Source organism: Anopheles ziemanni, chromosome 3 (genome assembly GCF_943734765.1).
Source record: "Anopheles ziemanni chromosome 3, idAnoZiCoDA_A2_x.2, whole genome shotgun sequence".
NCBI classification, from domain to species: Eukaryota; Metazoa; Arthropoda; class Insecta; order Diptera; family Culicidae; genus Anopheles; species Anopheles ziemanni.
In genome coordinates this window covers 54,578,949-54,851,597 of record NC_080706.1, presented here as the reverse complement: position 1 = coordinate 54,851,597, position 272,649 = coordinate 54,578,949, and the positions used below count along the sequence as shown (strand labels likewise).

General features: G+C 44.9%; 22 protein-coding genes across 23 annotated transcripts; 12 read left to right on the top strand and 10 right to left on the bottom strand.

The window, feature by feature from the left end:
• The first annotated feature begins 8,326 nt into the window (after positions 1-8,326).
• LOC131285977 (PDZ domain-containing protein 8) lies at positions 8,327-25,259 on the top strand. Its single transcript, XM_058314830.1, has 7 exons — positions 8,327-8,500; positions 19,958-20,155; positions 20,265-20,668; positions 20,736-21,782; positions 22,518-23,628; positions 23,705-23,819; positions 24,854-25,259. Exons 1-7 carry the CDS (start codon positions 8,327-8,329, stop codon positions 25,018-25,020), a joined length of 3,216 nt encoding a protein of 1,071 aa, XP_058170813.1. The 3' UTR covers positions 25,021-25,259.
• Positions 25,260-28,606: 3,347 nt separating this feature from the next.
• On the top strand, positions 28,607-31,424 carry LOC131286093 (serine/threonine-protein kinase stk11). 2 transcript variants are annotated; one of them, XM_058314959.1, is made up of 6 exons: positions 28,607-29,211; positions 29,275-29,637; positions 29,717-29,853; positions 29,931-30,116; positions 30,205-30,368; positions 30,454-31,424. In XM_058314959.1, the coding sequence occupies exons 1-6, from the start codon at positions 28,693-28,695 to the stop codon at positions 30,792-30,794; spliced, it is 1,710 nt and encodes a 569-aa protein (XP_058170942.1). In that variant the 5' UTR covers positions 28,607-28,692; the 3' UTR covers positions 30,795-31,424. The 2 variants fall into 2 exon arrangements, with proteins under 2 accessions (XP_058170942.1, XP_058170941.1); XM_058314958.1 differs by having other exon boundaries at positions 30,451-31,424.
• Positions 31,425-33,350: 1,926 nt separating this feature from the next.
• On the bottom strand, positions 33,351-36,609 carry LOC131285028 (integrator complex subunit 5). Its single transcript, XM_058313889.1, has 4 exons — positions 36,359-36,609; positions 35,679-36,282; positions 33,804-35,605; positions 33,351-33,740 (listed from the first exon to the last, which is right to left on the bottom strand). Exons 1-4 carry the CDS (start codon positions 36,566-36,568, stop codon positions 33,351-33,353), a joined length of 3,006 nt encoding a protein of 1,001 aa, XP_058169872.1. The 5' UTR covers positions 36,569-36,609.
• A 22,365-nt stretch (positions 36,610-58,974) lies between these two features.
• Positions 58,975-63,826, top strand: LOC131288607 (elongation of very long chain fatty acids protein 7). The gene is made up of 7 exons (XM_058317754.1): positions 58,975-59,115; positions 61,326-61,433; positions 61,524-61,604; positions 61,694-61,856; positions 63,203-63,339; positions 63,403-63,561; positions 63,629-63,826. The coding sequence occupies exons 1-7, from the start codon at positions 58,975-58,977 to the stop codon at positions 63,824-63,826; spliced, it is 987 nt and encodes a 328-aa protein (XP_058173737.1).
• Positions 63,827-66,323: 2,497 nt separating this feature from the next.
• Positions 66,324-67,891, top strand: LOC131287450 (carbohydrate sulfotransferase 11). Its single transcript, XM_058316498.1, has 3 exons — positions 66,324-66,859; positions 66,920-67,177; positions 67,246-67,891. Exons 1-3 carry the CDS (start codon positions 66,533-66,535, stop codon positions 67,681-67,683), a joined length of 1,023 nt encoding a protein of 340 aa, XP_058172481.1. The 5' UTR covers positions 66,324-66,532; the 3' UTR covers positions 67,684-67,891.
• A 753-nt stretch (positions 67,892-68,644) lies between these two features.
• Positions 68,645-92,293, top strand: LOC131287390 (elongation of very long chain fatty acids protein 7). Its single transcript, XM_058316435.1, has 8 exons — positions 68,645-68,888; positions 83,096-83,167; positions 84,290-84,480; positions 84,833-84,913; positions 85,006-85,168; positions 88,339-88,475; positions 88,876-89,130; positions 91,308-92,293. Exons 2-8 carry the CDS (start codon positions 83,107-83,109, stop codon positions 91,494-91,496), a joined length of 1,077 nt encoding a protein of 358 aa, XP_058172418.1. The 5' UTR covers positions 68,645-68,888; positions 83,096-83,106; the 3' UTR covers positions 91,497-92,293.
• Positions 92,294-118,042: 25,749 nt separating this feature from the next.
• LOC131287392 (elongation of very long chain fatty acids protein AAEL008004) lies at positions 118,043-154,367 on the top strand. The gene is made up of 10 exons (XM_058316436.1): positions 118,043-118,122; positions 139,667-139,794; positions 143,531-143,613; positions 146,236-146,343; positions 149,253-149,336; positions 150,384-150,440; positions 152,834-152,939; positions 153,067-153,203; positions 153,304-153,456; positions 154,031-154,367. The coding sequence occupies exons 2-10, from the start codon at positions 139,737-139,739 to the stop codon at positions 154,292-154,294; spliced, it is 1,050 nt and encodes a 349-aa protein (XP_058172419.1). The 5' UTR covers positions 118,043-118,122; positions 139,667-139,736; the 3' UTR covers positions 154,295-154,367.
• A 5,949-nt stretch (positions 154,368-160,316) lies between these two features.
• On the top strand, positions 160,317-163,231 carry LOC131287080 (WD repeat-containing protein 37). Its single transcript, XM_058316097.1, has 3 exons — positions 160,317-160,895; positions 160,971-161,832; positions 162,775-163,231. The coding sequence occupies exons 1-3, from the start codon at positions 160,490-160,492 to the stop codon at positions 163,148-163,150; spliced, it is 1,644 nt and encodes a 547-aa protein (XP_058172080.1). The 5' UTR covers positions 160,317-160,489; the 3' UTR covers positions 163,151-163,231.
• A 1,544-nt stretch (positions 163,232-164,775) lies between these two features.
• On the bottom strand, positions 164,776-171,199 carry LOC131285027 (polypeptide N-acetylgalactosaminyltransferase 16-like). Its single transcript, XM_058313888.1, has 4 exons — positions 170,883-171,199; positions 166,961-167,253; positions 165,565-166,096; positions 164,776-165,445 (listed from the first exon to the last, which is right to left on the bottom strand). The coding sequence occupies exons 1-4, from the start codon at positions 171,197-171,199 to the stop codon at positions 164,776-164,778; spliced, it is 1,812 nt and encodes a 603-aa protein (XP_058169871.1).
• A 5,116-nt stretch (positions 171,200-176,315) lies between these two features.
• Positions 176,316-178,094, top strand: LOC131289391 (galactose mutarotase-like). Its single transcript, XM_058318628.1, has 3 exons — positions 176,316-177,213; positions 177,385-177,720; positions 177,874-178,094. Exons 1-3 carry the CDS (start codon positions 176,497-176,499, stop codon positions 178,057-178,059), a joined length of 1,239 nt encoding a protein of 412 aa, XP_058174611.1. The 5' UTR covers positions 176,316-176,496; the 3' UTR covers positions 178,060-178,094.
• Positions 178,095-179,600: 1,506 nt separating this feature from the next.
• LOC131287465 (uncharacterized) lies at positions 179,601-180,974 on the bottom strand. Its single transcript, XM_058316515.1, has 2 exons — positions 180,524-180,974; positions 179,601-180,462 (listed from the first exon to the last, which is right to left on the bottom strand). Exons 1-2 carry the CDS (start codon positions 180,914-180,916, stop codon positions 179,635-179,637), a joined length of 1,221 nt encoding a protein of 406 aa, XP_058172498.1. The 5' UTR covers positions 180,917-180,974; the 3' UTR covers positions 179,601-179,634.
• A 727-nt stretch (positions 180,975-181,701) lies between these two features.
• LOC131285026 (glutathione S-transferase 1-like) lies at positions 181,702-182,422 on the top strand. The gene is made up of 2 exons (XM_058313887.1): positions 181,702-181,836; positions 181,913-182,422. Exons 1-2 carry the CDS (start codon positions 181,702-181,704, stop codon positions 182,420-182,422), a joined length of 645 nt encoding a protein of 214 aa, XP_058169870.1.
• Positions 182,423-182,856: 434 nt separating this feature from the next.
• Positions 182,857-183,760, top strand: LOC131285025 (glutathione S-transferase 1-like). The gene is made up of 2 exons (XM_058313886.1): positions 182,857-182,997; positions 183,065-183,760. The coding sequence occupies exons 1-2, from the start codon at positions 182,857-182,859 to the stop codon at positions 183,758-183,760; spliced, it is 837 nt and encodes a 278-aa protein (XP_058169869.1).
• A 264-nt stretch (positions 183,761-184,024) lies between these two features.
• Positions 184,025-184,945, bottom strand: LOC131289240 (glutathione S-transferase 1-like). The gene is made up of 2 exons (XM_058318453.1): positions 184,814-184,945; positions 184,025-184,740 (listed from the first exon to the last, which is right to left on the bottom strand). Exons 1-2 carry the CDS (start codon positions 184,943-184,945, stop codon positions 184,240-184,242), a joined length of 633 nt encoding a protein of 210 aa, XP_058174436.1. The 3' UTR covers positions 184,025-184,239.
• A 1,161-nt stretch (positions 184,946-186,106) lies between these two features.
• Positions 186,107-186,820, bottom strand: LOC131285024 (glutathione S-transferase D5-like). Its single transcript, XM_058313885.1, has 2 exons — positions 186,689-186,820; positions 186,107-186,607 (listed from the first exon to the last, which is right to left on the bottom strand). Exons 1-2 carry the CDS (start codon positions 186,818-186,820, stop codon positions 186,107-186,109), a joined length of 633 nt encoding a protein of 210 aa, XP_058169868.1.
• Positions 186,821-190,909: 4,089 nt separating this feature from the next.
• On the bottom strand, positions 190,910-191,622 carry LOC131286164 (glutathione S-transferase D5-like). The gene is made up of 2 exons (XM_058315058.1): positions 191,491-191,622; positions 190,910-191,410 (listed from the first exon to the last, which is right to left on the bottom strand). Exons 1-2 carry the CDS (start codon positions 191,620-191,622, stop codon positions 190,910-190,912), a joined length of 633 nt encoding a protein of 210 aa, XP_058171041.1.
• Positions 191,623-192,971: 1,349 nt separating this feature from the next.
• LOC131289231 (glutathione S-transferase D5-like) lies at positions 192,972-193,756 on the bottom strand. The gene is made up of 2 exons (XM_058318443.1): positions 193,625-193,756; positions 192,972-193,557 (listed from the first exon to the last, which is right to left on the bottom strand). Exons 1-2 carry the CDS (start codon positions 193,754-193,756, stop codon positions 193,057-193,059), a joined length of 633 nt encoding a protein of 210 aa, XP_058174426.1. The 3' UTR covers positions 192,972-193,056.
• A 1,558-nt stretch (positions 193,757-195,314) lies between these two features.
• On the bottom strand, positions 195,315-196,026 carry LOC131286500 (glutathione S-transferase D6-like). Its single transcript, XM_058315459.1, has 2 exons — positions 195,895-196,026; positions 195,315-195,818 (listed from the first exon to the last, which is right to left on the bottom strand). Exons 1-2 carry the CDS (start codon positions 196,024-196,026, stop codon positions 195,315-195,317), a joined length of 636 nt encoding a protein of 211 aa, XP_058171442.1.
• Positions 196,027-197,896: 1,870 nt separating this feature from the next.
• Positions 197,897-198,622, bottom strand: LOC131285023 (glutathione S-transferase D5-like). The gene is made up of 2 exons (XM_058313884.1): positions 198,491-198,622; positions 197,897-198,409 (listed from the first exon to the last, which is right to left on the bottom strand). Exons 1-2 carry the CDS (start codon positions 198,620-198,622, stop codon positions 197,897-197,899), a joined length of 645 nt encoding a protein of 214 aa, XP_058169867.1.
• Positions 198,623-199,993: 1,371 nt separating this feature from the next.
• Positions 199,994-200,838, top strand: LOC131285022 (glutathione S-transferase 1-1-like). Its single transcript, XM_058313882.1, has 2 exons — positions 199,994-200,005; positions 200,185-200,838. The coding sequence occupies exons 1-2, from the start codon at positions 199,994-199,996 to the stop codon at positions 200,836-200,838; spliced, it is 666 nt and encodes a 221-aa protein (XP_058169865.1).
• Positions 200,839-201,130: 292 nt separating this feature from the next.
• Positions 201,131-201,860, top strand: LOC131285021 (glutathione S-transferase 1-like). Its single transcript, XM_058313881.1, has 2 exons — positions 201,131-201,265; positions 201,348-201,860. The coding sequence occupies exons 1-2, from the start codon at positions 201,131-201,133 to the stop codon at positions 201,858-201,860; spliced, it is 648 nt and encodes a 215-aa protein (XP_058169864.1).
• Positions 201,861-201,985: 125 nt separating this feature from the next.
• Positions 201,986-240,249, bottom strand: LOC131285020 (uncharacterized). Its single transcript, XM_058313880.1, has 6 exons — positions 240,162-240,249; positions 204,400-204,759; positions 203,811-204,324; positions 203,574-203,735; positions 202,745-203,061; positions 201,986-202,671 (listed from the first exon to the last, which is right to left on the bottom strand). The coding sequence occupies exons 1-6, from the start codon at positions 240,247-240,249 to the stop codon at positions 201,986-201,988; spliced, it is 2,127 nt and encodes a 708-aa protein (XP_058169863.1).
• Between the last annotated feature and the right edge of the window lie 32,400 nt (positions 240,250-272,649).

Below are 272,649 nucleotides of genomic sequence, written 5' to 3'. Positions count from 1 at the left end.
AGGGGTGCGCGGAAGCAATGTGTTTTCCAACCATTCACACATTCACTTTCCGAGCTCTTGCAGCAGGGTCTCAAAATGGTGGCCAAAGGGAAATCCAATGTGATCAGATATTCTGCTCTTTTATTTTTAGCAGGTTGCGCTAAACAATTCCACACATTAAAATACAAACTAATGCCACTAACGGTAATTGGAATGTAGCTCCCCCAAGTCAGAGCAAAACCGAAAGAATAGTAACGAAAACATAAGCATCTGTTCCATCCAGTAAATAATTGTGAGACGAGATTTAATAGAAGCAGTAGCTAAAGCCATTCAAAGCGGGCACACCAGATTAATGCTACACGCATAATTGGATAGCATATTTCCGAGGAGTGAGAATTGATGATAGGGGAGTTAGTAATTTGCTTGAAAATATTCAGAAAATAAACTCCGCAATTACGAGAAGAAACTGCTTAAAGAAATGGAAACTGTACCATAGCAAACAGTGACGCGAATTGTTTTCATGTTTCTTCGAACTATTCAATACATTATTAAGACTAAGGTGGTAAAGCACAGGTAAAGCAATAGGCAAGCGTCCAGGCAAGTTGATAGAGGATGTGTTAAAAGCTATAAATGAACTATTTCAACATACTTTCCGTTAATTCACAGAAATAAACTGAAACTTCACACTAAAATAAATATTTAATCACATTTTTCGTTAATTTTGCAAGAAAACTATTGTAAAATGAATTAATGATTAGTTTTTAGTTTAAATAAAACAATATTTTTCATTTACTATTTCTCCTTTTTTTATAGTATATGACCTAACATTTTGTAATGAGGCACATTAAATTATTTGACCAAATTTTGTATCTTATTCAAAATCGGATAACCTTTCCAATAAATTTGCCATTTTCAATCAATCCACACTGTTAAAAAGAAGATTTTTTCATGAAGTTTAAAATAATTAAAACTGATATACCACGTTATTTCCAATAAGTACTTTTGATGAACGCGAAAGAAAAAATTAACAACGTTAGACTTTTAAAGCTACTTTACTCAGACTGATCTCTTTCTATTTTTGGGTTATTTACCAAAATTATCATTATTAAAAATCATATATAGTACATATATTGCTAGGAATTGACTTGGTATGAAGCAGGGGGAGTATGAGAAAGTAATAAAAACTATTGTTGAAACATATTTGCTAACTACAGTTGATTTTCTGGCAAAAACAATCATATCAATCAATGAATTAAATAAAAAAACTCAATGCAAATGCAACTTCATCTGTTGCCACAAAATCAGAGACTAGAAAGCGATTTCTTTAGTTTATCTTTATCGTGAGGCATTTAATAAGCTGATGATGAGCATTTTTGTATCAACTGTCCAACCGAAATGTTTTAGTTTTCATTATGATTTATTTTCTCTGTTGTTTATGGCTTGTCTTTACACGAATACAAACAAGTTGGAATGCAAAGTAGAGTTCAGCATCGATTCAGCACTTAAAGAGTATTACGAGCAACGCAAAAAATATGTCATCTTATTTGTGTAGCTAGCCCATAGAGATTGTTGCAAGACAGAGTTTACATAGAAAGCTTTAAAAACTGTTAATGTAAAATAAGTCGCAAGTTTAGAGAATTGAATAAGTAGTAAAAAGAAATTATATAGATACAAAGTTAAAACTTTCACAAAAACAATCAAAGCCGATTAGTTGAACAAAATAGAGTGAAAGTGAAGTAAATACAACTTCTTTGTAGCATAAACAAGTATCGATACGATGAGGTTTTGCGCTGGTCTCAAATAACAGAGAAGTTTGTTCTTTTGTTCTACAATAATTTACATAAATGCCCCTCGAAGCGGCAATACAATCCCAGTTTTGATGTTTGCTGAGTTATAATATTACAATGCATGTGCGCTTTGAGGACTATAAGGATTCCCCTGGGTCAAACGAGTGCATGCGGGGAGTTACGGAAAAGGAAAAGTTAGATCTACTTTTAATATTTGCAAAATAGTATTTCATACTAGACAAGGAAAATAAGCAATTAGAGAGAAGTTTCACAGTTAAAACTCTACATCAACAGCAAATTAGCAACCAAAAACAACAAATACAAAACAACAACTGGAAAGTGATAAGATAACATTTAGATATTAGCTAACTCAACCAATTTAGAACTAGTCAAACTAAGCTAATTCAAATCGACCTCCAACTTGCCGCGGTTTAGATAAAAAGAAAACCATGATGCGACGTTGATACAAACCTCCCAAGTATGGCAACAAATAAAAAACCCAAACGAATATTTCAAACATTATAACAATTATGCAAACCTGAACCCATGACAGCATTTAAACATGTCGCAACGTAACGGTTAATAAACATAGACAACAATTGAATTTTCATTAGATAAATACAATTTCAATTTCCATATATAAGACATTGACAGCAAACAAAATGTACATATAGGCTATGGTTCTTAAAAGAGATAATTGCAGTTTGTGGCAGAGTTTAGAGAAGCTTCGCTGATAGAGAGATATATTGAAAAACCAAAATTTTGAAAAGTTGTGCAAACATTTTGGAAGAGCAGTCCATAGGCTATTGGGCGGCATCTTCAGGCCTCCCACTCTCGTTGGTCAGTTGCTAGAATGTTGGGTACAAACAGTCAAATGCTTCGCTTCTTTGAAATTCTTAATTTACATTTAACTGTAGACATACCGATTTGCTCAGATTATGTTTTAAGGTGAACTGTTCAATGTTACGAATGCTCTTACTAAGAAGTTTTGTTCGAAAACACAATTTACGTAATATTACTGTTATAATCGATCATCCCGACGGGTAAAAGTACTTTAAGGAAGCATAAATCTTATCTTAATGAAAGCATTTGTTTGCGTATTATATAACTGCTTTTATTTGTTTTGTTTACATGGTTTTAGTTTACAAAAAGCGAAGACAAAATATTAAATCTTACTGCCACTTGCCGATAGTGCAAAGCTCTTCGCTTCCATTTCATATCATTTCGCTATGTATGGCTTAACATACAGAACGAAACTTCTAGCTTTTTCAATTCAATGCAGAATATGAAACGTAGTCGTATCAAACAATTCCAGTAGTTTACTTACTTTAAAATTTCAGCATTTTGTTGCGAGAAAACTATGGAATTACCATGCACTGGAATCCAACTATGGAATCCAATAAGCAGTGAAAGAATCACGCATCATACAATTAAAATAGCTTCTCAAGTTCATCAAGCATAGCGTAGAAAATGCGAAACCGAATCGAACCCCATAAATTGCGAATTTCAAAGTGAAAGTTAAAAGTATAGGAAGTTTAAAAACAAACTTTACGCAACACCCGCCATGTTTATACATAAACAAGCATGCGCTATCATATACAAACGGATAACACATCAATACGGTGCACGAAGCAGCAAACAAATCGTACTTGAGGCTGATGGAACTGCAATATGTATCGTATGCGAGACTCGGGCGCATTCACAGCATTTGTACATTTTTTCACTATTTTATATTTAGCATATTTCTGAAAAAATAACAATGGGAAAAATGAAAGAAAGCGAAATAATAAATATAAATAAAAACTGAATGAGTTTTGTCCTTTTCTCGAGATGTTAATTGAGAAAATTTTGACATTCAGTGAACCGATTTCTTCTTCTGAAAGAGAATCCGAAAAAAAGCTACTAAAAAAACTAGAAAAAATTGTTAAAATATACTAACATACTCACGACAAAGTTGCGTGTCTTGAAAAGACCGTTCATTTGAGGGGCCATTTGTATTAACCCTCAGATCTCCAACCGCCTACCGGGATAAGGAAAGACGACCTATAAATATGCAAATCATGCGACATTTTGGACCACACAGCGGCATCGAAAGCATACTAGGTGAACTTTCATCATTTGCTACACAAAATGATAACTTATCAATTGCAAGAAAATCATGATTCAACAGGTTAGGTTATGTTATTGTTATTGCTAATAAATGCTTCCCAGTTGGAAGCCAAGATTAAAGTAGTAGTAGTATATATATTTTATAGAGGCTTTGAGCCGGGTGGCTTCTTTCACCTCTGCAAGCCAAGATTAAACTTGCTTGCAAGCTGGCGGTTTGCTCTTTATATACTGTTGCATAGCTTGCTTGACTTATAATGTTTTACTTAGCCTACTTATTTCGATATTGCTATGTTCGCTACATAAGCTTTAAAATGCTAAGGCTTAAATATAAAATGTAACAATGCATGATGAAGGATTTACTCCACTTACGCCACTGAATTTAGTGAGGAACATCCCTAGTGGCAAAATCAGCATGCTTTCTCCCCACTAGGCAAAAACTTGCATGCAAACTCCTAATTTGGTGTCACCTCGATTTCGGCCATACAAAATTTAGGAGAAGTTAGGAAAAGTCAGGAGTTTGAGCCACGGGCTTATGAGCGTGTGTAAGTGAGAACGTACAGCCCAGATCTATGCATGTGTTGGTGCGAACCATGGAATTTATGTATGTAGTAGTGATAAATGATTTCTTTCGGTTGAAGCCGCAAAAAAAAAATGTCAGACACAAATAGCTAAAATTATGAAACATTTATTTAACACTCAAAACATATTGGAACACTTTTACACTTTTTTTCACAAATACTCACGTATAATACTCTTTTATAAGGATTCTTCTAGGATTGGCGACACCGATTGCGTCGGAACTTCCGACTCCGACTTTGCCACCTCGGATGTAGTTTCCCCGGTCGCTTTGTCGGCTTCCTGAGATGCTGCTTTCCTTACTTTTTACAGTTGAGTGTCTCCATCGAACTGAAGATGTTCTGGAATCACTAAAAGAAATTAAAGACCAGGAGAAACTAAAACAATTACCACGATTAGATTTGCGTTCGCGTGTGTTCAACTCACTTCTTGTTGTGATACTGATCCGGCTTCTCGAACTTGTCATTTGCTCACTGACTTTCTTTCCACGCACGGTTCCACTAACACAGACAATTTTTGAATCGCTGTGTCCAAACACGGGAAGTTACGTGTATACCACCAGGGTTGGATCCAATAGAACGTTGATTTATACAGATGAGCGGGACAGACGATGACAAGCTACACACTAAAAAGAGATGGCATACTCGACATCTTGTGTGCAAGCCCGAAATATGGGCCAAGAGGGATCGGGGGTGGGAAAACTTGTATGGTAACGGCTAAATTGACTAGTGGGTCGTTCTGTCCAATTGACAATTGATACCGCCAGAATGAGAAAGCATGCTGATTTTGTCACCGGGGATGAACATTTCCAAAACGTAAAATTTAATAGAAAAATATTTTTAAACCTTTAAAATTTCAATTTATAAGCAAAAATGTTGGAAGGCCCCAAGAAGTTACTTCACCAGAAACTTAAGAAGTATAAACATACACAATTACTTATTGAAAATGTATGGCTTACAGAGTTGTCGATTGTAGATCTAAGAGATAAAATATATTAGAATGAAAAAAATACTTACTTATCAAATTTTTAATATTATTATTTTAATGGGATGTGTTAGAAAACATTCTTAAGTATCACCACTGAAAATTTCAACTCACAACGGCATCTAGAACAAAAGATATAAGCTTTGCAGCACTACAAAATGCAAACTCCCATACAAAACGTAGGTATTTTTGGTCGTAGACCTGAAGGTTGAAATAGGTTGAGTAACTAAAAGCTATGAAATAACTAGCTATTTCAGGTACCACTTGTCACTGGTGGATACTTTGTTGCAAGAACCTTGGCCAATGTTTACTTTAAGCTGTCAAACATTCACAACACACCATCAAGTTTAGTGATGGGGAAACTGAATTACAGGGATTCGAATCATTCGATTCTAATCCATTCTGAGATCCGGATCTACAAATCCGAATCTCAATCCGTCATATCATGCGTGCTTACTAAACTTGCAGATTTTTCATATCATTTGTCACTTTTACAATTAGACAATCAACGGTTGAATTGTTCCAAAGGCTAAATCGATTCTGTGAATGGTCCCCAGGACCATCAGGATCGTTATCGCTATCCGCTTCCAGGGGGAACTGCTTCATTTCGGTTCCGATGGAACTACTCACCACTATGCGCCAATTTGAGAAATTCTTCTCTGAAGAGAAAAGAGAATTGAGAATTCTCTCGCAAAATCACAAAATCTCTCTTTCGAAGAGAGAATTCGCGAATCGGGAACTTTCGAACATGCTTTTGCTGAAAAATGACATTTGGATGTTTTTTCAACTCTACTGTCAGTGATAGTCAACCGGGCCATTGTCGAAATTGTCAATGCAGTATTAATTTCTCCAAAACTGGAAACGATGGATAAGTCTTTACTTCCACAAAGTTGTTGGTCTGCAAAAGACCGTTCGTTTGAGGGTTCTGTCGTAAAAATCGGTCCAAAGAATCAAACATTATTGGAAAATTGGCTGTTTCGGCCATTTTCCCATACAATATTATTCGTAAAGACTAAGTAGCCAAGAAAATCTCACTTTCGTTAAATTTGAGTGTGTTTTGAGCAGACCTTTCGGTTGAGGGGCCATCGTGAAAATCGGTTCAAACTCGGGGTCCACACTGCATTTGAAAATCACTGAGAAAACAAACCTAAACAAACAACGACGATATTTTGGCCCGCCGTAGGAAGTATATATTTCCACATCATCTCCTACTTGTTGAAGAGCAGTTAGTTTACGTTTCAGCACCCGTAAAAACTTTGGTAAAAATATCAATTAAAACGGAGTTTGATAACTGAATTACATTTGTCAAGCCTCAAAATAAGTAGTACAACGAAAAATCCGATGTTTCGTGAAGAATATTGCTCGTTTTGTTCGCGTTTGTGATTCGGTTTGTTTACGTTTTGTCCAGCTGTCGGTTTGTTTACGTTTCGAATTGACATTTGACAAGAGCTAGCGCGACGTCGCGTTTTTCGCTCTTTCTACACTAGCGCGGTTTGTGTGACATTTTTTTTGTATGGAGTTCGGCCGCCTGTCAGGCGACGTCGCGATTCATGACGGGACGTGGCGCTGCAGTGTGGACCCCGAGAAAGAATCAAAAGGCAAATTTTTGCCTAAATAGATTACCTTGAGTATTGAGTATTGAGTACCTTGTTCCGGTGGAACCGGTAGATTTCCGAAGCTTTTCGAAAAATAAACTTTCTCACTAACTAGAAAATATGGAAAGATCTATTGGCACACAAAGTTGTGTGTCTTGAGCAGACCTTTCATTTAAAGGGTCACATGTTCAAATCGGTTCAGCAATTTTAAAGTTATTAACACATTTGTTATTTTAGCAGAAAATACCAACCAAGGTTTCTGCACCTACGCCCCAGAGTTTCATAAACTAAGAATTACGGAAGAGTCTTTGTTGCACAGAGTTGTGTGTCTTCAAAAGACCTTTCATTTGAGGGGTCTGGCTCTAAAATTGGCCGAGCCACTAAAAAGTTATTGACAAATTAGTTACTTTAGCCATTATTTCCAGTTGTGACCAAGGTTTTTGAAGCTTGTTGATGTTGGCGTGCAGCTTCGTTCTAGTGGTGTTGTACATGTTGTGTCAACATTCAGTTCTTCTTCGCGAGGCGAAACAAGCAGACTTGTTTTGCCAGCGCTGAAAAATACTTTCGCAAGGATTACTTTTACACTTAAATTAAGGTGGGCTTTACTTGTAGCTCGGCACTAAAAAGTACACTAGTTTGATTGCGTGAGTGAAAAACCAACACCTTTCGATTCCGAAAGTGTGTTTACGGCAAGTTCATTAGTTTTCTGAGCGTATATGATACGGTTAAATATATCGAAAAGTATTATCCTTCGGTTGTGCAAGAAAGTGGTAGCTCCGTAAAGTGTTTTACGAGGATGCATTTACCTTACATTGCAGCAGGCAAATTCCAATAGTTTGCTGACGGAAGCCAATGCGGTGGCGGAAAAGTGGTCAGTAAATAATGTCCCCACCCTGGCCATTGCTCATAATTACATCCAAAAACGTATGAAATCCTGGGGCTATGTAACTACTACTAAAAATTGCTTTGGGTGCTATGCTTGATCGGTACAAGTGGGCTCGTGGATGCACAAGCTTCCACTTGACATCTGTAGAAACGTTCGACGATTGACGAGGTGAAGATTGGGTGGCGGAACGGAAACGATTAAAAAGTGGTGTTTTACTGGATTACGGCTGGCGGCTCTATGCTTTACACGGTCGTGCCTGCGACGGCTGGAACGAATATTTCGCTCAACAAATTGCGGTGTCTCCCCAGTGCTGTAGAGTAACGGGATCAGGACACAACGGATCCATACATCCGTTTCCTCGCGGACGACAACGACGAAAACGACGACTGAAAGCTCACCTAAAAGACAGCATGGATTTCGTCAGTCTGCTGCTTTTCTGTCTGATGTCGTGCGTAATTGGAGCTGTGCTGATGCTGTTGATTCAGTACTACGCGTTCGTACGATACTTCCGGCTGCCGGAGCTGGACCAGGAGCAGGAGGACCAACGGAAATCTGCATTTAGCGAACGCTACGTCCTGCCCGATGTAAGTTTAATCCGATTTTTCTTTGTTCCGTATCCGGTGGTATTCTCTACCTTTCCATTTCCCGTCTAATAAAGTATTCTATCCGTCGATCTAAAGAATCCTGAGCCTTACCGATTGATCCAAGCAACCGTTTCCTTCCGGAAAAAGACTTGGCTCCTGGTTGCTAGATCGGTGAACACAAACAAATGTACCTGTGAGAAGGAAAAGTTCGTATCTCCGGGATTCAAGCACACATGAAAACTGGTGACCTACTTTCACGGCCACCCCAAAAAATCAGTCCTCACTCTGGATGGTTTGGCGCGGGAGTAGCATTGCATTGGTTGTGTTTTAACAACTGTGCCGTGCTATTACGGTTTTGCTATCATTCCCCCGACCAGCCCGACTAACCCTGACTGTGTTTTCGTTATAAAAACAATACAAAATCCCCCAACTCGTTCTCATTACGGAACCAGCCTCGAGCGCGTTCCGCTCAAATGACAACACCGTAAATCGCTCCAACGACGAATCTCTGATTATGCCGGGGTCGTCGTACGTAAGCCAATAGATAGGGAGGGACCTTCTTGGCACCAGGTTTTGCCATATTTTGGCGGCTCCTTTTTTTTCCTTCCCGTCTGCAAGCTTGCTTAGTTTTCTTTGCAGTAACGAGTTGTATGGCGTACTGGTTGTACAGCTGATAGTTGGTTTCACCACTTTACGACATTTGATGGCTTAATGTTGAGCCATCAATGGTTACACCACGTTTTTTTGTTTTGTTTTAGGCTTGAAGCATTGCGGATAGTGCCATGAAATTAAGTTCTACGAAACACTAAAACGAAGGTTCTGGTTTACCCGCGTCACCGTCCGTTTTCAGTGATAAGAAAATACCGTGCTGTGAAACATAGGGTTAGAAGAACTTGAATTGTTTCATTTACGTCAATTTACATTGCTTCATTTAAATGGATAAACATAACGATACATGGGGGAATGGCTTTTCCTCATAATTTTCTATCGGAATGATTTCAGTGAAATTAATTCATCATATCTGCATGGTAGATTATGAATTATACAGCCGGCGATTGATAAATCATTCAAAACGGATAAACGTGGAGTGAGGACGGGAACAAACTCGTTGCGATTTAATGAACCATCGGATCCAATCCCCGCCGTACCACGCACGGTGTTGCTCGGTGTGGCCTCACTACACCATGGGACGTTGTTTGGTTTGGCTTTGTTGAAGGTGGCAGATATTTCAGGTACCGGTGACCAGTGTTGTAAACTGTCGACACTTTTTTTGACATTCGCTTTAGCCTACTTGTCGATATCATTGTTTATTAACGACACTGAATTCGATCATGAAACGAATTTTTGGTTTGTAACGTGAATCGTCTAAGACTATCACCGTAGTAGCATATGAATGTCAACGACATTCAATGAAACGACATTCATTTGCTGTAGTTACCGTCGTCGAATCCTCGTTCAAATGAATGTCTTTTGAATGTCATTTGAACTTTTCATACGCAATGAAAATCTTTTTTTTTATAATTAAATTGAATTTCGTAACGGCAAACAAACGAAACACATCAAAATAAGTTCCAAACACAAACCGGTTCGTTACAAAAAATATTTATTTATAGTTTAATTCAATTAAATTATTTTTTATTGAGCCGAATAAACAATTTATAAAATGTTGAGGAATCCAGTCAAATAACACTACTGGAAATTTTATATTTATGAACATTCTTATAGCTAAATCACATATTATCCTAGTGCAAACACAAATCAAATATCTTCTTCATTCCATTTGTAAAGGTTTGGAAGAATCTTTTCAAACAAACTTTTGTTGAGTTTAATCAACAAAATATTCTCTAGCGTATCATCGTGCATCTTAGTCCGTTTATCGGATAAAACCAACCCAAGTGCACTAAAAGCGCGCTCCACAGAAACTTGGTTCGATGGAACTGCAAGAAGTATTGTCGCAACTTCATATAATTCAGGGTGCGTGGATTTTCGCGACAACCAATATTGCCAAAGATCAAATGTGGAATTTTGATGGGCCTCCAAGTCCAATGCGTTCAGCTGTCGAACGAATCTGGTTGGGGATGTGTTTGCTGTTTCTACATCGGATTCCGGCAATAAACCTCCATACATTTCGGTCAAAAATATATCAAAATCAGTTGACCTATTGTTTGATGTATTAGAGTCAGCTGAAGAAGAAGGTGATGGTGAAGGAGATGGCTGGACCTTATTTTTGATTTGCTGCATACGTTGTGATGTAGCGATGATGAAGCTCTAGAAATAAACAAAATAAGAATTTTTATAATTATAACTCAACAAGTAGTGTCGATATGGGATATGCATAAACCCAAAAAGGTGGAAACTTTAAATGTAATACTCACGCGTATTTCATCCTTTTCATCCAGGCTGAAAAATCTAGAATTTAGGTAATTGAACCTCGGGTCAATTAGAAGTGCAGCCTTAAATACGATATTTTCCTTCAGAACTATTAGCCTTTGTTTAAGAGCCTGTGTAAGCGGTTCAACAAATCGATTTCCTTGAATTAGCCTAACTTGCATAATCACCTTCATCCAGTTCAAATAAAAATCGTTGAGCGAGGTATGTTTAGCCTGCATACACTTCGTGGCTATGTAGACAGGTTCAAATGCTGCAACATATTCTTTTATAAACTCCCATAGATCCGTCAAGTCTAAAAATGAAATTTAATCTTTTAAATGCATCATCATCAAGCAAAAATTCTGTTTGGTTTAATTTATCTTACCTAATTCCGAATGGTGTTGACTCAGCTCGATGAAAAGATCCTCATGGTTATTGAAATGGTTGAGCATTGCATAGATGCCTCCCCACCTCGTTTTTGAGTACAGCCGTGGAAGAGACTCGTCATTAAACACATTTTTGAATTTAATTTTCCTGCAGTTATTCGATACCGAGGTACATTTACGAATCTCGGCATCGAATGCCTTGATGACATCGGTAACCGAAAGTTGCATGGTATGAACGGCACATCTCACTAGCGTTATAGTGTTTGAAAACTCCTTTTCAATAGTTTCCGTGCAATCTAAATTTTCGTCGGAAACCGCGTTGCTGTCGTCTGCATCGAGCGGGTTAATTGATAGTTCAGACTGCAACTGTTTCACTGTGGCGATCATGTTCGCCCCATTATCACACGTCACCGTAAAAATCTGTTCCAATGTTATTTCATACAAGTTGAGGATTTCCATAATTTTCGCTTTGAGAAATTTTCCTGTGTGCCTTTCATTGAGCTCAACCATCCCTATCAAATAATAAATGCCAATAGGAACTCTAAGAACAGATTCCATAAAAATAGAAACAGAATTAAAATATTAGTGGAAGATTTATATTACCGATCGTGTAAATGACGATATCCTTTTGCTCCGGATCAAAAAATTGCACATTGATTCCAAGGATGTGCCGTCCAAGTCGAGTTGCACTGTCAATTTTCAAGCAAATAAGCTTTTCTTTCACGAGATCGGTAATTTCGACACGAAGTTTTTCTGCGGCAGCTCGCAGATGACAGACAAGGTTTGGGTGATTTAGCTGCATCTTTAATGCATCGCAAATTGGTTGTAATATCAACCCCAAACCTTCCCATTCGATAGAAAGTATCGGCAAGTTATGGGTACAGACCAGCTTCACCATACCTTCTAGTAGCGTTTGTCGGTCAATGGCTACAGGGACCTTGGCAATTTTTCTACGCTTGGCCGGTACTTCATTCTCTTCTTGCATGAGTCCATGGGTTTTTGCCAACGCTGGGTGTTCCGATCGCATGTGGCGTATAAAGTTCCCCGGATCATATTTTTCGCTCTTTTGCCGGTATTTACATCCATTGACTGGGTCAATGAACAAAAAAATACTCCATTCTCCAACGTCACGCAATCTTCTACCAAGATTTCGCGGAAGCTGCGCTTTCCTCTCGACGTAGACATTTTGATTATTTTCTATTTTTATGTTTTATGTGGCTATCCTGCGTGTTTTTGAATTTTAATATGATATTCAACTTATTTTCACTTAACTGTACTCACCTTACTTAATATTTTCTTTTCCCGTTATTTTTTTATTCGAACTACAACCTTTAGCACTAGCTTTGCGAACACACAAATAGCAGACAAGACCAGTACAATCGTATGACAGGTTTTTGTGCAGTTTAATATTCGAATGCTAACTAGATCATTTGACACCCGGAAAAATTAGCGTCATATGATTTCACCAAGAAAATGTCGTCGTATCAAATGACATTTTTTGACGTGACGGTCAAGTGAATGAACGAAATTTGAATGTAGAGCTTCAAACAGAATGAATGTCAGCAATTGAATGTCAATGAACGTCACCGTTCGCAACACTGCCGGTGACATAGCTTACACTAGTCCTTCCGGCCCAAAGTGGATGGAGTTAGATAAGGACCAGAGACGGTCCAACGAGCTGCTTTTTAGTCGGTGGAATAATCGATAGCGGCATAGCAGCGTACAATAATAGTGGTATTTGGTGTTTTTTCCCCCCCTTTTACCACATATTGTCCCAGGTGGAGAGTAAGGGAGACAGGAAGATGAAAACAAAATCTTTCCGGCGCTTTAAATAGATGTCGGGCGAGTATGTCATATTTTTAGTCACCAAGTTTGGAGCCGAGTGTATGCTTTTCCTCTTCTCACCTTAGCTCATCCACTTAAACTCCCATCAGTGGGTCAACATTTTGTTGGAATATACTCCACGTTGTCCCGTTTCGAATGGGAAATCGCCTTAACATGTACGGAATGAAAAATGTATTATTCAAAGCACGGTATGACGTGCTTAAGGATCTGCACAGCGTGGAACTAGGGTTTTTGTATCCTTTCCAACTTAAGATTCGTTCTAGTTTAGCAGTCTGGTTTATAAACCCTTCTCCAGCAGCGTCGAGGTAGCGGGACCAGTTCCACTAAATTCCCTGGTGGCCCCACAAAAGGTTCCATCATATGGACCTTCTTATTTGATTTAGCTTTTTGCTCGTGGTGTTTCAATTTGCACGGAGGTTTCTTTTGAAGACACGACTCTGCTCGAAGCGCTGTGGATGGGGGAAAAGTTGGAGGGAAGAATTTTTCATCAGGTCCGCGCCCTCGCTCACACCCTGGCACCAAATGACCAACCTTCCACGAAATTATCTTAAGAAGTTGGAAACCCCGCAACGCTTCCTACGCTTACTTCTCCCAGGTGTCCCAGTATCCTGTTGCTGGTTTCCGGTTTTGGTCCAATTTCGCTGCGGGTTTGGTTTGCCAAAGATAAGGCTACCCGTTGTTTCTCGTTGTAATACTCCTCCGCGTTTGGTTAATGCGTTTTTAGTAGCACAGCACATGATTGGGTACTGCTGCCGGGTGATGGATGGAAAGGGGGTGGCCCCGCCTGCCTATACTTCATTTTCTATCTGCCACACTTCATCACGAGATCCTTGCGCCTGAAGATGGTCGTTCACGACGGCCCCTTTGGGTGATATCCACCAACGCTTGTGGCTCGGGAGAAAGAACGGCTTTCAAGGGACGTGTTGTGCCGAGCTGGCAGCCTCCTTTTCCCGCAGCGTCACGCCCGCTCGTGGAATCGGCTTACGAAGAGTTATGCAAAGGAATGAATGAGCACTCACAGTCTGTGCACCCGTGGAGTGTGCCGCTGCCTGCGAGACGGCTCTCCAGACACTCGACCGCGTTCGCTAGTATGTTTGTCGTGCCAAGACTGGAGAAGTGCACCGTAGAAAGAACCTTTCGCCCAGGGATTTTGACGAGGATGCCAGGGTATACTGTACCGTTCTACGACGCAACTGATTCCAGTGCCACTATCCTGGGCCGCTTCGACTGCTCAGTTGCGGGGGTTGGATTTGTAAAATTTAGCTCAATGATCCCAAACCGAAGACTTTCAATTTGAAATTCAATGGAATGTAGCCTCGAGACCTTGCACCCAAAATAAACACCACAATATATTGCTAGTGCACTGTGCCGCTCGTATTCCCTGTGGGTGTATTGTCCCCGGTTGAAGTTGTTGAATGTTTCACCGCACGGTGGTGTGTTTTCGCGCAAACTTTATTGCCCTAAGCGTGCTCTCTGGTGAGTTGCAGTTGCTTATTTTGTGCTTCAAAAATATCCAAATATTCCGCCGTACAAACTTTACTCGAATGAAAAGTTTTTCTTTCCCAGTTACATTTCGCGCAAATGGCATTGCTTTTGCTTGTCAAAAGATTTATAATAACAAAATTGTTTTATGAACTCAGGCAGAGAGGCTGGTTGCAGCATTACTTTATCCAATTTTTCAGCAATTAATTTATAGTGACTCGACTTTCCTTGCATAGTTCGTCATAATAACAGATTTTTACCAAATATTTATCGATCAACTAGTAATGATTCAGCTCAATCTTAGTTGATCAGTAATTGAAAACTAAACATTTTAAATTTTCTCATAAAAGAGTTTTTTTTTATTTATACACCACAACAGCTGTAATTCCAAATGTTAGTTGTTGGGTGTAGTTGTTATTTCTCATTTTGGTAAATTTGAACAAAATAATTTAATTTAATTTAGCGAAAAGGTGGACATTGAAAAGTCGTATAAAATGTCACTTTCGATGGCAAAAATGTGAAAATATAGCTCTCGTTTAAAACCATTAAAACTACACGACTTTTAATATTAAAACATTTTTATATTTGTTTGAATTTAGCCTCGAAAAATTCTAACAAATTCCCATGAAGAATCACAAAATATACATTCGAAGATTAAATTGTATATTTCTTTGTTTATTTGAACTTTTTGCTTAGGATCCAGCTAAAATTTTCCTACGAGTCGTACATAACAGAATTTTGTTAACAACGTATCGAAGTGATCTAATCATCACTTTTTGCACATTTTGGAACCGTGCTTTGTGACAACTTTAATCTTCGTGGTGTTAGTATTTTTAATTTATTACAACTGCCAACATATACGGTGTACGCAAACGTTTGGTGCGGTCCTATGACGTCATAGCAAGGGTTGCTATCTTACATAACACGATTTTATTGATTGCAGCTAAATCAGCCGGTGTTTTTTTTTCTTTTTCGTTTTTACATTTGGTTTCATAAAACTTCAACGAATCCTTTTGTGATCCTTCAAGGGGAAAATTTGGAAAGCGAAAAACAGAAAAAAAATCCCTTTTCACCGAGCGGACCGCAACATCGGAATGAAAGAGGGGTAACACGTGGCAATGGCACGCGGTAGTTTGACAAACATCGTTAAAACTCCTCTTTCGGTACACTTTGAGGCACGAATCTCGCTCGCCAGGAAGAACGATGCGCGCTCCGGTCCTGCGCTCATTATACGGTTCATAATTTTGATTTCTTACTCTTGCCACGCTGGCTGGCTGGCATCCGAATCGCTCGGCACTACGGCAGTAGTTTTGCTGATGTGAACCCATTGCAATGGGATGGAAAGACGTTTTAATATTACTGCTGTTTTATATGGGGCAGCTCCTCCGGTGTTTCGGTGTCCGTCATCCTTTTGCCCATGTTTGCCCCATTTTCTCTCCATTTCGGGTGCGCAAAAGGTGTTCGTTTTGTTTTCCGCTTGTCGTGGCGGGCATCGCCGCCGGAAATTCCTGCCCGCTCGTTATCACCTCCGATTTATTGCAATGGCCTGGAATGTTTTGTCGTCTGGTGTGTTGATCAAATCTGGTAAGCTGGGTGGGTGGTTCAAATTATAAATATTCGGTTTTGTTTCGGAATATCAAAGGGGGGAGGAGGAAGAAAAGGGGAAGAGAATGTGAAATATATGAAATAGATATTTAGATTTTTAGTCAACAGTATTTATAAGACAAAAAGGAATAAAGGGACAGATAACATTGTGTGTACACTGGTCACTTTCCTGTTTTTTCAGTCTTCTTTTGAGGCCGAGAAGCATGCAAAATTTCGTTTTCGGAAAATTTTGTCGAAGACCCAATTCAATGACAAGCTGGCTAGAATTGATTTTTATTGAAAACAGAAAAAAAATAATCAAGGATAGTATCGCCAAGAATGATCTCTACATTAATTTCCTTATATTTTGAGGCAAGGTAAAACTATAGAAAAAGTTAACTTTGAAGATATTTACGTCAAAGTCTCTGGAATGACATCTTGCACAATGATATCGCTACAATTGAAGGCGCATTGCCAATGTTTGTCATCAATTATTTTTCAATCAATGATCATTTGCTACGATTGGAAAACATAGGACTAGGGAGCTGTTGCTAGAAATCGTTTAATTCACGATGGCGTCTCCACGTAGACAGTTTGGTCTGTGCGTCGGGTCATTCCTAGCATTAGTCCTAACAGGTGTACCTCCGCAAAGCTTCGGCCAGTTTATGGACGAACCAGTCGAATTTCTTGGAGCGATCGGTCCGCAAATAGTAACGCACCAGCCACTGCCGACCCCGATGACATTCCCGACGACATCCCCGACGATGTCTCCGACGATCTCGTGCCCGGCTAAAACGGTGATCAAGCCGGACTCGAATGGAACCTACATCATTCAGGATCGGATCTACGACATGACCCAACTGAACACTGTGTCGAACATAGAGCTGATAAAGATGTTCGAAAACGTGAACCCCCGGTGTATTTCGATCCGAGTGCAGACCCAGACGCAGGACAATACGACGGTCATCGAGGGCGAGGCGCAGATCTACTGCGGCCTGCGATTAATCGGGCGAGTCACACTCTGGATTAGCGCGAACGAATGCACCGACTTCTTTCTCGAGAACGTGCGCATGGACCTGGAGCGGTGCGGTACGGTGAATCGCTCCCTGAGCGAGTCGATGTACACTTTCGCGATTCTGTCCGACACCGAGTGGGAGCTGAATGTGGGAACGCAACAATTTCCGAAATTTGTTGATTCGACGCCGCGACCAAATATCTCATTGGCCACCGAAAACGACAAAGGTCCGGCTGCAATTGAGGATATGCTGAAGTGCGATTGCAACGCGGTGAAAGAAACATTCAAAAATATGCGCAACTGTGTCGTTCTTAATGTGACCAACGCGTCCAAGCTTGTCTTGCATATCGCGCTGATAGTAACGATCTCGATTGGCACGACGTTGTTTTTGTTGTTCTTTTTGAAGTTTTGTAGAAAACTTATCATGTGAAGATCATGATCTGGGTACCAATCGTTGACCGCAACCTAAGAATGTGTGATCAGTAACTCAAGAACCAATGTAAAGTAGCCAAGGTCAATCGAAATTATTGTGCAACATTTCCTGTAAAACCATCATTCATATTTATATGAAACTTGAAAAAGTGTGGAAAAATAATTTAAAATGTAAATGTAGCCAATTTTTTCAGCAATATCTTACTCTAAAAATTGTTCTTTAATCTTTTGAAATTTGTGGTGTGTGTGTGACCAACTCATAATTTTCTGAAAGCTTGTCAAAAATTTTGTTCAAAACAAATTAAACATGCTGCAGTCATGTTTTTATCTTATTTATGATGTTCTATTTCTGTATTAAAATAAGTCACATAAAACACAATAAAAATGTTTCCACTTCAAAGTGAACTTCCAATTACTTCTGAAATCACTTCTAACTCCATTTTACAAAAGCAGAACTCTCGTTAACGTGTATAAATGACATAACGAACGACTTGCTTGCTTCAAAATTTGATAAAATATTAAATCGTATTTCATATCAAATAATGAAGAAATATCATGTTTCACGAACTTGTCCAATCTTGTCGAAAACAAAACGGGTTTTAGAGGTTCTTATTTTTGTCACAAAGTTTTTCTAGTACAAATTTATTATTTTGCTATTATCCTAGAAGTTTTTATAATTGTATTTGATGTGTGATAACCATTCAGGCGTAATTGTTAAGATATCTATTTCCACAGTTAACAATTAAGCTTCAAACCTCGCTTGCGTTAGAATTCCTCACTCTTTGGTCGTTCTGTTAAAGTATTTGGTTTTTTACGCCCAATATTTGTCAGAAAACAAAAACTTGTGATCAATGTAAAAGGTAGAACACCACTTTCATCAAGGTTTTCTCGACTGGTCTAAAACATTTAAAACAATCTTAACCCTGCGCTCATCAAGACTCGAAAGTCTCCAGATTCCGCTCCACGTTTTACGACCAAACTTTGGCTGGCAACTGTTGAATAAATGATGAGCAATCGTCAAATACAACCGAAAAAGACGGCACCGCTTGTCACGCCGCTTGTGACAAATAGAATTGCGCTGAAAAGCTGACCGAGGATTCGACTTCCAAAAGCAAATTGTGCGAGTGCGGCTCTTGTCTTGGTTTGCAGTCCTACCGAAAACACCTACCGTCAGGATGAGCAGCAAAGACAAATTTCACATTTGAAGATAATTCACTGAATCATCTTAATTAATTACCGGCGTCACCCTTGACGACACCGACACTCTCGAACCATCGTAATCTCATGACTATTGACATTAACTGCTAGAACAACGCCGAGGGCATGTCCACGGTCAACGCGTCGGCGAAAACTGGGCTGCCATTTCGTGGAAAGTCTTTCGATTGAGTTTTCCATCAGCGGGGCCTCTTAATGGATGTTGGCCTACGCTTGACGAATGTTCGGGCAGGTATAAGCGAAGCGGTATTATTCGAAATTGGGTACCATAAACATGCCTTTTTGCTCATTCGGGACCGATGGAATCCTTATCGCTTTAGTCTCGACCACTCAGTTCCTGTTTCACTAATAAGTTCGCTAGAATGTAGGCTTCATTAAGAGATAATTGCGTAGATGGGATGTATTGTACTTTGGCAAGGATCGTCAATGTATCATAATTAGAGGCGTAACGCGCCATCGACGCTATAAACATTGATGATGTATCGATACATTGAGTTGTTTCGTTGAATCAACCAACGGAAAAAAGGAGATTTAAAATAAAGTGCATTGAAATTCACTCCAAACATGGTGCACTAAAAGGGAAACGGATAGCGAAAATAAAAAGTGTACCTACATCTTTTTAAAATTCGCATAATAAATTTAAAGAATGGCAATATTTCAGTGGGTTGTAATTTTTTTTTTACACTCCACGAGCATGTCATTTTGCCCACATTTTCTTCCATTCAATGGTAATCGCACATAATAATAACGATAATAATTGAGTGGTATGTAAAGATAAAAATGTGTTCCACGAATCGCGTCCGTCTTGCGAAAATGTTCGCCTACGGCCATTATATTCCTCCTGTGCACAAACAAACTTATTAGCGCCACGTGGGTGGTTAGGTAGATGTATCCTGCTGCTGCCACGTTCCGGGATTTTGTTTTGCTCCAGCCTCAATCATCTGCTAGCCCTTGCTGTATTTTTCCTCGCTTTTGTGGTATCTTTTCTAATTGTAATTGCCAACACGCTGTTCGGAAGTGAACGTGTCTATCTTGTTTGTTCTATTTTCTGCGAACCGCCATCATCATACTTTTCTTTGCAACATGGTGCACATGTTTTCTAATGCGAATTTGTTCTCTCGGTTACAGACGCTGTTGGAAAACATAAAGGCACCGGACCAGGAGAGCAAATCCACCATCATGGCCATTAACCTAATACTGCAGTTTCTGTACTTCGAGCTGCGGCAGTCGAACCGCGTGCGCAAGTGGTTCCACCGGAAGCTGTCGCTGGAGCTGGACGAGCTTATCAGCAAAACAACGACCGGAAAGCTTTTCGATAAACTTACGGTGAGATAATCCTTATGCGGGGAACAATCCGGCGAATGTTTCGCAGTGGGATAACGGTTTTGTTTTTCGTTCAATTTGTTTTGTTGTATTTTCCCTGCCTTGTTGGTAGATCCGCGATCTCGATCTGGGCAGTCAATTCCCGGAGATAAAAAACTTCCGCCTGCACGCCGTCGACCTGCATCCGGACGAAGGGTACATCGAGAGTTTGGACGTGCTGCTCGATCTGCACTACGAGGGTAACTTTCGGTTGACGATCGACGCCGACATGGTGCTAGGCAAGAAGGGGTCGCTGGCATTGCGCGTGAAGCAAGTGTCCGGCCTGGCGCGGTTACAGTTCACCCGCAAACCGTACACGCACTGGTCGTTGAGCTTCATCAGCGATCCGAAGGTGGAGCTGGACGTGCAGTCGCACTTCCAGGGCCGACAGATGCAGTCCAACATTACCAGTCTCATTTCGAACCAGATACGCAAAGCTATCCGCCGGAAGCACACCCTTCCGAACTATAAGTTAAGGTACGTGGACGATCACTATCCGATCACCGTTTGTTGTCGTTTTCATTCATCACCCTTCCCTTCCCAGGTATAAACCGTTCTTCCACCGTGTGGAAGAAGACTACGAACTGAACGAAATCGTACCGAACGGTACACTGGAGGTTACGGTGGCTGAGATAACGCGATTGAACGCACCGATCCGTACCCTGACGCACGTTTACTGCACGCTCACCTTGGCGCACATGCCGTGGGTCGTTGCACGGCAGCAGGACGACCAGTGCGTGATGGTCGTGTCGCTCGACATCGAAATACATAAAGCCAAAAACCAGCAAATCGGTATCGTTTTCAAGCAGTCCGACCAGACGGTGCTAATCGACGCGGTCATACCGAACACACCGGCCTCGAAGGCGGAACTGCGCCGCGGTGACATACTGCTCTCGATACAGGGCAAACGGGTGACCAACATCAGCCAAGTGCCAAAGGTGATAAAGGCGCTTAATCGGCCAATGTTTGTGCTACGGATCGAACGGCTTGTACCGGGCCAGATCAAGAATGACGCGATGTTCGATGACACCGACGGTGACTTTGAGGAGATTGATCCGAACCTCAACATCACCTTTATAAAGAACGTAGATACAGTACAAATCGGAACCGGTGCTGGCGGTAGCACGCTGCGCGAACGAAGGCTGACGCGACGCAACTCTAAGGACAACAGTGGTGGAGAATCGAGCCACTCGAACACGCCGGGCACAACACCAGTGAAGAAACCAACGCTCGTTGGGCGTGATGCTACCAGTTTTCTGGAGCAACCGGCTAGGGGTAGTTTCTCCGATCCGCTGGCCACACCAACTACAACTACGACAGGCAGGAAAGTCAATGTCGATTGCTTCCCGCAGCACTCCTCAATCGATGCGGAGTTTAATTCGTTCATTCGATTGGACGATCCGTGCATGTTTCAGCTGATGGAAAAGTATTCCTACCTAAACCTTAGTGTTTTTGGTAAAAACAGTGAAGAAAACCGGCTGCTAGGATACCTTAGCATCCCGATCAACAGTATTCTCCTGGAGTGTAATGAATCTCATCTCGGGCATCATCTGAAGAAATATCCTTTGCTTCCACCGGAAGCTATCGATGTGTAAGTTGGATCATATTTTATATTCATCTATTAAATGCCCGTTAGGCTATTACACTCCGCCTAGTTACCCTGAGTCACACTTGGAACACTGTGTTCCAGAGTCTCCGGCGCCCTGTTTCGTTTAATAATTTTTTTATCGAGATCTGTCACAACTAAGCTTGCTAACTATTTTTGTCCTAACTGTTAACACCCTCTTTTCACCGACTTTAATTGAAAAATACCACTACTGAGCCTTTATATTATTTATAAAGCATGTTGCCAAATCAGCGAATGGTCTAATTAAATCTAATACAATAAGACCAAACGAGCCGTAGCTAGTGGGCAAGAGCGGGTGAGACAGACGATCCTGCCACGACGTTAAATAGTGAGGAGAGTAAGAGGGGATCGGTCGGGTCAGCGTGCCAACTTATACTAGGAGAGTGATAGGGAATCGGGAGCATTGATCAGCTGATCGATGCGAGGCAGATTTCGGTCGGCGCACGTTGACCCGATTGACCTAAGCTAGTAAAAGTCCTTCAAGGATTAAGTCCTGAATAAATAGTTAAAAGTTACTAAGCGTATCAGTAAGACTTAGTTTTTTAACAAAGCATATTCAAGTGCTTCGAAAGCCGTTCGGAATAATATTGGACAATGGAATGATGAATGATAATTCATCTATGATTCTGCGATATTCAATGCCAATGCTCTATAACAATCTTTCTTTAACCTTCGTACATTTGTCATATACACTTCCAGTTCAAACCATCCTCTTTCGATGCAGTCTGGGTTTGATCAAAATTACTGCTACGGCGACGTGTTGCTCTCATTCGTCTGGACCGGATCTGCGATCAATACGGTATCGTCCCTACCGGTCAAAGGGCTCGGAGGGGAAAGCAAAAAACAACGGCTCATCACCATCAGTCGAGGGTCGGCAGACAAACTGGACGACGATAGACCGGACGGTTTACTGGATGCGAAATTACCAACCGTTTCCTACCCCCCGTCGCCCCTACCGACCCAAACGGCTGCTAGTGGCCTGCACCAGCAGCACGATTTCATCCGGACACACTTCCACCGGACAACCCAGTGCGATTACTGTGGAAAGAAAATTTGGCTAAAGGATGCCGTGCAGTGTCGGGACTGCGCAATGTGCTGCCACAAAAAGTGCATCAATAAGTGTCAAAGTTCGACCGTCTGCAGCGCCAACGAAGGAGCAGCTAGTGAACGGGCATCCTTTTCAACGACAACGACGACGACAACGGGTGGTGGGTCGATGGGAAGTGTGGCGGCAGCGGCCGCAGCAACATCCACGGCGTCCTCGCTGCAACCCGAATTCAAACTAACCGAACCCGAATCACCGACGATCGAGGTAGAAGATTTTGTCGACATAGCCGAGGAGCACCAACAGCATCAACAGCAGCAGCAGCAACAGCAACAGCAGCAGCAGCAGCAGCAGCAGCAGCAACAACAAACTATATCGAAATCGAAGCTGGAAGCACATCGCCAAAGCTTCAGCGATCTGCTCGTGCAAGGGTTGAAGCGTGTCAATTCAGCGAACAACCTTGCGATCCCGACGATTTCCGGACTGAACCCGGGTAGCAAAAGCCTACCACCGACGCCTCAGCACACGCCCCGCAAGCAATCGCTGGCCAACGTGAACACAAACCCGTTCGTGGTGGTCACCCAACGGCTCGAAAGCCTCCCGGAGGACGTGAACGAGCTGAGCATGGAGCAAATTGTCGACCTGACGGCCCCACTGATCGAGTACGGCCCATCCGACACACTGATGGCGCTGGCGAAGAGCAGCAGCAAAACGATGTACTCCGACTGCGAGCCGGACGTGCGGACAGAGAAAATTAACAAACTGGTGAGCGCCAGCAGTGGTACGCCCAGTTCGGCCCTAGTGCGCCGTACTCAACCGTTTCCCTGCACTCTCTTTGCAGCTTTCCAAACTGCACATAGCACTGGACTACGAAACCATCAACCAGTCTTCCCTGAGTGTGACCAAGGACGGCGGTAGTAGTAGTAGTGGTGGTGGTGCTAGTGCAAATGGTAAAGGTAGGTCGACCAAAAACGATAGTTTTACCTCTTGACCCGGCGATTCGTTTTAGTCGTTAAGGCATGTTACATGCAAAACGGACAGAGCCAAGATACTATATCATACATCAACAATACTTATCCTTGATATCAGATTTGATGAACTAAGAGGGAGAGTAGCGATAATAGACTTTGAGCGCAGGTGTTGAGCCCCATTTACACATAGCAAACACTGACAGATCAAAACTACTGGCTTCATTTGTGATAAATCTACACTCGCAATAGATGTTGTAAGGCAATAAATACACCGACTTTTTAGTTTACTTTACGAATTATTTTTGACTTCATTTTAATCACATTCTATCGTTTCGGCAAGGACAAGGCAAGAATTTTATCTGTTGTTTCACAAGATGATTTTTGTTGTCGATTGCGTGGGGTTACGCTTTGCATGTATGTTTGTACATCCATATTACAAAAATATTTAGATACCATTTCAGTCTTTTACTCACCAACCGGCAAATCCAGCAGTGTTCTTAGATCGTCAAACGATGCAAACATGCCGTAACGCACTTCATGTTGAACCGCCAATCTTACAGCTTGGTAGGCTATGATCGCTTTTTTCGCATCGGAAGGCAACGGTCGCGTATCACAGTAAACCTCGCAGCAGTATGTTTTCCGACCGAAAAAGCGAGTTCCCCTTCTATTGAATACACCCTTCGATTGGGCGTATCTACAACAATCATCCGTGGGATAACTATTATTGCAGTAGATCCTAGAAATTGTCTTTGAATTGTCTACCTAACCCGTCCAAGTTATAAGTTTGAAGTTCTTTACAGTAGGTTTGCAACGTTTGGCGATCCAAGAACTCTGCTGAATCTGCCGATTGGTGAGTAAATGGCTATAAAGCATCAAGAACATCCATATCATATCATCATGTAATTGGTTCCAGTGTGCGTGACCATTGGCATAAAATGTCTAATGTAAAATTATTCGTTTTTTTCTACTTTTCCCCCCATGTTTCAATGCTTGCTGCTCGCGCGCATGTTACTCGTTAGAACTCGCTGATGGCAAAGGGAAATCGTCAGCGCAGCAGCAGCAGCACGATAGCACACGAACCGCCTTCCTGGCGGGCCAGTCCGAGGAGCGCGTCCAGGCGCTCAGCATCCTTATGTTGCACCTGTGCTCGGGCCTCCAGTACGTCCAGGGTAATCTTGGTCAATGAGAATAGCATTTGCTTCGGCAGTACTCGCTGGGCTCGCTGATGCTAGAACCCGTTGCCGCCGGTACTGTCCGCAAGCACCACTCGGCCATGCGCCGTCAGCGCTCCCACTTCGAACCCATGATAGATCGTACGGATGTGGACATCGCCCTGGTGGGAGGCAGCGACGGCGATGGCATGATGCCGCCGTTGGACGGTGGTGCTGTTGCAGGCAGTGCCAGTGGCAGGAAGAGCCCTTTCCGTTCGCGCCGCCTTTCCGTCTGTCGCAAACGGGCGCTAGGTATTTTCCAGCGTTCCGCTAGTGTTAATGTTGGTCCCAGCAATGGCGGCGGTAGTAGCAACTGCGCCAAATCCGAAAGCTCCAATTAAACCATTCCCTTACCAGCCGAGTGTATCATCGTCTTACGTTTGCACACTGCTGCTGCTAAAACCTAAACTTATTTTATACGAACGAAATGCCCTTTTGGATACGAAACTTTTCCGACTTAAAGCTACGACATTCATAAATTAAACTTTTCCTGTGTCACAGTCAGTTGTCCATCTAGCTGGATGGAATAGCTAGATTAGAACGTACAATTACCTTTGCCAAAATTCAAAGACAAACGTTTCAGACTGGATTTGCTAAATTAGCTAAATGTTAGAAGAGAGACTTTTATCGTATCAAGGACTTACATCTATTTCTATGACTAAAGGAAAAAAAACAAATGGCTAGCTTTTGTTACGTGTATTGCTAATCTTTGTGCCTGCTAACGTGGGGTAACTGATGTTAACTATCGCTTTTAGATGCTCAAATTCGGAAGGGAACCCTTACAGATCCCGAAAGCGTATGGTTCATTCCAATGTGCTACATCCTTCCCTCTTCGTATGCTACATCCTCGCGTAGGAATAATTACTTTTCAAATTGCAAACAATTGGGACTCCGTAGTCCTTGGAATATTGTATCAACACAAATTTAACAATTACCCTCCGTACTAAACTGCAACAAACACAGTCCACCTCCAACTCACAACTCAGAAACAGGGTATACCCAAAAAACTACAAAACCGACGATAAATATGTCTTCTTTTTATGCCCTTTCTGTCCACCAAATGTGTGTGAATTCAACCCATACCTACTTAGGAAACCTACTAACCATGGCGGCGTGGGAAGCTGAGTTGCTGCAGAAGCTCACGGTGGCCGGGCGACCGGCCACCCGACATCCGTTTTGGAAGCGAAAGTTTAAATTCAAATGAGGCTGTTTGTAAGATGCAGTTTTTAGGTTAGGTGGGAATACGAAAATACTTTCATGTATCGGTGTGTAGTGTGGTCCATAGAGGTTAGTTTTCGATTCAACAGGCAATAGATGTACCGTAAATTCCCACACATAGTGCAGACACTACGGTCAATTTTTTAATATAATTTATTTTGTACTATGGACTCCGTTATGGAAAGTATAGTTGATTGTGTATAATTTAAAAATGAGAAAAACACATTGTATTTAATACAATACATAACAAGGCATTTGTCCATTGGAGCTTCTTGCTACTTATAATATTTATGTTCACATTAGCCCCTTGCTTGGACGTTAGATTAGTATCAACTCAAAGAGTGATTTATGTCGAGCGACATAACGTTCTTATTTATCTTTGATACATCATACACTGGCTAATAGCCAACATTGAAGTGCACCCATTTGAACGTAATTGTCTAGGGTAAAAAAGTTACTGGATCTCTTCGATAGCGATTGGAATTCAAAGCATAGGCTTTGGCAACACGAATCAAACTAAAATCAGCAAGACTTATGTAGAACGAATGAACACTACGAGGCAGCTGGAAATGCACAGAACAATACATCACAAATCAGCTACTACTTATACTTACCAAAAAGTTCGTCCAAAACGAACGATTGATTGCGCACCGTTGAAATTGAATCTCCCATTGTGCATAGCATCGCTTTCGTTCGTTAGTCGTTTGGGTCGTTTTAGCAAGCAAATTGATTGTAACGGTGTTATTAGTGATAAAGTATGAACCAACATAAGTAACGGTCTACCAGTGCGGGCGTGTTTTGCCCGCGCCGGAGATTTCTCACCATTTTTTAACCACATTTAGCCAATTGTAGGGAAATATCATCCTTTTAAAACTCATAACACACCGGCCAAGGCAAGTGAGGCTCCTCATTGATATACACACCCTGTCGTCACATACATTTAAAGATCGAGATCTGTGGGAAATAAGCAGCGGCGAAAGAAAGTGGTTCCAATTCCGTGGGGTGACTGTGGAAATTGGCAAGAGTACACTTTTGAGCACCTTAGTAATATCGAGACAGCTTACGAAGAACATTATTTTCCAACTCAACCGTCAATCTCAAAGCAAACACAAGAATCTGATAGCAAAATGCATCGACAGTGTTGTTTTTTATTAACTTTGGAAAATTTCTTTGTTATTAAAAGCACAGATTTTATGTCGTTTAGATGGATAACAATGGTTACAAATTACATCACTTATCGTACTAGGAGTGGAATGACGAGGATCGCTGCACGGTGATTTGAGGGATTTAACAATAAAATAGACCTTATACAATGAATAATTTGTTTGTTTGTACATAAACTATCGAAAGAAACCGTATAAACGTTGGCATGATAGTTTTTTACTTAATTTACTGCGTTTAAGAATAACTATAATCCAAAAACAACATGAACATTTATCGCAGCTAACTTTAATTTGCCTTATTCATTGAAGCTAACTGACGGTTTGAATAGAGTCACATGTAGTCAAATAAATTGTGTCCGTTCCTGCAGGGGTCATCATTTTATTTCAGTGTGGTCTAGTGGTTGGAATGGATCGGAGTTAACCCGATGGACCAAATCCATTGATAAGCTCCATGCTGCGTGTGGCAAGTATTACAAACTCTTTATCCACTCATGGCTTCTTCAAAAACCATTCATTTTGAGGAATGTCATATTTTTCTTGCATGATGAACCCTTCTGAAGCATGAGGAGCTAATCATACTTAAATTGAAATCGGATTGAAGACCTTCCTGTCGAGATCGGCTTCAACCATTCGCTCCAGCTTCGGCATCCCACCTCTAGTACAAAGTAAAGAACAACAAAAAAAGAAAATGTCAATTAGTTTGTGATTTTTTGGAAACAAAATAAGGAAAAGTGATAATATTCTGGTGTTTTAGGGCAGCCTATCGGTAAGATCCACCTACAGCCTAACGCCGTCTCATCTCTAACCCGTCCTGCTATCAAGACGGTCCTCTGTCGCGCGCACGGAGCAAACATGAGTGTTTAGAGGAGCTGTGTGACCCACCAGCGCAAGCAAGGACATTGCCTTTCGCAGTGGTTACACCACTCGGCAGGGCGTGAATTCTGAACCTTATTTACCGAGACTGTTGCATCTGCTTCTGCTGTCCAGCTGCTGTTCGTTCTACATGACCAGCCCTGAGGTGCATCGGGGCCTTTCGTTACGTCGCAGCACGGCCGAACCGTTTTCGGTTGTCCCTGGTTGGTTTCGATGTGATTGTTTGCAACACCGTTTCTAACGTCCTCCACAACCCATTGTCCTCAGCAGTGTGTCACATTTCACGCTCGGTTGAAAAGATCCCGCTTCAGTCATCTGGTGCCCTCGGGTTCACAAGGCACGACCGACCTGTGAACCACCTTACCTGCAGCTGGCCTGCACACGGTGAAAGCAATGAGCACCAGCTTTGCTCCGGAAATACCGTACTCGAACGATGGAGCCAACAACCACGCAAAGTCGACGAACGCAACTAACAACAATAACAATGGATCGTGCGTCAGCGCCATCGACGACGAGGATGGTCAGGGTCGGGCGGAGCAGGGCGAGGACCGGTACGCATTCGCCTGCGACGATCCGCCGTCGGACACAGTAACGAAGGCGGCGATGAACGGGGCCACCTCGGACAGCCTGGAAGACCTGGAGGACGTTTACAAAACGTGCAACAGCCAGTCGGTGGTCGAGTGGATCAACGATGACGACGAGTTGGAGCGTTTGGACCTACCGACGATGCCGCTCGACCCAACCAATACCGTGTTCAATCGGGTGGACAGCTCGGACATTATCTACCAGGAGAAGAAGAAAAAGTGCAAGCTTGTCGGCAAGTACGTCATGGGGGATGTGCTCGGTGAGGGAAGCTACGGCAAGGTAAAAGAGGTGCTCGATTCCGAAACGCTTAGTCGACTGGCAGTGAAGGTAGGGGACGCATCATAAACAGGAAAACCCTTTCTACAAACCACTCGTTCCGTCTCCTCGCAGATACTAACCAAAAGGAAACTACGACGCATTCCAAACGGTGAGCAAAATGTTCGGCGGGAAATCAAACTGCTCCGCACGCTCCAGCACCGGAACGTGATCGAGCTGCTGGACGTGCTGTACAACGAGCAGAAGCAGAAGATGTATCTCATCATGGAGTACTGTGTCGGTGGGCTGCAGGAGATGCTCGATTCGGTTCCGCAGAAACGGCTGCCGATACACCAGGCGCACGGCTACTTCGTGCAGCTGCTGGACGGGCTGGAGTATCTGCACGGCCGGGGGATCATCCACAAGGACATCAAGCCGGGCAATTTGTTGCTGACACTCGATCATACGCTTAAAATATCGGACTTTGGTGTAGCCGAAGTAAGCCGTAGTTCCTTTGTCCTTCGGTGTGGGAGGAAAGGTTCCCGCGTTTGATATTCTAATTCGCTTATCCCCACAGGCGCTGGATACATTTGCACCGACGGACGAATGCACGACCGGCCAAGGATCACCTGCCTTCCAGCCGCCGGAGATTGCGAACGGACATGAGGTATTCTCAGGATTTAAAGTCGATATCTGGAGCACGGGCGTAACACTGTAAGTGGTAGGCCTTTGAAGCACCTCGTCTGTCTTGTTACAAATCTCCCTTTGCTTGCGTTTCATATCACCAACAGATACAATATAACAACCGGACTGTATCCTTTCGAAGGTGATAATATTTATAAACTATTAGAAAACATAGGTAAATGTGAGTGGACGCCGCCCGACTGGCTGGAACCACGGTTGGCCGATTTGCTGGTGAACATTCTTCGGGCGGATCCGTCGCAACGTTTCACGTTACAGCAGATCCGGGCTCATGAGTATGTTTTCTGTATCAGAATTTTTTTGATAAATTACCCCTTTGTGGTAAGAACAAAATAATGTTCTAATCTCGTGTTTATGTTGTAGATGGTTCCAGTTCGCACCGGATGCCACCAGTCCACTCGTCCCGATACCACCGTTAAAAGGCGATTGGCAGAGATGTTCCACAGTGTTGCCTTACTTGATCGCGCATCACTACGAGAGTGATCGTGACATGCCGCCAGTGTACTACACGGAACACGATATTAATGGTAACGAATGAACGCTGGTGCAGGTTTACATCATACGATTCCGGTTGGCTAATATTATTGGTATTCTTCCTTCCCTTCATAGAAGAGATGGCCCGACAACGGTACGACCCACAGGAAGGCCTTTACGATCGCCACTACCTTGCCCCGACGCTGGATTCGCTCTCGTTTCACTCGGAAGACGATCAATCGAGGTATGGTGGTGGTGGTGGTGCCAGCGGCTACCCACCGCACACCAGCAGCACCAGTGGCCGTACGGTGACCGAAAAGCGCCCCTCGAGAAGCTTTTCCCTTTCGCCGAAGGCAAGCCTGAAGCACGCGGTCGGCAGTTGCCCTGCCAGCACCGGAAATAGCGGCACCAAGCGGCGATCGCGCAAGACCGTCTCGTGCATATCGTGGCGAAAATGGCCTCATTGCCGTCAGTCGTGAATTGTCGTTGTGTACAGCAGTAGGAACAGGAACTGGCAAACAGAAAAAGAAAAAAGAAACGAGCTAATCAAGTTGCGCGTGGAATTCATTACTCAGGTTTCCGTAAGCACTCGCTGCCGACGAGCTGCCAAGCAAGCACATTCATTAGGAAGTAACCCCTTGTACAGAGACGTGGGCTCACTTTGAAGTCGAAACGGTCGATTTTGTTTTCTTTCGGTTTTAATTGTTTCGTTCTGTTTTAAAATTTGCGAGACGCGTTGACGAACACTGAACGTAAACGAACCGCTGTGTTCCGATTTGGCTTGTGTCCTTGGATAGTAGATAATTAGGGAAATATTATTTTATTCACTCACCCTCTATTTTGATGCATTATAACCATTTTGTTTTTGTTTTGTTTGTTTGTTGCCCTCACAAGCCACTTGATCAGTTGGTTCACGACCGGTCTTTTCGGTTTCGTAACATGCCAAGTTGATAATAAATACCTATACCCTTCGACTCCACTAGAAACAAGCCTATGCGTGCAAAACAAACCACCTATCTACATTAGTCAGACACACCAAAATTACATTTACATTCAGTTAGTGAAATGAGGGAAAAGCACTCGCTACGCTAAGGACGAGCCACTAGTGCAGCCACTGAAGCAAACACCCGGATCGATCCGGCCTTAGACAATTTCCATTCGGTAAGCTGAACCGCGCTAGATTGGAGAACGAATATTCCATACGCTTTTTTTGCAACTGCTGACCACGCTTGTTCGCTAGATTAACTAGAATAGCTTCACTATCCGCGCCTGGTCGTTTGTCCTCGCAGACAATGCCAATGTTAGCGGTGTCCCAGGCAATGCTTGTCGATGTCGAAAGGAGAGAAACAGGAAACACAATGGCGCATACTCATATAGTTGTCCTAGTCACGTTGCTAGGGCGGGGAGAGCAACTCGATCGTCGATCGGATGCAATATCCGGCAGTGTGTTTTCTTATGCGCTTGGAGTTCGAACACCATTACACCACGATTTGAACGGATGCGATCCCGCCCAGGAAATGGTCTTCTAGGCATTTTACCAGAAACAAAAAATCAAAAAGGAATAACGTTCATCCACACCTGGTGGGGTTGTTGGTCAAAACCGCACGACACGCCGTTCGCTCGGTCGGCGTTGTTGTTGCCGTTGTGAGAATCTGCACGGTCACACGGCATCAATCAGTCTTCCTCTTGCCATAACACGGTAGTCATGCGACGGCTAGTAATCATGATCATAGGACTACGTACACACCTGAGCAAATGTATAAAGGTGGATGGCTTTAACGAATCAAATCAAGTACCCACAACCCGCTAGGCCCGATAGGCACGTGTTAGATTCGCGCGGCGGTACACATTATTGAAGACATGCAGTGTTTATCGTATACATATATATACTACAGATTGTATAGGCAAGCAAAACATGGGCAGATTGTGAGTTTTAGTAATTTAGAAGAGAAAACATTAAACGGGGTGGTGTAACATTAACACAATTGAAAGAAGCGGGACGTAGTAGTAAAACGCTAAAGGGGTATAAAATGCAACCGTTGTTAGCGCTAAGCATGGTTAAGTGAGTGGAGAAAAAGAGATAGAAATACATAATTTTGTAATTTATGGAACCAGAAAACAAGTCACGCTAAAATAAAATCAATTGTTCGTGTATAAAAAAAGGCAGAGGCCTTATTTGCTCTTTTACCTTTGTTTAAATTTAATCGAGTACAGGGAAGGTTGCCGACCCCTGTGCTAGATGAGAAATCGCTTCAAGCACCCTTTTTGTTTTTTCTTCATCAAAGAACTCTACGAAAATCTCGCTTGATCCATTTCAATTGTACAGTCTTTGAAACAAAGTCTTCCAATGGATGTGCCAAATAAGGTACTGAAAATAAATTAATTTTTTTGTTAATAAAATTTGCAAGCAAAATATAATTGTCCATCTCTTTACCCAAGGAACATTTGACGGTTCAACGAGGTGAAACAAGAATACCCCGTCCGAGGCGTCCTTTCACATTGGCTAGAGCTGCAGCTCCGGAAAAAGCGCCACAACGTAAAATGCCGCAGGCTCCCGAAACCATTCCAGGCAAGGTGCATGCCTCAGGAAACATACAAACTTATTTAAAAAGAAAAGCGTTGATGTCTCAGGATTCAGCCAGTACCGTTACCACTATCAGAGATGAACCCAATCAACCCCTGCAAACGGAACCAATGGACCCGAGCAACATAGAAATAGAACTGGCGTATTATAAGCATGAGGCCATCAACCTACAGCGCACCGTAGATGAATTGTTGAACGAGCTGGGTGAGCGCGAGAGAAAGGTGCAAGAACTTACCAAAAAGCTGGGCGCAATAAAATATCTAACGCGTGGCCATTTGCAACCCAGTGGAACGTAGGACGTAGGAAGAAGTCGGAAAATGGATTCAACCGTTTGCGTTTGACAACAATAATGCCAATTAGTTTGTAATATATAAAGGATCAAACATTATTTTTTTGCATTTTAATTGTACTGTTTTCAGAAAGTATTTCACATCTACAGTGTCGCCACGTTCTAGTCAATTAAAAGCACCGGTCCGGGATGGGGTGTTGTATTTGGACCCAGCACCAACGGTCCAAGGGGCGCCCCCTTGTGTCCTTGGTCTCCGTTAGAAGGGCCTGGTGGGCATCCTCCAACACCACCACCACCGTTAAAACCTTGTGGTTGGTTGATGGCTTGTGGATTTCGCAACTCCGGGCCGACAAACATTTGATAATACAGGTGGCCAACTTTGGTCAGCTTCTTTTGCATCGTGTTCCGAAGGGCGTTCGTGTACTGTACCGGTGGGCGGGAGGTGAGCGGATCGCGCCAATGGAACCCGGTTGGGTCACAGACAAACAGCACCGGCGATGGGACATGATCTTTCATGTAGTTCCAAACACACTCCTTGAGCACGTAAGCGATCTACAATGGGGTGAGAAAAAAAGCTATATATTTTCGGAAGGATTGGGTTTGGCTTACACTTACCTCCGGGCCATCCAGATATTCCAGTACGATGTGCAGGTAGCTAAGGGGCGGTGGAAGCAGCTGCGCCAGTGCCATCAGTTCCAGCAGCTTAGTCGTCACGTACATTAGATCCGCCTTTTGACCTTCCTTTGTTTCGGCCGTTTTCGAACGCCACTGGTGCAGGGCCGACGCACAAAGCGCCCTCAGCAATACCGAGCAATAGCAGAGCGATGGGCGGTAGCAAGCGACGAGCCCCAGTATGGACCAGAGTATAGGTGCGTGCCGGAATGTTCGTCGAATCTGAAGATCCCGTTCCATCGTCACCTTAGTGAACTCCTCCTCTGGCCACGGTAACCCATTGTACATCACATCGGGCGAAACGAGCTCCACCAGAAGCAAGGAAACGTAGCTGAACCCATCGATCGTCGCCTGATGATCGTTAACGTCTTGGCAGCACGCTACGATCGCGTTCAGCAACTGGTTCTGCATCGCCGAGCCGGGCCCGGCGGCTCTTTTAATCGGTACTTTCGGTCCCTGGCCAATAACGCCCGCGTGCAGCACGGTCGCTCTCGACGCGTTCAGTGCGATGCCTTGCTTTTGGTTCAGTTTTATCAACAAGTCGTCCAGTTTGTCGAAACAGTACGCGTCCGTTTCCGACTGCGAGCCAAACAAGGCGCCATGCATGAACAGAGCACCTTCGAGCAGTTCACGTAAGGCCGCCGTTCGGGCGGCCTTCCGGTGGCCACAGTGTTTCGATAGGAGCAAGTAAACACGATCGAGCGATTCGTCGAGCGCTTCTGATTCGCTAAAGGTACCGTTTAGTCCACCAGGGGGACCACTCGAAAGCTGTAGACAGTAGAAAAAGTACTTCACCAGCAGTTGAGATAGTTTGAGCGTTTCGGCCGTACCGATGGATGCCGTCCTGCCAATGTCCAGACACTCGATCAGACGAACGGTTTCATGTATAAGGTCATGAATCGTTTTTTCCCCGGTTGTATCACCGTTATCGCTTCCAATGGAGCAGGTAGGTACATTACGAGCCCTCTTTGCCGATTGTGTTCCCTCCAGGGATTGCTCTATTCCGTTGGTCGATCCCACCGTCGACGGTTCGTCGTGCGCCCGTTCCTGGCCCATAAATGTCTCCCAAATCTTCAGCAACCGATCGAGCAGTTCCTGCACAGTACCGATACAGTTTACCTTCCGCAGCGGACTTGCGGCCGCACGTTCCTGCCTCAACAATGTCACCATGTTGTGGATGATGTTCCAGTTTTCAACCCTTTTACCGGGTGCCAGCAGTATTTTCTCGAAGGCCGTCTCGAAAGCTGGCTTTGCCCGGGGCACTTCCGCCGTACCGACCGGGCCACCCAGCAGACGGACGAGTGCGTTTAGTTGAGGTTTGGTCCCGCTAGCGTCACCCGCCGCCGACGCGGACAGTAGGTACACGATTGATTGGTGGAACACAGAGTTTGATTTGAAGCTAGCTAGTAAAATTAACCGTACCGCCACTTGCTGCTGGTACGGCGAGTCGGAGATGCACGCTTGCCACAGCGCATCACGCGAACCATCACGGATAATGTCCTCCAGCATTGGGGAGGTATGCTTTTCGAGCACGACCATTTCCAACTCCACAAACATCATTTCCAGCAGCTCCTGGCACCAGCCGTATTTGGTGGAAAGTTTTGCGACGATCAGCGTGACTTCGATGGCGTTTTTCTTCAATTTTAGAAGCTGACCAGCTGCCAGATGGAGCGCGAACGTAAGGCTAAAATTTCCGGGCCACTTTTCCGGCGTAACCTTCATTGATGATAGCCGATTTTCGGCATCTGTGGAAGGATGAAAGAATTTTGATTTAATTGCTCACACGTTTTCTGATGCCTTCAATTGGCAGGTACTCACGGAGTTCCAAAAATACCGCCACCAAGGCCTGCGATATCGTTTCAGAGGATTTCGCCAACAGCAACAGGTAGGGAACAACACGTTCTCCCATACTATCCAGTTCCAGTATCGATTTGATCGCGAACTGCAGATCGTTTTCGTGGGCCATCCCAAGATAGCTCAGTATCTCTACCTCAGACTCGGACGCCTGAACTCCTGAGAACCGCGTCAAGCCCACGCTCAGCATACTGGAGATTGCCTTCAGCGGGAAGCATCCACCAAGCCGTGCAACAACCCAGTCGAAGTGGGGCGAGTGCGTTCCGTAGATAGTCAGCAGCTCTCCGATGCAGCCGTCCACTTCAGCTTCGTTCAGTTTCTCCAGGCAGAGGGCACTGAGGCTCACAAGGTAACGGACGGTGGTGCAACCGAGCCACAAATTGCACGCACCGCGAATGTCTGGCGGCCGGCGTCGGCCGTGCTTTTTGCAGATATCTCCCAGCAATTGCATACACCAAGATGAGATTAGCGGACACCAGGCAGACGGACCTTCGGTGACCAACAGTTCCAGTGCTTCGTGTATTTCGTGCACCGCGTCATCATCCGCCGACGGATCGGACACATTTTTCTACCGGCAAACAAACAAACGGTATCGTTTAATACATTTTCGCATTGAGATTCCCCTACCCTTCACTAGTTCTTACCTCCGCAACCAGCATGTACCCCTTGACAGCATTATTAAAAACGAGCGTAAAATACTCGAACACCGCATCCCGGGTTGACGGAAGATCCTCCAGCAGGTGTAAGGCGCTCTTCACCAACGCACCCGTGTCCTTCGGGGGAATGCCTTTGTACAGCAGGGACACGCTGTTTACGAAGAATTGCAGCTCCGCTAGAACAGGTTGTTTAATCATGGCTTCTAGCTACGAAATAAATCACAATCAGGAAGCATTAAACCAAGAAATCCCCCGGATCGGCAAACCGTGTTTTGTGTTGTTGTGTTTACGAGGCAAATTCAGAATTGATGTCAAAGCTGTCATAACATTTTCATGATAAACAAGGTTACTTGAACAAAGCTTCATAGACCTTAGTTATGATTTGAAATAATAGTTGCAATAGCAAATTCACCGTAATAAATTAATAGTTTGTCAACCGATTTTTTCAATTGATCCAAGCTGATAAATAATTTTTTGAACAAGTTTTTATTCTTTCAGGTATTGGAAAAAATCTTCTGCCTGTGTGATAGAGATAAACGAAACTTTACAGGTGAATCCTCTGAACTAAGTTTCACAGTTATGTTTTGTGCATGTAACATTTATCAATCGTTCCTAGTTCAAGAAATTTTCGAGTTATCTGGGATTTATAACAAAAATCTCAACGTATACGATCGAATACGCTTTATTCGAAAAGAAAACAAAAAATAATTCACAAAACAGTGTTGATAGAGTGACTGTACAGCTGTACTAGTTAAACTAGTTTAAAAAAAGGCAAGAATTTTGCTAGCAGTTCGAAATGCAGTTTTAAAAAATAATTTGCATCCCTTCTAATTCACAAGTTCACAAGTTAAATCGTCTAATTTACAAGTTAAATACAATTAATTTGATTTAATATTCTCTCAAATCTGTATTTAACGACACGCAAAAATGGTGCTTGACAAGTTTTCATGGTGGTTCCTTGCCAGTAATAGAATATGAGAGACTTTCAATACTGCTGACCTTGCTTCAAACTGAATCAGCTGGGGAACTGAAATACTTATCGATGCTTACACACACACAATTTGGATATCACACGAAGGACCGGTTCAGCTTTAGTTTCATCGTAACGCAGCGTTCGAGCTCTCGGTAAATTTGTTCAAATATTGATCGTTATTATCAAGAATGTCCATCGATAGAACCGGCATGCGGCTGCCCTCCGTTGCATAATGGTGGGCGAAGCTGTTTGCACACTATCGTACGATCGGAACGCCCTCGGCGCACGGTGACCGCCAAGTGCGACCATACCGAACACATCCGGAACAGAGACATCCCAGTTTCTTCGTGACGCCGATTGGACTCTCCAGATCAATCCGAACGGGCAAACAAACGATAGTGTCTCTGGGATGTCCAACTGGTTGTCTGCCCCAAAGTCTGCAAGGGAACGCGCCGTTACAAAGTTCAACCAGCGCGCGCATCTCTGTTGAACCATGGAGCGTTTGGAGAGACGTTTGTCTCGGTTTGCCGACTGGCTCGCAGTTTTGGCTGAAGTGTCCTCGGTTTGACGAGCTGTCGCCGTGTAATGTGACGTTCGAAAAACGGATGACGCGCAGAATATGGTGATGAGGCAGATCTTTCGTCTGCGGTGAAAAGCTTCCGTCGCTTGCAAAGTCCACAAGGTGGTGTATAAAAATGGAACCTCATCGGCAAATAATTAGGGACAAGGCATAGTGCCGAAACGTCCAACGGCATTTCGCATCTCTTCAAACACACTGGGATGACCTGATCTTAACCCAAAAGGATACTTTATTTTAGGAGTGGACAGGGATAAAAAGGTTATCGAAATGACACAGTCCATGACAAGACGTTACCTTTTCAAGAAAAATTACCACCTTCAGGTCGCAAGACATGCTTCTAACATTTTATTAGATTCGTCTTGACTAGCGTGTTATAAATGAGTAGATCGTGTGCACAAGGAATTACCTAGGACGGACTCTTGTGCCGTAAGCTGTGGATTCAGCCACGAACAGTCGTTCTGTGAGGCGTACATTATAATTTTGTCGAATCAAGGCTTCTTCATCGGTATGTCGCAAAATCAAATTCCATGGATCATATTTGTAGGCTCAGCTGCTAACCGAGTCTTTGAATAGTTTAAGATCTTCAGGTTCTTCAACCAGCACCCGCGTACTTCAGCGTACATAATAAAGCCTCGAAGGCCTGCTCGATTGGTACATCGTGCGGGACCCGGTCTTATCTTGAACAATAGGCACACACCGTATTGCCCGCAGGGTCTTGCTGTGTATTGTTGATCTTTAATATGCCACGGCAAGCCGCTATAAGGTCAACCAATGAACTGGGAAGTTTTCTTCGTTCATCCCATCGCTACGGACTACTTAAGTTCAGTCAAGTTATTACGCGTGAGGGCTGCTTCCACTTAGGGCTTCGTCGCTATCATTTACGGCTTGCCCGATGTAGGACGCGCTGGAACCGAGAAGATGATAAAAACAGGATCAACAGTCCTGTGACGCTGCTTCCCAAAAATGGAAGAACAAAAAAACCAGACACAAACATCAATCCATTTATTCGGCGCCCAGGAAAAACGGGCCCCTCTTCGCTTAGTTAGCAGCCGGTTGAAAGCCGCAGGTCGTGGTTCCGTATTGTGGTTTCGTCAGAAGAAAGAATAATAAATAATGTCGAATTGATTGATGGGGCTTCGTTTAACATATTTTGTATACTCACCGGAGGTAATGAGATCAAGACAGGTTACGGTGACGTAGAGCCGTTTAAATGGCACACAGTTTGAATGAGCGGGTGGTAAGCGTGCAGGGCCCAATGAAGATTAAACAAACATGAAGATGTCTTTTTGATTATCCTTCGTTACCGTTGAAAAAAATATCAAATACCGTAAAACATAATTACGCATAAATTATTGCTGGTCCTACAAGAATGCTCAGTTTAATAAAACTATCTTTTTTGCATCATGTCATAAATGCGGCGATATGAAAAACCACCACTGCTGGTTATAAAATCAAATGATATGCAATAAGAAACTGTATAAAGCTCAATCGCTGCTGAGATTGAAAACCGGCAACCTATCGACCAATGTTCTCCAACCCAAACTCTCGCTTTTTAGATCCATATTTGATAGCGAGATTGAAATGTCTATTTGCCCCGCAATGTGGGAGAAGGATTGCGTAAAACCACAATGGAACTGCGAGATAAACGCGTACAGAAACATTTTCAAGGCCTTAAGTCAAGGCGAACGCTTCCATTAAGCCGGACACCCACTTTTGGGTTAATGAATTGTAGCGAATGTGAGAAAAAAATTTGCCTCCCCAAAGCAAATGCCAAGTAAAAGAGCAACTGAGACACTTGATCAAATTTATATGTTTCATAATTTCAACATTAAATTGGTGAACAAGAAAATCTTGGTTATTTTATCGGTTACCTTAAAAAAAAATAATAAAGAAGATTAACACCAAAGCAAGACATGAAGCTCTAAGTTAATATTTTCGATCATGCCAACCTTTCTACAGGGTCATACCACGGCCCCTCCTTACCACCCTGAAGGTCGAATGGTAATCTGGTTGTGGACAAAACCAACCAACACAAAACCGCCCCGACCGATCGATCGCTTCCCCGGTTGGCGCTAATGAAGAGCTGCGTCTGATGCCTAAGCTAAACAGATCCACAGTTCAATTAGCTGCTCGACGTGAAAGGTGAAAAACGGAAAAACCACCTGCCCCAGCCGTTCCTCACCAGCATCCGCGCAAGATAGTCGCGGGCTTCATTCGCGTTCCCGGGCAACCGTGACGAGCCCACGGTCAAGGCCGCGTCCTCGCTGTTCGTTGCACCAAAGGTGGGAAATGGTGGGCACCGGATGGGAGATCGCAGTTGAGGGAATAGTTTTTCCCAACACGCTTCGGGTGCGTTTGCTGTGTAACATTCCTCAATGACTGGACGCTCTGGGATCGATGACGCTAGCTCAACTGTGGAAAGTCACGAAAATTGGATAAGATTGCATGTCAACCACTCCATTTTGGATATGTTTACGTAATCAATTGAATTCAAAAGGAAATGGATGACGATTGGCTCGGCTCTTTGGATGGTGGGGGAGGGGGGGGGGGGGGGAGGGGGATTGGGATAAATAAAGGATCTTGTTATTTGCCCCGTATTTTAGCGCATTTCGGGGGGAGCATCCGGGTTCGGTGCGCTGGTCATATTTCGCAAATTGGATACATACAAAATACCTGTTGACATACAAAAAGGTACGGTGGCACAGCACAGCCAAGATGGATCTTAAGAGAATGCAATTATTCAATTGTTTATTTGTTTAAGACACTGGAGCTATTTGTCAATTGGAGCTATTTGTTGTGATTTGAACATGCATTATAGATCTACCTGGTCATCTTATCCCACTTGTCCCTTCGTCATGATTGATCATGACCACATCGTTCCCTGTCAATCCATATTTAGTGTTAGTACAGCATATCTAAAGCATGAAAGTTCAATCTTCATGAGCTAATGATTTAAAAAGATGCATAGATGTTAAACTAAGGATCAATTGAATATACCATAAAGAGAATCACAAATAACGAGGAGGTATTTCTTAACTTATTCAATCAAGACATCAAGAATTTTACATTTACAATTTAAAATTTAATTTATGTAATTACAAGTGTTTACCGTATCATTAATGAGCATCGGTTAGATAGAAACAGTTCTACGAAATAGGAATAACTTGCTTTGTCGAAATAGGAAGCGTGAGCTGTCGTGCGCCTTAAAATGAAGCTTATAGGGCTGTATCTATAATTAACAAATACAATCAACAGGGATAGAAACTTAACAAAAATTCCCTCATTAACGGGATTCCATGGCGCACCTGTTCGTGATGCAGTAAATTAACCCCGATCGAACGTACCTAAATCACAAATCAAAGCGCCAATCTGCTTGTGATTCACCTCATCCGGGAAAGTCACAGTACCGCACACGGGGAGGGTGTGGGCAAAACGGTACAATAGCGAGGCCTCGTGACCGGTGGCGCGGTTTTCCAAAGTTCTCCACGGTGCCAATGGAAAAAACGTTATAAACCGAGCCGTACAAACGGAAGACGATGCAATATCTGTTTACAGCCGCAGGAAGGGAATCTCACGGTGCATAAAGGCAATCTGTCCTAACCGGTAATCAACCTAACCTTGCCACAGCGAACAACTTCCCATCGGTTCCAGCGAATGAGTTTGCCACGGAATGGAACTTGTCCTCGACGACCCCCCAAAGAATGGAAGAAACAAGCCAGCGAACTTGGTGCGTCACGATGAGTCTGCTGTTTGTGTTGCTATCCTGAAAATTTCCTCTCCCCGGCTGGCACGATGGAGTGGGGAGGGCTAAGATTAAGCAAACGTCAAAAGATACACCCTCCCGGTTCCCGTTAGCGATCGGAAGAATGTGTTGTCGGAGTAGTATCGCGATTTTCCCCTCAATTTGCATAGAGCTGCTAACAGGATCTCATAGGCAGCTCGCAGAGACATTAAAAAAAAGGAAACCGGTCCATCCCGTAGTCTTATCCAGACAACACCTCCAGATGTACCCCCGCGGCAATGCGCCCTGGTAGCTCGACATTGTAGATTATTGGGACTTTCTTCTTTCTTGCCCGCCGGCCTATACCGTGGCCAACCCAGATATTCTCCTACCGGATGCTAGTAGGAAGATGCGCACTCAGACGTAAAGTTTGCCGCCGGGAGGCATTTTGAAACGGTGGGAGCGTCTTGCGCAAAATTTCCGCAATGTTTGCTCATCGTTTTTTCCGCATAAAATTTCTCTCGGTTTGTTTACGCGGTTGCATACTTCAAAGGGGTGCGAAGTTTTAAACCAATCGCCTTTGTTGGAGCAAACATAGCAGGAATCACTTACACACTCCTACCATATTTGCTAATTCTAGAATGATCCATCGCTATGACTGATTCTCCCTCTGTTCTCTGAGATTTCATTGATCATTCGAACACACTACGTTCGGCGTCACGCAGCGTCCTCGAACGCTTCTTGAACAACGGATAAAAGTCTTCACGCTACCTTCAAAATGATCCACCAGAAGTGGATTTTACCGAAAAATAAAAATAAAATGTAAGTTGAATAACGTAGCTAGCAAACTGAACCAACTTTCGCTTCGCACGTGGTCGACTATGCCTAATGGCTTCTGACGCTCGCAGCGGAGGTCTAATTCAGCGTCGAGTGGATCCACATTTTCTTCATGTTTCTTTTATTTCTAAAATTCTCCAGTCAAGCATTAAAGGTCCAATGACACCTGCAGCGTACCGGATCCGTGGGGTTTAGTCGAAAAGGCTCACTTTGGCTAGTATTTTCTCCTAGTCCGACTGCTTATCGTTAGGGAATTATGCGAGCGTAGGAATGGATTTAATCAGCTGAGTTGTATTAATTTATCCCTAAACCGGTCTGGGCCGAGGAAGGGTCTGATCTTGTTTGTTTTCTTTGCTTTTTATTCTTTATTTAACTCGTAAAACCCGTGGCTGTTGGTTTAAACCAGCATCGTGATTAACAGAAGAAATGTGGCTTTTCGTCTCGAAGAATTTCCTCACGAATCGCAACGATTCATTGATTTGGTTGTAATAACGTTCCTGGACGCAACCTTAGCGTTTGACGGAAATTATTAAAAATTAAATGTCTTATAAATGAAAAGTACGAGAATTGTGGAATTCTTTTTTAACGTGCATCCAACAATTGGTGTAGTGTATTGTTTTGTTGAAAGGAGAATTCCTTTTTTTCTTTGCACTGATGAACAAAGCCTCTTCTCCGAAATAATATTTGATTTTTTTTGCCAGTGTTTTGTTTAAGAACATTTTTACGTACGTTTTTTTTCTTTTAAATTTAATGTAAACTTTTACGTAATTAACATTAAATATACAAGATAAAAAATAAATTCTACTGGTTTCGATACAAAAAAAAGGATAATTACTATCCATAATTACCCCAAATAAAAGTAGAATGTTGCTTGATAAGTCGCTCTAATGTCATTAAAATCCCGTATTTCGTATGGTCCATTAAGTACAGCAGGTACCTTGATTTGTAAAACATATTTAATATCTTAACAAACTGAACGAAAATCAAATTATTTAAACGTCACTTTACTTGATCTCTTGTCCGCAGACCATTATTTAGTTTTTTGGGTTTTCTTACCAAAATATAAAGATCCTGAAAATTCACTTTTGTCTGAAATCTACTTAAAAATAATGTGTTACCGTGAGATCAGTCCTATATCGGGTGCGTAACTTAGAATGCTTTCGGTTTGTCTCACACTCCATCAATTTTCCGGTTTGATCAACTTTACGAAACGGAAAAGGTTCGATAAGGTACCTTGAAGAGATGCAAAAGTTATACACATGGTGCGTACGCCCGGCACAGAATTTAAGCAATGGATAGCAACAATCCTGTTTCGAAATAGGCCAAGTTTAACCAGCTTAAAACCAGCCCGTACTCTTACACAGTTTCTGCTTGCGAGATTTTTTGCTTCTTCTTTGCCATTTTCTGACCTTTGTAGGATCGCTTTGTGCCGATATTTGTGGTGGTGGTGGGGGTGGTTAACCACCCAACGTAGCGATAAAAATAACGAGCGAAGCAACTCGAGATTGTGGTCCTGCCACAGAAACTGCAGATGCACTTCCAACGTCGCCCGATGGAACTGGTTGGGCAAGTATGCACTTGACCACCGTATCTGGGAATCCTTCGAACGGGACCATTAACGGGTAGCGCTAGCCTCCGGGTCCACCCGTCAAAAGTGACATTGCAACAGCAGGCAGTAACTTAGTGTTATGCCGATAATCACTGTCACGATCATGAACGCGATCCGGCTGTACCGTGAACCACCTAGGCCAACCGAAGAGATTGCTCATCTTCTGGCATGTACCCTTTTCAATCTACGACATACTCGATCGAGGCACTGGCGATGCCACTCTTGCACTTTGCACTCTTTGGGAGGGGGTAGCCCTGGGTGCTAAGGGGAGTGTTCTTGCAAGTCCGCCGTCGACGAGTTCCTCCGAACGGTAGGATGCGTTGAATTGCATCAACTTTGCGATTTCCTGCGAGGCTGAAGTGCACAGGGAGCGGTGCGCAAACCTGACGATCCCGGAGTGGGGATGTTCGTTCCTTGAAGCGCTCCAACTGGATTGGCTAGTATCCTATCGGTCTGGTAGTTGTAATAACCGCACCTCGCGGTGGGGTTCCTTTAGTCTTGGGAACAAGTATTAGTAATACTTATAGTACGGCTGCACTACACCGGTAGCTTTCCACCTGGCGCAGCAGCTCCATGTTGCCTCCGCCCGTCCATAACCGCTACGATCAAGTGGTGTCCGCCAAATGATCACGCCGCTTGCGTCCGCAAATCCGATCCGTCGCCGTTCGCGGACCGTAGGCTGCCTGCGTAGTGGTTTGGGGACGCCGCTAGTGTGCGCGCGCGGGACAGCGAGAGCAACGATCAAGCAGAGCAAAGCAAAAAAAAAAAACACTCACAACCTACGAGCAGGAAGCGGTGGGGGACTTCGATATATAAAACTACGATGTCGCGATCGCCCAAAACTCATTTCGCTCGTCGCGTTCGCTTGCTCCACGACGCTTCCCGGCGCGAAGCAAAAGGTGCTGATCGCATCACATTACTGCCAGCCTGGACACCAGCACCAACCACACCTGGAACGATAAGCCAAGTGTTGAGTGCTGTTAGATGGTCATTTTAAAAAAAAATATTTTTGTGTTTGTGTGTATTTCATTTCGTCTTCCTTGGAACGAGGTGTTGGCGGTGTGACGTATTGTTATAAGACGCCAGGCGTGATCTAACAGCCAACAGTTAAGTTGTGGATCACCCGCGCTAGACAGTTGAGTGGACTGTGGTGTGTGCATAGCCGGTAGAAGTGTCTGTTCATTTGTGTATGTGTGCTCATGTTTGTGGTGGCCGAAAACGGCGGGGACATTGTGTTGTTCTTTGTGACACTATCGTAACGCCCAATATTGCAACTGAACGACCCAATAGCTAAGGACTCGCGCGTGCACGCGCCAGGATTACACGAACCTGCGCCATCTCTGAACATTAGCTAACCGCCCACTTCCGACGGGGGGAAAAGTGCAAAGCTTACGCGGATTCCCGGTTTGTTTGTACCGGTCGGACGTGGTCCAACGGTGGAACCGTACCGATCCTTATCCGAGGTAGCGTACGTGCGGCACCCTCCAAACGTTCAACCTGGGCAGCTCTGATAGCTGAAGGTGTTGACCGGCAACGCCTCCCAAGCGGTGTCTACAGCGTGCAGTATCGTGGGGTCAACTCGAGCCAGCGGAGCCAAAAAGTGCCGAAAACGTGTGCCCAGCACCATTACGGTACCCAGTCTCTTTCAGGGCGCGTGTGATTTTTGGGCAAAGAGACAAGACGCCCGAGACCATTAGCGCCATACGTTATTAGAAAGGGTAAGTCCTACTTTTCTGCTACAATTGTACGTGCGTTTTCCCCCACCCGGGTGTAATGTTTTTAATGGCTTCGGGCGTGCATGGCATTATTTTTTGTTTTCCACCATCAAGCTGTGGACCTTTGCTCCGATACTCCCAAATGTTTCTCCCGAAAGGAAAGTGCGTCGATGTGAACAAATGTTAGTTGTTTGTTTAGTGTTACTCCGTGGCTCCATTCGAACCTGTAGTGCTTTCGAAATCAGATGGAAAAAGGGTGTACACATGCTTTTTGCTCCTATCTAACAACTCCAAACGATCCACGCAGATCGTTTGGACCATATTGCCCGATCGAGGTACGGTCAGCCGATCGGTGATTGATTTGAATGGTGTAGCGATGACGCGACCGATGGTGCTGTGAACCGGTTTTCCCTTTTTTCCGCACCGAAATCGAAAATTTCGACGAGAAAGATGAGCCCCGGCCAGCGGTCTGTAGGGGCCGGGTATTGGAGCTTTTGGTGTGCCATATAAATTCCCGCAAGGAAGGGTAAACTCGGCGAGCCTGTGGAAAGCAGTAAGAAACCCTCCGGAGCTGGCGTTACGACAATCTGCTCACGTTCGAAACGTCGGTTTCATTCATTCGCATTATGGACTCGCTTGTGCGAGGCGCTTACGCAATGGCTCTCGGTTGGGTCGATGCTTTTTTGGGCGCTGGATGCTGGGACTTGGCGGTAACCGTACGCCGCTGCCGAGGTGCGCCAGCTCCTCACACGCCGACGATGCTAATGATGTCGATGTGGTATGCAAAAGCAGCCTCGCCGGCATCCCGCTATTATCGCTACCGATCGCGATGTTGGCACGTTTTGGGCGTGCGTGGCATTGTTGCGCTTAGGACTGGCCTGAGGGTGTAGCCCTCCGACGGGTCAATTTTCTCCTCCCGAACGGAAGGTCGCTGAAATCACCCAACTTCGTTCGACGGGCGCTATCTTATCTCGGTGTAATTTATTCTACTTCTTCGGAGCAGCAAACAACGCCGTGTCACCGTTTTTGTCGATCTTGACCATTTGTGACTCACTATCAACACGACACATCACTTGTTCAAGGGAAAGATGAAGGTGACAAAGTGACCAACAGCGCACTGTTTGGCGGCTGGCCATGAAATCCGCTCGGTGCGAAAGTGAAAACAAGTGCAGTACGGTGCCCCCGGCAACCCCGAGCACTGCCGGGACGTACTGCACCGGAGGGGCCAGTTGTAAATGTCTCGTCCAAGGTCCGGGATGTGCGAAAAACCGCTCAAATTGGATCGGCCTACAGTCCGACCGTGCCTTTCACCATCGTGTGAAGGTGACAAAGGGTTTCAGAATCGAACGGCGCAAAAGTTCCATACCTGACATAGTAGCTGACGCCGAAATGCCGAAATGGCCGGTGACGTTTGCTTCGTCCATGCAATCGGGGTTTGATTTATTTTATTCATTTGCTTTTGCTGCACTGTTCCTTAAGAGTGGCCGCGAATAAATCCGAACCAGCCGTGCCGACCGGTGACAGTTTTTCGCGTGAGTTTGCAACTTTGGGGGCGCTCCTTCAATCAAAGCGATGTGTTTTTCTGACCGGTCAAGCTGCCAGAATAATGGCGGGATGGAGCGTGGTATACGATTGTGCAAGCTCAGTCAAACCCCGAGGGAATCAATTGAAGACAAATTAATACTGGCGGGAAACGTGTTAATTAGTGTTGGTGACAATTGGCTGAAGAAGCCATGAGTAAGCTTTCAGTAGTAGAAAGCTTTGATACCAAAACACTTACTGTATTTTGAGAATTTTCATGTTGGATTTAAAAAATCACTCGAACATGAATTAAAAGGTTTATTTTGCATAGCAGTACCAGTTGAAAACCTAAACTTTAAAATAATATCAATTTATTTCCAATCAGATACTCCCCACTAGAGTGTTTTGAAAATACATTGTATTTGATTACAACAAATTTTTGATATCAACAAATTATCCTTATATACATTTTATGCAAAGTTGTTCATTCAACGTACGTTTCTAAACAACTTTCATACAACTCCTAAAAGCTTAAGACTTGTTTCCAAATACTATAGAGAAAAATCTGCAAACATGCTGTATGAAAATAAAGCAAATATCAACTGTTTTTATGCTTTTTTAAATCTTGAGACTCGAAAATTGTTTTTTCTCTCGGACCTGGGGTCACAACATTATTCGACATGCTGGTCCTTTCTACAAAATATGCCAATTGGTGACTACCGAGATACTAGTTCGTCGATGATAAACGTGGAAGTGAGTCAAATTGCTCTCACTCACGCGCGGGAATCCCTGAAAAAATGGGCCACTTGTTTGTGGGCCCGACGCTAACAGTAACGGCAAACAATCCGACCCGACACCTGTAATGCAGCAGTACGGAAAGGAAGTGCCAACAGCCTAACGGAAGGCCTCGGGGACGACCTTCGATGTAGTTGCCGGCTGCGCTGTTTGATTGACCAATTCCGAGATCAGTTCGTCCATCGGTGAACAATAAACCGAACATATGTGAAGCGAAATCTGCTCATCTCAGGTCAACGAACCAACCACATAGATCACCCTTTGCTTTTGAGATGAAATTAAAACTCGGTTAAAAAAATGTTTGTCACGCTAATGGAAAAGCCAGCGTGGTAGATAAGTTCGATACGATGTGGCGTCCTTCGCATGATCATGAAAATGCGCACCTTCAAGGTCGTCCTAATCGTCGCCCAAACTCACCCCTGTGTGAGGTCTTCCTCGTTTGAACGAATTTCGACAGTCCACCCAGCGGTACCCCACGCGCTGGTTGGCCAAAAGAAGCGGGCAACACGACAGTGACTTGCAGCGGCGAAGGAAAAGCGTAAGCAGAGCTGTTTGGGGCGCACGGAGTAAACAACTCCAATCCGATAAATCCCCGAAGGCAACGCTGAAGCACGGTCGAAAGATTCGTAAATCTTACCGTCGCTTCGCTTCGCTTGATGGATGCTAATTGGGTGACCGCGTAGGGATATTAGCTGAAGCCCACAAGCTGTAACCATGAAAGGTTGGCCAGAGTGGCCGAGAAGAATAGCTTAGACATATAGCTCTCACCTAACACCTGACGATCGTTAGTTTTTGTGACTGTGAGTTGTGTCTTTATCGACATTAGCACAAGCGGCCCGAAGGTCACATTGTACTAAACCTAGTTTCCGCAAAAAAGCTTCCAAGTAGTACATTACCCGGAATACTTTTATTATTATGACAAATGTTCTGAGTGCACGAATACAATAAACATTTAAAGCTTGGTAAAACCGCAACCTGTTTGACGTCCGTATGTTAAATTCAGGTTTGAGATGTTAATGATTCTTATGCCATGTAAGGTTGTCAGCAATTATCCTTATGACAGGGTAGAAAACTGTAAGATAATAAAGCTTCAGGTAGAACGATTTAAAATTAGCGAATGTCTCGTCCCAACAGGAGAACCCCCGACAGGAAATCCCGATTGTGCCACTTAGAATGAATGCCTAAAAACGGTACAACACTTGTCTGATGTAATGGATGTGATGAACCGTTGCCCACACTTGACGCTTGTCTTGGCCAGCTCTTGAACACCAGCCGGCAAACCAACACCGCACGAGACTCAAAGCACACAATAAACCGAAATGTTCACCATCTTCCTCAGCGGGCTACTCTGCCTGTAGCGCCACAATTGGCCGGGAGACCCTGTTTCGGGGTGAAGCTCGTCTGAAAATCGTCGTGTTGCATCACCTGGCTGAGTACCGTCGTAGGAATGCCACCGAGAGGTCGTCCAAATGAGGCCGCGAACAGTTTGGCAAGGGGTTTGGTGTGGTTAAGCCGGTCGGACGATACGACCAAAGAGCAGACTCAAAATGGATCAAATGAAGCGCCCTTCTGCGGGTGAGAAGTGATGTGGACCTACGAGATTCAGGATGCCGTTGGCATTGTTGGTTCATTTCAATGTCTCGTATCACTCGCTATAACTGCCAGATGAGTCTACGAATGCAGCTAAGATAATTTTCAACTTTATTGACGAAGATCAAATCCTATCAATCGTTAAAAGTTGTTGATATCCACGCCACTTCAGTAGTTTGTGGTTATCGTAACATCATGTTGCTACGGATTTGCTTTTCTCAATACTCATCTCATGGCTCTCGTCACTTTCTCGCGAGTTCGCCCTTGTGCAGAAAGATGCGAGACGATCGGTTTAATGAATTATGCATTTTCTCTGCTCCACGTGCTATACTGTTGTGCCGCTTTAGCATACCTCGCGTATTCGATCGCACCCTCCCTCCGGGGGCCCCACCACCCATTCGGTGTCGGATGCTGCAATCTTCTTTGGCCTCCTTTTGCGACTTTGCGCGCCGATTGCAAACGCCATCACCATCCGTTCCACGTTGGATGTTGTCCATTTTCGTACCGGGCCGTATGCAGATGGGCTGCCGTTGCTCGCGCTTCTGCTCTCTTGCTTCGCGGTGTGATATAATCGTCCAAGCTCGGACCGAACCCCGAGAAACGGTGCCGACACTTGCGCTAGGTCAGCTCAGGTCCCAGGCATCGAACATCAGTGCTCCCCGGGGATTCGGGTTTTGTGAGCTTCGTCTCAGGGCCGCCTGCGTCTGATATAAGGCCAACAAGTGGAGCACCACGTCGCGAAGCCTAGTACCCAACATAAATGGATCGTTCCCGCTCCCGAGTGCAACATTGCATCGATCCGAAGGTCGTCCGCATCGATACGAACTTGTTCATCCACTGCGATTGCGAATCAGGTTGCCCAAGATAGTAGCTATAAGTACCGCTACGCGCAATTCGCACGCTCGGCGCAGCATAATCGATGTCCGTCCGCACGGCGCATTCCCACACACGTTGGTCATGAAGGAACCGATGGGCGGCAAAGCATTATCGAACCGGTCGGGTTTTTGGAAGGCTGTCGCGATACGCAACGGGCCGCGCACTTCAGTCCTTTGTCGTTTCAGGCGTGCCAGCATTCAAACGGTCCCATTAGCCTTGAGGGTGGCGTTGAGCGTTCGTGCGGGTGTCTCCTCGATCGCCGGCCGGTCTGCGTCATGTCCGCGTACCACCCAACGTGCGCTCGTGAAGGAATTTACCAAATCTTTAAAACGCTACTGTTTTTCGGAGTTACGTTTGCTATGGTAATAGAATATCCTTTGTTTATTACCATCGATCTGTGAAGTTCTTGAGTTCTTTGGTTTTTTTTTCTCCCCTTTTGAAGCAACACAAACCGTTTTTGTTTCCTTTTTAACACCATTGTGCATTTGATGAAATTTGGTAACATATATTTTAAACAACTTTTAGTACATTAATTTTTGTATCCCTGGTTTGTGGAATATAACATTGCACTGACATTGAACCTAAACAGCAACTGCTGAAAAGTATGTAAGCCATAAATAAGCAATATTTTTATTGATAAAACCGATGTTACATCGTGTATTTCAACATTTGATTCATAGTTGAGGCATTTCAACTGAAGTTTGTGTATCATAATGTTTTGAAATTTCGGAGATCGACAACAAAAGCAATTTCAATTCTACCAATCGAAACATCTTCACATTTTTAAAATATGGGAATTAAATTAAAAAGAAACTACTATAAATTGTAATAAAAAATTGCACAGACTGTAAGCACAAAAGAACTTATTGATTCAAACCATGGTAAAACAAATGTGGAATAACAAAATTATAAAATTTAAGTGAGGTACTGTGCAATAGAAATATTTATAAAATAAATTTGAACTAATATGAAATACTCACAAAAATTTGATCATCGAAATTCATCTAACGTGTTCATCTACTGATGATACAATTCATCAAAACTAAATGTCAACAAATGCATGTTATGATGCATGGAAGTGCCTTCAAGCCTTTTAGAAAGAAGATAGATGATGACAATCAACTGATGAGCAAACTACGCAACATTTGCCGATCCCCCTACAGCATACAAAGTGCCCCCATTAGAGATCGGGTCCGCAAGCAAAGCCGCGCCCTGGCAAAGGCATATCGATCCATAAACGACTAGCTGGAAGTTGTTGTCTAGCCTCAGGCTATGTGTCCGTGAGCGTAAAGTGCCTTTCGGTGTACAACGGGGGATGTTCGGACTGGAGATCCCAGGCTAAACCTGCCGACACTTCAAGTTTTCTCTTCTTCTTGGCCCGAAGAAGACACTGTTTTAACGGTCCTTGAATCTTCGAGGAAATGTTTGCCGGGCCACTCGAATTGGGGCGTGCTGTAGAATCGAGCTAGGGTCAAATGCTGGTAGACTGGATCTACACAGGATGCAAACATTTCAATTTTGATTCCTTAAGTGTTCAGCAAATATTGCTCTTTTCGGAATCTAGTGTTGGATGGTATAGTTTAATATCAATACATTCATATTTGACGTTTACGTAACACTTTCGCTACTGTTTATTCACCCACTACAGATTTTCAATGCATTTCGCTATGCAAAATGTATGGAAAGAACCGCAAAAGTAAAAAAGGTTACATTGAATAGGCTCACTAGAACGTTCGAGATGGAGATGGAAACTGCCCTGAGGACGATGTTATTTCTAGAATAACAAAACCGCTATTCCATACGGAATGTGTTAGGAACAAAATGAATGGGGACGAAAGGTATAGCATTAATCACAATCTGTGTTAATGTGACACTACCACACACTTGATGCCACAAGCTTTACGTAAGGAATTTTCCACCGCACCTGTAGGAAACCATACATTTAACCGTGAAAGGCCAATGGACGATGATGACTGCTTCTCTAATTGCTCCCTTGCCCAATAACGTATCCAAACATCCGGAACGGTAGCAAGATCAAGTTGAAGATCAAGTCCACCGTCGGGACAACGCGTGGATTTCCAAAGTGTGTGGTGAAAAAAATAGCATTTGCAAAAAACGTCATTCAGCATCCAAACACGGGGGTACGAGTCTACGCCAGAACTCCGGTTGACAGACGGAGCTTGTTTACTAACGGTTAATTGAATGGGCAGCCCACCAGTCCCACCTCCTGTATCTCATCAATCGTTCTAGCTTTGCCGCCAGACCGGTTACGCCAGACGTAATCGAGTACCGGTGGAAATGGAGTCTTCTAGAAAGCCATCCGCAAGCTTTCAATCGTCGGGTGTGTACATATACCTATGTATACATACATGTAGTTAGCCACCGCGACGTCCGTCAATTGTTAATTCCACAAGTTATGGAGAGTTTTCACCATCGCCCTTAAGGTGTTGGCGCAACTGGTGCCACGGTACGGTGGCTGGGTGGCAAGGCGCGTTCACCACTTGTTTTGATTTTCATTTCAAGGTCGATGGCAACTTCTATCAGCTGGTTGAGGCTCATTCCTCATTCGATCGCGCAACATTCCGCAGCTTCGCGGATGCTTTCCGGTAGGCTATGTGGAAATCCAACCAACCAAGTGCAAGCCTAGGCAAATGCAGTTTCAATGTTAGTTTGCGTCAGTGGCGGATGGAAAAAAAATATCTGAAGCTCATACTGTCACCTTTTGCTCGCTATTCCATATTCATGGGAACTTTGTATGAGATTTAAAATTAATTAATGAGTATAATTCAACCATTCCTAGTCGTCTTCCATTTCAGAGTAAAACTATGTCAATGCAGCTGCTAGGTGGGGAAACCATAGCTTTAAAAACATTTCTTAAATTTTATTCTCAGAGATAATCACATTTCGAAAATTATGCACATGTTAAGCTAGAGCATATTTTATGTCAATTGAATCGGAACTTAGAAAATGGTTGGTTTGAACATCTCTATCGTGAATAATTATCTTTTGTTGCCTTACAATCTGTCGAGAATAAACATAAAAATCCAAAATAGTAATACATAAATGTGACTCTGGCCTATAACATGAACGGGTTTCAAACTAATGTCGTATGTCTTATCTCCTGCCGTAGCCTAAGTAAACGGGTAGTTGTTACATGTGCTCTATCCTGTTTGCAAATTGCATGCAACGTCTTGATTAAGCAGTCTTTCTTAATAATCTAGAAGAGGCAACGTTTGCCGGAAAACTATAAAAAAAATTAAATTAAACCACGCCATCGATTCCATGAGGTGGAGACGTTGGCATTATGTGCTACCAGATGAAATGGTCCTAGCACCGGTCCTAAAAATGATGTTCCTTCGAGGCTTGAATATCAATCTAAACCATAAATACTTAACCAACTCCAGGCGCGGTATTGATGGCCACCGCAGAACTATATTATATGACTAGGAAGGGCTTGTTGGTCTTTGCATTGATTCACCGATGTGGTGGATTTTAGACCTTCGTAATTGGAAACTCGACCCTATGCTAGCTGTAGCGTGATTGTACCGAAACCGGGTTGTGGTGTCTTCAACATAAATATTGTACGACGTGAATAGAGTGATGAGAATAATGATTCAGTAATGTAAATTAATTCTAACTGAGCGACCCGGAATGTAGAGTGAATTATTTAACTCACACAAAACGTTTTAGATTACTCAGAATGATTTGGTTCTGTAAAAATGAGTTGATTCTGGATCAAACCCAAAGATTCTGGTAGAATGAGAATAGAAAGCTCTCGTTGTTGGTCGCTAAAGAAAGAAATCATAATAAATCATCTTGTTGAGTTGAATCAATCTACTCATTGCGAAGATGTAACTTACTCTAACTCAGTTCGTACGTAGTCATGGTCATTAAGCAATCGTGGTGCGATGCATTAGATTGTTTAAACGCAGGGCAAACATAGCATTTTTGATCATTGAAAAGAATATTTATTTATCTTCCTCTACAACATCCATCCCTTACATCTGACGGTGTTTTTCCAAGAGTCAATCTATAAGATCAACATCTCATGGATGAAAGTACTGATGAGCAAAACAGCAGCGAGTGAATAGATTGTACTAGTGATAAAGATAAATTTAATCATGTTTTTTTAAACGTATTGAATTTCGATATAAACTCAAAACGAAACAGTCTTATTACATAGGAAAAATTCTCAAAATCCACTTCTAAAAAGATATTCTTCAAAATGAGTACTGCAAGTACCCAAGTACGTAAAGGTAAATGTCTAGTAAGTCCTTAACGGATAGGCATAACCGAAGGCGGTCGTTACCTCTAGAAGAAGAAGTGAATTTAAAAAAAAAAAACATGGTCCACAGATGTCAAACTACAGATTTGAAAAACAATTGTTTTATTTTCACATGTGTTTATTATTTGAAATTGCAGTATTTGTCATGTATTTTTAGAACAAATTAGACGGCTAATTTATCAACTAATCTCGGTTACGGAAACATTCATACCTTGAGAAGTTTTCATCCCAGATATGGCGAATATGAATCGCAACCACTGCGTAGATAATTGTTTTACGAGGTGACATATACCCAATCAACACTTTCCTACGAGCTGCTGGGGGAAACTCGTCACTAACCGGGAGCTTAGTTACATTTTTAATTGGTTATTTATTTGCAAACAGGTTGAGCACCACCAACGTGGGCTCACCCTGGAAGTAGATACAGCCAACATCGGCATCGAATGGAAATTGAGCCACTGGATAGTTGTCACACTTCTCCCAGGCTCCGTAACTACCGGGTTAACATTCCATCGAGAAGCTGAACCGTTCCTACTCGTAGGCAGCCGTAGCACTGCAATGATGGTCATCCCGCATTCACGATACGGCGCGCACAGTTGCATCCACTGGCGGGATCTCGCGGGAATCTCGCAATGACGCTTTCGTGAGTCGCACTTGTTTGCTGCCATTGACCTTATTTAGTCGTGAGAAAAAGACAGCGCTCACTGCCCCATTTGCCAGAGTGTGCGAGTACGCGGATTTAAGTGCGGATGAACTGTCGCAACGCCGACACGACGCCATCACGGTTGTTTGTGTCGACGTCATCGAGAAGGTGCGAGTATACATTTCATCCTCCAGTGGATGCCGGCGGATGGATTCGACGTCTGAAAACATTACCCAATTAAATCCCCGCAGCCGGTTGCGTTTCGGACAGGAGGGAAGGGGAGCGTGAGTCGTTTCGTTTGAGGCTTATGTCAGTATGTTTTGATTCGTCAAAGCAAGCCTTAAAATAGAAAATGAAACTCCACCACCAATTTACACCGGCTGGCCATTTAATAGCTTCTCGCACGGGTTTTTGGTGCCAACGCGCTGGTTTTACGGTAAACGGGCGATTCACCAATCGGTTAATTCGACCCTGTTGTTGAAAATCAGAAGAACTAAAACCAGTAAACTAACCGCCGAAGCGGAGGGTCGTCTTTAATGAATTGAATCGAACGCGAACCAACCGATCGTTTTCCTACCCAATTCTTTGTATGGGTTGTTCTTTCGCGTGACCTAGTCGGCCAGAAAGGAACTTATTTTATTGCCAGGCCTCGGCTAAGGCCTGAAACTAATCATCATCCGGCTCGGTAAGAGGAAACGGAGCTTTGTGTGATGCAATCGATTTTTCCTCACCGCTATTCACTGCAAACGGCCGACGGTATCTGTTCCGTATCTTTTGCGATCTGTTCCGTTCTTGATGGAGCACGCCGATCCCTTGCCGAAGGCCGGAACGAATTGGCAACCCTTGGCCGCGTTGTGCCGAAGCGCGTCACGGAAAATGCTAGCTTTTTAGAATGTTGTGCAAATCGATTGCGCTTTGGCGTGTCGCTTTGATTGCCGTTCTTAGTGGATTTTCCCTCCGATGGCCACCTATCGGCAAAGGGTGGGTCTATTTCGTCCATACACCCAAGGTAACGGCAAACCCGACGATGATGACGACGAGGAGCACGATGGCGACCTTACCACTTCCCAGATCGCTGGAGTGAATATAAATTGCAACATTTTCTTGGACCCACCGACGGTTCCGTGGCACGGGGGATTAGAAATAGTGTTAAGTGGCGCTCCAACCACCCCATGGACCATCATCGGACCATTCAATCGCAACGTAACGCTTCGTTTCCATCCCTTGTACCGATCGAGCGCCAGCTTTGCATGCTTTTTACCTCCACCCACCTCAAACGTTCTCGGCCACCGACTTTCAACGGCCATTTATCTTAGCAAGTGGCTGTTTTGTCTCCCGGGGTTGGGTCTTCTAGGGGGAGTTGGAAGGATTTGTTTATTTTTCAACAACACAACGCCGTGTCTGACAACCGACTGGTATTGATGTCTAACGGAAAATTAATCACACTGCCTGCCGTGTCGTAAGAGAGCATCCTTCGCACTGCGTGATCGGCATCCGATGGCTCGACGGCGTCGCTAAACCACTGATGCCACCGGGTCGCGCGCCCGTTGACAATTACGAAAGATTCTAACAAAAACCTGACAAGCGACGAACCCCACAAAACCGCCCCGCCGGCGACGTGCATCTTTGACCTTCTTTTGCATTATGCGAAATCAACATTGATCTCGGCTGCGGCGGGTGGGGAGATATTACAAACGATTCATCTAACCTCTTTACCGCTGGTATGTCCTCTAACCTCTCTCCCTCTCTCTCATCAAACATTTCCTCCAAACACACGCACACCAAAGTGCATCAGCGTTTGATCGACGCCCTCTTTCGGGCGCCCGTGTGTCGACGGGGTCAGTGCGATTAGAAGCGAATAAAGCAAAACGGTCAGCCATCGTTGGACGCTCTTGCCAATATATGACACCATTACCCCATCTCATTAGCGCCCAGAAGGCAAAGCGCGCGTAAAATTGTAAAAAGAAGTTCACCAACCCCTCGTTTTCCGTGGGGAGGTACCACCAATGCTGGTGAAGCTGGTGGGATTACACAGGTAAAAACACAACGGCACACTCATTTTTTTCGACATTTTATGTCTTGACGACCTTTGCGCCCCCATAGCCAACAGGTACTGGCTAGGGGTAGGTTAAAGCTCCGGCACACGCCTTCACGAGAGGAGCACTTGCAGACGATTCAGATCGTACGGGGAGATCACTTTCGTCGTCTCATGCTGTTTACTTTGTTTGTTTTACATCCCTGGCACCGTTAGCGTGGTAATGGTGCATGGCGTAGGCAATGGTTTAACTGTTGAACGACACTTATTATAACCTATTCGGGAAGGGAGACGAAACTGCTACTTTTTCCGATAGGCAAACAACTTACTTAGCATACTTCAACGATTGACATACATTTCTTCCTGAAATTTCGCTTTCTTTTATACACAAAAACAGACATGTCTGAACGTTTATACATATTATACACTTTTAACATTCAACTTTAGTTGTCTGAAAGAATAATACGCTTTACTGTTACGCGCAGAATCAAACCTGCCAAGGTCACCAAGCTACAGATCTAAAAAAATCTACACTTTGACGCTTATGCCAAAACAGGTCGGTGCATAAAATAGTAGTCATTGATTGTTGCATGTTTTTTTAATCCAATTGTGCACTCAAAGAAAACCAGTTTGTGCCAAATCCAGTTTGACCCATGACGTCATAACGGTTCGTATGTCTTCATGTTTTCTTGGACCAAAAATCTTTTTTTACAAAACCACGCCTTGGGCAATATTCTTAAGACTCCGGCGCGAGCATAAGGAAATCGTTTTAATTTTACAGGTTTTTGTAATTTTGCTTTTACGAACATTTCTTACTGTCTTGGCATTTGATTCCACCAAATTTCATACTCCGATGTGAATTGCTTTACTGTTTATCTACGCCTTTTATAACAGAAAGTTCCCGAAACCAGCTGTTCCGGGTTTGAATATTTTTGTTTAAGATTTCCCCAGTACTTCCCCAAGTTTGACTATTTTCTCTCCACTTGAGACCTAAACGCACTGGACCTCACGAGCTTCCTACAAACTTTCGCATCTTTTAGCACTCATCTTTCTGGAATAAATTCAGGTGTATGTAATCAGCTGCCGGCGTTATTTGAAAATGTTTGTTTGCATTTCAATCAACATTTAGTTTTTTTTTGCATTTTCTACCTAACATCCACAAGTGCCTGTGTCAACTAAAATTCGCATATGGAAGTTGGACGTCATCCTGCCGACAAATAGTTTGACAAAGCTAGTGATAATTTTTACGGATCGGTGCGCGATCAAAAAGCTGTCGAAAATAAACATAAATACACTCCGTTCTCGTGGATTTTGCTAGATCTTGCCTTTCACTGTAGCGCCAACCTTGTTTATTTTTCGCCTTTCTCACCACCCCCATCGTCTCTTTCTACTTCTCCTTTCTAGCACACCTTCCAATTGCCAAAATGGAGCTTATCACAAACGTACACCAAGGCTGGCGGTACCTGATGGACGAGCTGTCGGATCCTCGGACGCGCGACTGGCCACTGATGAGCTCTCCCTTTCCCACCATCGGCATCAGCCTCTGTTATGCCTACGGCGTTAAGGTAAGTAACCGATCGGTCGAACAGTGTTGGATAGTCCGGGCGGACGCTCCCTATGGTTACACGGTTTCTGCAGGTCATTGGGTGAATGTCAAGTTTGATTTACATGTGATATTTTGCTCACTTTTGATCCATCCATCAAATGCCGTTTCAAAGATGTGAGCAGAACAAACCATTTTAATCGTTTTTAATAGAAAAGAATCGTTTTACTCCGCTTGTGTGTTTCTTTAAGGATTGATGATGGATAAAATTAAATCGAAAACGCCAATTTAGTTAAAATTGCCAAACAAAACTTGGCACTCATCCAGTTCATTATCAGAAAACAAAGAAAAGGTGATCTGTATTTTACTTAATAATAAATACGAACGGATAATATTAATATTTCTCAGATTCCCAGGTCATCCACGTTCGGTTTTCCCAGCATCTTCACTTTGTGAAATGCTTTGTCTAGAAGAACGGGCACTGTCAAGTAGCCAGAATCGCTGCTCGATGGTAGGAAAGTGCAACGGCATCGTATAACGTAACCTTGCATCTTGCAAAAGGCAAGTGAACGTACCAATCTCTGGCACGAGTCTGCAATTGGCTCTTAGCTGTTGGTTGGCATTGGTTTGAGATTGGACCCTGTACGAAATGTAATAACTAGGAGCCGGGGAACGCGTTTGACCATGAGCCCGTGGGGATTAAACTCGGAAAGCCGTTTTGAAACTGGACTTAAAGATTATCACCTCGCATGACCGACTGGCTTTCCCTTCGCATGCATCTGAATGCATCAAGTTCATTGTCATTGCGCCAAGTGGTGTTCGTTAGCAACTTATAACCGAGGAAATCCATAGCACCAACCGATCCTGTCCTGTCTTTGTGACACACTATTTGACTAAAGAGACCTTGCCCCTTGGGGTGTATCGGGTAGGTTTGGACTCCAGACCCACCGCTAGACCCGGTTTCTCAAAGACATACGCATGGATGGTAATATTTATGCAACATTGGTAGCTTTTTGACATTTTTTTTTCTGTCGCACGACCACATACAATCTCCCAAGTAACAGCTCACTCGATTTTAGTAAATATTTGCATTTACCAGCATTGTTTCTTAATGAGTGCGATATTGTTTAACAAACCGGTCAAAACGTGATGATGTTTTCACACGAGTCGTTTCACCAATCTTGTTTGTTGTTGCCAGCAAAGAATCAATATTGTCTAAATGTTGTGCCGTGTTGGAGTTGAGTCGAAGCGTTAACGGAGCATTTTGAAGTTTTACTTTAATTTGTCACTGTTAGCACATTAAAGTTATTAGTATTATTATAATTGATTAACGTATTCCTGTACATTTTTCAAGAAAAAATTAACAACAAATATATTTGACTTTCTGTACAATTTTTAAGCTGTTCTATGTATACATCTATGTAAATTTAGAAAATGAAAAAGTTTCAAAGCATAGTATTAGTTTCTGTTCAATATTTGATGTTTATGATAATTGAAATTATTATAACAATTTATTACACGCATACGAGCTCCCAAAATTATTACCACATGTAAACTGCATTTATTTAATGATTAAAGATAAGAAGATAAACACCAACATTTTGCATACTTTATGTTTTATCAGACTCGTTAAAACTGGCAAGAAACACCTTACTACCATACCTCAGGAATATGAAATATTTCGTCTGCTTGTCTTTGGAAATTTCTCGCAAGAACGTTTTCGTTTTTTTATTGCATCATGTGAAAAACTGGTTTTTATTCTCAAAAACTCTTGCCAGGCGATTTTTAAAATGCGTCGCGTATTCTTCCAACACGTCACAAGGCCAGCTTGGACGTATTTTTTACTTTTTAACAAAATTTAATCCTTGTCACCTCCCCTCTCGTTTTCTAATGCAAAGCATGCAGTTGGTTCAAAACAATGGCTGTTTCGTTTGAAAACCTCCCAAAGAACAAAGAGAACTTCAATGAAACAGAGTAGTTTCCATCTTAAAGTAAGCAAATCGATCATCATCACCGTTTTAGTCTTTTATTTGTCGGGGTTGTGTCGTGCAAAAGCGCATGTTTATAGCCTAGCCGTATCTTAAGACCCTGCAGCACCCCGATGAATAACGCAGTTTATTTCCTGCAAGGCGCCTCACCTCAGCTATCAACCCATGTCGTTGTTCGATATCCTCCCAGGAATTACCCATTACTAACATTCGTGTCGTTTGTTCTTTTGTTATCCACCCCAAGGTCCTTGGTCCCCGATTGATGGAAAACAGGAAACCGTTCGAGCTGCGGAAGGTGCTGATCGTGTACAACTTCTTGCAGGTGCTCTTCAGCACATGGTTGTTCTACGAGGTAGGTCACATAAGGTCATCCGGTTCGTTCACTTCGACCCGTCGACACTTTCACTAATAAACCCTCTCGATTCTTCCCCACTTCCCGTAGGCTTGCATTTCCGGGTGGCTTGCGGGATACAGCCTGCGCTGCCAGCCGGTCGACTACTCCCGCTCACCGATGGCCATGAGGGTGAGTGCACTGGGCCGGTAACATAAAACAGCACCAACGATTAACCGTATTTCTTTCTTTGGCACGCCTACTCTGTATGGCGATCGCAGATGGCTTCCGGATGCTGGTGGTACTACTTCTCGAAGTTTACTGAGTTCTTCGACACCATCTTCTTCGTGATGCGCAAGCGCTATGACCAGGTGTCGACCCTGCACGTCATCCACCATGGTATAATGCCGGCATCGGTCTGGTGGGGAGTCAAATTCACGCCAGGTTAGTAATCAACATCAACCGAGCCATAGTTAACATGGTCAACAAATTTGGGAGCCGATTGGATCCTATACAAAAATTTTCGACGAAATCAGCATCCCGGTCGCAGTTTGGCTTACTTTGGCAACATCAGACGGCCATTTCTATGACGTATTGATTACCATGCCAAGCTAGATCGCTCCCCTTCCCCCCCTCCGCTCCACCCTCGAGCGAGACATTACACAATCGCGATCGGTATATTTTTGCTCAGTGGAAGAGTCGGTTAGCGAATAGGGCAAAATAGTAAAATAATCATAATTTCAGCGATCGAGTCATAAACAAACTGCAGACCAGGAGTGTATCGTTTGTCGACTGCCAACACCACACTCCGCGCCCAGCAATGGAATGTTCAGAGACATACTATTTCGTACGAGCTGCCGTATTTGTTGGTGCTGTGACAAATTTTCCCTCGACGCACTTCCACCAACACCACCCCGGTGGTGCGAGATGGAGCAAGCGATGAAAATCAACAAAACGAGGGCTTGTTTAACGATGGAAACCGAGAGATGGCAATGATGCAAAGAAATGGGAGGGCCAGTGTTGAGCAATTAAATTACCATTCCATGCTGGCTGGGGAGTCCAGAGCCTCAGAGCTGGCCACAAAGGGTATGAGACCTGCACAACCGCACGCCTCAAACGACCGTCAATTGGTTGTCACAAGGTTGTTGCTGTGGTTGCGAATTTGCATCTGATTGCCAAACGAGAGTAAATGTAAAATCAAATTCGATGTTTTAACCAAGGCAATCCATGGACGTAAATGTATTCAATCTGAATAATGTTAAGATATTCGATGAATATTCGCGGTGACCTATTTTAGAACCAATAAGTTCCCCAACACGTTTATGGTCTATCTATAGCTGTTAACAAAGTTGGGAAGATAGACATTCTTAATGATAGTCAAACAAGATCATTGTTTGGATTATTTTTTGTAACATTTTGAATGTGGTATACGTAGACAACAAACTGAAGAAGGACAACCTACCTAAACACTCAATTTAATTTGACCCAGAAAAGAATATTATTCTATATACCTATCTACTAAGATCTTTTAGGGAAAGCTGTAGCAAAATATATTCAATTTCATTTTTGTTTTCTGTTAATATTTGAATTGTTTTTTAGTGAACATTCTTTTTATTTCACTAGTATAGTTAGTAGTTTTAAAACATATACTATTTCGGAAACATTTTCGTAAAACAGATTCTTAATGACATTATTGAAACTTTAAATTGGGTGAAGATCATAACAAATGCTGAGGAAGGATGAAGAAAAATAATGTTGATTTTAATTGATTTTTAATATTTTTTCCACAGGTGGACACAGCTCATTCTTCGGACTGTTGAATACCTTCGTACACATTTTCATGTACACCTACTACATGCTCGCCGCAATGGGACCGAAGGTGCAGAAGTACCTTTGGTGGAAAAAGTACCTGACCGTGCTGCAGATGGTAAGGACTATTCAAGCGATTACAGTCAACTGAATACCTTAACAACGATGTGTCTTCTTGCAGATCCAGTTCATTTTCGTGATGGGTCATGCCTTCCAGCTGCTGATCTGGAACGAATGCAACTACCCGATCGCGTTCGCCTACTTCATCGGCGCCCACGCCGTCATGTTCTACTTCCTGTTCTCGAACTTCTACAAACAGGCGTACACCGTTCGAAAACAGGTAAGTCAAACGGCGGAAGGCGGATGCCGGATAATTATTCATTGTATTTTTATCTTCCATTTTACAGGCCAAAAAAGCGAAGGCTGAACAGATGGCCCTTGCCAACGGCAATCTGGAGTCCGTTCCGAACAAGAACTTCACCAACGGGCATGCGGAAACGGTCGAAAACGGAAAGCCAGACTTTTACCAGACGATCGACAAAACGGTCGGTGACAGCTACTCTACGACGCGGCATCGTGCGTATGTCGGATTCGGTAGTAACTAAGGCACAAGGTGAAAAAGTGCTTCATAGGGAGAGGACTGGCATGGTCTTTCTAAGCAGAAGATTAGTATTTGCACTTACGATCACGATCATGTCCAGACTATCATTACAGCCAGAGACTATCATCGCTATCGTTCTGCTAATACTGATGGAAAATGCAGTGAGTCGGATGTGCTCGTCTAGGAATAAGAGAATGGCCAAATATGGACTTTCAGAGGAGATATGCTCAACCGATAGAAAAGAGAGACATTTCATTTGCTCAAAATTTCTCTCATTGCTGTGGGGATTTTTAGTTTTCTATGTTTATGCGACGATTTCTTTTCCTTCCTCTAGAAGGTTTAATCTTGAGCTGTAAGGAAATTAAAGAATGAGCAATTGGAACGGAAGCACTTAAATGTAAACTAAACATATATTTTAACTCGATAGATTAAGGTTAGGCTCAAGTGCTAGTGCTTAATAATTACAGTAAGTCCAGTTAGACGATATTGACCACACGTAGGAGGGCGTGTTTGACTGCGAGCCGATGGCATTGCCGGGATTGTCTCATAACGTTACGGTGGATGTTCAAAGATTTCTTATACGGTAATATAAGGGCACATCTATTGAAAACCCATTCAATCATGTAACTTCAATGCGCATGCAAATATTAACCACATATCACGGACAAGACTGTGAAGCAGGCAATCCAACCGTTTTCAAGGCTGTACTATACCACTGAAGTCGCTCCTCGGATTGTGTTGGTAGACGTTTTAGTCAGAGCAAATGTAAATTAGTAGAAGCTACCCAAAAATACCCTCAAATTGAAATTCGTTCATGGTAATGCACGTACCATTCCGTGAAATCGACTCGTACACAAACTAGAGGATGCAGTGGATCATCTAGTACTAGCCTGTATGAAATACATGTAGCATTCCTTTTTACGCAACAGACGTTCGAGCAATACACAATAATTATAGAGTAAGAACATTAGCATTGCTCCTACAAGACAGGGATTGGTGAAACATAAAAAGAGGTAATGAAAATAAAACCATCTTACAATAATTACAGTCGTTTTTTTTTTAATTTATTTTATAAGATTGGCCGATCCGCATCAAATTAACGTATTTTTTATACTCATTAGTTATTTTACAGATAATTTCTAATGGCTTCCGTATCAACAGTTCATTATCACACCTATATATTTTTTATTTGGAACAATCAATATGTTTGAAGGACCAATTCACTTGATAGTATTTCGTTTTGGTATTTTTCAACTCTCTTAGAAGAAGTTTTGATAATATTATAGTACCCGAGGAGGCATTGTTATAATTGCATTGAATAAAACTTACTGTGTTTTACCACTAATTTAAACTGTACCCGTTCAAGCTGTTATATAAAACATAAATAAATTTATAAAAATACAAAAACATTCCGTTCTAGGTTTTGTAATTGAAACGTGTTGTTAAAATGTTATGATTTTAAATACTGTTCGAAGTGTGGTTCATATGTAATACAAGTTATTTTCGTCAACCTTAAAGTTTTGGGAACGATGGATAAAGTTAAGCAAATTTTGAACGTGTTATCTTCAGCATGTAATAATCAAACAAACAATCAATTCGTAGTTTTTGGATATACAACGATTTGTTAAAAGTCTGTGGGCTTTGATGCTTCGTTATCTTAAGTTGCTTTCAACTTCTGCTAGGCATCACTACCGTCTTCGCTTATAATGCCGTCGAAAATACCCATAATGAGATTACTAGACTTATTCCATTTGTGTAAGTGGATTAGTCAGTCCTCTCGTACAGGGGAAGGTCCGCGGTCTCAGTTGGGATTCGAACCCACGCCGTTGAGCCGTGGTCCGATTTTCCAAACTGGCGCTATCGTTCGGCTGCCGCCGGATATGATTTTCTTTCCTAACCCAGTGCAAAATCATCATGCTTTCTCGTTCTGTCTAACAAACAATTGTAAACAACAAAACGAGATAGCACGACAATTGTTCACGCTGGGAATTTCTCCTCCCACCTGAGGTTTGTATCATGTTCTTACAAGAAAATCGTTAAACACGTATTGCAAAAAAATCCAAATTCAATTGTCAGGAATTTGAAATTTATTAGCCTTTCTAAAGAACTTTTGCCAATCGTATTTATAGTAATCTAACCGAGTGAAATGCAATGAAAGGGATAACATTTGATAATTATTATACATTTTTAGTTAAATTCAAACTTCATTGTTTTGGTTACAATTGCGATGGTGAGAAAAATTGTCCACTTCTCACTTTGTCCGTAATTTGACATCTCACAGTAACTGTCAAATTGCTTGACACGATCCAACCTGCAAAACTCGCACAGTCAACCTTATTCAGATGTAAACAGAGACGACGAATCAAATTTCAGGTGGATTTTGCAGAGCCTTTCTTCTTTTAGGAAGTTTGATTCAGGTGTGTAAAGGTGCGAAGATTAATTAATTATGCATTAAAAGCAACGATCAGTGACCAAGTGTAACTATTGATTCAAGTGTTTTCTTTCAAGGCTCTCTAGTTGGAAAACAGCGGGAACATGACATACTGTTTATAATCAAAATATAAACAATACCATATCATCGAACATGTGCAACCCGTCCCACCGCGAAGAAACGAAGTGATTATTTTATTGTTTAATATGAGTTAAACCTATCCCAAATAAACACAGGGGCTTCCAAGAAGTTATTGAATGGTTACTCCTGTTTAGACGAATGCGAACATTGATATTCTCGAAAGTGCAATCCATAATGCGTGTCACGTGGAAAGTGTTGGTTTTCCTGTTCCATCTATCATTCCTGGAATCAGCCGACTGGTTTCCTGACGATACCAAAAGTTCAATTTTAACATCCCATTATAGGGAATACGAGTACGAGTTGACACAGTCGCACAATCTATTCCGCCAAGATGTACTTCAGAAATCATGCCAATACAATCTCAAAGACGACGTACTGGAGCGGGTGGAGCAACTGAATCAGATTCCCACCGATCATCTGTTGATCGATCGCGAACATAAGTTTCTCTATTGCTACGTTCCAAAAGTGAGTGAACTTCGAGGTCCATCACCATTCAGCGAATACATTTGGTCATTGGTCTTCCAGGTTGCGTGCACCAACTGGAAACGCGTTTTGATGATCATGATAAACAAGTGGAACGGGACGGATCCACTACAAATTCCTGCTGACCTTGCGCATTCGTCCGGAATGTTTGAAACGTTCCAGTCGCTAACTGATGAGGAAAAAGTTGCTGTGCTGTCAGATTACAATCGATTCATTCTGGTTCGTCACCCTTTCGAGAGGCTTTTGTCAGCTTTTCGGAATAAGCTGGAAGGCAACTCAAAAAGTGCCAAATACTTTCAGGTAGCCATTTGTTCGAACATAGAAAACGAATCTTCAGCTATTCACCATCCATTTGTATCTTCTTTCAGACTCGGATAGGAAGATTGATCATCAAGTCATTTCGCCTGCATGCTACCAACGAGTCGCTCGTCAATGCAGATGACGTTAATTTTTATGAATTTGTCCAATATCTACTAACGCCCGAACTGAGCAAAAGCGGAAACATGTCCTTCAACGAACACTGGGAACCGATCACGAATCTATGCCATCCGTGTTTGGTTCACTACAATATAATAGGGAAATATGAGACGCTGGCGGATGATTCGTCCCTGGCATTGCATTTGGCGGGAGTGCATACGCTTAACTTTCCAATGGTGTACAAATCGTCCAGTACGCGGGAGCGTTTGAAACATTACTTTAACGACATTCCTTCAGAAACGTTGAAACGTTTGTATTTGCTGTACGAAAGTGATTTTAAAAATTTCGACTACAGCCTAGAGGAAGTATTCGGTTTTGAACTCGTATAACGATGAGTCGTAGGCTTACTCTTATTTCTTTGCTTTTTATTGATGTTTACTGACAAACTGTATACTTAACAATGGTGATACAGGGAACTCGTGGAGGTTAGGTTTTTAAAAAGGTTGTTGGAAATTACATGTGATATTAACATTAAACGTAGGATCATGGTGAAGATACGTAATAACGAAACAGAAACATGTACTTATAAATACTCTCTACAAAGTGTCGTTCTTCTTCATTTGTCTCGTTACTCAAGCTGAGTTAAAAAATGCATATCGTAAACTGTTACTGCGTTATCACACTGTATACCAATGCGGACATGGCGAAGACACAGGTCTAGTCAAATTTGGCTTTGGCATCCAGTTTGACATAACAGTGCCTCTTGGCGTATTCGTTCCAAAATACCAAATCAAGGTTTCTCTACCTTTATACCGCTAAGTACTATCTCTTTCTCGCACAGGTTGTTTTTTCTTAACAGTAAGGAAAGTTGGTCAAATTTAATAGTCTTGTAAAGAATAATCATTCGATGTTCTATGTAAAATCGGTTGTGGAACAAAAAATTCATGAAAGAACTGGCGAGTTTAGCAAATGTCCGCTGTCCCATTTGTCATAAGTGGTCTGCTGCAAGGACCTTATTTGTTGCAAAAATCATGGCCAATCCAGTCCTTCAATGTGAAATGTTTGGGACTAATTCGACTCAAATCATTGTGAGTCGATTCAAACAGTTGAAGATCCAGTCAAAATCGAATCAAATCGAGTCCCAAACCAATCAAATCTGATTCGAATCCTAATCGAATCAAATCTTTAGAATCTGTCAGATGGGATTCGAATCTTTAGAATCCGTCAAATGGGGTTCGAATCTTTGGAATCTGTCTAGGGATCGAATCTTCGAATCTTCCGAATCCCGATTCTGCCAACACTATTCTGAAATGTTTCGGCGCGCGATTCGGTTCGATCAGTATCGTTTTGCAGTTGGTTTGTGACGGTCGTGCGCTTAAAGCAAGCTCATTCTTCCTCCGGCTACAACGACAACGAGCGACGGATTTTACACAGCTAAAAGGGTGTTTGCCAACAATCCGTCTGAACCACCCGGAAAGCGCAGTTCTCCCGCACCTCTAGTGCCTTTCGGCGTTTCGAAGCGCTCTTACAGTTCGCTACAGTCCACCGAAGAAGGAAGGTTGCGTTCAGCGATATCCAGCATCAGCGTACAATAGTGAGTTTGAGATGATGGTTTACCGCATTTGCGCTCGACGCCGCCACTTTTCGTAGTCCCCGTCGTTTCAGTCCGTTTCATTCACCGTTTTGGTCAAGTCAACATCATTCATTACTTCGCTGTGTGTTTCTGTGTGTGTTTGTGCGTTTGTTGTGTGCCGTGCGTGTCCCGTTGTTCATCTTTTCCTCGCTGCTGCTGGAGTGTTTCGCTGCAAAAGGTGTGCCGAAAGCTGATGGTTATTTGCGGATTTAGCGAACCCAACAGCAATCGTACCAGTTGTTGCTTCTGGCCATCGTGACATACGCCTTTTCTCTACAATCTCCTCACTCAGTAGAATTAAGTCCATTTAAATGAAGGCGCAGGTTCACTTTTGGGTAACATGCAATACCATACTGCTCGTTTCTTCGTATGATTTTCATCCATCTTTCTTCCGCGATATGCTTCGTCGTTGCCGAAAAAAAACCCCAACCAACTGACAGCGAACTCCTCGTGCCCATGTGGCGGCAATGTTCTACTCTACTCGAGTGCAGTAAAGAAAGTAGCAAGGCACGGTATATTGGACAAACTGGGCTTATGCTAGGAGTTGCAAGCGTTCTCTAGGGGCGCTGAGCCAGGGGCACTGCCGTCGTTCCGCCGCACGGGAAGCTAATTTTAGCAAGTTTTAAGTTTCCAAACCAAGGAAAACAGTTTGCGTATCGTTGTCGTCATATGTATCGCTTTCTCGCACATCGGATTTGTAGTCGGACCACACGAAGACGCCCGTTTACGCGGCGGCTAAAGTGAGATAGCGCGAACGCACTTTCGACGTTTATCTTTTCGCTGCGAAAGGGTGTGTATGGTCCGCCAGTTTACAGGTGCGGGTTCGACGATTGATCGTCTCGTCCGGTAGTGTGTCCACTGGTAATTCCGTGCAAAATGCTTCAAATCGCACTTTGGTGGCCGTGCATTGTGGTCGGAACGATGTTGGCCGGCATTTTGAGTAGTAATGAATGGGATAAACACCCCGAAATGGTAGGACGAATCGTAAATCGTTGACTGTAAACTACCGGCTGTGCCGGCTGTTAGCGCTGGCTTCTTCTAACCCACAGGCATTTCGCAGCGAAAATGACGGTAGCAGTAGTTAGCTAACGTGCCGACGACCGACCTACCACACAAAGTAAGCATCCCCGGTCCTAGCAAGGCAGTTGTCTTTAGTTTCAGTGTTTAGGACCAAATTACAACAACCAAGTGAAAACGAAGCTGTTCGCATTAGTTTCCAACGCCTCCTCTGCTCCGGCCAAAGCAAGCTTCGGCACCGCTTTGGATGTCACACGATGTAGCTGACAGACCGGAATCCGATCGAACAAACAGTTGTTTCCCCGTTTCGTTGGACCACCGTAAAAAGACGACGGAAAGTTGTGCTGGAGGAATCCGTGACGCGACTATCGACTTCCAGAGTGGTGCCATAATAGCAGTGTGTCCAAGTTCGAAAGTGGGAGAAAAGGAAAAACACAGCGCCCAGTTTCAGCTGATGAACCTTTTTAGGTGAAATATTTTGATCCACGATAAGAGTTGATATCACCGTTTTATATTGCTACCAATTGATTGCAGATAGTGCCGTGAGTATAACCGAGCGATGATGGATAATTTATAGTCATGCTGATAATAAGCTCCGAGAGAGGTGTGTGAGCAAGTGAATTGCATATTTTGTCCAATCGAATTGCATCGATTTTAAACCATCGAAAATACTCCAAGAATTTGACAGCGTCATGTAATTGGCAATCCGCTTCTGCTGCCGTTAAATCCGCGAACAGGAAGTCTGTGTACGACAGGAAATTCGAGGGGCGGTTTGCAATGTTTTTTTTGGATTAGTTGGTGAAAAAGTGAGTAATCGAATTACGAACATACCCACTCGAGAGCTGGCTGTTATCAGTTACGCGCGCTCGTCGAGAGACCAGATTACTCACCAATCGGGAATGGGGGTCACTCGGTACCCTTCCCCGGATGGTGCCAAACACTGCTACCACGGAACCAGCGATATCTCTGTACAGCCCACTGTAGATAATTCAACACAAATGGGCGAATCGAGTGCTCGGTGGAGAAACTTGTTGCACCAACCCGTGGTGTTTATGGTTAGGTTTCAACGAAGCACCCGCCTATCTGGACGCTCTTTCGGGTGTGCAGGTTAATTTGCCAAGGCCGCGCATGCCCTCCCGGCGGTCGTCATCGTCGTCGGCCAAGCGGGGCGAGAGATGCAGTGGCCGAGATAAGATGGCAAAAAAAGTCTCAAAATATGCTGGAAAGCACAGAATACGATTAGAGTTGCCTCGTGTGTGTTTATTTTTTTCCTTTTCAAAAATGGTTCCTACGATGAATCAACGTGTATTTCTATTTTCGCATTGGAAACGACACTAGCTAACGGATTCACAGAACATACGATTACTGTAGCTATAGTGGACTTTGACACCGTCGGCTGGGATACATAAAAAAAATCATTAAAAACCAGCTGATTCTGACACATCAGCTGTATTCCGCGGTTGATGAAAAGTGATGTCTAATCGGTCACATATTTATTTTATCGGTTAAAACGTTTGCTGCCCGGTGACGGCAGGTGATAAAATTCCGGAAATCGAAGCTGGTCGACGGACAAGGGCTTGTCCGGCCTGAGCCGAGGAGCGTTGTCAGTAGCAAGTGTTACAAATCTCATAAGGGATTATGAAGCTCAGCGATTGTAGCATCACCTAAGTATGAGATTGACCATTATCGCCTTCACCCCATATCAATCCCGATAAAGTCGATGTGATGTTGGCCACCGTCAGCTCCTACAAGCGTAATGAATAAGAATCAACGATAAAGGGGAATGTGTAAGCCACAGCATGGTTTGACACATCTTTAAGTTGTCGTGGTCAGGTATGTTTTTTGTTACGAACATTCCTTGCATTAATTCGATCACTAACAACCCAACCGACCTTCGCGCCCTCGAAGGGCTACGATTCATTGTTGTACCTTTGCGGAACAACCTTGCTCTTAGTTTTGACGATCGTTATAAAAATGATCCCTTGTCATAATTTCAAATTAGTATAAGATCGTTTGCAATCTTGATTGGTAAATATCAGAAAAGCAATTTTTGGGCATTTTAATTTCTGCTAAATTCCACAGAAAAATAGCGAAAAGCTACAAAATTTCAATTTGGTCTTACAATTGAACATTCATGAAAAACACTGCATAATGATTAAAACTTTTAAAACAAACCGATTTGTTACATCACTGGATAAGGTCGCCGATGGAGCTGTTGCTATAGACGCGATCATTGGGATGCTGCTGCAAAGGTCAGTCCTCATCGCGAGCAGCTTTTCTGGTCACGATGAGAGGTTTAATCGGTTAGCCAACTCCTCGTCGCTACTTCCCATCACGGTCAGCAGCGGATCGATACGGATGTATTGTTGTTGACCCCGATAATTCGGTCCGTTGGCTTTTGGGTGGATGGATCATATACACTTCTGCGGGCGGTTTTTAGCTTCGTTGGCAGTGTTTACGATATGGCGGAAAGAGGAAGGCTTCTTCATCCGAGGTGGGCTTTATTGGACTGGCATGTGACCTTCGCAAGGCGCACATAGAAACGCTTGCACACGCACACCCTGTGTCACGCTCTTCCTATCGCGTATCTCACTCGATTTTCGATCGACGCGATTCACCTGATCGCGGGCCGTGTAAGATCAGGTAAAGGTGAGTCTCGACTTGGTTTCATGGCGCGTAATGGTGGTGGAGATGCCCGATGTGATGTGCCTTTTGCTTTGCCACTGCCTCCTGTCGGACAGGTGCCCTCGCTCACGGTTGAGCGGTACACGAACGTTCGAGAAAAGTTTTCTCAATGGGCAATCCATATCAACACCGTCATCCGTCCGAGACGTCGTCTTCCGGTGCCTCCACAGCCAAGAGCCACTTGCCTACGTCGAGAAGGTGGACGAAGAGGTGGTCACTTTGCTGACGTCATGTGACACATTTTGGAAGGGATTGTACTATGTGAAACGGCCGACCATTTGTCTAGCTGATGGGAGGGAATGGAATTTAATATTTGGTGGAGCGTGTTTCGTGCGTGCCGCTTGCCACGGCAACAACAATTGCACCACTTGCACCGACTCGCTCGCGGTGGAAAATTTCAGCCAGAAGAAAGGGCATTTTCCCCATCGAAACCGGAAGCAACAATATCGTACGGGTTCTTTCGTGGTACGCGGCCACACACGCAAATGCGCACCCTGCGGTTTAAACTCGTTCAGCCCCTCGGGCGCCAAAGGCCCCGCTCGTTTTCCTTCCCCATTTCCTTTCTCTGCCATATCTTCTCGACCATTGCATGACGAGAAACGACTTGTTGAAAAGGTGTGTCCGCGTGCCGGTTTACTATTTTGCCCAAAAAGAGACACACCAGCCGAGAATGGTTTGACTGAAAAAAAGGATATACACACAGAAACCGCACGACACTCGCGCAAAACAAGGAAGTGAGCACTTGTAGCCTCCACTAAGGTTTTCGTGCCAAGCTAGCTAGAAAATCTCTGGTCAAACTTTACCGTAGCCAAGGGTGTGCATATGTGTGTGGAAAACGGGAATGGAAACCCGCACGGGGTGTCCGACCGGAGTCACGGCGAACGCATTACACTCACGACGCCAGTGGCCAGGTGTGTGTGTATACCCCACAAAAAAGGTGCAAACCGAAGCAAAATGGGAAAACTGGTTAACCCTTCGGGGTGCAAATGTTGTTTTCTAAGGGGGTTTTCTGTTGCGGTTTCAAAATAAATATACATGATCGCACAACGTTAAATCCTTCACCCGCGCGCGCTTGTGCTCGTAAAACGGTGCTTCCGGGTGAATTGTCTTCCGTCTGCAAATCGTGCACTGGTGATCGATTGCCCTTGAAAAGATCATATTTGTTTGACGCCTCAAAAACAACTTTTAATGCAGTCTTTCAATGAACATCAAGGTTAGCGATAGAGATCTAAAGTGTTGAAGTAAGGCTTACAAAAAAAAAATCGGCGTCTCAACATTTTTCAGCTTCATATATGAGGCAGTGAAGTGAGAAGTATTCCACTTTCTATGTCATCCGGTCATTAATAGAATGTCTGTAATAGAATGATTTCCGGTATTCGTTTCAATTTATGAATATGCGATGTGTTGCTGTCGTTTGAAATGAACAAGAGGCTTGGAGCGTTGCAAGAAAGTTTACTGGCATGTGTATTTATTTCAAATTGATTGAATCACGCTGAAAATTAATTTATTTTTATCGTTCTGTACGGTATGATCACAAACATTCCCTAAAATAGTCTATTGTTTGTATTTGCTTGCTTTAACTTTGATGTACGGCATGATGTAGTGTAGGTTTTTTTTTAAACTTCACACGAGGGTTTCATCGTCACACAAGGGGGCCTGTACGACGAGTGGATCGGCGGCCTCATTTTGAAATTGTTGTTTTTTTTTCTATGGGAAAATCGAAACCTACAAAACGTCTAATTAACGCCGGTTTAATATCAGTGCAAAGCAATCAAATCGCCCAAACTTTGTTCGCTTTTCCTTCAACAACACACAATCGACACATCCGATGGACTGTGGTTGCTTTTTATTTTTCGTTTCCCTCTCAACGCGATCGTTCGAGCGCAAACCTCCTGGCTGACCGCAACATACACAGACACACACACACACACACGCACAATCATCGTCTGGCCGGCCTTCTCGATGTACAGGGTGGTGGCCCTGCGCCAACCCGGCGTACGCGCGCCATCTGGGGCGGTCGATTTGATGCAATTAAAAATTCATTCAAAAACACCAACCACGATCTACTGACTTGGCTGGCTCATACCCGGCTGCAGCTACCCCCTTCCTTTCGCTTCCCTTGGCCTTCGCTCGGGCCCGGAGCCATCAATGTGCACACATAATCGAATCTCGAACATTATCTTACATCATGCTCTCAGTACTGCCCGACGCCACCATTCCATTTCCCGTACGCCACGAAGTAATGCTTCATCGGGGGTTACCTTCTACCTCGGTTGCTCGGGTCAGTTCACCTCCGTCTCGCCAGAAACGCGCCCGGTCTGTTCCCTTTAATTTTCTTATGGTCAGCACAGCTAGCTCGACGTCTAAGCGTATTAACCCAAACGGTACACTAACCGGGGTGTGTCGTCGGGATTTTGTGGCCACCTCGTTTCGCTCCCCGTGAGTTGCGTAGCTTCCCGAGATGACCGGTGGCTACTTGCAGATGAATAATTCATTTGATGAATCCCCTTCCCATTCCGCTTTAAAATTCCCGTTTTTGGGTTTCTTGTGCAAGACACAGAAGTCGTAAAAGATGAGAGAGTGCTTACCTCCGCCAAGCACGTCACTTGAACCATCATTAGTCACACATCGTGGATGCGTTTGGTCGGAATTGGATCGATGGTTTATATCGAAGTTGACATCACTACCCTTGTTTTTCTCGTCATTTCGACACTGGGGATGGATTAATATATTTTTCTGGCCACTTTTAAAAAGAAATCATTTTGATACCGACACATGATAGTGGTGGAACAAACCCAAAAACTGCTTCCCGTGGCATGCATAGGAAAATGGGTTATGAAATTCCTTGTCTCACGAGAACCACGCAAGCAGGGTAAACAGGACCTTTTTCCTTTTTCCAATCAGCATTATTCCATATTTTGTCAAATCAATTTGTTTGTGTTCTATTTAATACGTCGTATGCCGCATGTTATGTTACCTTACTACACACTTTTAAAACTCTGCATCACCATTTTCGCCATCTTTACTATCCGCTGTTACGTTCTGTAACAGCCGAATAGCGATAAACTGTGTAAATATATTTGCCGCTCGTCGATTTTAGTGTCCAAAATGAGTAGCCTCATAGAGAAGGCGGCAAAAGGTAGTCAAACATCTGCTCGCACCATCCGGTTGTGTGGACTCTTTGAAGTAGGGAGCAGTCCGTCTGAGAGCCGGGCCGGCTGAAGGAAGGAGGAGAAGGGTATTAACCGAAGATGATTCCGCGCACTCTTGTACAGTTTGCATATTGATGAGAGTCCGAACACGGCGACCAACAAGTTCAAAGACGTCGGACTATAACACTCCGTAAGCTTGGTGTTCTTCATTCAAGTATAGACCTCACGAGGGAGAATCCGGTACGGGGCGCGATCATCACGCCGAATTGGACATTTGCATCCCGAACGGGTCGCGCGTCGAACTGTCTCATCGAATTCGTTGTTTTCACTCAAAAGATTTTTTATTAACCACCGAAACGTGATTTTGGCCAGTGGTAACTGCGACATGTGGAACGGGTGGATACGGGGCGAACAGAAACGGATAACATTTTGGTCGAGAAGTAGAAAAAAGGCTTCCACTGGAACTCGTTTCTTTCTAAGGACGACTAATTCCTCGTTCCCAGAACCGTCCCTGGAGGGACAATCGAGTTTAAGGGCACTGCCACCTTCCCGGATCGCGCAGGGCAATTAAACGAATCAGGTTTTGCCATTCAAACGCTTGTAAATCAGAGAAGACACGAAAAAGCAGCTCGAAGCCTGCCTACAATTTTAGGGCTTTTTGAAGCGATTCGACTGCCGATAAAGGCCTGGTGAAGAATTTGCTTCGAACGCTTGCTTGTGTGGTCGGAACCGAGACATCATCCGGGCACGAACGGCACCGAGACAATTGACACTCTACCACGTGCCGGCGACGCAAATCGCACCAGAATGTCACTTGTTTGCTGCGCGCAGATTTATTGCTCGCCAGCGTTAATCAAACATGCTGTAAAACAAATCCAACCCATCCCGTAGAACAACCATCAAGCCCTTCCAAAATAAATCCGCGTATGGTGGGATTCATTACTGTTTTTTTTTCTCTGTTTTGTTCATCACCAAGGTGAACGCAGTATCATTTTTCTTGGTTTCGTACCGTGACAGCCACTCCCTATTCGTTTCGCGAGGCCGCACGCAAGTGGCGAAGCTGTTCAAATACTTTCCAGCGTCCGGTAGGTGTTCCGGGTTTGCGTACGTGTGGGAAACAAGAATAAGACACGATTCGTGAACTAACCAAGATCACACTTCACCAGCTGGCTGGTGACATAAGTAATTGATGTAGCGCTAAATAAGAAACAATTGTCATGCATCTTGCTACCGTGTGGTCCGTCATCAAAGTTAGAATCTCTTCACTAAAATAAATCTCTGCGTTTATGAGCTGCCCCTATTAGAGGTTCCGGTGAGCAATTATGACACCGTGCAGATTATCGCAGTTAACCCTAGCGTCGAAGACCAAAAGTACGAGTTGTAGTACGTGTATGTCATTATTCTATTTATTTAAAAACACTCGTGTCAGCCACCGTGGGCTCACAAAAGTGGTAGTAATAAAGGACGATTTGCGAAATTACGGGATATGAATTGGCATGAATTCAACTACACTCATACATTGTAGCAGCAGTGCTAGTCAAGCAGAACCTAGTATTTTTGACACTTCGCTTCTATACCCATGAAGCTGAAATAAAAAAAATCCAAATCAAACAAACAAAAACATAAACATAGTATTTCAATGTTTTTATTTGCCGACGATCATAATTCCCGGATATTTCATACGGTGTGTATGGGAATCGGTTGATCTTCTTATGTTTTGTTTTATCAATCATAGATCTTTGGAAACTGAATACGACATCAACAAATATTCTTAAACATGTCAACAATTCAAAATTTCTTTAAATACCTGTTTTAACCTTTGCATCATCGACTAACATACCCTGGTATGCTATTTTGTATGGAGATCAATGAATATTTGTATTAAAAGCTCTATATCATTGGTCCTATTGGCAATAGAACTTTGAAAACGGTTTCCTAGTACAAGTTTTGTACATTAAAAATAGTTTAGGAGTTTGGGAGCAAGCTGGTAAGCTTCATTTCAAAAGTACCCAAACATACACGTGGTTTCGGTAGTAGACATTAGGGTTAATCTACTGCGCTAATTGAAACGGGTCGTTTGTTCAAATAAAACGGCGGGAGAAAAAAAAACTTCAGTTACATATCAACCATCACTCACTACATCCCATTACTGTGTGTAATAAAAGCAAGGTTCCCGCGTGCCACCGGCAGATAGTGTACTTTTTAATTAGCGTGCTAAATGGCGTACTTCAACAGTTTAGCGGTCACGATAATATACCTATCATGTCGGTCGTTTGGTCCGTTTTTTGCGCTTTTGAATTCTGAAGAACATTTTCTAACCGCTTTACGCAGCATTCTATGCCTTTTAAAAAATCCTATTAATCATTATTAATGTTATTGTTCCCATGTTTCTCGGAAAAACAGAAGCCAAAGAGCCCTTGGTAAAAAAGGGCTTATAATCGTGTTGAAATGAAAGTAGGAGGTGCCCTATCAACACCAATTTTATATTAAAGAGTATCCCAACGGTGTGTGGGTTTTTTTAAGTGAGTTTAAAAATGAAAATGAAATAAAGGGGCGATCGTTGCTTTAGCGTGGGACATCCTGCAGCCGCAACTGCAACAAGTTGCTTCAGGGTACCATTTTCGTTTTCTCGACATGCACTGGCTCGCTCTAAACAGGATAAGAGCGGGGACCCGTAGTGTAATACTCTGCGTTTTTTTAAAGTACATCTTCCGCATAATTGGAAACAATGATGTTGTGATTGACGTACATGTCCTCTCATGTTCCTTGTAAATCTATCTGTCTATATGTAAAGTAATGACTCTGTTACCTGTCCAACATGTAATATTATTAAATAGTATATAAGAAAAGTTTTTGTACACTCTTAAAGAATTTTTTTTTATAAAAAAAACCTTTATGTCCAACCGATGCGGAAGCTAACGAATAAGATCACTGCAAGTTAAGAGTCAGATTAATATGAAAATATATGTTTTACTCTCTTCCTAGTTCCTTCACATTAAAGTGCAAGCACTAACATTAGCAAAAAATGATAATAATCGAAAATTTCATGCATTGCATTACTGCATGAATTAGAGGTAAAAATACGGCGGAATAGAGCAATAAAGTCGAAAACACTATTTTGGCGGTCAACTGACGTGATGGCCGGGTAGTTAGACTTGCGGACCCAAAGTGTTGGCTATTAATGGCGCCATTAGGGGAAATGTAGCAAAATGTTTCTGCTGACCTCCCGACCAGCCGTGCTAATTTTTTCCGCCCATATCACGCGCGATAAGTGGGCAAGAATTTTAACCAATGCGCAAACAGATGGATGCAACGAAATGGAGTTCCCTTACGGATGGGTCCCCGCTCCGTCCCCGCGTTGAGCAATCGGTTCGGTGAGTGATGGCGTGCGAAGCTTTCAGCCCGAAAGCGTACATTCAAGATCGGAGATCATTTTCGCCGAGGTAAATTAAAAGTATGTCATGCAAGAGGGGGGAAAGAAAAGGCGAAAAAAAAAATCCGCGCGCTTGTGCGTTTAAGTTCGAGACGATTCGAACGAGTGACGAAACGAGCCAAACGAAAGACTTCAATGCCCGAGCAAACTAGACGCACGCCAACAGCGCCAAGCGCATACGCAGCGTTGCGTGTTGGCTGAAGTGATAAGGTTAAGTGAGGACTTTTGCGCGGGGCACCACGTGTACTTGTGTTTTGTTTTTCAAATCTCTTTTTCCGCATAATCGCTGCATCTGCACTTGCGCCACCTTCCTGCCTGTTTGCTGGGCGGAGAGAGGAGAAGGGGGACCATTTTGCAACTGCAACTGCACATGCACATATGCACCCGTCTTTCCCGGCCATTGGATGGGAAACCTTCACTAACCTTCAAACGGATTGCGGTCGATGGCCGTCATCTCGGTGTACTTGCTGACAAAAAAAGCCCCGCGGCGTGGTTGTATGCATTTATCCTTGAAACAATTGCGATCTCACGGTGGTGGAGGGGTTTTTTTTCTCTTTACTTTGCCGGCCAGGTGAAAGTGAAAGAACCCATCATCTGCCCCGGACCGAAGGGTCGACGTCTGAATGCTATTCCCCCTGACCCCCGACTTTTACCGATGCGAAAGCGTTTGGGGATATTAGCTGTTCGCCCAAAATTATTCCTATCTAGTGAAGCATCGGGGTCGTCGGGTTTTGCAAATTGCTCTCGTCTTCGGTTGTTAGTTGCAAACCCTCGTTGCGGCACAATGAGAGAGAAACGCACACGTGCTTGCCAGCAGGTTCCGTTTTTCTCCATTGGGTTTCCCACCGTTCCCAACGTAGTACGTATGCCATTTTTGCCTGGCCCGCAAACCCATACCACCCCGTGTGAACGCCACACCGATCGACGTTGGTTGGTTCGGTTCGAACTCCGTCGGTCGGAACATAACAGCACGGTGACATAACACATTGGCCCGACTATGCCTGCCTCTGCTGTGCCCCGAAGCTGATCCGGACCATCGCACGACGGAGAGGCAAGGGAAGGAGGGCCGAAGCACAACAGCCAGTAACACACTTTCTCGCCGTATCGACACACTCTCGACCGCGTCCTGGTGTGCGTTGGTAGTCAAAACCTGGTCAAGCAAAAAATCCCTGACTGCCGCAGCCTCCGCGCTGGTTTCGCTGCTGAAAGAAAGTGAAAGAACCGCAAACCACTTTGGCCACAGGATCACAGCACGGCGCACAAGTACAACAAGTCAACCACCGGCACATTGGCGTGGTCTTTCGTCGATGTATTGATGTTTTCCGTGTGCACGGCTGCAGCGTTTGCTGCAAGTCATCGTCTCGGAGAAGGGAGTCACACTGACACGACTGGGTCGGTCGTGTGTGCAACTTTGCCCCATCTCTCTCCTCCCGTGGTTGATGGTGCCAATTTCCGTCTTTCACGTGGTCGTCGCCAACCTTCGAGGGACTGGACAAGAATCACCGCGTGAACTGCACCGTGGTTGCACCGCCGCCGTCGAAGCATCTCGAAGCGAATGTGCAACCGCAACCGACGACGACGACGCTGAAATAAAGGAACTGCCGACGCTCGCCAACCCGGGTTTCGCCACTCGCGCTTTGAAAGGGCTGCGCTTCGGAATCACTGGTGATCAGGGCCGGCAGGGGCACGATAATCAGCCAAATGGCAAAGCCCGTCAAAGAGGGAGCAATTATTGCGTTTGGATGAAGAGCAACGGACCAGCGCGAACCAAAGAAACCAAATCTACGTTTGCCTGCCTCTCTAGGATGTTGTGTGTGCGTGTGTTGTCAAGGTTAGGTTCGATTCCGTGAGACGAAAGCACACTCATTTCTTTCTACCTTCCTCGAGGCGGCGGCTTGGCTTGGCAAATGTCTGATGATCGTGCCTTGAAGAAAGGGGAATTAGCAGGGAGCGAGGGAGAGAGAAAGCAGGGGAGAGATGTGGCGTTTATCTCGGGGAATTTATAGGACGCAAAAACCATGCGTCGAAGGGAAACCTATGTAGAGGTGCGTAGAAAGTAAATACCCCCGTATCGATGCCGGGCGCGCGCGCGCGCACTCTCCGGCACTGCCTTTTTTAAACAGCCACTTATCGCACATGCAGGCGGCCACTACACTCCGCCTCGTTGGCGGTAGGCAAGGGGTGTGTAACGGTGTTTTTACTATCGTTTGCGTTACATAATTGCGACAGGTTGTTGCGCTGTCGCGCCTAGACTGCCACCGTCCGGTGGAACGCGCCGCCACTCCGCTTCGCTCCCGGTGCTTCCCGGTTGGGATGTGACCAACGGTGGTGATGGTGGTCGGCCACCACTACTACTAGCAACCCACCGTTGCTTCCCGCCGCACCATCTCGAGCGATCGACTCGGGCTCTTGAGTCAGTTCCATATGGGATGGATTGGATTTTATTTTATGGCACCCGATCGGATTTCTCCCCCCCAACGGGAAGGAGTGTAAGAGAATCGTGGGTCACTGATCGCGTCACGTAGCGATTTTTTCCTCCCGAGTGTTCGCAAGTGAACGGCAAGTGAAATAAGCGCTGGAATATGAGCTAAGCTGTTACCCCTTGAGGGGACACATTGTTGCTTTAACAAAGCATATCCCTCTATCGGCTTGCGGGTAACAGAATTTTATTTATGAGAAATATTAATATTCCACAAGCAGTTATTATTTTATTGTCCTACAATAGACTATAATCTACTACTTCAAAATGTTTCTCTGATGAAGCGCCTACAAAATGTTTCTCTGGAGAATTTTGAAGGTCACAATCAAATTTTCTTTCTTGCGACCGATTTCGCTACATGCTTCCGTGGTTCCGGGACATTTTCCCTGCGTATCAAAAAATAGGGGGGCATGTTGTTTTCAGATCAATCGTTTGCCTATTTAAAGAAAAACTGAAAATTGTTTTATATAGCTAATCACGCTAGCTTATCTGATGCGTTTGAAGTAGTAACAACTGTGGTAGAGTTTTTACAAAATAGTTGGGAACATATTTTTGAGCAACTTTAACTTCTTTGGACCGGACTGCAAATTGAGGCAAGATAAAATAATGAGTATCTTTACATGACAAAGGGAACAATTTTGTTTTATCATAGCTTAGGCAGTATTTTTTTATTTTTTTTTTGGTGCATATCGCGTGCCTTTAAAGGGTTCAAAGTGTCCGAAGACGCCTTCCGTCGCTTGAGCAAATCGTTGAAATTTCCGTAATACAACCGCATGCGCTCGAAGAGTGTTTCCTCCCGTGGTCCTGCGTCATCCACGCACCATCAACACGTGACCCACAAAATCGAACCATCCACGCAACTCCTCCGTCCCGCGCCGGGGGAAAATGTGATGAAAAGTGATGTAAAGCAGCTTCGCCCTCCCCGGAGGAGGAGCAGAAGAGCCTGTGTTGTTAGTTCGTTCGCTTCTGCCTGCTGGCCGGTGCGCGCTTTCCCACCGTTTCGCCGGACGCAGCGTGATGCGCTTGTGTATGTGCATTCCTCCAATGTTGGCGTCGTCGTCTTCGTCGGGGACCGACGACGACGGCATGCAGCCGTGTGTGCCAGTGCGATCCCGCGATCTTGGCCTAATTTTCGCTTTCATTTCGGGCTCGCATCATCATCATTATCGTCATCAACATAGTTTTCATTCTCTGCCTCCATTCGCATCATCGGCCGTGCGCTGCCTCATCTGACTTGCCAAAGTTTCGTCGGTCCCTTGGATACTGATCCATTTTCTTCTTCCCCTTTACGTGGCTTTGGTGTAGAGTGCTTGTTTGTTGCTGCAAGCTGATAACAAAATTTACCATATACGCAAATTTTAATCCGCTTCTCTTTATTTTCTTTCTTCTTCTTTGTTTTTAGATTCGCTCAAAATGGCACAGATTTTAACAAACATATACGACTGGTACAGAGACCTCATGGACAATCAGAGCGGTAAGTTTCGTCGGTGGTATCGGGACGGAATATAGAAACGAACCCCCTGGCGGCGTTTTAACCTCACCGGGACCAGGTTAAACATGCTCCATAGACTTACGATCGTTGCGCGATCGATCGATCCAGAGTGTCAGAGGTTAGGCGAGCTAATTAGTGATACTAATTATTTCCCCGCGAACCTACTGCTGGTGACCGTCTGCAGGTGACCGTCTGCAGGTTTAATGCTCGCGTCGTTTAACCTCCATGTACAATAGAAAAAAAATATCCGTCCGCTACTGAACCTTTAAGCTCATTTCCATTTATTACGAGCGGCGCGATGATCGACCAAAAAGTAGAAGAAAAACAAACTCCAACAACAACGAACACACGACAGTGGTTCGGTCACCACCCTCCCTCATTGCGGTTCCACCTAGCGTGACCTGTCAGCTGGCGCGCGGCGTGTCAATTGGCTGGCTCATCGAATCAATTACCAACGCCACATTCCAAGCGTACGGCGGTCACGCTGCATTCAGATACCCGGGTGACATTTCGCCACAAACGCCAACGTGTTGCGGTGATGATGGGCCGGTTTTAGGGTAGCGGTGACCGCGTTACCGATTCCGGCACACTGGTTGGCCTAACTGGCCGGCGGCCGCCGCCCGATGATTATGCATTCCGTTCGGCGATCGGGCACGAATGCAGTGTATGCACCTTCTGCGTAACTGTCGTCGCGGTCCTAACGTCGCGGCGCGGGACCTCAAGAAGAAGGGATCGTGACGTGGAACCATCGGCGTTGGGAGTTTTAGGGTGCGCGTCGGGTGACGGCGGCAAATATGGCAGTGAAAATCGATCAAAATTGGTGCCAACCAGGGGGGTTGGTGGATCGGCGCAGGAAGTACAAAAAGGAACCCAAAATGTGTCGCCGTCGTTACCGACCGTAATGAGGTCGTGATTTATGAGGCCACAATTACACGGCGGAGCCGCTTGGGTCTCTCGCATGCCAGCGAACTAAGTAACGAAAAAGTAACTAGAAATTGTACGCGCGCCGCCCCGGGGTAGACGATGATGTGTTATGTGTGCCCAGGCTTTGTTCGACGAGTTTTTCTCACATGTGTGTGCTGTTGTGTTTATTTCTCCCCACAGATCCCCGCGTCGCTGATTGGCCGATGATGTCTTCACCTTTACCCACTCTAGGCCTTTGCATATTTTATGCCTACTTTAGCAAATCGCTAGCACCAAAGCTGATGGAGAAGCGAAAACCAATGGACCTTAGGAATACTCTAGTAATTTATAATCTCTTCCAAACCATCTTCAGCACGTGGATATTCTACGAGGTAAGCAAAACAAAGAAGCAAAAAGTTGCATTCCCCCTCGCAGCACGCAACCTTAATGGACAAACAGATTATTCCGCAGCCAGACATGTCTATTAACAATCCAATTCGCTTCGCATTAGCGTGCCGCTAGATCGGTGATCGTGTGAAATTGTATTTTTCAACCATATCCGATCGATCTCAAACTCAATTGAAACACAAGTTCAAATATATATAGCATGCCTTATCACTGCCGGAATCACTGCATTGTTTGCGGCCAATCAACCGCTTCAGATTCGATTTGCATAAAACAACTTTCAATATTTGTGTCTGTTTTATTTTTTCTTCTCCCAAACCCGCCTATCTCCTCGCGCAGTATCTACAGAGTGGATGGGGAGGACGATACAGCTTTAGATGTCAACCCGTCGACTACTCGGACAATCCACTCGCTCTAAGGGTGAGCAGAAATAAGCCTTTCTTTTTCGAATGAAACCAAACGATACTTACTCTGTGCTATCCTTTATTACCATTCCCTCGCTCCCTCCCTAGATGGCCCGGACGTGCTGGTGGTACTACATCTCGAAATTCACCGAGTTCTTCGACACGCTGTTCTTCATCCTCCGGAAGAAGACTCAGCACGTCTCGACGTTGCACGTGATCCATCATGGCTGCATGCCGTTCTCGGTGTGGATGGGAATGAAGTTCGCGCCAGGTAAGGATACGGCGATCTGCTCTGCTATAATTTTCGTAGATCCTTTTTTTCCTGCTCAAAACCAAAACCCACCGCCGGCAACCTTCATTTATATAGGTCACCGATGGAAGCGATTGCGTAACGTCTGTAAAAATCCAGTTTCCTTTCCCTCAACACACGAATGAAGATTTGTCACGACGAGGGCAGGAAATGCGGGGGCACCAGCCGTGCAATCACTCTCACCACCGCCATTCCACCCTCCTCTCATTTCGATGCAATGATCGAAAGGTCTCCAGAAATCGAAGAGAAGAAAGAGGGAAAAAACAGGCGACGAAGAAAACGTCACCAGTAAACAAAAGCGAACGTCGGCTCGTCCTGCCGTTTCATTGCTTATTATTGTTATTATTTACACTCTCATTACGTATTACCATGTCTGGAGCGTCTTTTTTGCCCCTCGGTCCGCCGAAATCTCCGCTACTCCTAGGAAGGCGTGTGACGAAGCGGGTCGTCCGTACAGCTGTGTCGCTATTTTTACGGCGAGTGCGGCCACCATTTCACATTCCTTTAGTGGCGCGCTCGCGCCCGGTAATGCCCGTTGCGACACCGGTTTTTCGCCGGTGCCGTAAAACAACAAACCGGTTGCTTGCAAACAGATCACCTGAACGATCGAGATTCCGGAATACCCGCGGAATGATTTTCACTATAACAACTGTAGCAATATTTTTTCTTGTTTCCTATATTTGCGCTTCTCGGCGTCAGTCAATGGGCGACGACAATGAGAGAAAGTGTTTGGGTAGACAAATTGACACCCTGTTGTTGTCCCGTTGGTGGGGGTTGACCAATTTGTTACATTGGCGAGGAAGGAATTTGAGCTTTCTGCTTTCGAACGTCCCTATTCCGTTGTCCTAATCGATTGAAGGTTAGCGGATGAAAGTGGCGGCCAAACGAGTTCACAAGTCATAAGAGTCATAAGCGCATGACAACATTTGTGGTCGGCCTCCGATTCTTCTCGAACATAGTTTGACTGTACGTCCGGTTCTATGCGAAGGAACAGGTTGTGCCACTTTCGGAATGGCTTGGAAAATGGTAACGCAAGCGTATGTGGGATCTAGAAAGATCGAAAGCTCTTGCCTGGGGTAGCCTCTCATCGGGCGATCTGACCTGCGCGTAATGCGTCTACCGGCGTCATCACCACAGCCGTCGTCCTACCGATAATGAACGATGTTGTAACGGACATCAATACCGACGTATGCCCTCCATCTATCTTGTCTCCGCCCCACAACTCGTCGAACCTAGAGGACGACGCACATTCGCTTCAATCGCGCACATTGTGGAAAATTGTGCGCACAATTGTGGCGCGACCCTGTTTAGTATGCTTTAAAAGACTTGTGCGGAGGTTGGGCGTCGAGCGTCGAATCGAGGCAAACTCAACGATCGACGATCACGATCGTATCGTGTGTGTGCCGATGGAAAGGAAAATGAAGAAATTGCCCCATTGCTGGTGCTGCTGCGGGCCGTGAAGCGGCGCACACAGTACGCGTACGGCCATTACCGATCGCTGATAATGGCGAACCGGTTGGTGAGGGGGACCGTGATCGCCGGGGCGTGTAATGTCTTCGTTAGTACGTTTATTCAATGTTAAACGGTTTCGGATTTTGACGTATCATTCACTGGCAGCTACTTTCCGCAGCGGAAGAAAGGGGCACAACGATGTGGTTATTATTTCACCTTGAATCAAAGCCGGTTGGACTCAATTCGAACACATTGTACACAAGTGTCGCATCGCACCGGCAAATGAAACAAAAATTGAATTAATTTTCGGCTTATGCATTGACACATTGCAATTAGTTTAGTTCGCCGTTCGGTATAAGGGATACATGAAATTCACCCGACATTGATCTGATAATTTTCATAATAAGTTTTTACTTATTTTACAACCGTAATCACCGGAAGATTTCGGTTACTTTTGGTTTTTCTGTTAAATTAGAAGTAGCAGACGATTATAATTTTAATTAGGCTAGAGATACGATTATACTTAGATTAGATAACGTGGAGTAAATTTACATGCTTTGCCACACTTAGCATCAGATCCATTTACACAATTTCTATTGTTCCTTTCAAGCATTGGCAACGTCAAGAAGCATCAGACAGTGATATTTCTCTGCCGCAAGCTCCACTGTTGGCAATTATTAAAAATGCCTCACACGTGTACTAAACGTACTGACACCATTCGGTGGTGGTATATCAATCGTCCGTTCGTATGTCTGTGAACCAATTTCGTTTTTTTTTTATTTTGTTAACAATTATTGTTAGATGGTACCCCCCGCCTTCCGTGCTGTGCAATATCGTCGCGGAGGCAAGGTGGTATTACATCATGGAAAACAATGCAGGCTCTCAATGTTAGATGCACATCACACACAACACATTTTCACTCTTACCCCATGTGCAATGTGATCGGTTTATTTTTTTTCCACCACCCGTTCCACTTTGCTGGTGCATTGTACTTACAGAAAGATGAAAGTCAAAACATAAAGAAATTCGTTCAAGGTTGGTTTTGTACAACTGTAAGTTTACGTATGAATCGTAAGAGACTAATATTGATTGATCGATTGTTTCTAACAGTGCATTTTCCAGTGAATGAAAATGATAAAAAAATGTTCGCTGAAACCAACTGATCTTGACCATGCCTGATAGTTGTCGGTTTGTTGAATGCGACCGAAACCGTGGTTTCTGACAATATAAACGAGAAAATTATTAATTTAAGTAAAACATGCTTGGCGATCAATGCACGCTATCGTGTTGGTTTACCCTTAACCCACATTAAATGATAGCAGTTTACATTCAATTTATTGATATTGATTTGCTGTTATTTTTTGCCGTTTTTAGAAGAGATGTCATACGTCTTCTCTTCTAACGTCATACGTCTCGTCGTTCTAACATAATTTTGTATCGCTGCGGAACAAAATAATTCTTTTAAAACGTTCCAGAAGCTAGTTTACGTTTATGATGGTATTGATATAACCATTTTTTAAAACGATCCTTGAACTACTAGGTTTATTTTCATTGCAATTAAATAATTACCTTTAAGATTCTTGCTAATGAGTTTCTCTTTGTTATTAATTGCTAGAGTAGCCCTTTTTCCTCCAACATTGAAGAAGCTACTGACAAGATTGTTTTCATCCAATTCGCAGGTGGCCATAGTACGTTCTTCGCGATGCTGAACTCGTTTGTACATATTGTAATGTACTTCTACTACATGGTCGCAGCCCTGGGCCCGAAGTACCAGAAGTACATCTGGTGGAAGAAGTATTTGACTGCATTCCAGATGGTAAGTTCGACGCCGTTGAGGATTTGTTCATCTTTTTTTTTTTTTACAAAAACCGTGTGATGGATCCCTGCCTTGTGTTTAAGTGCTTTGCGTGCACTGCACGCAGTGATGATGATACGCCCTTGCCGAAGGGCACCGTGAAGGAGCTGACCGTTGCGTATGCTGCATCTGCCAGCGTGAAGCAGTTTACTTCCTCCATTCACTTTTGGCACTGTTGACCACCTCTAACGAACCGCACCGGGCCACAACGGAAGGCCGTCGGTTTGGTGGTCAGTTTTTAGATTTGCTTCGATTGTCCAAATGCAAACCTGCTTCATCGATTCATAGCCGATCGCTTTCGATTGTTCAATGTGTTTGATTTTTGTTTTTTTTTTTCGTTTGTCTTTCTCTCCATACATAGGCCCAGTTTGTTGCCATCTTTACGCACCAGTTCCAGCTGCTGTTCACCGACTGCGACTACCCGAAAGGTTTCATGGTGTGGATCGGTCTGCACGGTGTCATGTTCCTGTTCCTGTTCTCCGATTTCTACAAGCAGGCGTACAACAAGCGGATCGGCCGGGCCAAGCGGGAAGCGGAAGCGCTGAACGCAAAGGCGCACGCCAACGGCAAGCTGCACAATGGCGATGTGGTCAACAACAATCAGGGTGCCTGCATGGTAGGTACCACCAGTGCCACGATCACCGAAAGTTTAGCTTTAGTTTTGACGCCATGGTGGGGCCATTTTATTTTTGATTTGTAACGAGCGTGTCCCTGTCGCATCTTGCTGGGATGGCACTTTGGACCGTTTTCCTGTTAATGTCCCCTAATTTTCACCTTCTCACGAGAACACTTCATATTTCGTTGCCGTCAATGGCGCAGCGAATGTACGGAGATGTGCAAGATTTGTTAATACGCGTGTCCCATTGCGCCACAATCTCCAGATCCCCTTCTAAATGGCATGGCGGCGGCTGATCGCGGTCCATCGACAGTTTATCGCAAATTGACGTCAAAATGGTGCTCAATTGTCGACAATGACTGGTCATTATTTGCGATGTGCGCTTATTTGTACTGAACCGTGTAGTTGGCATTCAATCAGTTTGAATATTTTTTTTGGCTCCTTCCCTCCAACTCCTCAACTATTCTTGAGATGTTCCACCGGCAGAGAGTGGTCCTGGCTGGCAAGTTTCGCAAAAAAAAATGAGACGTTTGAATTTTTTATTCTATTTTCCACGAAGGTCAAATGAAGATGAAATGGTTCTGAAGTAGAAAAAAGTGGCAATATTTGTTATTGTTATGCTTGCCGTTTCCGAGGGATCTAATGAAGCAAAAGCACTAGCAAACCACTTGTTGGCACAGGTGGTTGCGCCGTGCTGTCCACCGAAAATACACACATCTAAAGGCTACCCGAGTGTACGTACTTGATCAAGGATATGACCGATCAACCAATCGACGAAATGCCGTAGGGGAAAAAAATCACAACCAACAATACCCTTCAATTGAAGCTAAAAAAGTAAAACAAACCACCTTGTGGCAAACAAGAATATTGTTTGATTATTTATTTTTCCAGCAACAATATTCCTTGTTGGGTTTCAATATTTTTTGCCATTTCTACTTCCGCAAACCGACCGCGCAGCGATCGTTGGCGAGCGATCTTTGGACCGGGTAATTTGTTGTTTGACGTATCAAAACAAGCACCCCACTGGTATCTTGCCCTCCGGTGATGGCCATTTTTCCCCTTGACCTCCGCGCACACACGCTTTTTCCTGTGTATCCGGTGAAGTCGACGAGTCGTCACGGTGCTATTTTTTCCCCCCTAGCTTAGTGCTTACCAGACACTTGTCGACATTGCCGGCCGGCGAGTGGTGGCGATTGTGCCTTCGATGGTCGACGAGAAAGCGGATGGTTGGAAAAAGTGCAAAATTTCGCACCTCACGTTGCGGGCCTGAGAGTGGCGTTATTTTATTCCCTCTATCCCGTGGAGTTTTCGTTTTCTTTTCGCGTGCAAACTATACGATCAGTATCTTTCAATGGGGCTGACGGTTTTGGGTGATAGTTTTTGAAATGGGTAACTTGAGTTACGCAACCGACATCCGTTCTCGTGACGCAATTTTACGGGAGAAAACGTCAATCCACAATAGATGACGATGGTGAGAAAGATCAATAGTTCGCAGGAATTAATTTGTAAAACCCATCGACGTCATAAATTGTCGTTGGGACTGACATTGTACCATTTTGCTGATTTCAAGTGTGATTTATATCATTTCTACAATCCTTATATTGCATTGCGTCCTTTGTTTGGTTAATCGAGTTGTGTCCTTTTGTTTGTAAAATAACACGTCAAACCATATGTTTTACAAAGCATCTTTGAAAATACAACTCAAAACAAAAAGGTCAATCGACCGATTAACCTCATTCTCGCAAAGATACTGGTTTTGTTTTGTCAAGGATACAAATAAATATTAACCGTGTGGCGTAAGCGTTCCCGAAGCGGTGGAAACCTGCATTAAATGATAGGGCACAACTTTGCCGACAATTAAGTTACCTTTAGGGGCCAGTAAGCAAACGCACGGATTTTGTTTTTGCAATTACCTACCAACACACCCAGTATTTGTCGTTCCATTAGACTCGTGCAACAACGGGGTCATAAGTGGGTGTACTGACCGCGAGATGGCGAGAACGTAAACACCGTATTCCGCCGTGTGGTTCAATATTGTTCTTTCTCGTACTTTTTTGAACTTTAATGGTGCTTCATGGCGTCTCCAACTTTGTCGATTGTGAGCCTTCGTGTGGTGTTTTACATCATGTCTCGACATAAAATAATAAAGTTCTCTTTATTTTTACCCTCTTCAAAAGCCCGTTCTAAACGATGACGACGATCTACACCAGCGGAAGGTGACCGCGAACGGAATCTACCTGAACGGTGGTGCCAAAACGGCGAATTCCTACAGCAATGGCAATTCGAACGGTTTTGTCGAATCGATCCAACAGTCAAACGGTAGCATCGGAGACACCGGTGTAGCACGGGTCCGGAAAATACAATAACGCTAGCAACAACCAGCAGCATCGGCAGCCATCGGTGGTTAGCATCATCATCAGTATCATCATCATCATCGTCATCGTCATCGGTAGAGCGGCAATCTCACTATGGGCCGTGATCCCGCATCCTTCATCGTTATATCATCCCCTATCATCGTCCCCCACGATCCCCAATCGGTTGGTGAACCTCAACGGTTCTCCATCCACCGGATTGCACACCGCGACTCGACGGGAGTCTACTTATTGGACAGCAAGGAACAGTGTGCTCATAAACGCTCGGGAATGCTATACAGTAGCAGCTTTCTCTCATTAGACGGGCTCTCGATTATCATCGCGACCGTCACCGCCATCCGGTGATGGCGATGGGCGTAAGATTGTTCACAGCAAGGACTGCACAAGGGATCGAAAGAAAAACAAAAGCAAAATTCTTTAATACCATGCATCACCTTGAAGACCAGACTGACAACGATCCATCGCGGGGTTCGCTAACTGAGAACGCCAGCGATCAGCGATCAGCATTCGCGGAAATCATTCTGATGGCGCGCTCAATTGCGACGATGGCGATACCGAAGCGATCAGCCAAAGTGCTTGATGGAAGTGCGGTAGCGGTGATGCCTCATGTGATTGCAAACAAAACAAAACATAAACAAAGAAGAAAATGCAAACAATCGGGCTTCTGTCGTATTATTAGAAAGGTTCGATTCCATAGATCAACTACGAAACAAGATAAAATCCTTAGGTAAAATGTATTTTTTGGAGTATTTTACATGGTCATGAAGTGTGCAAGGTTAGAGAACTAGAGAGGAGAGTAGGAGAAAGAAATTGAATGGCTTCACGTCGAAAGGAGATTTTGTGCATACGAAACCGTAGGGATATGGTATAGTCAGTCAGTGGTGGGGATTTGTTTTCTTTTGCCTTTTGTTTCGTTCGTTTATTTGTTTGTTGTTTATGAGACAAAATGTGTACAGCGTACAGCGGTATCCGTGTCTAGGCATCATTTGCTGTCGGAACTTGAGGTTGGCTTCATTAGACACACAAAAAAGAGCGATGCGTAATATAAAACAAAGAGATAATAGGAATGAAACTGAATGGTTGAACAAAACAACCCCAATAGGAGAGCCGGTTAGAAAAAATTATTCATTCTATATGCGTTTGGAAAACATTAGACGAGCAAACATGAAAAATTTAATTCTCGAAACAAGCAAAACAAATAACGAACAAATCAAAAAACCCCTATCGATGTATGTGATTGTACGTGGTTTCTTTCCACGATGCGATTAGTTTGTACAGCGGCATAATAGCGATAGAATAGGTAGGAAAGTGCTGGTTTTTTCGGTGGTGGTGGTGATTACAGTGTTAGTTGACAGACAGAGAAAGTCAAACCCATCAGAACAATTGTACCGATGCCCGGGGTTCGATCGGGGAATCGGAGCAGCAAAAGCATTTGAGCATAGGATCTGTTTGTAGAGAGTATGTATGTAAAACGAGCAACAATGAGACAACGTGAAACGTTTGTCGCTACTCAGGCTCGCCGCTACGCGTTGCCTTCTCGCCTCCAATTATGAGTTTGTTCTTACTCGCCAGCAACAAATAGATGGTTTGGTTAACTTTTAACGGAACGTGCATTTCATTTTTCCTTTCCCTTAACACACCGCCAATCTGGTTTTGGTTTCTCGTTCGGTAATGCCATGGGCAAGTGACGAATGTACAAACTGCCGAAAATAGTTAAAACAAACCCCTGGTGTGTACTCCTGTGAAATGCCGAAAAGTAAGGGGAGATGGACTTAAAGGGTTGAGGATTTCTTCAAGGGCCACTTAAACGATCATCTCATTTAGATGTTGCCCGTAACATTCTCGCGCAACTCATCATTCACTGGTGTGAGCCATTCAGTTTATAAATCTTCGGTTTTTACTTTAAGTAACGGTCCGGCGGTGTGCTTCGTCCCCGATCAGGTGGACGGACGCATTGCTAGTAGGGTTAAGAGGGTTCTGGATAAGATTTCTGTTTCGATACTGTGTACTATACGATAAGATTGAGAACCAAGAATGTGGGAAATAAGCGTTCCGTAAAAATGTGCGGCGATCTGTTTCGCTTCTAAGTCTTTTTTGGTTTGTTTCTTGTTGAGATTTCTTTCCTTTTTTTCTTCTGTTAGAAGTCATTCGTTTAGTGTCTTTTTACTTCTTGCGACTTCTATTTTTCTACCTTCAACTACTCTGATAACATCTATTTTTATTCAGTGTTTCAGAGAAGGTTGAGTGATCGCCAGCATGGTTTGTTTGTGCAATCGTTAAAAATGTCTATTTTCGTGGTGCAATAGTCAAATAGACCGCGAGGCGGGCAAAATTTGTATAGGAAGAAAGGAAAAACGTAAGGAGCTAGGGACGGATCGTCCATGTTGATTGCGCCCGCGAGTCACAAACTGTAAACGGGGAACGAAAGGTTCACCATTTTTACCGCGGCGAAAGAAACACTAGGATTGATAGTTCTTTTTTATGTACTTTTAGACTTCATCTTTGTCCATCGTCCATTGATAGCGCGTAAGAAATTAGAATACTGTGAATGTTGTTCGCTCCTTCATTTAGCCGTTTTCATGTTTGTTGTTCTATTCTGTTCTTATATTGTTTTGTTTTTAGTGTTTTATCGTCAACTGTGACACGATACATTGTGGCTACGTTGCGATGCATCTACCGGTCACGAATCACAATGTGACAACATTACCTTAATCAAGTCACTGTTTAGATATTCCCCTTTTTTTTTTTGTTACAAACCATCCATGTTTATATTACAAAAGCATGTAACCATAGCACAAGGTATGACAATCTCCGCTTCGTTGCTTGCATTGGAATAAAAAAAAACAGTCGAATGTTCAAACTTTGGATGTAGGAAAAACCAAACGGGGCTGGAAAGATACCAAACTCACCTAGATCGATCGCAAGCACTTTTGTAAATCGTAAACGGCGTCGAACCTGATAATGGACAGGGAACAGAAAGACATATTTAACAGAAAGAGCAAAAATAAATGCAAAAGAAGTAAAATAAAAACAGTGGTAGAACAAAACTAAAACTACGAAAAATGTATAAGAGTAAGATGTGACGAAAGCTAAGGGACGAAAAAGAGCAAAAAGGAACAAACATCGGCATGGATTCGAAAATAAAGAAAAAGCGTAATTTAATAAAAACATTGAGTATTTCTTGTGTCTGCATGTATTTGGTGTACCTAATGGATTTATATTCATTACTTACATAATAATTAATATAAAAACAGTCTAGCAGGGAAAAGCTCTATAGAGGATGTTTTAAATATTTAAAAAATATTAAAAATAATAACAAACCCACATAACTATTAATACACATTGGATCTTTATTTTTATCACCCAGTGGTACTTTACTTTATCAGGTAAGCGGTTGAAGTGCACTGGCATTAAGTTATAGCTAGTAATATAGAATTTTGAAGCACCGACCATACAAGTACTTTAAAAAAAAGTAAAAATCCCATTTCACATCTGTCTTCTTTTCTCTGTTTTCTTTGTTGAAGACTGCTATCGTTTGTTTAATGACGTGAGGACAAATATGTTTTTCGTCGTCTCTTTAAAGGTTGTTTTCTTTAAAGATTGTCTCTTTAAAGATTGACAATTGTTTCCTCCCCATCAAAGCCTGATTCGTCTTCCCAGATTGAGTTTCAATTAGATTATGGTCATAATGGAATTGATCAATGATCGGTACTTTACAGTATCGAACCATCAAATCAAATGTTGTTGATTTATTTTTCACTCATTATGTGCAAACACAGGCGAGATGTCATCGAAAAAGAATACAATAAGTCGCTTGTTACCGCGGACAACACAAACACGGAAACAACAATTAAATGTCGTTCTAACCGCTAGACTGAAGTGAATCAGACAACCCCGATCGCTTGCGGTTCCATCGGCGTACCGCAAATTGAGAAGGGTTGATAAATCTTCCCAGAACTAAATCTTCCCCTCCCCTTCCTCTGAGAAACGGTAAAACTTTTCCTCAACCCATCACCGAACGTTGCTCACGTCCGGAATGGAACGCCCCATGCATAAATGCTAAACTCACTGGAATATACCACAAGTTTGTAGGTATTTTGTTTTACTTGCTTCCAACAACAAACACATCATCCTCTGTCCTTCCAAGGTGTTCCGGCTGGGTTCATTAGAATGTTTCTCGCGCACCGAGACCCGAGTGATGTGTCAGCGTGCGGCGTATGGATCCCATCGAAATGGGGCAGCCCGTCAAAGGATGGGTAACTTAAATCATGCTGCCCGACAGCAAGCGACGAACCCGGCGGCCAAACTAACTAGCGTCGGAAGATGCTCTGAGCCGGGATTTACCCCCGGGTACTTTCCGGGTTCGGGACCACGCAATTCGCATTGAATTACTTTCTCGTGATGTTGGATCATGACTGGCATGGAACGGAAAGTTCTTTCCCCGCTGTTTCCTGGCTCTCCCGGTCGTCCCGAGGTATCATCAACCCGATACGTTTGGCCGACATCATGCGGTTAGATTTTTTCATTCTTTAAATATATTATTTGCAGCACCTCAGTGTGAATAGGTTGGCAAAACATTTGAAGAGATGGTTGGGTTTTTATTTTTGTTGTTACCTACCTTGTTGTTGAAGGTGCAAGTAGTAGAAAGGCAGGAGAGGAAAACATCTATCGGCTAAAACTCTCAATGAGGGACGACCTTGAACTTCACGCCAGTCGTTGGCTTATCTGGTGCTAAACCATTCATCGAAGCGTGCCCCAAATGGGTGGAGACGACAAACGTTGGTATCGGGATGATTAACACAATTCATGGGTGTTGACGACCATGAACGAAGGATAGTTTCCCGCAGGTGCAGTGCCAAAGTTCTAAGCAAACATGGCCGCGGTCTGCCAATTGGCCAGTAAACCGACCAGCACTATCGCTGCACGTGCAAGCCCCCTTGTTGGGGGGGGGGGAGCGCAGTTTCTATGTCCAACTCGAGTTTACCCAGATGCGCTCTGTAAACAGAGAGTTCGCGGTTTGTCCCGCCAATCACGAGCCTATGCTGACTAAATAAAGAGTCGCCGAAAATGTATTTCGAACATTCTTGCCGAATGCTTAGCACATCATTGCGAGGCTTGGCAGAGAGAAAAACATTCCGCAGTTCAAACATTTAAAATGTACATACACCGATCGAAAATTCTGGTACATCAAATTGCTAGGGCACAAAGAGCAAAGCAGGTTACGTTTTCATGTTACATCACAAACACCCGGGAAATATAATAAAAAGTTTGACCTTCAAGCATCTCTTCTTCGTCGGCGATTTTATTTACTACACAAAAATTGCCAATATAAACTCCAACGGATATTAATTGGATATGTGCTTCGTTCGCTCCCAAAAAAGCACTGCTGAGGACGTTTTTACCGCACCGAAGCCATCCCGAAGGGCTACCTTTTTTACAACACAATCGTTTGCAAAATCCACTAAAAACGATCGATCGAACAAACTTATCGCTAGTTAACGACGTCCATCGGTCAGTAAATTTTCGCCACTTTTTACCGCCGCCTTTTTTTGTAAGACTTGTACTACGGCGCACTGTTGGGAAGGCGCAAGTTCCCATTTTTATCAAATCCATTGCGTCGTGCAAAAGAAACGGCAACCGTTTTTACAGCCCCACTTCACGTGGTGCGCCAGCTAATATTAGCTTTCCACTTGCCGCGTGTTTCGAGCGCAAAGTGACCACAAAATAATTACAAAAAAAGAAACAAGCCATTTCTGCTCAGACGATCATCCAGTCCTTCAAGGTGAAGGATATTTAGAGGGCGTGCGATCTTGTAAAAACGACCGGTGAAGCCTTTTTCTTCATCCAACAAAAATGACCCACTGAGCATGAACAAATGCAGTTCCTGGAGGGAGGTCAGATAAACAGATGATTTTTTTAGTTTAACGCCAAAAAAAACTGTCTGGCGATCGAAGCGTAACGAACCAAGTGTGGCCGTGTAGTGACGTACTTAAAACATTAAAATAACTTTTGTCTCGGATTATCGGCAGTAACTTTAGCCTAGGTACTCTTACAGTTTCTATCTGTGGTGTCTCATTTGTGGAAAACTATTGAGAGCGAATATTTTTAATTGAATAAATACATCGAACGGTCATGCTGAAATGTAAGTCAAATACTTAAGGTTGAAATACATCCATACAACTAAACAACCATGCAACAAATTTGCGAAAAGCTAGGTAAGCCCATAGGTAATTAAGAAAATTTAAAAAAAAACTTAAAAGCTTATTGTTGTAAAACCTTAAAAAAATATTCAAGATTTTATTTTAGGATAGTGAATCAAAAATTGCTTCTTCGTTAAGTTATTCTAAAACTTTAAGAAGTATGTCGATGATAAATATAAAGAACGAATTATATTGTTGGGTTAACTGTTTTTCGCATTTCAGTCATTCTGTAACAGATATCCAAAAGTATTTACCAAATTTGAATACACCAAATGGATTGCATACACCATTGTAAAAAACCTTCGATCTTCATATCTGTGCCACATCCGAAGGATATTTCAGAAATTAATTATAATATGTCAAATGTATCACACTAAAAAATTGATTTGTGCTATAAGAGGTTAACATTGTAGATAAAATAGATATAATTTCGTATGAGTTATTGTAATAAATATTAAGTTGGAAACAAGCCAAAATAATAAAAGGAAAAGTATTTTAACATTTGTACTTGTCAAATAAAAGAGACCCAATTTATGAAATCCGCACGAATCATAGATGATAGCTTATTTCAGTAATCGTGCATTCTTAGTTGCACATCATGAGCGCCTATTTAAGTTCAACAGAGAAGAAATTGGAACATACAGTAAGCATTCATAGTCGAACGCTTTTAAAATCATAAAACTTTTTCGTCAAAAGTCCTCGGAGAAGTGTTAAAGTTTTAGAAACTTCAACAAAAAAAAAAAAAAAGAAAGACTCGCCTTAATGTTAAACGATTGTTTCATAGGTATATGTACATGTTTAATTGTTTGATATTTTAGGAAAAATGGTTTTGATTGATTATGATTATTGCTGCACAGACCTCCAAATTAAACATCGGAACGATGTCAGCAACTCATCAACAAAATTTCGATAGATTTCTTGCTTGTTCTGTGTTTGTTAATGAATGTTTCGTACGATCGAAGATAGAAAACCCAATTTTCAAAAGAGTAGAACTCGTTAGCATTAATTAACATATCCTGATCGATCGATCAGCTCGCCGAGCTCGGCGTTCCGTCGCCGGTGACGTAACAGACGTTTACTTATCACTCAAAAACTAATTTTCAGCCAACCCGAAAGCCGTCTTGAGCCGATTGGCCGGCGATCCAACATTCAGTCTCTCGACTGCGAGTCAACCCTGCGTCCGTTCGAACAGAACATTACCGTCCGTCACGGCTCGACGCATCTCTGGGTAGGGAAAGCCCGTTCGTTCCGATTCGTCATCTCGTCAAGGACACACGGGGTGATTTTTCCCGACGATGGTGCCAGAGGCCGGGTGAAAATCGGCCTGGTTAGCCAATCGATGCGCGGCGAAGTTGTACACGCCGAATTGCCGCTATCGTAAAGTTTCCGCCCCAGTTCTGTCGCGGCGGTGACGCAACCGTCGAAGATACGGCTCCGATATGGTCCGTGAGGTCATCGTGGACCGTCCACGTGTCGGCTGGCGAGGATTCGGGGTTAGATGAAGCAGGGACACGCGTAAGTTGTGACATTCCGTGCGCCCTCTTCGCTTCGCTTCGCACGTCCCTTTCCCAGCCAGGGGCGTCGATTTTTTTAAGGTTAAGTTCAGTCTCGGAGGGCGTGCTTCCGGCACTGCGTACGAAGCGAAAGGTCCTGGCCAGCCTTGAGCCAATGTCGCACCTACAGAGCGTACTGCTGCCTTGCGAGTCGCAATGGCAAAGGGGTCATAAAACGGATTCCATCACTTTATTTGCGCGAAAAACGTTGGACCATATTTTATGGAATTAAAAACTAAAATCACCAAAAACACTCGGTTCACCAGCAAAGTGTGGGTCAATTCAGTACGATTGGTCCAACGTTTGGTTGCATTTCCTTCGGCAAGCTCGCGGTTTTGACGTCTTGACCCAAAACATTCGGTCACTCACATACACACAAACACACACACAGAACGATGATTGGCACCGCACGTTCACGGTTCGCCGTTCACGTCGTCCCCACTGTGGCCATTAAATCATAATGCTTTTTTTTCGGTGGCACACGCGGTGACTAAGTCCGTGCGTGCGCGCGTGCGTGATTTTCACGTGGATGAGGTCCGCCGGCGCTCCGATCATTTGTACGGAGGTGATTATGTAAATGGTCCACGTTCGGACAATTTCTATGTGCCGCTCGTGTGCCGTGTGTGTGTCTTTGTGAAGTGTTTGATGTGGTTTTCCTATCTTTAACTTATTTTTTATTTCACGTATTTCACCGTACCTTTGTACCATTTCGATCGGTTTGCGAAGGTGGTTTGACGCTGGACGGCGATTTCGATGTGCGATCATCACCCTTGATCCACTTTTCGGCGATCTCGAATCAAACCAACCCGACCACCCCTCACCCGCCGCATCAGGGGTGGATTGTTTTTTTTTTTGTGGTGCATTTTATTGTTGTGTTTTCGACGATTGCAGTTTTCACGCGGCCACTACTAAACAAAGGCTACTTCTGCTCTAGCGTCTTCGCCGGCGGTTGATGATGGATCGGGCATTAGAGAACGTTCATTAGTATCGTCTTGTTTCGTGGTAATTTATTGATTTTCAGCGAGGAATCGTTCAGCTTATTTTATGAACGGATGTATCTATCAGATGAGCCGGTGGCGTAAGTTTAGAGTCAATTGTTTGACATCGTAAACAAAAAAAAACAGTTAAATAATCACGTTGTTTCCACACATTGGATGCCTAATGAGTAAAGGTTACAAACATGTATAACATTCATGTCCTCTTAACACGTTGACTGCCATGGCTATCATTTTTGATAGCCAGCTGTCATTAGTTCTAAAAAGTTTTTGGCCCATAAATAATTGAAAATGCAACATAAAAATTATAGTAATATTTAATATCAATTCTTTGGGAAGCTTAGTCTTTGTTTAGCCTTCAAAAACCGTTGGTTTAATAAATGTTATAAACAAATTTTATTAAAAAAGATAGTTCTAAAGAAGTGTGCTAAAAACGCTTGGCAGTCAACGTGTTAAAGAGCTTCTAAATAATTGAGTTTAGTTTCTTTAGGTAAAACTATTATATGGAATACTCATTAACATTATTTTAACTACGGATCACTGTTCCGTTTCGTTAATTCTTTTTAATTTTTCAGATTGAATTGAAGTCATAGAATTGATGGCTTTAACAATATAGAGACGAGGCTTTCATTTGTCTTCGGATTTCAACGTCGATAAAAATTACGTCAACAAAAACACAAAATGTTGCTACTATAGCCATTTAAGTGGACCTCTTATGAATCCGTCCTCGCTAAAATGGCAACGATATTTGCCGAACAATCTTTAGTTTAATTATCGATGTTTTTTCGTGGTGAAAAAATAACTTAGTGAAATAAACAGATCACTCACATGTATCATTTGAGTTTGTGAATGTAATTTCCCATTTTGTAAAGGGAAATATTACATTAACATTTAATTTTTAAGGTATTTTCTGTTTTTTTCTCCTATAGTATCTTTACGGGAATATCGGCAATATCTTTACGATCATCCCGTATCTTTACGGCAATAACACATTCAAGTGTTAGACTACATTTATCGCAACTAATAGCATCCTGTGGCGGCACGTAGACCTGCTCGAACCCGTCCAACCACCTGCCATCAATCTTCGTTACGCAGCGCCCATTAAACAGAACGAAATGGCGATCTCGAAAACCCGCGGGCGGAAAAGCCGGAAGTGCCAAGTAGCACAAGCCACTTAGTAGAGGAGTGTTATAACGCACTTGTCCACTCTTAACCGGGCACATTAATTCGGCTGAAAGGTCACGCTACGCCTAATTGTTTACGGTGCGATCTCTCACGCGCTCTTGTACCGCCGAACGCTACAAGATCTCCATTCGTCACTTCCGTTCAACCGATGGCTTGTCGAAGTGGCGCGCCGCCTTGCCCTTGCGCAAACGTGGCACTGAACCGGTTAAATTTGAAGGTGTCCTTGATTACCGCACTTTGCCGTAACTGAATGTTAGCTCTTAAGCGATCCTTGCGATGGTTTTATTTTTTTTACTAGTTTTTGAAGACGATGTTGACATTAACCCCGACAAACACTAACCCGGGGGGTCGATGGCCGAAAACGGTTGGCCACCAAACTGTACCGCAATCAATCGATCAATCGGGGTCCTGTGACATGAGTAGGGTGAGAGTGTTAACTGGCACACCTTCGATCGAGTAGTTTTGGTTGGTCAAGTAGACCACCTGCTTGGTCGATGGATGGGTCTAACGAGTGCTAGGCGACGCCGTGCCATCATATCCGGTCTGCACAACAACCTTCACCTAACACGGTTTACTGCACCATGGACTTCGGTGCAAAGTTCGATCGAGTTCGCAATGGAGTGCCTATACATAAACCTCATGAAAAAAATGTCGTTTCTGCAATCACATTTTCTTTTAGCCATAATTCCTTATAATCGTGATCGCTGAGGCCATTAGAATATTTATACATGTCAACAAGACTTCAAATGTTTAGAGAGTTTTTGTGCAGTCATGATATAGTTAGTTTTTTGTTAGTTTTTATCCAAAACGTCTTTTAGCCGTGTTTAGTCGCCTTGTCTTACATCAGTGAAGTCAAACTCGATTGTCCTCGCAAGGTTTCGAACTTTCCATGTATTATTTCAAAGGGGTCATGGGCCGCATCCAACGTTCTTGCGGGCCGGATGTTTGACATCTCTGTCATAGATACTTGAGACATTTTGAGTAATGCCTTGATGTGTCAGGTTTTTTTGCTTGAGTAGTTGATAACGAGGGTTTATTTCAAAATAACCCATAAACGCCTTGAAATGGGTTATGGCTCATATCACTTTGTTTGTTCCATGTTTAACACTAATTATACCTACAAAAGTGGATAGCTAATTAAACCGTAAGTTCGTTATAAAAAAGCTTTTCATTTTGGTACATCAACTTGATGAGGAGATACTACGTATAAAGGTCGATAATTCGTCAAATTGGCTGAAGTCTTTCAATGGTTTGTTATGAGATTTGAACTTTTAGTGAATACCGTATTTTATCGAGTATAGTGCGCATACGAGTATAGTGAGCACCTAAACCAAAACAAAAGTATTGGGGAGTTCATCTTGGTTACTTGCTGCTTGGGTAACTTCCGAATATAGTGCGCAGATAGTATTTCATCAATCTTTTATTTGAAGAAAAGTGCGCACTATACTCGATAAAATACGTACTTTCACTTTTATTTTTATCTACAAAAGAAAACTGGGGCTGTAGTGCATTTGACGCAATTCGATTACAGGCGATAAGATTACTTTCGGCAACCCATCAACAACGTTGAATGTGCAACGAGCACTTCCGGGCTCACTTCGATGAACTAGTTTAGTTTTAGAAGATAGTCTAAAATATGGGACAAGCACATTTACGCGAAAAAGTTGTTTGCACTATGTTAACGATTCTGGTGAAGATAGCGCCCTATTTTCCTCGGTCTGGCTGGAAAAACCCCATCTAGTGTCGCCCGTGCCAGCCGGAAATCACGCGGAACGCATGGTGACGCAAACCACCACGCGCAAACGGAGCACTTACCGTGTCAAACAATTCGATACAACGCTCGAGGTATTAAGTTTGATGCCATGATGTTTTTTCCTGATGAGTCGTAGATCATCATCACCGCAAGCTAGCCAAATTCTACCATTGTCAGAACGATCAGGGCGTAACAGCGAAAAAAAAGCTGCTACATTTATGGTCGTTCGTGCTTGCGATTCGTTCCTCGTGGACTTCGAGCACACGAGTTTGACGTCACAGGCGAAACCTTCTTACCCCGTCCACAAGGAAGAGGCCATTTTGTTTGGCTGGACTTTGGTTCCGTCGAAGCGATGGCAGTAGTCGGCGTTTATAGGCTTCTCCGTGCAATTACCGTGCAATTGTTCAAGTGTACAAATACAATTTTTTGTTCCATTTTGTCGAAAACCTGTTTCTTGAAAACGTGTTTTTGAAGAATGAAGAGTTAAGAATTCTCCATTGTCTAAGATTGACTGCCCGTTGGTTCTAGCTCAATGGTTATTATAGCCTCTTTTTACTACTACGATTCCTAATGCTCTCTTCCCCCGTTCGAGTGCCATTGGACGAGCGGCACGGCAACACTTCGCGTCAATCGTCAGACGAACGGCAGATCGAGGTTCTACAAATCGTTGGAATCGCATTTGCAACGGCTTTTTTCGCCACGGGGTTGTCTTTAGGTGTTGTCTTCAAGGATGGCTCCGATAATTCGCAAACCGCGAACTCATTATTCATTGGTTTACGTATTTTCAGCGATCGTTTCCGGCTCATCTTTCAAACTGCTTATTTGCCGGTTCTATTTGAATCCCCGTCCCCTCGATGTTTGGGGAACTGATGGCTTATACTATCCGCAACATTTTATTCGTAACGTCCTTTTTTTCGAAGTATTGTAAGATTTACCTCTATGACTTTCTACAGCGTGTGGTTCATTTAAACACCGGAACGGTTGAAGTCCCGAGGACTTCTGATACTTACGCATGCCTTCCACCGAACAAGCAGTCAAGTGGTTGAAAAGCCAGCTTCAAGAGGAAAGTCTACGATCGCTACCAACCGCGGTGGGTTTGAGTGGAACTTTGTGCGCAAATTGATATCTGTGTTTGTGTTCCGGTCAGCCGAAACCGTTTTTTGCCGCATCGTCCAATATTTTAAACTGCTGAACTCGCGAAGTGTCGAGAGGAAACCACAAAAAATGTAGTTTTGTGCAAAAACTCTTCAGCAAGGATAAGCTGCGCACCAGCGCTCTATGCATCTCATTCCCCAATCTCCACACATCGGTTCAACGTTCTTCAACTTATCATGCGAGAGTAATGTGTCTAACCCCCTCTGTTTTTTTTTCTTTTTGATGGCGAAGGAGTGGGAAGTTTTTCTGGAGATCGCATCCAGAACCTTCGGAGCACATGACGGATGGCGTGAATCTGCGCCGCCGAGATAGCTCGATCTTGTTGGTGGTGATCACGATGGTGACGACGATCATGTACCAACAATGTAGTATTTGTTTGAACAAATCCGTACGACGATGATTGTGGTGATATTGACACCGGCACAGATGTGGGCACTTGACGTCAGGTACTAGAGAGGACGGACACCGGCGTGCCAATTACATCGTGCGGCTAATCGATCGTCGGAGCTTCCACCGTCGTGACTACGACATTCGGCAAACCGGTGCGTAACAGCAGTCAATTTAACATCAGACTACGTCACACGAAAAGCCCAAATCATGCTCCTTACGCAAGTGCATGAGATGACACCGGAATTTCCTTATAAAAGCGTTCTCATGTTATTTAAATATTTTATCTTCACTTTGGTAGTTTTGGTAGCTTCGAAAATACATACTTTGGATAGTGTTTTGTTGAATGTTATTAATTTGTTCTGATTTGCCAAAATTTACGAAAATTTAAAAAAAAAATCCCACATCTCACCCCAACATAGGTTTGAGAATGGCGGAGTTATTTTTTATATATTTGTTACACATTTCTAAGCAAATCACGATCACAAAGGAGCTATCTGAATTGTTGGATTATCTTAAAATATTCATCAATTCATTAAAAAAGCGTAATGATACTGTCACCTGTGCAATAAAAAATCATGTTGAAGTGAAAATCTTGAACGTTTATTTGTTTGATTTGTTTGAATTGGATAAAACATTTGTTTTTCAACTAAAAATCATTAAAGCCACAAACAACTAAATGAGAGGCACTCTGCTGACATAACGCAAAGCAAAGATCGACGATATGGCCATAAGAAAATCAATTTAACCTTAGCTCTATAATTGTGGTGTAAATATTTCTATTTAATTTTCCATATTTTTTAAGTTGACCATAAAAGAGGCACATTTATTTAAGTTTAAAAAATAAGTCGAACAATACAATAAAAGTTTTAGAGCTTTAAACGTACAAACCATTTTGGAATGAACAAATTTTGGAAAATTATGTTTTGCCTTGGTTACAATTCCATTTTCAGAGATTAAGCAATATTCAACCCAAAATTACAAAAATTTTAATATAAAAATTCATCGATTTCATGCAAAAAAGAACTTGTATAAATAATAGTTACTGATGATTTACCTAGAAGATTTTTGTAAATTATGGTTCTTTCGTTTTACTTTCTGAGAGAAGCAAACAAATTTTGACAAAGGTTGATGCTGAGTCCTTCCTTTTACCGCAACATAGGCTTGATGGCAGAGTAATATTTGTAATTAATTTCTTAAGTGTGCTCAATGCTAACATTAAATAACGATTTATACGTTTCCCATAAAATATCTTATACTTTATTTCCATCCAGTATATAATTAAATCTGTTTACACTTCATTAAAATACTAATCCCTCCATATATCGCACACCAAAGGCTGATAAATAGTTTTTTTATGCAACAACAGTCGAAAATTTGCCATATTATAGTTGACTGTATCTTGCCTACATTCAAAACGCCGATGTCGTATATTCATGGGGTACACACATTAATTAGACGAACAATATTGAAGGAGTATAAAATGGGAAAATTTACGCTACCGTGTACAGGTGCGACAGGTTTCAGTGTCAGAGTGGTCAGTACCCGCAGGGTTGTTGCCCAACGATAAAAGGTCTAATTGAGCGTCGCGTAAGAGTTCATAAAACTTGATGCTCCCGCTAAGCTGCCGGTGATGCTTTTATGAGCTGTTGGCGGTGAGGTGTAGGATTTCTATTTTTTTACAAACAGTAATTTCACAAGTAAAGGGTTAGAATGGTAATCCCTTTGCTTTCGCTATTTTTATCCGTGTTTTTGTTGATTGGCACATTTTTTGTTAGCTTTGTTTTGATGATGTATCGTGCTAGTAAACCAGCTATCCGTTGTTCCGGTGCGTGAAGGTTAGTCGACTTCGGCTCTTCAGTTTGGGAGCTGTAAAGTGGTTTATTACTATTTCGAGGTAAATATTTGGAGAATTTGACCAAATCATACGCAGTACGGAAAAACATCGTGATTCATTCGCCTGCTGCTTGTAGCTCTATGCGTTATTTAATAATTTATCAATCAAATGAAAAAGGTGAAAGGTTATTGATTGTTGCGAAAACGGAAAATTGTAATTAAAAACAACGGCGATTGATTGACTAGATATTGTTAATCCTATACATTTTTTTGCATGTTTAAATAGACTAATGATCCACACATTATATTTATTAACGATGAAACGGTTTAAAAAAAATATTAGCAAGAAATATTTTGTGTACAGGAAAAATAAATTTAAAAGTTTAGTAAGAACCAAAACTGTAATTTCAAATCACAAATTCAATTCTAACTTACAAATCCTATCATGCTAGTGACCATAAACCAATCCAACATAAAAACAAATTTCCCCGCACTTGCTGCCCACGGAAAATTGTAACATTAAATATTCTCAAAATAATGAATTATTTTCGCAATACAATCGTAAAGCCTCTGAGTTTATATCATCAGTAACAGCTGTTACTGCATACCATTTTCTAGGAACAGGACAGTTGTCAGAATGAAGCAAGCTGCTACAGAATGTTACCGCTGAAGCCATCAATTTAAATCTTGGAACGATTGTGCTTCAACATACCAATCATGCGTACAGTAGCTGTAGCTGTACATTTGTCCTTCAACGAACGACCAGATTGAACGCTGCCGATCGCGATACTTCCTGTAATTATCCTAATGAATTGACCTTCCAAGGTACGGAGGACCCGCAAGGTCAGTCGATTGAGGTTGAAAAAAGCGAACGCTCGAACGAATGGTGATTTTTATCTGTTCAAAATTTGAAGCTTGAACATTTCGTTCCGTTTGTAGCTCAAACGAAAAAAAACCGGTGCACAAGACTTTTGAATGTTAATTAGTATGCAGTAATATGAACATAATATCATACGATGGTAGCACACATTTGCATTTCAAAGGATAAATCATCTGTTTACCGATGTCTTATTAAGGATCAATAGCCAATGCTCAAAAGGATTCGATGCTGGAATTTCTTCGTTCTTTTAGTTTACTCGATTGAATTGTGGAATAACAGATACTCAGAACGCAACTGTTCAACGTAGTTCGCAACGTGTGTTACTGCTTATAGCTTACATTTGTTCACATAGAATAGAGTTCTTCAAAAACAAATATTGGGTGAAAGGTAATTTTTATTTGTGAAGAACTTGAAAAACTGTGCAGAACTGGTGAACTGCGTAGCTTTCACAATTACATTTAATTTTTTAAATCTCTGATATTTTTAAGATGAACAATGACGTCGTAAGAAGACCTTAAAATCAACACTAGAACTGAAAAAATATTCAAATTGTGTTTTAAAATCCCAACCCACCGTTGATAACAAACGTGAAGGTCTAACCTTAACTAAATGTATACATCTTGGGAAATTTGGGAGAATTAAAACTTCAAAACTTGAGATAAAACAACTTTTCTCTTCTCTTGCTGTTTTTTCTCTCTTGAATTTCAAAAATCTCTCTTTGAGAAAAAACTGTGCATTAGTGTTGGTGACTAACACATAGCAATGGAAACCAAGTTTGGTAAGCGAACCGGTAGCTACCGATCCGCGAACCGGTAACTTTGACCCTCAAACGTGGTCTTTTGTGAGAGGAAGGTTTAAGAATCGGTAATCACCGGTTCGCGAGGTATCTGGATAGGCACTTGCATCTGTGTGAGCAAATATGGAAGTGTTAGTTAGAGAAAAAGATTTCTCAAAAACTGAAGAAGCTGGAAAAACATTTCAATCGGCAAAGTTGTTCTTCTTGTAAAGACTTTTCATTTGAGGGGTCAACCATAAAAATCGGTCCAAGCACTAGAAAGTTACAACCAATTCGGTTATTTTCGCTATTAATTTATCGGGGAGCGAACAAGGTGCTTAAGGCTACGTTAGAGGAACCTTGTGTTGGATCCCCTTCCCTTCCAGGTGGTTTCCGTATTTGAACAGGTATCGCGCTCGATTCTGGTTCAGTGATGCATCTGCCGTCGTCGTGTGAGCCACGCTAGTTCACATTAGGTGCCGTGCGAATTTGAAAATCAGTGCGTACGAGCGAAGACTTCAAACCTCGCGAAGGCGCGTCGCGTTCCAGGTTTTTCGGGAAGACGGTTCTAACAAAGACAATTTCTTTATTAACGAGTGCGCGCGCGCCCCCGCCTCACCCCCAGCAGCAGTGCGTGCCCGTTGCGTGTGTTGCGTGTGCGAAAGATCCTGCTTTCCCGGAACCCCCGGAAGCCCCAGTGACGGACTGAGAAAGAAGAAAAACCGGGCACGGAAAAGCATTGCAGCGCCGAACCAGCCTAATAGAAATCCAATCATATCACCGGTTCCGAGAGGGAAGCAGCAACAGCAGCTAATTCTGCAACAAGTAAGCAGCATTCAAGTGAGTGTGAAAGATTCGCGCGTTGCTCCCCAAAAAGGGCGCGGAAGCAGTGGCGGCTGGTGGGGCATGAGAATTCTTGCCGCTTCTGTGCGCTTCAAACGGCGTTGGGGCGTGCTAGTGAACTTGCGAAAACATAGCAGAAACCTTGGGTAGCATGGAAAGCATCTTATCAAGCGCGGCGTGACACAGTTACACATGGTTTTCTGCGGCATATGACGGCGTGAAGATATGTCCCTTTGAACCAAGGAGATTATGGGCCGTGGGGGATCGATGCGGAGAATCATTCTGAACCGCCGAATCGAGTCGAATGCTTGTGTGTTGGTGTGATAGCAGAACTTTATTATTTTTTATCAGTCTTTCCTATCGCACACTCACCTGGTACTTCACGAGATGTGTCGCGTGATGACATTAGATGAGATGATGGTCGGCGGACTGTGAGATGAACGAATTCTTCTGTTCTCATCAATGCAACGGGATTCGCAGGTTTTTAAAGAGCATGTGAATGTCAAGGACCTGGTGGAATCACAGCTAGCTCTGATCAACTGCTGGCTGCTGATGCGGACGTCAACAAACCTTAGCTAGAACATTTCCCTTGCGGCCCACAGGCCAAGTGGAGGTTACGTAATACGAAACAAGATTCTTTTCTACAATCCCCAAGCCAGCCGAAGCTATTCAGCTGGTATCGGGCGAACGTTTCGAGTGTCCTTATCGACAAACAAGGAAAAAAAATCGTTTTGGCGTGCGTTTCTGCCATGAAGCCAAGCAGGGATAATGCGTACAGTTTAGCAACCTAATCTCAACGTCGATTTATTTTTATTCCTACTTCTCACGAACTTTCTTCTTGCGAACCCGTGACATTCACAGCAAAACACGCAGACATTTAATTATTTTCGTCCCGCTTCTCTGATGGTTGATGGCCACTCTTGCTCTTGCGTTCCCAATTCTAATTGAATGTTACACTCTTTGGTGTGTATAAAGCGGCAAGAAATGACTTGATTCGTCCACCTAACTGGTTCCTGGGGAACCCGGGTTCGTTACCGCCACGAGGTTGTTTGGTGGTAAACTGCATTCTGCATTGCCGCTGCAATTACACCCTATTTTCTCCTGGTCTGCTAGAAGATGGCGTGTCTCGTTTGGGGACCATGTTCGTGTACCGGTTTTCCGTCTCCCATGCACTCCACATGCATGCACATGTTGCATATGAAGACTCCGCTAATGGTCACACTTGTCGTGATACACTTTTCTTCAATCTGGTTCCCTTGCAGTGAGGCAACACGTTTGATCTCGAAAGTTCCAAGTTCATGTAAGCCTGGCACGGCAGGGTTTCCAGTTCTTTCCACTTGGCGGAAATGGTTGCTTGGCGACAGATACAACGCACCTTCAAGACGCGGATAAATCTGCGCCGGGCGTAGCGATAAAGCCCTGCACTACGTTCGACCAAAACGCGTCAATGATTAATGGCTGCCATCAGAAGGGAACGGATACAGTGATTTCCGTTATCTTGCCGAATTTCCAAATGTGAAACATTGCCCGTGGGAATGGTTAGTCATAGGCTTTTGGGTACAAACTTAAATTCGGCGGGGTACCCTAATCGGGCCCACTGATCTGGCGTTGTTTCCCTTCCCGGTTTTCGTTTGCACTTACCGACCGTTTCCCTTTCAACGGACGGCGATAAAATGGGGATGTTTTAATGTGGTTAGCGTTTCTTCGCTCTCCATTACTTAATCTGCACGAGTCGATGAAACTCACAAATAGCGTTGGCCAACTCACATGCACCCCTTGTGGCAGTGCCGAACCCCGAAAATCCCCTTTTTTCAGCGACATATCAAACCACCGCAGACGTCACTCAGAAGGGCGGGAAGAGAACCATTAAGCGACGTAATCTAAGTAACCCTTAAAACACCGTCACGTAAAGGAAGCATTCAGAAATACAACTTCCGACGCCGGTTATGGAAACGAATGGAAAAAGCCGATAGTGTTCCGATCCCGTGTGCGAAGACACCGTCCGAATGGTGAATAGAGTGTGAATTTCTTAATTTGTTGACATTTAATTCTTTTTTTAGTTTTTGTGCAACAAAATGACACAAAATCAACGAAAAATAACGGGATGCTTCTTTAATCGCTGTGAATCGCAACAAGCAACGTTCTGTTGGTCGACCTCTACTGTCCTGCCAACTCGCACTTACCACCCGGTAACCCCAGCCTACTTACCTGTAGCCCCACACATACACAAATATTGTATCAAACACAAATATTGCCCACTAATACGAGGGCCAACCTGCTCGGCTTGACGGTGCTATAACATAAATCTTAGGAAAAGAAAAAGAAACCCAGCTTCTCCAACACAAACATCGTTAGGCCATGTGCATGATTTGCCCGGTCCCTTTGCTCGTCCCCCTCCAACCACCCGGGAGGGTAGGCTTGCTCCCGTTGGCAATAATACGAATCACAACAGGTGGGAAGGCGATGGAAGAGCCGAACCCGGGGGCGCATGGAAAAACCTGAGCCGCATGCCGAAACCGCGAACTTCGCCATTCGAAGTCACCGGCCAATTGGCCACGTTTGTCATCACGCGGCCTTTCCGTTCCACTGCCCCCCCCCCCCCCCCTCCCCCCCCGTTTGGTCGAGGTTTTTCTTCGGACGCTCGCCACACGGCCACAGCTGGCGTCGCACGCCGGTCCGAATGCCGTCTGCGACCTTGTAATTATGCAATTGTTTGAGTTACAGTTACACGGTGCGGCTTATGATGTGCCTATTTCTTTTCCCTTTTCGTTTCCAAACACACATACACACACAATCTCTCTATCTCTCACACTCTCACTCTGCCTTCGTCCACGGGGTTTCGACTGCTCTCCTTCTCCCACTGACCGCCGTTGTTTTGGCGTCTTTCCACATCTGCGATCGCGAGACGGTAATCGCGTCCTATGCATCTGAGCTATCATCGTGCATCTCCCCGCAGTTCGGCGGAATGGAAGAGACACAAACCTGGCCACCCCTTACGCACTAGGATTTTGACGATCGGGTTTGGTTGTTGTGTTGGGCATGGCGTTGCCGGATGAAGCAATGGAGTCGTCCGGTGGTTGTGGTTGCTTCACAGCCGTGTGTGGAGCTGCAAGCGAAAGCCGCACGCTTCTCAGATCTCGATGGGAGATGATCGATATGTGGCGATGCCAGTTACGCGACCGTCCCGTTATCTGGTGTCCTGGTGGGGCCTCCACAAAGTCACGATCGTTAACGCTCAGTTTATGTATTACGGAAAAACATGTTTGAAGGCATTTGTTTTCTCTTAGTTTTTTCGGATTTGGAGAAATTTGTGGTTCGTTTGTTCAAACATTCACAACGATTTAAAAAAAAGCATCCAACACTCGTTTGAATTCGGCTGTCTTACAGCTTGCGGAGAAAGCAATCCAAAAGGTGAAATGTAAATTTTTGGCAAGAAAATTTAAATCGCCTCTTGAGTACGCTTCTGCCGAAACGGTCATATTTCTCCCGCTGAAACGTGCCTGGTAGACGTTTGTGTCCCTCCCTTGGATCCATTCACAAGACCCGGCGAGAGAGAAATCTGCTAATTTTCGCACAAACCCGCCCTGGTTCCCTGCCGGGTAGATCCTGCCGGCATCTCAAATTTTTCCAGTTTGACCAGTTAGTCAAATTTCACCGCACCACACTCTTGGGGTCCGCTGGTCGTATAAAGTGAAACGAGTTTGGTCGTGTGGCGGAAAGAAATTAGCATCTAGAATAAATTACTTGGAGGAGAGTTATGCGGCCAGCTAGCCATCGGGGGGCGGGGGAGCGGGAAGGGTGGGTGTGCCCTTCGTTTCTTTTCCAGATTTGCCATTGAAATGTTGGGTGGGCCCGTATCAGTTCGGCGGCACATGTGTGTGTGTGGTGGATTTTACTGGCGAACAGGATCGAAACTGCATGCGGTTAATGTGATGATCACGGATACGCTTTAGTGGGGAAAAACTGGAAAAGAAATCCAACGCGGTGGCAGTCGATCTTTGGGTCATAGTCGGATGAATACTGTTTGTACAAATTCTTATAACTCTGTGGCCATTTTAACTATGCTGACAAAGCAGGAAGAATTGGGTAGAGCAGTTCCGAATGGGATATGAACACTGGCAAAAATCGTGAACGTAACAAACTCTATCGGTTTTAATAGTTTATTTACTCTGGACCTTGCGCAGCGTAGGCTCTGGATGTTTGAAAATCGTTAGTAAACAAAAATTGTAAATGTCAGCTATCAAACTCCCAACATGCGAAAGGCTGAGAAACCGCACAACAATCGCAATTGACATCCAGCTAGTGAGCGATCCATCTGGTGAAGTTGGAAACGGCTGGCTGCAATGATTCGGTTGTTAAATGTCCAATTATGCCACCGCTAATTGCCGGGGCCCGTTCACATGAGCTTTTAACATAATGAGCGCCCACATCAGTGCCCCCCTTAGAGCGGGGGTCGTTTGTATCACCCCCACCCCCCCAACCTGGTGTGGTGGATGTAGCTTCCAGAGAGCAATCCGCGTTTGGGCTTGGGGAGTTTGTCAGGGTTTTGTTTTTGATTTTAGATTTCCTTGGTCGGTCGGTCTGTGTGTGTCTTGATTTTATTTCTTTCCCTCTAATGGCATCGGTCGGACGATAATGAGATCCGTACGGCCCATTACCAATGCAAACACACATTAACAACGCGTCGTAATGATCGCTCCAGCGACAGACACACATACGGGTTGCGGGTGGAAACAGTAGCAGATGCATTCTAATTGCAATCACTGCAGCAGCTTGCGTTTGCGGGAACGGTGCGTTTCGCACTGGCCGGTAGGGCTGGTTTCGGCTCGGCCCAGAGTTTTCTCTACCTCCGGAAACAGTCAAACAGTCATAAATTCTACCACCGGCGCACAAGAGCGGTACCTCGTCGACAACAATTACATTCTTTTGCAGTTGGACGCAAATGGCTTCATTTGTACGAAAGAAGGCTACCAAGTGGTCGCGCTCAAGAGCGATCTTGTGAGGGGATATTTGTTGGAATGAGTAACCCCACATAGCTTTGAAGAGACACGGCAATGTAGTAAGACACACACACACGCAGTGGAGATTACTGGCGGAAATTCCACGAACCGCTGGATCTTGGTGATCGCGCGCACAAGAAAGAAGAAACCGGATATTCTGACAAACCCTTTGAGTTTGCTCGTTCTGACGCTATAGTGATTGATATTCATGTAGTGTGGCTAGTCTTGCGGGAAGTGGATGTGGCCATCGTGGGATAGTTGGGGGGCTGGAGAAGGGGTTGCGCGTGATACGCGTGGTCATAATACGGAAGGCGGCTTGTAATGGCTGTGGAAGGCCAGGCCAGCAGCCTCGATGACTCCGAGACGCATGTCGTACCGGGGAGGAAATTTTTCTGTTATTTCGATGATAACATTTGCATAATGTATTTCCTTAAACTTTTGTCAGCACAAAATTCCCGCAATTCCCGCAATTCGGACTAAGCTATGTTTAATTTTATTTCAGTGGTTTCGATTCCTAGCTCTATATGCCCAACTCATTTACTTAAGCAGCAACATGAGTTTTTTCATAGAACTGGTTATTTACCATCTGCAAACCTTTCGTTTGCGAACCGATAGGTTTGGCATTGGTTTATACCCAGTTATCGCGGGTACGCTATTCGATTTGTCCAGCTGCCAGTGATCCTCACCGCGTGCAGATGGCTTATCCCACTGTCCCAACTCCCCAAGGCTTAACACAGTTGTTTGCCCCCGTCCGCCGGAAAAACAAACTGAAGAAGGCTCGCCCCGCTGCAGCACGATGGAGAGTGTTCGGTGGTCAGCGGAACTACGCTGGAGTGCCGGGGCCCTGACGCTTTAACTTGGCGACAGACTTATTGAGCTCGGTGACTGTCGAAGGGTGAAGGGGAGGTAGGCTTAGGTAGCCGCCGTTTTCTATGATATTAGCTTTGCCACTTTCCATTCATTCATAACCGCGTCTAGGGACAAGGGTTTCTGAGGCGCTATACCTGAAGGGAGTTTGGAATCGTATACAATGGTAACTGAGTAGTGATAATTTTATGTCGACCTTCATTTTTTTTTTTTTTTGATGTTAGAAGCGAATATAAATCTTCCACCTCCATTAGTATAAGCGAAAAGTTTTCAAAAATCTCCAACCATGCCCCATGTCATAATGGTCTCAGTGACGGAGAGCGTAACGTTTCGAATCTCGAAACCGACGAATCACGAATCGGAGCAAAACCGAAATCATACGTGTGTGACATAAAGCCGCACAATTTTGCCAATGCCAGCGCGGGTGGCGCACTGCGTCCAGGGTCGAGCGAATCACTTATGCGTGCCTGTGTCCATGTTTAGTGCGTCCAAAAGTAGACTCAATTAGGAAGGCGATAAAGTGCTTACCAAGCCAATGTAGGTTGATCGATTACGCCTGCTCAAATTAGTTCATTGTCACGCTAACGATTTTTTCAGCGCTGTTCCCATGCGTTTCTATACCAATTCTGGAGTTTAAATACCAATGCGTGAGAATTATTTACGATGCACTTTTTTATGTCTTTCATGTCTAACCTAGATGTTTCATTTGTATTTGCATTATTTGTTTTATTGTAGAAAGGTACTTTGTTTTTCTTCGACAAAATCCATCGTACAACGAAACACATTACATCGCTAGGGATTAGAATCGAAACATTAATGAATCTTCATGAATCTGTCATATATCTTTGACGAATCTCCATGACTCTGTCATTGGCGTGGACCATGCGACCAAAAAACAAAAAACCAAGGGGTTCCTCTCGTCGAAGTTTTGCTCATAACTTTTCATCAGTTGATGTATCGTTGGGATTCATGAATCTCTAAAACGTAAAGAATCATTCAAATTCATGAATCTGAATCGGAATTACACAACTCTAATTTCAATGTATTTTTTAAAAATAATTTATGTTTATTTTATATATTAATCTTATGTACAGGTTAGAGCAGGGAAACTTGAAGATTTCAAGAGCCATTTTGAGAAAATGTTCAAACATACAACATATAACAAACCTGTTTATTCGATAGTTAGAAAGCTCAATGCCAGAGAAGTATATGCCAGAAGTTAGGCAAGATTTGTTGGGCTTAGAAACACGATATTCTAATTAAGAATAAGTCCCTCTGGGGTTTGTTACCACATGTAACACCCTCGATAACTGCCAGACACACACATGAAGATACCCTGCTTGACTAGTTTGTTATATCTACCGCTTCTGTTGCGGAAGGTATGCGGTGAAACATATCCCAAATAGTGGACATAAGAAAAAAAGCCCTCTCCCAACGTGAAACCAGACCCGGTTGACGCTTCTTCAACGCACCAACTTCCAAAACAATTCCCTCAACCGCCGCCCAGTTTGCCAACCGGCCGCCAACCGGGTTATGGCAAGAGAAACGGACGCGCCGACCCGGGGGAGGGATTTCACTTTCGATTGAGGTGAAGGTTAGTGGTGGCATTGGCGTGCTGAGATGGTCCACCTCCACCGGAGCGTCTCGAAGACACCCTTTGCACAATCGGCGAACGGTGTTAGGTTGGAGGCAGCGCAGTGTGGCGTCCGGTCAGCTTCAACCTAGACTAGCGAAGCCTAGACCCCGACAAGAGAAGCCGCTAAGCGGGGCTGCGTTTTATGTATGTTATCATCCTCGGAGTTGCATCGTTTGCCTGGGAAGGGCACTCTCCGTTACAGCGTCATCGGGTGTTGGGGTGTTGTTTTTGGGGCCATTCGCCTCACTTGATCTTCCGGTAGCGATTGTGCATCTTTCCGAGTACCTTCCTCCCACCCTGATAGTCCCAAATTCCGTCAGGAACGAAGAACTGCAGTGTCGCAGTGCTGCAGCAAATGTCACGGCAGTTCGGTGATCGAGGAACACGACGCGACCGCAGGTGGACTATGGACTCCGGTAACAAACCGGACTAAGGGCCCTCAGGGGGGATGGGGCATGACGAGGGCAGGGAACTCCTTTTTCCATTGCATCACCTAATATAACACAACTCGGGGGTGCTGACACGGGGGCAACACCCGTGCCTGGTGGAAATGGCTGTGGATACGGGCTCAGGGTCACACTCCTTGGCCGCGGCCGAGAGGGAGGAGGAACAGAGTCGACACCTGGCACCTCTGGTACCTGCGCTGGTGTGTGTATTTCTTCCGTGGAATGCAGGCCAAGCATGGAACACATTCGAAAAATGCGTACAACGCGGCTTCACAGCAGAGTGTCAGCTGATACGCTGAGATTTTGACCAACATCGCGTGCAAGCCGATTGCTGGCAGCGGGGGGAGTGGGGGCAAATGTGCGACTGTGCGTGCTTACTGTTTGTCTACGATTTTGTGTTTTAGCTTCAACGCCCCAAACGGGAGAATCATACTTGACCCGGTCCGGGGATGTTAGTTTTAACACGTTTTGGCGCAAGGCGATAACAACGAACAACCTTCCGGCTACCGCTGGCCAATTAATGATGTGTGTGTGTGTATGTGTGTGTGTGTGTGCACACCCCCTTAAGCACTAGCCCGTTTCCTTGCCGTACACAAAATTGTGTCAAAATGGTATCGAAGACAAGGTCTAAGGTCGCGCCAGATTTCTCTCCGTGACACATGAACAAACGTCGAATCCGGCGTCGGTGGTTGGAAGGAAAAGCGCCTGGTTTGGTTTTGAAACTGGTTCGAAGGTTCGATGAAAACATGATGTCGGTTTGTGCTCGAGGCTACCGCATGCATGCCCGATGGGAAAGGACAACCAAACACACACACACGCACTCGTATCATAACATTTCCTTTGCGCCTGAAATGATATTAACCTTCTACCGTTGATAAACCCTCCGAAGCGAGACAGGCTTCGGCGCGAGGCTTTCACAAAAATATCGAAAAATTTCGAAGGCTGTATCCCTGAAGATGCTCAATGTCGAGCCAGTTTTTCAACCGGTTTATTTTATGTGCGTTTTTTCCCTCCCCTTTTTCCTCTTCACAGACACCCACCTGCGCCCGCCAAGGAACGGAAACAAACATCGGAATCGGATCTACGCCGGTTGAGCAGCGGCATTAAAGGTAAGCTTTGGCGTAATTGATCCCTACGCTTCTGGTCCCCGTACGCACGTGAAGAAGGGACCTCTGATGGTTGTGTGGATGGATGTCCAACGCGAAACGTTGTTAAAAATAGTACCATGTTCGGGAGAGCGTATGACCAGCGCGGTCTGTTCCGGTGTGCACACAAGGTCCTATATATATACCTTGCCGACCAGTGAACTATAGCCTAAACGATGGGCTAACGCCGAGTACGGAGCTGGAAGAAAAGTCAGCAGAAAGTTCGAGTCGGATGCGCGAGTTTAAAAATAGTTCTACCACTTTGCGGGCGGGTTCCAAAATGGACGAATGGACAGAATGAGTGTTAAAAAAAAATAGAATAAGGCCAAGGTTGGCAAGGTAATACTTGCCTCTCCGAATATCTATCGTACAAAGATTTCCAACATGCAAAAAAAAAACTTGTACTGGTTTACCTGATTCCATGAAGAGTTTTTGCCAAATCGGTACTGGTTTTTTGATCCTCTACTGGTTCTCCTAACGTGAACAAGGCTAGGTTCATAATAAAGTGGCTGCAGATTCGTTTCCCAATCAACCGCTATAGATCATTCTGTTGATCAGCGACATATGATGGTGACATATACACACGCACACACAAAAAAAGATATTAAGGACATTCTAGTGCTCAGCTGTCGTCCAATTTAAATAATTTGAAAAAAGTAACACACCAATAGGACTGTTGCAGCAATGTCCCAATGTGGTGGCGATCTGCAACTTGCCAAACCACTTCGTCATGGAAACGTCCGTGCAGTCCACCGCGCAAGAGTTTACTCGCCTCGGCGTTCTAGTGCTTTCCAAAAAACCTCATTCGTGGTTGGCAAAGGATTATTCTACGCCTGCCTGCGCCTCCAACACCGCGTACCCGCACCCGATCGGTTCGGGAAAGCCGAAGCCAACGGTGATTGGCCCGTAATTACCGTTCACCCAGCTGATGGCGTTGGTAGCACCAGCCTCCGAGAGGCGCTTAGAGAGCGGTTGGTAGAGCCAGCGGTACTCCAACCACTCCGTCTAATACCATTCCGGGCAGAATGTCCTACTACCGGCTGCTCCGGCCAATGATCTGGGCGTCGGGAGGTTGGGGGTAAGGGGTAGTGAGAACTCTGCTTGGCGCGGCTCCGGGGAACGATTATGAAAGAACCTGTTATTTATTGCAATTTTATGCCGGATGACGTACTGGAGAACATTCTCGTTCCAAATTGCCCGCCGATCGTCACGTTCAGCAGCAAGGCGCTGCTCCTCTTGGTGTCACCCTAATGTCGACGTGTGTTTGTATGCGTTTATCTGGGGGCCCAGCCGCTTGGAGCTGTGGCATTTTTCAATTTGGCACCTCGCTCTCGCCGTTGGCGGCAGGTTGTCATTATCGAAGCCGTGCTACGACTGCTACCCCCAAAGGTGAACGTGTTCTGGTTTGTTTCTGTTGTTGGCGTTGTAAAGTTTTTCGTCGTTGGCCAAAGTATCACCACGTTCCGGTGCAAGTACGAGCACAATAGCTAGAATCATTGTATTATGTCTTAATGTCAATTGTTTATAATTCTTTCAATCGTCATTTGACATTTGATCAACAAACTTCTGGCCTTGCTAGCAATTTCAGCTGTATAAAAAACGCGTCCAAAAATTTCCGGGACAAAATCCACACAAAAATCTCAACAGGCTGCTCAACCGACCTAATCCATCTCGCGTTGTTTGTTTTTGATTTTGATGCCAACAGGAAGGAAAGAATCAGATGGCGACAAACACAGCTAAGATGGCGGTGTGAAAAGTCATTAGCACCATTCGGCCACACCACCATCCGGAGGCCGGAGTGGACGCTCTTAATGCCCATTGACATCATCTTGTCACCGACCGAGAAGACAGAGGGCATGCAGTCTTCCATGGTTTTATTTTTTTCTTGCTCCAAGAACCAAGCGGGGGCTCCAATGTCGCCTGAGACTGCCTGTCGTCAGTTCCGGTTGTGTGCGTTGCCGTTTCCTGTCGCCCTATTGCGATGAGACTCCGATGACGATGAGAAAGATGGCGACGAAACGATGTACGGCTTCAGGCGCGAAGCGGGGGAGCGCATTTTATTTTGCATTTAAACATCGCTAATCAACGGCGATGGGATTTATGATGTCATTGGCTAAAGCTCTAATCGCATTGTTAAATAGGGTGATGATGGGTGTTTTTTTAAGCATCGAAGCTCCGAGACTCTACTGACGGAGGTTTCCGTTTCCCAGGGAAACGATTCGATTGATCGCTGGCAGCTGCAATGAATTAGAATATATCAACGCCAGAGTTACGAGCGTTGTTATTGTTTGTGATATAATATCGAGAAGTTGCCGTAGCGTGGATAATTCTCTCCATTTTTTCACGCTACGTAGTTCAAAGATAACTTCACCGTTATTAGCATCTTGACCTTCATGACCTAAAGAAAACCAAAACAAAACAATTGCTATACCGTTTGAGAAGAGAACAAGCGAAAATATATATCCCCTGTTCCGTGATCTCGGTTGCGTGTCGCAATCGATTACAGCATCCTTTCTCGTATCGGTGCCAGGAGAATTCTGAGTAAGGGTTTGTGTTCTCACTGCCGGAAGACGAGCGGAAAAGTTTGATTTGAAACATCCTATTGTGAGAGATTTCATCATCCGGTGAGATTTTTTCATCGAGGTGCCTACAATTATCGTTTGAATTTGTTGGCAGACGTTGGATGAATGTGGCTAGGATTTAAATGTGCCTACAATTCAATCGAACACTGTTGTTAATGCTCAGAAACGATTGTAAGAATACGATTTGTTTCAAATTTATCTGTCTTTAAACGTCCTAGACAAGATATTCCCTTCCCCGATGAATTGTATGAAGGTGAACTGAATGATAAATTAAGACTAGACGAAAAGGGCTCATCCATCACCATGTTGTCGCATCGAATACCGAATCAGATAAAGTACGCTAGAGACGCTGTTTTCTGCTTTCAAGTTCAACGTCGATCGCATGCTAAAAAGAACGCGACGGAAGGGAACACTCCTTGCGGACATGGCCTCAGAGCCGTCCCGCTAGGATAGGCGTTGGCGGTGCGTTTATTGTGCATGGCACACGAAAGACACGCAAAAAATCAAACGCTCTGGCACCGCAAATCCTCCTCCCTCGGATTTTCCGACAGCGGGAACGCGTGTTGCGTGCATCACTTGAACAGGAATGTTTCGGTCCGATTCCGAGTGAATTGTTTACCCTCCCGGCAGACGGATTGACACTTGCGGTCAAGTGCGAACAACGAAACAGAAAAAATAAATAAAAAGGTGGAATGGAGATGGACTGACGGAAATTGCGGGTACGTTTGCATACCGCTCGCCTCGTGAACGGTGTAATTTATTGACGCGAGGCGCCGATGGAGGCGCACGATAAATAAACAATACTGTGCTAGAACAACCCCTCGGGGGGAGTATTAAAGAGTTCCTGGCGAGAGAGTCAGCGAGACGTTAGAATGATGAAAAGGTAATTCAACAACCGTACGGAAAGCCCTGGGCGGTCACGAGCGCTACGAGGGGGAGATTGCATTTTCCTAATGCAGCCCTCGCATGCATGCCGACGATTGAAATCTTTTTCGTGAATGCGACGAACATGCATTACATGCCGTGTGTCCACCGGTATGTCATCATGGTAGGGCCCTACCGAAAATGACTCGACAAGGGTGCATGTAAACATTAATGGCATAGGTCAGGGGTGGGCAACCTCGGGGTTAGACTGAACTTGCATCTCAAGCACGCAGGGACCTACCCCAATATTGATCCAAATGCCAGATTGTACAACAATACTGTGGCCACGCACCAGAATGAGTATGTCATTTTGCGGATCAATTTAAATGTGTACTGTGTCTAACAATTTAGGACATTACAAAGACGAACAACCAAGAAGGTCCAAGTCTCTACACTGCGTCCCAAAATGATAGCCTCACCCAGTTTTTTCACTCATATGCTATTTTAAATGATCGCAAGGTAAAATAAACGACCGAAACATATTTCCTGATCTAAAATAAATTTGTTTCACTTCTAATTTATCAGAAAAAAAATTAATTATTACATTTTGATCAAAAATTTAAAAAATGGAGTGTCCCATAAAGATAGCCTCACTTAAAAAATCATTCAAATTAACAAAGCAACCCAGTTCCTAGCCACGTCATCAGTTGCCAAAAGTAATTTTTAAGTTCTCTCTCTTTAATTTGTAATTTATTTTGAACATTGGAAGCGGAAAACAACTCTAGGAACGAGAAAAAAGTCAAATTGATGCTTATCGCTTTAAGGGCAGGTCAAATCATGGGATTGGTGTGCTAATAAATAGATCCACAAACCTCATTAACGATTATGTAAAAGATTACAGTTAATATGGGCTTCAGAAGTCTCCTGGTCGTCTTCAAAATCTTTCCTCGTGTGATAATCGGAGGATTTTTTAAGTTGCTTTCAATTCAACCAAAGGTTGCCGTAGGACAAAAAACGATTTCTGGTTGAATGTGCATAAAAATGCTGTGTTGCGAGCTTTGAATTCATGTTCTGATATTGTAAGAGAGTCCATGAAGAAAGTTTCTGCCCTCAAACTTCACCAAAAAGTCGCTAGATTGGAGTTTGCTACAGAACATATGATAGGAAGAATGAGTGGAGAAACGTAAGTTGTCACTTTGTAGTCTTGTTCAAATTTTAAATTAATAATTCATGTTAGGTGGATTATAATGATGAAATACTGTTCAATCTTGATGGACCAGATGGAAACATCCATTACCGGAGAGATTTAAGACGTTACCCACGTTTTTTTTCTCTAGTCGCAAATTTTGAAGGTGAATCGGTCATGATTTGGGCTGTGTTCAGTGATCTTAGTAGAAGTGAATTGGCCATTATACCAACACATGTGAACAGCGATATGTTTATCGACATCCTGGACAATCATTTAAAGCCTTATCTGGAAAATCACAACACTCAACAGCTCATTTTCAAGCAAGAAAATGCTGCCGTGCACGCAAGTAAGACGACAAGAACTCACTATGCACGATCGAGTATCGAAACAATGTCTTAGCCAGCCGTTTCCAAAGATCTTAATCCAATAGAAAATGTTTGTGGAAGGCTAGTTCAAGAGATTTATGAAGATGGGAGACATTACGAGACCATATTAGAGCTGAAACTTGCTTTTAGAAATGCTTGGCGTTCCTTGTCAGTAAATTCGTTAGAAAAATTGTCGGAGAGCATGACATCAAGATTTTTCCAAGCAATAAATCGTAATGGAGGCCCCACTGATTAGTAAATCATGACTTTTTAATAAGTTTATGCTATTTTTGTTGATAATTTAATAAAAATCCTAAGTGAGGCTATCATTTTGGGACACCACTGATTTTAGTTTCTTGGTAGTAAAGGGATTGTTCTCTCGTTTTCTTCAACAATATTTATGCAAAGTAGTCGTTTTATACTTACAAATATTTGTGAATTTTTTGGAAAAATTTATATGCTCGGTATTCACCCTGCATAGAAAAAACTAGGTGAGGCTATCATTTTGGGACGCAGTGTATAATTAAACAAAAACAAAACCAATGAAATAAATTAAGGACATAGCAAAATAATCACGGCTTTAGCGACACGTACTGTAAAAATCTCATACGAAAAAAAAACAAAACTTTGAAAATGCGAGAAACGATGTTGACATGGCGAGCTCTTGTTTTAGTTTTTGTATAAGTATTTTGACACTAGCTGTCGAGAAAGCCATTGATATCGTTACCATTTCACAAATTGTATTTCTATAAATTTTATATTTTTACCATAAGAAAGGTATTTCTCTAGAGCTCTTTTATACCTCTTACTCTACTCTTAGTGCTAACAAATTGACCGCCTGGCTGATCTTTGCCCAACCCTGGTGTAGGTCCATTTTTCCAAGGGTGAGCAGGGAAAAATCCATTTACTAAAAAGCATCGAAATCAACCGAAGGAAAAGTGCTTTTCGAGCGAGCTTTCAACCGCCTGTTTGCGGCCAAACTTCTCGCGGCCCAGATCGTTTGAAGCGGACGCCATGTGATCGTGTAGGCGAGATCGATTGCCCTCCAGCGACGTGCACTGGCTTTTGTAAGCTGCTGCTTGAGCAATCGATGATGGTTGTTTCACGCGGATTGTGTAAGGTACGCGACGCGCTGGAGACCTACCGAGATTGGGTTTTAATTATTTATTTTTAAACCATCCGGATGATGACGGTGGTTAGACTTCCGCAGCAGGCAGGTTCGTGTCGGGATTCCGCACGGGTCAAAAACGAAACGGTTTATAACCTTTTTGACCGCACGCTCCTCAAGAGGAAGCTGATGGGCCGATCGTAAATGGTTGCACAGAAACAGAAACACTTCGTCACAATTGTCACCGCGGTGTCGTGGGAAAACTCGCTTGTCAACGGTTCAACGTTTCGGAGGGCGCACTCGGCGGGTATTGGGGAAGCCAGCTTCTTGCTGGATGTGGCAATAGTCAAAAGCGACCCAAAGCGGCCAGCGAGTGGTCGTTCGCCCGTTCGGTTGGTCGCTTTTTCGGTGTGAGTGATTGCGTCGGTTAGGTCTGGTTCATTTGCTGTTGGTGAAAATGCTGCGCCGTCAAAAACAAGCACCCCGTCAAGGCCATCGAACGAAATTGGGAAAAGAAGCGACGACCTCTAGGAGGAGAGGGAGTTTCGTGCACTCCACTGGAAGCTGTGTGTCGAGGAGGAGTGACTAGCGACTTGTCTTGGTCGATTGTAAAAGAGACTGTGCAGAAAATGTCCACGGCCAACGCAGGGAACGAAGTGATAGCAACACCGACTACTTCAAGGTGATTCCAGATCTCGTAGTGGTATGTGTGCTTGGAACGGACCTACTGGCTAGTATGATCGAGTCATCAGCCCGTTGGACAAGAAGTGAAAGTTGACCGGGTAGTAGATCCTCAGGATACGCAGCACTTGAACCGAGACGCCGAAAATAGACTGCAGAATCGTTGGTCTTAGTTTGGTGGATGTAAGATCCTCGCAGAGAACCGACTAAAGAGATCTAGAGAATCTAACCCAGAATAGAACTTTTTGAACTCACGAAATTCTTGGAACTACTTTATTCCGCGTTCAAGTGAGTTACAGGGAACTGGGCAGTCGTCACGAACTATTTCCTCCCGGTAATGGATCACAAGGCGAGAGTTTAAGTATCGAAGGGGCGAAGCACTATAATTGACCGTGTCGTTTACCCGCTCCACCGTACGGTTTCGTTTACAACAACCGGGTGGCCTTTCCAACTGAACTGTGAGATCCGTTCCAAGGCCTGCCCTTACGCTGGGCCCCCGGTGCTTTTCTTACTGACCCTTACCCACGGTCATACGATAGAAGGAAATCCTTTCTCGCCCTGCAACTAACGGCCCGGACACCGTTATCCTTGTCGTTGGTCGCAAAGTTTCCAACGGTTTCTCGCGTGCATCCGTTGGCGTCGTTGAACCAGGAGTTGGTTGGTTGGTCGCTACGTTTTTTGCCGGGAGGAAGTGCTTGTTGATCAGATCGGAACGAAACGATCGAGAGATCCATTTGGATTCCGTCGGCTCCAAAGGTCAGCCGATCATTAGCGCGATGGCGGTGTGTGATGGGCCGCATTGGCGGGCGCTAAAGTGTTTAATAATTCATTGACATTAATTTTTGGAAAGCTGGTTTTTTTTCGCTTTGCTTCGTTGCTGACTCGTCTTCGGGTTTCATTCTTTACCGGCTTTTAACGTCGCCATCATCATCTTCATCGCCATCCGTGGAGGCGAGTTTTTGCAACTTCCGCGCGGCCTTCAAACGGTACGGCGCTTTGGTAGAACGTTGGTTCGTTGGCGTCGTGTGCATCGCGTGCCGGTGGTAAATTTTGGACGCACCGTAGTCTCTCGACCGTGGCCAAGAACTGCCGCCATGGGGATTAGTGTACAGCCTTGATGGGATTGTTAGCGGAGAGTCCATCGAACGTCAGCAAGTGGCTATAGAAGGAAAGAAGCTGAAAGCTAAGCGAAGAAGCAAATGAAACTGTTTGAGTGGAAAGCAGTCAATAAAAGTTCTAAGAAGTGAAAGCAGATTTTTATGATACTTCCAATCTAAATACGAGTTCATGCTGCCTCAATTGTAAGTCTCGAAATTATTTTTCTTTGTTTTAACGTTTCATAAACCAATGTATGGACAAAGAATAACAGAAGTCTACTAGACAAGAGACCTTAAAATTAAACCAGCAACGATTTCTGAGGTCCATATGACCCCGAGTGGCCCTTAAGGGAGCAGCACCGTTGAATCCGATCTGTTGACGGCGTTGACCGATAGGAAAATATTTATCGATCGTTCTCGATCGTCTCGGGTGGCATTCCAAAGCGCCAGGTGAAGGAGATCATAGCCTCGCGTCGGAATCAAGACGGAGAACTTGGTGGTAACGAACCGACCGGTCCTATCGCTGTTCGGTAGTAGTCGTCTTCGTCGTTCGAGGTCGATTCGAGCGCGTAGCGAGTAGCACTTCGAGTCAGCGACACAAACGAGTTTTTCCATTTACGCCCAAATCCAGCCTTCCCACCCTCCGTCACCCCCTCAACCTCGGGGAGCCGTTCTAGTAGATACGCGTTCTTGCTAGGCGGAGTAGGACGGACTCGGAAAGAACGCGGGAAGATCGACGGTGTCGACATCGATGTTCCAAAGTCCAAAGGATAGGGGGTTTACCGGCCGACCCGGGGGTGTCGTCCGTGATAAAACTGGGCTGCCTTCGCGTTTGGCCGCCGGGGCGGTGGATCGATCGGGCAAGTTTGTTGTTGTTTGTCGCCGCAAGGTTTTTGTAGAACATTCCAGCGGCTTGTTTGGAAGCTTTGAGATGCCGGATGTTGAAGCCGAACACGCAGGTGTTGTGCGATCCGAACGGTAAGATAGGAGCTAGAAAAGCTTTTATTTTGTAATATTTCTATGACGAATCACTCGAGAACAGTGGATTGCATTGTTATTATTGAAATAAAGCTAATCCTCACAGTTTTTTTTAAATTTTGGACTGCATTTTCCGATCATTTGTGCTTAAAAACTTTTAATTGCTGCATCTAACATATCGCCAATTCGTTTTTTTCAACTACAACTGAACAAACGGCGGAAGCGACGACCGTGTATGTCAGGATCGACATAGGTTCAGCATCGATCCGGGGTTCGATCGATTCGGCCGCGGCTCGGGCCCGGGCTGTGGATGTAGGTTAGGCAAGTGGAGCAGTTCGAAAAAGGAATGCTGGTCGGAACGCGACGACGGCACCCGTGTGTTGCTGATGACTTGGAATGCGCGGTCGGAGGGTGCATACCAATTGCGTGTGGGGTTTTGCACGATGACGATCGAGAGAAGCGAGGCGAACGGCGGGTTGACATGCAGGTGACCCCACCTGTACGCCCAATGCCGCCTTCGCTGTGGTCTTTACCCAACTTTTTTGCGTCGTTTTTTTTGCTGGACTACGTTAAGGCAAAGACGACGACCCGAGGAAACCCGTAGCGCATATCAAGCAGTCGGCCACGACGGTACACGTCCAGTCGAGTATGGTACGGCCCTGGTTGAAGCTGGCAGACGCTAGGATGGACGGTATTCCATTTTTCCACCGCCTCCGCCCGTGCGAGCCCATGAGACATAACTCCCGCCTTTCTCCGTTGCGAGTGCGTAAAGTTGTATGATGGGGAACACAAAACGAACATCCCCAAAAAAGGGCGAATGCGACGGCGAAGAAGGCACGCGACTCCTGACGTCGTCTTGTCTTGGGGCACGTGTGTGCCGTGATGGGTCCAACCAAAATGGAGGCGTGCCATCGAGGGGTTCCACACCCTTCTGAGGCTGAGGGTCGTCGTACATTGACAGATTCTTCTGTGAGAAATATTGCTGCCTGCATATCAAATTGCCAGTCGTCGTATCGATCCATTATAGTTCGGTGATAACGAATTGTTTTTGAAAATTTATAAAATAAGTTGACAAATCGTTGTTATTTTATTTTTCATTTTTACTTTCCATTTTCCCCTTTCTGACTCTCTGGCTTTTTGTTTTGCTCTGATTTTTGTTTGTTTATCAACGTGGTAGTTTTCAGAAATTGTTAGGAATGATAATCCTATTATTTTTGGTTTGCTAAGCTATTTGGAAGTATTATGTCTTCAGTTTTTAAAGAAAATAATGTACATATTAATATTTCACATCTCTCCAATCAAACTAAAAACTGTTGGGAAAACGTGTTTATAAGTCTGGCACACAAAATTGTTCCATATTTTTGTCTTGCTCTCCTTTCGTATCTGCCAGAAAAATACTGAACAACCCAAATGTCGTTGTTAAAGTCCTCGTCGGACATCATCCCACCCTCTGGTGGTACCGGTGGCCCTCCGTCCCTCTTTTCCCCTGCCTTTTTTGATTCGCTGTGAGCGAATTATGATGTGTGTTTTCACGCGGACAACAACGAAAGGAAAGGAAGAGCGCGAGCAAGTGCCGTTGCTGTTTAGGTGAAAGAAAAAGGAAACCGAATAATATTGGGCGGCTTTTTTCCTCCCTCTCTCTCTCTCGAGGAGCCGGCATGCTGTGTTGGCCCAAAGTCCGCGAGACCTACTAACCGCGTTAATGAAAGTAAAAGTAAAATCCGTGCCTGTTCCGCGCGCCATGCATGCCACCACCTCTATGGGGCGCACTCTCGGGGGATGAAGTGAGCACTAATGTGTGCGTGTGTGTTTATTTTTGAGGGTTTTTTTTTTCAAAACGCTGCCTTTCGGTTGCTTTCCATTTTTCCCACCCGAAGCTCATCGAGTGGACTTCACCGAGACGAATTGGTATTTCTGTTCCATTCTGATGCTATTTGTCTTCTCACTGAGCGCTGGTGTTTTTCTAGGGCAGCATGCAGTTCGATCTTCGATCCAGAAGGTGGCATTTCTTGGTTCCTTCTCCTTTTGCTCAATCCTTCCAGTGGCACAGCCGGTAGAAACACTACATACCGAATTGTTTTTGAATCGTATTTTTTTAGTAAACCTGGCGAAGGGCAGGAAAGAGACTTCAACGAACGACTCAGACAGAAAGGATCCTAGAAAAGGAGAGGGATGGGGATGAACGATTGGCCCCCAAAAATGACACACAAACACGTGCACACAGCCATCCATACAACGAGCTCTGTTACACACGCCACGGTCCAGTTGTACGAAGAGCCTGAGATGTCTGGACTATTACGAGATCGGGCGATGCCTCCGGTTTTGTGAAGTGAAGTGGAGTTTTTCGGACCTGAACCGGACCGGTGTTGCAAGCGACTGAAGCCTTTTCCCTTTTTCTCAGTGTTGTGAGGGGCTTGTTTTGCTTGTCGTAACTATTTCTGGCGCGCAGGAATGTCATGTGGCAAATATATTTCGTCGCCTGATGGTCGTTTCAACAGCTGATTGCTTCCCTTTCGGTTCTGATGGGCCACGACACGCAAAGAGGAAGTAGTGAGCACCACAACCCGCTTCTTCGACCCGAGGTTTCCTCTTTCCCTCCAAGGAAGACAAGTGCGACAAAGTTTGCAAATGCCCTCCTTGAGTTCGTGGCTCGCTAGTGTGCAGGTTGGCAGGTTTCTTATTCTTTGCTTTTGCGGGAGTAAATATATTTTCACTTTCGGTTGCGCTCTTCTGCCAACCACTCCTCGCAGGGCGGAGGAGAGACTGGTTTTGGGGGGGAAGGGGGCTGAGAATAAGTGCAGCTGATGAAGGGCAGCTTGGGTTCGATATTATGCACCTGTGCACCAGACTGCGCGCGTGTGTGTGTGTGCATGATTTAATTGAAGAAACAAAGGAAAGCCAGCAGCAGCAGAGGCGGCCAAGGTGTCCACCATGGGCCCGTCCCCCTCCCCGCCCCTTGGCGGAGGGGCGGAAACGGCCACCCATCCACAGCCCGTCCGGTATTAATCACCGACAATCAAAGCGACGACGATTGCACAGGAGCATAGTTTTGCCTTTGCCACACCACAGCACACACCGGGACTGACCTTGCCAAGCCTTGGGTGCGCATATGTTGCTGTGTGTCTGTGTTTGTATGTGGGGTAGGTTGGGCAGGGGGTGGAAGCAGGCGCCCCCGCTGGCTGCGCTTTCGGACGTTTTGTATTATGCAATGTCATTTATTTTATTATTCAAGTTAAGTTTTAGCGCAGTTTCGTGGCAGTAGTAGCAGCAGCAGCGGGCTCTCTATGGCTGGCTGACTGGCTTTCTTACTTCATGCTTTTCTTCGCATGTGTGCATGAGTTTCTTTTTCTTTTCGTCCGTCGAATGGGGGTTGGATTTCCAACCTCTTTATTTGATCGGTTCGATCTTCTCTGTTAAGGCGCATGGCGTAGAGGGAGGCGATGCGTGAGGTAACGCTAAACCAATATAATCGATGTGTGCCATTGGTTACATTGTATGTGTGAATGTATGTGTTTGTGTGTGTGTGTGTGTGCGCGTGTGTTTTTTTTACTATTTTCGGCTTGTATGTTTATGAGGACCGACCCACACGTTATGATGGGATTTTGGGGGGCTGGCTGGGGGACGACTTTCGTTCGGCAAGAAGACTCCTTGCCCAATCACCGAAAATAAACCAAAATGGACGAAGGAAGAAAAACCTTCCCAGCCCCCGTGTAACCGCTCGGAGGGGCGGTGCTGCACCATGTCACACTAAATCCATGTAGTGGCGTGGAATGTGTGGTCGAATTGCCACATGTTTTTTTTCTCTTCTTTACTTCAACTTACAACAAATCGGATCGTTTGGTGCCAAGGTTGCTGGGAAATTATTGGTAGCTACTAGGGGCCGGAGGACGAAGGGGTGCTGAAGCCCCACCGTAAAAGGGTGAAATGTTGCATCCAGCATGAGGGCATTTAAAGCTCCCACCCTTCCCCACCACTGAAAATGGTTCAGTGTACACTGATCGCCATTCTGGATCATGTACCTTTGTTTTTATCGTATTCTTTTCGTTATTTTGGAAAATTGAAACAATTATATACGTACGGTATTCTACATAACGCGATAAATTCTGAAGTATTTATAAATAAATGTAGCAATAATGTTTCCATCTTTGTTGCCCCTAGCTGAAAATTAATTAATTGAAACAAATCTACTAATTGAGTGTACTATTAGAAAAGCTAGTTGTTTTCGTAGAGGTTTAAAAGAAATTTTCTTTTAAACGTTCAACGGAGACGTTGAAAAATTATTTATTGACAGCTAATCATACCATGTTAGAGTGATGACAGCTCTATGCAAACAAACACGGATTGTTTTGGATTCCACGCGTATTTATTGCAAAGTTGAAATTATTATAATTTCTTGCGTTTAATTAGTCACGTTACAATCAATTACATTACAAATAATTGCGTAAGCTCGACAATTCACATAAAAACAAGAAAACATCGGCGGTCTAAGTCAACAAAAATTCACAATTTTAAATGAAGAATTGCTTTAACAGAAAGTGAAGGAAATAAGGTCGTTCACGTTCGTTCAGTTCTCTCTCTCAATTGAATTCCTCTGTGCTAGTCCCTTTGGCACGAATTGGCGCTTCTTATTGCAGCAACAAGGTTTGCCTTTAATTTAAATAATCCGCCATTTTACATAACATTTGTTGTAAATTTAAAGGGCCGGTTTGCAACACATTGTTGCAACAATGTGTAACACGGTGAACTTATCAAATCAATATTGCCAACGGAAGGTTGGCAGCAACAGATTTTCGCTGTTCGACCCCTGATGATGTAACTGGCCTGGAAAATGATAGTTTCACTTTTGAACTGCAAAAGTGCAGCCACAAACTGGGCCAAACGGCATAAAGGAAAACTCTCTTCCGAAACGAAACGGTTCCGAGGTCGGTCGGTCGGGGGGAGGGGCACGGGGGAAAGGATCTGGCCTATGCTTTTCCTTTGTTATCGCACTATTTCGTTTTTGGTGTGCGACGCACCTGCGAAGCCGACAAGATCGGGGTGGGTTGGCTGGTGAGCTGGAGATGGCGCGCGCTGCCTGCTTGTCACGGCGTTTATCGGTCAGGTCGTCGGATTCCTACACACCGAAAACACACACCCACACACAATTGCGGAGGGTGCGTACGCGGTTAATGTCGCGATCGTCACCCGCGCGATCGTTGGTCGCAACGCTTGCGGTGGTGTTGGTCGACGGCGTGTAGCGCATATCGCATCGGCATTATATCTTAGTATGTCGATGGCTAGCCAACCGGATCCTCTAATCATCCCCGTTTGTGTGGTGCTGCAGGGGGAGGGGTTGGCGATCGGGCGTCGTCTCACCTTTCGGCCCGAAAAACGAAAAAGGCCTCTGGACTGTGTGTTTGCACACCACCAGCAGCACCATGGTCTAGATGCTGGTTTTGCCACAAACACCTCGCCACAAACTCTCAATCTCGCTGATGGCGGTAGCTTGAGGTGGGGGAGGGAGGTGTGGTTTGGGCTGGTGGTGGGGCGGTTGTAGATATGGACTCAGGGGTGCTGCTGCTGGTGGTAGTGGTGGTGGTGGTGGTGGTGAGGGTCGCCGACATCCCCTTCCTCTTTCGGACGCGAGTTGCGTGTGCGCGGCGGACTCGCGGGGCGACGACGCTGGGCTGGTTCGTCCCATTCGGCTGAAAATAACGTTTAGTAAACGGCTGATTGTCATCGAGCGCGGTTCTCCTCGCAGTTAAGCCGGGTTTTCGCGATCACCATCAGGCATTCTTCGGCTCGTGTTCTCGCGGTAGCCAACAGCAGCAGCTGAAGAAGAAGTTGAAGTTACGGTGGAAAACAAAAAGAACAACAGTTCAAAGTAACAGAAGACAGAACCACCCTCGCCCGAGCGCGGGGTGATAATCTGCCTAAAGTGTGTGTGTGTGTGTGTGTGCACTAGCTGTTCCAAGCGCTCCTTACTCCTCGCCCCCCGGTGTTCCGTAAAGCGTTCCGCGTGGTCTGTGGTGCTTGTGGTGAGTCGCTGTCTTCTTCCCTGTTCGCCCGCGTGGAGTTTCCTTCGATTCCCGCGTGGTTCTTCGATAAATCGCGATCGGAGCTGCAAATGCATTCGGCGGTGGACGCATAGTTCTCCCCTCGGGGGTGTCGGTGTCATTTGGGCTATGGCTTTCGGCAACGTTGGTTTAGTTGCCCCGTCTTTCCCAGGCTGCGAATGGTTGTTTTTATCGTGAAGCGTCAGCGAATTGTGTCTCGGTGGTATATGGTGCATTGGTGACGGTTGTTTCGATGTCGTTCTATGTTTTTTTCAAACCCCTACCGTTTTAAAGTCCATCCCAAAAATTTCGTGTTTCCACGTTTCTTCTGCACAGAAGTATAGTCCCAAATAGTAGAATTTAAACACCCGTGAGGATCTGGCGTAGTACAAGCGGTAGGAGGGAATACTTCTTTAAATGGTGTGGCTGTGAACATTCGCAGGCAGTCTATTGTTGTTTGCAGACGTGAACCGTACCTCCTGAGTAGCTCCTGAGGCCACGCAGCGAATGCAGCAGTGAGTGGGTTTTAACGGAGATCGATGGACTCCTTAGCCGGACACATATCGTAACCGAGAGACACCTAGAAACGAGTTTTTTTTTGTTCGGTTATTGCTTCTATTTGTTATTTCGAGTGTTATCCGTCCGGTACCTGATCTCCTCCGGCCGCCGTTCGTGCGTGCGTCCGCGGGGGACTCGCTACTGGTGAAGTTTAGTGGCGGTGACAAAACCAAATCCGTCGGACGATTATGCAACACACCCCGAATCTCTGTGGAAGCCCGAGGAACTGGGAAACGAAGGGGGAGGGGATCCGGGGTGGATATATCGCACCCAAGTGAGAAAAGGCACGGAAAGTAGATGAGGTAGCCGATAGGGGGTTTGGAGGAATGTCGGTGTCACTTTCGGGTGTTTGGGATTTGGGGTGATTTGGGAGCAGGATTATCCCGGGAGCACCTGGTGTGCTATTGTGTATGTGTATAAGTGTGTGAACTGGAAACAAATACTGACTACTGAATAGTTGATATATCTGCACGATCAAATCTGTCACATTCGGCGTCCGAGATATATTAGGAGATGAATATTAGAAAATTCTGGCGAAGTCGATCTTCTTATATCCAATGCGGCAAAGTTTGGTCTTCTGCGAGGTTGAAGAATACTTTTATTGTAATTCCCCGCCCAGCGCGGTTGACCAGCAAGAAAATTCTCTTATCGTGTCGGAAGACACCGACAGTCGGCTCACGACGCAATGGGGCGATAATTAGCAGAGCACTGCCCCTTTGCTAGGCGAACTTTTGGAAGGGTTAAGGCGGGGTACTTTCGTCAGGCGTCAGGTGAGATACCGAAGTGGGAGCAGCAGCCATGCCGGGGCCCCGGTCCAGACGAACAGCAACCAAAATCGTTATCACACCGGTCGGTGCTCTTCGATCCCCCCATCCCCTCGGGCCCATCGCTGACACATCGCGTCCCTATCAGTGAGGCGATCGTGAATGTAGGCCATTCCCGGATTTTCCGAGCACCGGCCGAACTCCCATCGGTGAGATGGGCTTGCGAGAGCGAGGCTTAGATATCGATAAGCGAAAACGCCGACACCGTAATGGGCACGCGGTACGGCCCCAAGGCGTGACTCACTCCAATGGCTTGGCAGGCGATTACCGCTTTTATCTCGTTACGTCAACCGCTCGGGCTTTGTAATATCCACCGAAAATCACGGGACTTTTTTGTATTTCCAAACGCGCGTTATTCGCCTTTAGTCGTTTGCCGGGTTAGTGATATGCTTTCGGGGAGTAGTGCATTTATCCCTTGGTTCGTTTTTCCTGATGATAACGGTTATCTTCCAGGGAGGATCTTGATATATCCAGTACCCTGTAACCTTGGTCGGTTTCACGCTTTTATCCACAGCGAACGACACCAGCTACCCAGGAGTACAAGCCCAGGTGCAAGCGATTTTGCAACACCTACCCAAGACCAGCCCAGTTTTTGATTTATATCTGAGACTAAATCTGTTGTGCCCGCACTTCACAGCTCCCCGGAGAGTGACGTTTGTCGACAGGCAGGCACGCAAGCGGATTTTTCCTTCCCCTGATAAACCGTTTTACAATGTTTGCACGAAGCCTTTGGCCGTGCGCTCCTATTCCGAGGTGATTTTTTTGTTTCACCCCCTTGGATTCGCCGTCCACAAAGGGGTGGTCCGATCGATCCATCGTGGAGTCAGCTGTCGCTTGCCACATAATAAATCGTTCGGGAAAATGGTCTACAGTCTGGGGGCAGAAATTATTGGAGTTTTTTTTTGTGTGCTCACTCCGTTTTTCACTCCGAACGAGAGATTTCGGAACGAAGGGAGCCCAAATGGATGCGTGATGTGGTCGATCCATCTCATGTCCTCCGAACGCAACTCCGAATTGACGCTTTCGAAAGCCCAATCTTGGCCGAGGCTGTGTGCAATGCAGAGCACACAGGGGTATAGGAATGGGTCGGTTTTCAATTCGGAGAATGGATGGACGTGGTACGAAACCGTACATTACACGAGTTTCGGTTGCAACGAACAACGGCTAAGGTTATTCAGGTAGTGAATGGGCGAGAGCTCGCTCCCTTTGACCGTACAGGCGCATAGTTCCAACCGGCGCGTTACATAAGTGCCAGTAAAGCAAGCGGCCGGGATCAGCTTGTGGCGAGCTAGAACCGGACCAGAACTGGAGTCGCGGACCCGAGAACAGGTTGCCGGTGCCGGTCGGAATTTTCAACTCCTCGCTAACGCTCATCACAATCAACACGCTTATGTAACAAACTAATCAGGCGTAAAGTGAGGCCACTCACCGGCCGAAGCGGACGTCATCTCCATCTGCACGCGCGCGCGATCGTGCCATTTTCGTCGCCCGGCGTTGGCCCAACGCCACATGCATGGCATTCGTAGTTCGCCGCCGGATGCCCTTGCTCCGTTTCCGCCGGGACGTCCCAAGACGCCGCGGGGAGTGGAGAGTGGGACCAGGCACGTGCAAAGACCGCACCAAACAAGCGTACAGACACACGGCGTGGGACGGTAATGTTCGGCAGAGCTCGACGCGGGAGAGCGGTTTTCTCAAAAAGAGGTTGTCTTAGAAACGAATATTCTTTGGGCAGAGAGAAAGAGAGAGTGTTTGCGCGAAAAAAAGTCGTTGTCGTTGGGCCTCATCAACAGTCATCAGCGTCATCTGATCCAATCTGCCCGCGTCCGGAACGCAGCGAAACGCGGGCTTGCGCACACCACACCCCGTTTTGTGTGTTGCTCCCCATCCTCCCTCTCCATAAAAAATGGAAGAAAACTAAAAACTTAAATAAAACACACATCCCCCGTGGAGTGGATTGAGCAGACACGACCAAACGTGAGCTGGTTTCAAATCCATTCCGTCATCAGTGGTATTTCGCGGAGCGTCTTCTGTTCTGTGATGTTCTCAGCATCATGCTCCTGGTTACCGTTCGGTGCTGATTCCGTGTGGTAGTGTCACAAACCACGTAATGACGCACGCACGCACTCACGCTGTTGTTGCCTTCGGCTGGGGGATGAAACAAAACTATAAATAAAATGCTTCGGCCGATCCTCGATGTCGATGTTGCAAAATGATTCGCTACTTTTGTGTGAGGTATCTTCTTCCTACGTCCGTCGACATAAATAGCATAACCTACAAAATGCCGAGAAAAACCCCTTCTGCATGCTGCAATGTGGTGGATTGTTTGTGATTGTCGAAAAAAAGAAGCGAAAAAATCGCAACGGTCGACGATCGTTGAACTTTGACCAGCCAAGGTCTCGTGATCGTGTTCACCCGACCCGGATCGATGTTGTTTTTTACCTTTTGTCGACGGGGGGGGGTGAGGTTTATTGCGGGAGGGAAGCCAATTGCCAGTTTGCAACAGATGCCATCTCTCGGATGGATGTTTCGTCCGAACTGACACTTGCTCCTCCGCTTGGCACACCCTTCTTCTCCTCCTCCTCCGACCATCGGTCATTGGCATTTGGAAGAAGATGGAAGTCGATTGCGGTACATGATGAGACTCCCTCCCAGAGAGAAAGAGAGAGAGGGAGGGCAGCGTGCGTGGTGTGGCCTGAAAGTGTGCCGCTTCTGTGTGACGGTGTGTGCCGCACAGCGTTCTTGAAACCCGGCGCCGACCGCACATACACAACCGCCCGGGCGCATAACACACCGCAAGTGGGTGGTGGCACAACACGTGCTCGTCGGCACCCGATCCTTCAAACCGACGGGGGTGGATAAGTCTCTTTTGTCGCTTTGTGTGGGTCTGCTGTGCACTTTTGTGATGTCATAGTCACCCTCGGGCAGATGCACTCAGCTGATTCACAGCGTGTAGGAATTATGCTTTCTGTATTTTTGTATCGATTACTGAGCTGTTCTTAATTTGTAATTTTTTTTTACAGTTAACTAAAGTGAATTACTTCAGTTTTTTTTTTAATTTATCAATACACAACCTTTGTTTCGTAAGCTTGAGGTTTTGGAGAAACTGGAAGTTTGAACAATGATTCACACATTTATGTGAAATATGCATGTTCCCTGTTTTGAAACGTAAACGTTTTTCGTTCAAAAGTTAATTGAAAAATAAAATATTAAAAGTAAATAGCATAAAAATAATTGAATCATATATCTTGAATTTAAATTTACTAATTCTTGCAAACGATATAAAATACCTACTTAACACGTTGACTGCCAAGCGTTTTTAGAACATTTCTTTAGTACAATATTTTTTAATAAAATTTATTTATAACATTTATTAAACCGACAGGTTTTGAAGGCTAAACAAAGACTTAGCTTTTCAACGAATTAATATTAAATATTAATATAATGTTTATGTTGCATTTTCATTGACCTTTTTGAACTAATGGTAGTCATCGTGTTAAAGATTTCTATTTCGGTTCAAATAGTTCGGGCAGGAAAATAGTTGGGTAATCTTATTTCAGGTTTTCTATGCGCATTTCTTAGGCGTTTCTATGATCGAAACATTGTTTTAGTTGGTCAATTCCCTGCACAACAACCTTGTGAATCAATGTTGCCCATTAGGAACCTTCTTCACTACGCCCTGATCGATGCCGTCGGGGGTAATGGATTGTTTTCGTAGCACTCAGCGTGCAGATCATGCTCACCCATCTGACCGTGTGTCATTCCGGCTGTCGCAAGCCGCATTGGCCAACCAGTTACCAATGCTCGAACCTCTTGGCTCGCTTATTATGCTGTCAAAAATAAAGGGAACAACGAGGCAAGCTACTTTCCGCTAGCCAAGCCACACTATACCGGATTTTTTCCACCCTCGCATTATGCGCTTCGTGCCTCCGTTGTTGTTGCTGGGGTCGGGTGGTGTGGGTCGATTATGTTGCCACGCGATGGCCGCAGTAGCCGCTTGTTGCCGGTTGACCGCGGGTCGGCCTGAAACGCGATACGACGAAGGACACCAGACCGACCTGCTCGCTGCAACGCGCTCACTGGCGACAGTTCCGAGCGACCGACCAACTTTGGCCCAGTTCTCGGATCCACCGAGCGCCTTCTCCGCGTCCTTCCGATTCTGGACACGATGGCGCCTCGTTACAATTTACTGCCAAATACGTTCTACTCATGCAATGGCGTTTTTTTACCGTTCTAGTTTTTTTTTCCACCCGCGTGTGGGGTGTTTTTGTTTTGATCTAACTGACAAACGGGGCCCGGAAGGGAATGGAAAAGGAAATGACAGCCGATATCGGACACGAATCGGTGGTCGCTTTTCGCGGGCGGCCGATGGTTAACGTTACGGACGACGTAAACCTCCATTCGGTTGATTGTTTCCTTTTGGGGTTTCTTTTTCCTACTAACGATGGGAAATGCATGGCGAAGAAATCAATATGGTACGAAAGTCATCGAGTTTTCTTTTTCTCCGCGGTACTCTTTTATCCTCCCTCTGCGCCATACTGCATTATATCGCACATACTAGCGCCTCTCGGCGAAGACTTTTTAATCAATGAACATGTTTGCCCATTTGCCTATTGACATTTTACACTTCCTTCGTCCATTTTCCCTCCCCTCTCGGGAAGTGCGAACGCAGTAACAACAACCCAATGTTCTCGGGGAAACCCCGTGGACGATACTATCGACCCCTCGTTTTCCGTGGCATTTTCAGTCGCGTCGCCACCCGGTGTAACGCGTCGTATGTAGGTCACGCGATAGAAAGGGTGGGTCATTTCCCGGGTACTGCAACTAAACCAAGTAAACCTTCCGCCTCGGAAGGAGGACGTCACGACTCGCGCGGACTCGCGGAGCAAAAAACAATGACCGTCGATTAATAATCGATGGATGGTTTCGGGTGATCGGGTCGGCCTGTCCTTCCCATAGTCTGCAGGACGAAATGCAGTTGCTGGGACCGTTCCAATAATGGCATTACATCAGAGCATAAAATATACAGCCCGCCGGGAGACTTTTGATATTAAATTCTGTTCATTGATTACTTGGTGGTTGGTACCAACAGCTGTCCGGGGCTTGGTAGAATCTAATGCAGCTCCACATATCGTCAACATAAGCGTGCAATGGATCATCATCAAACAGCTACAGGTTTAATGAAGCATTTTTTTAACCATCCTTTTTGTCTCTCTTTTCCCCATTCTAGCATCCAGCCAAAATCCAGCATATCTCCTGCCGTTTGCGTAGTTTGACGTCCAACACATATACTCACAAAAATGGCCTTAATTATGAAATATATTGACAGTATGCACCACTACATGGACAAATATGGAGGTAAGTAGCAGAGGGGAGAAGGAAAAGATTTAGTTTTAATTTTTCCCTGGTTGTAAATATTATTTTTATTCTTTTAATGTTCCATGGATTATTTTGTATTTTTGATCAGACACAAGTCTATTCATTCATATGAATTATTCAGATTGATCCAAGAACCTTTTCGGTTTGAATTTTAAAACTTTGATGATTCTTTCGAATCCTTAATGTATCTTCATTAATTTTTCATGAATTTTTCATTGGCGCATCAAGTGACCAAAAACAAAGCGGGCCCCTTTTCCCGTTTTTTTATATTTTTCGGGCTCAACTTTTCTGTTCTTTTAACTTTAATGAATCTTTGGGATTCTTGCATCCTTCATTAATTCCATTCATTCCACAGATTAATGAATCTAAAAAACGAAGCAAAGAGTCATCCAGATTCATGAATTCACTACACAGGACATATTTTTAATCTCCTTTTAAAAGAGTCGTTAAATTAAAGATCAATTTTAACATCTATTCTTACTTTTGAAACATTAGTCATTTTGAGTGTTCACATTTTATTGCGGAGAAAACACTTTTAAACGATTAAAGTTGTTCCTAAAGGAGACAATTCATGTCGCGATTTTAATTTCACACAAATGGCACGCACGGAGGGCATCGAAACACTTTCTCGGCGTTTTATGTCCCCAGGCTATCATTACAATTTCATTCGGTGTGCTCATTTAATGGGGCTACAAGAAAGACTTTTGCTTCGAAGACGTACCGTTCTTCGTGCCGTCCGCCCGAGACCGGCGGTTGGCCACATCCGGGCCATTGCACTTTCGCGACTCGTCGGCGGCAATTGCAATCATCGGCATTAGAATAATCAAAAGTGTTTCTCGTCGCTATCGAGAACCGAGCGTGAACTTTCGTCCCGTTTTCGTGCGTCGCTGCAAATGAATATGCAATCGAGCCCGGGGTGCGCTTTTCTGCATGATGCATTTTAATTGCTTTCGCTCGTCGAGTCAACGCACGCACACTCGGTGGGAGGGTGACAATTGTGTGAGATTGTGTGTATTTATTTTTCGTTTAATGGGTATTGCTTGTTGCTGAGGGGCTTCCGGTTTGGACACCTTCTTTGTGTGGGACACTTGACCCCTCGGGATTGCACCCCGATTAACCGCGCGCAGACCTACTGCCATTTGGCAGGGCGTGCAATAAACATGCATATTCAAAGAAAAAGGAAAAAGCACCGTTGTTTTAGGTTGCATTATGACGTGCAAGCAGGTGCGTTAACCTTATCGCCCACCGGTAGACAGTGCCAACGCCTCGTTAGCTCCAACGGTGAACCAAACAAACTAAACTGACGCAGGTGCGTGTGCCACAGTTTTTGGTCTCCACGAGGTCGCGTTCACCTAGGAGTAGACTCCGGCTCCGGCTCACCGATGCAGACAGTTAGGAAGGACATCGACAGTTCAGGCCGGTCTCATTAACCGGGGGGTCGTTGTTTGGAACGGAAAATTACGGAAACGAGCGCACAGCCGATCGGGGTCGTGGAAACTTCCCTGCGCGCAAGTGACGCAATGGAGGCGCCTGGTGGTGGATTCCCACAAGGGGCTGCGTAGTTGTTCGGATGTTAATCATCCCGCTCACTTGGCATGAGCCGTTCGGTACCGTGAATCAGCTACATTCAACAGGCTCCGATCGTCTCACGATAGGGGGCTCATTTAAAATTCTTGTCTCGCCAATTTTTCCCCTCCCACCACCCACCCCCCGCCACGAATGCCAGCTCCAATTGCGCGCAAAGTTGTGTCGGTTGGAGCTTGTTTTTTTATTTCTACCTTTCGACTAACGATCGTGGAAAAGTACTCGATGTCGTTGCGTACTGGTTTTTTAATTCAATTTTACACTTGTTTGTAGAACGACCCCGTTCGGATGGTATGGACTACATTTCTATTCTACAATCTCTCCGTTCCTCTCGTGTGGCCATCATGTAACATTCTAGTCAAGCCATAGATACATATTCCTCCATGTGCATTGAGCGAGAGTTAACGCAGTGACGCACGATTGGTGTTAGAATATATTAGCAAAATTAAAAAGCTGTCTTGATCTTGGGTCGGCTTCGATGGGGTGGAGAAAGATGGTACAGGTAGGAGAAGAGCGACTGTATGAGATAGTGGAGGGACAGTGTTTTACAGCTATGGGGAAAAAAATGATACAGGTACTCGAGCGAAGCGGTCCGGCGTGGTGTGCTAATTGAAACATTAAACGATTTTAATGTGCACGGCATAGATACCGATCGCGGATTCGCGGGGGGAGGGCAGGCACTCGTGCGATGACAACACATCTCGTACAACCCATCTCGAACAGCGTGTCGGAACAGCGTGCTGCTACCGTGGGCGTGAGTGCGCTCTCGACTGATACGCGTGGAGCAGCCCATCCACTAGCCAGAGACGATAACGTTCGTTTTGTGGAAGGTTTCTCGCGCGTGTCACACTCGATGTTGGATAACGACGGCCAGTAGAGGCCCCAGCTGGCTAGCGAAGGCAAATGGTCGATGATGTCGACGGTGATACATCGGTCCATAATCGATGTTTGCGCTGCCGTTTAGCACCTAATTTTCTCTTTTTCCCGGTCCCGGAGTCCGGCAAGTATCGTTCCGTCCTGCCCTGACACCCAGTGGCGACGATACTGTGGCGGTCCCATTGAGCAGCAACATATATCGATATGTTGATAAGTGTGCGGGCCTCCTTCAACCCTAACGATCAAATAACGGCCCCGTCAGAACCGTCGGCCAGGGAGAGCAGGGCTTCCACGCACATCGTTATTATCGTCATCAAACCAACCTGCATAAAGGGACTCGTTCGGACGTCTGCAGGACACTGCTTCTCGTGAAGCCGCGTCCTCTCCCATGTTCGCATTATTCGGTCACACTTGTTTGATGTTCGTACGCTTTCGTCGTCACGGAATAATTTACCATCTCGACCGTTGTATCAATCGACGGCGGCATAAGCCGTGGCAGTGGTGGCAAACCCGGCTAGGAAAGGTAGTAAATCGAAAAGATATGATTCAAAATTATTTACTATTGTCATTTTTTTTTGCATTTTTTCAACAAACGGAAAACTTTTCAAAATGATCCAAATTCAGTAAAAATTATAGCAAACTTTTTTAAATTTGGTACTAAGGGGGAAAAAAGTAGAAACGAAAGCCAGCGATTCATCAACGGTTTTAACACGTTGACTGCCAACCGTTTTTAGCAAAATCTCTTTTGATAAAGTTTGCATGTAACATTCATCAAACCGACGGTTTTCGAATGCCAAGCAAAGACTTAGCTTCTGTAAGAATGAGTTTTTAATATTTCTTCTGTCTTCATGTTGGGTTTTCATTTATTTATGGAACAAAAACTAACGACACCTAGCTATCAAACATGATAGCCATGGCCGACCAACACGTTGACCGTTAAACGGTTTTATGTGACTCCTCTAAACAAAAATGAATACGTCTCTGTTTCAATCGGATCGTATTTTAAAATGACTAGACAAAAATAATGAAGTTATGAATCATTTTATTTATTATTATAGTTGTTATTAACAAAACAAATTGAAATTATGAATCATGATTGATAAAAATTATCAAATGAGAACACTACAGTTCGCCACCACTGCGCCCTCTTTCTTCTGCTCAGTAGAACGAAAGTGAATAAATGTTGTGTGGTCTGAAGTATGCGTAATGTGACTATTATTTACCGCTCCTCTCTCTGTTTGTCTCCCTCTTTCAGATCCCCGGACAAAAGATTGGCCCCTGATGTCGTCACCGCTCCCAACCCTAGCGCTATGTTTAGGATATGTGTACTTAGTCAAAGTGAGTATTAAATACCCGGCATCATCGTTATGTGCGCTTCCCGGAGCGTCGAGGCAGGAGGAAAATATACGATGGTGCACTTATCGACCCATCACTATCCTGTTTCCGGCTGTGATAATGTGTATCGGAATAATGTTTAGATTAGGTGATAAAATATGATGGATACGAAAACGATGCCCAATGGTTGTCAAATGTCGGAGCCGAGTCGCGTTGCTGCAATTCATACCGAAACATACGTAAACTCATAAATATAGCCAGGTTTTTTCTTTCTTGATGAATTCAGCATACTTTTCGATCGTGCGGTCGATAGCCGCTCGGTGACATTAATTAACGATGCACGTCTCGGGACGATGTGTGGAGCCTGAAACTATTTCATCTTTTTTCGGTCAAGCGGAATACATGCAACTATCCGATCGCCCAAATACACAGACACACACACACACCCGCCTAACTTACGCACATTAGCTATCGCTTGTTAATGTGCTAGGATTTCTACATCCGATATTCAAATTTCGCTCCATATTGATGGGGTGATTGCCATGTTTCTTTTTTTAAACCTGCCTATGCTGATTTGTTTCCTTAATATTCATCGTAAAATATAAGAAATTATGATACGACGGCATGTTCATGTTTTTCGTGGCCGGTTTAAGGTTCCAAGGAGAAACGCCGAACCTACATGATGGACCACGAGGCATCCATTTTTTGTTTATTGAATTCCTGTTTTCCTTATCGAAAATTTTCAAGGTAAACCAACCTTCGGCTTGAAAAAAGGGGGGTTTGGAGCACGGTGCGTGGATTAGAAAAAAAAAATGTCTAAATGTGTATATTTGTGCGTCGTTTCGGTTGGTAGTACAAACTGGTTTGTATGGTATCGACTCTGGAGTTTTCGATTTCTAAACCACTGCTGTAGTGGGTAGGACTTTTTTTTGGGTTTTAATGAAGCGAGGGTCTCAGAAGCGATTTTCATCATTTCGATGCTTACTACCCAACAACTTGTCGGTTTTAGGGTTCGTTGTCGTTGACAGAACGATCAGCCAAAATGATAACTTATTCAGTAAAAATCTGATCGTCACATTGTTGTGCCACTGCAGCTCCTCAGATTGGCTCCAGCGAGATGCTGCCGGTGCAGGTGTCGTAAGTTGAGTTCGTCGCTCGGGTCACAACGACCCGGGCTCCATCGGAACGCATCGCTTAGCCAAGAGTGTTAATCTATTAGAGGGCGAGCTGGTGACCATCGATGAGGCAATGAGCAAACATTCCGACCAAACACGAACCGCCATCCGAAACACCCTCTCGACCTCGGCCGCTCCGTGCAGATCGATTTTTGGTTGATGATCGCGCAACACAGCCACAACCGTCGGGCCTTCTCCTCCTCTTACTCCTATCGGTCACACGGGGGACGTGCGCGGCCATCATCGGCCAGCGACATTGGCCACCCTCACTTTCCCTCGGCGAACATGACCAAGAAAAGTGCGTGAGTCCGTGAAAACTGTGCCCCCCTGTGGCTTTGCTATTGCCCCTCTTGCTGTTTGTCTCTCTTGATTCACGTTGCATAACGCGCGGGCCAATAATCATCACCTCCACTGCCAGAGTGTAGGTTGCAATTTTCGGAATTTCACCAGCGTTTGTCGCAACCATCGGTGACCGAAAACTGAAACCACACCGAAGTGGGGTAGAAGCGGGTATTGAAAACCTACAATATCGGTTTCGCACTCCACATTAAAATATAAAAGGCATTTAAGTATAGTTTAAACCCACTTGCACTTGCAAACCGGTGGAACCGCGGCAAATGGAGAGACGGAGGGTGGAGGAAGCAGTGAGCCAGTTTGGTGGGTCGTTATTGACCAGCTTCAGAAAACGCTGTTGAGGCGTTGTTATGAATTTGAAAGTGAAACGGCTCCGCAAAGCGAACCGGTGCCACAGTTGTTGCCGGTGGCACTCGAGCACCTGAAGGTAGGGCGAGCGGGCGGGTGGTTGGGGTGCGCGGTGCGTGAAAGCATACGTGAAACAAAAAATCGGTTAAGGTTAGGTTATCTAACAAACCTGACCTTAACCGGACCAGGCTAGGCTGTCCGTTGCACCTTCGCGCTGCTAATACCACTTCGACGGTGTTCGCAACCGATGGCGCCGTCCGAAGTGCAGGGATGTGTGAGTGTGTGAGTTGGTTGGGTTCGGAAATAATATCGGGAATGTTGGCCCCGCCCGGCCTTGCCTCGTTGGCCTCCGACGACGAACTTCAAACTAAGACGACCTGCTTTGCACCTGAGCGCCCTCACGTTATTACAACTTTTAACGGTAGAAACTCTAATTACATTTTAATTGCGAACGAATTGGGTCGATCTTGAGCCCACGGTGCAATATGTTACAATCGCGCTTCCGATCGTGCACTTCGTGGGGCTCATTTAGTTAATGTTATCTTGTTCGACTGTCTGCCTAGAAAATGAGTCGCCTAGATGTATGCAATCACAGAACCACTATAGCTAAATAGTAGCAAACACTAACCGTTCAGCTTCGTTGGTAATTTAGGTAATGTTGGCGGAAGAGTTGAAGCGCAACCTCATGGTTCTCGTTTGTTTTAATTATTTTCCTTTCCTTCCTTCTTTCTTCCCGCGTCTCTTGCAGGTCCTGGGCCCAAGGCTGATGGAAAACCGCAAACCCTTCCAGCTCAAAAACACCCTCATAGTGTACAACTTCGTTCAAGTCGTGTTCAGTGCCTGGCTATTCTATGAGGTACATGCATCCGCGCGGCCCTTGGCCTTCGTCTGATGGCCGGACCGGGTACCCACCTGTAGTAGTTACCGTATTAGGACTCGGCACCACTGTGCCTTGAAGCATTCACCAAACCCGACGACGCAAACCCTCCGCTCCGAAGATGAGCATCTTCAATGGGGGTGGGAACACACAAAACCTCACGACAACACGACACGTACTTTTTAACGACCACTTTTTACTTTACTTCGACGTACCTTTACCACTGACCGATAACAGAAGAGTTGAAAAACATATTCACAGCTGACGTGTAAATTGTTGTGTAGATGCTTGAATGTTGTATCTCTTTTCTCACGACTTTGTGCATTAGCTTCTAGTTGTTTAGCAAAGCAATCTAATACGTAACGAAAATCAGCGTTTGTGCCTGCATGCCCTCGTCAACGACGGGGTATTTAGCGCTTAACAGCAATGTTTAGTGTCAATTTTAAAGGCTGTCTATTATGTATGTCCCCGGCATCGCTAATGGTCAGCTGTTGTGACCAGAAGAGGAAACACACGTTGCACTAGTAGGCAAACGTTTCCAATGAACTTGCTTTGTTTGTTACCTGATGTACCCGGGTGACCCCCAATATGACACTTAAGATCAGGTAATTTTTTCTGATCATCGGGGATTCCTCGGGCGGAAATGTCTGGTGAACCCGGTGGAGAGTAAAATGGGACCGTAAGACCTTCGAAGGCCGATCGGTCGGTCGGTCGGTGATTTCCGCGGTCAAGATAGCCTGCCGATGAACGGTGGAGTACCTTTCACTTTTGCCTGCTAGCGCTTCCCATGGGGCACCTCCCATTCGGCCTTCGTAGACCATCTGCGAATCAGGATGCGAACCAAAAACACTGGCAACGAACTGTATGCCTCACTGTGTGTCCTCGGGAAGTGAAAGGAACTGCATAGGATACCATTCGGATCGCTTCCGTGGCGGAAATCTGTCCGTCCATGCTCCCGTCCTTTCCATCCTGCCAGTGCATCAACCTTTATCGTTTAAGCATTTTAGTTATCTTCTTGCGTTGCGTTCTGTTCGTGTGTTTCATGTTTACCATTTTTTTTTCTCCAATCCTACTATGCTTTCCAACCATTTCCCTTTGTGGCCCAATGTGCGCTTGCCAACACCGGGATCATGCGAATATGATTTCCCACCGTTACAGTGTTTAATGGGCGGCTGGTGGGGCGAGTACAGCTTCCGCTGCCAGCCCGTGGATCACGGTACTACCGGACGCGCGATGAGAGTAAGTGTTGCTTTTGTGTTGTTCCTTTTCCAGCCCGCCCCGCCCCTACACCGTCCGCCCCAAGAACCAACGTCTTTGTCGGAGTGCTTAGGAGAATCCATTTCGAAAGATTATTTTTGCTATCCGAGGAATATCACCTCGGCTTGTCCTCGTCTTGCAAATGCCATCGGCAGTTCCTGGTCTGTTTTTGTTCTACAATTCAAGATCATTTCCTCGGTTCGTCGTAATTATAACAATTGTAATGAGTTTTTTAACTTAACATTTCTTTTGCTTTTTTTATGAGAGAGAGATACTTCTTCTAGAGTCTTTAACTTTCTTCTAAAGTCTTCTTTACCATTTCTTGCAAATAGCAACTGTACATTCTTTCGCCATCGACATTGTTAATAGATCCTTGCGTCACCCTTTCTCTCTCTCTCTCTCTCTCTCTCTCTCTCCCTCTCTGCCTTTGTCTGTCTGTCCTTCCCCCCATCGTTTCCATTGTGATATACCCAATTCAACGATATGATAGAAAATCTCATCGGTTTTCGTTTCGGGTGGATGGGTCGCAGAGAAGAAAAGCAGAAGTTACATGTAAAGTAATGTCACAGCAAGCAAAATCGAATATCTTTGGTAGCACATACCTGCCCGAAAACTGCCCGTTTCTTCTAAGGCAGCATCCACTCAACACTATGACTCGAGTGGACATCCCCTCCGTGTTTACAACAGCACAAAGCTCAGCTCCGTCATCGTACACGCCACTTAACCCCAATCCCGGCATAGGTTGCCATTAGAGAGAAAAAACAGAACACATACTTACCGGAAGTAGCAAACGATTCTGCTCGACATTACCCATAAAATGGACAGTATGGTGTATTGTACGAGTAGTGAACCGATTCCCACTGCACTGCGGGATCGTCGACGGAAACGAAACTGCACCGGGCGAATGCTAGCAAAAACCTAGACCATTCGCGCCCAAGTTTTGATTTACAAATATAGTATCTTAAGAACAAATCTGGCCGTTCGAAAGCTGCTCAGAACCAGCGAGCGATTGTATACGATCAAACTGAACGGTTTGTATAACGAGGTTTGTATTTGGGTGAAGAATATCAAGAACAACACAAATAGTGCACGATCTGTTATTTCGTTTGGATTTTAAATTATGTATTTACTATATACACATGGAACATTTGAAGTGGTTTAAAGGATAAACACAACGTCGTTATGTTTGCCGAGTTTTGAACGGTGGTGCATTTAAAAAAATGTCTACAGTTGGCGGCAAGACAAAGCAAAACACAATTATGTTTGCAAGCCTACTGACGGACGGAAATGCACTCAAAAAAAAACCCCTCATAAAAGAGGCAACGACGGACACACATTATTTTTTTTAACTTATCCCAACCAACATGGACACGAAAGACAAATGCTTACAAGACTGATTGATCGGAGACGTTGACTATGCTTCAGACAAAATCGAAGATAAACCAAGCAACAAACAGAGAAAAAAAACACGTGCCCCGTGTAAGCCACGCTCGTTGGTGGTGGCCGTTGCGGAAGCTTCGGCAACCTGGCGGTGGTGGTTTGCCCGGGCGCGTAGAACGTGTGGACAGCTACAATTGCTGCGGATCCGGAACCCATTCACTAACCGTTGGACCCTCTCTACAATTTTACAGATCGGTGTATCGGGTTGGCTAACGGGACATTATAACTTCCGATGTCAGCCAGTCGACTATAGTAACCACCCCAAAACGCTGAGGGTAGGTTTGATGCTCAGAAAGCTTTAGAAGAAACACACAAGCATAAAAGCAAGGCTTGGCTGATGCCACCGTACTGATCGTGCTTCAGTTTCTCCATCCCTTTGTCAAACCGCTAACATAAGCTCCTATTTATGCTAAGATAATCATACTCCATTTAATCGCTATTTGATGTGTGTTGACTAACAGCATGTAGTACCCTTTCATAAACAGTCACCTCTAATATTTTGGGTTTTTGTCTAAATAGTCGTATTTTAGTAGTTTTGTTTATTCTAACCAATGTTTTCCTACCTACCTAAGAAAAGCTTGTCTTTTGTTTTGATCTACTTAACCTAAAATTAGTTAATCACTTTAATTTAATGCTATCTGTATACTAACCCAAACGCTATCGAGATTCAAAGAAAGAAAAGCAAAACCGAGAGAATGCTCTTCGTGTATGCCTCTTTGAGAATCAACGTGCTGTTTTGTGTCTACCAAAATTCGTCCCATCCCAGTTCTCTGTTCGTAATCTTGTTTTTTTTTTCATAAGTTACAATTCATCAAATGCATGCGCTCACTTCCGCGGTACACTCTTAATCGTTGGTCGACATGTCCAACCCAGCCTTTCGGAAACCATTTGCTCGTCCATTATTCCATCCCACCCCCGTATGTTGTTGTTTAGCGATTTCAACCCTTACCATCCACACTCTGTGTGCGTTTCGTCCTTCATCATCATCATGATCGTTTCTAGTGCATGGAATGCCGCTCTACTACCTCTCTGTGTTTTTTATATGTGTGCCTTGGTCCAGTGTCCAAAGATCTCTTATTCTCTAAAAATTAAAAAATTAAAACTTCACCATCTTTTCCTCCCTTAAAATTGTTTTGAAACCACCTCGTTTCCCCGTTTCTTACTAAAGCATCACTCTACGGCTTGCCTGGCCCTGTTTCCCCTTCAACCCCCTCAACGCCAGCAGCTTCCACTGGTGTAAATTGTGATCATTTTCTAATCATGTTATCTCTTCCCCTTTTCTGGTTGATCGCTTCAATTTTATCCCGATCCGGACTCGATAGATGGTGCACGCCTGCTGGTGGTATTACTTCTCTAAGTTCACCGAGTTCTTTGACACGGTAAGTAGGTAAAAGATAGCCAGCGTGTAAGATACTCCCGGCTCGATCATCCTCATTCAAGTGCCCTCGGACCGTTGCGTCAATTCGAAGCTTCCAGAGCGAATACCATTTAACGCTGAAGATAATATAATGTTGTAGTTCACTGGCGTGCAATTTCATGGCCATCCCATCACACCGGAATCGCTGAGTGCCCTTGAGGACACCCGTTCACTCAAGCCTGAAGAGGGGGGGAAAAATAGCGAACAAATTGCTTTCATTTCCTCCTCATCTCACCGGGTAAAAACTCGGCGAAGGAAATAAGATTGAAAAAACAACCCCAAAGAGCACCTGTACTCAAATATTTACGTCAATCGATGACCGAACGGCTTCCTGCCACTCTTGGAAGCCACCCTTCCGGCCCCCGAACGCAAACACGCTGCGTAATTCTTCCAACATCCGCGAGGCTGCTATTTGCGCAAGTTTGCCTCCGGTCACACGTTTCGCAAACACGATCACAAATGGTCGATCGAGTAGTATGCCACCTAGAGATGTGCAGTTCCAGGTGAAACATTGTTGGACGCGATCGTTTGATTGCGCGGTGGTTCGATCACACAAAAACAAGAGGCTAAAAGGAAAACCCTCAATTTGTCAAAACCCTGATGGGGTTTCGGGTGCTAATCTGGTGTGCGTTCTTTCTCGTGAGCCCGAGTGATCGAGAACTTAGGGAACAACAAAACCGGTAAAAAATCGGTACTGAAATCCTCATTAAAACTCGCAAATACTTCAAATCTTGAACGATCACCGTGAGCTGGTAGGAATCGGCGATCGCTAATGAGAAAAGAAAACACAGTCTATTAGGAAGATGACGAAGTCGGACATGGATGAGTGTGTACCTCTACTTGGAGCTTCTGAAAGCGTCATGCAAAAGTTGGGTTGCTTTTTGTTGTGGCATGACTTTGTTTGGGCTCTATTTGCTGTGGCGGAAGTGATGGAGAGTGTTTGTTTGACTTTCAAATAAACTTGTGCGATTTTTTATCTTTCTTCTTTTCAATTTCCATGACGCGACTAGAAGACGTTTTTTCGAAGGCGGTCAAAGTCAAGGAAGGGGTGTACCGATCGTGGTGTAGGTCCAAAGTCTGACCAGATAGCACTGCCATTGTGGGATCAATGAACCTCTCCATCCAGAGATGTTTCGAGAAAAAGAAACCCCATCGAAAATCTGTCACGTTGGGAGTGTTTGGCTTTTCTTTTTTTAATTGCAAAAGCTATGCTATGCGAACTCCAACTCGCTTGTGAAAATTTTGCGTACATCTCATGTTTCCGCAAAGCTGCTGGCTCGCGGCAAACGTCTACCTTCTCGGCCACAAACGAGTGTCTCCCAGATGTTTCTTTTCTTTTTCCCCGCGCCACCGTACAACCTGTTAGGCTCTGATAATTTCTGGAACGTTCCTTCGCCCGGAAGAAGAAGGTACGCCGGCTCATCGCCAGAGTTAATCCGGCGCGTCTTGGGGTAGAAGAACGGGACCCATATGTTCGCAAAATGGAGGCCTTACTGTGTCTCTGTGCGTGTGCGTGTATGTGTGCATGCGCGCATTTGTGATAAAGATAAACCAGTTTGGTAAAAAACAGAAAACCGGAATGTTAACGGAGTTGACGCACACCACGCGGGTGAAGATGGTCCGTTGCACTTGGGGGGGGGGCATCAAATCCAGCCCAGCGCTAGTCCAGACCCAGTCCTTCTCAGCCTCGTCAGGACTCCTCAGTTCATTGGCATTGGCCTATACATCCTACCGGTTTAGAGCGGGATCCATCGGGTTCGTCCAGGTTCTTAAAGAACTAGCCGAGTACCAACTTGGGGAATTCCAGATAAGGCCACTATATCGTGTTTACTGCCACAGTTGCAGAGTCGAATTGGATACAAGTTTCACCATATACAGCATGATCAGCATACATTCTGCAACGGTAATATGTATATATCCACGCGAGACACGTGACGATCAACGGGAACTTGTGAACTGGTTTGAACCACATGGCTTGTTCTAGTTTGACCAGAATCGAAATCCGCAAGCTATGAAGAGTAAGAGGGCTTACAGCTACCGTACATATATGCACATGGAGCCGGGTGGAAAAATATGTTTCGCCCATCAGACTTAAACATGACCACCTTGGAATGTCGCTCACAGCGACTACTGTCGATGGGACCAGTGCGTTCTAAAGCCAAACACCCCCGGAGAGTAGACACCAACTAGCAGAACGAGAATGAGAATGATCGAGCCGTGGCTTAAGGATCGAACAGCCATTGCACCTGAAGTGTCGATCACCCTTGTGTCCAAAGACGCACGCAACCCGACACTCCTAATGGTTTACTGAATTAACTAATCGTTTCCATTTTCCCAACGCATGTCCACCGGCAGTTCTTCTTTGTGATGCGCAAAAAGAGTAGTCAAGTGTCGACACTGCACGTCATTCACCACGGATGTATGCCAATGTCGGTGTGGTTCGGCGTTAAGTTCACTCCAGGTAGGTTCTCCACGGCGCCACCGCCACGGGCCGCCACCGTTTCAATAACCTTTTGACCCTTGCTGCTTATGATAATGGTTTTAAAATCTAACCCCCGTTTTTCTTCTCTCCTCGCGATGGCAAACAGGTGGTCACAGCACATTCTTCGGCCTTTTGAACACGTTCGTACACATAGTTATGTATACTTACTACTTGTTTACTGCCCTCGGACCACAATTCCAGAAGTACCTGTGGTGGAAGAAGTACCTTACCGCCCTTCAGATGGTACGTTGTTGTTACTGTTCAGCCTGTTGTGGGAGCTCCATATCCATGACTCTCGCTTTGGCGTTGCGAATTCTGACGTAAAACCTGTTGTATATTGTAGGTTCAGTTCGTTCTGATCATGGTACACGCTTTCCAACTGTTGTTCATCGACTGCAACTACCCGAAAGCCTTCGTCTGGTGGATCGGTATGCACGCTGTGATGTTCTTCTTCCTGTTCAACGAATTCTACCAGTCCACGTACAAAGCTAACAAGGTGAGTGTTAAAATATTGGGGTCGAAGGTTGGAAAAGCTTTCGCACATTTCTATGACCTTTCCTTAACCATTTGCAATGCAATCAACCGATTGAACGGTGGGTCAAACCTGTCCATCATAGCTACCAATCCAACATGTATCGACCCCTCTGAAATTAGAATGATAGTGTAAAGAATTTTGTAATGCTTAGACATTGGCTCATTGTTGGAATAGATTCTTTTCCTGGAATAGCCACATGGTTACATCATTCTAAACTGGTTCTAGCATTTGAAATTTAAAACTTTTTTAGTGTTTTAATACCTTGGAAATACAAATTAAAAATTGACATAATGTCAAAGTGTGTTAATGTTTAAAAGTTACCATTAAAATGTAGCGTAGTTTATTTAAGTAAGCAAAGATTTTTAGTTAAAGACTCAAGTTTCTCAATTAACATAGATGGGAATTTTTGTTCCTATAAAATGAAATTTAAATAATATCGATATATTTATTCTAGGAATAAATTGTTTTTAACTAAATATGTTTGTCCGACATCTAGCTCTTATTGGATCGTTTTTTTTCCTTTCCTTTATCGCAGCTGCGAAGAGAAGCGGCTGCCGCGAAGCGAGCGGCTGATCTTCTCCTGCTCCAGCAGCAACAAAACGGCCACACGGCCAACGGCACGGCCCCCACCGTCAACGGCAGCGCCAACGGGACCCTCAGCAATGGTTCGCTCGTTGGCAACGGCACCGGCAACAAGGCGGCCGATTACTACGTCCGCGGCGACCTGCCGGCCGAGATGGAGCTGACGCAACGATCAACAGCTCAGGCAAGCAGCGGCACGCACGCATCGGCTCAATAATGGCGGATCACGGGCGGATTCTGTTGTTATAAATGATTATTAATTTATTGTAAAACTCCCGGATGCCGGCTCGAAGCGCGCTGGCCGAAGCCGCCGAAACGCATCCGCATCCCATTCCTTTGTGCCCAAGTCTACAGGCGTGCCGGCGTGCACGCTACTACTGACGCTTACCGCGCACTTTTGTCCTCGCGCCCGGCCAAGGCGCCAGGTTTTTTGGTGGCGCACACCAAAAGGGTGCGCGCGTCGGTGTATGTTTCCGGTGTTTTTGCCTATTTTTCTTCGTATTTTTGTTCGTTTTACTCTACCAACCTTCACACGTCTCCTCCCGGAAAGCGGGATACCACTCTTGTGCACGGTAAACTCTAGTAGCTAGTTATAGAAACCCGCTGTTCTGCGCCGGCCGGTCTTTTGATTTCGTGTATCGCTTTCGATCGTTATGCCTTCGGGCATAGGAGATTGAAACAGTCGCCGTAATTTCTATGACTTCTTGTCATCTTTTTTTTAACATGTAAAAAAGGAGCTAAATCGGTGTTTATATAGTGATGATATTTTGATATAAAAACAAACAAACAAAAAAATAAGACGCAAAATGAACAATGCAAAGATGGGTGTGTACAGTGTGCCGGAATGTAGCTGTTAGAGAAACGAGAGCGTGCAAGTGTCAGCTAGTAACTGAGAGAACTGTAAAACGCAAGCCAGGATACGAAACAAAAATAAAAGAGTTGTGTAAGGAGTGCAGGATTATGTGAGTGGAGGAGTCGAAATTAAAAAATACAAAATCACTAAAAGGGAAATAGTTGCCAGGGTCAGATTATCATAAACGAACAAAACCTAGCCGTGTTTGAGTGTCTACGTGTAGCAGCGACTGTACAAATCAACGCAAAATCAATTTGAACCATTATGGAAATAACCGACCCCTGCCAGCATCTATCACCAAGTCGATAGACGGTCGATGGCCGGAATTACCTCTTAGCGCTCTTGGTGCTGGTATTTTTCTGCAAACAAAAAAATAAAATAAAATAAAACTGGGTAGCTTCTAGAGGTAGCCGCCGGAAAGCCAAGTAGCACAAAGGGAATTACAAAAACAGAAAGCAAAATCAAACTAGAAACGGCCAATCAGCTAATATGGTAATACAGTAAAGAACGGTAGAGGCACCATCCAAGGCTTTAGACACAATTTTCCCGTGTGCAAGTCTACCGGTTCTTTTCGAAAAACACTGATCAAACGCCCCCTGAACCTTGACGGGAGCCCCACCCAAGAATCCACGTTTCCCTGATCCCCCGCTCTTATCCCAGCATCCCATTGGTGACGATGGGGTGTGCACCTCGAAGGCAGCGGTACTCCCGTCGATGCGTGTGTGTGTGTGCGGTGTCCTATATTTACATTTTAAGTGAAATACCAATCTATTTTTTCACTCTAAGTCTAAGGAAATATTTTTTTTTTGAAGGAGACTTTCGGCAATAAAATGAAGATAAAAATAATACCAACATAGGTTATGATTTCCAGCCCCAGCGCAATTCCGCGGCCGGCGAAGGATGTTGAAGAAAGAAACGTAGCGACGTGGTGTCCTGGTAGTGGCCGAAAACGAAGAAAGAAAGAAAGAAAGAAAGAAAGGAGAATATTATACCACAGTTATTTATACGCTTGGTCTTTGGAAGAAAGTATAGTATAGAAAGGGATGGTGCTGGAAGTAGATGAAAACCACAGCGATGTTCTCAAACCGTTTCATTTGTGTATGAAAAGAGATTAAAATGACTTATATCTTTTTACCCCTATACGAGGAAAACATAAAGTCCACCGATTTGCTCTAACATTTTATCGTAAAATAAAATAAAGAAAAAACCAACCCACAGATTCTAGGGGGATGAACTAAAGATGCGAAGGGAAGCTGATAAAGAAACGTTTTAGTAAAGACATCTGCATAGAAAACAAACGAGAAATCCGAATGCTTACGATTGGTGTCTATTTGTTAGTGGTGTATAATGAACAATAGAAAAATAGATAATATAATCAAAAACGAAGGGATTGTGGTGATAGTAACATTTAAAATAAAACCACACATAAGATGTTCCATAGAATTGTTGCTTTTCTGCGCAAACTTCGTGAGATATTGCAATCTGCATCGGTTGTGGCATGTGTTTTCTCTACGCTTCAAATAATGCGGTTCCCATTTTCGGTAGCTCTTTTCTTTGCAGTACATTTGCATGACAAGAAGTGAAAAATGAAGAATGTTCTATGCAATATTTTTTAATCTGTTTCATGGAATGATATGCTATATAATTTCAAACATTTCATCTATTCAACTCGAAATGATTATGTGTTTTTTTAAAGAATAAGCATTTTACTGCCGTTAGCCACAAACATAGTCAATCACGCATTGGGTGCCGAGAAGTTGAATGAAGTATTTCTGCTGGCAGAAGGAGAAAAGAAAGTTACTACTGAAAAATCTGAACTAAACAAACAACAAACTCTTTATGTACATAGCTTCATTGGCGCTTCATAATTGCTGGAACTAACAGAAAATCGGGTAACAATGAATGATGAAACGCAGTCATTGTAATTAGTTTTAAGAACTGTACAGCCAAACACTACTATGTTTCATAGTTGACGATCACCTTTCTTTTTCTGTCGATATTGCTCGAAGGAAAATATTAACTGAATCAAAGATAACAAATGTTACATTTCTCCGTTTGCGTTTATCTATGTTGATGCAGCCAAACGTTAGGAAACAATCGTTATGACCTGTAGAAGCATGTTATAAACCAAATATATTACTAGGGGAAACAAATGTCTCAAAAAGGTGTTTTTTAATACTCTGTCTTCGGTAGAACCACGGTTTCATTTGCATAGCCATTAAGGTAAGTCTTGAGAAGCATGTGATTAGTTGCATTATTCTTGAGAACTTTAATCTAATTATCATTTGTTTCAAGATTAAAAATCTGCTTTGAACCAGTTCATAGACGAACATTATTAGGTTGTGTTGTGGCTATTAACACAGTCATTATCAAATTGTGCTGTTTATTTAAACACAGCCTCGTGTACCATGTGCGCGAGAGGCATCATTTCTCGCTTGCTGCCGTTTATCTAACCGAATCGACACCCTTTGCCCATTGTGGCACATTAATCATTTCAGCTGATAACCTCGTGGATGGCAACGGTGGTGTTGTCTGTTGATTTGGCAGAATGTTTCGCGAAGATTAGCTCATTCGTGTTGTGCCATTTGGCAAGACAAGGCCACAGTCAACAGTAACCAAACAAGAACGGTACAAGGATGAGCGTTGCCGCGATGGGTACTTTCCAGCCGGAACAGGTGTCCGTTCAAACGGTATCCGCCGTCGAAGATGACCAGGTTGCGTATGTGGCCCGTGAACAGTACGACCAACTGTTGAAGGATTACAATAAGCTGAAGGAAAAGTATGAATCCAGTGGAGAAACCACTCCGAAAGACAGCGGTCAGCCATCCCTGGAGGCGTGTATGGGTCGTTTGGAGCGTTTCGAATATCTGATGAAGGAACTACAGGAAGACTTCCGTGACATTAAGGCAACCATTCGTGCACGACCAACTACCAACAGACCGGAAATCCGTGAAACTGCGACCCGGCGAGTGCCGCGCGATGATGACCCAATCAATTTCATTATGACCATAGTGCACCCGAAACGGCAAGTAGAGTAATGTATCTGAAAGTGTTCGGAAATGGTTTGGTGTTTAACTTCCGGTACTTTCCGGATTTTTAACTTGGTTGTGCAAAACATGTGATCAAAAAAAGTAATGAAGAAAAAAATAAATAAAAACACATAAAAGAAACGTTTATCCTCTGATAATGATGTTTTGTTGTAGTTGTTTTTACCTACGAATTATCGAATGGTCACATGTTGCATTCTGTCGATGGATACATTTAACATGCCCACCGTTTTTCAGTTTTTTGCCCTCAAAAAGGATGCATGTTAGTTAAAATAATATTTTTCCAGTTTTGCGTATACAAAAAGGAACAATAAAAATAATTACAATTATCAGCTGTTCCAGGGTGCAAAACGGGGACATATGGCCTCAGTTGCCGGTCCTTAACCCTTAGAGGTCTACATCACCAGGTTAGCTGGCGAAGGCCCAGGAAGCTAGATTCAACAGCCGTAAGGATTTACACCAGATCCTTGCAAACTAAGAAGAAGAAGAAGAAGAAAAAGAAGGGTGCAAAACGTTTAATTTAAAAAAAACACTCAATCGGCAAGGTTCCTAGAAATGATCTAATGGATGTGTCATAGCTTTGCTTCCACTAACCTTGGTAGCTGTCAAAAAACAAAGAAAAAATGTAGTGGTGGGAAAATGCAACCTCTGCAGGGATTTGAATCTTTCGATTGATTGATGATGAGATTGATTCATTTAGAAATTAACGAAATAGTTAAGAATCAATCTTAATTTTGGTTCAGGTTTATGTATGCCGGTTGTTGTTGTTGTTTTTTTTTTTTTTATATTGAGCTGATCGTTAGTCGGTAGTGCCAACGTGAAATGTTCTTGGGGTAACCGTTCCAAAATAGCAGTCGTAACATGATAATTTCATTAATGTAAAAATTCAGATCGATTGTCAAAGTTCATTTAAATATGGATGCCAAAGAACCTTCCCTACGAGTAAAGGGAACGGAAAGCAAAGCACCCGATAAATGAATGGCTGCAGCTACCAATTGAAAGAGCTATTCTTCCATGTTGTCTAAATTTGCTGAAGGCTTTATATGCCTTGGAGAGGCCAGCATTGAGTTTGACGATTGACTCGGGATGCATTACTTCGAACGGTAAAAGAGTAAATGAGCCCCCGGGCTAGATTCTCCTCTTCCTACTGGTTCACATGAAGCGCCTGAAGCTATGCAAAGCGCGACACATGCATTCGTTTCGAATTTTTGAACGCTAACGGTTCGCTTAAAAGACCATAGCGGTAATCACGCAGTGGGGGTTGAATGCGGGTTAATATACTTTTACATGTTAAGTTACTAGTAAGTAAACTATACCACACATGATGGACAGCATGAAACAATGAGTTTAGCCGAAGAAATGCTTTGGAAACGGCGGCGCGCCCGCAGCGAGCGAAGCGAGCGGACTGCGCTATGTCTACCGAAAAAGAGAGTTTGTTATAGTTTTGAGAAATAAGGGGGTCCCGTGGGCTCCCTTCATACCGCATCCCTAGGTACACACTACGGTTCAAATACTCGTAGGTTGAATTTAACGAATTAATGTATCACCAATTGCATACATTCAGTTTAAACGTCCACAAGAGGTGTAGCCACGATCGAAAACATGGCGGCCATTTACTCTTTTAACCTTCGAACATCTAGAATTCTGGCAGTGCTTCACGAAAATGACCGAGAAATTATACAGATTTGAATTTCGAAACTTATTTAAAACAGTAAAACTTATGAACAACGGACACAATAAAACACGGACGGCCAGCAATCCGTAAACACAAAGCCGATCTTAGGTGAATAAGCTGTCAAAGGCTCGTGGGATACAAAACAAATCAATTTCGATCCGAACTTGTCAAATGAGATCCATTCCTGCAAAATCCGTCATCCGGGATCAAGTCTTTGGATCATCCGAATTCCGATTCTGCCAACACTAGAAAAATGAAAAACCGAGCATTCGTTGTTTTGCTCCGAAACATCGCAGCACTGCATCGACAGTTATGGTGAAAACAGATTCAACAAATAGTTAAGCAGATTCATTCGGAAGGAAAATTGATAGTTATGTTTGTTTTGTGCGTAGAATTTGCTGTCGCACAAGTTCAAAGTGAATAAGCAAGAAAGAACGTTTTGCACGGGGTGCCTTTTGTCACCTAGAACATAAATGTTTACCTAGAGAAGACGAGCGAACTTCGTTACTGGATTGGAATTGATTAGGAATCAATTGACCTTCTGCGTGTGGCCTAAAGCTAAGTGGCACGTCGGGTGGTCGCGTTGGCGTGAAGTAGGTGGATTTTCCTCCATCCGTTTACCTCGGAAAGTGACACACGGGGGGTTGTGTGCTCGCAGCATCGATAATCCACGCAAACTTCGGCTACGGAAGCAGTGGCAGCAGCGGGGAGGTGGTACTTGCATAACCTACGACGACGACGACCAGTACGGCGCTCTCGGAGCGCAACGGTGGCAGTGGTGGTGGCGCACGAGACCGGATTAAGGCAGCAGCTTACGGACGGGAATCGATCAAATCGATGGCGCTAGATCTGCTCGGCCGCAAAATGCCCCTGGATGCGTCGTCGTCTTCGAAGCAGCCCTCGGTAACGCCTTCGTCGGTGAGCAGCGGCTCGGTCATCGGTGGCGTTGGTGGTGGGAGTGCTGGGGTTGGCGGTGGTGGTGGAGGTGCCGTTGGCGGTGGAGGTAGCGCATCCGGATCGGGGGTGGCCGGTGTCGGATCGTCCGGCGGTAGCGTCGTCGGTGGTTCATCTGCCATCGGCAAACAGCTGACGGCCAAACGGTCCTTGAAGCTGGGCAGTTTGGCGGAGGACATAATGCCCACGGCGATGGGTGGTAGCGAGGAACCGTTTCGTGCTCGGCTGCACCATTTATTCTCACAGATTGAGAAAGAGTTTGAATTGCTGCACGCTGAAAACATGAACCGTAAGTTGACGGCGAAGGCCATTCTACGCTCCGCCATCCGTTGGTTTTCACCATTCATCATTTCTCATTTTGCAGTGCGTGAAAAGCTGGAAGCCGTCGCTGGTACGCCGCGTGATTCGACCATCGGCGAGAGGCTGCCACTGCAGGATGCGTTCGAGGTGGATGGGTCGGTCAATAAAAGCTTCAAATCGAAGCTTGGCAGTGCGGGCAGCAAGGTCAAGGCCGGCCACAAGCTACGTGCACAGACGAGTCGAATTGTGTCGAGCTTCAAGGCGCAGTCCGTTGTCAGCTCGCTGGTGCGGGAGTTTTGCGGCCATAAGGATGGCGTGTGGCAGGTCAGCACGAAGGCCGGCCAGCCCATCATCGGTACGGCGTCGGCAGATCACAGTGCGTGCATTTGGAGCATCGACACCGGGCGTTGCCTGCTGCAGTACCAAGGCCACAGTGGTTCGGTGAACTCGATCAAGTTTCATCCGACGCGCGATATCGTGCTGACGGGCAGCGGCGATGCAACGGCACAAATTTGGCAGGCGGCCGTCAACTGGGAGGTCCCGGCCCGGAAGGGCCACTCGTCGGAGGAGGAGCTGGACGAGGAGGAGGAAGGACCGTACGAGGAGAAAGAACGCACCGACGTTCTGCGGACGCCACTCTGTGAGTTCTCTGGCCCAGGCGGACACACATCGGTGGTGGTAGCTGCCGACTGGCTGCCGGGTGGCGATCAAGTCATAACGGCTAGCTGGGACCGGTCGGCCATTTTGTGGGATGTAGAGACGCGTGAACCACTGCATCCGTTGTGTGGGCATGATCATGAGCTAACGCACGCCTCGGCACATCCGAGCCAACGGCTGGTGGTCACGGCGTCGCGAGATTCGACCTTCCGGCTGTGGGATTTCCGTGATCCAATCCCAGCAGTTTCGGTGTTCCAAGGACACACCGAGTAAGTATATACAAGTGACCTAGTTTCCGACTGTATAGATATCGAATCGTTGATTCTATAGATTGAAATATTTGGTTGTATTTGGATAATTGAAGACTAATTATGCAACATAATTATTTCAGTTATAAAAAATCAGAACGATTTTAAAGAACTAAATATTCTCAATATTAATTTTTTTTCAAAGCCAATAGCTAATACCATAAGATTATTTTTACCTCATTTATCTTTATATTCAAATTTGTATTTCTCCCTATTTGAGTTTTGATTTTTTCTTAATCAATTTTACATTTGTGATTGTCTCTTTTGTCATGAAAATTCTCATTCATCTTCTGGATAGCCTCATCTTCTGGATAGATAGAAACATGTTTTCTTGTAAAATAGTTATTGTTCTCAGATAAGCATCTTCAATTTAACTTGTTTAGTCTTTACTTAGAAAATCGGCCCATGAGCGCCGGGGCTCACCACCTCGACGGCGTGGGTTCGAATCCCAACAGAGACCGAACCCTCCCCTGTACGAGAGGAGTGACTATCCACGTACAACAGGGAAACAAGTCTCGTAAGCCCTTAACGAGTAGGCATGACCAAGAGGTCGTTACGCCAAGAAGAAGAAGAAGAAGTCTTTACTTAACGTTCACATATATTGCATTCCAATTGCAACTAAATGTGCATATAAAACTCCCAAGTGCTGGAATGCTAGGTCGTTTTATACATCGTAAAAATTTTAGGTGGCTTTAGTCAATTGATTTATGTTATTATTAATAGTTTATTACTTATATTTTTTGTTTCGATGCATTTGACATGTTTGATGTATATACGTTTGTTAAAATAATCGCATCGGAAGTGGAATTTTCCTTCCACCGCCAACTATTTAATATCTGCTCTCTTCAATTATCTGTCTGTTGTAAATTTTAACACCTGCCCCATCCTCGCTTCTCTCCTCAGAAATGTCACCTCGACAGTATTCACGCGCGACGACAAGGTCGTGTCCGGATCGGACGATCGCTCTGTGAAGGTATGGGAGCTGCGGAACATGCGCTCCGCCCTGACCACCATCCGCACCGATTCGGCAGTAAACCGGCTGGCGGTGTCGGCCAGCGGGGTGATCTCGATCCCGCATGACAATCGCCACATCCGACTGTTCGATCTGAACGGGCAGCGGATCGCTCGGCTGCCCCGTACGAGCCGCCAGGGACACCGTCGCATGGTGTCATCCGTCGCCTGGACCGAAGATATCAGCTCGCACTGTAACCTCTTCTCCTGCGGTTTCGATCGACGAGTGCTCGGTTGGGGCGTCTGTTTACCACCGAAGGACAACTAAAATGGTTTGCTTAGGTTTCTGCGTGCCCGCGCGCACGCGTTTGTGTGTGTGTTCTTCTTCATCGGATGGCCAATTGATCGATCGGGGAAGGACGATAATCGGTTAGTTTTATTATTATTTCGTTGTTGATCTGTTTAATTGTGCAAGGTTGTTTCTGTTTTGTCGTTGACAAACATTGCCACATACTTAGTCATTAGAATACAGTTGCACTACGGGATGAACATGGGCGAGGTAGCGAACAACAAAGGAATTGAAGGATGGCTCAAAGGCAGCCTCATCCATCTGGGTGTTGTGGGTTTTCTTTTTTTTTTTTTTTTGGGCAATCCTTTTTACTGTAAGTCATACAACACGAATCTCAATTGCACTTCGATGGTTTATGTGGGTTTTAAATAATAATATTTTGATTGTCTTTAGGGAATGAGAAAAACTACGCCAGCTATTGTTTATCAGTCACTGGAATTTGGTCATCAACACGAATACAGATAAAATAATTCTTGCGTAAAACTCGGGTTCTTCCGAACGTAAAAGGGCCTTCACTTTGCATAACCAAACCTCTCCTTCTTCCACCCAAAACGGCGCCGGAAGATGGTGATGGAAACATAGACGATAAACAGGTAACAATACAAAATAATACACACCGGAAGTTATCACTGGCAAACTTCTTGTTAGCAAACACTTAGAGACAACATAATAGAGCGAGTTCGTGTAATGATATTTAAACCGGAGGCAGGTTGAATATTTATGATTAGTCTATAACAAACAAAAAAACTATAACTAGGGCTCGGGTACGGGTACGTCGCTGTCAACGTCGTCGTCGGACATTTAGGTTGAGAGGCTTTGATTCTGTGTAGGAATGAACGCTGAAACTTAAGGCAGTGTACGTTGGAAACTTAGATAGCCACACCGGCACCACGGAAGGCGGACAATTTGTGATGAAATGCATGATCCAGAAAGATAGATTAGTCTAGCGGGGTAGCGTGTGCCATCAAGGCGCGTAAGGACGCAGCCGCCACCGGCAGCGCAGTGCAGTAGCTCCAGGTGTCATTCTTCTCTCGGGATTGGCTATTTGTAAGACGTTATTGGCCCTCCATAATATATCACTCTCTTTTGCGTTGTGCGTTCTGCGGGTTTCAATGGTTAACCGAACAAAAATAAAACACACACACACACCTGTAGGGACACACGGTTGATGACGTAGATGACTGATGTGTAAAAATCGGTATTAATAATTGGGTACAATTCCTAATCGTGCGTTTAATGTGAGAAAATTAAACCAACACACAGACGGCAAAACTAGACTAGACACAAACGTCGTGTCCCGCAACCGATAGGAGCGAACCGATAGGCGAATGATGCATTCGCGTGTATCAGTGACCGGAAGAGGGCCCCATTCTATACCAAATGTATTTAAGGGAGAAAGTACTCAATTCAATTGTAATCTTGTGATTGTAAAGTGGATATAAACGCGAGGAAAATGGATACACTATCAACTAACTAAAGGGGCTGTGTTGTGCGCGGGATGTAAATATGAGAAATCTTGAATAACGAGGTGAGGAAGTCGAACGATGTCTTTATGATTGAAGTATCCGCATTTTATTTGGCATCTCTCAACAACTATCGCTCGCTTATCGCGCCAACTGCTGCAACTCGACGGAAAAACTCCACAACTGCGATGGAGCACCGCGCCGACACTCGGACGCACCGACGTCCGTCTTCACCAGGTTCTCCAAGCACATGCCGGACACGGTGTGAACCAGCGTTCCGCCGTGCCGGTGCCATTCCTGCACGTCATCCTCGTCATGGGATCGGTGTTTCGCACTAGAACTGCCATTCCGTTTGTGGCACCGTTCTGCGTGAACAAATCCGGCCCGCACCGTTAAACAAACGTTGCCACGGTCCGTGGTTAGCTGGCCGGTGGATTTGTGTAGCGCCCAGTTCATCGCTCCATCAGGTCCACTGGCGGCTTCGGAGGATGGGCACTCCATCAGCGTGACGTCGTTCTCTGTGGCACGCTTGCGCGAGCGTGCTGCGTTCGCTTTGCCAGCGTTTGGTTTGACCGCGAGACACCGGTCACCGTGTCGCAGCTGGCCGAATGCGACGTTATTCTCGTTCGGTAGCTTCAGATCTAGGAAGACGTTCTGCAGATACCAGCTGAACTTGCGACAGTTTAGCCGACGGCGCAGGTCCTGCTGCTCCCGTACCGAACCGGCGTCGATGGGAATCGCTTGTGGGCGTGCATCGTAGAAGAAATTTTTGAACTCGTCCATCCACACCAAAGCCACGCGCTTGGTGTTGCTGAAAAGAAGAGCAATTCCACTTTAGCAGGTACGCACTAATATAGTTCAACCACAGTTCATCATAAAATTATCGCCTAAAATCTAATTGTGTGAAGAACCGACAATCTCCCATCTTACCGTAGATAAGTTAAATGACTTCCATCGGGAGGAAACGTGAACGGATGCTTTCGCCGGAAGACGTGCCCCACCCGGGAACAGGGCACCACCTCGACGTGCGCCCCACACATCCACGCCTTCAGTGACATCTCGAGCGACTCGCCACCCCAAATGTCCATACCCGCGTCGAATCCGCCCAGCTGCTCGAAAAGGCTCTTCGCCACAATAAAGATGCCGCCCGAGATGGCTGGACTGTAGAACGGAAGCGACTCGTCGTGGCCCCGATGCTCGAGCTCCTCCTCGGCGACGGGCAACCAGCGGAAGTGTAGGCTCCAGTCGAAGCCGCCCCGCAGCCTCGCACTGTTCGCCCGGTACTCGAACGATTCCGCATCGATAATGTCGATCACCGGACTGACGAGGGCCGTCGGATCGATCGAGAGCCGGTCGAGCAGCGGCTCTAGCCAGCCCCGGTTCACCTCGCAGTGGCTGTCCAGAAAGAAGAGATAGCTGCCACTAGCGTACGTGGCGCCTATGTTTCTGGAACGTATTAAACCTGGTGTGCCGAGAGATTGTAGCGAAAGATAGAAAGGTATGTTGAAATTTTATTTCCCATTTTTATTTACTTACTATGAAGAAAAGGATGATTTAGCTAACCTCTAACAATTTTCCGGAAAGTCTTAAAAATACCATATTTTTGTGCTTTTTTTTTAACATCAGATAGTATTGTATACACATTTTTCTTGAAATAACTTTTATTGAAGAATCCTTTTTTTGAATAAAAAATGTTTATATCGCTTACCAGCATTTTTCATTGAAAAAATAATGTTTATAGATAATTGTTATAGTCCTTTTCAGTTCTATATCTAGAATTTACAACTAAAGAAGTTCCTTAATTAAAGAAGAAGAATTTACAATTAAAGAAGAAGCCTTTAAATTTGTCTGTTTCCTAAAACTTGTTTTTCATCGTATATTAAATTTTTAGCAACCCTTTCGTGTTCCGTTAGTGATTAGAAAAAGTTAGATTGATTATATTTTTTGCATTTCGTCAAATGATGTGCTTTTAAAAATAAAATGAATGAAAAGACATGTCTCAACTGACGGGAATACAAAACTTGATAAATATAGGTAAAAACTACACATCCCGAACTTTTCAACGCAGTTATCGTTAATGAAAAAAGTAGTAAAAATACACACGAGATTACGGGAGTTTAAATTATTTAAATAACGTGCTATAAGTTATTAGTTTATTAGGTTTATAATAAGTTCTTAGTTATTTACTAGGACGATACATTAATATTACCTACAACTGGTGGTTAAAAGTGATAAGGTAGATACTTTAAAATTGGCTATGAATGGGGGTTAAAAAGCCTAAACATATTTGGTTTATCAAATGTGATAGAGATTTCGTTCGCTTTACCTTGGCGCACCGAATTCCTATAATACCGCACTAGCGGAATTTGGGTGAGCAGCTCGTAACTGTTGCCCGCATTACTTTGGGAGCCGTCGTGGTCCGCACTCGTCCGCCGGCCCGGCCTGTGCAGGTCGACGCTGCAGTCGTCGACTAGGATGATTTCGCGCAACAGATCGTGCGGCGTGCGCTGGAAGATGCTGGCGATCGTGCGCAGAAGTGCCGAGGTGGCTTCGTTGTGGAACGTAATTATCACAGATGTGGTACCGCCAGGGGTCGTGAGGTAGGTTCGCGCCAGGCAGCTGTAGGAGAGATAAGGGTAGAATTTTTGTAAAATTATTTTTGACATGTTTCAAGGTTAGACAGGTTCAAGCAAACACAAAGCAGGAGACAGATAATAAGCGAATACACTGGACGCTTCAAATCAAGATTGTATCAACATGAAGCACTGTGATGTGTGAACATTCTTGCGCTTGATTAACTTTTCACTCCATCTTTACCAAATTGGGAATGTTAAAAGTAGCGCACCCATTTCGCTGGAGATAAAACCAAATTAAATCATGCGTACAAATTCATGGTTGATTTCGATATAGGATGAGAGAGATTTTTAATTCACAAGTGAATTTTATAGTTTTTCCTTCCCAAACAATCTTAGTTCAAAACACAACAGGAACAATTCCACCTAATTTGCGTTTTATGCAAACCATAAAACGCGCATAAAAGGAATCCTTACATGTATGGATCTAAAATACCTTAGCTGCAAACAACAAACAAAATAAGCAATAAGGCAACATTCATCGACAGCAAAGCACCAAATAGAATGAATTTACGATAGACGACTGCCGATATCGCATTAAAATGAACCATTAGTATTCACGAAATTAGAAGCAAATTCATGCGTTGATTTTGAATTATAATTAGCCTGTGGCCTCGTCGTCCGCGTTGGTCATTGCTATAGGCGAGGCATACTGATAAACCTGTTTAACTAACTATTTTTTGGCATTTCTCTTGACGGCGAAAATTGTAAAACGATAAATTTCAAAGATAAGAAATAGGCTAGGTTGCTACATTTCCAGAACGTAACTCACCAGGAACACTTTACAATCATTCCTTGACCCATTTCCCCCATCTAAAAGTTGGTTGGTTTGGTTATGTGGCGCCACAACCGCTGAGTGGTCTCGGCCTGACGAAAATCCAAAAGTTCACTAGAATATAAATCATGCTTTGCCAAAATAAACACAACGCCACGCCACAGTTTTTTTTGTTGCACAAATGATCGCGCTAGGTAATTTTTTCATTGCAAGATTGGTGAAGTGTTTGCTTTATTTAACAGCTATATTTTTCTTCCCGCTCGTCTTTCGATAACTACGCGATCGGAAATGGTCGCGCAAGAATCCGACACGGTAAGGTTTCTCGATCGTCAATCAATTACGATGAGTTGCCAAACACTTGAAAATTCGTGCTGCGAAAATACGGCATGCACTCTGTGGGGTCTGGGGTGTGTGTTGTATGTTGTATGTTTCATTGATTTTGTTTTTCTAGTCGGGTCAATAACTCCGGAGGAAATTGCCAACAACACTACTATTACCGACCGGGGGTAAACCCCGACTCTTTCCTGCTGATTAGCGGAATGTTTCTCTGGTCTCCGTGTCCAACGAAAGGGGAGAGGGAGGCACGAGGTGCCTACCGTGGCGGATACTGGGCCAAAATGGTAAGCTGGACAGGCCGAGAAGCCCTGCCTGATTGTTTACAAATGCGCTCAAGTCGTGGCCACGGCGGTCGTTCTTTATCAGTGGCTGTAAAACTCTTGGGTGGGACATTATTTTATATTCGACATTCTACCGCGACTGGGAATGTTATGCCAATTTATTCCGAGAGTTACGCAAATCTCAACAGTGATTATCAGATTATGGCCGGCTTACGACCGGAATCGCTAAAATAAACGATCGTTAAATGGTAATTTTCTCAGGAATTCGTGAACGGTTTATGAATGAAACGAACCGTTTTAACGATCACTGATGGTCGTTCATCAACGGCTTGACTCGCGAATCCAACTGATATTAAAATATTTTTAAAGAACCATTTTTTATGTCAGAAAATATGGAGACTATCATTTCCCAAAGAATTTAGACTAAAACGTCATTCTTCCTCATTGTGTCTTTGTAACATTTGCCAAATGAAGGTGTAATATTTGGCGCGTCTAGTTTCTATAGTCGCAAACAAAGTGTTTGCATTGGTTGGTTTAATTTGATAAATTGCTTTAAAATGCTTTTAAATGCTTAAAATGAGTCTAGTGATTGGTAAGTGATAAGAGTGGCAGATAAGTGAGAAAGAGAAAGGATTGAAACTTATTAGCAGGAAGGAGTTTCAATTTGAGAAATTGGGCGTAGACTCAGTCGATCGGATAAAATCGTACGAAATTAGTTTAAAATAATGCGAAATATTGTGATAATGGCTTCAAGTAATACCATATCGCTTTCTAAATCAAATCTACTCTTGGTGTGCCAAACTGTAACGAAACAGTTCGGAAAATTTTACAGACCAATCTCAACATTATTCGGGCAAAAATGAACAAGGCACCATATCTGACCCCTGTGCATAATCAAAAACTAATAAAATTCGCCAGACTCAACATGGCTCGCCGGTGGAACGCGGTAAAATATTTGTGAAATTGAAGTTTTTTAAACCAATGAACTCAACTATATTTTGTTGAATTGTTAATTGTTTTAATGTTTGTTTATCAAATCTAGATGATCTTTTGCGAGTTTAAATTAGAAGGTCCCGACGATTTTACCGTCTATTCGCGAAATCCACGGAAGGGACCTGAGTACTTCTCCATATCTAATTTTATAGGAGGATATCTAATGGATTTTTTACTACAGGAAAGCTTAATGTGGCATTCATATCTTGTAAATGTGATATTGATGTTCTTAACAGCTATTTAATTCCGTTTTAACCTAGGAACCGTCGCGTTTGTTTCAACAAAAATAATGCGAGCAATCTAAAGCAAAATTTTAGCCCCTGTGGTGGCAAGCCCGCAGTCTGAATCTAAATCCTGTGGAAAACATCTGGAAAATCATTGTTTGACGGATCTACGCCAACAAAAAGTAATACAATTGTACTACTGATCATGGGAGGATATTCGGAATCATGGGAGGATATTGACAAAAGATATTTTAAAGAACTTGGTTGAATGTATGCCTAAAAAGATTTTCAAGGTTATCGAACGTGCTGGAGGACCTGATTATTTAAATTCAGAAAGTCTTCAAAAACATGAATATTTTGACACGTATCCAATAAAAATCATAATTGCGGCTATAGAAAATAGCCACTTAATTTCATGAATTTTAATTTATAATGGACTATTTTAAACGGTTTACCAAGAGAAATGTAGTTTTATCCCCCAGTTTACAAGTTACTTTCTACTTTTACAAGTAGAAACTGGTCTCAGTGTATTTCTACTATATCGAGCCTTGTCTCCGTTTTACGATATTTTTATGCACTGATATTTAAATTTTCCATGAAGAGAACTCTATAGTTTGACTGTCAGAATGTTATACAATTTTAAAAATGTATAGAATCTTGATCTTTTTCAATTTATATGTATATAATTTCTAATGTGATTGTAAATCGAACATTGGGAATTTTAAATCACTTTTCCACTCCTCATCCTTAGCCATCAATTTTAAAGCCATTCGATTTTTCCCAACTAAAACTAGCACCATGCCAAAGCCAGCATTCACTGCAATGGTCGTGTCACGACGAGAGTGCGAATCAGAACTGAAGCTGCTCCACATCGCGAATCTCCTTTCTGGTGGCAACTGGTGCGTAACGCTCCTTCGCAACACCCACGGGAATGCCGGTGGATCGAGCCAGAGCAGGTAAACCAGTAATAACAACCCCGCAGCCATTCCCCAAACTCGCTACTCACTTCGGATGGCGCGTGTCTGGAACGGAGCGATCGATACGCAACCGATCGCTGGCCGTCCGGTTGAAGTGGTGCAGCTCGAACGGGACCTCCGGCTCCGGCACGCCCCCGGACTGGACCGTGTCGGCGTGGGCTCCACCACCCCACAGCGCGTACACCACCGCGAGGCTAACGGTGAGATTCGTCTCGGCAGGATCCTGGTCCACCTTGCGGCGCACCTTCGGCATATGGTAGAGATACACGTTGTTCCAGTAGAAGAACAGGACACCCGACGCGACGATGAGTAGAAACCCGAGCGGTTTTCTGCGGAGCACCTTCATCGTACGGCCCGTTTACACATCGCGTTCGTTGTGGAAAATTAGCACCCGTGTACCATTTCGTGACCCGTCGGGCCCGTCGACACGAAATATGCGCAACGGCGCTGGGGCTTCCAACGGGACAAAGTGGCTCTTTGACCCAACGTTCGTTGGTGGCCACACAGCGTACCGCGCACTGCTGTAAGCCGTTTGCTGCAGGCACATCAATTGAGACTAATTTGCACTACTTTTTTCCCCTCTCGGGTTTGCGGTCCATTTAGAAGTGGCTCCCCCGGCTTCGCAAAAATGGTCACTGACGGAGGACTGTTCCTAGAGGCTTCTCGTGTTTGTTCTAACATGCAATCGCGATCGCTTCAATTTAAGCGCAAACACGCAAACACAACACGATACACGCACTTTGCGGAGTAAACATGACGAATGATCGGCCCCACGGATCGGGCTGCATCTTATGATTTACGAGGTTGCCAACAGCGGGTTGGCAGCGGCAAGCGATGATCATCCGACGCCACAAGCAGCGAGAGGCTGTTGACTTGCACCTAGAATCGTTCGAAAGGAGGCGTGCACTAATGGTACCGGATTGGAACGTTTTATCAGATTGGCAGCAAATTGAAGGGTAACTGATAAGATTCCGCGAAGTGGCCGCCTCGAAACCTAGACGACGACAAGCTGCACGATGTGAGCAATAAATTCACCCGCGTCGTCACTCTGTTTACATATATCGACTGCGTAATCGAAGGTCTTTCGTCCACCAGGAAAGGGTAGGTTTTTTGGTACTGGCCGATGCACGCACGCACGCGCGCCGATACTCACTCGCGGGTTCTTTGGACGAACTTTGGTGGGCGAAAAAAAACACACAATCGAACATTACCCGGGAGGCAGATTATAATTTTTTCTTTACACCACACACACAAGCAGTTCGAGCTGACACATTTCCGGGCACGGACTTTTACGGACACTTTTTTGTGGCCTCGTCTGGCTTGTTCGCCGCCCGTTTCCTGCGGGTATTTCCTTTATCGATTTCGGAAGCAGCAAAAAAAAAATCGACGGCAGTCTAATCACGTAACACGCGGTAATCCGGCGCTTCGCTCCGACGGGAAGCCTCCACCACGGTCGATGTCACCGTGATTCGCGAGGAGCCAACAGCAACAGCCAATGGTTCCCCTATCGGGACCGACTCGGGTGACGCGTGCAGGCCGGCGTCGCTGGCGCCAGAACCGATTGTCGTCGTCGATGTGAAGTGAGGGTTTTTTTTCGGGACGGATGGATGGTCCGTTTGGTGGACCGATAGTGTATGGCCGTTGGTAGGTCCAGCCCGGTTGCCGGCTCGATCGTAACTGTTTTTGTTCTCCCCCTCCGGTTGGCGGCTTAGGCTCCGCTGCGAGCTTCCACGAAAATCTAGCGTCGCGCGCGCGAGGTCTCGGCGGCCTTCGCGCTCATATTCTCTCCGTCGTCCCTGTTTCGCTCGCTCGGGTCGAGGGAGATCCTGGTGGGGTGGAGGGGATGGAGCGTTGAAGAAATGCGCGGCTTCGATCGATAGCGCGAAAGCGATCGATTTGTTTGCATACATATGCTTTCGCTTATTGCTCACCAGGGCTAAAAGGGTCGTGCGCGTACTCATCCCGGTGCTCTAGTAACGTCACTACAAAAATGTGCTCTCATTACTTGCCGGCAAACGTACGCCACTGAACTGCCCCCCCACCTCGGATCTCGGTGTGGGCAAGTGCCATTAGCGAAAGGGGAGCGATCACCATAGGGTTTTCCGGCGTTGATCGACACCCGGAGCGGTCGGGTTAGTTCAATCACGCTGCGCTGGAGCGGTGTCTCCCCGCCTGCAACCGTCATTTGACACCGATGCAGGAGGGTTGAAGGGATCCCGCGGTGAAAGGTGGCGGTGAGCGGTCTTCGCATCTGCCAGTGCAATTTTTAAACAGTGAGAATTGCTCGCAGATGCATCGAGCAAGGCTAACATAGCGTCGTTTACGATGCGATTTTCGATGGCCACGTTTCATCTGCTGGGTGTTTGTGCGCGATAAGCTGTAGCATCTCCACTAATGATGAAGATGCTGCTCACGTAACTGGTGCACCAGCCGTTGCATGGGGGAAGGGAAGGTGGAAAATTGCTCGGAAATTGGCGAGATCTGTTAAATTGATCTTACTTAATGAGTGATCGATTACAGTGAAAATGCAGTGCTAATTTGTGTTGATCGACACATGATCTCAGTTCAGCAGAAATCAAATGATAATCAACTGATTTGCCGTTGTGAACATTGAAAAAAATTACTTAAAAATATTAAATCATGCTCAAAGGATGATCCTATAGTTGGATACAGGTTTTATTTGGATTTTCTAAATACTTGCTGGAACACTGCTAAAAAAAGATTATACAATCTCATAGCATGAGTGTGTAAAAGAACATGAAATAAAAGATCAATTTAGTCAATTTTTAAGGATTGAAAAAAGTACATTTTTTTAAATTGTTTACGAAACATGTAGCAAATAAGCATTGTTTTTACGCTTAAACTTATCAATTGGAATGACAACTTCCAGTGAGTGCTGATTAGAAATTTGGAATATTTATGTTTTTCAACCGAAAATTGAAGTTTTCATTGAATCACATTGATAGAGTATATCACAAATATGTTTAAACTAATGGAACAAAAGGCCGTGTACATTTTTTCTGCCGAAGGCAAAGACGCTCAGGTTTATCATCGCAGTCTAATGTTGCTCAAGCTCAGTCCTTGCAAGTGAGAGTAAAAGTGTGGGGACTCGATCGCATCCCGCAGCATCGACCTGATAGCGTGTTGTTGTCAGTTGTAAATTGGTTGCCCTATCGACCGTTTGGTTTCACGTGTGGAGGGTTTTTTTCCAATTTGAGATGATGTTTTTAACTCTTCAACGATGCCGCTTATCTGTTAGCGTTGCCATACTTTCGGAACGAACGGTTGCTTACCGAGCACCTGCCAGCCGGCGACCCGCGATCGTCTTCGTTAATCGGTAGCCAGTTATAAGGCCAACATGTGAGGCTGGGTGAACGGCGGCCGGTGCTGCGGGATTTGTTTATAGATTTGAGCATATTTTTATTTGACTACACAACAGTCGACCAATGGATTGGAAAGTGACACCATAGCATCGGAGGATCAGCTCCGATCCGATGGTCAACAAATGAGTTTCCTATCGTCGCCATTCACGAGGAAGATCACTGGCTTGCCTGGCGTGGCCGTGGGTCTGCGGGTCAGGTGTAAAGCAAATTTGCATAGTTAGCTTCTCCGGGCTGAGCCATTTGCCTTCATCAGTCACATAAATGTGCTTATTTGACGTTTATCTGCACTTTTCGGCTTCGTCGACCACGCATTGCTGTGCGATGTTTTTGCCTTTCCGCTTTTGCCCCCGGTTGGACCTTCGTTTTTGTTGCCGTGTTTCTTGTCTGCCGCCTCATTGACGACGGCAAAACCTTCGCCAATATGTATTTTGGCTGGAGAAATAGTTTTTTGGTTTTAACATTTTGCGATGTAATTGACCATTGATTGCTTCCGGGTGCAGGTTTCAAAGTGTAGAGGAAATTAACGAAGGGGGAAAAGGTTAGACAATCCGACATGCAAGTAGTAGTAGTACTCCCGGAGTATTAATTTTCAAATATGCTAGTCTCACTCCATAGATCTATATAAAGTGGTTTAAATAGTTTAGCAGCATCGATTGCTCCCCATAAATTTCCTCACCACTTGCGAGCTTGTGATCCGATGCGAGGCAATTCGGCTTGGTACGCTTGAAAGCCACATGTGTTTTTCTAACCGCTCAGGTCTCTCGTCTACACTCCACAAATAACGCATTGCATTCTGCAGTGACTCGGCGGCAATTTGTTTAGGCAGAGATCACGTGACGGAACGTCCACGGAGTGTTTACTCGCGATATCCCACTGTTTGTTTCCGTTTTAGCGTCGGTGCACGGCGCGAGTGTTGATGATGGCTGATCCGGGATGATCAACGGATCGTCGCCAAAGGACGACGGGGTGTCTACGGAAGTGTAAATCTCGCACTACTCTTCTGGCGTTTACTTACGGTTGCGTATGATTTGAAGATTTCACTCAAGGCAAGCAAAAGGAAAACATAGAAAAAACACTTTTGCTTCCAAAAATAATGAAATCATGGTACCAAATGCAAATTTAATCCATGATGTAATGGGTGTATGACACGTTTTTGAAAAAATCGCTGAAACAGACCTACATAAATTCCAATTCATCCCTAATAAACGGATTGATCGAATTTTACTTTTATTCGTTTATCTTTATTGTCTGAAAGAGTGATTTTTGTTTGGTTCTTTTTTTATTATACGTTTAATGATTTAAGTTTAAGTTTAAAAGTTCCTAATTATCATGGCTTTACTGATTTGAATAATGTTAAATTTAATTTTATATTGAAAATGAATTTTCTAGTGATATCAGAGATTCCTCGTTAGGAATTTTATTGCTCAGCGGATTATCCTTTGCAATAAAACAGTTGTAAATAACAACTTAATAAACTAAAATCAATGTAAATTTTTGCAACTGTTTTATAGATGAAACGATGAAAATGCTGAGTCATTTTTAAATATTTTAACATTTATCTTTGATATATCATAAAATATACATATTTGTGTTATCTCAAAAAATGTTTACCAAATTGTTTTATGGTAGTATTATACTGTTTGCATTGCATGCAATCTATTTATTTATCGACAAATTAGAAATTATAATATTTACGGTTAGTTTATTTTTGCTTTCTCTTAGTTTACAGAACATTCGTTAAAGGTCAACCAACTTTATGCGCTGTTAAAAAGTCAGTATCTTTTGGTCACCGCATTGCAAACAACCGATCGTTGTTCCCGGTCTGTGCGGTTTGAAGATGTTCGCAATACACCCAGCATAATCTCGAGTGGTTGCTCTTTCTGTGTGTGGGGCAGACAAACAGTATACACTTTACTGATAAGAGTCCATTTAACGAGATGCTCGATCGTAACCAATATCCGTTTGTGTGCGTGCCTTGCCCCCAAAACGTGGTGCACTTGGATCCTCGTCTCGCGTTGCCCTGCGGTTGTGGAAACAAAACAAAACATAATAAAAACAGTCCTCAGCAGGCGCTGGATTGTCAATCGTTAGCGAACGAGCGGTTTGTTTGCTAGTTCCAGTTTCGAGGCGTTCTATCGGTTGTGTTGTACGCGTTCAAATTACTGGTAGATAATACTTACTTTGAAGTGCATTAGGTAAAGTGTGAAAATAAATTCTTCGTGGGCTGCAATCAATACAGCCATATAGTAGACAAATAACGATGAGTTCCGGAGTGGAACAACGACAAGGAGACAGCAAAACATCCAGCGTTTCAGTGACGATCAAGCCGATAGACAGTTTGGAATCCCGCGGATCACAGGTCGAAAGCTACGAAATGGCAAACGAAAATGCACCCGTGCCGCCGGTGACGCTGACGGTGGATGGCTTCGGTACAGTGAAGCATCCGAAGAGCGGTGCGGAAGAAACCGTGAAACGATTCACCTGGCAGAACCGCCATGGAATGTCGGTGCAGGTGATAACGTACGGTGCCATCATCACGTCGGTGAAGGTGCCGGATCGGGCCGGACGGGTGGATGATGTGGTGCTCGGATTCGATGACATTCCCGGCTACCAAACGAAAAATAATCCGTACTTTGGAGCGACCATCGGACGAATTGCGAACCGCGTCGGTGGTGGCCGCTTCATGCTGAATGGCACCGAGTACCAGGTGACGCGCAACTTTAACAATCGCCACCAGCTGCATGGAGGTGCAGTAGGGTTCGATAAGTACAACTGGGAGGCGCACGTAGACGGGACGATTGTGACCCTGTCGCACTTGTCGCCTGATGGAGACGAAGGATACCCTGGCGCAGTGATGGTCAGTGTGCGCTACCAGCTCACGGAGGACAATCGGCTTGAGGCTCTGTTCAAGGCCGTATCCACCCAACCAACGCCTATTAATCTGACTAACCATTCATACTTTAATCTCGCTGGCCATGTAAGTGATTTTTATAAAGTTTAAATCGTCTATTGATTTGGATGTTGAAACAAATGCATATTATAAAATTTACCATTACGATTGGTAAGGCTTTCGTAAAACATTCAAATGTAAAAAGTAAGGCACAAAGTACCCTTAATGCTAATAAAATCATCCTACGATTCATTTCAGGCAACCGGCCACGAGGAAATTTACCGCCATGTCGTCAGCATAAACGCCGATAAGATTACCGACACCGACAGCGATTCAATTCCGAGCGGCAAGTTTATCTGCGTCGGAGGAACACCGTTCGATTTGCGTATCCCGCGCGAACTCGGCCCGGCCATGTCAAAAACGGTGGCCGAGGGTTTCGACGATAATTTCTGCATCACCAAAGGCACCGAGCAGGGACGCACGTTTACGGCGCGCGTCGTCCACCCGCACAGTGGCCGTGTGTTGGAGGTCTACACCGACCAACCGGGTGTCCAGTTTTACACGAGCAACTTTATGCCGGATCCGAACAAGAATGTATGTTTCAGGCGGTTAATAGAAACGCTGGAAGGTCACAGAAAGGAATACTGACTAACGATTTACCATTCACGGTCTTTGTAGATTCGCCCTAAAGCAGTTAATGCGGCGGAGTATTACGATGTGACCCGGCTGGAGCCGGTCGTAGCGGAGGGTGCTAACGATCCCCCGATACGTGGTAAGGCAGGAGCAAAATACTTCAAACACGGTGCCTTTTGCCTGGAAACGCAAAATTTCCCTGATGCCATCAACCACGACAATTTCCCATCGTCCGTGCTGAATCCGGGCTCAGAATACGTCCATGAGGTAGTGTACAAGTTTGACGTTCTTCGTGACTAACTTTTCTCTGATAGGGTGAAGGTAAACCAACTAATAAAAAAAGATAATGTTTTGAACTTAAAAATCCTGAAATTACTATTCATTGATACTGCCGGACGGGTCTAATCGTGGAGGAATCCAGCTTTCAGCGGTTTTTAGCTGGAAGGAGAATGATACAACTCGCAATGAAAGAAGATACTGTTCATTCGACATTTATTATCTGTACTACCTCGGTTATGGCATGTCTTAACAATTAAATTAATATCTATTTCATATTCTATTTGTTTATAAACTCTGTACAATTCCTGTCGTTATTGTTATGAATGAGATGAAATCAAATTAAGAACAGATATTCATATTTTTTATACTATTGTATTGAAGAAGACACAAGTAGGACATCACACAAGTAGGATGCCGGTGGAAGTTAGGTGTAGCTCCGGTGACAAACGTAGCAAAATTGGCAAACTTAATTGATTTCAACTCTTTTTTGTGAATCAAAATAATGTGTAATTTGAAAACCAACACCTTTTTTTATGATGATAAGTACCACCACTTACCCCTGCATAGGTTTGAGAAGGACGAATGTATCTTAAGATAATAAATATATCATCTAACGAGAGGATGCATTGGAGGACTACTCTCCAGAACGTTCGCTTCCAAATCTGGATCCAACGGTCGCCATCAATTTCACAAAGAGGTACATCTTAGATTTCCCAACTAGCACTGTGTTGGTTTACAGCGCCAGCTATTAATCTTCTTCTTCTTAGTCTACGAGGATTTACACCAGTACGGCTGTTGAATCCAGCTTCCTGGGCCTTCGTAGGCTAACCTGTTGATGTAGACCACTATGGGTTAAGGTCCGGCAACTAAGGTCATACGCCCGCCAGTTATTAATGGTTGATAATGTGGTGAAACCAGCCAGTGCTACTTAACGGGCCTGATATTGTTCCTTACATACAACGGTCCCGAGAAATCACCTTAACGAAAGGTAATCGATACGCTTTGGAGATCTGTTTAATGTTTTTACTAGTGTTTTGAAATTCTTTCGAAACGCAGAATCATTCCGGCGTGGAACAACGTGTTGTAACACTTTAGAAACGTTCGTTCGTTTGTGTTTCGTTTTCACCTTACTTCTAATAATGATAAACATAAAAATTGATGGAAAAGATGCGATGTAAAATTTTTAAAATGTCATGATCTTTATGTTATTAGTTGGTAATCTTACCAACTTGGGTATCAAGAGACGAACGCATAAGTTTCGTATTAGAAGCGATAATGAAACTAAAAATAAACTAAAAAACCATCAACACTAGTGTTGTGGATTATGAATAATTTTTTAAGATTCATTGAATCTTTTGGAATTCGAACCGTTTATTTCGAACGTTTATGAATCTTTCATGGACCATTCACGAATCTCCATGATTCGTTGGCGTGGATCATGCGATAAAAAAAATAAAAAGGGGGTGCTTCTATCCACCTTTTTTTGCATCACTTTTCATCGGTTGATTAATCTCTCATTAAAAGATTAATCAATATCTCTGCAACGCAAAAAAACATTCAGATTCATGAATCTGAATATGAATTACACGACTCTAATCAACAAGCATCATCCGCGTCGAGTTCTCCCGTAGCTTTCCACTCTTGGGCGTTTGCTTTCGGCGGTAAACGGAACCGGAACTCCTCGGTAAAGTGATCGTACACGTTCTCGCCAATGTTCAGCAGGTCCACTGCGAGATTCTTTTCGTCCGGTTTCCACTCGCGCTCCGAGGGACCGGAAAAAAGTTCCATCCGAAGCAGCGTGACCATGGTCGGATTTAGATATCGCTTGATGCTGCTGAACAGTTGTGCTTTGGTGAGCTGAGGCCCCTTGGCCATTACCACTTTCTGGGGCGCAGCGGGCGGTGCGACCATGGTTATAGGTTGAGGCTTGGGCGGGGGCCGATCAAGCAGCTCCTGAACCATCCGCTTCAGTTCTATTATTTCGTTACTGTTTCGCTCCATTTTTTCCGCAAGGAGTGGATCAACCACGGGCGTTTGCGCTGGTACTGGCGCACGAACAATGGACCTTGACAGAGCATTATCATTGCCTGCATTGGTTGAGAATCGTTTCTCGGATTGTGGCTCATCTGGATCGATGCTACCATTGTGTATTTCGAGATATGTATGCGAGTCGCTGTCACTTGTGGGCTCAATTTTATGTATCATTTTGGCAGAATTCGATTTTAGCTGGAACGCTGATCGGTGAACGCGCGTCACCTGAATGTGTCGGTCGTTTTGGGTGGGAGCGGTCATGACCTGTATAAGCTTGCAAGGTGTATCGCTCTTGCCCGGAACTCTAATTTCTGAGTTAAGAATTTTGATCTTCTTCGGTGCGGGTTCCGGTGACAACTGTTGCCAACTTTCCAATGTTCCAACGGTTTCAAGCTAGTGGAATATAATGTTTACTATGAGTATACAAATTACCTATTGCTTGGTGATACTTTACCTTAGTTTGTTCTCTTTGCACCTTCGGTGTATATGATTTCAAGGGATTTCCTGTCCGTTCTAGTGTTTCATTACCATCCTCGTTCAACTGGATTTCCCCCGTCTCCAGATGCAGCACGCTACCATCGCTTTGCGGCATCAGTCGGGGTACAGCCAAGCGTGTCAGTCGATCGCACAGACTGTTCATGAACATACGGCGCTCAAAGTGCTCCTGACAGACGACCTTATTGCTCAGTTTGTCCTTAGGTAGGTCTAAAAACTCCGCACGATTCGCTAGCTGAACCCATTCCTTCAGCCGGTCCGGGTCACGGGTGGGGTAGCGAAAATAATGTAGTTCCTTCCTGGACGCGGTACCATTTTCGCACTCGCGAAAAGTGCACCGGCAGCCACCCATTTTGTGTTCAACGCGGCACTTGTTGCTGAAAACTACAAATTTGCACAAACAGTTTTACGTTTGGTCAATCGAGCGTCTTTTGATGCCGCCACTTTGTTTTGTTTATTCAAAGACCGAGGTGCAATCGAAAATAAAGGTAAACGAAGACGAATAAAATATTGACAACCCGCTAGGCAGCTCGAAATATCGTTCTCAAAACGTCCTCCGCGCGAACAAACGTCCTCCATTTTTGTATGGGGATGAAACAAAAGGAGGACGTTTTTCGAGCAATCGTCCTCCTTGTCCTCCTCACCATACAAAACTGCTCGATGTTTGTGTCATGGAGGACGTTTTTGAGGACGATTTGCTCGAAATTGCCTAGCGGGAAGCTGTTAAAAATCAGCGGTTATTTCTAAGCACCTTGCACATCATTCGGTGTTGTAGATATCTTGACTGGTATAAGAATCTTGATTTTTGAATCGAGCAGTTTCGGTTAATGCTCGAATGATAAAAAAAGATTAAAATGTTGGCGCGATAAAAAGAATAACTTTTTTTTACAAACCCATGCTGCATATCACGCGGATAGAATATGGGCCACGGAATTGTATGGCTGATATGGGCTTTACATGCGATGATGTCAAGTCGCGACGGCCCCAAAACCGATACCGACGATCTCGATGGTGATGACGCAATGGTCCGATAGTGACTGATAATGGTTAGATTAATAAAAACCGCTTGGTCGTATAGGGTGGGGTTTCATTGCCGTTCTAGTGCCGGTACGAGTGGTTTCGTTTCGAGTAACGAGCATGGATTTCTATCATCTTCATATGTCGGCACCATGCCAGGCTGTACGGCTGGTGGCCAAAGCTCTTGGGCTCCACCTGAACCTGAAGGAGGTCGACCTGGCGACGGACGCGCAATTCAAGCCGGAGTTTTTGAAGGTGAGCCCGAGGGCGGAAATGAATTGTCGGTTCCATTTATAGTGATGAGTGAGTGTTTCCCCCGTTCCCCAATCAGATCAATCCCCAACACTGCATCCCAACGCTGGTCGATAACGACTTTGTGCTGTGGGAGTCGCGTGCAATTTCGACGTACCTGTGTGAAAAGTATGGCAAAAACGATAGCCTTTACCCGCGCGATCCGAAAAAGCGTGCCGTCGTCAATCAGCGGTTGTTCTTCGATATGGGAACGTTGTACGGGCGCTTCTCTACCGCGTACTACCCGGTGTTGATGGAAGGCAAGGAACTGAACCATGAGCTGATGGGCAAGGTGGACGAAGCGTTCGAGTTTCTGGAAGGATACCTGGCCAAGACATCGTACGTAGCGGGCGATAAGCTTACGGTGGCCGATTTGGCCGTACTGCCGAGTGTGACGACGATCCAGACGATCACCTCGTACGATTTCAGCAAGTTCCCGAACATCCAGCGTTGGTACGGTGAGCTGAAGGAATCGGTTGCAGGATATCAGGAAATTTGTGTCGAAGGTGCCAACCTATTCCGAAAGACGTTCATGCCCTCTGCCAACTAAACGTGATCGTGAATGGTGGAAAGCAGTTCGCTAATGTTGTTGATTGATTTTCAATGGTTATCTTCTTCATTTTTTCAACGAGAGACTCCAATAAAATGAAAAGTGCACGCTTATAATAAATATGTCAATCACCGCTAAGCTATCCAAACGTGAAGTTCCGAAAGAATTATCCCCACCCCTATTGATGGCTCTAGGTGGATCAACCACTCGCCCGTGCTAGATCCACCGCTAAATGGATCTGTTTCGACGTCGTTTTCCCCAACCCTGCGGGGGGTACCCCCTGATAAACCGGCTGTTCCGATTACGATTAGATAAGAGGTGACGAAGAGGCACACGCACGCGATCGACGCTTCCCGTCGGGGTGCACCATTTAGCAGTTGGTGTCGTATCGTACCTGAAAGCGAAAGCACATCCCCACGGAGCGAAGGGTCAGGATGGTGCTCGATCTGTACTACAACATTATTGCTCCACCCTGTCGCATGGTGTTGTTGTTCGCGAAGTGGTTACGGCTGGAGCTGAACCTTATCGAGCTGGACGTGCTGAAACGTGAACACTACAAGCCAGAGTTTCTCAAGGTAAGGTTGAGTTCCCATGGATGGTGTGGATGCAAACTGTAACTCACCCGCATTGGTTCCCTTTCAGCTGAATCCTCAACATTGCATTCCCACGCTGGTGGACGGCGACGTGGTGGTGTGGGAGTCCAGCGCAATCCTCATCTATCTGGCGGAAAAGTACGGCAAAGATGACACACTTTACCCGAAGGATATTGCGCTCCGAGCGAAGGTGAATCAGCGGCTGTTCTACGATATCGGTACGCTTATGCGCAGCATTACCACCTACTACCATCCCATCCTGATGGGAGGCGAGGGTAAGCTGGAGGACTTCAAGAAGGTGCAGGACGCCGTCTGCGTGCTCGACCGGTTCCTCGGTGAGGGCCGCTGGATGGCGGGAGAACATATAACGGTGGCGGACTTTACCACCGCCGTGACGGTGGCCGCCCTCGATGGGGTGCTGAATTTCGACTTTTCCACCTACCCCAACGTACACCGTTGGTACGAGCAGTGCAAACGGGAGCTGGTTGGCTACACCGACATCACCAAGGAGGCGGGCCAGCGCACGCAGGCCTTTCTGGAGCGATTTCGCTCGATGCGGGCCGCCGAACAGCAGCAGCTGTTTGTCCAGTCGCAACAGGAACAACGGCCGCCGCAATACACCGAGCTGCAATCGCACAAGCCCAACGAAATCAATTGTGATAATGGACGGCGTAGTGGAAATCATGGTGCAAGTCATGGTGAGGATTCCAGTACCGCCGCGCACGAAACGGCCGCACGCGATTAACGACAACAACAACCCATTGAAGCTGGTTAACGTGACAATGTACAATCTTTATGCTCAAATCGACCAAAAACCTAAGACCAATAAATCGGACCCAAAAAAGTGTGCCGTCGTGCTTCTTATCGTACGATGGTACGAAAGAGATTCCGTCGAAAGTTTTCTGTTGGAGTTATTTTGTGTTTATTCGTCTATTCGGTTTTTTATTTCTGTCTATCGCCCGGTACCCAACACGCGCTATCTAATCGCCTGTTCCTGATTCGCCAGTCATCATCGTCCGTCACCGTACTCACCACCTGCATTTGATAAAAGATACGGCCACCGAGGGTCATGTGAAACACAAGGGTTTGAGGTGTTGAGTAATGGCTTATATTTCGAGTAGATGCAGTAAGCGGTGCAGTTGTTTGGTTGCATCTACTGTTGGTTTGCCAGTTGCCGCGATAAGCCGCCGATTATGCCGGTGGTGGTGGTACATCACATCCACATCAGGCGACGGTAGCAAGCAGAGCTCGGAGGTCCGTCTCAGCCTGCTTGTGCATCGCGTGCAGGTCGGGAATGTGCGTCGCCATTCGATCGCACCAGCGCTGCACATTCGGGTACGGTGCCAGATCGTACGGCATCCAGCTCAGTGAGGCAACGCTGGCGAACACGGGAAAGTCGGCAATCGTTAGCTTTTCGCCCGCGACGTACGTGCTTCCGGTGAGGAACATTTCCATCAGCTCGAGGCCACGCTTCAGCTTGGCGCTAAGTTCCGCCGAGATGGGTTGCTTGCGGAGGGAGGCCAGCATATTACCCATTGCGGCACCTTGCAGTAGCCCATTGTCAAAGAAGAGCCTCTGGTGGACCACCGTTCGCTCGGCAAGATCCTTCGGGTAGAGACTGTCGTCAAGGGCGTACTTCTCCGCCAGGTAGATAAGGATGGCGTGCGATTCCCAGATCGCTCGACCGTCGTCCACCAGCGTCGGAATGGTGCCCTGGGGGTTCACCTAGACGAGCGCAACAGTGATATTTAATATCCACTTCGAGACCTTACCAACCTCATGCCTTCTGTACACATACCCGTTTAAGCTCTTCCAGATCCTTCGGGTCGTATATGCTGGTCGGCTTATGGTTCAACTCCAGCCCCATATGCTTGATCAGGAATGCCGCTGACTGGCAGGGGAGCGAGCGGATATGGTAGTACAGATCCATCGTGGTCACCGATTCGAACGACACTGGAAATGTATGGAATAGTTTCTGCTCTCCGGCGCCGAACACACAGCGATAAGTATATTAAAAAGCTCACCAATACAAACCGTTTCTTCCTGTGCATTGTTAGAATCACTAATCAACGAAAAACTTATCGCATCGGCAGCGTACTATGGGTCAATTCAGTACAAGATGTGGTCAAAGTATTTTGTAAAATATATTAAATATATTATTATCAAATATATTAATACATATTAATACAAATTTTTATTAAAATTATTAAATATATTAATAACAATTTTTTACAAAAATGACAAAAAGTACAATAGTATATATATATGCAATAATAATAGGTGGAAAAATGCAAAAGGAAAATAATAGGTGGAATCACACACGGAATCGTTTAGTTTCAACGATGTTTTAAAAGAAGGAAATAAAGGGTTCAATTGGTGTAGTCGATTGGTGGTAGCAAAGGAACTTGAGAGTTTTCCCTCCACCTTCACCTGGCAAGTGATGTTGGTCATTCTTACAAGTCTGTTTAATTTAGTCGGGATACCTAATGATGGCTTTTACCCTGGCTATGCTATCATATGCAGCTTTAAAGTCAATAAAGAGATGGAAAGTATTTTGTTGATACTCAGATGCCATCATCTCTAGGACTTATCGCATGGTGAAGCCTGACTTATCTCCCTTTTTGTATATGGTGTAGATGGTACCGAGATTCCAGTCACACGGCATCGATTCGCTATCCTATATATCAGTAGACGAATTTCGCAGTTCGCATTTGGTAAGCACAATTATCGACAAATGTGAATGTTTTCGATAACGAGACGGGTTATATAAGACTCTCTCATTACTCTTGTTGACAGTATGCAATATGTATTGTCTTTGCAAATTTATTTGGATTGATTGTGTTTAAATGCTGGCTTGTCTCGCTCAATTTTTGTTTTTTTTTCAAATACCATACCCTATATCCAGAAGCGCTTATGTGTACGTGAGAAACTGTTTTTGTTGTTTGGAAAATTTTACCCTATTGAATACAAAGCGTAGCTTATATCAGATTTGTTTTCCTTGTTTTTTTCATTAATAGCATTTATTTTTTAAACACTACAATCTACAAATGAGATCGTATCCCGGAGAAAATACTTCTAGAACTTCTTCTTCTCACATTCGGCTGGAAAAGTATGCCTTGGTACCTTTGTCCAATTCCTTCCGGAACTCGGCGTAATCCGGCAATTCGGTCGTTACACGGGAAACCCACTCTCTAATGTGCGGATACGGCTCAAGATCGTACTTGAGCCAGTTGAAAGCCGTCACTGTTCCGAGCAGGAAAATATCCGCCACTGTTAGATGATCGGCGGCTGCGTACGATCGCTCGGTAACGAATCCTTCCAGCAGATCGATCGCCTTCTTCAGCTTTTCCATCTGTTCGTTGGACGGTTGTTCCTTTTTGAATACAAGTATGACAACGAACAGGAGGTTCCTGTACAGGGTACCGATATCGAAGAACAGCCGCTGGTTGACGACAGAGCGCACATTGGGATCTTTCGGATAGAGGGTGTCATCTTTACCGTACTTTTCCATCAAATAAAAGACGATTGCGTACGACTCCCACACAACATGTCCGTTGTCCACAAGCGTGGGGATGACGGCCTGTGGGTTGAGCTGGCGAGTAACGAGAAGATCGCTGGTGCTATAAATCCATATTTAACTACAAAATACGCAAAAGTCGCTTCATTTACTAACCTTACTCAGGGCCTCCTTCTCAACCGGATTGCGTAAATTAATTCTCTTTAAGTTCAGGTTGATTCCCAATTTCTTTGCTACTAGCAACACGCTTTGACACGGCGTCGAAAGGATATTGTAATATAAATCCATTCAGAATACTCTGGGTTTCCGCGTGTTGCGTTTGCGTCGTGTTGTGGGAAAACGGTCTGATTGATGAGCTACGAATGTTTGGTTGTCATTATATACCGGTACCGGTGGGGGCAGACCAGGATGGTACCAACACCCAACCAGATATAGATCCAAGTTGTAATATCTACGCGTCTCAAAGCTCACGATGTTGGCAACCGCGATGAGCTACACCAACACCAGCGATATTGCCGGCGTTTTGCAAATACATACATTTTTGATTCGATACGGTTTGGGGTACGCGATTCATTCCAACGGATTTTTTGTCGTATGAACATACCTAGGAACCTGCAAAAATTAGAAATTACCACGTATGTGGTTCAATTTGACAGCGTCACTAGGAGTGTATAGCGTAGTATAACAAGAGAGTTTAGTCACAATACTTGCAAATGAATTCAAGATAAGTGGTTGCACTCTGTAATGTGCACGAATAAAGACTGATTCGCACGTCGGCAAGTGCAAGTGCAAGTAATCAGGCAAGTGGCAAGCAGCCGTTCGCACTGTAGCAAGTACTTGTCGGTAACTAAACCACTAAACCAAGAAAACAGAAAGTTATGAAATGTAATTTACCATGATTTGATCTCTTATACATAAAAAGATCGATCATTGATGTAACAAAATAACATTTCTGTAACATAAGTCGTAAGTTATCCTTAAAAAATCACGAAAATGAAAAAGGTTTTGTTTGACAACTTTTAATTACACGAGTTGTCAACCAATACAAAATACATGCCACTTGTTCCTTGCTAGGTCCTGATTCGCACGGGGCAGGTACGCGGCAACTTGCCACTTGCACTTGCCACTTGCCGACGTGAGAATCAGCCTTAAATCAAATTGAATTTAATAAAAATAATATATTCTAGCCAACGAATCCTAACGGCCTTCGCCACCGTCGGGATGTCAGGCTCGCCATACAGCTCAGCTAGCTCGTGGTTCATCCTTCTCCTCCACACGCCCTGCTCACATACACACACCGCCAAGATAGACCAGAGCACGCGCTCCATACGTTGACGTCCTCCGTGAGTAGAGGCCATGATTCATGCCCATAGAGAACGACCGGTTTCATCAGTTCAGCTGTGGAAAGCTGTGTTGCCGCATGGTCTTCCATAGATCCTTCCTGTCTATGGTATCGTAGGCCGCCTTGAAGTCGATGAAGAGGTGGTGCATTGGGATCTGGTGCTCTCGACACTTCTGGAGGATGTGTCGAACTGTTCATCTCCACATAGCGCACTCTCCCGTGACAAACTGACAAACTCCACCTAGCGCACTCAGGAAACTCGAAACTCCATACAACTTTGACAGGAGTTTCACTAGAGTTTCCTATGTGTGCGTGAATGTGGAGATGAACAGGTAGAGTGAAGATCTGGTAGGAGGTGGGTTTGCCTACAACAAACCCAGCTTGGTAGCTTCCGACGAAATCTGTAGCAATGGGCTCAAGACTGCAGAAAAGTATTTGGGATAGGATTCTGTAGGCAGCATTCAGGACTGTGATGGCTGGAAAGTTTGTATAGTCCATTCTGTCACCCTTCTTGTACATTGGGTGGATGACACCCAGCTTCTAGTCCACCGTCATCCTTTCCTGCTCCCAGATTTTCACAATTAGCTGGTGCACACTGACGGCTAGCTCTACCGAACTCGTTTGGAATAGTTCTACCACCAGCCCATCACTGCAAGCTGCTTTCTTCTGTTTCAGCTGCTTGATGGCACTAGTGACTTCATCCAAGGATGGTGCGAGCACATCATCATCTACCTCCTGGCTAATGTGCTGCTCGATTCTGCCTGCGCCGCTGCTGGACTCCCCTGAATCCGTTCCGTTCAGGTGTCCATTGAAGAAGCACTTCCATCTTTCGATCATGAGCATACTAATTTAATTCGAAACTTTTTCAATATTTTCGATAATGAATAATCTCTATGAATATTACATTAACGACCGGTCATGCTTGCCCGTTAAGGACTTACTAGACTTTGTCCCTGATGCGTACGTGCATAGTGCGGTTTTCTTTCCGGCGTTACCGCTCAGTTGTTGGGGACCATCCTTGGCTGTCACGGACGTTAACGTTATATTTATACCTTTTTACAAACCCTATTATTGTTAAATAGTATGTTACTGATTTGTTGCTGACACTTTTCCTCCAAAATGAATTTTTATTTTTGTATGCCTACGTCCCATAGTGCAGCATAGAGAAATAGAAAACATGTAAACTGTTTTTTACACCTTCCCCTTGCACAATTATCGATAACGTGGGTGTTTTCGATAACGAAACGGTTAATAAAAGGCATCACTTCATCATGTTGACAGTGTTGAATGTGTATTGTGTTTGCAATTTATTTGGACAGCGATTGTGTTTAAATGCAGGCTTGTCTCGATCGATTTTTGTTTTTGAAAATTTGTTTTTTATCATCAAACTAGCTTATTTGCCAGGTTACACGGGCACTATGTTTTTTTTATGTGAAAGCTTTCTTCTAGGAGGTGGAATATGAAGTTTTAGTCAAATATAACATTCAACGTTTTATTCCAAGTCCAGTTATCACTTGTTCACTTGTCGTCCAAGTCACTTGTCGAACCATTTAAATCGGTAAATATTTATTGGAAGCTTTGAAATATTTATTGCTAAGAAATGTGGATCAACTAAATCGTTCAGTTTCTTCGTGTTTGTCCATCCGAGTGAGCTCTGGATTTCGTTCTGGTTGATTTGTACATCATGGCGATATTTTTGTTTTGTGTGTTACTGTATTTTATATGAATTTGTGTTTTGTATGTGTTTCAAAGCACTTGAAGAATCGTGTATTGGAGAAAACAGTTCTAAGGAAATTCGGCATCACTTCTGTTGGTGGTGCATTTTGTTTTTCTTTTCTTTTTTTTTGTTAATTTATACGAAGATCATTGCTAGTTACCCGGTGTCGAATTTTTTTTTTACTTGACTCTATTGAACGTATTTCATAAGGCCCGGGCCCTGTGCCGCGCGAAAATTTTAAATTGCTTCAAAACACAATTTCAACATGACAAGTTTTTTGTTAATCCAAGTATCTTTACTTTTCCTCAAACCAAGCTGCTTGCTATAGCAATCAATGCTATGTAACTGTTGGTACTTTTTGTCAAAAGTAAATATGCTTCGATATTTTTGTTTATGCTTCATATTTGTGGACAAACTGAAAATACTTAACTTTCGTGGCAAGTTAGTGACTTCAAACCGAGAGCCAAGCGCATCAGGACCGATAATGAAGACGCAAATTCAGTTATTCTGTTGCGGGATTGTTGGTTTGGATAGTTTTTTGCTATTCCAGCAGCAGGTTACTGGTTGCATAGCACACTTGCATGCAACATGAGATTGTACAACTTGTAAGCGCACTTTGCTAAATTTTATAATTTATAAAATAGATAGAAGATAGATAGATAGAATAGATAGATATAGATAAATAGAAGATAGATAGATAGATAGATATAATATAATAGATAGAAGAATGGATAACATACCCTACATTCAACAGCGCGTATGTGGACAAGCGTTTTGAATTATTGCTGTTCTAAAAGATAAAAATAAGTTTAATTTTGTTCTTCGTCTTGGCGTAACGACCATATCTTGGTCATGCCTATCCTCGTTAAGGGTTTATAAGACTGATTTCCTTTGTGTACGTGGATGGTCAGTCCTCTCCTACAGGGGAGAGTCCGGTCTCGGTTGGGAATCGAACCCACGCCGTCGAGGTGTTGAGCCCCAACTTTCGTGGGCCGATTTTCTAACCGGCGCTATCGCTCGGCGGTTGCGGAATCCTGTAAATTTTTATTTTGTAAAAAGTTCAAATAAATTTATTGTTTGACTGTAATATTAAACAAAAAAGTAAAATGGTTTTTGGAAAATTTTACTCCGTTGAATGCAAAGCGTAGCTTGTATCAGATTTGTTTGCTTTGTATTTCATTGGAATTTGGTAAAAGAATACATTTTTTAAACACTACACTCTGCAAACGAGATCGCATCCCGGAGAAAAAACTTAAAAAAAGTAGTAGATACTGGTGTAAACAGCTCACTTCCAACTCATTTCTAACGCTTAAACTTCTCACTGTCGGCTAGTAAAGAATGCCTTGGTACCTTCGTCCACCTCCTTCCGGAATTCGTTGTAGTCCGGTAATTCGGCCGTTACTCGGGAAACCCACGCTCTAATGTGCGGATAGGGCTCAAGATCGTACTTGATCCAGTTGAAAACCGTCACCGTTCCGAGCAGACAAATGTCCGCCACAGTCAGATGATCGGCGGCTGCGTACGATCGCTCGGTAACGAATCCTTCCAGCAGATCGATCGCCTTCTTCAGCTTCTCCGTCTGCTCGTCGGACGGTTGCTCCTTTTTGAACGATAGTATGACGATCGAGAGAAGGTTCTTGTACAGCGTACCGATGTCGAAGAACAGACGCTGGTTGACCACAGAGCGCACCTTGGGATCCTTCGGATAGAGAGTATCGTCTTTACCGTACTTTTCCACCAGATAGATGACAATTGCGTACGACTCCCACACAACATGTCCGTTGTCCACGAGCGTGGGGATGGTGGCCTGTGGGTTGAGCTGGCGAGCAAAAAAAGTTCACTGGTATAATAAATCCATATTTAACAAGAAAATACGCAAAAGTTGCTTCATTTACTAACCTTACTCAGGGCCTCCTTCTCAACCGGATCGCGCAAATTAATTTTCTTCAGGTTCAGGTTGATTCCCAATTTCTTTGCCACTAGCAACACGCTCTGGCAGGGCGCCGAAACAATACTGTAATATAAATCCATTTTGACCACTCTGGATTTGCACGTGTTGCGTTTGCGTCGTGTTGTGGGAAAACGGTCTGATTGATGAGCTACGAATGTTTGGTTGTCATTATATACTGCTATCGGTGAGGAATAAGCAGGATGATACCAATACCCAACCAGATATAGTTCCAAATTGTAATCTCTGCGCGTCTCTAAGCTCACGATGATGTCAACCGCGATGAGCTACACCAACACCAGCGATGTTGCCGGCGTTTTGATCGTACCATCAACCGCCGCAATACGTGACTTGCTAAAATACATACATTTTAGCTTCGATACGGTTTGGGGTACGCGTTTCATTACAACGTTTTTTTTCGCGTATGAACATGTATGAACAACATGAGAAACCTGCAAAAAATATAAATTACCACGTATGTTGTTCAATTTGGCAGCGTCACTATGACTGTATGGTGTAGCATAACACGCGGGTTTAGTCATCCAATGCATTTCAAGATAAATGCTTGCACTTAATAATTTCCACTGAATAAATCAAACTTAATGTAATAAAAATAATATTTACAAGATATTATACAAATACTATCTCTTTAGAATTTCCAAACAAGTACATAAAATTCTACAAATTCATACAATACATTCTTTATATTTTATGTAATTTTTTGCTTGTGTGGCTTTATTTAAATGTGTTATTAAAATAAATAAATAAAATTTATTTCCTAATATCCTTCAGTAAAATGCCTGGGGGTGCTCATGGCGCAGCGGTAGCAAGAGCAAACACCACGCCAGATGTGTGGGGTCGAATCTCGAGTCTGGAACCCGCCGGTATTACGAACGGCTGATCACCGACCTCTAATATACCGTGTTGCTTTTATAAAGTAAAAAATTACGAGACTTGTTTCCCTGTGGGCTTACGAGACTTGTTTCCCTGTTATAATACGTGGATAGTCAGTCCTCTCGTACAGGGAGGGTGGGTCCCGGTCTCGGTTGAGATTCGAACCCACGCCGTCGAGGTGGTGAGCCTCGGCGCTCATGGGCCGATTTTCTAACCGGCGCTACCGCTCGGCTGTCGCCGACCGCGGAGTGTCATAACTAATTTTATTATTATGATGCTGATTAGTTTCTTTCGAAAAATGGTTTTTACAAATTAACATCTATTAAACACCATATTTCATATCGCTTAATATGTTCGTACTAGAATTGAAGTTTTACTTCTCAAAAGATATTCATGTTTGATTTTATAAACAGTTAAGATACGTTTATTGTTCAACTGCAATATATAAGATTAAAATACACAACGTTATTAGCACAATTTGACCGTTTCAAACCGTTGTTGTTAATACCAAACATGTTTTTTTTTCTCAGTCGAGGGCATGATAATAAAATACATTTGAATACACTACAATCCACATACGAGATTGCATCCCGGACACTTGCACTTGCTTAGAGAAAGCCTGTTCACTTTCGGCTGGCAATGTATGCCTTGGTACCTTCGTCCAAATCCTTGCGAAACTCGGCGTAGTCGGGGATCTCGGCCGTCACACGGGAAACCCACGCTCTAATATGCGGATAGGGCTCAAGATCATGTCTAAGCCAATTAAGTCCCGTCACCGTTCCGAGAAGACAAATGTCCGCCACAGTTAGATGGTCGGCGGCTGCGTACGACCGCTCGGTAAGGAATCCTTCCAGCAGATCGATCGCTTTCTTCAGCTTCTCCATCTGCTCGTCGGACGGTTGCTCCTTCTTGATCACGAGCGAGATAACAGCGATGAGGTTCTTATACAGCGTACCGATGTCGAAGAACAGCCGCTGGTTGACCACAGAGCGCACCTTAGGGTCCTTCGGGTAGAGGGTGTCATCTTTACCGTACTTTTCCACCAGATAGATGACGATTGCGTACGACTCCCATACAACATGTCCGTTGTCAACGAGCGTGGGGATGGTGGCTTGTGGGTTGAGCTGGCGAGCAAAGAAAAGTCACTTATACTGTCCAAATGAAACAACAAATGGGAGATCATTTGCTTACCTTCCTAAGGGCCTCTTGTTCCACCGGATCGTGCACGTCGATTTTCTTTAGATTCAGGGTGATTCCCAATTTCTTTGCCACCAGCATTGCGCTCTGGCAGGGCGGCGACACGATGCTGTAATAATAATCCATTCTGAGCGCAGTTGGGAGTAGACGTAGTGTGTTGGCTTCGCGTTGTAGAAACGGTCTGACTGAAGGGTTGCGACTGTTTGTTCGCAATTTTATACCGGCTCCGGTGGGGGGTGGCCCGGATGGTACCAATACCAAACCAGATATGGTTCCAAGTTGTAATCTCTACGCGTCTCCAAACATGCGGTGATGTCTGGCAGTTACACCAACACCGGCAATGATGCCGACGTTTTGATTCTGCTACAATGCCAGCATGACTGGTCAAAATTCGTACGCTGTTTGCATCACTTCGGTGTTGGTTTTGGGGGGATGAAATCTTCCGTTTCGCGATTCATTCTAGTCGATTATTCCTCGCCGGTTTTGGAACATGCTAGAAAATAAAAGAAAGTATCCTGTTTGCTTTTTAATTCGGCAGTTTCACTATGACCAGCATAGCAAAACACAGACAATACTCAGTCATCAATACTACCGAATTCATTTAGAGATAAGTGCCTGCACTTGATAATATAATTTATCTGATGAAAATTAATACCTTGTTAGACATTCATTTTAAACATTTTTTAAAATTATGACGTTTTCGAATCCTAAAAATTTTGCATTTCATTAGATGAACAATATTAGGAAGTAAATGCAGTAAAAGTATTTTCAATTTATGAAAAATGGTTGTATTTTGACAATTATGGTATTGTTTCCGGCCGCTAGTATTTTAAAATAAATTATTTAAATAAAATTCCCCATTATGCATTAACAGGTAAATATTAGGGGACTTATTGTTTGGAGAATGTTACAGCAGTTTATTTTATCATTAAGGGAGGACAAGTGTAGTATTTTCCTAATTGAGTTATCAAAAATATTAACAATTTGTAAACCGGCGCTTTCTACCAAAAATACGCTGCAGTCACCGCGATCAGTCGCGGCACCGTGATGAACGCCTGGTGTCATGACGAATCCGTCATCTCGTTAGCCCATGTACGGCCCCGTAAACTAAGGTAAATCCCTTTCTAAACATACATGTGTGTAAAATGTTTAGGTAGATGTTTATGTGTATAAACTGATACATTTTGATGAAGCAATCGATGATGAAGTTTAGCTCGAAACGCTTCATTGTCATATTTGTTATTCAATTGTTTTTGTGCTGGACGAAAGCATTCACGTTTCTTCATTATTTTTGTATTATGTTTTACGTGTCTTAAGTTATTTTCATTTTATTTTCGGTAAACATGACCATCATGCTGAAACACAAATATTGCTTAAAGAAGTTTAAATTTTATTTTTTTATGGGATTTTAAATTTCAATTATTTAAGCAAAACTTCGTAGTTTTTTTATTTTACTAAAAAACCTGTAGTTGTTCTGTTTGTATACAATGAACTGAATATGAATGTGTCACTGTTTGCAGTTTCGAGCATAATGTTATTCACAAGTGGGCGCAAACCAACCCTTATCTTCACGGAGCAGTTATCACTATTTTCACATCGGACCAATGCAACTTCGATGAGGAAATCTTCTTGGAGCAGGTGTCACTATTTTCACATCGGACCAACGCAACCTCGCTGAGGAAACTTACAGGGTAGCGATGTATGCCAAACTCTTCTCGTCAAGCTCCTTACGGAATGCGGGGTAGTCTGGAAGTTCCCCGGTTACTTTGCCAACCCACGCTTTAATGGCCGGATATGCATCCAGATCGTACTTTAGGCCACCGAGCAACGTGACGCTGCTCAGCAGACAGATATCCGCGATCGTCAGCTGAGTGGCCGCGACGAACGATCCTCGTTCCTTGATGAAACCCTCCAGCAGTCCAAGCGCCTTTGTGAGCTTGTCCAGCATCTCTTGCGTTGGCTGTTTCTTTTGCTTCAACAGACAGTTGGCGTAAGCGATGGCGCTCGGGAACATAACGCCATTGTCGAAGAACAGCCGCTGGTTGACGACGGAACGCACCTTGGCGTCCTTCGGGTAAAGTGCGTCATCTTTGCCGTACTTCTCCACCAGATAAATAGCGATGGCGTACGACTCAAAAATCACGTGCCCATCTTCAATGAACGTGGGAATGGTGTGCTGAGGATTGTACTGCGGTAAACGAAATGATTAATGAAAGGAAATCACCTAACGGGAGTGGCAATGCGCTTTTGGAATCGATACCAACCTTCCTTATCTCTTCGCGCACTTCTGCGACGTGTGGGTTCACCTCCTTCACGTTGAACGTAACGCCGAGTTTTTTGGCCACGAGCATGACGCTCTGGCACGGCGGGGATACAATGTTGTAGTAGAGCTCCATGATCGGTTCGTTAGCAAGCAAAAGACGCGACTGGCATTGTGCCCAGTCCCGGTGGGGTAGTTATATATTCTCAAAAACGATTCCTTCCAAAGGCTGGGCTACCTATACTAATGACTTGCCGAATCGGATATGGAAGCTTCGTCACTGACGTGTACGTGTATGATGGTTTGAAGTCAAACATTTTGGAGCTCCAAGAGCGCTTCACAGCATGTACATTGAGGTGAATTTGCGTTTGTCGAAATTTCTGATGAAATCAATGTTACGAGTATAATAATGAGTTCGTAAATTCGTAGTTCTTCTTAAAAATTATTGATTGAACGTGTTTACTTCTTTAAACGAATGCAGTATGCATTAGTAGAAACAACAGTATTGAAAGTTAAAACCTTACATTTTGATATCCGTTATACATGCAAAGAATCCACACCAGTGGTCGGCACATCTTACACACCATAGGCTAAATTATGTAAAAACTCATCTGAATGTGTGGGCTATATGCACCAAATGATATTTTATTGGTGTTGGATAGCTGGATTCAGAGCATGGTAAATATCAGTTATAAAATTGTCGCAGATGAAATAACATGGATTAGTAAAATACAAAAATATTTTACACTTTCAATGCGATTTCCTTTATGCATGAATTCGAATTTTTTAATTGATATAACTTTATAAGTTTTCATTTTTTGAAAATACCCTTATATATACCGTCAAAAATAATTCTAATCAGCTGGTTAGATAAATGACTCAAGACTAATCTAATGCTTAGGTGTCCGTGGCTGTATTTTGCGATATGTATCATTTTGCGGATATAAATCTGTTTGAATCAGCAATGTCCCGTTTGTCACGTTATCAGTAAATCACGCTACCGGTGGATATGGAGTTTTCCATGTCCAAAAATAAACATTATCCAATGCTTTTCCAGTCATGCTCAATGCCCATTTCTAACCACATAATATGAATTGAATATGCTGAGGCAATAGTAACTACGTGGATGGGTTAAATAAACTAAACATTCATTAATGGATTTGTTATTTCATTGCCCTGATAGAATATCGTTTGTTACTTACATGCTAAGTATGATTGAAAGCAAATTAAAACAATAATGATTTATTTTAAAAGTATACAGTTTTGATAAAATTGTATTTAACATGTTGATCCATCTGAACAATAGCAAAAATTAGAGCAAAAGTAATGGATAAAAAGTAAGTCAACACAGTTGAATATATAAGCTAAACAATGGTTACAGACATAAAGCACACTTTTGAACACTGCTAGTAATACAGTGAGTAAAAAGAAGACTATTGAACAAAAAAGTAAAAGTGGAATGTAAAAACAAATATGATATTCTTGTTCTCAAGTGTTCTCAAAACGAAACGAATGTTGGAAAAGAACCACATCAATACAGATGCCTGAACTACTTGGTACCTTTACAACACGTTTTGCGTTTTGGCTAACGAGCTTTAAATGATGACGAATGATTTAGAATCGGAAAGTCCATGGTATGCGTGTTGCTTTGTGGTGTGATGGACAACGACTTTAAATTGAACCATGGATTCAGTAAATTCAAGGCAGTGTGGTATGTAGTATTTCAGACGATCTTTTTGTGTCTATCGCCTTTCCTGATCATTCCGTGCAACATCTCTGGTGACCTTGTAAAGGGCCAACATTGGTCAATATGAAATTCTTCAAATAACTTGGCGGTATATGGTGCGAATAACAGTCTCGTGGAGTCAGAGGATCAATTTGGATATTAGTTACGCTAGAATTAAATAGTTTTCAGTCCCGTGAGCATTTTCGTTTCTTTATTCTCACATTATAAATTTTACGGCGTGATACGATCCATAAATGATCTGTTAGTGTTTGTTTCAGGTTCAGTTTGATTTGGCTGCGTTTGCAGCTATGTACGCCTCGGTACCTTCAGTAAGCTCCTTGTGGAATTCAGCATAATCCGGAAATTCGGCCGTTACCTTAGCAACCCAGCTTTGAATGCCCGGGTACGCTTCCAAACCATATTTCACCCAACCCAGTGCGGTCACACTACCAAGCACGAAAATGTCCGCGATCGTCAGATGATCGGCAGCGACAAACGCTCGTTCGGTGACAAACTTTTCCGTCAGATCGAGTGCCTTCTTCAGCTTTTCCTTCAGCTCTTCACTTGGCTGTTTTCCTTCCAGCACAGCATCAATGTTGGCGAGGACGCTCTTATAAAGCGTTCCGATGTCGAAGAACAGCCGCTGGTTAACGACGGAACGGACCTTCGCGTCCTTGGGATACAGTGCGTCGTCTTTGCCGTACTTCTCCACCAGATAAATCGCGATAGCGTACGACTCCCAGATCACATGCCCCTCGTCGACGAACGTTGGGATTGTATGTTGGGGGTTTATCTGAAAATAAATTTCTCCTATGAGATCACCGGGCAGCAGAAGCAAATGTAATATCGAAAGGTTTCCTATTACTCTCCGTACCTTCGTTAGAGCGGCCACCTCTACGGGATCTTCTACGTTAGTCTCCTTGATGTTTAACGTGACTCCAAGTTTTTTCGCAACCAGCAGCACATTTTGGCACGGTGGAGAAATAATGTGACTGTACAGCTCCATGACGATCCTGTTCCGCTAGCAAGTGTGGATTGAACCAGACTAAATTGGTAATGCTTTTTGGGGCAGAGCGTCCGCTTTATTATACTCAACTGACATACCCCAATCTTGTAGAGGGGGATTCGTTCAAATATAAGATTAGAATCATAGTAAACATTTCACCAACACGACGAACATTTTTTGAATGAAATACCGTCACACAACTTATCCCATCTAATATGTGTTGTGTATGTGTCGGGAGCAGCGATGTCTGGTTTCTTACTCTAACGCGGCCAGTAGAGTTTAGCCACATCGCGAAAGGGCTACAAAAAAAACGCGAGCAGGAAAAATAAACAAATGCGGCGGATTCATTACCGAATTCGTGCTGCAAGATAAGAGCTCACTGATTGATTTTGATTCGGCACTGCCGGAAATAATTTAAAGGAGAGAGCGTAGTGTTAGTTCAGTTTTGGTCGATAGAAAAACATAAAAGACATAATTTGTTGATAATTTGTTTGCGTTCATAACTCCTGCAGTGGGGTAAAAATAACTGACTTCTACAGTATGAAAGTGTTTGAAATTTATTCTAAAGTATAAAGAAGCTTATTTCCTAACAACAGTCTTGACAGAAGATCCCAAACTGAAAACGATCAAAATTACCTACCTCCATCGATGGAGGGTGTGTGTCACAAACACAATTAAATTAACACCGTAGCTTATTCTCAAAAGTCGAAATATTGTATTTCAAACGTATTTAGGGATAAAAATAATTTAATTTATATAAATCAAACCATTGTTCTCCTTGTTTGGCACAGCGACCGCTTTCAGTCATGTCTGCCCATTAAGGGCTTGCTGGACTTTTTTCGATAATGTTCGTAGATAGTTAGTTGCTTTGAACAGAGGATTAGGATTCGTACCAACGCCGCTGATGTCCTAATTTTCTAATTGCTCGTCCCCTAATACCACCTACTAGTAACAACTCTTTGGATTTATTTGATACCACATGCAGGCAAAAATGTATCCTATACAATCAAGAAAAAGAGAATACTTAATTATCAATTATCTATATTATTCCAGTGTTGAAGAATAGCGCACAGCTATGTTGTACGAATTGATGTCATAGGATGTTCACCATCATGCCCAAGTTCCATCATGTGTAATGTGTTTGTTATAGATTTTATTTCCCTAAATAGTAGTTAATTATTAACAAAAAAAAAATATATTAAAGAAAGGTATTGAAATGAAGAGATATCAGCAGAAAAGTTCAATTAATTGTCACTTATGTAGAAGAAATGGAACCAGTCGAGTAAGTGTATTTGAAAACCCATTTGAATTCGGTTTCAAACATCTTTATGCCGTGCCAACCGGGAGCACGATATTTTCCGGGTTATTACTATGTCCCGCAGTGTATTAATATGCATATCTTACCATCACCAGATCGCCAACCATACACCAATAAACAGAGGCTTTTCGGGGCTTTCGTGCTACTCCAATATAATCCATCAAAATCGATGCAAGGCCAAATGAATGTTGGGTGTATAAATGCTCATAGCGCTGTTGCCACCTGGCTCATTGCCCACCCAGAGATGGATCTGTACTACAACATACTTTCGCCACCGTCGCGCGCCATTTTACTCCTCGGAGAGGCGCTCAACATCCGCATGAATCTGATCAGTTTGGATGTACACCGGAAAGATTATGTGAACGTGGAGTTTAAGAAAATCAACCCACAGCACACGGTACCCACGCTGGTTGTCGACGGTGTGGCCATATGTGAACCAGGTGCGATCTTGTGCTACCTGGCCGAACGCTTCGGTCCGCCCGGAAGTGTCCTGTACCCTAGTGAACCGCTACGTCGGGCCATCGTCAACCAATGGCTGCTGTTTGAGTGTGGCACCCTGTACAAGTGCATCATTGCTTACTATAGTCCGGTCGTTTTGGAACGGGCCACACCGGTGGATGCCGACCGGCAGAAGCTAGAGGAAGCGGTAGCCATTCTGGATGGAAGCTTGCGCCGGAACACCTTTGCCGCCGGCGATCACCTGACGGTGGCCGACTACTCGCTCGTATGCACCGTATCCTTGTTGGTGCTGCTGAAGTTCGATCTCACACCGTACGAGTCGGTACGGAGCTGGTACGAGCGGTGCAAGGGTGTGATCACGGGCTACAGTGAAATAACCCAGCGCGCCGTGACGATGTTTCAAAACTGGATGGAATGTGAAAACAAGGGTAAACCTTAGGACGGATTTCTTTTCTCTTCAAACACTTTGATTCCCGCATTCCTTTCCTACGCAAGGCGGTTCTTTTGGCTTTTACTTTTTGCTCGTCGTGAAGCTTCCCGTGTAATCGATATCGTGTCGTGTCATCGCGTGTAAATCCTTCGTGATAAGATATAACGGAGATAGCGCACTGGAAGCCAGCTACCGGTAGTGGTTCCAGTAGCCTGTCTAAAAGATTTCCGATCGTCCACCGTTGTGCCCGTGTTACGAAAGAAGTGCTTCAAGTGATCCTTCTGCGTGTCATCGAATCGTTATGGATTTCTACTACCATCCCGCTTCGCCGGCCTGCCGCTCGGTGATGCTAGTAGCAAAGGCGCTCAATCTGCAGCTCAACCTAAAGTTTGTCGATCTCATGACGGAAGAAAACCTTAAGCCAAACTTTGTCGCGGTAGGTATCGGTACCGGGAAGGTCAACGGGTGGTGCAAAAGAGATTCGTCTGGATAAAGAACATTTCATTCCCCTTTGGCAGATTAATCCACTGCACTGCGTACCGACGCTGGTCGACAACGACCTAACGCTCTGGGAGTCACGTGCCATCCTCGTCTATCTCGTGGACAAGTACGGCCGAACCAACAGTCGCCTCTACCCGAAGGATCCGAAGACGCGTGCCACCATCAACCAGCGGCTCTTCTTCGACCTCGGTACGTTGGGCGCACGCTTTGAGGACTACTACTATCCGCTGTACTTCGAGGGGGCACCGGCCGACGAGGAAAAGATAGCCAAGATCGAGGAAGCGCTGGGTGTGCTGAACGGATATCTCACGGTGAACCCATACGCGGCCGGGCCAAACATGACGCTGGCCGATTATAGTCTGGTTGCGACGGTATCGTCACTTGAAGCGGTACAGTACGATCTGGCGAAGTTCCCATCGGTCGCGGCTTGGTATGAGGGATGCAAAGCGTCCATGGCCGACTACGAGGAGATTAATGGAGAAGGAATGCGTCAGTACCGGGCGTACTTTGAGTCGGGTTTGGCTGGCTAGGAGGACAGGACCCCTTCCGCATTTCGGATATCCCTACCGCGAGAGAGGCTAATGTTTGTTAGATTTCACTTTTTTGTTTTATCTTCAATATTCTTGCCCTGTCGTGTGTACAATTGGTAATTGGTTTAACAGCTAATGTTCTTACGGCCTAGGATAACACAGATAAACGTTGTTGCTAACAATAATAAATAGGTATAGTGCGACTGTACATTTGCGGCCGTTGAGCCGACGGTGCCCGGTTTAACCGAGGCCGGCTCGTGTTTGGAATTAGTCTTGTACGGCGGATAGCTGCCGCTACTGCTGCTGCCGCTGTCAGTTCCGCCACTGTTGCTGCTGCCGCCGGTGGCCACGGAGCTACTTCGCCCGGTGGTGGCCCCTGCAGAGGAGGGCGCGGGCGTCGAGTTGGATACCACCGACGGCGAGGAACTTTGGTGCGGGTGATTGCCGCCGGTGCCGCCGAGCCCGTTCGTGTTGGTGCCACCATGGCCACCGATGTCGTTGTTCGTGTTGCTGTTGATCGTGTTGGCGGGCCGTTGCGTCGGCTGCAGCACGTCCGAGTACTTGTGCGTTGGCCGGGCGGACGATTTGAACACCTCCGGCGGGGTGCAGTGTGCGACCTTGTTCAGTTCCATGCCGAACCGGTGCGGATTAACATCCCGCTGGCAGTGTTCGCCCGCTTCCTTGATGAAGATCTGCCGATCGGAGTGCATCGTGCCGACGAAACACTCGTACGTCCCGACGTCTCGCCGCTGGGTGTACGTGTATACGATGTTCCTATGAGTCCACTGTCCCAGGCAACGGTATTCGCGCTCTGCAAAATGAAAGAAAATACCAGCGTTAGCATTAGCGCTCGAGCGGAGCACGTGTCCGTGCGGTTAATTCACCTTCATACACCTCGTTCGTGTAGTCGCAGGCCGAGATCTGGTAGTACATAATGTCCTGGGACTCGCATTCCGAAGACAGCTTCGCGCACAGTCCCTCGTCGTCCGGGATGATGCCGGAAAACTCCCCGATAATGGGACAGGGCGACACAATATCGTTGCTTCCGAGCCGGCCCTGCGTCAACCACCGGTCGTCGCTAAAGTAAAAGTCGTTGCAAATCGTCGCCGAATAGTTGGCCGACTGTCGGTTACTGATCTGGAACTCGAACACGTTCGTATCGCGCCGTTCGACCTTTAGACACTGGTACATCTCTTCGCCGCTGTGTAACGGAAAACGGTGGAAGATATCGGAAAAAACGGCACAGGTGCGAGATTAGAAAAACGAAACAACACCATCTGGATAGCGATTTGTGGCCACACTTTCCCTTCGATCTCGCGAGACGGGTGCGTGTTGTTGGGGAGGAAATTAAAGGAAGTGCTTGATTGATGTTTTTGGGGGATTTTCAGATTTTTGTTTGCCATCCCAATAGCTCTCCCCCCGCGGCGCAACTGGCGGAATTGGTTTGCGAAGCGTGTTAATTGAGCGGCGTAACGATTTGGAACCTCGGGAGAAAGGAACGCGTTTCGAAAGGGAAAAGTATTCACGCACGTTCGCACACGGAGCGAACTCATCTTCGGGTAGTAATGAACTAATGAAGCGCTTCGACATTAGGTAATTAATTATCCGCAAAGATGGAGTGAAAATTAAAGGAAGAGAAAGGAACACGAAAGCAAAACGGGCCACGGGAAGGAAGGTCCAAAGAAAAGGCCCAAAGCGGCCGGAAATAATTACCATTGCGTTTGGCTGTAGACGATGTACTTGTTGGAGTCGTGGTTGGTGTAGTTCTTGACGCACTTCATCGTGTACGTCTTGAAGGTGTTGTGATCTTTGTAGATGAGCTGATTCTGGCTCACGATCACGTGCTCCCACCGTCCGATCAGCCAGCTGGGAAAGCTGTCGAATGGAAACAAACAGATCGATTTTAGTATATTGATTCATCTCACTTTTAGCGGCTTTTTTACGACTTACCTGCAGTACTGGGTGACGGGACCGAACTCGAGCGGTATCGGGCGTAATGAGAGCACCTCGTGGTGGTACTCGTTGCCAATCCCGTTCCCATTGGTGTACCGGGAGTTCGGATGGCGTACGTACTGGCGTTCGATCGAGCGGCAGGTCGAGTCGCGGCTGAACGAGATCTCGATCTCCCCCGTGTGGGCATTCTCCGTGTAGGTGGCGCAGCGATACTTGGGTCCGAGGTGCGCTCCCTCGGTGGCCGTGCTGAGCAGCGCCAGGTAGTTCTGCCCTCCCGAGCCCTGCCAGTGGCCGAGACACTCGAACGTTACCTCCCGGTCGGGGAAGGCACAGTTCCGAAAGCGCAGATTGAGGGCCGCCCCGGACGGACAGTTGTCGACCGTGGATTGATCCGAGTCGCACTCGATGCCGTCGCCGTTGTCACTGCTGTCGACACTGTACGCCATCCGGTACCGGCCGTGGATGGGGCAGTACTCTTGACGTACTTCCGCGCCATCCCATTCGTTGTATTCTGCAGAAAAAAAACGAACTAAATTAGTACCACCTTCGATTCACCCTGAACCAAGCATCCGCTCCGAACACTTACTGTAGAGAATAATTTCGGTATGTTTCGCCTCGTTCAGCAGGTCGTCCTCGGTTAGACAGGAGGCGAGCGCTTTCTCCTCGTTCGTGTGACACTTGGAGATGTAGTCCTGGTCGGCGGCCAGCACCCGGAGCACGTTCTTTGAGACCAGCTTCAGGTGGAAGCACCGATAGCAGCTTGCCTCCTCCGTGCCGGTCATCAGGATGACGTTGTTGTCGCGCCGCTTGTGGCACATACCCCACAGCGGGATCGCGTTCTCGGTGATGTTGATCCGACTGTACCGCACCGCACCCTCCGCCGTGACGGTGTTCTGCGTCACGTATCCACCCTGGAATTCGAACGGGAAGTAGCAGGAGCCGGCACCTGGGGAGGGGAGAGAAAACGAACGGACGGACAATTAGTAACGGCGTTTGGGTTCACAATTTCCTCGCGTTTTCCGATCACTCCGTTGCGGAGAATGGGCAATTATTTGGTGAAGGATGCCAACCCCGGACCAACTCGAGGTCACCGGAGTGGAACGGTTCGGATGAAATGCATCCGATAGAGGAAGGTAGCCAAGTGTCGGCAAGTGGTTTCAAGTGTCTGCCGGTGGCTTACCGGAACCATGGGAACGTGTTGTACTTTCGTCGTGCCAATTTCATGGTCTGGAACGTCGTCGACTGTCGTCAAGGGAGGCGCCAGGAAAATGGAAGCGAGCAAAAGCACATTTACATCTCGTTGTGGATGGCGTTACGAGGGCAATTAGAGTGACGGAAGCGCAACGACCGAAGCGTTTCGGTAGGGTTTCGCGAGCAACGGGAGGACCCGGACCGGCAAAACCCTGCCAATCGCCCTGCAGTTGTGTTACAGCAGACAGACCCAGTGCTAACCGAAATGGAAAGGCTTCGAGGCATGCGCAGATACGGAACGAGTGCAGCACTCTTTGCGCGCGGCATAATCACCATCATCATCAACAGCGTTGGACAGTGGTGCCGCTTAAACCTGCTGCAACAAAAACTTGCCAACATGCCTACCGGCCGACAAACCGCCATGTGGCGTAAATGTGGTTCTTGATCTTGATCGTGAACATCGCGTCGAGGCCCGGCTACGGCCCTCCGCACTTCGGCATGTTTATTCTTGTATCTTTTTCCTTTCACCGTCCCATTCGGCCACCGGCCATGCGGTAACATGGTGCTACTAACGGTTCGCACTAATCCTAGTGATCGCGATCGCGTTCGATTCCGGCCATTCCGCCTCCGACGTACAACGCAACGTGCATCGGTAACGGTACTAATGCGTTACGATTTATGGGCCCTCGGACTGGATCCCGGTTCGGCGCACCAGAGATGCGTCGGAGATTCCGGTCCGACCCAGTACGGTGGGGTCTCGCCCCCCTACACACACGCCAATTCCCACAGGCGTCGTCGAAAGTAAGAGGCAAGTGCTCGCGAAACGAGCGTTTTTAATTAAATCAACTTCGCGGACAGGGCGAACTGGTACAAAACGAAGCGGGAAAAAGAACTACATCGACCGTAAAACGGTTACTACACGGAATTGGGGCTCCTTGGGAGCGCATTGAGCTCGAAAGGGGGGAGTCGTTGTTGCAGCAGATAAACAAAAAAAAATGAAATAAACGTTTCTACACCCGCTAAACGGAGGGAATCCGCGCATGGGAACGTCCGCGATAATCGAAACTGCATCAGATGGCCGTGGACGCGCTTTGGGTTTCTTCTTCCACCCAGGTGAGTGCCATCGGCCATGTCGTGCCCGGTGGAGGAAGCCTTCGCACAGCACAATTTAATTACGGCCGTTTGCCTCCCCTAAAGCACTGTCATTAGGAAAGTGAGGCACGTTAGAAGCTGGATGGTCGTTTTTCTTGCGGGCAAAATATGATCCTATAATTTATCCCCCGAGTTGCTGGCGCGGATTTTCAATAAACCCCTCCTGGATCTCCAAAGTGTCCCTTTCGCAGACACACTAGCTGTTGTGCCTGTGTGTGAGAACAATGATTGGAAAACCCGTAGCCGTTCCTATGGGGACGTGAGCTTTGTTATTAAGCATTCGTCACAGAGAGATTTATGTCTTCTTTATCGGGCCGTAGCTATCGATCGCACGCTGCTTATTTCATCTAGGGTATATGGGGCACGGCGAGAAACAATCGATAGTTGGCAAATAGTATAAACGGATGGGATGTCTTTCGGTGTTCGGAGTTCGGAAAGTCTAGGCTTTCGCATTTCCTTTCAGATGGGCTTTCATCGCCTGGGACACGTTGGAGCGTCTCCATCCCGTTTCGCTCGATCGATCGATGACTAATCCTTTCGCCCCGCCAATTATAAGCTTCCCATTTGGGCGAAACAATAATTCACCCATCTCGATGCAACGCTTCACCGGGGAGACGTTCGTGCGACTCGTCTGGGATCTTCTCTGCCCTCTGAGTCGACCGAGGGGTGTGTACATGTACCCAACACCTTCGCCCTGTCACGTGGTGTGACGGGTTCTGCGTAGGAGTTCGGAATGTGAAGGCGTCCTCCAAAGAGTCTGCACGAGTCCCAGGTTCTTGCGACCGGCGTCATACGTCTCTCAATCTCTGCGCTTTCGTTCGTTCGTGGCTGCAAATGGCATCGGCATTGGGATGTGGGCCGCTTCAATAAACAAGCGATGTTCTCGATGACGATCGTGCGCATTCGAGGGCCCATGGTTTGGCGAGGAGTGTGAGTGTGTGTATGTGTGAAAGGATGGGAGGAAACCGAATTTCATGTTCCGAACGGGAATGGAACGACCGTAGAATGGGATCGGGCTTGAGTGCGACCAGAAACGCATGTGGAATGTCTTGCGTAGGCGCGCGCGCGCGCCTGGAACCGGATCGTGCCTCGTCTCAGCGGGACGACGGTGCATCGTGAGGGCGAAGGATACCGCGTCTCGGACGGGGTGGTGGTACTCTGGTATCGTGCTTCTTCCGTGTCGGAATTCGACGGCAACAACAGAGTGGAGTGGAGTCGTTTGTTTTTCGTTCCCTTTTTTACACTCCGAACACACAACAATATTACCGCTTGGGATCGTACTGTCCGTGTATGGTTGGCACGAGGGAGACGTCACCGGCACCGCGGTACACCTCAGATAAAGCCGATGTCGAACCGGCGACGACGGACGGTTCCGGGGCGAAAGCTCACTCTGCATACGCATCCACCCCCGAGAGCGATCATTGTCGCATGATAAGCCCTTCGGGGCGATGTACACACACACACACACACACAAGACATGACGACGGAATTGTTTGCCCTTACATAGCCGGGGTAATGGGTTCAACTTTGGGAGACGTGCTCGCGCGCGCGTCGGATCAAACGATAAGCGAACGAGACCGCCGGGAAATCGTAAAGGAAAGCCGCGCAGTTGGTGGTCCCGTGAGAGAGTTGGTCGAGTCACTTCCCTCCACGGTCGGACGATAAATTAGCGGTTGTCAATTGGCTGTGAGTGTCACGTAGGACCTCGTCCCTGTGATACTTTATGGTTGAACATTATAAACCAACGGTTATCATCTACTTCCACGCGTCGAAATACACTCTAGTGATAATGACAAACGAAGCTGAGGAAATATTTCTTGATTTCTTCCAACTCTAGGTGGAGATCAACTTCAAGATCAAGAAGAGTTTCCCCCGGGGGCAACTCATCCCATCCCGGAAGCCGGCTGACTCATTGACATATTTTATGGTGCAAAATTTGCGCGATCGTACGCGCTCCCATCGTTAGCCCCGACGGCCCCGGTCGAACCTTGGGAAACGGAATTAATTTCCGGTAGTATAAATATATACTGCTACCTCCGGGCGGGGATGGGAAAAGCAAATGGGATTGAATCGGAAAACTGTCCGGCAAAAGTCTCACCGCGCGCGCGGAGTTCGCAGGTTGATTGACCAAAAATATATTTTTATGGATGAAACTGTCCCGGGACCGGGGAAGCCATCCATCGTGTGGCCCTTTCTTTTCTTTTCGTTCGCTGTTTTTTCTTTACCTTTCCCGGGGGCCCCGGGTGGGGAGGAAATCGGCGTAACGGTGAAAATTAAGGCGAGAAGAAATTCACGCAGGAAACATCTTTAAGCACCCCTCCCCGATGACTAATGATGGACCGGTTTGGGGTGCGAAAAATAATTGCCATCATTTTCGGGAGCTTCTGGCGGGAAGGAGATTAGTGATGCTTTGCCCTAATAAACCGGAGGATAGCCTTTTCTCTTCTTCGGAGGTACATCTTCTCGGGAATCGATGCTGTTTTGTGACCGTTTTCCTTTCACAACCGGGAAATCCCAAGACACGCCACGTTGGACAACGTTGTTTGCAGCAGATTTATGCAACCTAGTTTCACTAGAGAGGAAAATCTCTTTCCCCGTGGGTAAAGAGTGAGAAAAGGATTAAAGTAGTGTGAAAAGCATGCAAACATTTGTTTCCTTCAGGGTCCGACCATTACCTTCCCCGGCGTGTTCTACCAAGGGTGAACTAATAGTGTACAAAGTAACAACCATTGCGGCACGGTTTGACGCTTGACCGATTTGGGAGCGAATCGAAAGAAAAAAAGAGCGCATAGGAAAAGCGGAAGAAAGCAAATCAACAATATGAAACCATACGGCCGTCCGCTGGGCTGTGACTTGTTGTTTGATTTGCCGCCGTCTGTCCCTACCGCCCGACCAAAGACTACCGCCAGGGGTTGGGCCCTCGGGCAAGATGCTCGTACGATTGTGTGTCCGAGCGAGATTACTCCACTTGGTTGGTGGTCTACCGGTCGGCGCCGCTGATCGGCGATCAACTGGAAAATGATCAACGGTTTATTTTCCGTCCACTTGTCTTCCTTGGTTTTTTTTTTGTTTTCATTGTGATTTTGTTTTCCTGTTTCAATTTCGAGCTACAGGTGGTGAAGTGAAAAGCGCGTGGAAACGAGGAAAAGAAAAATAAATCCACAGCAAACCCTACGATGCGGTCAAACTGTCGCCACAGTTGTTGTGGTCCCTGCCATCAAAACAACAGCGAAATCGGTTTGTGTCCCGGGGTAAAACACTATGGAGATGAAATTAACCAATCATTCTTGTGCATTTTTGTGCAGAGCCGTCCCAGAGCTCCTTCCCCGTCCGATGCATTCAGAAGCTTTTCGAAAGGCGTATTTCCCCGCCCGGGAATGACCTTCTTTCGTTTACTCGGGCATTCCGAGTTTTCCACGGTCGCGTTGTCGACGCCATTGCTTCGAAAACCGTCACCTTGGAGAGAAGGGGAGAGGCCCAATGAGGTGGGAACAGGGGTGCTAGCAAGAGAAGCAAGTAGAGCGGTCCAGTGCTAAATAAATGCAGACCGAACGCTTTGTTTTCTCGTTAATATATCTTTCGTTACAGTTTACTTTCCCGCGAGGGGCGATTTTTCCTTCCCGCTGCCTTTCTTCTCAAAACCCGCGGACAGATGCGGTGGTAGTTGTGGTGATTATTCGGTGGCCCACCAACCATCGTCCTGCACCTGGCCCTTTGCTGCGGCGTTGCCACCTGCCGTTGAGGTGATTTTAAAAAAAAAGTGTATGTCCGATTCCAGGCTGCATTTTCTCGCTCGCCGATGCAACAGCTGCGCTCGCGCGATCCTCTGGGAAAGATCCCGGTGATTTCCCGGGCCCCGGTGTTGTCAACAGCCCCCAAGCGGGACACCGTGCAAAGCGGTCCACCAAGGCAATTGTTGCCTTCCTGCTGAAGCACTTTTAATGCATTATAAGCCCATGGTAACCGACGGTTCGGATGGCGCAACCGAAAGGCAACATGAAAAGCAAGAGCAGCGTAAGGAACCCGAGCAGAAAATCATCCCTCGCGGACAGAAGTGGCAAAATAATGCCAGCGGAACCCCGTCATCATCTTTCGCGAAACCGTCGCCGGTGCTTTAAGCCGTGCATTTACTTTCCTGCGTCGCGGTGTGCATTAAACATTCATTTGCGTTTTTTTTTTTACTTTTTTCTGTTTTCCTTACTCACAAACATCTGTGTCGCATCAACTACCCTCCCTCTTTCCCTCCCCCGTTCCGAGGTTGGTTGCGAGGGTGACTTCTTACCCATCTGCCACCGGGTGTACGGGGGACTGTTGCTTTGGTTTTTCCCTACTTAAGATTTCCTGTGTCTCACCCACCTCCCTTTTGCGACGGGGGAGGGCAACCAGGTTGGGGTGTTTTATTTTCCACGCTTTTGCTGCAAGCGCTTTCAATCTCGGTGCAATGAGACACAAGTACACCGGCGAGAGATCTTACCCGATGGGGTTAATGTTCGTAAGAGCTAAGCTTTATGACGACGTGCAATTCCACTCCGAATTGTGAAATGGCGCTCTGTTTTTGGGTGGGAAATTTTCCGCCGGGCTCAAAAGCGTGTCCGTAAACTTATAAAAATCACAAATCAAGCGAACGGTAATGCTTTTTGGCTTTGCATAATTGTTCACCTAGTGTTGGGTGTACCATTTTGTTAGTTTTTTCCATCTGGGATTGAATAATATTTTTTTTTGAGGTTGAATTGTTGTTCCAGAAAATGGGAATTTATTGCTCGTAGCGTTGCTTTGAAATTGTTTATAATTTCATGTCCAATGCTGCTGATATGAGTTTTCCAGTGTGTCTCTTTTCAACCTCTTTTAAATGTTCGTTTATTGGTTCTAATGTATTACACTGTGTTGAATGCAAGAAAAACGACCAGCATGAGTTGTTACCGTAATAGAAATTAAATTAAAAATAATATGCAATGAAAAATGTCATTGGGAACAGTAAAGAGATTCTAGGATATGAGTTTATTGTAGAGTATAATATTGTATAATTCCGATTCACTTTTATGAATCTGACTGATTCTTTGCATCGTTGTGATTAATGAATCTTGTAATAAGAACTTATGAATCCTGTAAGATTCATGAATGTTTAAAGAACAGACAACTAAAGACCAAAACATAGATAGAAATATCCTTTTTTTGTTTTTGGTCGAATGATCCCCGTCAATGGAAGAATCATCAAGATTCGTGAAAAATCTATGAAAGATTCATTAAGGTGTCATAAGATTCATCAAAGTTTGAAGATTCGAATCGCAAAAGATTAATTCATCAATTTGAATGAATCTAAGGTTATAGATTCATATGAATGAATCTCGCCTAAAGATTCATTAAGCACAACACTAGTTTATTGTGTAAATAAATGAACATAAAAATCTCAGCTGTACTTTAAAATGTTTTTGCGAGCCTTTGGATAAAACTATTGTAGAATGGAAACTAATTTTCATGATTTCTTTTCGTGTACCAACTTACGAAATGGAACACCTCAACGAACAGTTTACGTCAGTAATTTTTCGCGAAAAAGAAGCTACTTCCTCGGTGGGAAGATGGTTGCAATTTTCTTAACTTCGTTCCCCATCGGCTCCAGCAAATGGGACAAATTGCACAAGTGGCTGATTTTGTGGCTCGATCCGATTCGATCCGCCAAGCGGTGGTTCCGCTCCAGATGCGGATGGTATTAGTTAGGAGATTGGCCCGTGTGCTAGATATTAGTAACAGTCGGTTAAACGTCTTCCTCACTCACAGAAGCGTTATAACCACTTCCTCGTCAGCTCGATCGTGGCTTCGATTGTTGCCGAAGGTTTTTGTTGATGTTGAAGCTGATCCGCACAGAAAAGGTAGTTGGATATTTTGTATTTTTTTTTTCTGTTTAAGCTGAGGACCGCTTCACTTTTATTCTCCTCGGTCGAGGCCAAAGGATAGGGATTTCAACCCATCCTCATCCCAGTGCCACTAAATTCCTACCCGCTACCCTACGGGCATTTTCGGTTTCATTCATAAATCGTTAGCACACAAACACGAAGCGTAAAAGGAAACCTTTTCGACCTGTTCGCAACGGGGGGAAAAGGTGGTTGCAGAACTTGACCCTCGGCCGGGGAAGGCATGGAAGGAAATGCATATCAAAAATCGTACCTTTCCACCCGGTGAGTAGATAGTTCGACGAATCTCATTTCGACGAGCCACATTCCGGCTCGGGAGGAAGGAATAAGAAGATACAATTCTAGGGCTGAGCTCTGGAGGTCGTTTTGAATGTTTGGTTGTGTTTGGCCAGTGCCATACGGATCTGCGCAGTCATCAACAAACGTTGGGGGAAGTACGGGTTGGATGGAGGCCGGCCTGGAGGAACTGCAGCTCAAAAGGCTCGTAGAGAAACCGATTTCACAACGCATTAACGCCGGAGTTTTTAGCCTCCCGAAGGCCTAGGAATTTGTGGTTTCTCTTCCAAATTTTCTCTTTCATTTCCTTTTCCCTGTGCCCCTGCCCGAGGACTTCTGTGCACACGCACACGTGCATAAACAGGAGATTAGTTTCCAAAATCGATTTGACGATCGGGAAACGTTCACCACAATCGAAACATTAGGGGAAGACGTTTAGGAAGGAAATGTTCAATAGCATCCATATGATATCGCACCGGAAATACCATCTTCTTACTCTCAGACAGTCGATGTCGGAGGTGAGGTAACGACGACCCTGAGGAATACACCCAATTTGACCCTGGCCGCTCGGGCTCGTTTCATTAACGGAGAGCTGCTTTTCGGGAATAATATCTTAATTTCTGACCCGCTGCTGCACCAGGGTCGTTGAGAGTTGTTTTAGGACTGGAATGCTGTTTCGAAGCAAACGGAAGTGGCGTGTACCGCCGAAAAGGAAGTCACGAAAGTACCTGTCGAACGGGGCAATTAACGCCGGTCTCCGTTTTCTTCCAGAAGGGGAAGCAATCCGAGTGTTTCTGGACTCCGGCGTTCGGCAGAGTTGTGTGTGTGTGATCGTAAACGCGAAACGCCAACGTTTAAACGCGCTTGAGACAGGGTGAACCGAGTCCGATAAAAGTTACCGCCGGTTAGCCATCATCTCCGCGCTAACCAGTAATTAGATCGATTGGGTCCCTCGGGAAGACATGAACCTTTTTTTTGACCTCTTGGCATTTAGACGCAATGGAATGGAATGATCTTTTTCCTTCCCTGCGTCAAACGCCAGGCGTTTTGGCCGGTGGATAATGATACGAGGAAGAAATTGGATGTCTCTGTTGGTGGTTTTGTTGTGTTGGCGCACCGAAAGTAAAACCGAACCGGTCCTGGAAGTCGAAGGCTCGCCGCCGGACACCTTCTGGTGCCGCCAAGTCCCGGTGCCGGGGTTTGCTTTGTTCCCTGTAATTATATAGCGAATTGCCGCTCCGGGTCCGTTTGACCATCCTCCAATCCCCACTACGGTCCGGGGACCACACAACTCATACCAAAGCTAAGGACTTTTGGGACTCCCTATATATCCGCACAGGTCACAGGCATATATCCGCAAGGATCCAGAAACAGGTTTGTGTGTGGTATTTTGCGATTCCACTCCGGCTAATTTTGTTTTCCCCTTGTCCCTTCCCCTTTCCATTCTTTGCTATTATTTTGGGGGAAACTAGCCAATTATGTCAGCCAGCGAAAAGCTAGACCATTTTCTGCGCGTGATTATCCGATCCGATCGAAAACCACTCCAATCACGGGGAGCAAGAGCCGGCCTCCTAGTTAACCTCCAAAATCTACAATCGATCTATAGCCTCCCGCCACCCCCTCTCACCCCATTACCGCCATTGAGATCCGGGATAGTACAATTTTATCGCCCCGACCGGAAACAAAGTGCATTCCGGCGCTAATGAGCCAAACTTGATTGTGGCCGTATTTGGCTGTGGGGTTAAAGTTTTCCCTCCCTTTCACTCGCTCATAGGGAGGGGTAGTTTTTATTGTTTATTTTTGTTAAAGTTTTACCTTCTCTTTCGATTTTGCCTTATTTAATGATTTAACCCGAAACCATATCGCGTGTGTGGTTTTCCGTTTTCGTTCGTTATGCGTCCGCGAGTTCGTGCGCTTCGTTCGATGCGCGTCCGTTCAGTGAACTCGACCTTCTTCCGAATTTATTGATGGTTCATCGAGTTGTCAAGTCGGAGCCGGGTCCAACTGCCCAAATGCAAATGGAATCCCATTTGTCACACAGAAAAAGGGAACCACGCGTTTTCTGCTATCGGAAGCGGTTTTCGTACAACTGGCCCATTTTTGGATTTTGCCACCATTCATTTTTTTTTTATTTCCCTATCCGAGACACACAAACACCTGTGTGTACAATGGTGAGGATCGGTTTTTATGTTTGTACGTTCCGTATGAATTTTGGCCTGCCGGCATTTTGCAGAAATGAGGCGATTTTTTCTCCCAATGTCCGTTCGAAAATGCTTGCTAATTTAAAAGCATTTAAGTCCGTTTTTTCGACACTGTGCGACACACCTTTGCCATAATTGAAAATTTTGGCGTGAAAGATGGTGGGAATAGGGAAAAATAAAATCAACCTATAGCCAAAAGTACCTACCGGGGGGGAGGTAAAAAAAACACCTCCACTTCGTTCAGTTGGATGATGAAAATGGTGTTCACGTAAGCTTGCGCCAGTTTTACGCGATTGCCCAAAACGTGTTGGCAAATTTGCACACATTTTCGTTTCTTCGCTGCCCGTGGACGGTTTTCCATTTCGGGGGGGCGCTCGTATTACGATGGCGGCGTTTATGATGAATGAATTTGTGACTCGTGTGTTTCTCCGTTTCAAACCCCAGAAGTACCCTTTCTGGAGGGGTGCGTTATTTCCCGCCAGCTGCAGGGTGAACCACTTGTTAAACGGCTTTTAATTGACCGTTGGGTTGAAAAACAAAACAAAAAAGAAAATCTACAGCCTACCTATTTTCGAGGAATTACCCACCAACTTTCATCCGATCCAGTTCAACAGTTTATGTTGGGGCAATAGTTGGAAGAAAAGTATTTTTCCAACGGGGCCATTAGTTCCATGTCCCGTCCGGGCCGGGCGACGGTTTAAGAATTTAATTAAATTTGCTTGTTCTGCAAATTAACGACGCCGTCCCGTGGTCGGCCGGAGGGGACGGGGAAAAAGAGGCGAGATCGAGATTTTCCTCATCCGGAGCGCACATACCGTTCCCCTTTCTGGATCTTTGGATCGGATCTATCTCATTCGGAACGATCGTGAAGCGCTTACGTACAATTTGAAAGATCCAAATCGACTTCCATTGATGCCGAACCGGAGTGGCCCGGTGCTGGCGGACTTCTCGTTTCCTAAATTGGACCAATTGGATACGCTTGCGCGGGAAAAACGGTGGCCCCTTGTGCACGTAAAGTTGACCAAGGGTACGACGGGAAGAGAGGGGGAAATAATTTAAACTACCCAAAAACACACTCGCCTTCTTGCGAGGAAGAAAAATAAAATCAAACCGCTTACTTTCCACCAACGGACCAAGTTTGGGCGTTGTAAATTACTCTCTTTCCACGGCCAGGCACTACATTTCAGTAGATCATCCAATTTTCGAGCGAATCTAATGCGTCGAAGATGTTCATGTACACTGCCGGGTGGGTTTTGCTTTCTTTCGTCTATTTCTTTTGCTTCGTTCCCGGTTCCATGTTGCGCTTCTCTCGCGGAGCCGCCGAACCCACCACGGGTGGAATCATTAGCAATCGATCGTGTCTATCGGCTTGCAAATCCCGCCATCCTTTTCCCGTCTCGTTGTTGGAGCATCAGCTCGAACATGCTCCACAGCAGAAGCTTATGTCGTGTAAAAGGGGCGCGAGTGCAAACAATTGTGTTGTGCGGTGAAACGGCAAAACACGCCGAAGAGTCGCTTTTTCAGCAGGATTATCTCGAAATGGGCAGTGGAACATGTTTCATGTTTTCGGTCCCCCCCCCCTTGCCATCTCGAGTCCGAGATGTCATTTTCGTCAAGATCCCAAAAATCCAATTGTCATGTATCCCGGAGGTGGGGTTTTTGGGTAAGCCGACGAGACGACGAAAATCCTTCCCAAAAAAATAAAGCAAAACCCGAGCACTTCGATCTAAAAGCAAAGTTGAAGAAGAAGGAGAGCGAGGGAGAGAGAAAGAATTTTCCCTGCCTCTCGAAGGGTTGCGCGCTCGCCTCGCGGGTCGACGAATAAATGTTTATTGTGATACGATTAATTTTAATTTGATGTTAGATTTAAGTGAGCAGATTAGAATCATCAATCACGCCAGACGAAAGTGTCGAGCCCGCGCGTCGATCTCTTCCGAGATGGCTTTCCCGCTTCGGTTCAGTGGGTTTCGGTTGATCGGTGGCTTCGTTCGCTTCGAACCGAAAGCCGGTTAGCGGACTGTCCTAAGCCATCCACCACGACACCATCGAGCGTCCCTGGAAAGCCCGCTCGCAAAGCCACACTCTCACTCTGCAGCTCCGCCGTCCCGGAGGTCTTGCTCGAGACAGCTCCAGATCTAATCTGGGGCCGGGTTTCGAACGGCAACGACAACCAGCGTGGCCTAGCGGTGGTTCCGAATATGGCTGGTGGCCCCCTTCGTCGGGAGCAAGCATTCGCGAGCATTCCAGGGTGAGCGCGATTGCGATCGCGACAACGTTAGAAACAACCGGTTCACCGGTTCGCGATGTTTGAGATCCCATAACTGTTGGCCAGGGCCGATGTACAATGATCACCCAGCGTTCGATTCCTAGGCCTGCGCAAAAACACAGTCCGCCCTGATCCGCCGGCTGGTGAAAGGCGGGTGTGACCATTTTTGGGCTCGCCCAGAACACTTGCCAGCGGGTGGAAAGCGTTCCCGTGTCACGTTCCCATCGCGATGCTCTGGGGGTCCGAAAATGAGAAAATCAATATCCGGCCTTTGCCCGAAGTGGGGGAAGATTGGTCGGCGCAACGCAATCGACATGTGCACCGTACCAGCTTTTCCTGATTGGCTGAGAGCTCTCCCTCGCGAAGGCTTCATTAGCCGCGCACGGCCTAATGGAGTTGGAAAATGAACAATTAAATCATTCGGCGATCACCGGGTAGGCATCGATCCCCGAGCGCGGGGATGGGAAAGCACGAGCCGCAGGAAGTGAGCCCGAGAGGAAATCCATATCCATCCATTCCCCATTTGGACTGGAAACACTGTGCCCGCTTCCCTGGCCAGCTGGCCCGGAATCGGTTCTTTACCCACCAGACGACCAACGCAAAGATTGCGTGCATGGTTTCCTCCGTATGAAATAATTACCACCCGTCTGCCGAACGGGAACGATCCGTGTGCGTCAGGTTTTGGTGCTCTCCATTTCTCGAAACCACATCATTTGGAGTGGAGAAATCAGAACACGGCCGAAACCCGGCGTCGGCGTCGAGATGATTTGTGGCGCTGAAAGCTCATCCGGCCAGCTAGTTAAGTATTTCTTCTGCCTTTTGCTCCTGCTTCAATTTCGTTTCTCCGCCGGTAAATTGGATCGGTTTCAGAAATGGGTTCATCTGGCGAGCTGATCCTCGCATGAGAAGGAAAAAATTTACGCAGCATCTACACGAGAGCACGGTCAGCTCCAAGGTCAACCGTTGGTTCTAATTTACTACCATGTATGGACGCAGTCCGCGGTTTTACAATCGCACAGGACACAAGACGTCCGATTCCTAATGAAGACATCGTTTGGGTGAAATAAAATGAATTTTTATCGCCTCGCCTAAGACAAGACCTCGCGTCTTGAATGCTCTTTCCTTGTTTTCCTCCTCACTTTTTGTTCATTTTTCTTTCCCTTCCAATGAATCACGGTGTGTGACGATCGATCCGCAACAAGACTGTTCGGTCTCGGATCGAAACTCTTCGCCTCGCTCGAAAGAAGGAAGCATCTTAATCCTCCCCGCCTCAGAACAGACGTCAGAAAACACCGTTTACGGCTTAGCGTATCGAGCCTTCGATCGAGCTTTTTAGATTTTCTCGTTCGTTCCTCCGCACTCACAACCCCCGGCACAATCCACCCGGTTCTGGAGGCCCCATTCCGTAACCTTATGGAGGCTTAGGTATGCGAGACACACTTCGATCGATCTTCGAGTCGTTCCATTGTCGTGCGCGTTCCCCTTCGTTGCGAGCGAAGCATTGGGAATATTTTTTAATTATATGCTTCGATGGCCAGTAATAGAATTAAATGGTAAGCGTATGTATTTCCGCCCGGCGTTCCATTCGGAGACCGTCGGGGGCGGAAACCTTCCCTTCGGAGCGTACGGTCACGGACCGCGGCGTGACTAATCCCCGGGGTGGCCTGGGGTTTCGTTCGATTTCGATGTACGTTGGTTGCCAAAAACGGGATTCCGAGCCTCGCGATCGCGTAATGTGAACATTTTGTTTATGTGTTGTCTATTTCTATCCTTTGCTCTCAGCGACGACTTAGGGTTTCCCCTTCTTGAGCTGGTTCTATTTGGAAGTCGTAATGCCTTCGGGGTGCTGGTCCTGAACCTTTTCCGATCCGGAGCAAACGTTACTCCCAAAATCGTAAAGTCCTCTGAACCACCCCGCGTTCCGTCTCACTCCAGCGGAACATTCCACCGATCGCGATCGGGATTCGGAATTCGATTCCAAATGGTTGCTGGCGAAACGTAACAATACTGTGTTGCCTGCCCTCTCCTCGTTGGTGTGCTTTGTAGGCACGCGGCAAAACCCTTCTCTGTTTCCTGCTGGATGCCTCCCTTCCCCACTCTGGCTGGCGGCCGGATTTGGCGAATTAGATTAGATGAGTTGTATGTTTTGTGCACCGGAGCGTGGCGCAGGCAAAAATGCTTTCTTTTTCGGTGCAGCAAAGGCAGCATAGCCATTCATTCGCACACCCAATACATGTATGTTTGTGTGTGAGTGTATGTTAGTTCTCCCCGCCGCTCCGGATGCCAACGTATATTTCGTTTTATTTAACGTGGTTTTTATTCCACTCCGTGCTTTCTCTCGCATCGCTTCTCGTGGAAGCTGCGGTTGGGGAGCTGCATGTGCGAATGTGCGCCACAAGTGGGCCAGAGACACCAGGCCGCGGCCAAGGTTGGGAAAGGTAGCTTTCAGCCCACAAAACGACTTGCAAATGCCTTTTTCCATTCGCATCACCCCAAAGGGGGCGATGGTCGGGCGATGGCGAAACTATGCTGAATGCTGCTTGGTGTGCTGCCTGTTAATATGTTACATTTCTGGTTCGCTCGACGGGAAGCAATGTCGGCGCGCTCGTCCAAACGGCTCGTTGGCTGAGCGGAATTTCTGCTAGGGCGGTGGGCGTCGGTTGGTGGGTTGGTGGGTACATGTTTATTTATCGTTCGTACACCGACTCCGCCCGGGTGTCTACAAACGAACCGGCACCGGTCCGGATTTTCTCTCAACCTTCGCTGGGGAGTTTTTCTCCACTCGAAGGTTCCGCGGCAAGCCGTTTTCCGCCGCTGCTGGAGAAAAAATATAACACGAAGAAAAGACACGCCGGCAGATGCCAATACCAAGTGTGGTGGATGGAAGTAGTGTGGAAATGCAGCTGGACCGTACCAGAACGGAGTGTGGCGAAGGCGTGCTATTTAAAACAGTTTTTTTCGATACTGAAATTCTAAGCATATCTATGCAACCTTCTACAAATAGTGTGTAATTGCATTCGTTGCTTTATGCTTTAAAGACCGCTTTTCGCGTGTCGTTTTGTCGTTCTTTTCTGCTACATCAGCTTGTTGTTGAATACTTGGTCGAGAAGTCCGGAAAGTCAGAGGCAACAAGCAGTCGCGGTTGCTTTAGGTCCACTTTATGATATGTGAATCTGATAGGGTAACTTGGCGTTTAGTTCGTGGGTTACTTTGATGAAGAGAAGCAATTCTATTTCTTTTTATCTTTTCCCTTGCTAAAGAGTTTATCGTTGGTATGGAAACACATCACACTTTACCAGGAATCGTAAATGTTTATGATTGTCTACGCCCAGCATTGGCTTTTGAATGTTTTTGATGATAAATTAATAGGTTTTTTCAAGCTTTTCAACGAAATAGAAAATTCCAACGAAGTTTTGAATAATTTCATACTATCTGGGAAAATAGTTGACTTCATTAGCTTCCATCAGGATTTACAAGCCTGGATCTAAGATTTTCTTTGATTTCGCTTTAAAATGGCAAGAAATACTTTATTAAACTATCCGGGGTAATCCGTGAACGAAGGTTGTTTCCCTCTATTTTTCCTTTCCACATTCGTTTGCTCTTATTTCCCCCCGTTTTCCACCAACCTGGTCCGGTGGCAAATGTTGGCAAAGTTTTATTCCTTTCCCCGGAATTGCCCCGCCAACGAGGGTGAAGCTGCAGCGAAAGATTTATTTATCATTTCACTCCACCCCTGATGCATACCCCAACCCCCCATCCACCATCCACCCCGGGGAACGCTTTATCTCACGCTCGCGACCCTTTCATCTCTCGTTCGTTCGCCGGAGTCTTGGAAGTTGTCCGGAATTTCTTTTTCGCCCCGGCGCGTGGTACACCTCAGCCCCGGTGACGGCGGAACAGGTTCTCCGGTTTGTCCGTGCTCCTCTGGTAGGTTGATAATAACATTTTACGACCTACCGACCGTACACGCGCCGCCCCCCGTCGTCGCCTGCTTTTTTCCCGCTCGGCCAGATCGCGAAATGTGTAGCATCGGCGGCGTTTAAATAGCCGATTAAGGCCCCGTTCGGTTTGTTCTGGTTCTCGGCGGGCGATGGCACCGGGATGGCATGCACTGTTTTTTTTTGCCATACCCGGACGATCGTGTTTTTAGCTTTCGGTGGATTCTTTTCCACCGGAAGCACACCGGAGTGCACAAGATTAACGACTAGAGTGACCTCTCGTCGCCGTCTTTGGGGAGGGCGACGATCGAAACCGGACTGTGAGCCATTGTGTGGTTCCATTTTGCGTACCTTTCATTTCCCTACTGCCACCCTTTACCGTCACCACTCGGGGGATGGACTTTACGCACCGCACAGATCGTACTAGCCCTACGCCTTCCGGTGGCCTCTATTAAAGTTCGCTTTTCTGCTTCTCCAACGAACGCAGCTTCCTTTCGAGTGATGAATTTTCGCCGTAGAAACCTTACACTTTTTTCACGTTATACTGCTCGGGTAAAGAATCCGATTTTACGTTCACATCCTTCTCCCCGGCCTGGGAGGCGTTTTTTCTTCATTTGTTTTGCGCAAACCGATCTCGTGTTGCAGCGGTCTCATTTTCCAGTCAGTGCAGTTGCTAAAGCTCATCTCCCTGGTGCTTGGAAGGCGAAGATGGGTCTGTAGTTTTTTGTTTTATGGTAACGCTACCCAAGTGACAGTTGCGTAGCCGAAGCGGGGACAACTTCATAATATGAAGGAAAAAAGGAAACCTTCGTAAAAGAACCGTTCACTCTGATCCAAACAAACCCGCCTCGGTGGAAAAAGGGTTAGAATTTGCCCGCTGGTGTTCGGTTACATCCTGCTCGTCGCCCCGGCGTTCCGGCATTAAGTTACGGCCTCGGCAGCTCTCGGTATCGTCTTCGATGTGGTAAAGATTCTGTGGCGAAACAACTGCCTTTTTCTTCCGCTGCACGCTGGTAAGGTTTAGGGCGAAGTTTGTTTCGGGGCAACGATATGAAAATTGTCCAACGTTAGCTTATATTTGCAAGCGATGGGTCCATGGATTTATCGTCTAGGTTCGGGTGCGATTGGCTTAAGCATAAAAGTTATGTGTCTCGTATAGCACACCCATCGTGAAACATTTTTCGGGATGATATTATCAACTGGATTCCCTTTGACAACATTCTTCTCTCCTTTGCTTCTCGCAGAGCTGCCCAGGTTAGGTGCTAGAAGATGGAACTATTAGCCAGCAATGTGGAGGGCACTTCTCTTCAATTGGGCACCCCGAATCGGCGTTTGATAAAGTAGAGAGAAACAGCGGGCAGCAACAACAACCAAACCGAAGCGCTCCTTCAAATGCTGACGCCACCGATGACGCGACTTTTGCTGACGGCCGACATTTAAGAGGCAGCAAGACGACAACCCCTTCGCGATGGTGTATGGTTATTTAGCTCTTAAGATTTACTTGATGGACTTGGACTGGGAGAGTTTTTTCGTTCCTAGGTTGGAGTTTTCAAGGACCACTCGCGGCATTACCGCGTGTAGGAGCGTACCCAGGGGGGGTGGGGTCGAGGTCCCAAAGAGCTTTTCGGGTTGGCGTAGGCGAACAAAAGTCGCGCAGCACGTCCGGATGGCGTAGGACCATTTTTCAGTAAATCACCAAATGAACGCCATCGCCACGTTTGCAGGAAGGGAAGGGGGAATCGCCCGGGTTGTGGATTGTTCGCGAAAAACGCTAATGGCGTTGGGTTTGAATTTGTAATCAATCTTTCAATCAACTCAATGCGATGAGAAATTGATGGAGGAAAGCAGCGAGTAGGGGAGCTGGAGAAAAGGTCCCTGCTTCCAACGGTCTACTTTCAGTTTCGCCCTTTTTCGATATTGGACGAGTAATAAATGGTGAATGAATCTAAATAAAAAGCATCAATCTAATGGACTCCGGGTTTGGGGGAAAAAATGGGATAAATAGGCCCCAAAATAAAAAAAATAAATGGAATGTAAGAACCCAGCGAGCGAAGCGAAGTTTTCTCGGGTGCTTTACTTTTATTTTAGTATTTCGCTATAATGGCTATGTTGTCAAACGGTTGTGTGACAGTAAATTAAAAAGAGATGGAGAAAAACTTCTGAACCACACTGACACACAAACCACATTCGACCGGAAGCAGCATATCGAGTGAACCGAAGCAACCTGATTTATCGCCGAAGCGATCCTCCCGAGTCTGAAATGCTTTATTCTTCACGAGGCGGGCAAGGGTCTGTCCGGGGTTCTACTGTTTCAATCGCACGTCCCCGGACGCAAAGGGACAATGGAGCCACAAGAATGTTTACTCTACAAAAAAATACTCTTGGTTACTTTGCCAAGGACGGGAGCGAGGGGGTGTATAAAGGGAACGGAAGGGAAATTGGAACTCCATTCCCGACAGCCCTTCGGGGCCCAGCTCTCAAACCGACGAAGCTTAGCCCCCTGAGGGGGAAGTATCGGGTTTCATATTTGATCGGAAGCCGTCATTCTGGTGAATATGGGTTTTTGGTTTTTCGTCCGCTTCTGTCCGTGTTCGCTTCATTTTCCAGCTTGCTGGCAACTTTACATTTTCGCACAAACGACAGAGGAGCTTATTAAGGATCCCGAAGAGGTGAAAAAAGGGGCACAAGAAACCGGGTAAGAAAAGAATGCAAATATTAAACCGAAGGGTTCATTTAAACTTGATTTGCTTAGCTCGTAATTTGAGCTCGAAAGGGGTTGGATTTTTTTTGGTCCAACAACGACCAAAAAGTATACACACTTTGAACAGATTTACCCTCCGTTTGGAGTTCGTTCACATGCGCCGGTTTCTTGGCGAGCGTACCAAGAAATAAGTGATTTAGCCCCAAAATCGTAAAGCAACACCCTAGAGGGCGCTTATCTGTGCGTGCTCTAATATTGACCTAGGGAGGTTCTGGATCGATTCCGCTGACGAACCGTCAAACGAGAGTTTGACATTCACTCCCAAGTGCGTCAACCGGGGATGTTTGTTGTGCGCCTTCCGGAAAGCGGCCACATTCCGGAGCTTACGTGGGTGAAGGAGGGGTTTTTTTAGCTTTCATCCGTATTGTTTCCTCCCCGTTTTATCTTCAAACCACAAACAACGCCGTCAACAACCGTAATGGGAAAAAATTCCAAACCTTTATTGTATTTACTTTTGTTTTCCAAGTGTGTTTCTTCTTCTTCGGTTCCATCTTGCTGGTCGCTCGGGTTTTATTTCCCTTTTCCGCTAATGTGAGCGCTTAACGCCGCTGGAAGTGCGGCGTTGTGGGGAGGGCAAAAAGGGGACGGCCAGAGCAACAGAGACAGAGCCTGACCTGGCCGAGATTTGGAAATGTCATAAATATGCCCGACCATTGAGAGCTCGATGGGGCCGTCGTGTGAACTGTGCGTTCGCCGTTTGGCTCGAAAACATCGCACACAGGTTTGGTGCAGGTGGCCACTCCCGGGTTTTGGTCTCTCCGTCGCGGATCCGGGGCGGTAGGCTTCAACAATATTCCCAGCGGTATTAAAAGGAAATAAAACGTTTGCCCACGGAGTGAAATGCGAAAATGCAACCAAACCACCAGCCCATCATTCGACCGAAAGATCATCGAAAGACCGCGGGGTGTCCGCGGAATCGCGTCCGGATCTGGACGGTGATCTAACCGCCACCCCAAAATGGGGAGGAAGATAAGAGAAAAAAGCAAAGAAGCGAAAAGAAAATGGAATAAAATATGTTAAACACTCCCCTATCGAACAATGTCGCCTGGCGAAATAAGGTAAACAAATCGGCGATCGGCTTGAGTTGGAGGACTTTTTCCAGTTGAAAAATGACCACGAGCACGCGTCAATCGTGCCGGTGTGTCCATGTGTGTGTGCGCGCGCTTTTGATCGACAGTAATCAGTATGCAAAGTGCGCCATCAAGAGCACACTGGGCAATCGACCGGGCAAACTCGAATCTGCCAATCGCCAACAGCGGGAGGTTGGTCGCAAAAATTCCTCACTCAAAGTCACCAGTCAGCAATATGTCTTCATTCGCCCGGTGTTGCAACGGTGGGAAAGAAATTCCGGCCCGCCAGCATCCCTGGCAGCACGCTGGCGACGAGCAAAGGGTGGACGCTGAAAATGTAAAGCCCAATAAGCTCCTCTTCCTGTTCGCTCACGGCTTGCGCAACTATCATTAGCCCATTTGTACCGCTGGCTAGCTTGGACGGCGCTTTCATTAGCAGGTCTCCTGAACTGGCTGCCCCACGGAGAACATCTCCCTTCCCTTCTTCCACCGCGCGATCCCTTTCGTAGCTTGATCAGGTCAGCGAAATACGCGCGGAGAGAAGAGAACCAGAACGAAGAGTGAAGAAAAAGCATGTAAATTAGTCCGCATCCGCAGTGCGAGTCCCGTAAGCCCCCGCGGATTGAACAAACACACACACACACATAGTTTCAGGTGGGGACAGGGCTGGGGATGGATGGCAGATTTTTCAGGTTTCCCATGGATCCCTCTCGACCAGCGTGCACTGTGAGATAGTCATGCCGTTAGGTTGACCGTTCATAAATCGTTAGATTGAATTTGTGGTGAAATGGTGTTAATGAGAACATGCTGTCTTAAAATTGGTGTCTTGCGAAGTAATTGTGGCGTGGCAGGATGCGCAAACCATAAGCCCTAAATTATCTTTGTCCCCGTAATCTGTCCTAAAATTTAAAATGTGGAGGAGTATATGCTGTAGAATATGCATGTTTAATTATTTTTAAATTATACCCTGCGCTCTAACATAACAGTAATATTTAATGAAAAATGTGTAAAAATAAAAATGTTTGTTCAAATCTCCGAAATTTTTATCAAAATGTTGTAGGTTTTCAATTTTCACATTGTCACAGAGACACTCCGGACTCGCTCTAACAGCGCCTAATAAAGGAACTAGGAACGGAAGGAATTAGTGATAGGAAAATGTATAAATAGGTTGAAAGCGGGAAAACGGTATTTTTACGGATACACAAATTCGGGAAATAAAAATACTGAAATTTTTGGTGGTTCCTCCAACCATAGAGCAACTTCCTAAGATTTGTTAATTTAGCCGTTCGTTTGTGATTCCGGTAATGTAATGCGAGAAATTAAACGTGCAATAAGTAACGTCCATACACATGTTCCAACCCTTCCCACCGTGCACGGCGAACAGCGAGCCATCAGCGACCAGCTGATGAGCTGGGCTCCCGTCGGCATTCGGTAATTGATGAGCCCGTGTGCTCGTCCGTTCGGATTGCTCTCCAAACAGCGTCCATGATGTGTACGGCCCGGCCCGGGAGAATGCCCTACATTCTGCCGTTTTGGGCACCTCGAGCTCGAACCGGGAATCGCGGGATTGCATACCGAAGAGGATGCTTTTTAACCATCCATCGAAGGCATTCAGTTAGTTGTGTTTTTGCTGGGGTCATCTTTTTGGAGCTTTCCTTCAAACGTTACAAATGCGATTAGATGCTAAATGGACTTCCTTCTCGCTGGAGTGCCAAGGAAAATAAACCTTTTTATATATGTTTCATCTTTTGCTGCCCTCCTGGCTTCGTTTTACGCATGATCGGATCGCGCGTCCGCTCGTCGGGCCAGAAAACGATTTGTAGTTTCCTTGGGCCCGTGCGGTTTTGTCTGTTGTTTTTTGATGCGGTGTGGTTGGACTTGCGGACTGTTGATGTTTGTCTGTTGTTTTCGTTCGGTTTGCAACTTCTTCAAGTTTTTTGTTGTTTATTTTGCCGACGCTCCTCAATCTCAACGGTGCAGCGATGAGTTCGAAACCACATCAATCCAGCCAGGAGCAGACGCACGAAAGATAAATCCGGGTGACGATCCTCCGGCGAGGGTCGAGGTGGGGTGGTTTGTGCGGTGCTAAATCCCTGCAGGAAGGAAGTCATAATTTCATCTGCCCCTGCTCGGTCTCCCCCTAATGTTTCTGGGCCGGTGTTGATTTTACAACGTCTCCTCCGTGAAGGGTCAAATGGAGGAGCAAAATAAAAACGGAGCAAGAAAAGCAATCGCCAAGTTGACCGTGTATCACCGGTTTGGAGCTCGCGAATGAACATGAACCGACACGATCGGTGGCTCCCAAGCAAAACGGATCGACCGACCAGACATTTCTTTTCCTCGACTCCAAACGGAGGAATGCCACTAAACACCCGAGCGTACATCAAACAACCAAACTGGAGGAGAATAAGATAACCATTCCCTTTCGTCCCGTGTTTATCTTGTGAGTGTGTGTGCGCGCGCGCGCGCGTGTATGTTTATGTTTGTTTCCTTCACCTTTGCTTCCCCCTCCCCCCGAAACATCGATCGATCGGTTCCAGCCCAATATTCAGGGTCAGAGATTTTCGACTTTTACGAGCTCAATCAAGCGATCGTAAAAAGCAATAATGCGAAGTAGGTAAACATGTCCACGATTGCATCTCCGGGTAGGAAACCCGGCACACATGAGCCGTCGCTCCGATTCCGATTGGCTTCTTCCCCATTTAGCTTGCGGAAAAGATTGATGAGTTTCGGAAAGTGTCTCGATCGTTCCTAGTAACGACCCCTCGGGCGCAAGATGGCGCGTGTGACAGTTGCGATGCGATCTCTCGGTGCCTTTCACCATCGCTCCCCGAAATTGCTGGTGCTATCCTGTGCTTTGTTAATCAAAACCTCACACGGTTCGCGTGTGGTTCGCGTCCCGTTCGCCCCGGCAGGTGAATGCGAAGAGCAGGAGCATAAGCGCGGAGATGCCGCGGGGTCTCACCCCGATGATCGATACGATCGAGCATAAATCAGTCGCTTCTTTTCCCCCTTTTATTTTTCATAGCCCGGCTCGAAATTATATAGTCCACTTCAAGTCAGCAAAAAAAAGGGGTTGGAAAAGGCGTAAAAAGAACGAACGCGACAGTGCGATTGACTCACTCATTTGCACTCTCCAGATGACGACGCTGGGTCGCGGTATGGTATGCACCAGCGAATGATCGCAAATGACCACGTTCGAACTCTTGCGCACAGATGCATTGCGGCGGCGCGGTTCCTTGTAATGTCGCGGGCTTAAACACGCAACCTGGAACCTGCTCACAGCCCGCACCACATCATCATCATCACCGTCCTCATCGTCAACTTCATGTGCTTCATCATCGAAACGATCGGCATCGAGGAGCAAACGCACACGCACACACAGAGAAATCAACGGGAGTAGTTTGCGCACGGAAATGCTCGAGGCCATCCGCCCGAAGGCGTCCAGAATCCACCGGCGCCCGATCCTCAGCCTATAACGAGCCTCGCAGGCGAGGTAACTGATGCGCGCAAATAACTGAAACCCATCACAGTGCACCACACCAGCTCCAGGTCGAACACCGATCGGGGCCCAACGGAAGCTGCGGATAGCTGCGATATCGAGAGTCGCACACACAGGCTGAACACCCGGGCAAAGATGTTCCCCAGGTGGACGATGCTCCCCGGGAGAGGGAGAGAGAAGAGGGTGGGCGAGGAAGGAGTGCAAAAAAAAAACGAGGGCAGAACGCGTCCACGGATAGAAAGGAAACCCCGTGAACGCGCAGCAAAATGAATAGCTATCATCGATAGCACTAACTCCGGGTCTCCGGGAGCCATCCGGCCCGTTGTTTGTCCAGCATCCGCTTCTTCGCCTCGAGCAGAAACACGCAGCAGCAGCAGCGGCAAAAACACGAGACGCATGAGATGATTGCTCCGAAAAGGAAAGGAATACGGAATAAATGAACCGAAGACCAATGGGAGGAGAAGGAGGAGAAGGAGGAGGAGAAGGCGAAGGGGCAGAAGCAGGCTGAACACAAAATTTCGACATGAGCATGGCCACATCCGCGAGCAAGAAGAAAAGCTCGAGTGAATATTATTATGATAATTAGTTTCCAGCAGCCAGCCACATCCTTCGTGCGTCCCGGCGTGGCGTTTTGGCGTGTTTGGTGCGAGAGAAGAGAAGAAAGAGAAAGGGGAGAACCCCCGACTGCGAGCCCGCACGCCCCTACCCCCCTCCTACTCCTCCTCTCTCCATCGGTCCGAAGGCCGGTATCCTTTACTACTTTGCTTTAATAACAGTAATTATGGTACCGAAATTTTTATATTCATACTTATCGGAGTGGCCACAGTTTGGTGTGCTGTGTTTTGTGTGTTGGTTATTTGATGTGTTTCGTGCGTTGGGGCGTTGTTGTTGTATATTTTTTTAACTTTTTTTTCATTCGCCATTGCTGGTTACCTTCAAAGCCGTTTTTTTCTCCAAAGATGCTGAGCTACTTCTTGGAATAGCATCGGCGGCGTCTGGCTGTTGCACGAAAGGAACAACCGCACGCGGTCGATGATGATAGCGAAACCTTTCGGGCGGCCATTCTTTACCTTCGGTCCCGTCTTCAGTCCATCGAATCTCCATCGAGCTCCGAAAAACCGGGAAATGCTTGTATTTTCTCGCTCGTCTTTCGCGTTCGCGTGATGGTGCGGGTTCATGGCGCAAGAAACACAACTTTAATGTGTGCTCCCTTGCCCAGGGCCCTTGGGTTGGCGAACAGGTTGCTTCGGCTGCTGCTCATTACGTCCCACCGGGTGCACGGAAACCGGGCGATGCAGGCCACGATGGTCACGAGCTATCGAGTGCGCACGAACGGGACGCGGCACACGACGCCTCCTCGCGCGCGCGCGCCAGCGCACACATACGGCCACGCGGTGAAATCGTGTGCCGAGCGGCGGCACCTGTAACTACAACCGAGCCTGAGCCACCACCGCGGGCTGCGTGCCAGCATTTTCGCGACAGTTCTGTAGCATGCATAATTTAGCATGCGATCGCGCGGAAAACCCGTTCCCCGGAGTCTCGCGGCAGCAGCTGTCGCACGCCGCCGACGAAACCGTTTCGAATGAACTGGATCGGCGGGTTTTGTGATGAAGCAAAAAGCATCCCAGGACAACATCCCGAATTCCAATCCAATTGGGAAACAAACAGGCAGAAGCACATCGCGGCGGTCTTACTGCACCAGGGCTGGTTTTCATCAAGTCCTTCCAACTCTGTGTGCGTGCGTGTGTGTCACTGTGGTGTGGGCAAAATTGGAATGTTATTAATTGCCATCGCCACCGGAGAGCGAGAGAAAGAGCAGGTCGCCCTCGGGGGCCAACATGAAGATGAAGACGACTCCAGCAGGCCAACGACCACACGATGGAAACCACACGCAGCCCCAAACGCAGCAGCCTTGCCTGGTCGTTAATATTCCCTCCGTTGAATTCCGTTCAGCTGACCACGGTGTGGTGTTTGTGTGTCCTTTTCTTTTCGTTCGCTTCGTTTATCTCCACACACACACACACACACACACACACAAACGCACACTCATTGGGCCGGGAAACCGGGAGCGCCTCCGGGTGGCGGAGGTCAGACACCAGGCAGCGGAGATATCTCGGACCAGATAAGGGTTGGGAATTGATTACAGGAAATCAAATTTCGACTGATCCTACTCGATGTCTCTTGCTTTCGGTGGCCGGTTCGACGACTTCGGTTCAAATACAGCCCCTCGGGGTAAGGATGGCGCATTTGCATCGTCGCCGGGGGGGGAGGAGAGGACAGTGGGCGAACATAATTTAAAGGACAGTTGAAAGATTTCCTTTGCCCTGCGGTGGGAACGGGGTAAAAATATGTGTTTTAGTTTTTTTTCTTACCTTTAGTTTTGTTTTCTCTTACATAGAAAAAAAAGGAAGTCATGTTTCTTTCCACGGTGGGAACGACGGAACAGGAGACCGCGAAAGGGACATAGCGAAAAATACGAACCTGCCCTGGCGAAAGGTCGATAAATAATTAGTGAAAGGCGTTGTCGAAATTTGCCTCAATTCGCGTGTCGCGTGGAAAATTGGCCAGCAGAAAAAGTGGTCGCCATTCACGTGTGACACATCGATAAACATGTCACCCAAGAGCTGGGATCGGTTTGTGGGAAGCAAAGGTAAAAATTTGCACCAACAAAACGAGCCCGGTCACGGTCAGTTAGTCACTTCCGGTACAAATTGAGCACCATTTGCATAAATAAATAGGCAATTGGAGCTGCCGCACGGTTGTGTGATGTTGAACCTGACACGTCAAACGGGCAGAGCGTGTACGTTCCGACATGCAATTCATCTTTTCCGCCAACCCGTTTCGAACCGACGTGCCTTTGAACGTCCCTTAACCTGTGCTCATCGTGACTCATCGTTAACCCAAAGCGATGCGACGGTGGTTTCGCGATAATTACGCTTCTCACACGTGCATTTCTTCGACGCTAATTGTGCTTTGCTCGGTCACCCACTGCCACTCTCCCCCGAACTGGTCCTACGTGCGGTGTGTCGGGTCGAGTGCATTCGATGCACATTTGAGTGCGCGTCTTCGCCTCGGTGGCGTTCGTCGCTTGCAACCGTTTAACGTCGCCGCACTTTGGAGTGGAGAGGAAAACGAACTTCCTAAAAGCCCCCTAACGGTACTCTATTTTACTTTTTAACATAACTGTCTTCCGCCTAACGAGAGAAAGATCGATTTTTCAAAGCGATCGAAATTTTTATGATGCAATGAATTTTACGGATTACGATATCTTTTCGCAATCCGATCCGAGGCAACTGCATCGGGTTGCAGAAGTGGAAAAGAGATTTAAATCAATTTGCAAATCCAGCTCTACGACTTTTACTCAAAAACCCGATAAATCTGTATCGAAAAAAAAAACGAACCATGTTGAATCTAAGCGAATGGCTGCCTTATTTCATGCAATTTAACCTTCCCGGTACGTCCAACGGAGTGCGGAGAACTCTTAACACTAGAATCCTAATGAGGGTGATTTTAACCACAACGCAATTTTCGATTTTAATTTCTCGAAAACGGCTGAATATTTTTACAAAATTAAATAAGAAAATAAGGAAAACAATGAGGAATACTTCAAAAATAAAATCATATCATTTGCAAATTATTAAGTTGGCCTCAAAGACCGAAAATAACGCCAATTCCCATAGCAACGTTTCGATCTTATTTGCTTTACACCGAGCTAGCAATCAATGAGAATGATGAAGATGGTACATAAAAAAATACATCGGATTTGAAATTTTTTCAAAAACAGTGAAGTTATAGCGTTTTACAAATAGGGGTCAAAATGACCCCTGAAAAGCATTCGGGCAAGATTCCAAAGCAATGTATTTTAGTGCTAAACCGAATGACCACCATTTCCCGCAGGGGGGGAATGTTCGCGTGGACCCGGCCATTGCAAACGACTCTCGGGTGATGTTTTCATCCGGGAATGGTTGCCGCGCTAGGATTGATTAGCTGGACGTCTCATCCATCTCTTGCGCCTCGGGCCACAAAAGCGTGTTCCCCATTCCCGTTCGGGCGCTTTTCTTCCATGTGCCCCATGCGAGGGTTCTTGTTGCTCCCCGGCATATGTGATGCGCATCCGGCCGGTTGTGTATGAAATTAGTGCAGCCGTATCGGTGCGAGCTGGCAGGAGGGATTTTCGTTTCCGATTCTCCAACTTTGCTAATTTCCAACCCCCACGACCATTTGGTGTAATTTTCTATTTCCGATTGTTTTTGTGCAAAACGCCGGAAACCGATTTATGGTGTTGCCTCCACGCCACACGGAAACCACACAATCACCTGGAGTGGCGGGGGCTGTTTCGGGAGGCGAAGAACGAACACGCAATCACACACATATGCCCGGACCGAGGCGCCCATTTGCGTGTGCATATTATTATGTTCGGGGCAGTGCACGAAAATATGCTCGGGCGGGCTTCCCACCGCAAGACCATCCACTCTACGCGGGATTGATTTACGATGCCGAACGGAAGTCGACTGTTAAAAAGCCTCGAGCCGATTCGATCGATCGATCGATTAAAAACGCCAGTCCGGGCCGGAAAAACGGCTCCGACCGTAATTACGCCCAACTGTTCCCGATCGGGCCAGAACGTGTGGTACGGATCCGAAACGGATGGTTCTTCCTGCGATTCTGCCGGGGTTTTTCACCAACCCGGGAGAAGCCGTGTGCGATCGATAAGCGAAGCGATCACATTACCCGATGGCACGCGCTTTTGTTTCATTCTCTTTGCTTTTCGCTTCGAACCCCGACAACATATGTGCATCCGATGCGTTTTATCGCCGCAGAGCGAGGGGAAATTAAAATTCCTTCCCATTTTGCCCGTGTTTTATCGCTTCCGGCCCGCTGGGCGCGGGTAAGTGTCCTCTCGGCGGAAGGGAAATGGGCGCCGCTCGGGATCGACTTTCCCGGTGACAGATTGACAGCACGCGCTATGTGTACGCGTTCGGTTTCCAATTGGGATTGGGCGGCATTTGAAACAACCTGCCCGAGCCGATTCGTCGGCGACAGGTTTCGAGCCAAAGGTTCAAGTTCAAATGACATTTTAATTGCCCACCAGCTGGTTCGGCCCGTGGGTCGGAATCCGGTCGTCGTCGTCGTCGGCGTATGTTTTTACTTCGGCGTTCGGAAGATTAAACGAAATGGTTGGACGAAAGGGAAGCGAAGATGTCTTACGGGTGGCATCTGGCGCTTGGCGGCTGGCGGCGGTAGGCGGTTAATCCCATCGTGTACGGATGGCGGACCACACGCGGATCGATGAGACGGGCGGCATCGATTGGGATTGAGGAGTCGGCATTCGGTTTCAATGTCTTGCGAGCTGATAAACAGCTGGTTTCTGGGGAAAAAGTGGATGCTTTCTTTTTCAACGTGACGATTCGATCCTCACGGGAGCAGCGATCGTGGATCGGGTGGGGTCGGATACATTTCAACCCTTGAGTGGAAAGAACTAAATATTCAACATTTTGTCGTTTTAGAAACATATGGGATACTAGCTTGACGCCCCGGCGATGCTCGGTGAAGGAGGAATTGAGCAAAAACAAAAAAAATCTGTCCTTAAAAGTGAGCTTCAATTGTAAAATTTAGATGATTTTATCAAAAAACAGTGGTCAAACAAACGACAGTTTAGAATCGACGGTTCAGTATAGGTCGAGTTTTGAGTGTACACAAAACACCATGCATAACAAAGCTGTAATATTTAATAGATTACGTGGGGGGACCCAAAAGTAACGGGAATCGGGTTGTAGGGAGAAGAGGGGAAAAAGGGGATCGGGTACAATATTTTTTTTAAAAAGCTTAACATGTTCTTGATCAGTATGCAAAGTTTAGTTTCTGTAAGTGCATCCGCTAGTCTTTGAGAATTTTTTCAGTGTAACGGTTTTAGTGTTTTCGGCGATTTTGTGAGATGGGCAAGTGAAACTGAGGTCAACCTCGTTCTGGGCTCCCCACAGCTTCAAAAGCGGACGAAAATGTTTCAAAAATCAACAATCCTGTTCAGCATTTGTTTATCCAGGATGGAGGATAAACTAAAAAATCCACCAGGCAGATTTGAAGATGTTTAGGGGAAACAGCTGGAAGAAAACGACGGATCCGTGGCGAGACTGGTTCTTCCACGGAACTGAGACCACGACAACGCACTTGCCCACAAAGCGCTGTCCGTGAGGCAGTTTTTGACCGAAAATGGCATGATACCGATTTTTCCATCCTGGAGGAACACATTCTGTACAAGGTTGTTGATTTTTGAAACATTTTCGTCCGCTTTTGAAGCTGTGGGGAGCCCAGAACGAGGTTGACCTCAGTTTCACTTGCCCATCTCACAAAATCGACGAAAACACTAAAACCGTTACACTGAAAAAATTCTCAAAGACTAGCGGATGCACTTACAGAAACTAAACTTTGCATACTGATCAAGAACATGTTAAGCTTTTTAAAAAAAATATTGTACCCGATCCCCTTTTTCCCCTCTTCTCCCTACAACCCGATTCCCGTTACTTTTGGGTCCCCCCACGTAGTTATTGAATGTTATTGAACATCAGTTGATAAAAAAAAGTCTGGTCAACAATCGAGAAACTATTGTAAGCCAAATGTAAATCATCATTAAAAAATAACTACTGGTCAACTATTGGTACGCAGCGCGAAAGAATAGATTATTTTTCACCAAGGAATGTAACGACCAGCCGTTCCATGAACGAAACGATTAAAACATTTTTGAGCTAATCACCGTTTCGGAATGGATTCCATGCACTCGAGGGGTTCGCCGCTTGTGAGAAAAGCCAAATGGACCAAAACCGGGAGGAAGCACTCAATCGAACCGCGAACCGGATCGACCAAATCGTATCAAAGCGGATCGCGTATCGATCGAACGGCAGAGGGGGGAGCAGGAGGAGGAGGTGAAGAAATTCGATGGCGATGGGTCCAAGAACGTGGGTCCGGGAAACGGGGATTCTGGTTTAATCGGTTATGGCTCTTACGGTCGGTATGGGCGCACTGGAGTCGCGCCCGATTTATGACTTGGACCATGGCTCCGTAGACGCAGTCCAGCGCTGTCGGGTTTTGGGACCACCACCAAACGGACGGAACGTGGGATCGACCGAGAAGACCGAACGCCAAACAGCCAAAGCCGGGAGCCGTCGCTAATCTTTCCGTTTCCCATGTGAACCGGGCCACTACCCGGCGGATGACCCGACAGCACCAACACCAACTCCCGGGAGCTCAATCAATCTCCGCCGCCGGTGCGCGACTAATGCGCGTCGTACATTGCGGCCGGCCGGCGATGATGGCGATGTGATGATGCATCAGCACAACCCCGTGAGCATGATCACCCATCGGTATCGGTATCATTAAGTCGCCACTCCGATGAAAGCGTTCTACCGGTTGTGGGGCTTCCTTTTTCTCTTCACTTCCAGAGTGTGCCTAATTCGGCTACCATCGCCCTCCCGAAGGGAGCGGGGTTTTCGGGCCCATGGGGCGGGCTGCGATGTAAAATTATCGTTATTTAACAAAAAAAAAATGTCGAAGAGCGAGGGGGTCTCCATGAACGAAATTGGACGTCGAGCTGAAACCGCTCGGCTAGCGTTAATTCATCTTAAAAGAATGGAGCTCGATCGTTTGTTTGTGCCCTTGAGGTGATGGTGGTGAGATTTTGGTACGTCAGCACCACCGGACGCGATCAACCCCTCGGTGGGGAAGTTTCTGTTTTTTTATGCTGCTACTGCCCCAGAAGAGAACAAAAACTAAAAATTGCGCAAGTGCGCCCGCAAAGGAGAGATGAGGCAAGCTGAAATTGATGGGGAATTCGGCGTGCAGCAATAGTGGGTCTCAATTACGCTCAGCTGGAACATAGATACACACACACACACATCGCAAACAGCCATACGTTGTGGACACATTCGACACATTCCGAAGCTGGCGTTTTTGGGGCGTTCTTTTCGAGACATTCAGGTTGGAAAAGTCTATCGTCGCTTCGATGGCAAACGATGGAGGAAATCGAGTTCCACAATGGCCCCAAGGGTCGATTCAAATCCCCCTCCAGCCACTATACCCTGCCCCAAGCCCCGCACAATCCATCGTGGGTTGAGGTGAAGAATGAAATAATAAGCGAAATTAATCGTAATGATATTTAATGACAGTAATATGCTGCCCCTAAAAGCTTCACCCGGTGGAATGTGTTCTTGCCCGTCCGAATTTGTGGAAGGCGCAAAAACTGGCACACACAAAAAAAAGAAAATACAATGAAAGAGGAAACCCTACCCACCTTTTTTTCGTCTATTGCGCGTGCTCCTTGGCGAGTAACACGCGAACGACAGATAGGGCTCAGATCGAGCGGTTTTTCGTCGGTGACGGAATCCGACGCCACAATTGCAGATGACACGCGCGCTCCTCCCACCGATAGGAGGGGGGAGTGGCAAGGGCAGGCTACTACAAATGTCACAAACAAGAAGCAACAAACGATCGGGGAAAAAAAACCTGATGACAGGGTCTTTGCGGATACAAAACACGCAAACACAACGATACGCGATCATGATCGCGCTTAGTTTTTCCACCCGATCGCTGCGACTGTGTCATTTTCTTTCCGCGAAGTCACGGATACCGCTCGATCGGTGAACGCGGAATGCGCGTAATTGTCACCCGGGATCCGGGTGAAACAATGGCCTCCAGAAATCCGCCTCGCACACCCCAAACCCTTAAATTATCTGCACTTATGCTTTCCCCCAGGCGCAGAGGTTAGGAACTTTTTCGGCAAAAATCATTAGCAGAACACAATACCAACGCGGCATGAACCTGCTGTCTGGAAAATTCAAACGTCGATCCCCCAAAACGGGAGAAAAACTCACCGCCCGCAGAGGGGAAAAAATCAAAACCTCCCGCCCAGAGCCATTCCACCCGCTCGGAATGGAATGCCACCGATTGTTTCTTTTCCCACCGAATGAATTCATTTCTAATAAAGTGGTTCCGCGTCGGTGCGTTCGCCGAAGGAAAGCCCGTAATGTCCCGACCGTTCCGGGTAGAATATAAGACGTTAATGATACACTGTCCAGAGGAGAAAAAAAGGAATACAACGTGAAACAAAAAAGAAAAGCCACCCCCAAACAAGCTGCTGCCAGCTTTCGACTGGTCCGGGGCCGGGGAAAAAATTGTAATAACGAGCTGCACACGAAACGAAGCCGACCGGATTAACGGGGATAGGAAAAACAACACCAGAAATACTTGAAGAAAGACAAGAGTAAAGGAAACCAACCGGCCGGAGACATCGACGATGGTAAACGAGGCGAACCGAGGGAACTCGACGTTTTTGACACCTACGCGAAACGTCGATGTCGGCCGGCCATAATCTGCCATCGATTTAAGCAGCTCGTTTGGTATCTTTGCTTCTCTCTCGTCCCTCTGCCCGTCCGCCCGCCCGCCCATGTGCCGTTTGCGAAATGTGAAGTTTTGCCACCGCACGAGCACCGGAAAGAAAAGATTCCTTGTGCGCCGCCGATGATCTTGGTTGTATTATTTTTAAGACACTTTTCTGTTTGTCTCCACTGGGGCTCGGGACTCGTTACTTTGGCATTAGCGAGGCGTTGTCGCGACACCGCAGCGCAGCTCGCTCGCTGATCGCCTTTTGGTGGCGTGTGATAAATGAGTTCCCGGGGAGTGGAAGTTTCGCGCGTGGGCTTGGCGACAACCGCCGAGGACGTCGCGTTGGGTCCTTTCCGCGAAGGTGCGTCGCAAGATAACGTCAGCGGGGTTGGTGGGGGGGGGGGGGGAAGCGGACAGAAAACACATCCTGCCAATGCACGGTTCCCAGGAAAACAAACGAACATACAATCGCTCGAAACTCGAACAGCTCGCGGTGGAGCGATTGTCGAGTGAGCGATCTTTTGGCGAGATGCATTATAATAATTCTTGCCTTCCACTACATCCTCCATTCGTTTTGGTTTTGGATTTTGTTCCGCAGAAACCACGGTGGAAAGCTTTCCGGTATCTCTGCCTGTAGGAGGTTACCTTTTCATCCTTCGCCATTTCGCGATCGATCGCATTGCGACAAGGATGACATTCCACCAGCATCGCGGTTTGGTGCGTGGGAATGAATTCTTGGGTCGGTTTATCTTAATGCCGTTTCATTTATTTAACTTTTTCCATTCCTCTAGATTGTCGACCTCCAACTCCACATCTGCGTGGGAGGCTTTTGGGGGAAGAAAAATAAAAAAAAAGTAACAATTACGCATTACATTTCCAACTCCACCATCCCCTCGATCGACGGGAGGTTTTCGCGAGGAAGGCGAGTTGCTGTGTTGCATGCAGTTTGGCAAAGGCTCCCCTCTTGGGGTAACAATGACTCTGCATCAGAGCTGCTGGCCAACTTCATCGAAGGTTGAACCACTTTCCAGCGCGATGGAACGTGGTTGAGTTTCCAAGAAAGGAGGTGTCCACTGAATCACATCGACGGCGGGCGGGCGCTTAATTGTTTAAAAGTTAGCCCCCCCCCCTGGAATCGGAGCTTTGCGGCGGGAGTTTGATTGATTGCCAGCGGCCTCGCAACCATTTGCGCATATGTGTGTTTGTGTAAGGTGGCTCCACGTGCGGAGCCGGGCCAGTAGTCGGTTCGTGTTGATTGATTTAAGCCAATTAACAGGGAGCAGGGTGCTGATTCACCAACGAGATGTCGCGAAATTTATTGGACTTCGGTGTTCGATAATGAGCCTGGTGAAGGTCGACTGCTGTTTCGTCGAATAAATCATTGACTAATGTGCGATGGTTGTTCATCGATATTAGCTGAAGTCAATTTGTTAAATGCTCAAATAAGAACGATTTCATTTTCGTTTTTATCAGAATTTAAATCTTTTCACCATAAATAAGTCAAAGAAGAAGTTCAATGAAAATATTTCCCACATCTGAAATTTCGGCATATCTTGGACACGCAGGGCTCTAACACTGTAGACCAGTTTCAGCTAGTTAGATACTCAAAGTGGTAACGCAATTAAGAATCCCATTTCCACGCCAGTCCTCCTTCTCACTTTCCCTGGCCTTTTATCTTTCTACACGGGAACCGAATCGACAGGCCGGTAGCACCATGCGAGCCCCTTAATGTTTAACGAACTTAACAGGTTTCTCAAACTTGCACTTCCACCCCTCCCCTGCACAAAATAGTCAGACTGCCGAACAGCCGTTCCGATGCCCGACCATCTTCAGCGCTAAAGAGTACATCAAACACATATGATTAGATTAGTTTTCCCGCCGGTCGAGGAATGTCGAGCGTTCCATCCCCGCCAGACCACCTTGGCCCGCGAGGGAAACGGTAGCAACGCTCCGGAGCGTGCAGGTGCTAAATGATAGCAGCGGCGTCGGCGGCCTCTGTGGAAAAATCACAAAAGAAACCGAGTGGAGGCAGAGCCGAATCGACGGGGGTAAACTAGCTCACGCGTGAGTGCGCGATATTTCGAACTGTTTCGGTAGCGTGCCCTGCGGCCAAACGTCTTCAGGGGGCACGTGGAGAAAACAGTTGGGGAGTCAATATTGACACGCGGGTACCGGGGAAAAAAATCCATTCCGGTACGTGCTAAAAAGTGGTGACGGTAGCGAACTCTCCGATGTGCGGTGCGCGGTTGAAAAAGGCGATCGCCGAACTTTGCGTGACTCACATGAGCGCACCAGGTTTTGGCGGCATTCCAGAGTCGCAAGTAAAGTGGTACCGCACACAAAGTGACGGTGCTCGATGAGGGAAATATCCCCACCGGCTGGAAAGCCCAGCTCTATTCTTAGAGTAGAGCCACGTAGCCACGGAACATTGACTCACGCGATCGAAGCTTGTATGCGAGATCGTTTCGAGCGATCGTCATCGAGAGAAGTGCACCTGAACGACGTCAGCGAACGTCGTGTGCAGCTATATCTTAGAGGTATCCCGTGGTTACAATCGAAGCGTGCATCGGGCGCTCCGAGAGATTCGAGAAGTTCCCCAACCCCGTGAGTGAACGGAAGTGGTTGATTTGTGACCAAAAGCTGGGCTTTGGCCCGGACCGGATGTTCGGTCAAGAGATCGTTGTTGTGATCGCTGGAGCATACTTACATGGACTCACGGCGACGCCGAGCAGCGCTACGAGTACCACCAGCGCCGTTGGCCGCTCGAGCTGCCTCTTCTGGAAGCTGTCGGCCATCGTTGTTTTATTCCTGGCTCTTAATCTATCCAACTTCCGACTCGCGCTTACGCTTGCTAGTTGCTCTCGCTTAGTCAGGTTTCGTTTACAGACGTTCCTCATACGCAACCCCCCCTCTTTGTCTCGTGGAAAGCCACTCGTGTTTCAACTTTCAGCGGCCCTTTATTTTTCTCCCTTTTTTCCTAATGAGCTCTCCACAATTTTTATGGCTGCACGACGCTGTTCACATTCATCTGGACCGAAACGCGCCCGCCGGCCATCCGGTTTGTGGTGGCCGGGACTGCCCGAAAGCACCGGAGTGCCAGAAGAGATAGACGCCCGTCAACACGACGCACATTCGAAATACCGGCGTTTTGGGAATGACACCCGCGGCAGGAGGATCACTTCTTCTCCGGGGATTGAAGGCACCCCAACAAAATCACGAAACCACCTTTTAAAGCACAAAATAGCACCACAACACCAAAATCACTTACAACGGGCGGGATTTCACACACAACAACCGTCGAACTGTGTTTGACGTACGCGTATTGTGTTCTCTTTGACGGCTACGCTATCCGAGATTCCGCCTCGCGGGTCCAAACAATCGACTTTTCTAATCCATAAATTAGACGGATCCCATCAAATGACACATTTTCCCCCTTTTCCGCGTGAAGGGGTGAGTTGTTTCCGTTTCCTTTAGGCTTTCGTTCGTCTTAGAATGTTGTTTGCGTGCGAGATGTGGAGATCTGCTGATGTTTGGAGCGTGGCGATCGATGCTGATAAACACACTCCGCAACGGACGGTAGTGATTGCAACTCTCCGATAGCTCTCACTGATTATTCATTAGCACTGGGGCACGGTTTCCGATTCGATTCGCATACTTTGCATCACTCGCTCGCACATCAAGCTTCTGTTCGAACGTTTTGCTTCAATGCTATTTGCACGGTCTCACTGTGTGGAGATGTACACGATCCGCGATCGTTATCGGCCGGAGTGTGGCCCAAGGTCGACCGCAAGGCGGGTGGTTTTCTGCGACCTTTCGCGACCCGATCAATCGGCGGCGAATGAGTAAGCGCGGGAATGAATGAAGCAGCGGACTGTTTGTTTCATGAATGGACCACGTCGTTCCGTTCGCGTGCACTGGAGGGCGCCTTATTGAAAAGGCCGGTAGGGGTTGAAAAAAAAAATAGAGATCTGCGATCACTGATCACTTTTGCGAGGAACTATCATGCACGGTTTAGGAAACCTTGTGTAATGTTTTGAGACGTTTCAATCGATTCACAACTCGAACTCCTTTCGAACGCTGCCACTTCATCGACCGTCTTCGACGACGCACTGTTTCGTACTGAGCTGGTGTTGTGGAGCGCAAACCGGCTCTCGCGTGCTGCTCAGCGCTGCCGGCGGTCCGCGAGCTTTGCTTAAGCTCTTTCTTTTTCCTCCCCCCGTGTTTCGTTTATTGCTTTTTTCCGTTTTCTTCGCGGATCCTGGCTTTCTTTCCTTTTCCCTCCAGCTCACGCGGTCGCACCCGCCGCTGCGGTGCGATCTTTGCGCCGTTGCCTTCCATTCATCGTTCGTCTCCTTCGTTCGTCCACTTTGCGGGTGAGTTTATTGGTTCGTTTCCTTTTCGGTGGTTTTTCGTAGCGTTTCCCTTTCTTCCGCTTACCGTGCAGGAATGGCCGACACGCGGTAGAAACTGATGAATGAAAGGTATTTTGAACTCTCCCATCGAGCCCGCAACCGTTTACATCGCTGGGTTCAGTTGTGATCGAGATCGTTCAGGTGGTTTTTAATAGATAAGCACATGTTGTACACGTTTTCTCAAACTGTGCCGATTTATACTGTTTGGCTAGAATGTTGCCAGTTGGTCAAAACCAACCCGCAGTGAACCCAACAAACACAACTTGTTTTCAAGAACAAAACTAAAAAGGTTCTAGCGTTTCTTACTGCGTACGCAAGGGCTTTTCTCGACGTCTCGAGGGCAATGCGATGCAACTTATGCTGACGCAGTGTGTGCCTCTCCTTCGGCCGTTTCCTTTCCCGTTTTCCCAACCCTCCGATGGTTCGCCGCGTTCACCAAAACGAAGACCGGGTTTGTAAGTTCATTCATCAGTCCGCGTCGCTGCCCAACAGCGTGGGTCTGGGTTGCCCGGTCGGTGGTCGACCATGGAACGCACATCACGCACCATACAGAAACACAAACACACTCACAGACACATACACTGGATGTTGGTGGTATTGCCGCTGACGTACTTGCAGGTTGTTGCTGCTGCGCTTCCGACACCGGAATTCCAACGGCATTCTCGTGCGTGTTATGGATGCATCATCGTCGATCGTAGCCAGGAGGGCAATCGTCGAGGGATTACGCCGGGAATGGGCATTAGTGGAAATCTTCCAAATGCTAACGAAATACGACATGTTGCTGGGTTTGGGGGGGACGATTTTATTTTAATCCAACTTAATAGACAGCCATAATCGCCTCCAAGCGCACTGAATACCCATCAGTATTAATTTCATTGTGACTATTTCATTTTCGTCCACTTTGGGGATGGGTTGCGAAGAGAAGTTCTTTCCATGCAGTGGAGCTGGAGTGCATTAAATATGTAGTTGACATGTGGATTATCGCTCTGATAGTTTAGAAGCTTAAGGCGGCAGCAATAGGTTTAAGTTTTTTCGATTGTTGTTTTGCTTCAAAATCATATCGAGCAGTATTTGTATATTTTAATTGAAGCAATAAATAAAATATTGAAATTAATCGTTCGTAGGTGTGAGAAATTCTGAACATTGTTAGACATAGTTAATATGTAAATGCTTTTTGGTTTTCATTCACTTTAAAATTAGGAGATATGAGTCCTTAAAACTTCGGATTGAGGCCAGATTAAAATACAAGGCAATTGGAGTATGACTATTTCGCTTGGGCAACAAAAATGGTGTCAACAATAACGGGTTGCCTAATAAAAATTGTGGTCTTCGGAACTGCTTTTTATTGTAGAAGTATAAATTAAATTCTTGAACGAATTGTATGAAACTGAAAATAATAATACTCATTCAAAATTGACATATTTTTGTCTCATGTTGCGTAGTTCATAAAATTTAAACCATTTTCCAAACCAATGCTGCCCTGTGTCTGTGAGGTACTTTTAGATGAAAACCATGATTTTATTCGTCTGAACGTTATTGACTTTGACCGAGAAGCGCTAGAAAGGCCGTTTTTATCTTGAAACAACATAATTCTTTTTACTGCTTAATTGATTATACAATGCTGGCGGCCGATCGTACCTTTTGTGATTTTATCTTTCCGTAGGTAAATAAGTATCTGCAAAACCATGCACCGGAGAGATTACTTCCAAACAGAGCGTAATCCCTCGACAATGCCCACCGCTAGCGGATCATGGGTTTGTGTCCAGTTTCAAATGCCCCGGAGCGGCAGTTTTTAAGGAATACTGGGAAATAAACAAAAAAGAAACAAAAATAACAGACACACACATAGCCACAGGGCAAAGACGTTCATCCTTCAATCTTTCCCGCGCCGAAGCGGAAGAACCTACCATCTCAAGATGTAGGTAAACCCGATGTTTTCTTCCATTTCCTGGTAAGCGGTCGCAGGTCTATCGTCGGTTCCCATGTTTGGCAACCTGCTGTGTGTGCCGGTTTTACGATCGGAAGAGACCCTAACCTCGTCCCCCCGGGCGCGCCGGCCCTTACTCGAGTGTGACACGGGAGAAGCGTCGAGTTTCGCTCTTTCGCACAATAACGTCGCGGCCGGAGGTTGTTCGGTGCCTTACGGTTGATCATTGGTTTTTTTTCTTGAAATGTTCCTTCTTTCTGTCTCACAGTGCGCCACCACCTTCGATGCCGAAAGTGGACGAAATGCACACAGGGAACGCACCAGCAAAACAGCGCAGCGAGGGATGAAAGAGCGCAGGATGGAAAAAGGGAAAACAATCTTAGTGCCAGATAAAACTAGAAGTGAGATAGAGTTATAAACGTGAGGCAAAGAACGAAAGACAAATAAATCAAGTGGAAATTATCGCCAGGCCTGAGATGAAAGAGGGAAAGCAACTGCACGAGGAAAGGTATCCGGGGGCAGGTATCTTCTACAGCCCATGTTCGGCGATATGTAATTCCCGAGAAACCATTTTCTTAAACGGAAGCAAGATGAGTGATGGGCCAGCATGGAATTCATCTGCGACTGGCGAACACTGGTTGAGCGACACTGCGTATGCAAATTGCATCATTCCGCGACTTCGTTTCGGTTTGTGTCGGTGTTGGTGAAGGTGGTATTTTTTTTTTCGTTCGTTGGCATTGTTCATCAACCCTCCCTCTCTGCTAACCGCTTTGATGGAGTTGAGCGGGCAGATTTTCTGTCGCGCATGGCTGACGCCAGTTGATTGATTTTGCGCGCTGCGAGTGAAAATCAACATCATTCAACATATCGTCACCGCATGGAACGCGCGCGAAAGTATAGGAGCACAGCTCGTGGCCGTTTTACTGCGGACAAACGGTCGAGCCGACCCGAATAGGCATAAATGGCTCGGTGACTTCTCCTTGGGCGAATAAAAAAAAAAGCTAAAAGCCCCTTGCGGAGACGTTGGTCGGAAGAGGCCAAGCAAATATTGTGCTTACGTCCCCCGGTATGACGCGTACTTCCTGTCCGGGCCGTCAAAGGTGGGTTATGTATGTACGCTTTTGCCTTTTTCGTTGCCTCTCCACTTACAGGCCCATTTCCCTTATCTCACCCGGGTCGGTCTCCTAGGGCGGCCCGGGCACTTTGCATTTTCTTTCTCCAAGGTTTTCCAAGGCGGTCGGAGGGCGCGGACCGGGTCGGGCCAGAGATTAGATAAACGCTTGCCCAGGCCCAGGCCAGGTTTTCGGGCCGAGTGGGTTGCCGAGGTCAGGTTGATATCACCCCGTTGCTTTCTTGTGCCCGATGGTGTTTATTTTCGGTCTTGGTCCGGGACTAAACTCGCCGCGAGCATCTGCCCTGCCCTTGGCCGCTGTCTCGCACATACACACGCAACACACACACACAAATCGCCACTTAATGGGGGGAGGTTCAGGTTAAAGGAATTTGATCAATTAATGTTAAGTGGCTTCGCTCACGGTGGTGACAAACCGTTCGGAATGCGATCGATTCTCCGCCCCGGAGGAGGCTTGTCTTTTTTTGCTGCGAAACTCCAGACACCGGCCGGCTAATGGCGGCGGCGAAGGAGAAGAAGAAAGCACCGAATGCACTCGTTTTCCCTGCCGGTGGACTTATTGAGGCGACAAGGAAAATGTGCATCTCTATGCGCGTGTTGCCGACAGCCGGCCGGGATCGTTCTGCCATCCTTGGCCAACACCAGCGCCGGTTGCTCTGGTTCTTGGCCTCAGCACGGTGGAGCAACAGCCAACGAACCGGCAGGAAACCACACACCGAGAAATCGAATCCCTGCTAAACTATCGCATTCCGTGCATCGCACTCGATTCCACGGTGCCGGCCGGAATTGAGTGATTTTCCTCGTGAAACCGGACCATTTATTGGCCCATCTCTGGTGGACACACATGCACACATTCCGCCTGATGACTTTATACGACGGTGATGACGCTAGATAGAACAACGTGAGCTGCTTCAGCCGTTTAGAGCTTACACGGGCTTCCTTTCGGTTAGACAGTTGGGCTGTACTTTTTGACTCGTTTTTTTTTCTTTTTCATGGAATTCGTAGAAGAAATTGTTCGAGCCCTTCTTTTGGTGCTATGTTCGCAACCTGGACGTCTTCAGTAACAGTGCAGGACAATCGTATGGCACAAAAACGTAGCTATCGATAATATTTTACTAGTATGTTTCTATCAATTATAAAACTTTGAAGATTTTTTTTATTTTGAAGAATGAAGTATTGTAAGTTTGTTTTATTGCATTAATAAATAAGACAAATGCTTTTCGATTTCTTATTTTTGTTACTGCAGTCTATTAAACCAACCACACCATGCTGACGGCTTAAAGAAGTGAAATAAAACATGCAACGAAAAATATACGGTTTTTTAAACAAACGTACGTTAAATGTAAATTGCACGAAGAAGGGAAAACCATTTGGAAATTGCCGTATTTTTGCAGAATGCCATCTTGTATGCCATCATGTATGCCATCTTTATATTTTACGTTGCTTCGAAATGATTCTTGCGTCGGTTGTGTTATACCATGAATAACTCTGTTCATTCATTTTGTTGGGCATATTTAAAAAGTTTTAGAAACAAATATTCCAATCAAAAACATTTTCATACAATAGCTCAATATGACCAACACGGCAATTTAACTGAACAGAATTGGTTTCGTAATTCTTGCATTCTGGTTGTGGAGATAATTATGACAGCATGCTCATCAGCATGTCCCCCTCATTTTGCCTCACCTTGCTTTCGTTCAGTACTAACGAGACACAGAACGATTGGAAACCATTGAAATTAATTATTTAACACATAGAACATTTATCAAAATCTCGTTGTACTCTGCAGTATGTCGTTGAATTGTAATTTAACTAAAACTAACTTAAAATCAATATCGAGAAAACAGAGCAGAGATGGTGGCTGAAGATAATTAATTGATTGCGCTTACAAACTTACAAAAATGATAGGAAAGACCCTCTTTTATATCAACGAAGTTTGGTGAAATAATTATCTTATTTAAAAAAGAGACTTGTTAACAGGCTCAAAATACTACTGCGTCATCACACAAGAGTGAGGTTTTTGTCAAGTTTCTTAATGAATTTGGAAGGGAAACTGCGTAAACCAAAAGTAGAGAGTGTAATTATTAGTTTACACTGAAACCTGCAAAACATTGGTGCACTACTGTACTGTATTTGACCGTTCCTTCTCGATGGCTTGGATTGTCTTGGACGCTGTCTTGTTCTGTCTGTGTATGCGGTGCGTTCTTTCCTTCTTCATCGCCTGAAAGACCAGGACCGACTACCCCGCGGCCCCGTGCGGTGTAGTTAGTGTTCCAGAAGAGCAGACAAGCGCAAGCAAGAGGGCAATCGGTAATAGAATCAGAACACACATATAGCCCTCGAGTAGCGCGTTGGCTGACCCTGACCGTGATGGTGGGCCTGGCAGGTTCAAGGGGTCGAACCGGTCAGCACCGAGAGCCGTGTTGATGATGATCATCATCACCATTTAGGGTTGTCATCGAGCCAGTGGAATCGGTGGGTCGCTGGTGGCCGAAGGTTTTAATTGTTTTGTGCCCTCCTCCACGGAATGGCGGCATTTTGCCGTTCGTTTCGTTCATTCCCCCAAGAAGACGATTGATGGTTTGCGTCTCTGTGCTTTTGTTTCCATTTTGCGTTTCGTCTTCATTGCTTACAATCTGGAAAACGGGAAAGAGGATTATTGGCCATCGGCTAGTTTCCGTACCACTGATCTGTTGTGATCAGATGTTGTGCCGTGTTGTGTGTTGTGTTGAGGGATTTCGCTCTGTTCCCTTGCCTCCTGTTTGCCTCTCCAGCGTCGGCTCATCCGGCCAGACGAGTTAATCAAATCCCTAAACCCTGCGGTACATGCCGTTTCAACACCGACGGGATGAAAGTTTGCCAAATAAGCTTCTGGTTGTTTTGTAATCAGTTCGTTTGAGGTTTAGGTCTTATGCACCTTTGTTGGCCCATCGGCTGCAGCGGAGTTTCTTTGAGCTTTACTTAAAACACCGAAAGGGTGACGCGCGGGGCCGGCTCGAGCTGCGGCTTGTTGGTCAAACATAAAAGTCGGCCACCGATCCAATCCCGAGTGTTGGGTTTCGCTGCATGCGTTCGCTTCAAGCGAGCCGCCGTTTCGCATGATCGCACTTTTATGCTTCCCTCCGCCCGATGACCATCCGTTCCGCTGCATCGAGTTCGGAATCCTCACCGGACAACCACGTTGATCGCGATCGGTTCGATGATCGAAGGAAGACGTCGTTCGGTGTTCGACGCGGAGAACACGCGATGCGTACTGTGTCAACAGACTGCCGGACATGGGTATCGGGGTGAGAACTAATGACCAAAGCGTTGAGCGGCCGGAACCCCCGTTCTTGTTGGAACAAGTTGACGACCAAGTGCCGGAATGAGTGGTCAACAAGCGGATAACTCGGCATCGCTGCTCCTGCGATCCAGTATTTGAGCAGTAATGGAGACAAACACAAACAGCCGGCACTTGTGGTCAACCTGGTCCGGCACTCCGGAACCGGGTGTCCTTCCGCAGGTAGCTTCAACCTACGTCCCTAGGGCAGACAAACTTTCCTTCCTCCTCCAACTCGCTGGCACTTGTTCCTCCTCACCCTTTCTTTCTCTTTTCCCCCCTGGGAAAACAGTGAACCACAGTGAAGTCGATTGGTGTTATTTTTTAATTTTCATATTTTCTGTTTATTTTTCCGAACTCCGGCAGCAACCGTTCGCCATTGTTTGCTCGTTGATGTTCGTTATCCCTTCCCTTACGGGTTGGAAGTGCATTAGAAGTGAATGCAGGGGAAGGGAAAAAAACCCCTAAGACACAACAAAGGGAAGTGCTAAAGAGATTAATATGAAAGTAAAGTAAAGCAAATGGACAAAAAAAAAGGTATAAAGAAACAGACTCACAATAAACGAAATCCTGTCGTGAGAGAGCGTGATCCTGGGGCCTTAAAGGGAAGCGCTAAGTGGGACGAGAACCGAAATCCAATCTGCCACCAGGTTTGGTCGTCCTTCTTCGGAAATTCGGCGAAAATGTTCTTACGGCCCTATTGTGTTATGGTTGCGATTGAGGAGGTTGGTATTATTTTTTTGTATGGTCCTTCCGCCAAAGGAAGCTTCCTGAGAATGCTCAACTCTCGCTGAGAGACGCACGTATTCAGCCGGTGAACGTTTCGGTTGGAAGAATGCAGAACGTCCGATAGTAGAGGGGCGAAACTCCCAGCGGAATGTGAATTTTGGTGCAATTTCGGTGCTAATTCCGATCCTGGTCACGTTTGGAGCATAGCACATTACGATAGGAAAGGACGAAGGGCGTTGGGTAAAACCTATCAAACTTTCATACGGTATGATGCGCCTTGAGTAAACAAGAGGGATATTGAGTGTTTTCGGCTGGAATCTCACTCGCTAAAATTGACAACACAAACATTTTGTTTTAAATATTTTCATTATTATGACTAAATCATGATTCATTGCATGAGCTCTTCAAACAGTAAAGGATTGGAGCTTATTGTCATTGATAGCTTGATTCATAAATTAATGATTTTATTTAGGTGTAACCATCAGGATTAAGTAGTAAACATAATAACAAAACCTATTGATAACTACGATCATTTACTGATAGATTTATATGTTGCAGCAAATTATTTATTTGTTTAAGTTTGAAACAACTTGTAAATGAAACAGTTTTCAGTTTCATAAACTTATGACCGGAAAAAAATTGTGAATGATAGAAAACGGTTTATTCTCAGCATTGATCTCCAACGCCGCTTTATAATCAACTGTGTGTCTCGCGGTGTCATGGAGTTTTTATTGAATTTAAATTGTTTGTATCAGCAATAGAATCTACTGTAAGGTACCTTGAAACATCAAACGATGAACAACTTGTTGACTGTTGAATGAAACTAAATTACAATGCATCAGCACATCCGGAATCTCTCATGCTTCAGTAAGACAACTTTGCGGCGGCAACGGAACGCATCTTATCATGATTAAATAGCTTTCTGACACATTGTACGGTGGTTGGATAGCACAATAGAATGGGGAGTTCACGTACGGTACGGTTTTAATCCTCAGTTCACTTCAAATCGCTTTTATGACTGTCACACCCACACGATCAGTCGTTTATTCCCTGGCTGTTCTCATTGGAATGATGATCTTTTTCATTCATTTTCCCAAGACAAATCAACTCAGGACTGATCTATCCTGGAAAGCTGGGGGTGTAAATAAGCAACAAAAGGGAATAACATAATCCATCTCGCACACCCGAATTCATAACCAAACAAGGAACAATCAGAATCGGAGATCATTTCGTACGAGACGTTGCGTGTTTCTTTCTTTCACGTACGTATGTTTCATTTACGGCCAAACGAGCGGCGCCTCAAACAATCCCACACGATCCATTCGTCCGATCCTCACCCGATCATCTTCTTCCGCACCATCGAATCGGATCCGTCCGAGATGGGACAGCGGGGACTTGCATGCCAGGGCAAGAGGCGAACGCACGCCTTCGCACTCCGAACTACGCGTCGCAGGGTTGTCTGGGGATTTTATTTTGGGAATTTTATCACGATCGCTCGATCGAATTTGAGTGTGGCACAGCAGCTCACACCCCGGTTTGTGGCCCTAGCATTGAAGACCGCAGCATGCAACGATGCGTCCGCTCTCCGCCGTGAAGATGTGATTCATCATCACACCATCCTTTCACGTAATCCAGGGCTTCGCAACCACTGCATTGAGAAGTAGTGTGTGTTTTTTTATTCCTCAGTTTGAGTGGAGCGTGTTCTAGAAACAGATTGTATTTATTGAAATTAGGTTTTTTCTACTGTGGTAATATGGTGTAATAGAAACATGAGTACTATTTATTTACTTTGAAATAATTTCGCAATTTTATAATTTTCTATATTTCGACACATTCTGTCCGGGTCATGAAACCTAGCCAAAATTGCTCGAAGATGGCTTTTGGAAGGTATTCAAAGTAGGGGTCAGTGCTTGCGCAATTATTCTGTTTACAGAACAAAGTTTTGTGTCATAACTCTTTTGATTGTTTAGCAAGAAGTTTTTCAAAAGAAGAACAAGGTTAATAATATGTTCGGGTTTTCTCTAAATTCGATATGGCTTATGGTAAATAACAAATCGCTGAAATTGTGAAATTTTTGCAATTGTCTGTTTGACTTTGCCGTTTTCTGTTATAAGTGTTATAGTTAAGAGTTAGTTAAAAAAGTTGTTTGACATTGTATAATGAAACGTTCGTATTTAAACCATTTATGTGTCATTTTCAAAGAAAAACAAGTATTGAAATAGACAAGAAATTACACTGTAAGAATTTTATTAAAATGAATTCAAAAACTGATTTGGCTGTAGGTGTTTTAAAAGTACCTTTGTTTATCGACCCCTGATTGAAAACCAAAAAAATATGAAACTTAGTGACGATAAGACAGCCAAGGTGTAAGCGGCATGGCTCGACGCGGATGCAGTCCAAGCAGACCACCGAATCGGTGCTACCGAATGCAAGAAAAACGGTGAAGAAAACCGATCCCTTATCAGCGGTACACCATCGGGTACGGGTAAAGAGGGAAACGGATTGAGCGAGTGGCCGCAGAGCATTTCTTTCGCTGTCTGTCGCACCGGACTGGGACTTGGATCTATATGCTGATGCGTTATTGTTCATCCCCCGTCCGTCCCGCCGGGTGGCCCAGGAATAGGCCCAGGAACGTGAGACGGCCAAGGCGACCGAGCTTGAGCCTTGCGGCACGTTGCGACACTGTTGCGGCGGAACGGTACGTGCTCCCGGACAAAAAGTTGCGCCGGGCGGAATAATGATGGAACGGTTCGGAGTGTATGTGCGTGTGGGTGTGTTTGATTTTGGTCCAGGGTGCCTGCGACAACAGGAAGAAACTCGAACCGTCTCGAAATTGAATCACATTCCTGGACAATGTGAATGTGAACGTTTCCGAGACGCCGCCAGGTTTGTGTCGCGTTTTGGGTCATAATGTGGATATGTCTTGTTGTTGTTAAGGAAGAAGTTGGGGAGAAAAAAAACCGTCCGAGACTTGTTTTTGTGGGCGGATGGGACACGTTTCCACAAACAAAAACCAATAAAAGGATCTCGCAGGGTGGAAGTGCACGGTTGGGAGTGCCATGAAGGAGTGCCGAAAGTGTTCCTTTTTTCCACCGGATTTCAGACGATGGAAGGGAGGTACTGCTGGAGGACGGTGGCGAACACAACGACCCCATACAGCGTGACGTACGGAATCGGAGAGGTTTCAGTCACATCCGAAACGAGCAAAAATGTACAGATACTTTTTATTGTCCTTCCCAACTTTTTCCTCCCTCGTGCCTTGAGCCATCTAATGCCCGAAGAACCCAAAACGAGCATAACACAGGTAACGCAATGAATACATTATCCAATTTTGGGATGGTAATTAGATGGAACTTGATCGGGGCGCATGTGTGCGGGTGTGTCTGAGGTTTTGTTGTAGACGTTGGCGCACCACAATCGTCCGATCCGCCCTGAGATCGTTCTGGGAATCCGGAGACTTTCCGGGGCGCTTCCCGCGCGTTCATCATTAAACGGCGAAGGCGATCCCGAGAGGTTCGTCAATTACATGCTTCTGGGGCATTCCGATGGGGTATCGGGGACAGGGGCGACGCCCCGACACGGTGGCTAATTCTAGCCGGGAGTTTATACATTGCGCGATACGTGCTTTGCTCGTGGTTCTAGCTTCCGGGTTTTCGGGGGCTACCTTTCTCTTCCCTCCCGAACAGGTTCTTATTCTTTGCTTTTCCTTCCCCGTCGATCGCGATCGCGCTTCCTAACGATCGGTGGGAAAACTGTCGACAGTTCCGTCCATTGACAAGCGTGAAAGGCACCTGGGAGGAAAACGGTCACTGGACTCGAGCCGGACCGCGATGTGCAGTGAGGTGGAACGGTTGGGAAATGCTCGGCAATGTTACAATTGTGAGTTCAAAAGGGGGTTGGTGAAGAAATCTGCGTACCTGGAACGCGGACGAATTTGACGAAATCGGACTAATCGGAAGGTTGCCGGTTAACCGAAAGATGGAAAGAAAATCTTCCACTTCCTCAATCATCATCTCAGCCAAGGATAATTGGGGAAACGCTGAAGGAAAATCGGGGACCAGGGGACAGCAATTATGCGCGGGCGAACCACGGTAAGCGGTTCCTCTCGGTGCCCTTATCGCGATCGATTTGAGGTGGAATAGTAGTGGCGTTTAATGCTGGCTGAATTCCGGGAGCAACAGCACCGGCGGGAGTCACGTTACGGATGGTGGAGCGCGCTGGAGGGGCAATTAAAATAATTTGACCGATCTGGAGACAGCTTTGTCGCCCGGTTTTGATCTGAACCGATTGCGTCCTAGCGCTGTGAGAAGGATGATTTTCAAGATTCCTACGATCGTATCAACGACGCAAACCCTTGTTGTGGCGTGAAACTTCTACTACGAAATAGAGTTATTATATTGTTTTGTTTCCTTTAGCAAAGCTTGGTTTACAAAGAGCGGAACAAAAAACTGGCTAATTACTTTATTTTAAATTGTACTATTTGTATCTCATGTAGTTCGTAACGAAAGTAATAATTTATATTTTTATCTAAAGATAGTTAATATGAGCATTTATATTTATTATTTTCTTTGTTTCAAGAAAACATTTGAAGCAATCCAAACTTGCTTCTTTAAGGTCAAAAGATAATATATTTTCGTAAACAAGACCAGCTTTGTATCATACAATATTAAAATAAGAAAGCATTGAAACTACAGGGAACAGGTTTGGTGCTTGAAGATTTTGATACATAACAATATCCGGCAAATCCAAATAATATTTTTAAACCCCACTGAGTGATTCACGGCTTCGTATTCCTTTTCAACACGATCAAATTTGCATGAGCGTATCCCATGATTGCTTTATGTATCCCATAATTGCTGTAACTTTTTATGGCTGACATATCGACATTATTAAGTATTGCAGTTCGTTTATCGATTCTAGTGATTATCATGTTAAAACAATTGTAATTCAAAAATCTGCACACATCATTCCCTTCGCAGTTCGCAATTGTTCAAGCATTCCGAAAGTAGTAGTTTTGGGCGGATTGTGTAAATGTGTCCTAAATTAAGATGAAGACACATCTGGATGTCCATATACATCATGGATGCCCATTCATTGGACTTCATTGCAAAACATTCAAACCGTTGAATTCAAAGTCTGCATGCTCCATGAACCATTGGATCAGGATTGGAATTTTGGAATTTGATTTGAAACCTCTTTTCTGCCACTCAACAGAACACATCCAATATCTACCATCGCTTGCTGATAAATGGAGATGTAATAATTAGATCTTCTATGAATTAGAACTCGTCATTTGTCACAATTGTAAACATTTTTGGACAAAACAAAATTTGATGGTGAAAGTTATAGTAGTAATGGTGGTAGTACTAGTTTTTTTGATGCTGTTAATATTTTAAGTCGGATAACATTCGTATAAGTCCCAGATGAAATAAACTACGACCAAGACATCAATAAGGTTGGTTCAGCCGTTTCTTAATTTTAGTTGTAGATTGTGTGTGTGTATGTGTGTGTATGTATGTGATTTTTAACACAGTAAAAAGTAGTTCGAATCGTTCGCCTTTACCTTCAAACCCACCCTGTTAAGATGGTGAGCCATATCGGTCATGAGCCGATTATAATCGTTATTAATTGAATTCATCTTCATTAAGTCAAATATTGAGCAAGTCAATTTCACACTTCAAATCTGTCATAGCTCGTTTGAATTTAACCGAATAACATAAAAAAACACTAATTAAACTAATAACTAATTTAAGCATAATAGTTAAAGTGCCTATTTTAGGATTACAGTATTGTGGCCGTCCAATCAAATTAAATTAAAAAAATCAGATGAGAAAACCACATAGCCTTAAACCGGTTAGTTAAAACTCTTTTGTAATGTTAATGTATCGCTTTAATTTAATGTTTACAGGTTATTCAAAAAGAATATACCGTCTTAACTTCTTTGATTATTTGACTTGTGCAAGGTGTTTTGACACACCATTTAACTGACTTAAAATGCAATATTTTCTCTAACCACAAGGGAAGGCTTACAAAATTTCCTTTACTGTTGAGAGTGTTGATGTAGTTCGAATAATCGGAAACAGGAAAATTTAATGAGGGAAAATGGTGTGTATCACTAGTTCACCACCATTTCAAATCACGAATCAGATTCCGGATGTGTCAACACTTATGAATTGTGACATCAGCTTGACAAGACTTGATTGGCATAACACATGTTACAACTAAACGGAAGGGAACTATCAGCACTTGTTGCTTGTGACATTTGCGTTCGTTTTCCATTTTAATTATTTGTAATAACTTATTCGCCGGGCTTGGGATGATTTATTCGTTATCACAAAATCAGTACCTATTAACCTCCAACCCTGGCACATATAGGTTCCACCAGGGCGGCCACGAGTTGGGCACACGAGCTGCCAAAATGTTTGCCAAGTAGAGGGAGTATCCCGAGGGTGACGGAGTGGCCGTTTTGGTGCGTTTCCACCCGGTCTTCTCTCATCGCTACAAATCATAGATCTACACGGGCTGATAAAGAAGGCGAGTGGGGAGGAAAAAAGAAGGTTAAACCTACACAGAATGGCAGAAATAGGACGCCGACGCGAGTGTTGCAGGCGCAGGAAGAAATAAAGTTTAAGACCACTCTCGTAACTGCCCCGTCATAAAACTTACCGAAAAGCATGTTCCGCAGGGGCATGCCTTCTTTCCCCATGACCGAAAGGTGAACCGTTTTCCATTTAGACGACTGGCGGCACTGGTGGGGATGGGGCTTGGGGAGAACATGAAAACGCTCCAAATTAGTCTATTCCGCTGTTTAGAATAGAGAGATGAATGCATGTACGCAGCCCAACGATGTTGTTGTTGATGATGATGATGGTGATGATGCTGCCGTTTCGCGGTGGGAATTTCCACTCCGTTAGTCCTCGGTCACCTCCAGCCGGGAGACTGCTGGAAGTCCGGCGACGAAGAAAAAGAAAAAGTACACGCGGCGGGCAGGAGAAAAAAAACATATTGAAACATCATCTCTCATGTTGCGACCCGTCCCACCAATAAGGCCAGACAGCATGGAGCGGTATGAGCATGAGCACCGCCAGCACCCAAATGAAGTCGTTTGTAGTTTTAACAAACAATTAAACAGAACAAGCTCGCCTCGCGATCGGAATCGGGGTTGATCGTTCTTGGCGTGTGTGTGTGTTTGAAGCGGGAACCAAGAACCAACGCCGGTTCGCGATAGGATCTTTGGAAAGATCAACCCCAGCTTGGACGGGTTGGCAAAGCTCCCCTCATTTGCGGTTTGTTGAAAAGACCGGTTTCGTTTTGAATTTGGTTTGTTGTCTTCAACACCCACCCTTTATGGTGGCATTTGGGGTGAGGTAAGGGTTAGATTTGGAGGGCTTTAGGGGAATGAGTTCTAAGCTGCAACGCTAGAGCAAAAAGCACATTTATTTATCCCGATAGAGTGGATTTTTCGCATTCCGTATGCAATTTTCAATAAGCATCTTCTTTTCGAAGCCAGCAGCTAAACAAACATTGATTATTAATTTTTTTATGTTGACACATTTTTTTTGGGTTATGGGAACCGAATATTAGAAAAAGAAAGATAATGTAATATTGGCTTAAAATATGTTGTTAACTGTTAGTTATTAGCAATCAAACGGATTTATTCGTTTATTTGGTTTCAATGTTGGTCCTTCAACGTTTGTCGGTTAAAACTTTTAGTTTTATGTTGTAACATTTAAATTGTTTTTTCAATCAATATCGTTCCTATTCAATAGTGCATGCTACTTCACGGTTCTCCCGGTTTTTATCCAAAGTTTTTTCAAAGTAGTCATTTTGAAAATTTTTAAAATCGAACTGGTAAAGTTTGGGATGCATTTTTAATTTACTAGCAGAAGGTGTGCTGTCTCGCCTTCACGACGCTTATTAGAACACTCTCCCCTACCTCGTGCTGTGACAGACAAATGGGGAGAAAAAAAACGGATGATTATTTATACAGAACGTTTAGTGCTCATTATTTCGACAACTGCTGAAAGGCCACTGGGAACATAAGCCCAAAAAAAGGTAAAAACACCTGAATGTGCTCATAGAATGCGTCCAACGGGGGGTGGCTGGTGCCGATGGTGGGGTGAGTCGATGCCGACGAAACAAAAAGAGGAACTATACCGAGCACGGAGCGTTTGCGAGGTTGTGGCCACTCGCGGTGGAAAACAAGTGCCATCGAGCCGTCGTCGTTGTTTCCCTGGAGGGCAGCATCCGCGCAGAGTGATTATTAGCCGCAAGACGTGTTGATGATCAACTCGACATCTCACATCGGCCGGTCGGAAGTCGATTGAGGGAGGCAGTAAAAGGGGCTTCAAGCTTGGAAGCTGAAGCTGGAGTACCATGGGAAAGTCAAACAATCTAACCGTGGTCGGTACGGGGATGATGACGACACGAGAACCCTACGGGTGGTGCTCGACGGGCGGATGTGAGTGTGGCTGTATCGCTGGAGCGATGGGAGTGGGGGTGGGCGAAAGGGGGATACATGGCCGAGAAGCGGTTGCGTTGGTGTTGATTGATTTAATCATTCGATGGTGCAGAACTCGGGGTGTTTGGCGCACGGAAGCGAGACGGAGCGCAGCTTCCCGGTACTTTCCATCCCGAAGCGGAAGTCACTCTCCGCTACCTGCCTCACCTCTTCGCTGAAGGGGGGTGGTTTGCGAGGGATGATGCGAAATTGCTCAATGAATGCGCAATCTGAAGTGGCCAGGCTCCTCCACTGGCGGAGGTGAGTGAAGAAAAGTACTATTCGGGATGGGATCGGGCGTGCAAGAAGAAGAAGAACCAGGCAGGAGGAAAAGCGAAGTAGCGGCTGATGATGATGTTTAATGATAAAATTGTTTGCCATCGGGTACGCTTTGGTTGCGATTTTCGCTTGCTGAAACCCCCATCGTGTAGGCGCACGGACCGAATTTGGGAGGCCTCGTCGAGTGGAATGTTTGATTTTAATTTCCGAGCTTTTTGGATGAGAAAATTACGCTCCGGAGTGGAGTACGGGGAACCGATAGTTCTGGAGGTCAAGAATGGTGCGCTTTTACCCTAGCATCATTTTCTTTTGCGTAACGAATGGCATAATGTTGGATACGCCGTTCGATTGGCGTTTGGAAGGAAACGAATAATTTGTGTGTTCTTAGCCGTTAGCATTTTTAAGATGTTCGCTTCCTGCTTTCAGTTCCCGGGTGTTGGCAAGCGCATTAGTGAGGAACATTTCATTTCATTTTTCCACCCCAAACGCAATTTTCCGATCAAACAGACGCTACACAAGAATTCATTCTTTGTTATGCCTGAACGCGTCTTACAAGTCTTTCGAGGACAAACCGACAGTGTAGGCCCTCGTAGGACGACCTTGGTCTCAAGAATGGCGTTCTTAAGGCTGGAAGACAAACCCTACTCTGAATTCGTACTCTTGCACATCCTAGTGGAAGCGAGGTAAGCATATTTACAAGAACAAACATCCACGTGGTGTGGGAAACTTTTCAAGCGGACGACGCTCTAGGTCTATGCTTTTAAATACGTCGTCGATTAAGAATTCATAGGAATAAGGGGCAAGACTGTTGATTTGAGGATGGCTCGTACCGATCGGTTGTGTCGGCAAAACTTGACAGGACACGCTCCCCAAAACCGCGCAGGACAATGGTATCCGGATGGGAATAATGAAGGCATAATGGTTGCTAATTACATCGCCTTCGGTGCGTGCGGTCTAGCGATCGGTTTCCCTTTCAGAAAGGGACGAAACCTATAGAACTATTATTATTATTATTTGTTTTGTCGACTTTCGGTCCACAGTAATTTGTTTTTCTGATTCTTCAATGAACACTCCCGCGTGCCGACTTTTGTTCTTGAGAATTTGAATGTGATCGTCAATGGAACGCTTCGGTTGTGCTTTCGGAGAGTGCTTAAAGAAATGCTTCTCTAGATGACGGAATTGCTTCCGTCGACAGGGTGTTGCATTTTGTCAAGAAAATCAGCAACGCAGCTGCAACGCGATCGTTAAAAAAGGGTAAATCGGGTCTGAGAATAATAATCGGTTTATTTTGATTTCAGAAACACTCCCCTTCCCTTCAATTATTTTTCAATTTAGAAAAGGGGTTTACGAACAGCACAAACAATATTGCGTGTTTCTTTTGAAAATAATTCTATGGTGAAGGTAAATCATACAAATTCTTTCAATTGTCATTCAATGCTACATAACTCTTAACTTCAAAGCAGAGGCGGATTGAGAGTTTTAGGGGCCCCAAGCAGTTATAAGTTGAAGGACCCAAAACATGCAATGCGTTCACCATTCAATGTTTGTATTTCAAAATTTATAAAATTTCAACTTTTATTAAACCACACATTTTCAATAAAGGGGTCGAATTAAAGTACAATTTACCTTAATTTCATCGAAAAGTTTTCATTGCCACCAACCTGATCTTCATGCGACACCATGAATAACTTTCCAAGAGAATAATTTTCCACGAATACCATTTTCTATGAACCAAATCGACAAGCAGTTTATTTTAGTATTTGTTGAGGAGATTTTTAAAGGTGATTTAAATTTGACAATCAAAACTGTTTGACAAAAAAGTCACAAATAATGTTCAGGAAAATTACTATACTTGAAAATATGCAGGACATTACTTTTGCTTATCTATATCCATTATCCTTAACCTATTTTAAATTACGTTAATGCATCAATCTCCTATTTTAACAAGAAACCTAATCACACATTGGATAAAACAAGCAATTGTATTGCAAAATAATAATTCCAATATTAAAATAGGAAGGGAAATATTATAGAGTACGAGAAATGGCAAATGTCAGTCGAAGTAAATATTTGTGTAAGCCATTATGGCAATGCCAACCATATTTACGAACCAGTTTGGAGGTGACATTCGTCGGAACCACCTGAACTTGGAGTGTTGTAAAATTCATAAATAGGAGCTGAAATAAAGCTCTCTTCTACCGAAAAACACTTGGAAAAACCGCTAACTATACCGCTTGGAAAAAACTATACAGCTTGGAAAAATCTGGAAATTGTCAGAAAATCGCGCAAGAGCTTAATTAAAAAACAAAATGTGTCAAAAGGACGGCGCCCTCGAAACTTCTGGGCTTCAAGCAGGTGCTTAGTTTTCTTACTCTATGATCCGCCTCTGCTTTAATGTCACGGAAAATTCATGTTAAATCATAACAAATGCGAAAGTAATACTCAGGGCTTCAAAACTAACTTATACTAAAACTAAAACTAACTTTAGGAACAATTTCAATTGGATGGACAATTAGTTTCTTTACATTAAATTCCAAATTGTTACGAATCTTTCGTTTAAATTTATTCAACAACCAAATAGAATATACATTTTTTGGCAAAAGCCTATCAAACGAACATAGTGTAACACAAAATAAAGGCTAATCATTATCATTACACACAAATCGACATTTTAAAAGTTGGACGGTTTATTTCACAGTATATCAATTACTCATGTCATGGTCCAATTCTTTCACACAAAGTAAGTTTCAAAATTTCCTATAAAACAAGTTGCTTCCACGATGAGGTGTTTAATTTTTATTCAAACGAGCTCATGTAAGACATAATTGACTATTAGCGTGAACATGCACAACAATGCTGGCAGTTGTGAAAAATAACCATCAGGTCCAATGGAAGAAATGGTTCCGCGAGCCGGTGTTTCATACGCCTAACCGTGTCCAGCCGACCTGCATCTATTAGCATAGTAATATTTTCGATTAATTTCGTGCTGCCACATCTTCCACATCGCCGACTCGATCGAACGCTCGATCGCCTTTCGATCACAATGCGGCGGAGCATAATTTGTAGTGCGAAAATAATTAAGATTCAACCGCAACGGATGTGTCCGCGGGCCCGATGGAAACAAATCGCCGTTTAATCACACCAACTCGGCCTGGAGAGGGCCCCCGAGGCATCCCAATTTTCCAACCGGCTGTTTCGGCGCTTTCCCTAATTCCGCTCGCGTCTTCGCCTTCGCCGGCGACTAATGAACCTAAAATCAATTCTGCTGCCTCCACCATCGCCAGCCGATCCAAGGCGATCGGTACGAACGGACTCCAATGCGTTTTTTTTCAGTTTTGCTGCTCGCTCTCATAATTGGTCTGCGCACTGGCCAAAAATGCCTCACTAAATCAAAATGATGCGCAAGAAAAAAGAAACACATACACACACTGATACACCAACCTACAACAACCTGAAATACACCGTCGAAAGGATCAACAGGTCTTTGGAGTGCAGTTGGTTCGCTTTCGGTTAAATTTGATTGAATATCCATTCCGCGCCCCGACGGCGTACAACGATCGCGGTGTAGCGAAATGTAGAAACTTATTAAATCCGGCCCATCCCCATTGTCAAATTGTGCTCCTAATTTATGTGCAGCAGCCGAGCAGCAGCATCGAACGAAACACGGTACCGAACATTTTTGAGCTAATTTTGTTACGGATAGTTTGTTTCTGCCTTGCTGGCCTTGTTTTATTGCTCAAGTTCCTTCATCGTTTTCTACCCTGGCGCGAGTTGCTAGTGATGCAAAGTTTTATTTTCCTTTTGCAATAATTTCTTGTTGAAAAAAGTAATAAACCAGACCACAAACAGATCGCGAAACTGTAAAACAAGAGCCAAAATACAAGACACATCTGCACGTGTGTTTGGGTGGAATGAATGGAAGACAAATGCGTCACTGTGCATCGATCTTTCCTCAACAAATGCAACGCTCTGCCTCAACCTTTTTTAAAAATGTGGACAACGAGGTAGTTGAAGATACATTCTAATATGCAAAAAGACGGATGCAATGAAATAAAAGAGAAAAAACAAAACAAACTTTGAACGATGATTTACATACTTAAATTTAAAATCTTGTTCTCGATTTAATCGGAATTTGTTAAAAGATGTTTACAAATCAGGAAAATAAATGTACAGAGGAATGACTTAATTTTAAATAAAAAAGTAAGAAAACTGGCTTAAAACGAAACTGTTGGAGTCATGGTTTTTTTTGTTTTCGAATATGTTTCTCTAACGTCAATGCTGGTTGGGTGCTCACTCGAAATTCGATAAATGGTCGACCGTAAACAAAAGTCTTGTTTAAATTAAAAATAAAACCGATCAAGCATGAGAAACTTTGAAACATGATTTACATTTTTCCATTTTTTCTCAAGTTCAAAATTTTGTTAACAAGCTCGTCAAATATAAAAGAAATGTTACAAGTTTTTTAAAAACTGTTGTAGTCTTGTTAATTTTAACTTCGAGAAAATATTTGGCTAATATAGATATCGCTGGTAGTGGTCATGTTGCATTTTAGAAATCAATGAATAATCGAACATAAACAAAGATTGTACAAAAAGCCGAAAATTTCCATTCCCATTCCATTGCATCCCTTTTTTCGCTGCATTCCAAATGCAGAACAAGGGGCAGGTGACCACCGGGAACATCGCAGAGCTTAAAAGTAGTGCATCAAATGGATGAAGAAATACACAAAGTATCATAGAATGGCCATAAAAACCGTCTGGAACCTGGTGGTCGGTGAACAAGAAGCACACGAAAAGATCCCTCCTCAGACGCTCTACCAAAGCGTTAACATGAAGCGCGCCCAGAGTGCCAAAACAAAGCCAAACCTCGTCAGCATCAACATCGTTTCGTTTTCGGCGTCGCTCGTCAGTGCAGTTTCAATCCCATTTTCTCTTCCCGCGCTAATTCGCGAAACTTCGCATCCTGTCCTGGTGGCTGATCCCGGTTTATTTTTTTTTTCTTTTTCCCGTCCCATTCCACGCTCCTTGAGCATTTTTGTTCTTGAATTCGCGCTCGCCTTTTGTCGTCAGCCGGTTAGCGCGGATCGAACGCGACCAACATTCCGGCGTCACAGCCCCGCGGGTTTTGTTCTTCTTCACCGGATGGACGCCAGCCGCAAATATATACGCCATCTCCCCGAGCAGGAACGTTCTCACCGAACCGGGGCGGATATTGGATTCGGCCGAACCGAACTCGATCGCGAACGCGTTTTAATGTTCGCCTACCACCACCGGATCTGCGGTGAGTGGATCTGAAAACCCCCGTTCACCTACACCCCCTCGTAAGGGACGATGGGATATGGGCAGGGGCGAGCATAAAAATTCACATTTTATTCTCGCCTCCCGACGAATCGATTATAATTGGATTTCTTCGCTTTTCGCTGGATTGCAGGCGGCCCGTCCGGCCGAGGTTGTTTCCCGCGGTAACTCGCTACGGTTGTCGGTTTGGTTAGCTACCTTCGTTTGAACATTGACAAAGAAGTAGATCAATCTGGTTGGTCGGTGACAGTGTGGGACAAACGAGTTGGCAATGGTGAAGAGGGCTGAGGCGAGATCGATTTAATTAAATTAAAAATATTATTGTTTGTGTGGCACATTTACAGCTTGTGTGTCTATCATAAACATTTCTTGTTATGTCCTCAAAGAGATATACAACTAAATGGAAATATCTCAATCATATCTACGTCACTTTCGGTCGCTGTTGAATATATTTTTGAACAAAATTTCGTTGCATTTCCAGTTGAGTAACTCAAATAGACAAATTAATTTACTTATTCGCGTAAATTGTGAGTTTTGATGAACTGCAAATACCTTTGGTGCTTAATTATTCATTTAAGTACTAATCTTAACCTAGTTGTACTTTCATAACGTTCGGCTACAGGATGCCTTATTAAAGATTCTTGATAAGTTTTTGATAATTTCTTCTAAATTTATGTGAATCAGTTTTAAAATTTTGTTCTCTTTTGAATGATTGAACAAAATAAAAAACTGAGATCCCGAATACTTACTTGAATATCATTCTATTCTCATGTGCATCCATTGACCAATTCTTTGAATTTTATGTTGCATGATTGTTAAATGAAGATGATATGATAAATTTTTAGTTGCATGATTATTATCATTTGTTCGGAGCAAGTTGAAAAATAACTTTCTAATAATGAACATATAATTTTATAATCTATGTTCCCTTCCCCTTAGTAGAAAGGCCTTACATTATCCATTATCAAATTATTTATCAGAATACACTTTTTATACACTTATTTCTTTGAAGAAATGTTTTCTGTCAGAAAGATATGTTAGCTTCGGAACGTTGTCTGCGTCAGCAATATCTGACGTTTTACAGCGATCTTCATAATGAGGCGACCAATGGCATTACACCGACAGTGTCGCGACTTCTAACGACCATGTGCTCATTCTGGCCAGGGCAGGATCCGTTCTCGTCAACGATGACGAACGGGAAGCAGGATTTACGACATCAAACAAGTTCCTGATGGAAATATTAACAAAATGTAAAATAGGAGTGGCACGAGAAAAATGATAAAAAATGACGAAAGAAGCGTTAAAAAAGGCGCAAAAGATGAAGGTGCAATGTAAGATGGAATAAAAATCGGCACCGACCGGACGAGATGGAAAAGCGTAAGCATATGTTTACCAACCGCTGGGGAGGGAGATTTTTCTCGATCGCGATCCATGCATACTTTACCCGCGACGAGGTTCATCTTTTTTTCCGACGCTCCGATTGTTGATTACACGGACGGGATGGGATGATTGCGGGATGGAGAAAGAATGCCAGATTCTTGAAAGCCCCAAACGAGCGACCACGTGGTGCAGGAAGCGAGTGGAAAAGGAATCGCATCAATCCAATTGACTGCCGCGGAAAGTGCACCAGTTCTGTCCTCCGAGCGCAACCCGCAAGACTGCATTCTACTCGGCATCTTCGTCATCGTCGTCGTCAACCGTCGTCAGCATGATTATGTGGCCCTTATCGAGCGCACGCGGGGAACGGGTTGATGTTTTAAGTTGATCCTTTGACGATTACGGTGCATTTACTCGGAGCTTCCTCCCGATGCCAGCCGTCTGGATAATGAAATGGATCTCCGATCCAATCCACCAATCAGGCGGGGAACGATGACGGGTTGAGGGGGAAGACGGTCCCGGCTTCACTTTTGCAATTTCGCTTCTGCACATTTCAGTTATTTTCTTTTCGAAGAGAGTTGCAATCTTCAGGGAAAGATCGGCCAAAGGAGGTAAAATTGAAGTAGCTCATTTCAACCCGTTCCGTTCGATTTCGTGGAATTCGATCGGTCTGTTTTTTGTCCCCACTTCGATACGCGAATTTATTCCCTCTAATAGAAACTTTAGTGTACCATTATTTAATTTCAGCATCCGTTTTTTTTCTTCTACCAGCTGGAGTCCTGTGGAAAAGCTGCTTCCTTTGCCGGTTTCAATGCAGTAGAAGCCGGGGAAAACTTTTCAGCTTCTTGCCCTCGCGAAGTGGAATGTTTTTCTCTAGTGAGTACCGGGGACTTATCCTTGGTGCCGCGTTTTCCGCCCGACCGGAAACTACTTTGGATGCTTTTTCTTCTCTCTCAAATATCGAAAACCCACCAGGTATGTCATTGAAATGGTGCAATTGTGCAGAAACATGCACGATGGGGGGAATGCGAAAAAAAAGACTCAGACCTGAACTCAAACTTTTACGCCATCGATGCACCATATTTTCCTTCCCCGACTAGAGGTGCATCTGCTCTGGAACTCACCCTTACCAGTAGGCTAAACAATTTAGAAAAGAAGCGGAATCGTAATGAGGAATCGAAATGAATTTAGTTGGAGCTCTTTTTGAGGCACCAGGGAAAAGGACAACAAATACAACTGCACAGGTCGGGGTGGTTGGGAAACGGATAACACACTCCCCGGCCGGAGTGTGGTGTGCTAGAGATAAAAAAGTTTTCCTGCGAATATGTGAGTATTTTTGCAAACATTTTTTGAGACCATTTATTTTTCTTCCGTTGTCTAGAGCCCCACCAGAAAGTATGATGGAGAAAGGATGCGCAGACCCCGCTCGAACAGCAACATCTGGCGAGTTGTGTGGGATTTTAAAGTTTTTATTTATCCACAAAACACGATTTAAAAATGGGCTGCAAATGAAAATGAAGTAAAAAAAAAGGAAACGAAACATGAAACACACGGACACAGTCGATTAAAATATTGTGCTCGCGGGCACCAACCGATCGTACTTATGTGCGTTTTTATTTTACTCTAGGGCTTGCGCGCTGCGTTGCATTGAAGTGTTGGGAAAAGGAAGCAAAGAAATGGAAATTAAGACAAAAACAAACTGAAATTAAACGTTCTATCTTTTGAAAGTAATAAAAAAAAACACACACACACACACACACTCAATGCTACCTCCTCCTCCGGAATGTCTTGAACATCCCACAAACAAACCAACCGAGGCCGCTGGTTGGTTTTTCTTATGCGAACATTGGACAAGAAATTGACCTCCGAGTTGGAAGCAGCTGGCTTCTGAACGCTGAGACGAGCTATAAGCTACTTCCTTGGGCGTTTGTGGTCCAAGGAAATGCGTCCCGAGAGGAGAGAGAACTGAAAAAAAAACTCCCGAGAGGACCTGAAGCACCGTGAAGTGCTGCCGGCTCGCAACGGGGTTGAAGTTTCATTATTTATTCTCTTTGATTTTGCCCTTTTTCGCGCATTTCGCGATCGGGGGGCCGATTTGGGGCTTCGTTGCTTTTCCGTTCCGTTTTGCGGGCGCAAGGATTCCCTCGCTCGCCGAGGACGACGATGCCATTCGGAAGGTATAATTTTCGCCGTGTGCCCACTTCTCGACTTTTCAGTGCTGCAGCCCGGAGGGGAAAACTTGACCGGGACTTGATTAAGCTTCTCTGCGGCAAGGAAAAAAAGGGGCCAAGGATGAAAAGGGGAGAGACCCTTGCAAGTGCCAGGCCGGTGTGGAAACGGTTTGGAATGACGAGAGCCCAAGCCAAATGGCAATTGAATTTAGTGTTTCCGATGCCGCTTGATGCGAAACCGTTTGGTTTAGGGTTGATCTTGAGAGAGGGAAATGGAAAAAGAAATGGAATCGAAAACCAAAATGCATGGCATTGTCCGTCCGGATGCACATTCATCAAGGAGCTGTCAGGGTACGACGGTGTGCGTGTAGCTGCGTGTGTGTGTGGGGGTATCTGGTGGGGAATTTTTCGAATTCATTTCAATTTTGTTATTCACGTGTTGCTTTTCCCCGCATTGTCGATCTTACCGATCTTGGGGTCCTGAATATCGGTCGATCGGTTTCCGCTGCACAGTTTCGACAGGACAGGATATGTAGGATGCATACATCAGTCCTCGTTCGAACGGAATCATCCGAATTGGGTAATGCATTCGGTGAGTTTGCGAACGTGCAGAACCTGGGTCCGGGAAGCGTTTGCTACCAACACTGATCGATCAAACGGTTGATGGATTAACGGCGACGATGGATGACATTTGAAAGTCAAATGCTGCGGTGGATTGTTCTCTGAAGGATTTGTCGCTACGTTCAAAAAGCGAACGGGAGGAGCGCGGGACGATGTGTGTGTGTGTGTGTGTGTGAGAGAGAGGTTTTTTCGGGAAATATTTTCGTCAACCACAATCCGGTCGGTCGGTTCAAAGAGGAGCAAAAACTGCTGCCATCGGGAGCTAGCTTAATTGACAATATTTTAGACAACACCACACACGCAAGCCATTGTATGGAAACATGCGTGACTCGTTGATCCTTTGAAGCCGGTGGAATGATTTGAAGCTGCCAGTTTTGATTGGGCTGCTGGTTAAAATTCTGATTCGGGTGATTGCAAACGTGGGGGGAGAATGTTTTCTGTTTGGTTTAATCCGCTTGTTGAAGACAAGTATCGTGGCATTCAACGGCTTTCGTTTGAACGATTCAATGCAAAACGAGTTGTTTTTGGGTATTTATAAGGTGAATTTCAAGAAGCTATGTTTTGATCAAACATAGGCAGGTTTTGGTCAGGATTACTTGGTTTCGATCTGAACAGTTCCGCTAAAATGAATAATTATTAAGAGATTGATTTGTTTGGTCCAATAATACATGAATAACAACTGAACATTGATTTGAAATTTATTTGGAAACAATATTGCATAAATAAATATTGAAAATGTAATTAATTTTATGCGGTAACAGATTGATCATCGTCTCTCCTAAACAGTTATGTATTTAACACGTTTGAACATTTCGTTTACATCCTTACTTTTATTTAAAGTTTTAATAGTGAACTTAAACCTTTATGAGACTTTCAATGTTTATACCATTTTTCATTATCTCTATTTCTCAAAGAGAAAATTATTCTTCTCATATTTTCTTTTAACTCTGGCTAGGTGAGTTAATGTTATTTTAAATAATTAGGAGAAAAGAAGAAAAATCATTTCATTTTATCTCGGTTCTATCTAATACTGATTAGAGTTCGTGATTCTAGATTCTCTTATTCAGGTTTAGCTTTATTCAATTAAATTATGTCAAATAGAACTACCAGCAATGATAGTGAAAAAGGAAGAATCCTGTTGCAAAAGATGTTAATTTCTTGTTTACTGGCAATTATGGCGCATTTCAGATAAATCTTCTGATTTGTAGGTTGTTGGAACTACCGATGCATCCGATCTGCATTATTTTTGAAATTTATGTTTGGTTTAATTTTCATTTGACATTGAAATTGTTATCCTACGAAAATGTTTTGGCACTATCCTAATAATTACTTATTTAGGAACGATCCTACTATTTCTCTTAAATTATTTTAATTCACCTTAAAAATAAAATGATCAAATATTTTTGGCAAACAGAAATTCTATCAATCTCGTTTTCTCAAGTAAAGTTTAACCTCACACCATGATTTCAAGAATTTAATTACAATTACATACAAACTTTCAATCACATTTTCTATTATTACTACTGAAGGGACTTTCGTCTGCACTTGTTCGGTTGCTTTTAAATTAATGAATTATGGCTCGTTTGCCTAATGAAATAATCCATTTTGCTAACAATCCATTTCTTGAATCCATGAAACACGCTAAACTGCACAAAAATTCATCAAAATATAAAGGCAGATTGTACTAAATTTTATGAATTATTTCTTTTTTTAAAGAAATTTTGACACCTTACGGTACAATGTATAAAATTTTGCCCGGTAACGGATAAGTATCATATGTATCGTTGAATTGTGATACATTTACTCACAATTTTTAAAGTTGAGCATTATTTTCATTCTAAATTGAACACCATATTGAATGTTTCCTGCGCATGGTGGCAGCTTTAGGTTCATGTAGCATATTAAATTTGATACGGAGGATATTTATTTCACCTTTCCGCCAGCTGCGCTTCGAGGAGTAGTTTGAAGCAACCGTCACAATTGAAGCACGCGTTTCCGAATGTCGAAACCAACGACAAGCATCGGAAATGTCCGCAAGATGTTCCACAAATGAATTGGTGTTACACGCGTCCAGTCCTGAAAAAAAGGAAACTGATCCAAGACGTAAATGCACATCCGTTCAGTTGTTGCTTTTACAGGTCAGGAAGATTCAAACAGTTATCCCGAAAACCGGGGGCTCATTACGCGGAGTGGAACGTTTCCCAAGAACCGAAGACACTCGCGCCCCAATGGCACCTTGCGAGGGTCCTTTTCGGTCGTTGTTCTAACAACCGGTACGCTCGGTACGGTCATTATTCGCACGATAAACTGTGCCGGAAATAGCCGGTGCAATCATTTCAATTTGCATCTCCCAGTGCACGTGTGTCTTTTGTGAGCGCTGGTAGCGCCAAGGCATGGCGAAAAACCTGAAAGTCCTCAGCGCAGCGACGTCGGTGACGAAGACGACGACGGCGTCGACGACGACGATGACGACGACGGGGCAACTTGTACCAGGACAGTTGAAAGGATGGATGAATTGGACGAAAATGTGTTTGCTGCCCATCAACGTTTGCGCCCGAACGGTTGCGCTTGTCGAACCAATAAAATGGACCGGAAATTGGCACGGCTCGCAAGCGTCCTGCCAGCGTAATTGCCGGGTTCGGAACGACATTCCTGCCCATTGCCTCCTGCGGCGAGTTCCGTGGAATAAAACAAAAAGAAAAGCAAGCTTGTCTCCAAAGCACGGTTGGGGCGGCGCACCGATCCGCGGTTATGATTCGGTTGCAGCCGTGGCCGGGTATGCTCTTACCTTGCTTCTGTATTACAGCCGCTTCTAGATGCAGGGCAGGCAGTTCGCGAGAGAGCCATAATTATAAGCAGCATTCGGTGGAATGTTCGCTCGGCTGGTCTCTTCTTGGTGCGCAACCAAAAGACGACGGCGAAAGCTGTAATTGCCCGGGTAACCGGATGGCCTGCCCCAACGGACTGGAAGCTAATTTGCCGTCGATGGGTTCGGGTTTCTGGAATAAGTGCATTATTTTTGGGTGAAAGCATGGAACCATGTGATATTGTTGGTTCATATTACGGAAGATTGAAATGCAGTGAACTTGAAAGCTCTCAATGCTAATGACGTAAATCGGGTATGAACACAATACAAAACATTGCAACAAGAACTGAACACCTTCCATTACGAACCCTTATTCGTCAATGGCTAGTCATTCTCTAAATGGAATAACAATTTCACAAACTATTTTAAAACAAATTAGAATTGAATTGGAAAAGCATTGTCAGTAATAACAAATTCATTCGTTACAAGTGCTTTTATTTAAGAAAGTGTAAATGTGGAACAAGATTGTTGAGAAAGTGTAAATTAACGCCTTTTCAATACAATTTAAGGCCTCAAACCAAAGGATTTCTAAACAAACGGTGATCCGGCAAATCTAATACTGTTGTTTTTACTGCATCGGATACTTGTTGCTGTTTAGAAGAGAGGTGTTCTTTATCTTTTAAGTTTTTCACTTTCATCACTTGTTATCAAGCTTACAAAGATTATTTGATTTTGGTGACCTGTTTTTTGTAATTGTTGAGTTTAGGAACCTATTGAAATTTCTGAATGAATATTTCAAACTTCTCTTAAGTTCTGTTAAAATTGTTGATTTGTTGCATAGCTGCTACAAACGCGAATTTGAATACAAACATCTGTATGGTTTATCACTCTTCGGTCAAATACAACCCTTCGTTGCGTACTTTCGATAAATATTCTTATAAAATTTCAAGCAGCTAAAATTTAAGTTATGATATTATAATGGACAAAATAAAAGAATTATTGTGAAAAAATGAACCGGTTTTTTTCAACCGTCTCAACCGGTAGGTAATAATTTTAAAATTAATTGCATACATTCTGGCTGACCTGGGTGTTGTGCCAAGATGTATGCAACATGAGTAACATCGGAGCAGTTCAGATTACAAAGCAAAACGTTTTCACCTGACAACGGAATTTTAACAGAATTTTAAATAAAGTTATAGAACTTATTTCTACATTTTTGAACGAGATTTTGCAAGCAAAATACAGATAAGATATAAAATAACAGTATTGTGTCTCATTTTGCAACAAAATTCTTTCAAGCTACGTCCAACATTTTGAAATAATTTAGATTTCAAAAAAGTTTGTTAAATTCGTCGAAAAATTAGGATGATTTTGAAAAAAAATTACTTGAAAATATGTATTTTACACTTGGACATATATATTTTCAATGTTACCTTGCCTTCTCTCCATCTTTTATTCAAAGCAAATATCTTGCGATCAGATCTTTTCGGCAATGGGATGTACTAACGGAGAAAGCCAAACATTTTATATTCAACTAAAACAAATTCTATCTGTTTTCCATACAACGAATACATTTTATTGACCATAGTTTACACATTAGTTCGCGCTTCTGTATGTATACTAAAATATTCCTGAAAGTCGACACTTGTCGGAGCGGGCCAGTCGGATGAGGCGTTTAGGAATGGTAAAAATAATAATCAAATCTTCATGTCTATTCATCTGCAAAACATTCACCTGAATGTTTACCAAACCGCGGGGCAGATCGATGCCTTCGATGTGTACTTATTTTTCGGTGCGCAAAAGCAAATATTTATCGACGGCCAGCATTCGACCGGTGTGTAGCTAGCATAACAGACTCCTAACCCAACCTACTGACCGCTTTTAATTAGGTGCTAAGTTGTAGTAAAAACCGTGCTTACGACTAGCGTTCCTCGCCCCCTCGCGCTTAATATCTAGAACAGCGCGCCATTTTCTTATACCGTAAAACCCTACTCGATAGTTCCTGTATTTTCCTGTATCCGTCCGTGGGATGCTGTGGCTTAAGCAGTTCCGTTAGCTGAAGTTGTACGATTACATTTAAACTCCCGTGTTGTCGGTGGGCCGAAAGCCGATTAAAATTCGTCCCCGACGCATTTCAATGTGCATGCAATTACTCATTGACGGGTAGATGTCACCCGATGGACGATAATCGCTGTAATTGATGCAGCTCGGACGCCAACACAACGCCATTTCCCATGAATCATAACCGAGAGCAATCACGGGCCGCCTCGGGAACGAGCACGCAGGCATGCTCATAAATACACGCATAAATTATGCAGTGAAGTAAAAATCTGATACGGATTGTGTAGCTTAAATTAATTTACATCTATCGGTTCACGCCCGCTCGGTTCGCACGCATAAACATGCATGTGATACATGTACGCTTTTTCCGCCATTTTTTCTCGATTTCCACCGTTTATTGTCGGTTCACTTCAGCGTTCCATTATTGCCGCGTTGGCTTTTTGCGCACGTGCTTCCCAGTCGAATGTCCCGTCGAAAGAAATCGTTTCATTTACTTGTTTTCCTTCCATCATCGTTGCGTTGTTCGCACCCGGTCCGGTTCGGCAATGGAAATAAATTAATCAA

Excerpts from the sequence above, each read along its gene's own strand:
- LOC131285977 (XM_058314830.1), top strand. The coding sequence starts at position 8,327 with ATGGATTTCGTCAGTCTGCTGCTTTTCTGTCTGATGTCGTGCGTAATT. Across the intron at positions 20,156-20,264 it reads AGCTTTTCGATAAACTTACG|ATCCGCGATCTCGATCTGGG; the intron begins GTGAGATAATCC and ends CCTTGTTGGTAG. Across the intron at positions 23,629-23,704 it reads CAGAGAAAATTAACAAACTG|CTTTCCAAACTGCACATAGC; the intron begins GTGAGCGCCAGC and ends CTCTCTTTGCAG.
- LOC131286093 (XM_058314958.1), top strand. The coding sequence starts at position 28,693 with ATGAGCACCAGCTTTGCTCCGGAAATACCGTACTCGAACGATGGAGCC. Across the intron at positions 29,638-29,716 it reads CGGACTTTGGTGTAGCCGAA|GCGCTGGATACATTTGCACC; the intron begins GTAAGCCGTAGT and ends TTATCCCCACAG. Across the intron at positions 30,369-30,450 it reads CACGGAACACGATATTAATG|AAGAGATGGCCCGACAACGG; the intron begins GTAACGAATGAA and ends TTCCCTTCATAG.
- LOC131285028 (XM_058313889.1), bottom strand. The coding sequence starts at position 36,568 with ATGATTAAACAACCTGTTCTAGCGGAGCTGCAATTCTTCGTAAACAGC. Across the intron at positions 36,283-36,358 it reads GGTACATGCTGGTTGCGGAG|AAAAATGTGTCCGATCCGTC; the intron begins GTAAGAACTAGT and ends GTTTGCCGGTAG. Across the intron at positions 35,606-35,678 it reads GGCGGTATTTTTGGAACTCC|ATGCCGAAAATCGGCTATCA; the intron begins GTGAGTACCTGC and ends ATCCTTCCACAG.
- LOC131288607 (XM_058317754.1), top strand. The coding sequence starts at position 58,975 with ATGGAGCTTATCACAAACGTACACCAAGGCTGGCGGTACCTGATGGAC. Across the intron at positions 59,116-61,325 it reads GTTATGCCTACGGCGTTAAG|GTCCTTGGTCCCCGATTGAT; the intron begins GTAAGTAACCGA and ends ATCCACCCCAAG. Across the intron at positions 63,340-63,402 it reads ACCTGACCGTGCTGCAGATG|ATCCAGTTCATTTTCGTGAT; the intron begins GTAAGGACTATT and ends GTCTTCTTGCAG.
- LOC131287450 (XM_058316498.1), top strand. The coding sequence starts at position 66,533 with ATGCGAACATTGATATTCTCGAAAGTGCAATCCATAATGCGTGTCACG. Across the intron at positions 66,860-66,919 it reads TCTATTGCTACGTTCCAAAA|GTTGCGTGCACCAACTGGAA; the intron begins GTGAGTGAACTT and ends TTGGTCTTCCAG. Across the intron at positions 67,178-67,245 it reads AAAGTGCCAAATACTTTCAG|ACTCGGATAGGAAGATTGAT; the intron begins GTAGCCATTTGT and ends ATCTTCTTTCAG.
- LOC131287390 (XM_058316435.1), top strand. The coding sequence starts at position 83,107 with ATGGCACAGATTTTAACAAACATATACGACTGGTACAGAGACCTCATG. Across the intron at positions 84,914-85,005 it reads ACAATCCACTCGCTCTAAGG|ATGGCCCGGACGTGCTGGTG; the intron begins GTGAGCAGAAAT and ends CTCCCTCCCTAG. Across the intron at positions 85,169-88,338 it reads GGGAATGAAGTTCGCGCCAG|GTGGCCATAGTACGTTCTTC; the intron begins GTAAGGATACGG and ends TCCAATTCGCAG.
- LOC131287392 (XM_058316436.1), top strand. The coding sequence starts at position 139,737 with ATGGCCTTAATTATGAAATATATTGACAGTATGCACCACTACATGGAC. Across the intron at positions 139,795-143,530 it reads CTACATGGACAAATATGGAG|ATCCCCGGACAAAAGATTGG; the intron begins GTAAGTAGCAGA and ends TCCCTCTTTCAG. Across the intron at positions 150,441-152,833 it reads TCACCGAGTTCTTTGACACG|TTCTTCTTTGTGATGCGCAA; the intron begins GTAAGTAGGTAA and ends GTCCACCGGCAG.
- LOC131287080 (XM_058316097.1), top strand. The coding sequence starts at position 160,490 with ATGGCGCTAGATCTGCTCGGCCGCAAAATGCCCCTGGATGCGTCGTCG. Across the intron at positions 160,896-160,970 it reads GCACGCTGAAAACATGAACC|TGCGTGAAAAGCTGGAAGCC; the intron begins GTAAGTTGACGG and ends CTCATTTTGCAG. Across the intron at positions 161,833-162,774 it reads GTGTTCCAAGGACACACCGA|AAATGTCACCTCGACAGTAT; the intron begins GTAAGTATATAC and ends TTCTCTCCTCAG.
- LOC131285027 (XM_058313888.1), bottom strand. The coding sequence starts at position 171,199 with ATGAAGGTGCTCCGCAGAAAACCGCTCGGGTTTCTACTCATCGTCGCG. Across the intron at positions 166,097-166,960 it reads TAGGAATTCGGTGCGCCAAG|GTTTAATACGTTCCAGAAAC; the intron begins GTAAAGCGAACG and ends TCGGCACACCAG. Across the intron at positions 165,446-165,564 it reads AGTCATTTAACTTATCTACG|CAACACCAAGCGCGTGGCTT; the intron begins GTAAGATGGGAG and ends TCTTCTTTTCAG.
- LOC131289391 (XM_058318628.1), top strand. The coding sequence starts at position 176,497 with ATGAGTTCCGGAGTGGAACAACGACAAGGAGACAGCAAAACATCCAGC. Across the intron at positions 177,214-177,384 it reads ACTTTAATCTCGCTGGCCAT|GCAACCGGCCACGAGGAAAT; the intron begins GTAAGTGATTTT and ends GATTCATTTCAG. Across the intron at positions 177,721-177,873 it reads TGCCGGATCCGAACAAGAAT|GGTGCTAACGATCCCCCGAT; the intron begins GTATGTTTCAGG and ends GTCGTAGCGGAG.
- LOC131287465 (XM_058316515.1), bottom strand. The coding sequence starts at position 180,916 with ATGGGTGGCTGCCGGTGCACTTTTCGCGAGTGCGAAAATGGTACCGCG. Across the intron at positions 180,463-180,523 it reads TGCAAAGAGAACAAACTAAG|CTTGAAACCGTTGGAACATT; the intron begins GTAAAGTATCAC and ends ATATTCCACTAG.
- LOC131285026 (XM_058313887.1), top strand. The coding sequence starts at position 181,702 with ATGGATTTCTATCATCTTCATATGTCGGCACCATGCCAGGCTGTACGG. Across the intron at positions 181,837-181,912 it reads TCAAGCCGGAGTTTTTGAAG|ATCAATCCCCAACACTGCAT; the intron begins GTGAGCCCGAGG and ends TTCCCCAATCAG.
- LOC131285025 (XM_058313886.1), top strand. The coding sequence starts at position 182,857 with ATGGTGCTCGATCTGTACTACAACATTATTGCTCCACCCTGTCGCATG. Across the intron at positions 182,998-183,064 it reads ACAAGCCAGAGTTTCTCAAG|CTGAATCCTCAACATTGCAT; the intron begins GTAAGGTTGAGT and ends GTTCCCTTTCAG.
- LOC131289240 (XM_058318453.1), bottom strand. The coding sequence starts at position 184,945 with ATGGATCTGTACTACCATATCCGCTCGCTCCCCTGCCAGTCAGCGGCA. Across the intron at positions 184,741-184,813 it reads ATCTGGAAGAGCTTAAACGG|GTGAACCCCCAGGGCACCAT; the intron begins GTATGTGTACAG and ends GCGCTCGTCTAG.
- LOC131285024 (XM_058313885.1), bottom strand. The coding sequence starts at position 186,820 with ATGGATTTATATTACAATATCCTTTCGACGCCGTGTCAAAGCGTGTTG. Across the intron at positions 186,608-186,688 it reads AGAAGGAGGCCCTGAGTAAG|CTCAACCCACAGGCCGTCAT; the intron begins GTTAGTAAATGA and ends GTTACTCGCCAG.
- LOC131286164 (XM_058315058.1), bottom strand. The coding sequence starts at position 191,622 with ATGGATTTATATTACAGTATTGTTTCGGCGCCCTGCCAGAGCGTGTTG. Across the intron at positions 191,411-191,490 it reads AGAAGGAGGCCCTGAGTAAG|CTCAACCCACAGGCCACCAT; the intron begins GTTAGTAAATGA and ends TTTGCTCGCCAG.
- LOC131289231 (XM_058318443.1), bottom strand. The coding sequence starts at position 193,756 with ATGGATTATTATTACAGCATCGTGTCGCCGCCCTGCCAGAGCGCAATG. Across the intron at positions 193,558-193,624 it reads AACAAGAGGCCCTTAGGAAG|CTCAACCCACAAGCCACCAT; the intron begins GTAAGCAAATGA and ends TTTGCTCGCCAG.
- LOC131286500 (XM_058315459.1), bottom strand. The coding sequence starts at position 196,026 with ATGGAGCTCTACTACAACATTGTATCCCCGCCGTGCCAGAGCGTCATG. Across the intron at positions 195,819-195,894 it reads TGCGCGAAGAGATAAGGAAG|TACAATCCTCAGCACACCAT; the intron begins GTTGGTATCGAT and ends CGTTTACCGCAG.
- LOC131285023 (XM_058313884.1), bottom strand. The coding sequence starts at position 198,622 with ATGGAGCTGTACAGTCACATTATTTCTCCACCGTGCCAAAATGTGCTG. Across the intron at positions 198,410-198,490 it reads AGGTGGCCGCTCTAACGAAG|ATAAACCCCCAACATACAAT; the intron begins GTACGGAGAGTA and ends ATTTATTTTCAG.
- LOC131285021 (XM_058313881.1), top strand. The coding sequence starts at position 201,131 with ATGGATTTCTACTACCATCCCGCTTCGCCGGCCTGCCGCTCGGTGATG. Across the intron at positions 201,266-201,347 it reads TTAAGCCAAACTTTGTCGCG|ATTAATCCACTGCACTGCGT; the intron begins GTAGGTATCGGT and ends CCCCTTTGGCAG.
- LOC131285020 (XM_058313880.1), bottom strand. The coding sequence starts at position 240,249 with ATGGCCGACAGCTTCCAGAAGAGGCAGCTCGAGCGGCCAACGGCGCTG. Across the intron at positions 204,760-240,161 it reads CGGCGTCGCCGTGAGTCCAT|GTGCCGGCTCCTGCTACTTC; the intron begins GTAAGTATGCTC and ends TCCCCTCCCCAG. Across the intron at positions 202,672-202,744 it reads CACGAACGAGGTGTATGAAG|AGCGCGAATACCGTTGCCTG; the intron begins GTGAATTAACCG and ends TTCATTTTGCAG.